The sequence below is a fragment of the Pristiophorus japonicus genome, chromosome 2 (genome assembly GCF_044704955.1).
Source record: "Pristiophorus japonicus isolate sPriJap1 chromosome 2, sPriJap1.hap1, whole genome shotgun sequence".
NCBI classification, from domain to species: Eukaryota; Metazoa; Chordata; class Chondrichthyes; family Pristiophoridae; genus Pristiophorus; species Pristiophorus japonicus.
This window is the reverse complement of record NC_091978.1, coordinates 39,814,146-40,102,503: the sequence shown is the minus strand read 5'-3', so window position 1 is coordinate 40,102,503 and position 288,358 is coordinate 39,814,146. Positions and strand designations below refer to the sequence as shown.

The following is a 288,358-nucleotide window of genomic DNA, read 5'->3' as shown; positions in this document are numbered from 1 at the left end:
CTGGAACTCAGAGTCCGCTGAGGGGGGCCAATCAAGCAGCACCATGCTGGCGTTGTGGAGGAAGCCATGGGGCTCACCAATGCAGGTTTGCGGAGTACATGTGCAATACCTGCCACACGAAAGGCCACCTTCAGCGTATGTGTAAAAGAAATCGGACTCACCATGTGGCTGAGGAGATGGGGGATGATCCACCATCCAGCGAGGAGCAGGCAGAAGATGATGAGGTGTTGGGACTGTACACGTGTATCGACGATTCTCCCCCAGTGATAAGGAAAGTAAAAATCAACGGAGTCCCAGTGAGTATGGAAGTGGACACGGGCTCGGGTCCATCGTTGATGAGTCGGAGAACTTTTGATAAACTATAGATTAACCCAGCTGCACGACCCAAGCTGGTCCCAGTCACGGCGAAGCTGCGTACCTACACCAGGGAACTAATACCTGTTCTTGGCAGAGCGATGGTGCAGGTATCCCACGGGGACGAGACGCACGGTTTACCTTTGTGGGTCGTTGCAGGTGATGGGCCGACACTCCTCGGCCGGAGGTGGATGGGGATGATCCGTGGGAGCTAGCAAGACTTCACCACTTCCCGGGGTGCTGCCATGCCCCGGGTCCCCAGAGAGCAGCGCCGACCGAGCTGGAGCTGCAGCCTCAATCCACCCACAGGCAAGCCCCAGCCCTGGACCTCACACAGAGATCCTGCAGCCTCAGCCCCCACAGGCAAGCAGCCCTGCAGAGAGGGGCCTAGTGGAGGGAGGGGTGAGCCGGTGGGGTGCGAGGGATCCAGGATGGCTGGCGGATCGGAGGGGCCCATGCAGAGGGAGAGTCGGGCGGCGGCAGCAGCTGGAGGTCGACGGCCACGGCGGCCGCAGGGGAGACCGCGGGGGAGGCGGCAAATGCGGCCGCTGGAGAGGCCACGACGGCCGCAGGGGAGGCGGCTATGGTGGCCGCCGGAGAAGCGATGACGATGGCCGCAGGAGAGGCGGCAAGTCAGGTGGCAGCGGAGGCGGAGGCTGCGGCGGCGGAGGGCATCCGGAGCGGCAGAGAGCAAGATGGCGGCAGCCTCAGTCCAGAGCATCAAAGATTGCGGCGCCCAAGGAGAAGCCTCGTGGAATCCTCCTGCATCAAAGATGGCGCCTTAAAAAGGAAATGCACCCGGGAGTCTTAAAAGGGCCTTACCATGTGGTGGTCCCCACAAAGGACTTCTGTAAGGCAGGGCGAGTCTAAAATGAGCTATGTTAATGTGAGATGGTGAATTAAAAATAAGAATTAATTTTTTAATGCTGAATGGCCACTGTATTTGTGTAAAAATAATGAATATGAAGTACAATTAATGATAAGGACTGACCAGGAAATCAGGGATCCGTTACCAGTCAATAACTAGTTAATGTACCAGATAACATGTACCATACTAACGCATGTCTATGCCTACCTGCCTTCCATTGGATAAGTGTGATGTTATGTATTGATGTATGTATCATCGTCCTGCGCCCTGCAGGGGGGAGAAGTGTGATGTTATGTATTGATGTGTGTATCGTCCTGGTACCTTAAATGTAATGTAAGCACAATGCTACACCACAGAGGGCGCTATGGTGGGAAACCTGGAAGTACCTGCAACAGGCACTAGAAAAGGCTGACCACCACACCTGAGGGGCACTCTGAAGCTGAACAATAAAGGACGAAGGTCACAGCAGTTAGATTTACACCAGACCGTGTGGAGTCAGTGATTTGTGTGCTACATACACCAACATACACCACATCATCCTTATTTTCAAATCCATCCATGGCCTTGCAACTCCCTAGCTCTTTAATCTCCTTCAGCGCCCCTCCCGCCACCCGCCCCCCCCCCCCCCCCGCAACACCCCTCGAGATGTCTGCGCTCCTCTAATTCTGCCCTCTTGAGCATTTCCTGATTTTAATCGCGCAACCATTGGTGGGCGTGCCTTCTGTTGCCTAGGCCCCAAGCTCTGGAACTCCCTGCCTAAATCTCTCCGCCTCTCTACCTCTCTTTCCTCCTTCAAGATGCTCCTTGAAACCTACCACTTTGACCAAGCTTTTAGTCACCTGTGCTAATTTCTACTTATGCGGCTCGGTGTCAAATTTTTATCTTCTAATACTCCTGTGAAGCACCTTGGGACGTTCCACTACGTTAAAGGTGCTATGTAATACAAGTTGTTGTTGTATACCAATATGGCAGGCAGCGCACTCTGGCTTGTAATGAGTGTACACTTTCTGCCGGCCATATTTTTTGCTTCGGAGGCTGTTTAACAAGCTCTGCTTGGTCGAATTTCTAGGCCGATGGGTCACCTAGTACATCGACCCCTAATTTTGGTATTAATAGGCATTAATATAATTAGTCTGTTTTGAAAGTATTCACTTTTTTCCATTGTTCATTAAATGTATGCTGTGTTTTGCTGATACATAGCGGAGCCTGAAGGCTGAACTGAAGGCTGTCCATGGTTCCGTCGCAGAAACTTTAATAACAATATTCGTAAAAAATAATTGTTTATATGGGCCTCATCTAGAAGTGAATGCTTTTACCTCAGTCTGGTTCATATTTAAGACATTTCATAGCCCTCTATCTTTGTAATTTGGTTTTAGCTCAAAGGTTTTTATCAATGATTTACTGGCATGGAGTCTGAATGAAGGAGTTATTTTTTTATTGAGCCCCCAAAATATCAGGACTAACATTGTGTTCTTAGTACTCATAACACTTAGGCAGGTGTTGCTTAGTTTACATAGCATCTGCTTGCAGTGTTTTGTTCACTTCAGCGAACCTGCAAATGCTCTTGTTTACCCATTTCTGCAGACTGTTCCACAAGTGCTCCTTTTTTTTTCACCATGTTGATGGACTCGCATTTGTCCATTCATCAAACTCAACTGATCTAGCAACAGTCATATCAGCCTAACTAAATGGAAGCAGCTGGCTTCTGTCTATCTCCATGCAGATGAATACAGGTACTGTTTTTTAAAAAAACCTTTCAAGAAATTCAATTCATAATGTAATGGTTCTGATAGTTAGCAATGATACAATAATACAGATAATGGACTGCTTTTGATTTCCATGGTAACGTCATTTGTGGTGTAATAATTTGAAACAGAGGATAGAAAAGAGGCAAGAATTTTAATTATATGTTCTGAAATGTGAATGGGCATGTCTCATTAGTACCAGGAAAAAGCAAAAATACAAATTAAATCACATTGAAATCAAAAGTCTTCAGAACAAATTTGAACAGAAGGAGATTATGTTATCATTTATAAACTGATTTTGATGATTTAAATGAAAAGGTTGGAAGGAAATGATTTATATTATCTGCATTTCTTCTGAAAACAAGCAATTATGTGTGGTTAATTCTTGTGCAGGTGTTAAATGAATTAAAATGATGGGAGTGGTCATGTCTCTGCTTCAACATGGGTACTAAAATGTTTCTCCTATCAGGACAATTTTCATTTTGTGGCACAGTCAAGTCAATGCAACCAATAATATGTATGGATGTTGAAGAGCTCTTTGCATTGATGGTTATGCATAGAGAAAATAGTAACCAGCTAGGAATTAATTTCTTTGACTTGTATTTGTCTGTAGGTATGTACAGTAGTGCATAGAGGCCAATATGTGCAGTATGGGCACAGCGCTAGTTAAACTTACTGATTTCTTTCTTTGATTAAAAAACATCATATGATATAGAACTTGGGTGTTTCCATCTCGTACATGCCTTTGAGATGCGTTTTTATATTTTTTTAAAATGCCATAATGTTTTCATTTACAACACATGACCAATTGTGGTTTTGTATAACTTTTTAAAAATTCATTCACGGGATGCGGGCGTCGCTGGCTAGGTCAGCATTTATTGCCTATCCCTAATTGCCCTTGAGAAGGTGGTGGTGAACTGCCTTCTTGAACTGCTGCAGTCTGTGTGGTGAAGGTACTCCCACAGTGTTGTTAGGGAGGGAGTTCCAAGAGATTCACCCAGCGACGATGAAGCAACGGTGATATATTTCCTGGTATACTTGCAGGTGGTGGTATTCCCATGCACCTGGTGCCCTTGTCCTTCTAGATGAAGGAATGGCGATATATTTCCAAGTCAGGATGGTGTGTGACTTGGGAGGAACTTGCAGGTGATGGTGCTCCCATGCGACTGCTGCCCTTGTCCTTCTAGGTGGTAGAGATCGTGGGTTTGGGAGGTGTTGCCGAAGAAGCCTTTGTGAGTTGATGCAGTGCATCTTGTAGATGGTGTACACTGTAGCCAAGGTGCGCCGGTGGTGGAGGGAGTGAATGTTTAAGGTGGTGGATGGGGTGCCAATCAAGCGGGCTGCTTTTTCCTGGATGGTGTTGAGCTTTTTGAATGTTGTTGGAGCTGAACTCCTCCAGGCAAGTGGAGAGTAGTCCATCAGCCTCCTGACTTGTGCCTAATAGATGGTGGAAAGGCTTTGGGGAGTTGGGAACAATGTTCCCGTTAAGCTCCCGTGCAGGTCGCTCGCCAACTTTTAAATGGAAAAAAACGCACATGTGCGATAATTTGAATGAGCTGAGCAGCCCATTAAAGGGGCCACCACCCCCCCAATATTAGTGGGAATATTCGTCAAGGGGTGAGTCACTCGCTGCAGAATACCAAGGTTCCCAATATCCATTACCAAAAATGGCAGGGATACCTAATGAGGGTGAGAAACTTAACATAATGAGTATAAGCAGAGAAAATCTTTTAGAGTAACTAATGGGACGAAAACCTTACAAATCTCCTGGACCTGGCGGCCTACATCATAGGGTTCGAAAAGAGATGGCTGCAGAGATAGTGAATGTATTGGTTTTATCTTCCAAAATTCCTTAGATTCCAGAACGGTCTCCGCTATTCAAGAAAGGAGGGAGAGAGAAAACAGGGAACTACAGGCCAGTTAGCCTGAGTCGTCGGGAAAATACTGGTATCCATTGTTAAGGAACTAGCATGGCACTTAGAAAATCATACCATGATTCAGCAGTCAACATGGTTTTATGAAAGAGAAATCGTGCTTGACAAATTTATTGGAGTTTTTGGAACTAGCAGGGTAGATAAAGGGGAACCAGGGGATGGCAGTATATTCGGATTTCCAAAAGGCATTGGACAAGGTAGCTGATTTGCAACGGTCACCACACGTTAAAAAAATCCACACACAGGCATCGTCCAACCCCTCAATTGGAGTTCAGGACTGGAACATCAGGTCCTTCATTGAAACACCTATGACCTCATGTAGAAACATAGAAACAGAGAAAATAGGTGCTGAAGTAGGCCATTCGGCCATTCGAGCCTACACCGCCATTCAATGAGTTCATGGTTGAACATGCAACTTCAGTACCCCATTCCTGCTTTCTCGCCATAACCCTTGATTCCCCCTGGTAGTAAGGACTACATCTAACTCCTTTTGAATATATTTAATGAATTGGCCTCAACAACTTTCTCTGGTAGAGAATTCCACAGGTTCACCACTCTCTGGGTGAAGAAGTTTTCCTCATCTCGGTCCTAAATGGCTTACCCCTTATCCTTAGACTGTGACCCCTGGTTCTGGACTTCCCCAACATTGGGAACATTCTTCCTGCATCTAACCTGTCTAAACCAGTCAGAATTTTAAATGTTTCTATGAGATCCCCTCTCATTCTTCTGAACTCCAGTGAATACAAGCCCAGTTGATCCAGTCTTTCTCGATATGTCAGTCCCGCCATCCCAGGAATCAGTCTGGTGAACCTTCGCTGCACTCCCTCAATAGCAAGAATGTCCTTCCTCAAGTTAGGAGACCAAAACTGTACACAATACTCCAGGTGTAGCCTCACCAAGGCCCTGTACAACTGTAGTAACACGTCCCTGCCCCTGTACTCAAATGCCCTCGCTATGAAGGCCAACATGCCATTTGCTTTCTTCACTGCCTGCTGTACCTGCATGCCAACCTTCAATGACTGATGTACCATGACACCCAGGTCTCATTGCACCTCCCCTTTTCCTAATCTATCACCATTCAGATAATAGTCTGTCTCTCTGTTTTTACCACCAAAGTGGATAACCTCACATTTATCCACATTATACTTCATCTGCCATGCATTTGCCCACTCACCTAACCTATCCAAGTCACTCTGCAGCCTCATAGCATCCTCCTCGCAGCTCACACTACCACCCAACTTAGTGTCATCCGCAAATTTGGAGATACTACATTTAATCCCCTCGTCTAAATCATTAATGTACAATGTAAACAGCTGGGGCCCCAGCACAGAACCTTGCGGTACCCCACTAGTCACTGCCTGCCATTCTGAAAAGTACCCATTTACTCCTACTCTTTGCTTCCTGTCTGACAACCAGTTCTCAATCCACGTCAGCACACTACCCCCAATCCCATGTGCTTTAACTTTGCACATTAATCTCTTGTGTGGGACCTTGTCGAAAGCCTTCTGAAAGTCTAAATATACCACATCAACTGGTTCTCCCTTGTTCACTCTACTGGAAACATCCTCAAAAAATTCCAGAAGATTTGTCAAGCATGATTTCCCTTTCACAAATCCATGCTGACTTGGACCTATCATGTCACTTCTTTCCAAATGCACTGCTATGACATCCTTAATAATTGCATCCTTCATTTTACCCACTACTGAGGCCAGGCTGACCGGTCTATAATTCCCTGTTTTCTCTCTCCTTTTTTAAAAAGTGGGGTTACATTGGCTACCCTCCACTCCATAGGAACTGATCCAGAGTCTATGGAATGTTTGAAAATGACTGTCAATGCATCCGCTATTTCCAAGGCCACCTCCTTAAGTACTCTGGGATGCAGACCATCAGGCCCTGGGGATTTATTGGCCTTCAATCCCATCAATTTCCCCAACACAATTTCCCGACTAATAAGGATTTCTCTCAGTTCCTCCTTCTTACTCGACCCTCTGACCTTTTTTATATCCGGATGGTTGTTTGTGTCCTCCTTAGTGAATACCGAACCAAAGTACTTGTTCAATTGGTCTGCCATTTCTTTGTTCCCCGGTTATGACTTCCCCTGATTCTGACTGCAGGGGACCTACGTTTGTCTTTCCTAACCTTTTTCTCTTTACATATCTATCGAAACTTTTGCAGTCCGCCTTAATGTTCCCTGCAAGCTTCCTCTCGTACTCTATTTTCCCTGCCCTAATCAAACACTTTGTCCTCCTCTGCTGAGTTCTAAATTTCTCCCAGTCCCTGGGTTCACTGCTATTTCTGGCCAATATGTATGCCACTTCCTTGGCTTTAATACTATCCCTGATTTCCCTTGATAGCCACGGTTGAGCCACCTTCCCTATTTTATTTTTACACCAGACAGGGATATACAATTGTTGTAGTTCATCCATGCGGTCTCTAAATGTCTGCCATTGCTCATCCACAGTCAACCCCTTAAGTATCATTCACCAATCTATCCTAGCCAATTCATGCCTCATACATTCAAAGTTACCCTACTTTAAGTTCTGGACCATGGTCTCTGAATTAACTGTTTCATTCTCCATCCTAATGTAGAATTCCACCATATTATGGTCACTCTTTCCCAAGGGGCCTCGCACAACGAGATTGCTAATTAATCCTCTCTCACGTGGAAGCAAGTCATCCTCGTTCGAGTGACTGCCTATGATGATGATGACATAAAAGGTTATTACACAAGCTAAGGGCTCATGGGATTGGAGGTAATGTATTAGAATGGATAGAGGATTGGTTAACGGACAGAAAACAGAGAGTAGGGATAAACAGGTCTTTTTCAAGTTGGCAGGCTGAAACTAGTAAAGTCCTGCAAGCATCTGTGCTGGGGCCTCAACTATTTACAATCTATATTAATGACCTAGATGAAGGGACTGAGTGTAATGTATCCAAATTTGCTGACGATACTGTTGTGTATTTAACCTTTTGTAACCTGCATTACACCTGATCACCAGAGTGCCCACCTGTTGGAGTCCCAAGGAATCCCAGCATCCCTTGGGAGCACAATATACAAGCAGACCAGCAACGAGGTACCTGCACTCTGGAATCTTATTAAAGGAGCTAAGGTCACACTTGTTCATTACACACAGTACTCAGTCTCACCCTTTATTATGAACGTAATAATTGGCGACGAGGTAATGAACAACCGCGCGAAAATGCAAAGAACAGTCGGCATCCTGGAGAAGTTCTCAGAAGGGGACGATTGGGAGGCCTTCGTGGAGAGACTCAACCAATACTCCGTGGCCAACAAGCTGGAAAAGGACGAAAACGCTGACAAACAAAGGGCAATCCTCCTAACTGTCTGTGGGGCAACAACCTATGGCCTGATGAAGAATCTCCAGGCCCTGGTACAACCAACAGAGAAATCCTACGAAGCATTGTGTACGCTGGTCCGGGAGCACCTAAATCCTAAGGAAAGCGTTTTGATGGCAAGATATCGGTTCTACGCGTGTCAACGATCGGAGGGCCAGGAAGTGGTGAGCTACGTCGCTGAACTAATGCGCTTCGCAGGACATTATGAGTTTGAGGGATTCCTAGAACAAATGCTCAGAGACTTTTTTGTATTGGGCATTGGACATGAGGCAATCCTTCGCAAACTGTAGAAACTCCAAATCTAAGTAAAGCCATAACAATAGCCCAGGCATTTATGTCCACCAGCGGCAACACCAAGCAGATTTCACAGAACAAAGAAGCTTCGGCTAGTACTGTGCATAAAGTAACGTCGGTTTTGAGCAGAAATATACATGGCAGAACATACATACCGGCTGCTGTGGCCCGATCTCAATTGACCCAGAAACCGCCATCAACTGTTAATACGAGGCAGTTAACACCCTGTTGGCACTGCGGAGGTGATCATCGGCCCCATCAATGCCACTTTAAGAACTATGCATGCAATGGATGCAGAACAATGGGACACCTCCAACGAATGTGCAGGCGAGCTGCAAACTCTGCAAACCCTGCAAACCACTACGTTGCAGAGGAAGATCGATCTACAGAGGATCAGGCTGAATTGGAGACTCGTACTGAGGAGGCAGAAGTGTACCGGGTACACACGTTCACTACGAAATGTCCACCAATAATGTTGAAAGTTGAACTGAACAGCATTCCAGTATCTATAGAGCTAGACACGGGGGCAAGTCAGTCCATAATGAGTAAAAAGGCCTTCGCCAGGCTGTGGGGAAATAAGGCACAAAGGCCCAAGCTTGGCCCCATTCACACCAAACTAAGGACTTACACCAGGAAATAATCCCTGTAATTGGCAGTGCAGAAGTCAAAGTCTCCTATGACGGAGCAGTACATGAACTCCTGCTGTGGATTGTACCAGGAGATGGCCCCATGTTGTTTGGCAGAAGCTGGATGGGAAAAATCTGCTGGAACTGGGATGACATCTGAGCGCTTTCGTCCATCGACGATGCCTCATGTACCCAGGTTCTGAGCAAGTTCCCATCGTTGTTCGAGCCAGGCATTGGAAGCTCCTCGGGGGCAAAAGTGCAGATCCATTTGGTTTCTGGTACACGACCCGTCCACCACAAGGCTCAGGCGGTATCGTACATAATGCATGAAAAAAATGGAAATTGAACTGGACAGGCTGCAACGTGAAGGCATCATCGCGCCGGTGGAATTCAACGACTGGGCCAGTCCGATTGTCCCGGTACTCAAGGAGGACGGCACAGTTAGAATTTATGGGACTATAAAGTAACGATTAACCATTTTTCGTTGCAGGACCAGTAGCCACTACCCAAGGCAGACGACCTATTTGCGACCCTGGTAGGAGGGAAGACATTCACCAAGTTGGACCTGACCTCAGCCTACATGATGCAGGAGCTAGAGGAGTCTTCAAAAGGCCCCACCTGCATCAACACGCACAAAGGTCTGTTTATCTACAACCGGTGCCCGGTCGGGATTCGGTCGGCCGCAGCAATCTTCCAGCGGAACATGGAGAGTCTGCGAAAGTCGGTTCCTTGTACAGTGGTCTTCCAGGACGACATATTGGTTACAGGTCGGGGCACCATGGAGCACTTGAAGAATCTGGAGGAGGTTCTTAGTCGGTTGGCTTGCGTGGAGCTCAGTTTGAAATGCTTGAAGTGTGTTTTCCTGGCACAGGACGTCGAATTCTTTGGAAGGAGAATCGCAGCAGACGGCATCAGACCCACCGACACCAAGATAGAGGCCATCAAGAACACGCCGAGACCACAGAACGTGACGGAGCTGCGGTCGTTCCTGGGACTCCTTAAATATTTTGGTAATTTCCTACCTGGGTTAAGCACCCCGCTAGAACCCCGACATGCGCCACTGAGCAAGAGAGATGACTGGGTATGGGGGAATTCACAAGAGGCCTTTAAGAAAGCCAGAAATCCGTTGTGTTCTAACAAACTGCTTGTCCTGTATGACCCTTGTAAACGATTAGTGCTAGTTTGCGATGCATTGTCATATGGAGTTGGGTGTGTGTTACAACAGGCTAATGAATCGGGGATTTTGCAACGGTCGCTTATGCCAACACCGAAAGGGCCTGGAACATGGTTGAAAAAGAGGCTCTGGCGTGCGTTTACGGGGTAAAAAAAATGCACCAGCACTTATTTGGCCTCAAGTTTGAGCTTGAAACTGACCACAAGCCGTTCATATCGCTGTTCTCTGAGAGCAAAGGGATTAATACCAATGCCTCTGCCTGCATCCAAAGATGGGCGCTCACGCTGTTGGCATATAACTATGTAATCCGCCACAGACCGGGCAGAGAGAACTGCGCAGAGGCTCTCTGTCGGCTGTCATTGCCCACCACCAGGGTGGAAATGGCACAGCCAGCGGTCTTGCTCATGGTAATTGAGGCATTTGAGAACGAGAAGTCCCCCGTTACAGCCCCCAGATCAGGACCTGGACCAGCCAGGATCCTTTACTGTCCTTGGTAAAAAAAACTGTCCTTCATGGGAGCTGGTCCGGTGTCCCAGTGGAGATGCAGGAGGCAATTAAGCCGTTCCACAGACGCAAAGACGAGTTGTCCCTGCAGACGGACTGTCTATTGTGAGGCAATCACGTGGTCTTGCCCAAGAAAGGCAGAGACACATTCATATGTGAACTACACAGCACCCACCAAGGCATCGTAATGATGAATGCCACAGCCAGATCCAATGTGTGGTGGCCCGGCATCGACTCAGATTTAGAGTCATGCGTGCGCCAGTGCAACACTTGCTCTCAGCTGAGCAATGCACCCAGAGAGGCACCACTAAGTTTGTGGTCGTGACCCTCCAAACTGCGGTCGAGGATCCATGTAGACCATGCAGGCCCATATCTCGGCAAAATGTTTTTGGTTGTCGTGGACGCTAACTCAAAATGGATTGAATGTGCAATAATGTCTGTAAGCATGTCTACAGCCACCATTGAAAGCCTATGAGCCATGTTTGCCATGCACGGCTTGCCTGATGTCCTAGTCAGCGACAATGGGCCGTGCTTCACCAGTGCTGAATTCAAGGAATTCATGACCTACAACGGGATCAAACACGTCACATCTGCCCCGTTCAAGCCCGCATCCAATGGCCAGGCAGAATGGGCAGTTCAGACCATCAAGCAAAGCTTGAAACGTGTGTCGGAAGGCTCCCTGCAGACCTGGTTGTCACAAGTGCTGCTCAGCTACTGCACCAGACCCCACTCACTCACCAGGGTTCCCCCAGCCGAGCTGCTCATGAAAAGGGCGCTTAAAACAAGGCTCTCTCTTGTCCACTCTGATCTCCATGATCATGTGGCGGGCAATCGGCATCAACAAAGTGTGTACCATGACCACGCAAATTTGTCACGCGATAGTGAGATCAATGATCCTGTGTTTGTGCTCAATTATGGACATGGTCCCAAATGGCTTGCTGGCGCAGTCACAGCCAAGAGGGGAGTAGGGTGTTTCAGGTCAAATTGGCCAATGAACAAACGCACAGAAAACACTTGGACCAAATCAAATTGCGGTTCATCAACAGCTACGAACCCGAAGAGGACACCACCAACTTTGACCCTCCAACACACACACAAGTGGCAACTGACATCATGGTTGACCACGAAACTGAACTCATCATCCTCAGCAGCACGGCAAGACCGGCTGCCCAACAGCCCAGTGAAGAACTGACCAACCCACCCACACCCGCCTTTGTACCGAGACGATCGACAAGGGAGCATCTCACCTTGTAAATAAGTGTACTGTTGACTTCATGGGGGAGTGATATTGTGTATTTAACCCTTTGTAACCTGCATCACATCTGACCACCAGAGGGCCCACCTGTTGAAGTCCCAAGGGATCCCAGCATCCCTTGGGAGCACAGTCTTTCAGCAGGCCACCCACGAGGTACCTGCACTCTGGAATTTTATTCAAGGAGCTAAGGTCACACTTGCTCATTACACACAGTACACAGTCTCACCCTTTATTATGAGCGTAATAGATACAAAGCTAGGTGGGACAGTAAGCTGTGAGGGCAAAAGGCAAGGCTGGTGTATTTGCAAACACAAAGAGTCTGCAGTAGATAGACTAAGTGAGTGGGCAGTAAGGTGGCAGATGGAGTATAATGTCGGGAAATGTGAGGTTTTTCACTTTGGAAGAAAGAATAGAAAAACAGATTATTATTTAAATGGTGAGAAACATTTAAATATTGATGTTCAGAGAGATTTAGGTGTCCTCATGCAAGAAAGGCAGAAAGCTAGCATGCAAGTACAGCAAACAATAAGGAATGCAAATGGCATGTTGGCCTTTATTGCAAGGGGGTTGGTGTATAAAGGCAAGGAAGTCTTGCTACAATTGTACAGGGCCTTGATGAGACCAGACATGGAGTACTGTGCACAGTTTTGGTCTCCTAATTTAAGGAAGGATATAATTGCCTGGGAGGCGGTGCAATGAAGGCTCACTAGATTGATTCCTGGGAAGAGAGCGCTCTTATGATGAGAGATTGTGTAGAATGGGCCGATACTCTCTGGAGTTAGGAGAATGAGAGGTAATCTCATTGAAACATACAAGATTCTGAAGGGGATTGACAGGGTAGACGCTGAGAGGTTGTTTCCCCTGGCTGAAGTGTACAGAACTAGGGGGCATAGTCTCAGCATAAATTTGGCCATTTAAGACTGAGATGAGGAGGTATTACTTTACTCAGATGGTTGTGAATCTTTGGAACTCTCTGCCCCAGAGGGCTGTGGATGCTGACTCTTTCAGTATATTCAAGGCTGAGATAGATAGATTTTTGGATTCTCGGGGAATCGGGGTTATGGAGATCGAGTGGGAAAGTGGAGTTGTGGTTGATGATCAGCCATGATCTTATTGAATAGCTCGAAATGCCGAATGGCCTACTCCTGCTTCTATTTCTTATGTTCTGACTTGCTTTTGTAGCCACAGTATTTATGTGACTGATCCAATTAAGTTTTTGGATAATGGTGACCCCCAGGATGTTGATGGGGGTGGATTCGGCGATAGTAATGCCATTGAATGTCATGGGGAGGTGTTTAAACTCTCTTGTTGGAGATAAACTCACTTGTGTGGTGCAAATGTTACTTGCCACTTATCAGCCTGTCATGGATGTGTATTCTGTTAGTAGCCACCAGATGGTGCCATTGTTGGAGGCCACTGAGCAGCACGCACATGGTGCTGCTCAGGTATAAAAGGCCAGCCATTTTGAGAGTCAGGCACTTTGGGCCTAAATAAAGCAGAAGCGACGTTGTACCTTGCCTCGTTAAACAGTACTCAGTTTGAACCTTTATTGCAGACATAACATTTGGCGACGAGAAGACAAAAATCTTTGTTTGCAAAATGAACACGATTGGATTTTTTAGAGCGATTTGTGGAGGGAGACGATTGGGCAGACTTTGTGAGCCATTTGAACCAGTACTTCGTGGCCAACAAAATGAAGGGGGTCGACGATGCAGATTGGCGCCGGGCTGTGTTCCTCACTGTGTGCGGTTCAAAGATCTATGGTCTGATAAAGAATCTACTCATGCCTAGTGATCCAACAAAGAAAATGTACGAGGAATTGTGTATATTGGTACGGGAACACCTCAAGCCAGACGACGGCATCATCATCTCGAGATACAGGTTTTATACACACGTTCAATCGGAGGGCCAGAGCGTGGTGGAATTCATTGCCAACCTGAGACGTCTAGCGGGACTGTGCAAGTTCGGGACTGTGTTGGCAGACATGCTGCAGGACAACTTCATTATCCGTATCAACCACGAGGTGATCCTGCGCAAACTTCTGGCGGTGGAGGAGTTGGATTTAAAAATGGCCATCCAGATCGCTCAATCATATATGATGACGGACAGGAGTCTAAAGCAAATAGCCGTGAAGAACCGAACCTCGGCACGTACTGTAAATGCGATGATTTGGCGTTCGGCCGAGCGACACATGACAGGGCCTATCCGGCTGCGTTCGCGAAATCTGTGGCTGACCAAAGTCCGCCAGCAGGAATGTATCCGACTTCTCCATGTTGGCGTTGTGGGGAAAATCATCGACACCAGCAGTGCTGATTTAAGCAATATACTTGCAAAGGCTGTCTGAGAGTGGGGGACATCTCCAGCACAAGTGTCCGCAGATGAGCAAGCGAGCTGCGACACACCACATGGAGGATGAGAGTCAGACTAGCGTGGATCCAGATACGCAATCCGAGATGCCAGAGGAGGAAGTGTATGGACTGTGTTCCTTCATAACCAAGAGTAAACCAATTTTGATTAAAGTGAAGTTTAACGGGATACCGGTATCGATGGAACTGGACATGGGGGCAAGTCAATCGATCATGAACGAGAGGGCATTTTATAAGCTGTGAGATACTAAGGCTGTGAGGCCCAGGCTGAGCCCTGTTAACGCCAAGCTGCGCACGTGCACCAAAGCACTGATAAAGGTGATTGGCGTGCACAAATTAAGGTGTCATATAATGGTGTGGTTCACGAGTTACTGCTGTGGATTGTACCAGGCAATGACCCAACGCCGCTCGGCAGGAGCTGGTTGGAGAAAATCAGATGCAACTGGAATGACATAAAGGCCTTGTCATCAGAGGAAGATACATGTGCCCAAGTATTGAGCAAGTTCCCCTCGCTGTTCGAACCGGGTATCGGCAACTTCACGGGAGCCAAGGTGCAGATCCATGTGGACTCAGATGCAAGACCCATCCATCATAAATGCCGTATATGATGAGGGAGAAGGTCGAAATTGAACTGGACAGACTCCAGCATGAAGGGATCATATCACTGGTCGAATTTAATGAATGTGCCAGCCCCATTGTTCCTGTGCTGAAAAGTGATGGCACAGTCAGAATCTGTGGAGACTACAAGGCTACGATCAACAGGGTTTCGAAACAAGATCAGTACCCGTTACCGAAGGCTGATAACTTGTTTGCAATGCTAGCCGGAGGGAAGTCGTTCACAAAACTGGACTTGATGTTGGCGTATATGATGCAGGAGTTGGTCGAGATGTCGAAGAGACTTACGTGCATTAACACGCACAAAGGACTGTTTATTTACCACAGGTGCCCTTTCGGAATTCGCTCGGCTGCAGCAATATTCCAGAGGAATATGGAAAGTCTACTGAAGTCCGTTCCCAGAACCGTTGTGTTCCAAGATGAAATCCTGATCACCGGTCGTAACACCAAGGAACATCTGAATAACCTGGAAGAGGTTCTTCTGTGTTTGGATAGAGTTGGACTCGGACAGAAACGCTCGAAGTGCATCTTCATGGCACCAGAGGTCGAATTCCTTGGGAGGAAATCGCCGCTGATGGAATCAAACCTACTGACGTGAAAACCAAGGCCATCAAGAATGCACACAAGCCGAAGAATGTGGTGGAGCTGTGTTCGTTCCTGGGTCTACTCAACTACTTTGGTAACTTCCTACCTAAATTGAGCACCTGACTAGAACCACTGCACATGCTATTGAGAAAAGGCAACAACTGGGTGTGAGGGGCATCGCAAAACAGAGCTTTCGAGAAAGCCACCAAACTACTTTGTTCAAACAAGCTGCTGGTCCATTATGACCCAGGTAAATGTTTAGTTTTGGCCTGTGACGCATCGTCATATGGAATTGGTTGCGTACTCCAACAAGCCAATGAGTCGGGGAAACTTTAACCTGTCGCATATGCATCCAAAAGTTTGTCTAAAGCGGAAAAAGCCAACAGCATGGTAGAAAAAGAAGCTTTAGCGTGTGTACGGTGTCAAAAAGATGCATCAATACCTGTTTGGTCTGAGGTTCGAATTAGAGACTGATCACAAGCCGCTCATTTCATTGTTTTCCGAGAACAAAGGTATTAATACCAACACTTCATCCTGCATCCAAAGGTGGGCACTGACATTATCTGCCTCTGATTATGTCATTTGCCACAGACCTGGCACAGACAATTGTGCCGATGCTTTGAACCAGTTGCTGTTGCCCACACCAGAGGTGGCAACGCCACAACCGGCGGATTTAATGTTAATCATAGATGCTTTTGAGAGTGCAGGAACCCCTGTCACGGCTCAACAAGTTCAGACCTGGACTAGCCAGGGCCCAATTTTATCGGTGGTAAAGGGTTGCATCCTCAAAGGGGATTGGTCTGCCATACCTAAGCAAATGTGCGAGGAGGCCAAACCGTACGTTTGTCGCAAGGACGAACTGTCTATTCAAGCAGATTGCATATTGTGCGGCAATCGCACTGTAATGCCCAAGAAAGGGAGAGAGAAGTTCATGCGTGAGTTACACAGCACACATCCGGGTATGGTGATGATGAATACCATCGCCAGGTCCCATATATGGTGGGCAGGAATTGATTCTGAGCAGGAAGCATGTGTGCATCAGTGCAACGCTTGCATGCAGCTCAGCAAAGCCCCAGTGGAATTGCCGCTGAGTCTTTGGTCGTGGCTGTTATATATATGGACTTGTATTTACTCTGTACAGCCACCAGAGGGCTCATCCTCTGGAGTCCCAAGGGATCCAATAATCCCTTGGGAGCACAGGTATTCAAGGAGGCTTCACAGGTTGGAGAGGCACTCTGGAGACCTGCAATTGAAGACTAAGGTCACACCTTCCTTTGAGCTCACAGTGTTCAGTCTGACTCTTTCTCCATTCACAATAATTGGCGACGAGATACAGATAGCGAACCCAAAGATGCAGAGAACAGTGGGCACCCTGGAGAAATTTTCGGAGGGAGATGATTGGGAAATTTTTGTGGAGCGACTCGACCAATACTTCGTGGCCAACGAGCTAGATGGGGAAGAGAGCGCTGCCAAACAAAGGGCGATCCTCCACCGTCTGTGAGGCCCAACATATGGCCTCATGAAGAATCTGCTCACTCCAGCGAAACCCACAGAGAAATCGTACGACGATTTGTGCACACTGGTCCAAGAGCATTTGAACCTGAAGGAAAGCGTTCTGATGGCGAGGGACTGGTTCTACACCTACAAAAGGTCTGAAGGCCAGGAAGTGCAGGACGTTGCAAATTTGAAGAACACTTGGAGCACATGCTCAGGGACTTGGCATTGGCCATGAAACCATACATCGCAAACTTTTGACTATAGAGACCCCAACCTTGAGTAAGGCCATAGCGAAGCAAATCTCTCAGCACACAAGTGCTGCTACAAGTACTGTGAACAAAGTGATGTTGTTTTCGAATCGTAACGTACAGGGCAGGTCACATATACCTGCAGCTACACGTCCACAGATGACTCAGCATTCACCATCAAGGGTGATGAATGCAAGGCCATTCACACCTTGTTGGCGCTGCGGGGGTGATCATCGTTTCCATTCATGCCGATTCAAAAAGTACGTTTGCAAGGGCTGTGGAACAATGGGACACCTCCAACGAGTGCGCAGGCGAGCTGCTAAGCCTGTTAAATCTGCAAACCACCATGTTGCAGAGGAGGACTGATACACGGAGGACCACGACGAACCAGAGCCTCAGATAGAGGAGGCAGGGGTACATGGGGTGCACACATTCACCACGAATTGTCCCCCGATAATGCTGAATGTTGAACTAAATGGACCCCCGGTGTCAATGGAGCTGGACATGGGTGTGAGCCAGTCCATCATGGGCAAAAAGACTTTCGGAAGGTTGTGGTGCAACAAGGCCTCAAGGCCAGTCTTAACTCCAGTTCGCACGAAACTAAAAACTTACATGAAAGAATTGATTCCTGTAATCGGCAGTGCGACCATAAAGGTTCCCTACGATGGAGTGGTGCACAAGCTACCACTCTGGGTGGTACTGGGCGATTGGTCCCACGCTGCTCGGCAGGAGCTGGCTGGGAAAGATATGCTGGAACTGGGACAATGTCCAAGTGCTATCGCCCGCTGATGACACTTCGTGTGCCCAGGTCTTAAACAAATTTCCTTCACTGTTCGAACCAGGCAATGGGAAATTCCAAGGAGCAAAAGTGCAGATCCACCTAATTCCGGGGGCGCGACCCATCTATCACAAGGCGAAAGCAGTACCGTACATGATGAGAGAAAGGGTAGAGACCGAGCTAGACTGGCTGCAAAGAGAGGGCATCATTTCACCGATCGAGTTCAGCAAGTGGGCCAATCCTATTGTCCCAGTCCTCAAGGGAGATGGCACCGTCAGAATCTGTGGCGATTACAAAGTCACATCAATCGTTTCTCACTGCAGGACCAATACCCACGACCAAAGGCCGACGACCTCTTTGTAATGCTAGCGGGAGGAAAGACGTTCACGAAGCTAGATCTGACTTCAGCCTGCATGACGCAGGAACTGGAGGAATCATTGAAGGCCCTCATCTGCATCAACATGCACAAAGGTCTTTTTGTTTATAACAGATGCCCGTTTGGAATCCGATCAGTGGCGGCGATCTTCCAGAGAAACATGTAAAGTTTACTGAAGTCGGTCCTGCACACCATGGTCTTCCAGGTCGACATCTTGGTCACAGGTCGGAACACAGTCGAGCACCTGCAGAACCTAGAGGAGGTTCTTAGTCAACTCAACCGCGTGGGGCTCAGGTTAAAATGCTCTTACCGGGTCTCAGCACACTGCTAGAACCACTACATGTCTTACTGCGAAAAGGGGGCAAATGGGTTTGGCGCAAAAGCCAAGAAAATGCCTTTGTAAAAGCGAGAAAATTGTTATGCTCAAACAAATTGCTTGTGTTGTATGATCCATGTAAGCGTTTGGTACTTGCATGTGATGCATCGTCATATGGCATCGGGTGTGTATTGCAACAAGCTAATGATTTTGGGAAACTGCAACCGGTTGCTTATGCATCCAGGAGTCTGTCTAAGGCTGAGAGAGCCTACAGCATGATTGAAAAAGAAGCGTTAGAGTGTGTCTATGGGATAAAGAAAATGCATCAATACCTGTTTGGGCTAAAATTCGAATTGGAAACTGACCATTAGCCAGTTATATCCCTGTTTTCCGAGAGTAAAGGGATAAATGCCAACGCATCGGCCTGCATCAGAGATGGGCGCTCACGTTGTCCGCATACAACTACGCCATCCACCACAGGCCAGGCACAGAAAATTGCGCCGATGCTCTCAGTAGGCTTCCATTGCCCACCACTGGGGTGGAAATGGCGCAGCCCGCAGATCTAGCCATGGTTATGGAAGCATTTGAGAGTGAGCAATCACCCGTCACTGTCTGGCAGATCAAAACCTGGACAAGCCAGGACCCCCTATTATCTGTAGTCAAAAGCTGTGTGCTTCACGGGAGCTGGTCCAGTGTCCAAGTGGAAATGCAGGAAGAGATAAAGCCGTTCCAGCAGCGCAAAGATGAAATGTCTCTGCAAGCAGACTGCCTTCTGTGGGGCAATCGAGTAGTGGTCCCCAAGAAGACCAGAGACACCTTCATCAATGACCTCCACAGTATCCACACAGGCATCGTAATGATGAAAGCAATAGCCAGATCCCACGTGTGGTAGCCCGGTATCGATGCGGACTTAGAGTCCTGCGTGCACAGATGTAATACATGCTCGCAGTTAAGCAGGGAGGCGTCACTAAGTTTATGGTCTTGGCTCTCCAAACTGTAGTCTCAGATACACGTCGACTATACAGGCCCGTTCTTGGATAAAATGTTCCTTGTGATTGTAGACGCGTACTCCAAGTGGACTGGATGTGAGATAATGTCGGCGAGCACGTCCGCTGCCACGACTGAAAGCCTGCGGGCCATGCTTGCCACTCGCGGTTTACCCGAGTCCTGGTGAGCGACATCGGGCCATGTTTTACCAGTGCTGAGTTCAAAGAATTCATGACCCATAACGGGATCAAACATGTCACATCTGCCCCATTTAAACCAGCATCCAATGGTCCGGCAGAGAGAGCAGTGCAAACCATCAAGCAAGGCTTGAAGAGGGTAACTGAAGGCTCACTGCAGACTTGCCTATCCCGAGTCCTGCTTAGCTTCCGCACGAGACCCCACTCACTCACTGGGATCCCACCTGCTGAACTGCTCATGAAAAGAGCACTTAAGGCAAGGCTCTTGTTAGTCCACCCTGATCTACATGAACAGGTAGAGAGCAGGCGGCTTCAACAAAGTGCATACCATGATAGAGCAAATGTGTCACGCGAGATTGAAATCAATGATCCTGTATTTGTATTAAATTATGGGCAAAGTCCCAAGTGGCTTCCCGGCACTATTGTGGCCAAAGAGGGGAGCAGGGTGTTTCGGGTCAAACTTTCAAATGGACTCATTCACCGGAAACATTTGGACCAACTCAAACTCAGATTCATGGACTATCCTGAGCAAGCCATCTTGGACCCTACCTTTTTTGATCCCCCAACATACACACCAGTGGCAACCGGTGCCCTGGTTGACCACGAAGCAGAACCCATCATGCACAGCAGCCCTGCAGGGCCCAACACACCAGGCAGCCCAGTAAGGCCAGCTGCACAGCAGCCCAGCGAGGGCCCAACAAATGATTCAGCAACACCAGCTTTCACACCGAGATGATCAACCAGGGCAAGAAGGGCCCCAGATCGACTCACATTGTAAATAGTTACACTATTGACTTTGGGGGGGGGGGGCGGGGTGGGGGAGAGTGTTGTTTTTATATGAACTTGTATTTACTCTGTGCAGCCACCAGAGGGCTCATCCCTTGGAGTCCCAAGGGATCCCATAATCCTTTGGAAGCACAGGTATTTAATGAGGCTTCACAGGTTGGAGACGCACTCTGGAGACCTGCAATAAAAGACGAAGGTCACACTTTACTTAGAGCTCACAATGTTCAGTCTGACTCTTTCTCCATACACAACAGTGGCCATCCAAATCTTGGTCCAGGATCCATGTAGATTTTGCAGGTCCCTTCCTGGGCAAGATGTTTTTAGTAGCGGCGGACGCTTATTCGAAGTGGATAAAATGCATAATCATGTCATCCAGCACGTCCTCGGCAACCATAGAGAATCTCAATGTCATGTTCGCGACACATGGTCTGCCTGACATAGTGGTGAGCGACAATGGGTCGTCCTTCGCCAGTCAGGAGTTTCAGGAGTTTGTGAAATTCAATGGCATAAAACATGTAAGGTCAGCACTGTTCAAGCCTGTGTCCAACGGGCAAGTTGAATGTGCAGTACAAATTATCAAGCAAAGCATGAGGAGAGTAACCCAAGGGTCACTGCAGACCCACTTGTTCTGCATACTGCTGAGTTACAGGACAAGACCCCACACACTCACAGGGGTCTCGCCTGCTGAACTCATGATGAAAAGAGGTCTTAAGCCCAAGCTATCTCTGGTGCACCCGGATTTAAATAATCATGTTGAATACAGAAGACAAAGTCAACAAGGGTATCACGATCATGCAACTGTGTCATGCGAGATTTCTGTTAATGATCCTGTATATGTGTTGAACTTTGGTCAGGGTCCCAAATGGATCGCTGGTACAGTCATGGCCAAGGAGGGCAACAGAGTATTCGTTGTTAAGCTCAAGAATGGGCAAACCTGCAGGAAACACATGGGTCAGACAAAGCTGAGGCACACAGACGATCCAGAACATTTGGATGAAGAAACCATCGACAACCAACCAACCTACCAGCAGTCTTCAGAGGACTCAAGGGGGTCATCAGTGAACCCGGAATTTCCATCACAGACCTGTTCAATAAAAATGGACTTGCAATTCCTGACATGGCCACTGCCACCCCCAACAGGTCGGTCATCCAGCCATCAGCCACAACAGACCCCGCACACTCACCCAAGGCTGGAATCGAACTGAGACGGTCAACCCAGAACAGCAAAGCACGGACCGTCTCAACCTGTGAAAGATTGTGATAAGATCTCATAGGGGGGTATTGCCATGTATGTACATTCTGTTTGTAGCCACCAGATGGCGTCATTGTTGGAGGCCACTAAGCAGCACGCACATGGAGCTGCTCAGGTATAAAAGGCCAGCCATTTTGAGAGTCAGGCACTTTGGGCCTAAATAAAGCAGAGCCAAGGTTGTACCTTGCTTAGTTAAACAGTACTCAGTTTGAACCTTTATTGCATACATAACACAGCCCAAGCCTAAATGTTGTCCAGGTTTTGCTGCATGCTGGCACTGACTGCTTGCTTCATTATCTGAGGAGTTGTGAATGGAACTGAACATTGTGTAATCATCAGCGAACAACCCCACTTCTGACCTTATGGAGGGAATGTTATTGATGAAGCAGCTGAAGATGGTTGGACCTCAGACACTACCCTGAGGAGCTCCTGCAGCGATGTCCTGGGGCTGGGATGATTGGCCTCTAACAACCATAACGATCTTCCTTTGTGCTAGGTATGACTCCAGCCAGTGGAGAGTTTTCTCCCCGATTCCCATTGACTTCAATTTTACTGGGGCTCGTTGATGCCACACTTGGTCAAATGCTGCCTTGAAGTCAAGGGCAGTCACTCTCACCTCTGCAATTCAGCTCCTTTATCCTTGTTTGGACCAAAGCTGTAATGAGGTCTGGAGCCTAGTGGTCCTGGCGGAATCCAAACTGAGCATCGGTGAGCAGGTTATTGACGAGTAAGTGCGGCTTGATTGCATAGTCAATGACCTCTTCCATCATTTTTCTGATGATTTGGTGTAGACTGATGGGGCGGTAATTGGCCGGATTGGATTTGTCCTGTTTTTTGTGGACAGGACATATTTGGGAAATTTTCCATACTGTTGGGTAGGCAGAGATGGATCATCCACTTGGCATGACTGACTGAAGATGTTTGCAAATGCACCAGCCTTGCCTTTTGCCCTCACATTGTGGGCTCTGCCATCATTAAGGATGATTCCAACTGTTGTAATGCACAAAAATAATGCTTCCATGTTACAGAAATACTGTGTTCATATTTTCTCAACCTGATCTTCGACATTGTGGGTGTAATTATTCACTTTATTTAAGGACGAAAGCTGCATCGTCAATCACAAATTTGGGTAGTGATCGTACCAATTGTAACTTTGTATTTTTCAGTTAGTTGTGCTGTATTGTAAAAGATTTAAGCCATCTTAAGTGCCTGCCACAAGTAAGTCTTGTGTTTTCAGTATAAATAAACTGTGCTCAAAAGTTGGCAACAGAAACATAGTGAGGACATTTTCCAGCAGCTTACTTAGCCAGTAAGAATCAGCTGAAACCATACAATAAGTATCAGTGCAGCAAAATCCCCTTGTAAACTGTGGTTACAAAGTTTAAAGAAATTCCTGATATTTTCTCAGTGCTATTCTTCCGCCCCCATCCTGAAGTATTAGGGATATTTTTTCTGTATATGGGGATGGCAGAGAGAATGTCATTGGAGTGCTGCATAAACAGTGGCTCAAAATCCAATCATTTTGTATTTTTTAAAAGGGATTTAATATGCCTGGCTAGAACTTCTGTACCTTCAGTGTAAGGAAACAGCAGGGGATTGTAATTTTTCGATGTGATTTGGCACACAAAAATATATTGCTTGAAGCAAAAATCCGGAAACACTGTATGAATTGTACATTTGAGAACTTTCTGGTATTAGTACAGTTGTAGTCATTGCTGCTTTCTGCATGTATTACTATGAGCAATATTTTAACCCACTATCACAGGATTCCATTGTATTTAATTTAACATTATTCTGCTCACAAAGATTTCCAGTTTGGGCATCTATTTATGGATCATTCCTGTAATCCAGCTAACATATAGAAATTGCATTGAGTAATTGCATGGCAGGTTGAAGAGTTCAGATGATATTAGAAACCATGAATTAAGATCAAGAGGTTTATTCTGATGATCTTTAACATTGAATTACAAAATTGAAATCTTTCCTTAGAACATAGTAACAGGAGTTAGCCATTCAGCCCCTTGAGTCTGTTTGCCATTTTATTGGAGCATAGCTGATCTGTACCTCAGCTCCATTTACCCATCTTTGATCCATATGCCGTGACACCTTTACCTATAAAAAACCTGTTGATCTCCGTGTTGAAAATGTCAATTGACTCTGCTTCCATAGCTTTTGGAGGAGAGTGTTCCAAATTCCGACTACCGTAAAAAAAAGTGTTTCCTGATTTCACTCCTGCATGGTCTAGCTCTAATTTTAAGATTATGTCCCCTTGATCTGGATTCCCCCACCAAAGGAAATAGTTTCTCTGTATTTACCCTATCGAATCCCTAAATCATTTTAAACACCTCAATTGGATCAGCCTTCAACCATTTAAACTCGAGGAATACAAATCAAGTTTATGCAACCAATCCTCAAAATGTAAACCTTTAAGTCCCGGTATTATTTTGGTTAATCTGCACTGTACCCTCTCCGAGGCCAGTGTAGCATTTTAGCGATGCCATGCCCATAACTGAAAGCAGTACTCCAGTATCTGTTGTATCTCAAAATATGTAAGATTTTGTTTGGGGCAGTTTCATTCAGTTTGGACTGTTTGTTTTTGTGCCTGCAGTAGTCACGAATTTCCATGTAATGACGCATGATGATATTTACCCTGGAGGTTTAAGGATGCTGGTGTGGTTGCTGCAAATTCATCAACCAGAGTTTCTTGATTATTCAGCTTTTACAACACTTCTGCTGTTGGCAGAATCTTGTACATGATTGCAGCTTCCTGCCTCTGTGGTGCACTCTTGTGCTCATGGATGACTACTTGTTTTACCAAAGTGCAGAGTGGCAAATAAAACAATTTGTTAAGAGCTGCACCACTGTGCAGCATATCCTTTGGGCAGATAAGCTGTAAAGTAATAGATTGAAAAAGAAAGAAAGGCAGAAAAGCTAAGATGAGAGACTGGGGACAAAGAATATTTTATGTCACCTTTACACTGCAGTATCTGCTCCATTTTCAAAACAAAGCCAGAGGAAACCATGGTATTGCAGCTTAATTGCATCTTTGTGAAGTTGAGTGGAGCTCTGCTTTACCCCTTGCCCACTGCTTACTGGCTTCCCAGTGTGATTTCTATTCATTGAAAGTAAGTGATAAGATAATAAAGCGTGGTAACAAGAATTTGTTTTTAAACGTTTATCTATTTGATGGGGCTTCACGCTGCTGTTTTAATAGTGCCGCTAATGCCCATTCTTATCAGTGTGGACTGCCACTTCTGCTGGATTGCTGATTGGTCGAAATAGCTTTCTCCTTTAGTTACTTCAGGTGATGTAAATTGGTCATTCAAATGAGAATTGAAAATAAAAGCAGTGACTAAGGGCAGCAGTAACAGCACAGTGAACACAGATTGAATCACAAACTGGTTGGCCCCTGTGGCTTCCAGATTTTTGTGCATGCTTGAGGCATGCAGCTGAAATGTGTGACTGAACTGCAATGGAAATTCTCACTCCTTGGGTTTGCCCAATGTTGACAGTTTTGGGTTGTAGGAAATTTCATGTTCAGTTTGTATTATGCAAACATTTTCACGGAAATTAAATCAGTTGTCAGCCTTTTTTTTTTACCCTTCAGTTCCAGAAATAACACCACTGGAGAAATAAAAGCAGAAAATACTGTAAACACTCAGCCGGTCAGGCAGCATCTGTGGAGAGGGGGCGGTAGGGTTAACATTTCAGGTCTCGTGACCTTTTACCTGAACCAGTTCTGAGGATGAAGAGTCGACTCGCAACATCTTAAACCTTACCTTCCTCTCTCCACAGCTGCTGCCTGCCTGGCTGAGTGCAGCATTTTCAATTTTTTAATTTAAGATTTCCAGCATTTGCTTTGTGTGCAACGGAGAAGTCTTGTGCAGAATGTTTTATTGTAATTCTCACTGATGTGTACAGAGAGGTCATTTCATTCTATATTCTAATTTTATGCATAGAACTGCATGGAAGTCACTGGAATACTTTCAAGAAGTGAAGCAGAATAGAGGCTGGAAACAGAATATACACAGGAGACTGATTTACAGATTTCCTTTTCAAACATTTTGATGCTGATCAAGGTGAGGTGAGGAACAGTTTCTCTGTCCCCCACAAGATCAGGTACACTACAGCATACGTTAGAATTTTCCTTTCTCTGGATCAACAATACGTCTTACCTGAAATCTCAGAATAATGCCCTCTCTGTTGAACTAACGTGGCATTTTGATTTCCGAGAGCAGGCATTCTTTTCACCTGTCTGACAGAAAATCTCAGCAACTGGCACATTTTGGTACAGGCGTATAACCACTTTAAAAGCATAAAAGCATCATTTAAAAAAAAATGGAATTCATTCTGTCAGTTTGAATGAAGATAGCAAAAGACACTTGCATAGGACATGGTTGCAACACATCATATACTTTGAGTGCTTATCAAGGTGATGAGAAATGTCTTTATGCCACTGATTATCCTCGCACTGAGTTTCTGTTCTCAGTTGGACCATTCAGGCTGCAATGCTAGGAGGAGGCTTCGTACTCCTCTCAAGGATGCAAAGAGGGCAACTTAACCTGAAATGCTCGTCCTCATTTTCCTGCATCTGGTTACCCACCAATATTTGAACTGGTTGGCAGATATATTGTGAGTCTCCTGTTCTGGCCAGGGAAATGATGCATGAGATTGGAGAATTGCAGTTTAATGGAAGGTTTGGACTAATATTTACCAATACAATTAGGTACATTTTCAGTGTGCAGTGATATTTTTGCCAGTTCACTTGTACATACTCTAATGCATCTGCAGGCCTAATTTTCCATCTCAGTTTGCTCGTGTATGTTGACAGTGAGCACAAGGGAATGTTTTTGTAAAAGCAGACGATTCCACAGCTGTTCCTGTTTGAGCAATCAATGTGTATAGATAACAACTTATTTCACGCAGATCTTACCTGCCCAACATGGCAGAAATGAGACGCTTTCTATCCAAAATGTGAACACATTGAGGTTGAATTTCCACAAAGGTTCTCCTGATCATTGCCATTTCTTTGGAGTGTCCACGGATCTTATGCCCACATTAAAGTAGACAACAACAACTTGTATTTATATAGCTCCTTTAACGTAATAAAATGTCCCAAGGCGATTCACAGGAGTGTTTTAAGACAAAACAAATAAATTTGACACCGAGCCACATAAGGAGAAATTAGCGCAGATGACCAAAAGCTTGGTCAAAGAGGTAGGTTTTAAGGAACGTCTTGAAGGAGGATGTTAAGTATGGAAGAACTCCACAAGACTGAGTACTGTGAGCTAAAACTGATGTGACCTTAGTCTCTTTAATACAACTCCAGAGTGCCTAAACAGCATGGCAGGCAACCTTTTATACTCCCTTGCACGAGGTGTACAGGTGACCCTTGGGCCTCCAACAGTTGCGCCCTTTGGTGGCAAGTCTTACACAGTAACAATGCGTACATACATAACATCAGTCCCCCGCAAAGTATTCGATACAAATTATTTACAAGTTGAGACGATCCGGGGCCCTACGCTCCCTGGTTGATCATCTGAGTTCAAACTCTGGCATGGGTGAGTTGGTCGGACCATTGCTGCACTGCGGCACGGCTGGACTGACAGGATTGTTGGGAATGGTGGGTTCATCCTTTTGATTGACAGCAAGGACTGTTATGCCTTTAGATGCTCTGATAATGACTCCACGAGGCAATGTGTTGTACTTGAACATAAGAACATAAGAACATAAGAATTAGGAACAGGAGTCGGCCATCTAGCCCCTCGAGCCTGCTCCGCCATTCAATAAGATCATGGCTGATCTGGTCGTGGACTCAGCTCCACTTACCCGCCCTCTCCCCGTAACCCTTAATTCCCTTATTGCTTAAAAATCTATCTATCTTTGACTTGAAAACATTCAATGAGCCAGCCTCAACTGCTTCCTTGGGCAGAGAATTCCACAGATTCACAACCCTCTGGGAGAAGAAATTCTTTCTCAACTCGGTTTTAAATTGGCTCCTCCGTATTTTGAGGCTGTGCCCCCTAGTTCTAGTCTCCCCCACCAATGGAAACAACCTCTCTGCCTCTATCTTGTCTATCCCTTTCATTATTTTAAATGTTTCTATAAGATCACCCCTCATCCTTCTGAACTCCAACGAGTAAAGACCCAGTCTACTCAATCTATCATCATAAGGTAACCCCCTCATCTCTGGAATCAGCCTAGTGAATCGTCTCTGTACCCCTTCCAAAGCTAGTATATCCTTCCTTAAGTAAGGTGACCAAAACTGCACGCAGTACTCCAGGTGCGGCCTTACCAATACCTTGTACAGTTGCAGCAACACCTCCCTGCTTTTGTACTCCATCCCTTTCGCAATGAAGGCCAACATTCCATTTGCCTTCCTGATTACCTGCTGCACCTGCAAACTAACCTTTTGGGATTCATGCACAAGGACCCCCAGGTCCCTCTGCACCACAGCATGTTGTAATTTCTCCCCATTCAAATAATATTCTCTTTTACTGTTTTTTTTCCCAAGGTGGATGACCTCACACTTTCCGACATTGTATTCCATCTGCCAAACCTTAGCCCATTCGCTTAACCTATCCAAATCTCCTTGCAGCCTCTCTGAGTCCTCTACACAACCCACTAATCTTAGTGTCATCTGCAAATTTTGTTGCACTACACTCTGTCCCCTCTTCCAGGTCATCTATGTATATTGTAAACAGTTGTGGTCCCAGCACCGATCCCTGTGGCACACCACTAACCACCGATTTCCAACCCAAAAAGGACCCATTTATCCCGACTCTCTGCTTTCTGCTCGCCAGCTAATTCTCTATCCATGCTAATACATTTCCTCTGACTCCGCGTACCTTTATCTTCTGCAGTAACCTTTTGTGTGGCACCTTATCGAATGCCTTTTGGAAATCTAAATACACCACATCCATCGGTACACCTCTATCCACCAAGCTCGTTATATCCTCAAAGAATTCCAGTAAGTTAGTTAAACATGATTTCCCTTTCATGAATCCATGCTGCGTCTGCTTGATTGCACTATTCCTATCCAGATGTCCCGCTATTTCTTCCTTAATGATAGTTTCAAGCATTTTCCCCACTACAGATGTTAAACTAACCGGCCTATAGTTACCTGCCTTTTGCCTGCCCCCTTTTTTAAACAGAGGCGTTACATTAGCTGCTCTCCAATCCGCTGGTACCTCCCTAGAGTCCAGAGAATTTTGGTAGATTATAACAAATGCATCTGCTATAACTTCCGCCATCTCTTTTAATACCCTGGGATGCATTTCATCGGGACCAGAGGACTTGTCTACCTTCAGTCCCATTAGTCTGTCCGGCACTACCTCCCTAGTGATAGTGATCATCTCAAGGTCCTCCCTTCCCACATTCCTATGACCAGCAATTTTTGGCATGGTTTTTGTGTCTTCCACTGTGAAGACGGAAGCAAAATAATTGTTTAAGGTCTCAGCCATTTCCACATTTCCCATTATTAAATCCCCCTTTTCATCTTCTAAGGGACCAACATTTACTTTAGTCACTCTTTTCCGTTTTATATATCTGTAAAAGCTTTTACTATCTGTTTTTATGTTTTGCGCAAGTTTACCTTCGTAATCTATCTTCCCTTTCTTTATTGCTTTTTTAGTCATTCTTTGCTGTTGCTTAAAATCTTCCCAATCCTCTAGTTTCCCACTAACCTTGGCCACCTTATACGCATTGGTCTTTGATTTGATACTTACCTTTATTTCCTTGGTTATCCACGGCTGGTTATCTCTTCTCTTGCCGCCCTTCTTTTTCACTGGAATATATTTTTGTTGCGCATTATGAGAGCTCCTTAAAAGTCCTCCACTGTTCCTCAATTGTGCCACCGTTTAGTCCTTGTTTCCAGTCTACTTTAGCCAACTCTGTCCTCATCCCACTGTAGTCCCCTTTGTTTAAGCATAGTACGCTCATTTCTGACACAACTTCCTCATCCTCAATCTGTATTACAAATTCAACCATATTGTGATCACTCATTCCGAGAGGATCTTTTACGAGGAGATCGTTTATTTTTCCTGTCTCGTTACACAGGACCAGATCCAAAATGGCTTGCTCCCTTGTAGGTCCTGTTACATACTGTTCTAAGAAGCAATCCCGTATGCATTCTATGAATTCCTCCTCCAGGCTACCCCCTGCGATTTGATTTCACCAATCGATATGTAGGTTAAAATCCCACATAACTACTGCCGTTCCTTTTTCACATGCCTCCATTATTCCCTTGATTATTGCCCGCCCCACCATGAAGTTATTATTTGGGGGCCTATAAACTATGCCGACCAGTGACTTTTTCCCCTTACTATCTCTAATCTCCACCCACAATGATTCAACATTTTGTTCATTGGAGCCAATATCATCCCTCACAACTGCCCTGATATCATCCCTTATTAACAGAGCTACCCCACCTCCTTTCCCTTCCTGCCTATCTTTCCGAATCGTCAGATACCCCTGTACGTTTAATTCCCAGTCCTGGCCACCTTGCAACCATGTCTCTGTAATGGCCACCAAATCATACCCATTTGTAATGATTTGTGCCGTCAACTCATTTACTTTATTTCTAATGCTGCGTGCATTTAGGTAGAGTGTTTTCATCCTAGTTTTTAAACCATGATTTTTAGTTTTTACCCCTCCTGCAGCCCTTTTATATTCAGTGGCCCTTTTTGTTTCTTGCCTTTTTGTTTCTTGCCTTTGGTTTCTCTGCCCTCCACTTTTACTCATCTCTTTTCTGTCTTTTGTTTTTGTCTCCTTTTTGTTTCCCTCTGTCTCCCTGCATTGGTTCCCATCCCCCTACCATATTAGTTTAACTCCTCACCAACAGCACTAGCAAACACTCCCCCTAGGACATTGGTTCCATTCCTGCCCAAGTGCAGACCGTCCGGTTTGTACTGGTCCTACCTCCCCCAGAACCTGTTCCAATGCCCCACGAATTTGAATCCCTTCCTGCTGCACCACTGCTCAAGCTACATATTCATCTGTGCTATCCTGCGATTCCTACTCTGACTTGCACGTGGCACTGGTAGCAATCCCGAGATTACTACTTTTGAGGTCCTACTTTTTAATTTAACTCCTAGCTCCTTAAATTCGTCTCGTAGGACCTTATCCCTTTTTTTACCTATGTCGTTGGTACCAATGTGCACCATGACAACTGGCTGTTCTCCCTCCCTTTTCAGAATGTCCTGCACTCGCTCGGAGACATCCTTGACCCTTGAACTGTAGTGACCTTAGTCCTTTATTTGTAACTCCAGAGTGAGGATCACACCTGGTGGCCTGCCTTTTATACTAGGCCTGGCACACCTGTACAGGTAACCTACAAGTCTCCCACTGCAGTGCCCTCTGGTGGCACACCTTGTAATAGTAGAAGCAGTAACCATGTTGGATACATGACAAGGTTGATTGCTGGTTGGGTGTATGTTGGTGGATCAATGATGGTGATGTCCTCTTCAGATTGTTCCTCGTTGTCAGTGAACCGCAGTTTGGTCTGATCCAAATGCTTTCTGCACGTTTGTCCATTCATTAGTTTGACTATAAACACTCTATTCTCCTCCTTGGCCAAGACAGTGCCAACGACCCATTTAGGACCATGACTACAATTAAGGACAAACACAAGGTCGTTAACATCAATGTCACGTGATACAGCCGAGCGATCGTGGTACATGTTTTGCCGGTGATGCCGGGTTTCCACATGATCTTTTAGATCCGGGTGGAATGGAGAGAGCCTGGTTTTGAGTGCTCTCTTCATTAACAATTCTGCAGGGGGGACCCCAGTGAGCGAGTGGGGTCGCGTCCGGTAGCTGAGCAGAATCCGGGAGAAGCGGGTCTGCAAGGAGCCTTCCGTCACGCGTTTCAAGCTCTGCTTGATAGTTTGGACTGCTCGTTGCGCTTGACTGTTTAATGCGGGCTTAAATGGGGCAGATCTGACATGCTTGATGTCATTGCGGGTCATAAACTCGTTGAATTCAGAGCTGGTGAAACACGGTCCATTGTCACTGGCAAGGACGTCGGGCAAGCCATGGGTGGCAAACATAGCCCGGAGGCTTTCAATGGTGGCAGTGGATGTGCTGGATGACATGATTACACATTCAATCCATTTAGAGTAAGCGTCCACTACAACTAAAAACATATTTTCGAGAAAGGGGCCAGCAAAATCTACATGGATGCTAAACCACGGTTTGGAGGGCCATGACCACAGACTCAATGGAGCCTCCCTTGGTGCATTGCTCAATTGCGAGCACGTGTTGCACTGATGTACGCATGACTCTAAGTCCGAGTCAATGCCAGGCCACCAAACATGTGACCTGGCTATAGCCTTCATCATGACTATGCCTGGGTGGGTATTGTGTCGGTCGCGTACAAACGTTTCCCTGCCTTTTTTTGGCAAAACCATGCGATTACCCCATGAGAGACAATCCGACTGGATGGACATTTAACCTTTGCGTCGGTGATATGGCTTAATTTCATCTTGCATTTGGCCGGGAACGGTCGACCAGCTCCCATTGAGGACGCAACTTTTTACAAGTGATAGCACAGGATCCTGGCTGGTCCAGGTCCTGCTCTGGCGAACAGTGGCGGGTGACCCCTCGTTCTCAAAAGCATCCATGACCAGAGGCAAGTCTGCAGGCTGCACCATTTCCACCCCCGGTAGTGGGCAATGGTAGCCAACTGAGGGCATCAGCTCAGTTCTCCGTGCCTGGTCTGTGGCGGATAACATAGTCATAGGCGGACAATGTTACTTCCCAGCGTTGGATGTGGAACGAGGGATTTGTGTTTATACCTTTTACTTTCTGCAAACAGCGAAATGAGCGGTTTGTGGTCGGTTTCAAGCTACAACCGAAGTCCAAATAGGTATTGGTGTATTTTCTTGACCCCATATACACATGCTAACGCCTCTTTCTTGAGCATACTGTAGGCTCTTTCAGCCTTAGACAGACTTCTCAACGCATATGCAACCAGTTGAAGTTTGCCCGATACATTGGTTTGCTGTAACACACAGCCGACCTCGTACGAAGCTGCATCACAAGCTAGCAGTAATCGTTTACACGGGTCATACAGTACAAGTAACTTGGAAAAAAGTAGGTTTCTGGCCTTCTCAAAGGCTGTCTCTTGAGATTTACCCCAAACCCAGTCATCACCCTTATGTAGCAACATGTGCAACGGTTCCAGCAAAGTGCTTAACCTGGATAGAAAGTTACCAAAATACTTGAGTCTCAGGAACGAACGCAGCTCTGTCACATTCTGTGGTCTGGGTGCATTCTTGATGGCCTCTGTCTTTGAGTCCGTGGGTCTGATGCCATCTGCTGCAATCTTTCTTCGACCTCTGGCACCAGGAAAACACACTTGGAGCATTTCAGCCTGAGTTCCACTCTGTCTAGTCGACTTAGAACCTCTTCCAGGTTGTGTAGCTGTTCGGTGGTGTCACAACCGGTGATCAGGATGTCGTCTTGAAACACAACAGCGCGCAGAATCGATTTCATCAGACTTTCCACGTTCCTCAGGAAGATGGCAGCAGCCGACGAATCCCAAAAGGGCACCTGTGCGTGTTGATGCATGTCAATTTTTTCGAAGATTCAGCCAGTTCCTGTGTCATGTAGGCGGAGGTTAGGTCCAACTTGGTGAACAACTTCCCCCTGCTAACGTTGCAAACAGGTCATCTGCCTTGGGTAGTGGGTACTGGTCTTGTAATGAGACTTGGTTGATCGTTATCTTGTAGTCTCCGCAGATTCTGACCGTGCCATTGCATTTCAACACCGGAACAATCGGACTGGCCCACTCCTTGAACTCGACTGGCGATACGATTCCCTCTCGTTGAAGTCTGTCCAATTCAATCTCGACTTTCTCCTTCATAATATATGGAACCACTCGAGCCTTGTGATGAAAGGGCCTTGCATCGGGGACTAGATGGATCTGCACCTGTGAAGTTGCCAATGCCTGGTTCAAATAGCGATGGAAACTTGCTCAGCACTTGCACGCATGAGGCATAATCTACTGAAGATACTGCTTTTAGCCAGCTTCTGCCGAATAGGGTTGGGCCATCGCCTGGTACAATCCACAGTGATAAATCATGCACAGTTCCATCGTACGATACCTTAACTGCCGCACTGCCAATGACTGGTATGAGCTCTTTAGTGTCGGTGCACAGCTTTGTCTGAATCGGGCTCAGTTTGACCCTTTGTGCCTTGTTGCCCCACAGTTTCTCAAAAGCCTTCTGGCTCATAATTGACTGGCTCGCTCCCGTGTCCAACTCCATTGATACCGGAACACCATTCAATTTGACTTTCAGCATGATAGGAGGGCTCTTGGTGGTGAAGGTTGTACCCCATATACTTCTTTCTTGGGTTGAGTTGCCTCTCTTGTTTGTTCTACGTGATCTGCACCGGATCGATCATCATCTGCCGACTCTGCCACGTGGTGAGTCGCAGCACTCTCGCACATTTGCTGGAGGTGCCCATTGTTTCGCAGCCTTTGCACACGTAGTGCTTGAATCGACATTGATGGGCTCGATGATTACCCCCGCAGCGCCAACATAGTGCCGATGGTGGATTCTGAGTCATCCTAGGTCTTTCAGCTGCAGACGTGTAGGCCTGCTAGCGACGTTGCTTGCCGGTGAGCTTCGATGCTGGGAAGATATGTCTGGTATTTTCGCTCGTGGATATGAATGCCTGGACTATCGTGATGGCCTTGCTCAGGTCTAGGGATTCGGCGGACAGCAGCTTGCAAAGAATGTCCTCGTGGCCGATGCCAAGCACAAAAAAGTCCCGCAGCATTTCCCCCAAAAATCCAGCAAATTCGCAAGTTTCCGCAAGGCGTCTCAGGTCGGCGACATAACTCGCCACGTCCTGGCCCTCAGAGGGGTGGTGCGTGTAGAAGCAATACCTGACCATTAAGATGCTCTCCTTCAACTTGAGGTGGTTCCGAACCAGCGTACACAACTCTGCATAAGTCTTCTCCGCTGATTTCTCCAGTGCTAGCAGATTCTTGATGAGGCTGTATATTGTGGACCCACACACGGTGAGGAGAATCACCCTGCGCTTGATCGCTTTATCGTCCCCATCCAGCTCATTGGCCACGAAGTACTGGTTGAGACGCTCAACGAAGGCTTCCCAATAATCACGCTCTGCAAATCTCTCAAATACCAACGGCAGCCATGACCGCGTGAAAGTTCGTAATCTGTTACTCGTCAACAATTGTTCTTATAGGAAGAACTTCACAAGACTGAGTACTGTGAGCTAAAACTGATGTGACCTTAGTCTCTTTAATACAGTTCCAGAGTGCCTGAGCAGCATGGTCGACAACCTTTTATACTCCCTTGTACGAGGTGTGCAGGTTATCCTTGGACCTCCAATAGTTGCGCTCTCTGGTGGCAAGTTTTACGCAGTTACAATGTTTGCATACATAACAGAGGAAAGAGAGGGAGAGAGACGGAGCGGTTTAGGCAGGGAGTTCCAGAGCTTAGGGCCTAGGCAGCTGAAGGCATGGCTACCAATGGTTTAGCGATTTATAATCAGGGATCAGACGATCAGAAGATCAGAAGAACCACTGCAGAAATTCAAGTCTAATGTGTTTATTACATAAAATACTACAATTTCAAAACTGAATCATGAGCCATGAGCTATAATTGATTCAGACATTTTCATTCTTCGGTGTTTTTCATTTTGACTCATGTTGCCCGTAACAGAGACATGAGTGTGAGCTCCTCTCGAGATTGTGCATTGGGTACATATATAAGATGTGTTCACAGAATCATGTTAGGCATTCATGTCCATGTTTTTGCATTGTTTATACTCCAGTGCATGTGAAAAAAAAATGTATCCCTAAATCAGAACTGTGGATTCTTACTGAGCTTGAAGGTACAAACTGTCAGTAGCAGGGAAAATAGGTTAAAGTGCAGTTTAAAAAAAAATCATTCTTGGGATGTGGATGTTGCTGGCAAGATCAGCATTTATTCCCCATCTGCAGTTGCCCTTGAGAAGCTGGTGGTAAGCCGCCTTCTTGAATTGCTTCTGTCTGTTTGGTGAAGGTATTCCCACAGTTCTGCTCGTCAAGGAGTTCCAGGATTATGACTCAGTGACAATGAAGGAATGGCAATATATGTCCAAATCAGGATAGTATGTGACATAGAAGGAAACTTGAAAGTGGTGGTGTTCCCATGTACCTGCTGGTGGTGGAGTGGGTGGATGTTGAAGGTGGTGACTGGACTACCGATAATAAAAGGGCATTTACAGCACAGAGGAAAGAAATAGTATCCGATAACATTTTAGGAAATTAGTTCTCATCGAAGTTTTTTTTATTGCTTGGTTTTGCTCATTAGGTTCATTTCATAAGGCAGTTATCTCAAAACAAATACTGGGCTAATAAATTGTACAGATTTCACTGTGCGCAGGGAAAGAAATAGAACTTGCAGTCATATAACATTTTAGTGGCCTGGAATTTACAATCAGCAGTGAAGTGAATTAAGGCGTTTGCTGCTGGCCCTGAAGTATGCTTTGCACAAGGATCTCGCGATCCCTATATCGAGAACTTCAGGTTTTCTGACCTTCAATTCAAATCAACGAATTGTAGTGGGGATCCCCTTGTGCGAAGCACTGTGACGTCAACAGGCTGTTGAAGCAACCAATCAAAATGCAGAATTCTCAGGCAGTGAACAAAGATATTGACAGCTCTGAAACAGGCTGCATGTGCCCACACAAGCTCTTAAAATACTAACTTTTTAAAATGGTTAGAGAGAGAAAAAGTAAGATTGGGGCTCCAGATGGGGAAAAGACAAACCTGAAATAAAGATGGACAAACTTCGGCCGCCTGAGGAAAAGAGTGTTTCAAGATTAGGCCCTTAAAACTGCCACCAAGATCATGGTCTACAGGGCTGTAGTAATACCCACCCTCATGTACGGCTCAGAGACATGGACCATGTACAGGAGACACCTCAAGTCGCTGGAGAAATACCACCAACGATGTCTCTGCAAGATCCTACAAATCCCCTGGGAGGACAGACACACAAACATTAGCGTCCTCGACCAGGCCAACATCCCCAGCATTGAAGCACTGACCACACTTGATCAGCTCCGCTGGGCAGGCCACATCGTTTGCATGCCAGACACGAGACTCCCAAAGCAAGTGCTCTACTCGGAACTCCTTCACGGCAAACGAGCCAAAGGTGGGCAGAGGATACGTTACAGGGACACCCTGAAAGCCTCCCTGAAAAAGTGCAACATCTCCACTGACATCTGGGAGTCCCTGGCCAAAGATCGCCCTAAGTGGAGGAAGTGCATCCGGGAAGGCGCTGAGCATCTCGAGTCTCATTGCCGAGAGCATGCAGAAATCAAGTGCAGGCAGCAGAAAGAGCGTGCGGCAAGCCTGTCCCACCCACCCTTTCCCTCAACGACTATCTGTCCCACCTGTGACAGGGACTGTAATTCCGATACGGGACTGTTTAGCCACCTAAGGACTCATTTTACGAGTGGAAGCAAGTCTTCCTCGATTCCGAGGAACTACCTATGATGATGATGGGTCTAACTTTTAGTGGGGAATTTAACAGCGTACTTACTGTGGAAGAGCCAAAGTTTTCGTCAGTTTCCGTGATTCGGCTGATAACACAGACTCTGTGAGGTCCGGGGCAGGCGGGTGCGGGGGCGGGGGGTAGCCTGTTTTGGAGCTGTCAATGACAGACTGCAACTTCAGGTGCATATGATCCAAATCCCAAAGTTGATGTCAGTTTCAAAGGTGAAATGATGACGAACGCTGTAAGTTTGCCGTCATCTGGACCGCAAAATCCGGCCATTACGTTTCTCAAACATCCCAAAGCAGATCACACACAATGAATTATTTTGAAATGCAGTCATTGTTATGTAGGTGAACCTGGCAGCCATTCTGCCTGCAAAAAGATTTCATAAACAACATTGAGATGAATGATCAGTTAATCTGATTTTGGTTCATGGAATTGTAAAATAACTACCCAGCAATTACCTTTGATCCACTGTGCCTGTACCTGCCTTTCACCTTGAGTTTTCTACAGTAATCCGATCTACGTGCTCCATTTTATACTCTTTTATATTCTTCCTTTGCAATTACAGTCTACTGCTGTTAGTTAAGTCATTTTCTGCAGCAATTTGAAGGAAGTAATTTAATTAAAACAGCATTTACCACCTTTGTGCCCAAAATATTTTGAGTTATTGGATAATTCAAATTAAATGACTTCAAATTAAAAGGAGTAGACTTTACCTATCCAAATAGTTACTGGTGGTGAGGGAAGAATGTTGGCTTGGACACGGGGCATTCCTTGAGTAGTGCTGTGGAAGCTTTAATATCTGGAATAGTCAGACAGGGTATCAATTTAATTTCTCATCTGAAGGACAGTACCATGCAGCATTCCCTCAGTACTGCACTGAATTACTAAATTGCCATGTTAGATTATGTACCCACATCTTAAAGTGGGGTTGAATCAACACCTTCTAACTCGTCAGTAGGAATGCTAACAACTGTCCCAAGCAGATACTCAAACCTGTCATCATTTGCTTTTTGAGTTGAGATATAGGCCGTTTCTATACAGCAGATGGTCAGCAGAATACTCTCAGAAATTCAACCCAATAGATTATTTCCTTATGGTCAGTATGCTCATCATGATACATTCATTGTTTTAATCTCATCTACAAAAGTTCAAATGGAAAAGAAAATCAGATGCATTGTAATACAGGTTGCCAATTCACTTTGGGTATATTTTCAACTGTTGGTGAAGACCAATTATAATCATAAAATTATTACAGCATGGAAGAATGCCATTCGGCCCATTGGGCCCGTGCCGACACTCAGCCCGTCCCACTGTCCTGCCCTTTCCATGTAGCCCTGCAAATTTTGAAAGCCAATATTGAAACTGTCTCCACCACCCTTTCAGGCAGTGCATTCCAGATCCCAACCACTCGCTGCGTAAAAAAGATTTTTCTTGCATCGCCTTTGGTTCTTTTGCTAATAATCTTAAATCTGTGTCCTCTGGTTCTCGACCCTTCTGCCAATGGCAACAGTTTCTCTCTATCTACTCTGTCCAGAACCTGTATATAAGGAGGCCTCACAGGCTGGAGAGGAGCTCTGAGATCTGCAATAAAGGACCACGGTCACACCTTGCTTTGAGCTTGCAGTATCTAGTCTGACTCTTTGGGATCAAGTTTCGGTCTGAGTTGCTCCTATTTTTTTGGAGCAACTTGTTTAGAATGGAGCATCTTAGAAATTGCAATTCTCGGCATTTAGTTTGTTCCAGTTCTAGTGAGTTAGAATAGTTTCATTTTAGAACAGATTTTTTTTTCAAAAGGGGGCATGTCCAGCCACTTATGTCTGTTTTGCAAGTTTAGGCAGTGAAAACTTACTCCAAACGAACTTAGAATGGAGTATGTGTAGATTTTTGTACGCTCAGAAAAAGCTTGCCTACACTTATAAATCAGGCGTAGGGAACGAGAGATGGGGGGGCGGGGAGGAAGGGGGGTTTACAAACATTAAACACTTCACTTTTACAAATAAAGAGCCATCATCAATAATAAATGATAAATAAATCAATAAATCAACCAATCAATCAAAATTTAAAAAAAAAATAATAATAAAAAATCAATCAATAAATAAAAAATTAAGTTTCTACTCACCTACTGCAACACCGGGAGCCCTCCAACAGCATGCTGGGACGGGCCCCCCCAGTGTGTGTCTCTCTCTCTCTCTGTCTCTGTCAGTGTCTCTCTGTGTTTCTGACAACGAGGGGTGGGGGGAGAGAGGGGCAGGGAGGGAGATGGGAGAAGAGGGGGAGAGAGAGGAGGGGGAAGAGGAGAGGGGGAGGGAGGGAGAGGAGGGGGAGAGAGAGGAGGGAGGGAGGGAGGGAGGGAGCGGAGGGAGGGAGGGAGGGAGAGGAGGGGGGAGAGAGAGGAGGGGGAAGAGAAGATGGGGGGAGAGGAGATGGGGGGAGAGGAGAGGGGGGAGGCTGAACGGGCCCCGCTGATGACGTGGAAGCCGAGTCGCCGAAGACTTCGCGCGGGGCCCGCCCCCAGCAAGCTACCGGGCAGGTGGGCCCCGATGACGACGTGGAAGGAGGGGGTGGGGGGAGAGGAGGGGGGAGGAGGAGTAACGGCTGAACGGAAGGGAGGGAGGTGGGGGAGCGGGAGCTTGAACGGGAGGGAGGGAGGCCTGAGTCCGATCTTCGCCCGGGGAGCCCATTCGGCCAGGGCTAGGGGCGGCGTGCTTCGGGCCCCTCCCACGCAGCCTCGGGGGCGAGGAGCTACTGCACATGCGCGCACACTCTAGATCGCATGTGCAGAGGTCCCGGCACTGCTTTCAGCGCAGGGACCTGGCTCCGCCCCGACCCCTTGTGCTGCGCCACGTCGAGCAAGAAGATGTCCTGAGGAGCTCGCAGAATCACAAGGTAAGTTTTCGGCGCCCTTTTTATTCCAGAAAATCGGCACACCTTATGGGGGTGCGCCGTTCTTACAGAGGGCGGAAACTTGTGCACTTTATTCAAGGATCCCATAAGCCTTTTTAAACTGCTTTCTCCAACTGCCCTGCCATCTTTAATGATTTGTGCACATATATCCCCAGATCTCTCTGTTCGTGCACCCGTTTTAGGATTGTACAATTTTGTTTATATGTTCTCTCCTCATTCTTTCGACCAAAATGTATCACTTCACACCTTTCTGTGCTAAATTTCATCTGCCACGTGTCCGCCCATTTCACCATCCTGTCTATGTCTTCCTGAAGTCTATCACTATCCTCCTCACTGTTCACTATGCTTCCAAGTTCTGTGTTATCTGCAAATTTTGAAATTGTGCCCTGTACACCCACATCCATGTCATCAATATACCAAGAAAAGCTCTGGTCCGAGAGCCGACTCCTGGGGAACACCACTGTATGCCTTCCCCCAGTCTGAAAAATAACCATTCGTGACTACTCTCTGTTTCCTGCCACTGAGCCAATTTCATTTCCATTTTACTCTCTTTGTTTGGAACCAGCAGTCCCAATTAATGAATCTATTATTAAGCAAATTAGATAACAGTGGAACCAGAGTTGAAAGACTAATATCTTAAAATAATAGTAACAGTAAACTCAGACAAATAACAACATAAATATTTCTATAAATTAAAAACATTTAATACTCAAATAAACAAGGAACAACTAAAGAAAACCAAGGCTGTTATTAGATCAGCAAAAAAGCTAACGGAAAAAAGGATTGTTGAAAACTGTGTCAGTAATGGGAAGAGCTTTTTTAGTTATGTGAAGAGCCAGAGAACTATCAAAGAATGTATTGGGTCACTGAAGGGTTTTCAAGGACAGGTTACAAAGGACTCACTAAGTATGGCGGAAATATTAAATGAGTACTTTGGATCAGTCTTCACCCTTGAAGATGCTGCTCGAATATTAGAATTTAATAATATCAGCATTGTTGGTAACATTAACATAGACAAACATTTTGTTTTCGAAAGAATTAAGAACTTGAAAATAGATAGAGCAGCCAGGCTGGATGATATCCACCAGAGGGTCCTTCGGGAGATGGGACATGTGCTGTGCGAGTCCCTGGCCTGTATTTTTAATAGCTCACTGCAGTCTGGAATAGTTTCTACAGATTGGAAGGAGGTTAATGTAGTCCCCATGTTTTAAAAAGTTGACAAGACAGACCAGGGTAACTATAGGCCCATCAGTAATAGGTAAGATGCTTGAAGGAATCATAAGGGATGCAATATGTGAATACTTGGATAGGGAGGGACATATTAGAGACACCCAACATGGCTCCATAAAAAAAGAGATCATGTCTCACAAAGCAATTTGTATTTTTTTAAGAAGTTTCAAAGTTGGTGGATGAGGGAAGCCCAGTAGACATTGTCTGCTTAGATTTCTAAAAAGCTTGTGACAAGGTACCGCGTAAGAAGTTTCTCTATAAGATGGGAGCCTCTGGTATTAGTGAAAATATATTGAGTTGGATTCAGAACTGGCTGGCAGGATGCAGGCCAAGAGTAGTTATAGATGGATTTGGAGACTGTTTGGTCACCAGTGGTGTCCCGCAGGGATCAGTGTTGGAACCGTAGCTTTTCACTATTTTTATAAATGATCTTGATTTTGGGGTTGGGGCACAATTTGCAAATTTGCAGCTGATACCAAGATCTGTGCTAGTGTTAGAACTGCAAAAGAGGCTCGTCTGCTTCAGGCAGATCTTAATGTCTTGGGAGATTGGGCTCAAGACTGAAAAATGATGTATAACTTAGATAAGTGCAGTGTTATGCATGTGGACAGGGCAAATGCTCAACATTCATACACCCTCCAGGGAAAGGCATTAAAGATGGTGGAGATAGAAAGAGATTTGGGCATTCTAGTGCATACATCCTTAAAGGTACATGAGCAATGCCGTGCAGTGATAGCTAGGGGTGTTGGGGTGTCTCCATTGGACAATTGAGTATAAGTTGAGGCGTACTGTTTTGTTCTTGTACAAGACCATACTCAGGCCGCACTTGGAATATTGGGTTCAAGTTACGGCTTGATTTGCTCCTATTTTTTTGGAGCAACTAGCTTAATATGGAATATCTTAGAAATTGCAATTCTCAGCATCTAGTTTGCTCCAATTCTAGTTAGTTAGAATAGTTTCATTGTAGAAGTTTTTTTTCAAAAGGGGGCGTTACCAGCCTGTTTTGCAAGTTCAGACAGCAAAAACTTACTCCAAACGAACTTAGAATGGAGTAAGTGTAGTTTTTGTACGCTCAGAAAAACCTTGCCTGCACTTTATAAATTAGGCGCAGGCAGCGAGAGATGGGAGGAAGGGAAGTTAGATGGAAGTTAGGGGATTTTACAAAGCATTAAACACTTCACTTTTAACCATAAAGATGCATAGAAACTATCATAATTTTTAAATAACAATAAATGAACATTAAATCAAGTAATAAAAATTAGAAGTCCTACCTTGCCGACTTGAGCATGCACCGGAATTGGCGTATTTTGTACCTAGACGCTTATTAATTTAGTTGTTTATTAATTTGGTGTTTCCAGATTGCAAGATTTCACTTTTAAAATTCCAACCAGTCTGGAATATAAGCAGGGCATTTCTCCCCCAGTCTAGGCACGCTCCCCGCGCATGTGGTCTTGAAGTGTCATCTTGCTTTGCCGAAATCTGTGGTTGTCAGAGAATGTTCAAAGACGTGGATCGTGAGTCCAGCTCAGAGTCGTCCGTGGCCTGAGCGCCCATCTTCTGAACGGAGCACAGACTGACTCCGAACATGAACTTGTGTAACTCCTGACCACAGCAAGTGAGTGGGCTCTCCCTCCAGAGTAGGAATCGCAGGATAGCTCAGATGAATATGTGGCTTGAGGAGTGGGGCAGAAGGGAGGGATTCACATTCCTGGGACATTGGAACCGGTTCTGGGGGAGGTGGGAGCAGTACAAACCGGACAGTCTGCACCTGGACAGGACCGGAACCAATGTCCTAGGGGGGAGTGTTTGCTAGTGCTGTTGGGGAGGGGTTAAACTAATATGGCAGGGAGACAGAGGGAAGTAGAATGGGGGCAGAAGCAAAATATCGAAAGAAGAAAAGTAAAAGTGGAGGGCAGAGAAACCCAAGGCAAAAAGCAAAATTCTAAAAGGGAAAAGTATGTTAAAAAGACAAGCCTGAAGGCTCTGTGCCTCAACGTGAGGAGTATTCGTAATAAGGTGGATGAATTACCTTCACAGGCAGCAATTAATGAATGTGATATAATTGGCATCACAGAGACATGGCTCCAGAGTGACCAAGGCTGGGAACTCAACATCCAGGGGTATTCAACATGCAGGAAGGATAGACAGAAAGGAGAAGGAGGTGGGGTAGCATTGCTGGTTAAAGAGGAAATTAATGCAATAGTAAGGAAGGACATTAGCATGGATGATGTGGAATCCGTATGGGTGGAGCTATGGTATACCAAAGGGCAGAAAACGCGAGTGGGAATTGTGTACAGACCACCAAATAGTATTAGTGAGGCTGGGGACAGCATCAAACAAGAAATTACGGATGCGTGCAATAAAGCTACAGCAGTTATCATGGGCGACTTTAATCTACATATAGATTGGGCTAACCAAACTGGTAGCAATACGGTGGTGGAGGATTTCCTGGAGTGTATTAGGGAAGGTTTTCTGGACCAATATGTCGAGGAACCAGCTAGAGGGCTGGCCATCCTAGACTGGGTGATGTGTAATGAGAAAGGACTAATTAGCAATCTTGTTGTGCGAGGCCCCTTGGGGAAGAGTGACCATAATATGGTAGAATTCTTTATTAAGCTGGAGAGTTACACAGTTACGTCAGAGACTCGGGTCCTGAACTGAAGGAAAGGTAACTTCGATGGTATGAGACGTGAATTGGCTAGAATAGACTGGCAAATGATACTTAAAGGGTTGACGGTGGATAGGCAATGGCAAACATTTAAAGATCACATGGATGAACTTCAACAATTGTACATCCCTGTCTGGGGTAAAAATAAAACGGGGAAGGTGGCTCAACCGTGGCTAACAAGCGAAATTAAGGATAGTGTTAAATCCAAGGAAGAGGTATATAAGTTGGCCAGAATAAGCAGCAAACCTGAGGACTGGGAGAAATTTAGAATTCAGCAGAGGAGGACAAAGGGTTTAATTAGGCGGGGGAAAATAAAATATGAGAGGAAGCTTGCTGGGAACATAAAAACTGACTGCAAAAGCTTCTGTAGATATGTGAAGAGAAAAAGATTAGTGAAGACAAACTTTGGTCCCTTGCAGTCAGATTCAGGTGAATTTATAATGGGGAACAAAGAAATGGCAGACCAGTTGTACAAATACTTTGGTTCTGTCTTCACGAAGGAAGACACAAATAACCTTCCGGAAGTACTAGGAGCCCGAGGGTCGAGTAAGAAGGAGGAACTGAAGGATATCCTTATTAGGCGGGAAATTGTGTTAGGGAAATTGAATGGATTGAAGGCCGATAAATCCCCGGGGCCTGATAGTCTGCATCCCAGAGTACTGAGGGAAGTGGCCCTAGAAATAGTGGATGCATTGGTGATCATTTTCCAACAGTCTATCGACTCTGGATCAGTTCCGATGGACTGGAGGGTAGCTAATGTAACACCACTTTTTAAAAAAGGAGGGAGAGAGAAAACTCATAATTATAGACCGGTTAGCCTGACATCAGTAGTGGGGAAAATGTTGGAATCAATTATTAAAGATGAAATAACAGCGCATTTGGAAAGCAGTGACAGGATCGGCCCAAGTCAGCATGGATTTGTGAAAGGAAAATCATGCTTGACAAATCTTCTAGAATTTTTTGAGGATGTAACTAGTAGAGTGGACAAGGGAGAACCAGTGGATGTGATGTATTTGGACTTTCAAAAGGCTTTTGACAAGGTTCCACACAAGAGATTGGTGTGCAAAATCAAAGCACATGCTATTGGGGGTAATGTACTGACGTGGATAGAGAACTGGTTGGCAGACGGGAAACAGAGAGTCGGGATAAACGAATCCTTTTCAGAATGGCAGGCAGTGACTAGTGGGGTGCTGCAGGGCTCAGTGCTGGGACCCCAGCTATTTACAATATACATAAATGATTTGGATGAAGGAATTGAGTGTACTATCTCCAAGTTTGCAGATGACACTAAGCTGGGTGGTGGTGTGAGCTGTGAGGAGGACGCTAAGAGGCTGCAGAGTGACTTGGATAGGTTAGGTGAATGGGCAAATGCATGGCAGATGCAGTATAATGTGGATAAATGTGAGGTTATCCACTTTGGGGGCAAAAACACGAAGGCAGAATATTAACTGAATGGCGGCAGATTAGGAAAAAGGGAGGTGGAACGAGACCTGGGTGTCATGGTACATCAGTCATTGAAAGTTGGCATGCAGGTACAGCAGGCGGTGATGAAGGCAAATGGTGTGTTGGCCTTCATGGCTAGGGGATTTGAGTAGTGGAGCAGGGAGGCCTTACTGCAGTTGTACAGGGCCTTGTTGAGGCCTCACCTAGAATATTATGTTCAGTTTTGGTCTCCTAATCTGAGGAAGGACGTTCTTGCTATTGAGGGAGTGTAGTGAAGGTTCACCAGATTGATTCCCGGGATGGCTGGACTGTCATATGAGGAGAGACTGGATCGACTGGGCCTTTATTCACTGGAGTTTAGAAGGATGAGAGGGGATCTCATAGAAACATATAAAATTCTGACGGGACTGGACAGGTTTGATGCGGGAAGAATGTTCCCGATGTTGGGGAAGTCCAGAACCAGGGAACACAGTCTAAGGATAAGGGGTAGGCCATTTAGGACTGAGATGAGGAGAAACTTCTTCACTCAGAGAGCTGTTAACCTGTGGAATTCCCTGCCGCAGAGAGTTGTTGATGCCAGTTCATTGGATATATTCAAGAGGGAGTTAGATATGGCCCTTATGGCTAAAGGGATCAAGGGGTATGGAGAGAAAGCAGGAAAGGGGTACTGAACTGAATGATCAGCCATGATCTTATTGAATGGTGGTGCAGGCTCGATGGGCCGAATGGCCTACTCCTGCACCTATTTTCTATGTTTATATGTAACTTACTTCCCTTCAGGTGATTTGTCAGTCGGTCTGTCAATGAAACCTGTGATTTCCCTCCCAGACATCTCAGGCAGACGTTGCTTTCTGGGCTCCCAGTTAATCGGATTATCCCAGCGATAATGAAACACTCGCACAAAGTTCAAATGTATGTACTTGAATATATAGGCTCCATAAATTGAAAATTCTGAGCTGACGTTATTTCTAGATAGATTGTTAAAATGCTGGGTGTGGGTGTTTCTAGGAAGCCCGAGTCCCGATAACTCAGCACATCTTCAATGCCCGGGGAGCCCATTTGGCCAGGGCTAGGGACGACGTGCTTCGGGCCCTCCCACGCAGCGTCGCAGAGATTCGGGCTGCGAGGAGCTACTGCACGTGCACGCACACTCTAGCGCGCATGTGCAGAGGTCCCGGCACTGCTTTCAGCACAGGACCTGGCTCCGCCACCACCCACCCCATCCCTTGTGACGTCCTGAGGAGCTCGGAGAATTACAAAGTAACTTTTCGGCGCCCTTTTTATTCTAGAAAGTCGCGCACCTCATGGTGATGTGCCGTTTTTGCAGGGGGCGGAAACTTGGGCCCATAGTGTCCAGTTTTGGTCTCCTCACATTGAGGCTCTGGAAAGAAGAGGGCCAATAGACTAATCCAAAGTCTAAAGCATCTTAGTTATCAAAATAGGCTAAAAGAGTTGGGACTCTATACATTAGAGCAGCATAGACTGTCGTGGGGATCTGATTGAGGTTTATAAAATAATGAAGGGAATAGACGGTGTTCCAGCTGACAGTTTATTTCAATTAAATAGGTTAGGCAGGACCAGTGGGTCATAAATTTAAGTTGTATAGGGCTAGATCTAGGTTATATGTCAGAAGGTGGTTTGTTTCCCAGAGAATAGTACACCTCTGGAACAAGCTGTCATTTCATGTGGTGGATGCAGACTCACTGAATTCCTTCAGTTTGTTTCTGGCTGCGGCAGAGATCACCTCTTACAGAAGGTAGGTACTGTAGGGAATTCAAGGCCAGAGTGATCTCCTGAACTAGTTTCGATCACCTAGATGGGTCAGAGAGGAATATTGAGATTTTTTTGCTCCCAAATTGGCCTGCATTTGTTATCTGTTTTTTGGCCTCTCCCAGGAGATCACAAGGTTTTAGGTAGGCTGGAGTGTATATGTTGTGATACACAAGGTATGGCAATTGTGTGGGACAGGCTCGATGGATCAGATGGTCTTTACCTGTCCGTCATTTTTCGTAAGTTCATATGTATAATCATAATCGACAGAATGCGATTGAACATAGGAACAGGAGTTAGATCATGGCTGATCTGTACCTCAACTCCATCTACCTGCCTTGGTCCTGTAACCCTTAATATCCTGGCCTAACAAAAATCTAGCAATCTCAGTTTTGAAACTTTCAATTGACCTAGCCTCAGCAGGTTTTTAGGGGCTGAATCTGTGCTGCATCCCCCGCAAGGCCAAAATATCCTTCCTGAGGAGCGGTAAACAGAACTGAACACAATACTCTATTTAGATCTCCTCTGGCACTGCTATTTCTAAGTCAGATGACATGCGTTATATTTTGTAATACAGATCTTTATCCTTCTGCTAATGTGTAGCCATATTTAATAAGAGCAGTTAATTTAAGGCCACTAAGACTAATTATTGTAAATAACATTGTTCGCGCAATTACAGGTTAATTGCTGTTGCTAAGGAAAGATTTGCAGGTGTTTGTAAATTTCTAACTCCAGGTCAGACGAAAGCAACATGGATTGACTGTCTTTCTGTATTTTTTGACACTTTCGACATTTTAGTGATGTCTGAAGTGCGACATCTGAAATGTGACACTCAAAATTGTTATACATAGAGATAGATAATAGTGTTGATACTGTCATTTGTAGATCAGAGTTCTCTCACTTTTGATACATCTGGTTTGAAAATGACATTATAAACGCCTTGGACTATGAAAAGAAGCAGATTCTCCAACTCATTGATTTATTGGCAGTGTTTATGCTGGCTGTGGAAATGGGTGATCGAGGATAAATTTAGTGATACAGTCTGACTGTCCCTGAACTGTAAAACCGCTTTCATCCTGAAAACATAAGTACGTGCCACATTGACCTCATACATACTTGCATTGACCTCATACATACTTGCATTTTTGCACTCTGATAAATCTTCCTTTTATTTTCTTGTTGTTAATTAATATATGTTAAGACACCATTTTAATAATGTATCTTTGATATTCCTGCAATATCTTAATTTCATGTGAGGCACAAATCACTTGTATTGAGACACACACTGCTCTGGATTAGGATAGTATCTAATGACCACTTTCTAGCAGAGATCAGTGAATGGTAATGAGTGTAACCCTGAGTTTTCTCTTGGCTGTGGACCATTGTAGCAACTTCATTACTGCTGCTAGGCTGAGATCAGCTAACTCAGCAGAGATAGGGAACAAATCTAGGACCTTTTTAGTCTCTGTATGTGAGCACCAAACCCCACAATGCATTTATTAAGCCCAGAGGGCTTCAAACTGGCATTTACTCACTGCGCTATCAAGGACCATTTGTAAACTTGTTATCCAGGGAAAAAGTCTGCTATTTCATAAACTATATATGCTTACATAAGAAATAGGAGCAGGAGTACGCCATTCAGCCCCTTGAGCCTGCTCCATAATTCAATAAGATCATGGCTGATCTTCTACCTCAACTTCACTTTCCTGCACTATCTCCACATCTCTTTATTCCCTTAATATCTAAAAATCTATTGATCTCTGTCTTGAATATACCCAACGACTGAGCCTCAACAGACCTCTGGGGTAGAGAATTCCAAAGATTCATCATCCTCTGAGTTTCTCCTCATCTCAGTCCTGAATGGCCGACCCCTTATTCTGAGACTGTGAGCCCTGATTCTAAACTCCTCAGCCAGGAGAAACAGCCTCCCTGCATCTACCCTGTCAAGCCCTGTAAGAATTTTGTATGTTTCACTGAGATCACCTCTCATTCTTCTAAACGCGAGAGAATATAAGAACATAAGAAATAGGAACGAGTAGGCCATACAGCCCCTCGAGCCTGCTCCGCCATTCAATAAGATCATGGCTGATCTGATCATGGACTCAGCTCCACTTCCCTGCCTGTGGCAACTCACTAGGTACAGCCTGCCAACCCAAAAATGACCCGTTTATTCCTACTCTCCGTTTTCTGTCCATTAACCAATCCTCAATCCATGCTAATATATTACCCCCAATCCCATGATCCCTAATTATTTTCAATAACCTCCTGTCTGGCACCTTATCGAATGCCTTTTGAAAATCCAAATTCACCACATCCACTGGTTCCCCCTCATCTATTTTGCTCGTTACAACCTCAAAAAACTATCAACAGATTTGTCAAACATGACTTCCCTTTCATGAATCTGTGTTGACTCTGCCCAATCCTATTATTCTTTTCTCAGTGTCCTGTTACCACGTCCTTAAAAATAAACTTGAGTATTTTACCTACCACTGATATATCAGGCTAATTGGTCTGTAGTTCCCTGTTTTCTCTCTCCCTCCTTTCTTAAAGAGCGGGGTTACATTTGCTATCTTCCAAATCTCGGGAACCATTCTAGAATCTATGGAATTTTGGAAGATGACAACTAATGCATCCACTATCTCTATAGCCACCTCTTTCAAAACCGTAGGATGTAGGCCCATCAGGTCCAGGGGATTTATTGGCTTTCAGTCCCATTAATTTCTCCAGTACTATTTTTTTACTAATACTAATTTCTTTCAGTTCCTCATTCTCGCTAGACCCTTGGTTGTCCACTATTTCTGGGAGATTTTTTGCATCTTCTTCCCTGAAGACAGACATTTGTTTAATTTCTCTACCATTTCCTTATTCCCCATTATAATTTCTCCTGTCTCAGCCTGTAAGGGACCCACATTTACTTTCGCTAATCTTTTCCTTTTTACATATCTATAGGGGCTTTTGCAGTCTGTTTTTATGACTCTCGCTAGATTACTCTCATATTCTATTTTACCTTTCTTTATCAATTTCTTGGTCCTCCTTTGCTGAATTCTGAAATCCTCTCAATCGTCAGGCTTACTGTTTGGTAACATTATAAGCCTCTTCCTTTGATCTAATACTATCTTTAACTTCTCTTATTAGCCACGGTTGGACCAGTTTTCCTGTGGGGTTTTTGTGCCTGAAATGAATGTATATTTGTTGTAAATTATGTATTAATTATTTAAATGCTAGCCATTGCTTGCCGACCGTCATATCTTTTAATGTAGTTTTCCAATCTACCTTAGCTAGCGCGCCCCTCATACCTACGTAGTTTGCTTTATTTAGATTTAAGACCCTAGTTTCTGATTGAACTAAATCACTTTCAAACTTAATATAAAATTCTAGCATATTACGGTCACTCTTCCCTAAGGGCCCCTTTACTACAAGGTTATTCATTAACCCTTTCTCATTGCACAATACGAGATCTAAAATAGCCTGTTCCCTGGTTGGTTCCTCAACATACTGATCTTGAAAACCGTCTGTATACATTCCATGAATCCAGCCTCCACACTATTACTGCCCAGTCTATATACAGATTAAAGTCCCCCATGATTACTGTATTACCCTTGTGACATGCACCTCTAATTTCCTGATTTATACGATGGCCTACATTACCTCTGTTGTTTGGGGGCATATAAACAACTCCAACCAATGTTTTTTGACCCTTGCTGTTTAGAACTCCTCCCAAACTAATTCTACTTCTTGATTTTTGGAGCTAAGATCCTTCCTCTCTACTGTCTTTATCCCATCCTTTATTATCAGGGCTACCCTTCCTCCTTTTCTATTTTGCCTATCTCTTCTAAAAGTTAAGTATCCGGGAATATTTACTTCCCAACCTTGGCCACTTTGCAACCACGTCACCGTAATGGCTTTTGGATCAAAACTATTCATTTCTATTTGCGCTATTAATGCATCTATTCTGTTGCAAATGCTTCGTGCATTCAGATATAGTTCCTTTAGCTTTGAATGCTTTCAATTTTTCCCTGATGTCACCTTAATACCTATTTTTGGTGGCAGGAATAAATCAGCCCTGTTTGTGTATCTTAATTCACATTCAGTGGAAATAAAAGGTTGCACCCATAAATGTAAATATATATATAGTCAGTTGTGGACTGAAAATATAGTTGTGTATTGGGAAATTGTGAAGCTACCAAAGCGCATTCCAGTACCTAGTGGAAAATGTAATATTGTGCCACTTTCAAATTCTCAATTATCTTGCCTTTGGCCCTCCATTCACCACAATATTTTTGCAGAATTTGCTGGAGCAGGGCATCACACAGCGTGCCCAGCTAGTTAGGCTTCTCCCTGCACCCTTCAGCTCAAAATATTTTTGCCCTGTAAGTTACTGGAAGTGCGAGCTGATAACAGGGGCAACAGGGTATCTGGGACCTTGGGGAACAATGGGCCAACTGTGTATCTCCTTAACCAATGAGATGTAAGAATTGAGAAATAAACAACGGAAGGACGAAGAAGGAAGTGTAAATTAGAGTGGGCGAATTCAGTGTCAAATCAGGAATAGAAAGCGAAATAAAGAGAGGGCAATTAAGAGAGAGAGGATTAAAATGAGACAGAAAGGAAAAGTAAGAAAAAAATGCAAACATTTTAAATTTAACATTTTTTAAATCTCCAAAAACACTACCTGAAGGATTGAGACTCCACGCTTTTAATTGTTCACTTTCTAGGCCTGTAAAGTTGATTGACAGTCATTAACAATGACCACATTGTTAAAAGGGTACTTACACTATTAATTACTCGATATAACTTTCTGTGGTGAGTTGAATAAGCAATTAATGTACAAATGCAGTAATTTCATGTTGAGGTTGAGGGTGAGATGCCATTTTTGCGAAACAAACACTGGAGCAGCACAAATCGGCCAGCAATTTGTGGGGAAGCTCTTCCTTGCGATAAGTTGCTGGCCGATTTGCACATAAATGATGACGAGTGTCATTCACACACCGGCATGAAACTTATCCTTAAGGTTTTGATGGAAAGACTGCACCCAATTTGCCACAGCAAGGCCCCACAATCAGCAATGATATAAATGGCCATATCATCAGTTTTTTAGGTGTTAGTTGAGGAATACATTTTGGCAGGACATTGGATGAATCCCCTGTTCTTCTTTGACTAGTGCCATGGGTTCTTTTACGTTCACCTAAGGGGGCGGACGGGGCCTCATCTGATAGACGGAACCTCTTGACAGTGCAACATTCCCTCGGTATAATACAGAAGTGTCAGCCTCAATTATGTGCTCAAGTTTCTGGAGTGGGACTTGAACCACACCTTCTAACTCCTTCTAGTGAGAGTGCTACCACTAAGCCAAGACGGTTGGATGGGACAAAGAAGCCAATGATAGTTTATAACCCTCCAGCATGATCCTGATGCAGTCGGCAGTTTTGCTTGAGGAGAATGAGGCACAATATTGTTGACGTGGTCAAGCCAGATCTGATGATTCATAGCTATATCAGTTGCGCACCACAAATGTTTAAGTTTGTGGCCCTCGTCTTGAGGAAAAGTTACAACAGTGATTATACTTAGAAAGACTTCATTGGCTGTAAAGCACTTTGGGACATCTTGAGGTCATGAAAAGCGCAGTATAAATGCAAGTTATTTTTATTTATTTGGTGCAGAGACTAAGGGAAGCATGCTGGCAATAGAAGCATGGAAATTAAATGATAAACATTTTAAATGAGATACAAGAGGATTAAAGATAGATACACATGAGCAAGGCGATTTGGCTAGTCCTAGCTGTTGCATCTTGAAAATGCTTGCAGTCTCCCAATACACCATCCAACTCTTTCTCTATCCAAGAGAAGGAAAAGGAAATGTAATATCGCAATTTCCTGGGTCTGTTTTTCCAATTTTCTTAATTTCATATCAGTTCCGTATGTCAGCAATAATAATTTCTGAAAGTATGTATGACTCTTCATTTAAAAAAAATATATTTTTTGAGAGGCGGGAAAGAGCTGTATACCATTTGCATTATCGTTATAACGGACAGCAGCAATGAGATTGAAAAGAATGGCTACACATACAGGAGGCCATTCGGTCCGTCGAGCCTCTGCTGGCTCTCTGCAAGAGCACCAGCATAGAATCAGATAATCATAAATGAATGTATGTATTTTGATGTACTTTATGACATTACATTGTTTGAAAATAAAAAAAAATGGTTTCACAAAAACTTATTTTAAGACAGTGTGATTTTAAATTCTTTAATATTGGGAACCAATGGTTTAAGCAATATTTCAGATTGTGCTCACTTAAAATAGTGACCAGAACATCTAAAATTACTTGAAAGCTTTGATGCGTATGCATTAATTTAAGTGTTACACTTTACAGACTTTTCTTGGTGTGAAAGTTTTGTAATGAAAGACTACTAATATATGTAGTATGTCAATCATATGGTCATATTTGTTTTGTAGTTTGATTCAGAATGGTAAAATAGGCAAGGAGAAACTTAAAATTTGGGTAAAATATTGTTGATCAAAGTGTAGAATCCTGATTTTTTTTTAAAGTTCTTAATTGCTGGTAAAAAGGAAATGAAGTTTACAGTTGTAATACTTGCTTGTGTTCATAAATAGCATATAAAACATGACCTTTTGAAAGGAGGCTGAAGCACCTCGATGCAGTTTTATGAGCTGTACGTTACATAGCACAGTGGGGACTGCAGCACATACCTCGTTTTTATTTCAAGGGTTAATTCTTCGTTAACAGCCTGTTTCTAACCCACTGTTTTGACAAGTAGCCTTTTCGGAATTTCTGGATAATCGGATCCCCTTAGCTGCGTGCATTATTCTCCCCCCACAAACATTTTAGACGAGTAGCCATCTCTTGAGGGGTTTTTTTTGTGTGTGTTTCCTTCCCCCTCCCCCAGCCTCTTTCTCTCTGAGCAAGCAGTTGTCTGACTGAGTAATGAGCTATGATATGGTTGGCCAGTTTCCAACAACAGCTGCTTCTCATTGGCTGGTTTCAAGCAATCGTATACAGTGATTGGTTTCATGGCCCTTTTTTTGCTGCATATTTTTACAAGCTCAAGTAAATTTTGGTACAAACACTGAAGCTGGGGGATGCAAGGTTCGTCTCTTCATTTTATTTCTCTTTCTCGAGTGAGTATAGTTAAAAAGGGAGCAGCAGCTTTTTTGGGGCGGGGGCGGGCCTATTTGTTTAGTGATTTGAAGATGGGTGGATTTATTTTATTCTTTGAAAAGCTTTGGGTGGGGTTGCTACAAATCGCTTTTGCTGTGTGGTTCTGCTGTGCCATAAATAAGAGGGTGAAGGGGCCGGGTTGTATTTTGAATAAGCACAGGCCAGGATCCTTGCTTCATATATTTTTTTAAGAGGGGGGTGTCTGTTCGATCTGCAAGTTCAAGCTCATCAGCATACTCTAATCCAACAGCTCGACTTGTATTTCCTCATTGGTGAACACTGCTCCTTTCTCTAGTTTAATCTGTTTTGATGTAATTTTTGAATCTGGAGATTTTTTGTGATGTTACAACAGAATGCTTTACTGTGTATAACTTGGCTGAGTTTGATGCAGTACAAAGACTGTTCAGTAGAAGTTTATATCGAGATTTCACCATCAATGGCAGGTTAATGCGGTAATATTCCCATCCGAACATTTTTTGAGCGGCTGTTTTAACTTAAATTTCAAGGTTAAAGTTTATTTATGTGCAGATGAAATTATGCAGATTGATGTGTATTTCCAGGGTCTGAATTTAAAAAAAATTAAAATCTGAAAGCTTTTTTTCTAAACTAAGTGAGGCTGTTATATATATGCTGTGTTTTTAGTGAAGTTTTTAGTGAAGTATTAATATAGTAATAGACTTCCTGGCCGTCTCAAATGGAAATGTAGCCTGATGTTTGCCAAGTAATCTATCCCATATAGCAGGTATAAGCAAACCTACCACAGGGTTTAAAAAAAATGTTTACTGTTCTGGAGTCACATTGGAAAGCTGTTATGGTTCTGTGTTTATTAAAAAAAATCCAAGTACTGTAGTAATTCAGAGTGAATTTGCATTTGACATTTCCAAAGTGCTCTATATTTGAGGTTGCAGAATGGAATGCAAACATGCAAATTTTTAGTTTTATATTTGTGTCATTTTAAATCTGTGTATATGATTCTCCAGATAAGATGCTTAACATATTCTGGCTGTGCAGTGTTTTAAAAAAACTACGCAATAGTTTATTTTTCGTGCGTGCTTTGACCTTTTGCAATATAAAAGCATAATTGCTGCTTAAATCTGATTCTGCTCATTGTTCCGGCATCAAGTGAGTCTCCTCTTCAGCACAATATCAAGTTTCCTCTGACTGACTGACTTAAAATGTAACACTTTATTTAAAATATATCCATTGCATAAAAAATTGGCAAATAATGTCACGTGTCATGTAGTCTTACTGTAACTGTCACACTTATTTAGAAGGTTTTCTTGGTGATTGTGAAAATTGTGTTGATTTGGATGGTAAGGCAGAAAGGAAATGAAACTGTTTAAATAATGTCCCAAGTTCTTTTCCAGTTGGTGCATAAAACCAAGGGTTTCCATCCAGCTTTGAGCTTGTAGCACTATGTACTTTGACTTCCAAAAAATGCTTGTAAATGACTAAAAATATACTCTGGTATCTTAATAATTTTATATAGAAAAATTCTCAATGTGGCACTATTAGTTTTCTGAAATTATCTGAGTGATGCTTTATACATTCCAGAAAGGATAAACATATGAAGGATTGGATTGCAGGTTTTTAAAGTGTGTGGTAGCCCAGTTGAAGTGTGCCACTGTAACGCCCAAATTAGTATTTACCTACCAGCAGACTCAAATTTTTAGTTGCTTAAATTTGTTTATTATGGTGGCTGCAGTGAATGTGAGCATGTGTGTAAAATATTTTAAAATTAAATATATTTTTTGTGGGGGGGTGTACTTCTGCAACTTTAGTTCAGATTTGGGAAAAAACGTTTCTGTTGCCTAATGGTATATAGTCAATAGATTGTATTTTTAAGATGCGAGTTTGCAGAGGTAGAGTAAATTGCTGACTAAATAAATCTCCTCCATGTGGAAAACCGCACCGATGTTTATAAAAAGCATTTTGGGCTGACAATCAATTTTTTTTACTGTAGTCTTCCAAATTGTATCTCCATACATTTCACCCTCAATAACACAACCCAGCAATTTAATGACTACTGTAATAGCTAAATACTCATTGTGTTATTCATTGTGAATCGTTGGTTTTTAAATAATGTAAACTAGAAATTCAAAATGAGCTTGTTTAAAGTACTTCAAAGTTGAGGTCAACAACAACAATAGCCCCTTTTTTGAACTTAGTGAAATGTCCCGTGGCACTTCACGGGTATTATGAGATTAAAAAATTGACACCGAGTCACATAATTAGAAATTGGCGCAGGTGGCCAAAAGCTTGGTCCAAGAGGTAGGTTTTAAGGAGCGCCTTGAAGGAGGAAATAGAGGTAGAGAGCCAGGAGGGTTGAGGCAGAGTTCCAGAGCTTGGGACCGAGGCAATAGAAGGCACGACCACCGATGGCTGAGTGATTATAATCAGGGATGCTCAAGAGGGCAGAATTAGAGGGGCGCAGACATCTTGTGGGGGGGGGTGCGGGGGGGCTTGTGTGGCTAAAGGAGATTACAGAGATGGGGAGGGGCGAGGCCATGGAAGTATTTGAAAATAAGGATGAGAATTTTGAAATTGAGGCATTGCTTAACTGGAAGTCAATGTAAGTCAGGTGAGCCCTCATCATCATCATCATCATAGACAGTCCCTCAGAATCGAGGAAGACTCGCTTCCACTCCCAAAGTGAGTTCTCCGGTGGCTGAACAGTTCAATATGAGAGCCACAGACCCTGTCACATTCGTCGAGGGGAGGGGTCGGTCGGGCTGGTTTGCCGCACACTCCTTCCGCTGTCTGAGCTTGACCTCTTCACGCTCTTTGCGTTGACACTCGAAGAACTCAACGCTCTCCCAGATGCACTTTCTCCACCTCAGGCAATCTTCAGCCAGGGTCTCCTCGGTGTCAGTGGTGATGTCGCACTTTACCAGGGAGGCTTTGAGGGTGCCCTTGTAATGCTTCCGCTGCCCACCTTAGGCTCGTTTACCATGAAGGAGCTCTGCATAAATCATTTGCTTGGGGAGTCTCATATATGGCACGCCAACTATGTGGCCTACGCAGCGAAGCTGATCGTGTGATCAGTGCTTCAATACTGGGGATATTCGCCTGGACTAGGACATTGATGTTGGTGCACCTGTCCTCCCAGGGAATTTACAGGATCTTGTGGAGACATCGTTGGTGATATATACAGTGAGCACAGGGGTGATGGGTGAGCAGGACTTGGTGCAAGTCAGGAAACGGGCAGCCGAGTTTTGAATCGCCGCTAGTTTACGTAGGGTAGAATGTGGGAGGCCAGCCATTGGAATAGTCAAATCTAGAGGTAACAAAGACATGGATGAGGGCTTCAGCTGCGGATGAGCTGAGGCAAGGGCTGAGATGGGCGATGTTACGGAGATGGAAATAGACGGTCTTAGTTATGCTGCGGATATGTGGCTGATTGCTCATTTCAGGGTCAAATATGACACAAGGGTGTGAACAGTCTGAATCAGTCTCGGGTAGAAGGTGGGGAGTGGGCTGGAGGCAGTGGCTAGGGAACAGAGTTTGTAGCGGGGACTGCAAACAATTGCTTCGGTCTTCCCAATATTCAATTGGAGGAAATTTCTGTTCATCCAGAACTGGGTGTCGGCCAAGCAGTCTGACAATTTTGAGACTGTGTGGTGGGGTCGAGAGAAGTGGTAGTGAGGTAGAGCTGGGTGACATCAGTGTACATGTGGAAACTGACGCTGTGTTTTTAGATGATGTCGTCAAGGGGCAACATGTAGATGAGAAATAGGAAATGGGCGCTAGAATAGACTGCCTGTTGTATTTTTGATTTGTCATATCGAGACAGCAGTAATATATCATTTGACCCGGAGCCAGAAATTTACAGACTTCCTTTTCCACACAGGAAAGAAACCAACATGACACACGTATTTCTCAGATGGTGTTTATGTCTCAAATAAAGTAATGTAACTGAGTACTGTAGTCGTGAGTAAATGTGACCTTAATTCCTTTATTCTAACTCGAGTCCTGGTACAGCATGGGAGGCCTGCTTATATACAGTGCTCCCAAGGGATGCTGGGATCCCTTGGAACTCCCAACAGGTACACCCTCTGATGGCTGTATAATACTGGTTACCGAGAGTTGCATACATAATTGTGTTGAAATAGCTAGGCATGAAGTTGATAGAGACCGAGAAATCTTAGACTCAACACTAAATTTGTCCAACCAATACAGATCAGCGATCCGCACAACCAATAGATTGAACTTCATTGCCAAAACAGTAGAAGCTAACGAGGGAGAATCAAACTGAATAGTGCCTTGGTCATATTGAACCTTGAATGCTGCTTCCAGTTCTAGTCACCAAAAAACAAAGGGGCCATTGAAGTGTTGGAGGCAGTTGAGCAGAGCTGCAAGTCTGATCTCTAAGGTCTGAGTTATAAGGAAATTTGGGAGAAATAATCCAATCGTCACTCCGAAGTCCATGTATGTGTACTTTCTACTAAGGGTCAACAACCAGAACACTGTCACTAAATTGTCACACTGCTTGTCTGACATCCAGTACTGGATGAGCAGAAATTTCCTCCAATAAATATTGGGAAGATTGAAACCATTGTCTTTGGTCCCTGCTGCAACACCATTTCCTAATCTCCGACTCCATCCCTCTCCCGAGCATCTGCCTGAGGCTGAATCAGACCGTTCGCAACCTTGGTGTTATATTTGACCCCGAACTGAGCTTCCGACCACTCATCTGCACTATTTCCACCACCGTGACATCGCTCATCTCCGCCCCTGCCTCAGCTCATCTGCTGCTGAAACTCTTGTCCATGCCTTTGTTACCTATAGACTTGAGTGCAACGTACATCTGGCTGGCCTACAATATTCTAGCTGACATAAACTAGAGGGGATCCACAACTCGGCTGCCCGTGTACGAACTTGCACCAAGTCCTGCTCACCCATCACAACCATTTTCGCTGACCTACATTGGCTCCAGGTTCAGCAACGCCTCGATTTTAATAAAATTCATATCCTTGTTTTCAAATATTTCCATGGCCTCAGCCCTCCCTATCTCTGTAATCTCCTCCAGCCCCACAACCCTCAAGATAGTTGCACTCTTCTAATTCTGGCCTCTTGAGCATTCCTGATTGGTGGCTGTGCCTTCAGCTGCCAAAGCCCAAAGCTCTGGAATTCCCTCCCTTAACCTCTCTGCCTCTCTACCCCACTCCTCCTTAAAACCTATGTCTTTGACCAAGCTTTTGATCATCTGTCCTAATTTCTCAATCTGTGGCTTGGTGTCAAATGTTGTTTTGTGAAGCTCCTGTGAAGTGCCTTGGGACATTTTAAGAACATAAAAAAATAGGACCAGGAGTAGGCCATTTGACCCCTCGAACCTGCTCTGCCATTTAATAAGATCATGGCTGATCTGATCATGGACTCAGTTCCACTTCCCTGCCCGCTCCCCATATACCTTTATTCCCTCATCACTCAAAAATCTGTCCATCTCCGCCTTAAATATATTTAATGACCCATCCTCCACAGCTCTTTGGGGCAGAGAATTTAATAGAATTTCAAACCTCTGAGAGAAGAAATTCCTCCTCATCTCAGTTTTAAAGGGGCAACCCTTAATCTGTGACGATGCTCCCTAGTTTTAGTTTCCTGTATGAGTGGAAATACTTTCTCTGCATCCAACTTGTCATAGAAACATAGAAAATAGGTGCAACAGTAGGCCATTCGGCCTTTCGAGCCTGCACCGCCATTCAATAAGATCATGGCTGATTATTCCCTCAGTACCCCTTTCCTGCTTTCTCTCCATACCCCTTGATCCCTTTAGCCATAAGGGCCATATCTAACTCCCTCTTGAATATATCCAATGAACTGGCATCAACAACTCTCTGCGACAGGTTAACAACTCTCTGAGTGAAGAAGTTTCTCCTCATCTCAGTCCTAAATGGCCTACCCCTTATCCTAAGACAATGTTCCCTGGTTCTGGACTTCCCCAACATCGGGAACATTCTTCCTGCATCTAACCTGTCCAGTCCCGTCAGAATCTTATACGTTTCTATGAGATCCCCCCTCATCTTTCTAAACTCCAGTGAATAAAGGCCCAGTTGATCCAGTCTCTCCTCATATATGTCAGTCCAGCCGTCCCTGGAATCAGTCTCGTGAACCTTCGCTGCACTCCCTCAATAGCAAGAACGTCCTTCCTCAGATTAGGAGATCAAAACGGAACACACTATTCCAGGTGAGGCCTCACCAAGGCTCTGTACAACTGCAGTAAGACCTCCTTGCTCCTATGCTCAAATCCCCTAGCTATGAAGGCCAGCATACCATTTGCCGCCTTCACCGCCTGCTGTACCTATATGCCAACTTTCAATGACTGATGAACCATGACACCCAGGTCTCGTTGCACCTCCCCTTTTCCTAATCTGCTGCCATAATATCAAATAATATTCTGCCTTCGTGTTTTTGCCCCCAAAATGGATAACCTCACTTTTATCCACATTATACTGCATCTGCCATGCATTTTCCCACTCACCTAACCTTTCCAAGTCACCCTGAAGCCTCTTAGTGTCCTCCTCACAGCTCACACTGCCACTCAGTTTAGTGTCATCTGCAAACTTGGAGATATTACACTCAATTCCTTCATCTAAATCGTTAATGTATATTGTAAAGAGCTGTGATCCCAGCACTGAGCCCTGCGGCACTCCACTAGTCACTGCCCGCCATTCTGAAAAGGAACCGTTTATCCCGACTCTCTGCTTCCTGCCTGCCAACCAGTTCTCTATTCACGTCAGTCCATTACCCCCAATACAGTGTGCTTTGATTTTGCACACCAATCTCTTCTGCGGGACCTTGTCTCAAGTCCAAATACACCACATCCATTGGTTCTCCTTTGTCCACTCTGCTAGTTACATCCTCAAAAAATTCCAGAAGATTGGTCAAGTATGATTTCTCTTTCATAAATCCATGCTGACTTGGACCGATCCTGTCACTGCTTTCCAAATGCGCTGTTATATCAACCTTAATGATTGACGCCAACATTTTCCCCATTACTGATGTCAGGCTAACCGGTCCATAATTACCTGTTTTCTCTCTCCCTCCTTCTTTAAAAAGTGATGGTATATTAGCTACCCTCCAGTCCATAGGAACTGACCCAGAGTCGATAGACGATCACCAATGCATCCACTATTTCTCGGGCCACTTCCTTAGTCTGCATCCCAGAATATTTATCAGGCCCCAGGGATTTATCGGCCTTCAATCCCATCAATTTCCCTAACACAATTTCCTGTCTAATAAGGATATCCTTTCGTTCCTCTTTCTCACTAGACCCACTGTCCCCTAGTACATCCGGAAGGTTATTTGTGCCTTTCTTCGTGAAGACAGAACCGAAGTATTTGTTCAATTGGTCTGTCATTTCTTTGTTCCCCATTATAAATTCACCTGAATCCGACTGCAAGGGACTTTGGCTTGTCTTCATTAATCTTTTTCTCTTCGCATATTTATAGAAGCTTTTGCAGTCAGTTTTTGTTCCCTGCAAGCTTCCTCTCGTACTCTATTTTCCCCCTCCTAATTAAACCGTTTGTTGAATTCTAAATTTCTCCCAGTCCTCAGGTTTGTTGCTTTTTCTAGACAATTTATATGCCTCTTCCTTGGTTTTAACACTATACTTAATTTCCCTTGTTTGCCACGGTTGAGCCACCTTCCATGTTTTATTTTTACTCCAGACAGGGGTGTACAATTGCTGAAGTTCATCCATGTGATCTTTAAATGTTTGCCATTGCTTATCCACCGTCAACCCTTTAAGTATCCTTTGCCAGTCTATTCTAGCCAATTCACCCCTCATAGCGTCGAAGTTACCTTTCCTTAAGTTCAGGACCCTAGTCTCTAAATTAACTGTGTCACTCTCCATCTTAATAAAGAATTCTACCATATTATGGTCACTCTTCCCCCAAGGGGCCTCGCACAACAAGATTGCTAATTAGTCCCTTCTCATTACACATCACCCAGTCTAGGATGGCCAGCTCCCTGGTTGGTTCCTCGACATATTGGTCGATAAAACCATCCCTAACACATACCAGGAAATCCTCCTCCATCGCATTGTCTCCATGATGCCAATTACATCATATCCGTTAACTGCTATCTACGCAGTTAATTCGTCCACCTTATTCGAATATTCCTCGCATTGAGGTACAGAGCCTTCAGATTTGTCTTTTTAACACACTTTGCCCCTTTAGAATTTTTCTGTAATGTGGCCCTTTTTGTTTTTGGTTAGCCCAATCAATATGTAGATTAAAGTCGCCCATGATAACTGCTGCACCTTTATTGCACACATCCCTTATTTCTTCTATGATGCTGTCTCCAACCTCACTACTACTGTTTGGTGGTCTGTACACAACTCCCACTAGCGTTTTCTGCCTTTGGTATTCCGCAGCTCCACCCATACCGATTCCACATCATCTAGGCTAATGTCCCTCCTTACTAATGCATTAATTTCCTCTTTAACCAGCAACGTCACCCCACCTCCTTTTCCTTTCTGTCTATCCTTCCGAAATGTTGAATACATCTGGATGTTGAGTTCCCAACCTTGGTCACCCTGGAGCCATGTCTCCGTGATGCCAATTACATCATATCCGTTAACTGCTATCTACGCAGTTAATTTGTCCGCCTTATTCGAATATTCCTCGCATTGAGGTACAGAGCCTTCAGATTTGTCTTTTTAACACACTTTGCCCCTTTAGAATTTTTCTGTAATGTGGCCCTTTTTTTTTTGCCTTGGGTTTCTCTGCCCTCCACTTTTACTATTCTTCTTTCTATACTTTGCTTCTGCCTCCATTTTATTTCTCTGTCTCCCTGCATAAGTTCCCATCCCCCTGCCATGTTAGTTTAACTCCTCCCCAATAGCACTTGCAAACACTCCCCCGGGTACATTGGTTCCGGTCCTGCCCTGGTGCAGACTGTCCGGTTTGTACTGCTCCCACCTCCCCCAGAACCGGTTCCAATGTCCCAGGAATTTGAATCCCTCCCTGCTGCACCACTCCTCAAGCTACATATTTATCTGAGCTATCCTGCGATTCCTACTCTGACGAGCACGTGGCACGAGTAGCAATCCTGCGATTATTACTTTTGAGGTCCTACTTTTTAATTTAGCTCCTAGCTCCCTAAATTTGTCTCGTAGGACCTCATCCTGTTTTTTACCTATATCGTTGGTACCTATATGCATCGCGACAACTGGCTGTTCACCCTCCCTTTTTAGAATGTCCTGCACCCGCTCCGAGACATCCTTGACTCTTGCACCAGGGAGGCAACATACCATCCTGGAGTCTTGGTTGCGGCCGCAGAAACGCCTATTTATTCCCCTTACAATCGAATCCCTTATCACTATAGCTCTCCCACTCTTTTTCCTGCCCTCCAGTGCCATGAACTTAGCTGCTGCTACTGCTCTCCCCTGTTGAGTCATCCCCCTCAACAGTACCCAAAGCGGTGTACTTGTTTTGCAGGGGCATGAACGCTGCACTACCTTCCTTGCACTGCTCTTCCTGTTGGTCACTCATCTCCTATCTGGCTGTGTACCTTTTACCTGCGGTAAGACCAACTCACTAAACATGCTATTAACGTCATTCTTAGCATCGTGATGCTCCAGAGTGAATCCACCCGCAGCTCCAGTGCCGCAATGCGGTCCGTCAGGAGCTGCAGGCGGATACACTTCCCGCACACGTAGTCGTCAGGGACACCGGAAGCATCCCTGACATCCCACATAGTACAGGAGGAGCATAACACATGTCCGAGCTCTCCTGCCATGACTTAACCCCTAGATAAACTTAAATTGGCAACAACAATGCTAAATGTTACTTAATGATAAAGAAAAGCAGTCAGAAAAGCTACTCGCCAATCACTTGCCCCCTTGGTTGTGACGTCACCTTTCTACTTTTTTGCCTGCTGCAGCTGCACCGGTGGCTTCTTGTAGGCCTCCCGACTCTGCTGCTCCGCCTCTCCGACGCCTCCTCGACCTCCTGCTGGCGCCTCCGACTGATGGGCCTCTTGTCACCCTCCCGACTCTGCTGCTCCGCCTCTCCGACATCTTCTCATTATCTTTTATGTTTTGATAAGATCACCTCATTCTTCTGTACTCCAATGAATAGAGGCCCAACCTACTCAACCTATCTTCATAAGTCAGCCCCCTCATCTCTGGAATCAATCTTGTGAACCTTCTCTGAACAGCCTCCAATGCAAGTATATCCCTCCTTTTAAATAGGGAGACCAAAACTGCACGCAGTACTCCAGGTGTGTGCTCACCAATACCCTGTACAGTTGTAGCAGGAATTCTCTGCTTTTCTACTCTATCCCCCTTGTAATAAAGGCCAACATTCTACTTGAACATCAGAAATCGGTGCAGGAGGAGGCCATACAGCCCATTGAGCCTGCTCCACTATTTAATATGTTCATGGCTGATCTGATCATGGATTTGGGTCCACTTCCCTGCCCGCTACCTACAACCCATAAGGTTAAGAAACTGATTATCTCTGTTTTAAATCCATTCAATTTTCCAGCTTCCACAGCACTTTGAGGCAGCGAATTCCACAGATTTACAACCCTATGAGAGAAGAAATTCCTCCTCATCTCAATTTTAAATGGGCGGCCCCTTATTCTAAGATTACGCCCTCGAGTTCTAGTCTCCACTATCAGTGGAAACATCCACTCTGCATTCATCTTCTCTAGCCTGCTCAATCTTTTTCCGTTTCGATAAGATCACCTCTCATTCTTCTGAATTCCAGTGAGTCGAGATCCAACCTACTCAACCTTTCCTCATTAAGTCAACCCCCTCATCTCTGGAATCCACCTTGTGAACCTTCTTTGAACTGTCTCCAAAGCAAGTATATCCTTTCTTAAATCTGGAAACCAAAACTGCATGCAGTATTCCAGGTGTGGCCTCACCAATACCTGCAGCAAGGTATTGTAGCAAGACTTCCCTGCTTTTATACTCCATCCCCTTGGCAATAAAGGCCAAGATTCCATTAGCCTTCCTGATCCTGCACCTGCATACTAAACTTTTGTGCTTCATGGAAAAGTACCTCCAGGTCCTGCTGTACTGCAGCACTTTGCAATCTTTCTGCATTTAAATAATAACTTGCACTTTGATTTTTTTTCTGCCAAAGTGCATGACATAGAAACATAGAAAATAGGTGCAGGAGTAGGCCATTTGGCCCTTCAAGCCTGCACCACCATTCAATAAGATCATGGCTGATCATTCCCTTAGTACCCCTTTCCTGCTTTCTCCCCATACCCCTTGATCCCTTTAGCCGTAAGGGTCATATCTACTTCCCTCTTTAATATATCCAATGAACTGGCATCAACAACTCTCTGCGGTATCCTAAATATCCTAAGACTGTGTCCCCTGGTTCTGGACTTCCCCAACATCAGGAACATTCTTCCCGCATCAAACCTGTCCAGTCACGTCAGAATCTTAGACGTTTCTGTAAGATCTCCTCTCATCCTTCTAAACTCCAGTGTATAACGGCCCAGTTGATCCGGTCTCTCCTCATATCAGTCCAGCCATCCCGGGAATCAATCTGGTGAACCTTCGCCGCACTTCCTCAATCGCAAGAACATCCTTCCTCAGATTAGGGGACCAAAACTGAACACAGTATTCCAGGTGAGACCTCACCAAGGCCCTGTACAACTGCAATAAGACCTCCCTGCTCCAATACTCGAATCCCCTCGCTGTGAAGGCCAACATACCATTTGCTTTCTTCACAGCCTGCTGTACCTGCATGCCAACTTTCAATGACTGATGAACCATGACACCCAGGTCTCGTTGCACCTCCCCTTTTCCTAATCTGCCACCATTCAGATGATGATCTGCCTTTGTGTTTTTTCCCCCAAAGTGAATAACCTCACATTTATCCACCTTATACTGCATCTGCCATGCATTTGCCCACTCACCTAACCTGTCTAAGTCACCCTGCAGCCTCTTAGCGTCCCCCTCACTGCTCACACCGCCACCCAGTTTAGTGTCATCTGCAAACTTGGAGATATTACACTCAATTCCTTCATCTAAATCATTAATATATATTGTAAAGAGCTGGGGTCCCAGCACTGAGCCCTGTGGCACCCCACTCGTTACTCCCTGCCATTCTGAAAAGGACCTGTTTATCCCGACTCTCTGCTTCCTGTCTGACAACCAGTTCTCTATCCACGTCATTTTCAAACATTATGCTCCGTCTGCCAAATTTTTGCCCCCTCACTTAGCCCGTCTGTCCTTTTTGCAGATTTTTTGTGTCCTCCTCACACATTGCTTTTCCTCCCATTTTTGTATCGTCAGCAAACTTGGCCACGTTACACTCGGTCCCTTCTTCCAAGTCGTTTAATATAGATTGTAAATAGTTGGGGTCTCAGCACTGATCCCTGCGGCACCCTACTAGTTACTGATTGCCAACCCGAAAATGAACCATTCATCCCTACTCTCTGTTTTCTGTTAGTTAGCCAATCCTCTATCCATGCGAATACATTACACCCAATCCCGTGAACTTTTATCTTGTGCAGTAACTTCTTATGTGGCACCTTATCGAATGCCTTCTGGAAATCCAAATACACCACATCCACTGTTTTCCCCTTATCCACCCTGCTCGTTACATCCTCAAAGAACTCCAGTAAATTTGTCAAATATGATTTGCCTTTCATAAAACCATGCTGACTCAGGATGCTATATAAATTCAAGTTGTTGTTGAAATCTGAACTATTCAGCGAAGGTGGTGAGTCCGAAAGGTCGTCTTTTATAGAGACACACAAGAGAGTAAGGGAATGGAAAGGGTATTTCTGGAGTGTTACTTGTTAAATTCATTTGTCTGAGAAGGATGATCCATAAAAGTAATTTTCGAACTGGAAGCAGCGAATGAGGGGAAAAAAAACCTTGGATGTAATTAAAAACTGCAATGGTGGGACTTTAGGATCTTTCTGGGAAGTTTAATTTAGATGGGTTGAAAGGGCTTCTGCATCTATTGCTACCTTGTGAACTGTTGTTGACCTCAGCATATCCTTAAAAGAGCAGGCCAGATTAAACATGCCCTAAATAATACATTGTGCACTACATAGTATAATGCCCCTGTCTTTATTAAATAGTCTATCTGATGTGGAAGATTTGTAGTGAGATAATGATTTTGCAGCTCTGGAATAAAATATAGGGATCGATCTTCAAGGCTGCAATAAATAATATGTATCCAAAAGTAATATTTTATTGACACTTAATTTTTCTTCCTCAGAATGAAGATAAATTTATCAATCCATCTGTTTCTGTTGTTAACTTTTAGTGTTACTTTTGCCAACTGACATTTTAGGAAAAAGGGAGAACAAAACTATTTGGTGCATGTAACCTCCATGATGATCTGATGCATTCATTTCATTGTGTTATGGTAATATAATTTTAAAGTTCATTGGCTGAATTCTCTGCATCAGTTGCATGTGATATCATGTAACAGAAAAGTTGAACTCTTTAAAATTGATATCTTCCTTCGTCAAGATTGTAAGAAAAATTGTGTTTTATTTGCATGGTTATGCTCTCTACATAGAGGAAACTTTCTGCATTCGAGAGACTGATGGGGAATTTCATTTGAGCTTGCAGGCTGCAAAATGTATTTATTGTGCAAAGAACTTCTGGTTAAGTATTTCATTGGACAAAATTGCAATCTACAAGATAATTTTTACTTTGGGACCTGTGATAATGACATGAGTGCTATTATGGTCCATGGTCCATGTTTGTTAAATTCATATATGGGATGTGGGCATTGCTGGCAAGGCCTGTATTTATTGCCCATCCTTTTTTTTCCCTTGAGAAGCTGGTGGTGAGCCGTTGCCTTGAACCGCTGCAGTTCGTGTGGTGAAGGTACTCCCATGGTGCTGTTAGGGAGAGAGTTCCAGGATTTTGACCCAGCGACAATTGAGGAAAGGTGATATATTTCCAAGTCAGGATAGTGTGTGACTTGGAGGGGCACTTGGAGGTGGTGGTGTTCCCATGCACCTGCTGCCCTTGTCTTTTAGGTGGTAGAGGTTGAGGCCCGGCCTGGAAATTGGCGCGGTCCTGGCCTGAAAGACCATCAGCAGGCTTGAGGCTATTGGAAGGAGCAGCATGCGGCAGCCCAGCCCAGATATCAGCGCGGTCCAGCCTGCAAGACCATCAGCAGGCCAGGGCCATTGGAGGGAGCAGCATGCGGTGGCATATCACTGCAGGGAGCAGCGCGTGTTGCTGCAGGAGGGCGACGGCTGCGAAGTCAGGTCGCTGATTGCAGTGCGGGCAGGCGAAGGAGCGGCAGGAGTCCGTAGAGGGAAGTGACCAGGGCCCAGGAGAGGCGTGAATCTGAGACTCGAGAGGCGAGGGCCCAGAAGCAGCACGGTCCAGCCCACACTGCGATATGTGTGCGCGCTCGGTCTGTGCAGCAGAGCTGGTCTCCAGTTAGTCTTGGATAATCCTTGCCACTGGACCAAAACCGAGCTCTGTCAAGCCCGTGTGCAATGGCCACCACATGTTAAAAAAAATCCACGCACAGGCATCTTCCACCCTTCACGATGTAGTGCGAGATCTGGAATATTAGGTCCTTCATTGAAACACCTGTGAACACATCCCTTTTTGGCCTGGAAGCAAGTCATCCTCGCTTCGAGGGACTGTCTCTGATGATGATGAGTGGTTGCGGTTTTGAGAGGTGCTGTCAAAGAAGTTACTGCAGTGCATCTTGTAGATGATAAACACTGCAGCCATGTTGCGTCTGTGGTGGAGGGACTGATGTATATTTTAGATTACAGGCAGGGTTTTAAAGGTTGGGTTTTATTTCGGTGTAACAGTTAACTACATTTTTGTTTACACTGTGAAGCAGCATTTTGAGGTCAGAGTTTGGATGGAAGAAATTGAAAGGAGAGCTGATAATCTACAAATTTGAGTTCTTGCAGTGTCAGGAAATTAAAATAAACAGGTTTAACACTCATTTGCAAATAGAATATTATTTGCAAATAGTTGAGGATGTGGTTTCCTGTCTGAATCAAATTACCTTTTTGTGCACAGGATACAAAATGTGTGCTCTAATTTTTGTCTATCACGTTCCTTGCTGTTTGTTTCTGTCTGCCTCTGACAGTTTGTTAATTGTGTGTGTTCCACATTGCTGGAAATGATTCTTGCCATCTGAACTTTTATTGGTTGCCATAATTTTACTGCATCAGTTGATTGGGTCGATGGTAATGATTCTGTGATTTGCTGGATTACATTTCTTGAAGCTTCTCTCGCTGCGCATGTTGTACCAACAATAGCTCTTTCTCGTCTGCTTGCAAATGCTACGTTTCGAAACTTTCCAAGAAATAATTGGGGAAAAAGTAGCCATTATGCTAGGCTATATTTATAATATGACACAATTCTTTTGTACCCCATTCATCCTTGGAATGAATCGGCTATGTCTTTTAACTGAGATATCATGAAACCAACGTTGCTAAAACAAATTATTGGTTGCTGTATCTCATTGCTGTTGTGTGGGACCTTGCAGTGCGCAAATTGGCTGCCATGTTTTTCTACGTTACAACAGTGACGAGACTTCAAAAGTACTTCATTGGTTGTGAAGCGTTTTTGGGACATCCTGAGGTTGAGAAAGGCACGATATAAATGCAAGTCAATTTTTTTTGAAATAGAAGTCTTCTGTTTTTCAAATGAAAAGAAGAATGCTGCAGATTATTATTCTGGTTTAAATTTTTTAACATGGAAGTTATGGGAAATGTGACATTGTGAGGGTATGACCATGAATTCCATGGGCAAATGAATTGCAAACTTCCTGATCCTACAAGCTGACTTATTTTACTATGTTCTTGTGCTCTCAGGTTGTCAATTCTAGTTGTACCTCGCATTAAATAAACATAGGGGTCGAAATTGGGTACCCCCGTTTTTGAGGCGGTGTTACCGTCTCCGGTGCTGATTTTAGTGCCGAGTGTTAGCCGCGGCCTCAAAGTCCTCAATTCATTTTTTTATGCCCAAAGGTGAGAGAGCAGCACTTAAAAAGTGGCATTGCACACACTCATCCTCGGGCGGGAGCTCAGGAGGCCTTCTGAATTTCTTGAAGGGAGGCTGCCGCTATGCTGTAAAAAGAACAGAAAGGAAAAGAAAAACTTAAAACTTCTCCGATCTGCACACACACATCCCCACTCTAAAAACTAATGAAAACATGCAGAAATAAATAAAGAGAAAAACTTACCTTCCATTCTGGGCGATTCTGCTCTTTTACCACAACTTTTTCCTGACTGTATGGGCCGCCTGTTGCCATGCAAAGCAAATGTTGCAACACCTCTTTGACATCTCTGTTGCCTGTTGCACGACGTCACCATGCAGGAGGCTTTAGTTGGCGCAGCGTTGCCTCTTGGTGCCTCTGTCAAAGAGCCGACTCAATTTAGGTTGAGGTGTCGATGCCGCTTACCGATGACGGTAGGCCTTTGCCACCCGTTAGCCGCTTCCTGTGCGTGGTTAAGGGCGATTGTACAAAATCCAATTTTGACCTCGTACAGTTTTAAAATTCAATATCCACATCCTGTAAAATCAGTATTGCTTCCAGGTTGTAAATTTGGGAGAATTGCAAAGAGATTTTCAATCGTAGATAGTACAGATTTGTAATAAATGTTAAGCTGTTTCCATATATTCAGAATCAAACCAAACTTGTTTTACCTCCTGATAACTGCACATCTTAGCATAAGAATAAGTTGTGTAATAGAATTGCAGTGTGCAGACTTCCTTTGGGAAAGACTTGAATCAGGAATAGTATAAATGGTGGTCAGTCACTTGATTTGCAAGATAATATTTCTAAATATTTGTCACGAGGGATGCTGAGAGATTACCAATATATCAAGGTCCAAATGTTCTCCAGTTTTGCTACCCTCCAAGCCTTTCTTAAGACTCTATATTTGAAGTTAAAAAAGAATGATATAAGTTCCAATAGTATGTAAACAAGGAAGAAGGAGCGGCGAGAGATTGTAGAGTGATGTGATCAGGACCCAGGAGAGGCGTGAGTTCGGGGCGCAGAAGTGGCGTGGGCCCAGGGGAAGCACAGGCCAGCCCATGCTGCAATATATATGTATGCACACTAGGTCCGTGCAGCAGAGCTGGTCTCCAGTCATCTTGGTTAATCCTTGTCACTGGGACAAGGCCTAGCTCTATCAAGCCCGGGTGGGGGCGGGTGTGCAATGGTCGTCACGTGTTTTTAAAAAAGATCCATGCGCCCTCCACCCTTCAATATGTAGTTTGGGACCTGGAGTGTCGGGTCCTTCATTGATACACCTGTGAACTCATCCCTTTTTGGTGTGGAAGCAAATCATCCTCGATGTGAAGGACCGCCGAAGGAGAAGGACCTTTTTTTTTTTCCCCCCATACTGGTTGCTCTGAGAAGATGGTTGTGGGCCGCCTTTTTAAAGAATTTGTATGGCCTGCAATTTGCGATAAGTGACGAAGCAAAGGCGTTTGCTGCTGGCCCCCAAGTACGCATCGCACGAGGGTCTCGTGATCCCCGTGTTGAGAATTTCCGGTTTTCCGACCTTCAATTAAAGTCATGCAAGTTGGTGGGGATCCCCTTGTGCAAACTGCTGTGACAGCAACAGGCTTTCTAAGCAGCCAATCAAAATGCAGAATTCTCACAGACAGTGAACAAGGAAGTGCGTAAGCTCTTAAAATTCTAACTTTAAAAAAAAATGTTGAGAGAGTTCTCTCATGGGGAAAAGGCAAACCTGAAATAAAGATGGACAAACTTTTAGTTTCTTAAATTTACATTTTTATTGCAATGGACAAATTTCACACTGCACAAAAGTAAAATTAATCTTCCAGGCCGTTAACATTTGTTTACCGGTAATAACGTATCAAAACCCCCCCCACTTAATCCCTTTTTGAGTCTAACTTTTAGTGGGCAATTTAACAGCGTACTTACTGCAGAATGCTGAAATTTTGGTCCATTTCCCTGATTTGACTGATTACACAGATTGCCGGCTCTGGCAGGAGGAGCAGCACAGTGTCGGAGTAGTGAATGACAGACCACAACTTCTGTGGTGGATGGAGAAAGCACAGGAGATACAGCAGCTGGCCGACAACCATAATGTGCGAGGATTCTTTATTGCAGTCCAGGCCACCTACGGCCCAAACACCCAAGGCCCCACCCCACTGCTGGCCAAGAACTGGGAAACACTCATCAAGGACACCGAGGCAGTCAGGGCCTGCTGGAAGGAGCACTTCGAAGATCTCCTCAACCGAGACTCTGCCTTTGACTCGAGTGTTCTCGACTCCATCCTGCAGCATGCTACTCGCCACTATCTCAGTGAAACCTCAACACTGCACGAGGTAGAAAAAGCCATTAGGCAGCTTAAGAACAACAAGGCTCGGGGAGCAGATGGAATCCCTTCTGAGGCACGAAAGTATGGCAAAGAAGCACTACTGGTGCAAATACATGACCTCATCTCTCATCTGGAGGGAGCAGAGCATGCTGGGAGATCACAGCGATGCAGTGATCATGACCATCTTTTTAAAAAAAAAAGGGATGTCCGACTGCGGTGACTACAGAGGAATCTCCCTGTTATATCAGCCACTGGGAAGATCATCGCTAGAGTCCTCCTCAACGTCTTCTCCCTGTGGCTGAGTATGTCCTCCCGGAGTCAGTGCGGATTTCGGGGCACAACGGACGTGATTTTTGCAGCGCGATAGCTGCAGGGAACAGCACCAGCCCTTCTACATGGCCGCCTTCGAGCTTGCAAATGCCTTTGACATTGTCAACTGCGAGGGTCTATGGAGCATCCTCCTCAGTTTCAGATGCCCTCAAAAGTTCATCACCATCCTCCGCCTCCACGATGACATACAGGCCGTGATCCTTACCAACGGATCCATTGCAGACCCAATCCACATCCGGAACAGGGTCAAACAGGACTGCGTCATCACCCCAACCCTCTTCTCCATTATCTTCGCTGCCATGCTCCACCTCACAATCGACAAGCTCCCGGCTGGAGTGGAACTAAACTACATAACCAGTGGGAAGCTGTTCAACCTACGCCATCTCCAGGTCGGGTCCAAGACCACACCAACCTCTGTCGTCGAGCTACAGTACGCAGACGACGCCTGCGTCTACGAACATAGAGGCTGAACTCCAGGACATAGTCGACGTATTTACTGAGGCGTACGAAAGCACAGGCCTTGCATTAAACATCAGCAAGACAAAGGTCCTCCACCAGCCTGTCCTTATCGCACAGCACTGTGCCCCAGTCACCAAGATCCATGGCGCGGCCCTGGACAACGTGGACCATTTCCTATATCTGGGGAGCCTCCTCTCAACAAGAGCAGGCATTGACGACGAGATCCAACACCGCTTCCATTGCGCCAGTGCAGCCTCCGGCCGCCTGAGGAAAAGAGTGTTTTGAAGACCAGGCCCTCAAATCTGCCAACAAACTCTGTCTACAGGGTCGTAGTAATACCTGCCCTTCTTTATTGCTCAGAAACATGGAACATGTGCAGCAGACACCAAGTCGCTGGAGAAATACAGCAACGATGTCTCCGCAAGATCCTACAAATCCCCTGGGAGGACAGACTCGCCAACATTAGCGTCCTCGACCAACATCCCCAGTATTGAAGCACTGACCACACTTGATCAGCTCCGCTGGGCAGGCCACCTTGTTCGTATGCCAAACACGAGACTCCCAAAGCAAGCGCTCTACTCTGAACTCCTTCACGGCAAACAAGCCAAACATGAGCAGTGGAAACATTGGAAGGACACCCTCAGCCTCCCTGATGAAATGCAACATCCCCACTGACATCTGGGAGATTCTGGCCAAAGACCACCTTAAGTGGAGGAAGCGCATCTGGGAGGGCGCTGAGCAGAAATCAAGCGCAGGCAGCGGAAAGAGCGTGCAGCAAACCTGTCCTACCCACCCCTTCCCTCAACGACTGTCTGCCCCACCTGTGACAGACTGTGGTTCTCGTATTAGACTGTACAGCCACCTAAGAACTCATGTTAAGAGTGGAAGCAAGTTTTCCTCGATTCCGAGGGACTGCCTATGATGATGATGAGTGACCGACCACAACTTCAGGATTTACACATGTTCCTGCGCTTGTGCCAAATACTGAAGTTGCGGTTAGTTTCAAAGGCAAAATGACGGCGAACGCAGCCAGTTCGCCATCATCCCGACCGCAAATTCTGGGCCTGTGACTTGCTAGACCAAGTCAGAGGATATTACAACTCATGGTCATGTTAGTGGAGTCCCATATAGGCCAGATCAGGAAAGAGGATCCCTTCTTTGAAGGACATGTGGATATTTTTTTACAATATTTGGAAGCTTTCATAGTTTTCTCTGGAGTAAACCCATAAATAACCAGATCTATTGAATTCAGATTTGCAACATCCCATGGAGGGATTTGAAATCATGAACTCTGGCTGGCTAAGGACCAGAAATCACTGCACTGACATATGCAATGTAACATCAAATGGGAGATGCAGAATTAACCTGTGGATGTAAGATTATGATCACACACAGCTGCATATGTGGAATAATTGTGATTTGTATTCCAGAAAGCCATTAAAAAGTACTGGGGATGGCTACAAAAGTTGAACTCCTCTCATCCCAAGTCTCCTGACAATATATTTTAAGTTCTCGTCTGCACAGCATATGTGTGAATGAAATTACAACGATTAATGTGTGGGATGCTCGCAGGTAGTGTTGTCTTGTTGCTTAAACAAATTTTTGTGAAGATCAGTAGTTTTTTTTTGGCTAAAAGGATGAGTGCAGCCTGTTGGTTGACCTTGTTATCTAAGCTGTCAAAATTCATCATGCATTTTTTTACAAATATTCTTATCAACTTGGTTTGAATGAGGCAAGGGATTGTTTTGCTGCGAGTTGGATGGGCTTTGAATTAACAATTAAATTCGTTTTGATTTTAAGTGGAGAAAAAAATACAGACGCAATCTACCTCCTAAGTTGTTTACTCAGTTAATCAATCACTCACTCAATCAATTAGTTCCTGAACTTGCATTTATATAGCACCTTTCATAACCTCTTGACATCCCAAAGTCAATTAAGTACTCTTTGAAGTATAGTCGCTGTTGTAATTTAGGGTAATGTGGTGTACACATCGCGTACAGCAAGGTCCCACAAACAGCAATGCGATAAATGACCACCACTCTTCTAGTGATGTGGGTTGAGGGACAAATATTGGCCAGGACACCGCGGAGAACTCGCCTCTTCTGGTGCCATGGGATCTTCTGCACCCACCTGAAGGTCATAAAGTGTTAAACCGAAGCCCCATATGTGAAAGAGAGCGTCTCCAACAGTGCAGCACTTGCTCACTGCTGCATTGCAGTGTCAGTCGAGATTGTGTGCTCAAGTCTCTGTCGTGGATGGAATCCATGACCACCTAACTCCAGCGTGAATGCTACCACTGACACCGACACAATTCCCCTTAAAACCACCGAAAATCAAATCAATCAAGGTGTTTATAAAACCGTTTTCGTACTGGTGTTCACTTTGTTCTCTCAGTCCCAGGACATTGGAGGAGATTTTCCTGCAACGGCAAGATTGGTGACGTTAAATATCACTGTCCAGTGCATCAATATTTTCCTGCATTTGCAAGCAGCAAATTGGAAGTGTGTGTCTGTCTCTCTGTCTGGTCTGAAACTGCAGGGAGATTGTAACTTGCTCACAGACTTGGGAAGTTGATTCTTTAATAAATGATCCCGTCCCTTGTGGTTGTTCCGAATCCTCTTGCCTTCTCTGAAATTGTTTATGTTGTGTATCTGTAAAGCATGCACTCCCATGTTCCGCCACCAGGGAGCGCATCCCCTGAAGTCCCAAGGGATCCCAGCATCCCTTGGGAGCACTGTATATAAGCCGGCCCCTAAGGCCTGTTCCTCACTCGAGTGTCTTATTAAAGACTGGGGTCACTGTTACTTTAACCTCCCTGTGTGCAGTCTCATCTGTGTTAGGAACACAACAGTTTACCTATTGCCTGGAGCCTCATGCATTCGTTCTAACTTCGCCACTTTAAACAAAACGGCCACGGCACTCTGCACTACTCCCAAATCACACAGCAAATTGGAACCAGGTGAGAGCATGGCAGGAGAGCTGCAGCCACTGCGCTGGGACACCTTAGATATACGAGAGCGATCATAAATCGGAAATGGTGCCTGTTGTACTTGCTGAGCACTGTTTTCTTGCTGCAGATACGGTGCTTCAGGCCCAATCCTGCTGCTTAAGGTGATAAATTTTCTGTTGTCATTGGAAATACCTTTTAAAGGACCCAGGACATAACATAAGAATTAGGAGTAGGCCATTTGGCCCTTCGAACCTGTTCTGCCATTCAATAAGATCATGGCTGATCGTCTACCTCAACTCCCCTATCCCCATATCTCTTTATTCCCTTAATATTCAAAAATCTATCTATCTCTGTCTTGAATGTATGCAACAACTGAGCCTCCACAGCCCTCTGAGGTAGAGAATTCCAAAGATTCATCACCCTCTCTGAGTGAAGAAGTTTCTCCTCATCTCAGTCCTAGACTCGCCAGCCAGGGAAAATATCCTCCCTGCATCTACCCTGTCAAGCCCTCCAAGAAGTTTCTATGTTTTTGTGTCTAAGTGGGAAAGGCAAGGAAACTAGCATTTAATCTAGCAAAATTGCATTTACCTTTGGCTTATATTCAACATTGATTTTTAATGGGGATGGAGCTAATAATAACTTTTCACTGTTTTATGAGGGTAATGGGGGAACAGCACAAAAGCCCCAGGAAAATGTGACACAAGTCACTTACTCCATAATTTTTTCTTTCTTTTGTGTCGTTTAAGGTTCCCGAAGACATGGATTCTCCATTACAATGATACAAGTCCCCAGGAAAATCTCGGCCACTATCTTTGTAAATAAGATGTGATTTGATAGTTTTTGGCATTTTCTAAATTCACTTTAACATTGCATTACGATCTGTTGGAACCATTTTTATTGGTCCTCTTAGCACACAACCTCTAATTCAAATTCCTGGGACATTGGAACCGGTTCGGGGGGAGGTGGGACCAGTACAAACGGGATGGTCAGCACCTGGGCAGGACCGGAACCAATGTCGTACGGGGAGTGTTTGCTAGTGCTGTTGGGGAGGGGTTAAACTAATATGGTAGGGGGATGGGAACCTATGCAGGGAGACAGGGAAGTAAAATGGGGGCAGAAGCAAAAGATAGAAAGAAAAAAAGTAAAAGTGGAGGGCAGAGAAACCCAAGGCAAAAAACAAAAAGGGCCACATTACAGCAAAATTCTAAAGGGACAATGTGTGTTTAAAAAGACACAATGCAAGGAGTATTCGTAATAAGGTGGATGAATTAACTGCGCAGGCAGCTATTAACGAATATGATGTAATTGGGATTATGGAGACATGGCTCCAGAGACCAAGGCTGGGTGGGAACTCAACATCCAGGGGTATTCAACATTTAGGAAGGATAGACAGAAAGGAAAAAGAGATGGGGTAGCGTTGCTGGTTAAAGAGGAAATTAACGCGATAGTAAGGAAGGACATTAGCTTGGATGATGTGGAATCTGCATGGGTGGAGCTGCGGAATACCAAAGGTTAGAAAACGACAGTGGGAGTTGGGTACAGATCACCAAACCGTAGTAGAGGTTGGGGACTGCATCAAACAAGAAATTAGGGATGCGTGCAATGAAGGTACAGCAGTTATCATGGGCGACTTTAATCTATATATAGATTGGACTAACCAAACTGGTAGCAATACGGTGGAGGAGGATTTCCTGGAGTATATTAGGGATGGTTTTCTAAACCAATATGTTGAAGAACCAACTACAGGGTTGGCCATCCAAGACTGGGTCATGTGTAATGAGAAAGGACTAATTAGCAATCTTGTGCGAGGCCCCTTGGGGAAGAGTGACAATAATATGGTAGAATTCTTCATTTAAGGTGGAGAGTGATACAGTTAATTCAGAGACTCGGGTCCTGAACTTAACGAAAGGTAACTTTGATGGTATGAGACGTGAATTGGCTAGAATAGACTGGCGAATGATATTTAAAGGGTTGACAGTGGATAGGCAATGGCAGACATTTAACTATCACATGGATGAACTTCAACAATTGTACATCCCTGTCTGGAGTAAAAATAAAACTGGGAAGGTGGTTCAACCGTGGCTAACAAGGGAAGTCAGGGTTAGTGTTAAATCCAAGGAAGAGGCATATAAATTGGCCAGAAAAAGCAGCAAACCTGAGGACTGGGAGAAATTTAGAATTCAGCAGAAGAGGACAAAGTGTTGTATTAGGAGGGGGAAAATCGAGTATGAGAAGAAGCTTGCTGGGAACATAAAAACTGACTACAAAAGCTTCTATAGATATGTAAAGAGAAAGAGATTAGTAAAGACAAACGTAGGTCCCTTGCAGTCAGAATCAGGTGAATTTATAATGGGGAACAGAGAAATGGCAGACCAATTGAACAAATACTTTGGTTCTATCTTCACGAAGGAAGACATGAATAACCTTCCGAAAAAACTGGGGGACCGAGGACCTAGCGAGAAGAAGGAACTGAAGGAAATCCTTATTAGTCAGGAAATTGTGTTTGGGAAATTGATGGGATTGAAGGCCGATAAATCACCAGGGCTTGATCGTCTGCATCCCAGAGTACTTAAGGAAGTGGCCCAAGAAATAGTGGATGCATTGGTGATCATTTTCAACAGTCTATCGACTCTGGATCAGTTCCTATGGACTGGAGGGTAGCTAATGTAACACCACTGTTTAAAAAAGGAGGGAGAGAGAAAATGGGGAATTATAGCCTGACATCGGTAGGGGGGAAAATGTTGGAATCAATTATTAAAGATGAAATAGCTGCGTGTTTGTAAAGAGTGACAGGATTGGTCCAAGTCAGCATGGATTAATGAAAAGGAAATCTTGCTTGACAAATCTTATAGAATTCTTTGAGGCTGTAACTAGTAGAGTGGACAAGGGAGAACCAGTGGATGTGGTGTATTTGGACTGTCAAAAGCTTTTTGAAAGTCCAAATACAAGGTCCCACACAAGAGATTGTTGTGCAAAATTAAAGCACACGGTATTGGGGGTAATGTATTGATGTGGATAGAGAACTGGTTGGCAGACAGTAAGCAGAGTGTCGGGATAAACTGGTCCTTTTCAGAATGGCAGGCAGTGACTAGTGGGGTGCCGCAGGGCTCAATGCTGGGACCCCAGCTAATTACAATATTCATCAATGATTTTGATGAAGGAATTGAGTGTAATATCTCCAGGTTTGCAGATGACACTAAGCTGGGTGGCTGTATGAACTGTGAGGAGGATGCTAAGAGACTGCAGGTTGACTTGGCAAGGTTTGGTGAGTGGGCAAATGCATGGCAGATGCAGTATAATGTGGATAAATGTGAGGTTAAAAACGTCAAGGCAGAATATTATCTGAATGGCGGCAGATTAGGTAAAGGGGAGGTGCAACGAGACCTGGGTGTCATGGTATATCAGTCAATGAAAGTTGGCTTGCAGGTACAGCAGGCAGTGAAGAAGGCAAGTGGCATGCTGGCCTTCTTAGCTAGGGGATTTGAGTACAGGAGCAGGGAGGTCTTACTGCAGTTGTACAGTGCCTTGGTGAGGCCTCACCTGGAATATTGTGTTCAGTTTTGGTCTCCTAATCTGAGGAAGGATGTTCTTGCTATTGAGGGGGTGCAGACTGATTCCCGGGATGGCAGGACTGACCTATGAGAAGAGACTATTGACTGGGCCTGTATTCACTGGAGTTTAGAAGAATGAGAGGGGATCTCATGGAAACATATAAAATTCTGATGGGACTGGACAGAATGCAGGGATAATGGGCCCAAGTTTCCACATGATTTGCGCCTCATTTTTAGGAGCAATTGGTGGAGAACAGACTATCTTAGAAATCGCAATTCTCCACATTTTTTTTTCTGCAGTTTTAGTCAGGTAGAACAGTTCTACTTTGGAACAGAATTTTTTCTTCAAAAGGGGGCATGTCCGGCCACTGACTCCTGATTTGAAAGTTTCCACAGTGAAAACGTACTCCAAACTAAAGTAGAATGGAGCCAGTGAAGATTTTTTGTAGAACTGAAAAAACCTGTTCTACACATTAAAAAATCAGGCGCAGGTTACAAATTAGGCGTCCAGAACGAGGCGCGGGGGGGGGGGGGGCCGGGGAAGGGAAGTAATTAAATTCTACAATCAATCCTTATTTATACTTCTACAAATATTATACAAATAAATCCAACCTGAATAAACATTTACAAGCAAAGAAAAGATTAAATAAACCATCTTCCTACCTGTGTGAAAGTGCTTCAGCCATTGTTCGAAGGAAACCGCCGTTTGTTGCCGCACAGGGGAGGGAGGGGAAGGAGACAGCAGCTTGTTGCCGTGGAGGGAGGGGAAGGAGACAGCGGCTTGTTGCCGCGCAGGGGAGGAAGGGGAAGGAGACAGCGGCTTGTAGCCGTGGAGGGAGGGGAGGGAGGGGAAGGAGACAGCGGCTTGTTGCCGCGCAGGGGAGAGAGGGGAAGGAGACAGCGGATTGTTGCCGTGCAGGAGAGGGAGGGGAAGGGAAGAAGACAGCGGCTTGTTGCCGCGGAGGGGAGGGAGGGGAAGGAGACAGTGAGAAGGGAAGCCTCAGTGCTGATGGCAATGTGATTTTGTTAAAAAATGTTCAAAAATGAAACCGCTACAAAGAACTACAAAAATGGCCGCGTGCCAATGTTTTTTTTCACACTGAGCATGCGTGAACGCTCCAACGCGCACGCGCAGCGTTGCCGGCAGGAAAAAAACTAATTTAAATAGTACCCGCCCCCTCCCACTTACAAAATCGGCGCGAGTGTAGACTCCGCCCCCCTGGGTGCCGCGCCAAACAGACAAGGAGCTGCAAAGTGCTCGAGAATAGCGCGTTTTTTTTCTGCCACCGTTTTAGGCGTGAAAAACGGGCGCCCAGCTCGGAGGAGCGCCCGTTTTTTTTATCCTGTGTAAACTTGGGCCCAATGTTCCCGATTTTGGGGAAGTCCAGAACCAGTGGTCACAGTCGAAGGATAAGGGGTAAGCCATTTAGGATCGAGATGAGGAGAAACTTCTTCACTCGAAGAATTGTGAACCTGTGGAATTCTCGACCGCAGAGAATTGTTAATGCCAGTTCGTTAGATATATTCAAGAGGGAGTTAGATATGGCCCGTATGCCTAAAGGGATCAAGGCGTATGGAGAGAAAGCAGGAATGGGGTACTGAGGTGAATGATCAGCCATGATCTTCTTGAATGGCGGTGCAGGCTCGAAGGGCCGAATGGCCTACTTCTGCATCTATTTTCTATGTTTCTAACCCTAACCGTAACCCGAATGCAGTGTGAACACTAATTATAATCGCTTCTTGGTTTCTCTTCATCAAAAAACTGTTAACGTTAGATCAGATGCAGCAAAATGTAAAATTTCCAAAAAGTTAGTGGAGCTGTTGAGAATGACTGTCAAAATTTAAGGAAAGATTTCTCTTTGAAATAGTTCCTGTTCGAGCACAAGCATAGTTTCACCCTAATATTGAGATCTTAAATGAATTTTCAAACTTAGGTTAGAAAAGACTAACAAATTATCTATGCATAGTTGGTCACAGAGGTGCCGTTTCCTACTGCAGATTGAACCTCCCTTATCAAACATCCTTCGGACCTGGCCTGTCCCGAACGAGGGATTTTGCCGGATGAGGAGAGGTCACGTGTTTGGGTGGACTGCGCCTTTACGTGCTGTTGCTGGGGTGTGTGTGTGCCGATTGACTGGACCGGCAGTCAGTCAACCTGTGTACAGCGGGCCCTGGTAGAGCCGGCGGGCCCCGGAAGAGCCGGCAAGCTGAGCAGAGTCTGCCCAACCTCCCGGCTGGAGTGCTGTGGGGAGGAGTGGCCGGCCCGAGGACTGTGACTGTGGCAGCCGATTGAGGAGAAAGATTATGTTGGTGAGTAGGATTTTGACGGTCGCATTCTGCGCATGCGCCACCCACCGGCCGGGAATGGTGCCGGATAAGGGAGTTCCGGATAAGAGAGGTTTAATCACCTTCAGACTTCTGTAGAAGTCCTTTTATATTTGGGGTTTTCTTTTGGAAATATGGCCTGTATTTTATAACCAAGGTAGATATAATAAATTAAAAAAACACAAGTTGACTTTTAATGGTGGACATCAGACTTGCATATCTTTGCCTGCTTTTTTTGAAGTACTCGTTTAAAAATCACCAATCTTATTTGTGAAGTGACACAATCTGACTCTTTCCTGCTGCCTTTTCCTTTCACCTTGGCTAAAGATTGTCTCTTGCATTTCCTACATGCTTCGCACCGAAGCAGATAGAATTGTAATAAATGCTGCTTTATGGGGGATGGATGAAACAAAATCAGCAGTTCATGACATTTCCATACTTAAATGCTGATAATGGCATAAATAGCACTAACAAAGAATATAGTATCGAAAATGTTTTGAAACCTTATTCAGTTAAACATTTTTTGATGTCGAGGCCTTGATGTTAACTATGGACATGATAAATACCTCTTTTTTAAAAAAAAAATTATTTGCCATGTTCACCATTTTATATATAGGTTCGACCTCCCAAATTTGGAATATTCCGAAATCCGGACATCACGCTGATCATCCAAAATCCGGAAAATGTTCTGAAATCCGGACATTTTTAAAAAATGGTGCACATAGGCTAGAAATTCAGTTTTTTGGTGATAGCGGTATTTTCTTGCCATTTTTTGCCAAAAATGCTGCTAATCACACCGCTTTTTTTTAAAGACCTAAGTTTTGGGAGGGGGGATAACTTATGTTTTTAAAAAAAAAAATCTCAAAAATAATTTAAAAAATAAACAACGTTAACTTTTTTTTTGCAGGTCTTCATACCGCTGTCTTTGGGGCTGCAACGCAGGTTTTTCTCGAGCTTTTTTCTTCGCCCGGAATATGGCTGGCCAAAGGGTTCTGAAATCCGGAAATACCCGAACCTCTGCCCGGGTATTTCCGGATTCGAGACGTCGGAAATACGTTCCAAAATCCGTAATGGCCTCGGTCCCGAGGTTTCCGGATTTGGGAGGTTTAACCTGTATTAGCGTTGCCAGCCAAGCAGCACAACAATTAGCCCACCAATACTGTTGCCTTATGCACTATATAAACTATAGCACCAATATTTTAACTGGAAAGGTTTTTTTAGTAATTTGATTCCCTAGCTTATGGTGTTCACCTGTATGTGATCTGAGCAGCTATGGAAGTGGTCTTGCAGTGTGACAAAGCTAACCCAGCAGTAGATTTGCGTTCATGATAATATATCTGTTTGTTCCTGAATTTCTAAGCATGGCATTGTTTATTTGTGCAGCACAAACATATGGGAGTTTATTTTACTTTTAGTGTTAGTTATGCCAATGCTTTATTGCTGCAGTGATTTAGCAGTATCGTACTAGAGTGAAAACCGCAGAGGCTCGGAGATGCATACAAAGATGACTTTTGGGACTGCTTGTGAAGCAGAGCTTGCCATTTAGGAGATCCAAACAACTAGAAATGGTCACAAATTACAACTTAAAGGCACCTCTGTGTCATTAACGTTTGTTGTTATTGTTGTCCTGACTCTGTTTTATTTGCTGCTGTTGAATCTACCTGCAATATATACAGTGAGGATTTTGAAGCACCTGGACCCTGGAATAATACTGAAATCGCTGTGCTGTGTAATCTATGCGATGGTATGATCTAAAAGATTAGGCAATCTTAAATTACAGGTATAAAAACTTTCGTTCTTTCAATCGCTAAAGGTTCAGGATATTAAATTTACACTTCATTTAAATAGGATTACCATTGGTCTCCATCATTGAGAGCAGTCATCATTGAAAGGGTGCGAAATCTGTCATGGGTTACTTCACAATTTTAAAAGGAAAATGTTTAGTGTCGATTATCAGATTTTGTTTTGAATTGAGGGACAGGCTGTAACAAGATTGAGATGAGTTGAAAATTAGTTATATTAGAAAGCACTCCTGAGGAGATGGCAAACATGGACTAAAACCTGAAGCTTGCAAGAAGGGGCAAGTAAGGAGTTCCTTTATTAAAAATATTAGATGTTACAAAATGGAAAGTGTCTGCATTGACCCTCCATGTGAGAGTATAGTTTAATTACACTTGCCCACACTCTTCCCATTTCCTTGTAATCACATTTACATTTGTAAAATGTATTCTCTGGATGTGGGCATCACTGGTAAGGCCAGCATTTGTTGCCCATCTCTAGCTGCCCATGAGAAGGTGGCAATGAGCTTTCTTGAACCACTGCAGTGTTTGTGGTGAAGGTGCACCCATAGTGCTGTTAGGGAGGGAGTCATAGGATTTTACTCCGTGACTATGAAGGAACGGTAATGTACATCCAAGTCGGGATGGTGTGTGATTTGGAGAGGAATGTGCAGGTTGTGGTGTTTCCATGCATCTGCTGCCCTTGTCCTTCTAGGTGGTAGAGGTCGGGGGTTTGGGAGGTGCTGTCGAAGTGTGAGTGAGTTGCTGCAGTGCATCTTGTATATGGTACACACTGCAACCAAGGAGAGGATGTTTTGGCTCATGGATCAGATGCTGATGAAACAAACTGATTTGTCCTGGATGGTGTTGAGATTCTTGATTGTTCTTTGAGCTGATCCGATCCAGACAAGTGGGGAGTATACCATCACACTACTGACATTGTGCTTTGTAAGTGGTGGGAGTCAGGAGATGAGCCACCCAGTCTCAGAGCAAGTCAGTCAGCCACAATAATTATGTGACTGGCCCTGAAGAGTTTCTGGACAATGGTGACCTCCAGGATGCTCATGGTGGGGGACTCAGCATGGAAATGAAGATATTCTATACTTTTTATGATCTGTAGAATTCCTTTCTGTTTTTTTCCAATACAGCTCTATTAACCCAAGGTGCTGCCTTTAATGTCCTGTGAACCTGTTTCCTGAAAACCCTTTCCTCTGCCACAGCTAAGTTCCGGAAAGAATGATCTAAAGTAAGAGAAATTGCAATTTGAACATGAGCATTTTGGAAGGGTAGAGGAGGAAAGAGACATACAAAGATTGGAAGTTAGAAGTGAGAGAGAGGGATCACTTATCAGATGACATTATTTCTTCTTCTGTCAGAGATGTGTCATATCTGGGAAGCTTTTCTCACTAGTATTTAATTGAGTTGAGACCTGTTGAAGGGAAGAATGGATGGTTTAAGGATATATCTAGACCATCATCATCATCATCATCATAGGGAGTCCTTCTGAATTGAGAAAGACTGGCTTCCACTCTAAAAATGAGTCCTTCGGTGACTGAACAGTCCAATACGAGAATCACAGGTGGGGCAGATAGTCGCTGAGGGAAAGGGTGGGTGGGACAGATTTGCCGCATGCTCTTGCCAATGCCTGCGCATGATTTCTGCATGCTCTCAATGATGAGACTCGAGGCGCTCAGCGCCCTCCCAGATGCGCTTCCTCCACTTAGGACGATCTTTGGCCAGGGACACCCAGGTGTCAGTGGGGATGTTGCACTTTATCAGGGAAGCTTTGATGGTGTCCTTGTAACGTTTCCTTCAAAAAGCCCAGTGCGCAACATAAAACTGCAGAGAATTAAGGAAAAAAAAATGGATAGATCCTGTGTAATTAAGGTGCTATGCTTAGGTTTTGCCCCAATTGTTCAATTAAATTGGAAAGATTAGCCCCGATATTAACAGTGAGGCAGGAAGGATGCAGGGGAGTCCGGTAACGGAGAACTTGGCAAATAACAGTGGGGCCTCATTTCAATAAATCACTGCAGATTTCCATCCAACAGATGCCAGATTGACTGCCTGGCCAGCAGACATTAGCGGCAGGAGGCTGGAAGGCCAAAGGCTCCCTTATGAGGCCTGGGCTGGGCGGAGCACTCCTGGTCCACAACCACTTAACTGCTGGATCCGGCTGCTCCCGTCTGTCTTCAGCTACCAGGTTTCCCGAACCCTTGGACACCTGGCCGGCCAATGATAAATGGAAAATGGCAGCCAAAATCTGTGCACTTTATCTGGCCAAGATGACAAACTGGAAACTTTTCTCCTTGGTCGCCATCATTGACCGTCAGCCCTTCGGAAATTGTATGTTGTGTGAAAGATTTTCTTGGCCTATGCTTAAATGTGTCTCCATTGTGGTGTGGTTGAAATCTTCATTTGAGATTCATGTTTTACAGCAAATTGAGCATTTTGTTATTTCTGAAAATGTAATTCATACATTTATCTTTCTCCAACTCCCTGAACCTATCAAAGTAAGGTCAGTTTGTGTCTCATACTTGGGCAGTGATTCAGTAAACAGTGGACTTCTGCTAAATGTCCAGATTGTGGGGCTTGGCCATATGTATAGATTCACATTTGAGATGGCTCTGATTTTCTGTGACACTGTGCTGTTGGAAGATCTCAAAATGCAATGATGGGTACATGAAATTTTTGTGCTATATCCTCTTGAACTAAGTAACATAGATGCACTGTTGGCAAGAATACATGACCTCATCTCTCTCATCTGGAGGGAGGAGAGCATGCCGGGAGACCTTAGAGACGCTGTGATCGTGACCATCTTTAAAAAAGGGGACAAGTCCGACTGCGGCAACTACAGAGAAAGCTCCCTGGTATCAGCCACTGGGAAAGTCGTCGCTAGAGTCCTCCTCAACCGTCTTCTCCCTGTGGCCGAGGAGCTTCTCCCGGAATCGCAGTGCGAATTTCGTCCCCCACGAGGCACAACGGACATGATTTTTGCAGCGCAATAGCTGCATGAAAAATGCAGGAAACAGCGCCAGCCCTTAGACATGGTCACCTTCGACTTTACAAAGGTCTTTGACACTGTCAACCGCGAGGGTCTATGGAGCGTCGTCCTCTGTTTCGGATGCCCCCAGTAGTACGTCGCTATCCTCCGCCTGCTCCACGACGACATTCAGGCCGTGATCCTTACCAACGGATCCATCACAGACCCAATCCACGTCCGGACCGGGGTCAAGCAGGGCTGCGTCATCTTCCTCGCTGCTATGCGCCACCTCACCATCGACGATGGAATGGAACTAAACTACTGAACCAGTGGGAACCTGTAAAGCCTTCGCCGTCTCCAGATCAGGTCCAAGACCACCCCAACCTCTGTTGTAAAGCTGCAGCACGCGGACGACGCTTGCGTCTGCGCACACACCCAGGCTGAACTCCAGGACATAGTTGACATATTTACTGAGGCGTACAAAAGCATGCGTCTTATGCTAAACATCAGCAATGCAAAGGTCCTTCACCAGCCTGTCCTTGCCGCACAGCACTGCACCCCCCAGTCATCAAGATCCAAGGGCGCGGCCCTGGACAACGTGGACCACTTCCCTTATCTCGGGAGCTTCCTATCAACAAGAGCAGGCATTGACGACGAGTGCTGCCTGAGGAAAAGGAGGATTTGAAGACCAGACCCTCAAAACTGTCACCAAGCTCATGGTCTACAGGGCTGTAGAAATACCCGCCCTCCTGTATGGTTCAGAGACATGGACCATGTACAGTAGACACCTCAAGTCGCTGGAGAAATACCATCAACGATGTCTCCGCAAGATCCTACAAATCTCCTGGAGGACAGACGCACCAACGTTAGCGTTCTCGTCCAGGCCAACAAACATCCCCAGCATTGAAGCACTGACCACACTTGATCAGCTCCGCTGGGCAGGCCACATAGTTCGCATGCCAGACACTCGACTCCCAAAGCAAGTGCTCTACTCGGAATTCCTTCACAGCAAACGAGCCAAAGGTAGGCAGCAGAAATGTTACAAGGATCCCCTCCATGCCTCCCTGATAAAGTGCGACATCCCCACTGACACCTGGGAGTCCCTGGCCAAAGACCGCCCTAAGTGGCGGATGTGCATCTGGGAGGGCACTGAGCTCTTCGAGTCTCGTCACCGAGAGCATGCAGAAATCGAGAGCATGCAGAAATCAAGTGCAGGCAGCGGAACGAGATTGCGGCAAACCAGTCCTACCCACCCCTTACCTCAATGACTATCTGTCCCACCTGTGACAGAGACTTTGGTTCTCGTATTGGACTGTTCAGCCACCTAAGAACTAGTGTTCAGAATGGAAGCAAGTCTTCCTCGATTCCAAGGGACTGCCTATGATCATGAAGTAAAATATTCAGCAGCGTAATGATGGACATTGTTTCAAACTTGGGTTGTGTCTGGCGAGAACATAATTAAGATGTTAAATGTTAAGACAAAGTCGCATGATGATGCGGGCAGAGAGCAATTTCAGATGATTGTTTAGGAGCATCACGGAAGGACCACACTACACCACCAAAGCATATTGGCTCAAGTGAAATATTTCCTGCAGCATATTTTTAGCAATATGCTGCATGCAATTAGTAAGTAGTTCAGTGCTTCATTTCATCTGGATAGGTTGTATTTGCACTACCCATTCTGCATCACTCCTGCTCCATCCATGTAAAAAGGGAACAGCAATAATCATGGGTGATTTTAGCCTCCATATTGATTGGACAAATCAAATTTGTCAGGGTCGCCTTGAGGAGGAGTTCATACAGTGCATAAGGGATGGGTTCCTTGAGTAGTATGTAACGGAACCAACCAGGGGGCAGGCGATCTTCGATCTGGTCCTGTGTAATAAGACAGGATTAATAAACAATCTCCTAGTAAAGGATCCCTTCGGAATGAGTGATCATAACATGATTGAATTTCAAATTCAGATGGAGGGTGAGAAAGTTGGATCTCTAACCAGCGTACTAGGCTTAAATAAAGGAGACTATGATGGTATGAGGGCAGAGTTGGGTGAAGTGGACTGGGAAAATAGATTAAACTGTAGGACGGTTGATGAACAGTGGTGTACATTTAAGGAGATATTTCACCTCCAGAAAAATATATTCCAGTGAGTAGGAAAGGGTGCAAGAGAAAAGATAGCCATCCGTGGCTAATTTAAAGAAATAAAGGATGGTATACAATTAAAAACAAGGGCATACAAAGTGGCCAAAACTACTGGGAGGACAAAGACTGGGAAGCTTTTAAAAGCCAGCATAGAACGACTTTAAAAAAAAAAAAATGATTAAGAAAGGGAAGATAGACTATGAAAGTAAACTAGCACAAAATATAAAAACAGATAGTAAGAGTTTCTATCGGTATATAAGAAGAAAAGGGTGGCTAAAGTAAATGTTGGTCCCTTTGAGGACGAGACTGGGGAACTAGTCATGGGGGAACATGGAGATTGCAGAAACTCTGAACAAATATTTTGTATCAGTCTTTACGGGAGAGGACACTAACAATATTCCAACAGTGGATAGTCAAGGGACTATGGGGGTGTGGGGGGAGGAAGGAACTTAACACAATCACTCAGGAGGTGATACTCAGTAAGAAAATGGGACTACAGGCAGATATATCCCCTGGACCTGATGGTCTTAAGAGAAGTAGCGGCAGGGATTGTGGATGCATTGGTTGTAATTTACCAAAATTCCCTGGATTCTGGGGAGGTCCCAGCAGATTGGAAAACTGCAAATGTAATGCCCCAGTTTAAAAAAGGAGGCAGACAAAAAGCAGGACACTATAGACCAGTTAACCTAACATCTGTGGTTGGGAAAATGTTGGAGTCCATTATTAAAGAAGCTGTCGCAGGACATTTGGAAAAGCAGAATTCGGTCAAGTAGAGTCAGCATGGATTTCTGAAAGGGAAGTCATGTTTGACACATTTGCTGGAGTTCTTTTGAGGATGGAACGAACAGGGTGGATAAAGGGGAACCAGTGGATGTGGTGTATTTGGACTACCAGAAGGCATTTGACAAGATGCCACATAAAAGGTTACTGCGCAAGATAAAAGTTCACGGGGTTGGGGGTAATTATTAGCATGGATAGAAGATTGGCTAACGAACAGCAAACAGAGAGTTGGGATAAATGGTTCATTCTCAGGTTGGCAACCAGTAATTAGTGGGGTGCCGCAGGGATCAGTGCTGGGACCCCAACTATTTACAATTTATATTAATGACTTGGAAGAAGGGACTGAGTGTAATGTAGCCAAGTTTGCTGACAATACAAAGATGGGAGCAAAAGCCATGTGTGAGGAGGACACACAAAATCTGCAAAAGGACATAGACAGGCTAAGTGGGCAAAAATTTGGCAGTTGGAGTATAATTGCTGGAAAGTGTGAAGTCAAGGGCTTGGCAGAAAAAAAGTCAAAGAGCAAGTTCTTATTTAAATGGAGAAAGATTGCAAAGTGCCACAGTACAGTGGGACCTGGGGGTACTTGTGCATGAAACACAAGGATATTATGCAGGTACAGCAAGTGATCAGGAAGGCCAATGGTATCTTGACCTTTATTGCCAACGGGATGGAGTATAAAAGCAGGGAAATCTTGCTACAGCTAGAATATTGCGTGTAGTTTTGGTTTCCATATTTACGAAAGGATATACTTGCTTTGGAGGCAGTTCAGAGAAGGTTCACTAGATTGATTGTGGAGATGAGGGGGTTGACTTATGAGGAAAGGTTGAATAGTTTGGGCCTCTACTCATGGGAATTCAGAGGAATGAGAGGTGATCTTATCGAAACAGATAAGATTATGAGGGGGCTTGACAAGGTGGATGCAGAGAGGATGTTTCCACTGATGGGGGAGACTAGAAGTAGAGGGCATGATCTTAGAATATGGGGCTGCCCATTTAAAACCGAGATGAGGATACATTTCTTCTCTGAGGGTTGTGAATCTATGGAATTTGCTGCCTCGGAGAGCTGTGGAAGCTGGGACATTGAATAAAGATGGGTTATGGGGAGCGGGTGGGGAAGTGGAGCCGAGTCCATGATCAGATGAGCCATGATCTTATTGAATGGTGGAGCAGGCTCGAGGGGCCGTATGGCCTACACCTGTTCTGGTTTCTTATGCTCATTGCAGAAGATGAAGGATAAGAACATAAGTTTTTTTTGACATGTAGTATTGCGTACTGATTGTGTCAGATGAGTACTTAGCAGCTCCAAGTGAGCAGATCAGCAGGTTGATGTTTGATACTGGTTCCTCACACTTATAAGTGTGTGTGTTTCTGACCACTGCTGATTACATTCAATTTGGCAAGTGTCACAGTGTCAGTTTGACCCAATGTAGCTCTTCTGTCTGACTCAGAGATTTGAGGTTTTAGCCTCGATCCAGAATGCAAACACATAATCTAGACTGACATTTTAGTTCATTACTGAGTGTGCTGTAATTGTCGGAGGTGTTGTCTTTCAAATGAAAATTGGCAGGCAGATCTTTAAGAAATGGCTGAAAGACCATCTAAACGGTGTAGTCGTGGCACCTAGTAGGATGTACTAGTTATTAATATATTCAGAATTAGTACAACCGACATCTCTGATGTCGTACCACTGCAGTTGTTGTTGTTTCAGTTCTCCAGTTTGCAATCCTGGAGGCTTCCAATTACTGCAGTGTATTTTCTTTTAATTGATTTATAAAAATTGAACCACCGACTACAAGAAGAACGATTCAACAGTATAAACATAGGCTGATAACAGCCCGATGACATTGTACAACTACTTAAAATCAGATCCAAAAGTTTTTGGCAGGGTCATGGTAAAAAAGAATTATGCTTTAAATTCTATGCTTCATGCACTGGGGTAAAAATTAGACCTCACTGCAACTGTTTTATGGACGTAAAATGGCTGCAACAAAGGCCAATTTTGGGTATCGACGTCCTATGCCCAATTGGTGTCAGGGTATGGGTGCTGCTATGTTGGCATCGGCCACTGCTCAGGCGGGTACCAGCATTAAGCCCCTTACATATGTAAATAAAGGTTGACAACCTTTTCAGGACCCCTGCACTAAATTGATGAGTGGAGCAGGCTCCATGCCTGCTCAAATCAGGATTCTTCAGCGGTCACTGTGGCCTGAACAGTAGCAGCCAACACCAGAAATTTAACTTTTTTTCTCTTGGAGCCAGGAATAACAAGAGTGCTCCTTCCATTACACAGCACATCTGAGAGCCACCACCCGGTCGTGATTTCACCACTCCCATTATCCTTCCATCTCCCTCTCTCTTTTCCCCCCTGCACCTCCTTTCAGGACTTAACTTGGGGCCATTGCCAGCAAAGACGTCAATTTAAAATTGAATCTGTACACTGGATAAGCTATCTCTGAGGGTATGGTGAGCACCGGCAACTCTCCCAAATTATTAGTGATGCCATTTGGGGCCCCTCATTTAGGGTGTGCCCTGTCAGTTGGTTTTGTCACTTGATAAAGTGTAACATCCCCACCAGCACCTGGTAATCCTTGGCCCAAGACCGTCCAAAGTGGAGGAATAGCATCCTGGAGGATGCGGAGCACCTAGACTCTCGTCGCTGAGAGTTGCAGAAATGAAGCGCAGATAGCAGAATGAGCGTGCAGCAAACCAGGCTCCCCACCAATCTTTTCCTTCAACCACTGTCTGTCCCACCTGTGACAGAGACCGTAATTCCTGTATTGGACTGTTCAGTCACCTGAGAACTCACTTTTAGAGTGGAAGCAAGTCTTCCTCGATTTTGAGGGACTGCCTATGATGATGATTCGCCTGAAAATGGGTCATAACCAATTTTTACCATAGTATGTTTTTACAGGTCAGATTTCTCTGCAAACTCATTGTTTTTGACTTTAATAATCTGATTTGCAGTATATAAAATTAGGTCCACAAAGTAGTGTACATATTTTTCAATAAAATTCCAGCAATATTCCCTGATTTCAAATAATGAAGTAAACAGGGTGGAGGGAGTTAAGGCGTAGGAAAGCCCTCTGCTCGATACCTGGATAGATCCAGTGATCCTCAGCATAGCTCCCATATGTCAGCTGAACCCAGAATAGGTGAGTTGGATCCTGAAATAAATATGGAGCAGGAAGCCTCTTTTCTCTCTCCACAACCTCCTCTTTAACCCAGCAGAGGATCTTCACATTTCTGGTCTGAATCATCCTTTCCCAAAAACGTTCCTGTGGATCCCTCCTCCACCACCCTTCCCCTGTCTTTGCATTATAAAATGTGAGTAGTCTAGAATCCTGCTCTCGAGCCACAAGTAGCACTTGACTCTTTCATTTTACACAACAGTTTATTTTTGCTTGATAATGTATTAACCTTTTGGAGTGTGACTGAGAGGAGAAAATAAGAGAGCTGCATTTGTACAAGTGTGCCACATTTAATAACACACTCCCAAGGTTTTTTTAATTAAAATTTATTTTCTGAACTTTATTTTCGAATTAGTTTTAAAATAAATGAAATTTAAGCTATTAATTTTTTTTGAAACTGCTGAGGGGGTGGAGTGCTTTCCATTGTTTAATGATGGCAGTGACCGACCGGTGTTTTAAAACCAGGGCAAGTTTGAGCTGAAATAGTCTTTGTGCTACTCTGATTCCTGCCTTCCCCAAAATGTGGAGTGAGATTGATTAAGTTTGTTCATTGTCTCTCCTGCTTGTTAAAGCACTTTCAGCGAGGGTAAGAAATAGGAAAATGCAAACAAACCCGCTTCAGATGAGCTAATCAGCTAATTAGTTGATCAATGGAGCTGATGACCAAACTCTTTGGCAGAGTATTTACTCAACATGGATTTTTGCTGCAATTGGTAGATGAAGCGGGTCATTGTTGGCATTGGTGGATGAAAGTTTCCAGGGAGCGAAGGTCCCACGAGCATAAGTATCCACCCCACCCACAATCATGGCTATTAAACAGACACTGCTTTGCACTCACTGGTACATTAATTAGCTGAGCTCTTCTCCATTTCAGAGGCAATTTAATATGAGTGGTAAACAATTGAAAAGCACCAACGTGCTGCTCAGCTGTGTACTTCATTTTCCCTCAAAAGAAATGGAAAATCTGAAGGTTGAGATCAATTAATACAAATAAGGCCAGAACTAACCAAAAAATGTCAATGTAATTTCCAATCAAAATGCACAAGCCAACATTACACACACTTTAAAAAAAAAAAATTGCATTGCATTTTACACTCTCCATTTCTGATTTCAAAATAACCAGGTTGATTGCAGACATAACAGTGATTGCCTTGAATTCTTAAATCACGCTTTCAAAATTCAGACGGGGTTGTGACAGGAAATGATGATCGACAAATTTACTGCTCTTCTGAATTGCCATAAGTTTTCCATTCTCCAGAACAAGATCAATTGTCTTTACCTCTTACTTAAGTGGGCTAATAGTTATTTTATTACTTGAGAGGGAGGAAATGAAGATTATTGCAGTCAACTGGCCCAGTTTCTGCTGGTAATCAACTGAAGTAATTTCTATTTGTTGGCATAAAAACAAGCAAAACATCATGATGAGCACTACCCTGATTTTTAAAAGTGGAAACACCCCCTATAGTAACGGAAGGTAACCTCCCATGCCCAACTTTTACCTGAATTATCTGTTGCACAGTAACATTAGCCTTTGTGTCTCTGCTTGAAGTGCTGAACGCTGGCAGTTGTAGTAGAAAATAATAGTAACATAACTTTTTTTCCTAATAATCAAAATGGGTTAAGGCACCACCAGATTTCCCACCTAGTAAATTCCCCTTCTCATCCAGCCTGGCCGAGATGGAAGGTTTGACCATCTGGCACCTCCACGATGAGCACTGCATTACTCAGCGCAGTGGTGCTTAATAGGGCAGAAGATATTAAAATGATGAGGGAGAGAAAGAGAATTTGCATGAGAAGAGACAAAGCAGGCTACGAAGAGATGGCCTTCCAGCTTGAAGGTTGAGTGATCAAGCCCTAAAAGTACTCTTACACTGATCATATGCAATTGGTGGAACAGGGTGTAGGACTCCTGTCATCTGCAACACGTAATGTAAACCAGGCAAACTCCTTGTTTCTGATGCATGGGATCCACCTTTTTGTGGATTCCCAGAGGCAAAGAAAATGGCCTTTTTTTGGTCTTCCAGCCAGGACTGGCAGAATGGAGGTGTAGTTTTTATAAAAAAGAACTGCACTTGCAGGTCACGAAAGAAAGAGTTGCAAAAATATAACTCCTTTCACAACCTCCGAATATCCCAAAGCGCTTTACAGCCAAAGAACTACTTTTTTGAAGTGTGGTCACTGTTGTAATACACAAAATGCGGCAGCCAAGTTGCACATAGTCAGGTCCCACAAACAGCAAAGTGATAATTCCCAATAATCTGCTTTAGTGATAAATGGTTGAGGGTTAAATATTGGCCAGGACACCAGAAAAAACTCCCCAGCATTTCTTCGAAATAGTGCCATTGGATCTTTCGGGTTCATCCGAGAGAGTAGATGAGGCCTCGGTTGAGTGTCTCATCTGACAAATGGCACCTTCAACAGTGCAGCACCCCCTTAGGACTGTACTGGAGTGTCAGCCTGGATTATGTGCTCAAGTCTCTGGAGTGAGACCCACAACCTTCTGACTCGTACAGGAGAGTGCTATCATCTGAGCCACAATTTCCACTTGCACACCATTTTTCCAGTGTCTTATGGCCACTTTAGAAGTATATTAAAAATGTTGCTCGTTCTGTATCGGTTGAAATTCCAGCTGGACCACTAAATTGAATGTTGCCCAGAAACATCTCGGCGGAACAAATAACCGGTCTAATCTGATAGGGGTCAGGAAGCATGGTGCATCATAGAATAGTGATGGGAGACGTGGAGAAGTTTGCAGCAGACTATCCCGAGCTTGCTGAAAGAGGGTAATTTGTATTAATGAGGCTCTGGGGAAATGGAAAATTGTCTTGCATTGCATTACATCTTTAGTGAAGACCTTGAACCTTTATGTACCTAGCCGGCAGTTTGTGCTGCAAGGTATTTTATAAAGATGTTATAAAGGCAAAAAGGTAAAGAACTTGAATTGCAAAAATGACTTTACATACAGTTTTAATCATTGAGCTAATGTATGCAAAAAAAATACAAGCCTTAAAAATGAGTGGGCCAGCAATTAGGCAGAGGATTCTTCTTGGGCAGTCCCTCAGAGTCGAGGATGACTTGCTTCCACACTAATGAGTTCTCAGGTGACTGATGAGTCCAATGTGGGATCCACAATCTCTGTCACAGGTGGGGCAGACGGTGGTTGACGGGATGGGTGGGTGGGAGGCTTGGGTTATCGTACGTTTCTACCGCTATTTGCGCTTGCCATCCGCGTGCTCCCGGCGAAGAGACGCTCGGTGTTCCCTGCCTTATCGGATACTTCTCCTCCACTTTGAGCAGTCTTGGACCAGGGAATTCCAGGTGTCGGTAGGAATGTTGGACTTTTCCAAGAGGCTTTGAGGGTGTCCTTGAAGCGTTTCCTCTGCCCACCTGGGACTTGCTTACCGTGTCGGAGCTCTGAGTAGAGCGTTTGTTTTGGGAGTCTAGTATCGGGCATGTGAACGATGTGGCCTGTCCGTCGGAGCTGATCAAGCATGGTCAATGCTTCGATGCTTGGGGTGTTGGCCTGAGCGAGAACACTGGCATTGGTGCGCCTATCCTTCCAATGGATTTGCAGGATCTTGCAGAGTCAGTGTTGGTGGTGGTTCTCCAGTGCTTTGAGGTGCCTGCTGTGCAGAGTCCATGTCTCTGAAGCACATCGGAGGATGGGTATCACGACTACTCTGTAGACCATTAAGATCTCTATTAACGACTTGGAAGAAGGGACAGAGTGTGAGTTAGCCAAGTTTGCTGATGATACAAAGATGGAAGGAAAAGCAATGTGTGAGGAGGACACAAAATCTGCAAAAGGACATACAGGCTAAGTGAGTGGGCAAAAATTTGGCAGATACAATGTTGGAAAGTGTGAGGTTATGCACTTTGGCAGAAAAAAAATCAAAGAGCAAGTTATTATTTAAATAGAGAAAGATTGCAAAGTGCTGCAGTACAGCAGGACCTGGGGGTACTTGTGCACGAGACACAAAAGGATATAATGCAGGTACAGCAAGTGATCAGGAAGGCCAATGGAATCTTGGCCTTTATTGCAAAGGGGATGGAGTATAAAAGTGGGAAGTCTTGCTACAGTTGTACAGGGTATTGTGAGGCCACACCTGGAATACTGCGTACAGTTTGGTTTCCATATTTACGAAAGGATATACTTGCTTTGAAGGCAGTTCTGAGAAGGTTCACTAGGTTGATGAGGGGTTGACTTATGAGGAATGGTTGAGCAGGTTGGGCCTCCACTCATTGGAATTAAGAAGAATGAGAGGTGATCTTATCGAGACGCATATGAGTGGGCTTGACAAGGTGGATGCAGGGAGGATGTTTCCACTGATGGGGAGACTAGAACTACGGGGCATAATCTTAGAATAAGAAGCTGCCCATTTTAAACTGAGATGAGGAGGAATTTCTTCTGAGGGTTGTAAATCTCTGGAATTTGCTGCCTCACAGAGCTGTGGAAGCCAGGACATTGAATAAACTTAAGACAGAGATAGACAGTTTCTGAAACCGATAAGGGGTTATGGGGAGCGGGCAGGGAAGTAGACCTGAATCCATGATCAGATCAGCCATGATCATATTAAATGGCGGAGCAGGCTCGAGGGGCCGAATGGCCTATTCCTACTCCTATTTCTTATGTTCTTATGACCATGAGCTTACCCATCACCAAAGATTGCGGGATCTAGGGAATGAGTTTCCATTAGTATGGCAATGGCAGGTGCCTTGCCTGCTCTTAGAGACTGGAAACTGGCTCAAAGCAACTACATATGGGCAATAAACAAAGAGGTGCTCCCTTTTGAGGGAGGGCTGAAATCGCCGCCTCCTTTTCGGGACTAGACTCTTAGCCTGGGCCCGCAGGTGGGCCGCACTTCTGCTATTTGATGGCCTGGAAGCCTGATCTCATCAGGCAAACCGTCGCCAATCCTATGCTGAAGGCCAGGATTGCAGGAGCCTTTTCCAGTGACCTCACTCCTCAGATATCTCTGGTCTTGTAAGGGACATCGATGCTTTGCGTCTTCAAGGCCCTTTTTCAGCGCACCCCATTGAGTTGTGACAGGATTGTGCCATAAGGGCTGCTAAGTTTAGGTCCACTGATGTTCCAAATGAAATATCTATCAAAAAATTGCTTTTGTAAATGATACTTAATTGTTTGAAAAGACCTGACCGTCTTGTAACAGAATAGGCAGATGGTGATGTTTGGTTTTGTTCCAGTTTTTAATGAATGTAGCCATGTTGTTTTTTTTTAGTTAATGTTTGAATTATAGCTGTTTTGCAGACTCCCTCTCTCTTTCAGTATGCAATTTAACTGGGAAGTTGCACTTAAATTCACTTAAATTGTGAAATGTCCACACCTTTTTTAAAAAAAACACATGGATTCCATTTTTAGTTCACAATCAGCCAGCATAGTTTCCTATTTCACTCCTACGCATTTGGCCATTCAGCTGCTCTTCTGAAGAAGACTGTGGCAGTGTTCAAGTAACTGAGGAAATACTGAATGTATTTTTTGTTTTGTTTATTAGCTCGGTAATTGCCCTCCCATATGACCAGCTGAAGATATGTAATCTGAATATTTTTTGGGGAAGGTTTCATTTAGCATAACACACAGTGCATTACACTGAATGCAATTAACTAGGAAGTTGCACTTATGATTTTAATGGAGTACTGTGAGCATTCTGGGCACCACACCTTTGGGAAGGATGTATTGGCCTTGCAGGGAGTGCATAGATTTACCAGAATGATACCTGGACTCCAAGGGTTAAATTACAAGGAGAGATTACACACATTTTGGTTGTATTCTCTGGAATTTACAAGTTTAAGGAGTGATTTAATCAAACTTTTCAAGTTATTAAGGGGAACTGAGGATAGATAGGGACAAGCTATTTCTGCTGGTAAATGAGTCTAGGACTAGTGGGCATAGTCTAAATATTGGAACCAGACTTTGAAGGAGTGAAATTAGGAAACACTTTTTATATGCAAAGGATGGTAGAAGTTTGGAACTCTCTTCTACAAACAACTATTAATGCTAGGTCAGTTATTAATTTTAAATCTGAGATTGATAGATTTTTGTTAATCAAAGGTATTAAGGGATATGGTACGAAGATGGTTATCTGGAGTAAGGTCAAATATCAGCCATCATCTCATTGAATGACGGACAGGCACGAGGGGCTAAACGACCTACTCCCATTCCTATGGCCTTGTCATCATTTCAGAAATCAATAGATTAGCAATTTGCAAAAATAATAAATTGGCACTGCTCTAATTTCCTGAATTCAAATTATATCTTAAATTACCGGCTTCAAATGGACAGGAAATGACTGACTTGTCGTGTGTGTGTGCGTTCTGGAAAATAACTTCGTTGAGCTTAGGTTTTTAAAAAGAAATTACAGTTGACTGATTTGGGTTTCTGACTGAAGTATAGAACTGTTTTGACCATTTATATTATGTTTGGGAAAACTCCCCCCTCTTCAGAATATGCAACTGGAAATCAATCCAATTGATACCCTTTGAACTGGAGCATTGAGGTAGGAAATTTTGGGCCCTGAGTCCCAGGCATTAATGGCAGGAAGGGGGCGGGGGTCGTTCGGAAAGGAAATTAAATGTTTGCACCTTGAGTCCACACAAGCACAGCACTTTGATGTAAATGAAGTGGGAGACCTCCTGCCTTACTGTTTTTTGTAATTTTTCAGCCTGGAGCTTATTCGCAAGGGTTGCGCAGAAGAAACATAGCAAATAGGAACAGTAGTAGGCCTTTCGGCCCTTCGAGTCAGCACCGCCATTCAATATGATCATGGCTGATCCTCTATCTCAACACCATGGGCCCAAGTTTCCACACGCGCCTAGAACGGCGCAGTCCCGACCTGGACGCCCGTTTTTCGCGCCACAAAGTGCGCCTAAAGAAAATCCTCCGTATTCTCCACCTCCCTGCAAGTCCTCTGGCCCTCGGCTCGGCGCAGCGCAGCATGAGCTGTAGGGGGCGGAGCCAGGTCCCTGCGCTGAAAACAGTGCCGGGACCTCTGCACATGCGCGCTACAGTGGGCACGCAAGTGCAGTAGCTCCAGGTGCCGAACTGTGTGGGAGGGGCCCGAAACACGCAGCCCCTAGCCCTGGCTGAATGGCCTCACTGGGGCTGCGTGAATAAGGCTCCTCCCACGGCCAGCTCCTGCTTCCAGACCCGACACCCGCTCCCCGCCACCCCCCCCCCTGCCTCCGGACCAGACCCGACATCCGCTTCCCCCCCCCCCCCCCCCCCCCCCCCCCCCTGCCTCCGGACCAGACCTGACGCCCACTCTTTTCTCATCCCCCCCCCCCCGGACTGGACCCGACCCGACCCGCGCTCCTTTTCCCTCCTCTCGTCTCCTCTCCTCCCCGACTGGACCCGACCCGACCCGCGCTCCCGCCCCCCGACTGGACCCGACCCGACTCCCGCTCCCGGACTGGATCGGATCCGACCTGACCTCCCTCCCCTCTCTCTCCCCTCTCTCTCCCTCCCTCGAACCGAACCGAACCTCCCCGACCCGACCCAACGCCACCTACCTGTAGATCTGGTGCTGGGGACGGGCCCTGCCCGAAGTCTCGGGCCGGCCCGTTCAGCCTTTGGTCCCGAAAGGCCTGCCTGAAGCACTTTCACACAGGTAGGAAGATGGTTTATTTAATCTTTTCTTTGCTTATAAATGTTTTTCAGTTTGGATTTATTTGTATAATATTTGTAGAAGTATAAATAAGGATTTATTGTCGAATTTAATGACTTCCCTTCCCCCACCTCGTTCTGGACGCCTAATTTGTAACCTGCGCCTGATTTTTTTAATGTGTAGAACAGGTTTTTTCAGTTCTACAAAAATCTTCACTTGCTCCATTCTACTTTAGTTTGGAGTACGTTTTCACTCTGGAAACTTTCAAATCAGGCTTCAGTGGCCGGACACGCTCCCTTTTGAAGAAGAAATTCTGTTCTAAAGTAGAACTGTTCTACCTGACTAGAACTGCAGAAAAAAAAATGTGGAGAATTGCGATTTCTAAGATAGTCCCTTCTCCACCAGTTGCTCCTAAAAAATCAGGCGCAAATCATGTGGAAACTTGGGCCCCATATTCCCGCTTTCTTCCCATACCCCTTGATGTCTTTTGTGTCTAGAACACTAAACCTAAGGCCTTGCACACCGCCCCTCTCCAAGGAGGACGGGCAATGGTCCTGCAAGTGACTCCCTTCTTTTCCTTTCAGAGATGTTGGGACCAGGCCCTCCTGCTGCTGTTTTTGGACAGCCCCAACCACGGCAGGCATTGCGGTGCTTCAGGCCCATTAAGGCTTGCAGGAACAGCTAACTTGCCTGCCTCACTTTCAGATGCTGGACCCTGTCAGGATCGGCCTGTGCAGGAGGTGCAACTGGATCATTTAAATTTAGATGTGTACTGAGGCATGGACAGGTGTCGAACATTTGGGGATACACTGTACCTCCCAGCATCTCGGCAGAGGGAAAATCAGATTTGTTTTAAATGCTGGCATATCGACTATTACTTTGATGTCAGATGCAGTAGTGTTAGTCATGCTAGTACGCATATGTCCAGTGACAGTGATGAGAAAAATATATATGTTTGCTCAGATTCTGCCTCCTGTACTATTTATATTGTCATTTCTAGAGTTCTAAATTAAGCCGGGGGTTTAAGTGCTGTACCCTTGAGAACTGGTGCAATTAATGGTGAAAGAAATAACCTTGATTTCTCCTTATTTTTAAAAATGTATTTCTTCATTGTGCAACCTTTGCATTCAATGTGATGTTTCTTTTATCAGTTATTGCACCACTCTCTTCTACAGACAAAATAAAATTGGGGTCTTTGTGCCAATTATACATTACTTCTAAATGGTGCACTGCAAGTGCAGATCAACAACAACTAAAGTCATTCCCTTGGTGGCTTTAACTGGTAGGACATTGAATCGTTGAACTATTCCAAGAACATTGCAGGTTTGAGCCTTGGTCTGATCTCAGTTTGGATGGTTGTGGCTGTGTGCCAGAATTGGGAGGGCGTGTTAGCAAAAAAGGTTTGGTGGGATGTGGCCCTAGTAGGACAAAAGGATATTTTGAAGTGCCTGTTGGTAACTAGTACTGTATCAGCAATAGTGCAGTGAAGCAAAAGACAGCATATGAATCTTGAATCCAGCAGTTCTGTACTACATATGGCATCAAAATGCCGTAGTTACTAAACTGGCTGTTTAGAACCACAGTATAACATGGCTAATGAGCCATGTAGCAATGATTATATTGCCAATATCACTCTAATGCTGAAAAAGTTTGCATATCTAACCATGAAATATGCAGGAACAGAAAAGAGATCATTTTGTTTGCACAGTTAACTGCTCATTTTTGATGTAGAATTGTTAAAATTTTAACCTTTTAATGTGTTTTAAACTTCTCAGTTGAATGTCTTTTAAAGGTATTCCCTCACTTCCTCAAGCAGTGCCATTCCCTTGGCATAGCTGCTGGTATAAAAGAAATCCAGCAGGTTTGATTAGATTAGCTGCTATATTAAATGAATTTTTTTGCTTTCAAAGTTACTGCACAAAAACTTGTAGTTTCTGCTTTGCCTTGTTCTCCTCTGTCATGCAAAACTAAGTTTGATTACTTTCTCTCTGGTTTCCATTCTATTGAGTTTTCCATCTCGAGGCCGGGGCTCACAAACAGCAAGTCCCAGCATGCTTGTGAATGGCTAATCCTGTTATCAATTGTATAAGTTTCTAGTGTTTGCAGGCACAGTTGCATGTTTGGAGCTGTTGTCTGTTTCGGTGACAGTGATATCTCGGACCTGTATGACTTTGCAGCTCCGGCTTCTTTGATAGGCCTCTGTAGGCATTTTAGACACAGAAAGTTGTATTGGTAAGTTTACTATTTTTGTTATTTTATATATCTGTTTTAGGTAATTACATTTTCATAGCAAGTACTCAGCTTCGTGGCGAAACCAAGACTGGCTGCAGGAATTTTCCAAAAACAATTTGGAGTTATTTGATTCATTCCCCTTCTCTTACTCGTTTGTTTTGCTGAATGTTCATGTTTGAGAGTAAAGCTATTGAGAACCCTGGCTTATAAGCTTCTTTTACATTGCGGCCTGCGCCTCTAAAAGTCCATCTAAGGCGAGAAAGGAAGTGTTGTTTACTGATGAATATATTTAACTTGTAATCGTCAGAATAGCACTGTGGTTCTTTATGGTCTTACTACTGCAGTAAATCTCATTTGTTAACACAAAAACTGAGCAAATCATTAAATTCCTACAAATCCTACAAATGATTCCTACCACAAACACCAGGCGATTGCGTACATCCACCTGGAATCAATACATAATTTGTTTTTAAATTGTAGCAATTCGATTAGCGCACATACAAAACAGGTCACCAAAGAAATGAAACATGCTAACAAAACACTGGGATTTATTTCTCGAGATATATAAAATTCAAAAGTAGTGAAGTTATGTTAAACTTCTGTGGTCACACCTGTGCACAGTTCTGGTCTCCATATGATAAAAAGGATATAGAAGCAATAGAGAGAGTGCAAAAAAGATTTAGAAAGATGTTACCAGAACTGAGAGATTACAGCTATTGGGAAATATTGAACAGGTTGGGCCTTTTCCTTTTAGAAAAATGAAGACTTAGAGGTGACGTGACGTGATCGAGGTCTTCAAAATTATGAATGGGTTGGACAGATGTGAAGACAAGTTTTCACTTGTGGGAGAATCCAAAGCTAGGGTCCATAAATACAAGATAGTGACTAATAAATCCAAGAGGAAAATACAGAGAAATGTCTTTACTCAGAGAGTAGTTAAAATGTGGAACTCGCTACCACAGAAACTGGAGCACAAAAATCTAGGCTGACACTCCAGTGCAGTACTAATGGAGTGCTGTATTGTACCATCCTTTGGATGAGACGTCTGCTCTCTCGGGTGGACGTAAAAGATCCCATGATACTTCAGGGTATTCCGAAGAAGAGCAGGGAGTTATCCTCGGTGTCCTAGCCAATATTCATCCATTAATCAACAACATTAAAATAGATTATCTGGTTATTATCACATTGCTGTTTGTGAGAGCTTGCTGTGTGCAAATTGGCTGCTGCGTTTCCTACATTTACAACACTGACTACACTTTAACAAGTACTTCATTGACCAAAGCGCTTTGGGAGGTCCAGTTGTTGTGAAAGGCGTTATATAAATGCAAGTCTTTCTTTTGGGAAGTGGTTGAGGCAAATGGCTTAGATGCGCTTTATTTGACAATCTTGAGCATTCTGAAGAAAGGATACGTCTTTTCCCCTCTGCCAGGGTGTGCCTCTAACGAATTAGCAATAGTAACTCAGCTAATTGGTTGCTACTGATGGCACTTGCAGTCTTTGCTGTTTGGGGTCTGACTCTGGGCACTTGGGCAACCCATAATGTGCTCTTGTTCAGATTGACAAAGTCGTGAATGGACTTTTCCTGTTCAGTCCACCCCACACCGTTAAGGACAGTAAGGGAATCAACTCGATAATTAGTGTAAAAGCAACATGAGGCACAATTACTTCTTTTAAATGATCACTCAAAAAGCACAACAGCACTTGCATTACCATGCACCTAATTGAAGGGAATTGGAAGTTTATGATGATACGACCTTTTTTCAAAGTTACACTTGGAAGTATAGCTACAAACATTTTTACTAATTATAAAGATAATGGGATTTGAAAGGATTAATAGGCTTTCAGACTGAATTGTATTTTTTAATCTCTTTCTCATGCTGTGGCCATGGCTTTCACCAGCCACAACAGAGCATGAGTGTATCCATGATCCAGTCACAATAGAATGTATGTCGACAACATTTCTTAAAAAAAACAGAAACCTTTCATTTTGCTCTCCTGTCAGGATGTGTAACAAATATAGAGATTTTTATAGGGCTAAGGTTAGCATCTTGTTGGGATATTGTGACAGAATAGGAACAGGAGTAGGCCATTTAGCCCCTTGAGCCTGTTCCACCATTCAATGTGATGTAACTCCATAAATAAATGAATAAAAATGACTTTCTCTGGATTTGGGAATGCTTAACATTTGGGAGCTGAGGTTGAGGCTTTGATAGTTTTTGTTAAGTCGGCATGAAATAAAAAGAATACTAAAGTTGATTTAGCTTGAAGAATTTATCCAGAATTTCCTCAAGGAATCTGAAATAATTTGCAGCGCCCAATCACAACAAAAGTGGATGCGGCTTCTGGGTCCATCATACTATTGTAACCTGACTGCACATTCCACCTACTGCTGATTCCACAAATATGTTTTGTGTTAATCAGCATGGGAAGCAATATACCCAGAACATCTTTTTGCAAGACCAGGCAGGTGGATTTCAGGCAATCTAATCCATTTTCACACTGGAGGGCTTCCCGCGATTATGCAGCAAGCTACAGTTTACATCTTAGGCAGGTCATGTAAATGACCAGGTCTCCAGATGGATAGGTTTACCACTGAGGGTAACTGGTATCTGGAAGTCCTGCCCCACTGCACTTCAAGTGGCAGAGCGGTGCTCTAGGAATTTTAATCAAAAACCAAAGTGAAATGGCAAAGTTCATGGTGTAGGGACTCTGCTCTGATTCTTCGACCTCGGAACTTAGTGGGAAAGTGATAAGCTCATAATAAAGGATGAAACTGAGTACTGTGTACAATGAGCAAGTGTGACCTTAGCTCCTTTTAATAAGACTCCAGAGTGCAGGTACCTCCATGGGTGGCCTGCTTATATACTGTGCTCCCAAGGGATGCTGGGATCCCTTGGGACTCCAACAGGTAGGCCCTCTAGTGCTAATAAAGGTTGCAAGGGGTCAAATACATAACAAAGGACAACACGTGGCACAACATTTAGGCTTAACCCAGTGTCAGTTTTATTACGCAACAAAAAAACGACTAAAACTATACGACTCGACTTGAGAGAAATTGACTTAAGAAATATAATCACCACCCCTGGCTGTAGGTTCGTGGTCGTTGATTTCCGTGACCGGTTGGATTTTCTTCTGTCCGTTCTCTGCATGCTGTTCCTGTTCCTGTCCTTCTGTCTCTCTGCCTGTCCTCCTCCTTCATCGTCTTGTGTTTCTGTGTTCGTATATTTATATCCTACTGTACATGGTCCATGTTTCTGAGCCATACAAAAGGGGCGGGTATTACTACAGCCCTATAGATCATGAGCTTGGTGGCAGTTTTGAGGGCCTAGTCTTCAAACACTCTCTTCCTCAGGTGGCCGAAGGCTGCGCTGGCGCACTGGAGGAGGTGCTGGATATCCATACCCATTGTATGAGTAAGTTTTCCGCTGGGCCGGGTCCCGATAAGTCCGTCTTCCTCGATTCCGAGGGACTGCCTATGATGATGATGATTTTGCCTGTATGCATAACCAAGTTTAGTCCTTGACCATTGAGATTGTTCTTAATGGGTGATGAGTCACCACTTGCCCCAGGCTGGCGCCTTTTCCCCTTCCAGGTAGTCCAAAAGTTTTTACTTTAAAACAGTTTGTCCGTGGCCTCTTCCTGTGCCTTGTTCCAAGAAAATAGGTGTACCCTTACATAAGGCACGACTCTTCCTGTGTAACAAAAAAGACTCGAGTTATTGTCAGTCACAGACTATTTCATTTAACAACTATTTGACAATTCTCATAATTTCTCTTAAATTTGCAAAGAAATCGTGAGACTTCAATGGACGTGCATGCATTTCTGGACACTAAGTCCAAGGCTGAAAAGAGTAAAAGAAAAGGCAAGATAAATGCGGAAGCAGTACTAAGATGATACCAGGCTTGTAGGAGGGAGGAAAATGAGAGAAATGTGGCTGCTGTACAGTTAAGAATGAAAGATGTAATATTTCCTGCTTTTTCCATCCTTTTTGGAATCACAAGACTGCAGAGTCTTGAGTCTCAACAAAGAGAAACCATTTCTGATCTTTGACCATTAGCAAAAGCTTTCGGTGAGTGCAGGTCCTCCTACATCGCCATCTCCTACAGCAGTCACTGAGTAAGTCGCCAGGGTTTGCATTGCTGCTTCATTCTGCTGTCCCCCTCCTACAGCCTGCTCTTTTCTGAGAGAGTGCACACTCTCTTTTCCTGTTTGACGAAAAAGACTCAAGTTATTGTCAGTGACTGACTGTTTGTTTAATTTCACAACTATTTGGCAATTCTCATCATTTCTCTTATGGAATTTGCAAAGAAGTAGTAAGGCTTCAATGGGCGTGCATGCATTTCAGAACACTGTGCATTTCATTGAAGTCTTCCATGTGCAAGTGTCCCTACGGATCGATCCTTTACTGCACAGGATATTTACCCTTCGATTTGTGAATATGGTTTGAAGATAAATATAGATCTACTGTCTGAAATGTACAAAATATACATGGCAGCTTGCACCCATCATACGTACCTTTGCTGACCTTCATGCTGCATTAGAGAGGAGTGCTGCGGGGTTAGAGAGTTGCCATTCATGACCTGTAGCACTTCCTTTCACATGGTCCTGGCTGTTGAATTGACGTGTCTCTTGCCACCCACTTCCACTATTTCATCACGCCTCCTTCCCTGTGCCTCACTTGAGTTAGAAGATTGATGTCACACTCTCAGATGTTTGAGGATCCATTCTTCCTGATTTTTCCTTTTGGATCCATGCAGATAGCTCTGCTTTAAGAACAGTCGACTCTTGAAGAGTTTAACTCTTGCAGCTGCAGCCGCCTTCTTCCTCCCTCCACCAGGGCTATTGATGTAAGTAACCAATTGCTGGCTGGACTTGCGCAGTCTTGGCTGACTCTGGGATTTCCACTGGGTTCAGCATTGGGGTCATTGGACAGGTAGAAGTCCCAATCCACTGCAGTTATGGCAGTGGATTGCAGTACTGCAAATTTCAGGGCCACACTGAGATTCAGGCACTACTCATCAATCACCCTCTAACTGATCTGGTATATTGATCAGGTACAAAGAACACATCCTGGGTACCTACCAAAGATTGTGTCCCACTTTTCTCTGCATAAATTGGAGTTAGAAAAGCATTTTACATGTGTGGATATGGCTTATCTCAGCAATTATTTATTTTGTCTGACTCTATTTGTGGTTTGCCAGGTGGTTTATTGAATGTGTTACTGCTTGTTTGCATGAAACCGGTAAGATTAGAGAAAGGCAATTTGAACTGTTTGAAGGGTTTTTCATAGATATCCCTGAAACCAAATATAAATTGGGATAACCCGAATGGGAGTCAGAATTAGTAAATGTAATGCACGACTGCTTCATGGGACAGTGGCTGGGGCATTCTCTGGTTGCAATTTTCCTGTCTACTAAAGTAAATGGGGGGTGGGAGTAAATGACGGGCTGGTGAGTGCACAAGCGAAAAAATCCAGCCCGTACGTCAGAATCCAGTGTCCATCTTGTACATGACCCAGACAAAATACAAGCTATGGAGGTCGAGGGACACTTGGAGGACAGTGATCACGCTCACCTTCATCTGGGCTTCAGCAATATGAATTACCAAGAGCCAAGTATATTACATTAACCAGTTAACCAAATAAATGAGCTCTTCCAAATGAAAGGCTATTCGTTAACCTCAAAAGCTTTTAAAATCCAGAGCAAATAGTGGAAATGGATAAGGAGTTGGCTGAAGGGTAGAAAGTGAGAATGTGTAAAAGGGTTGCGAAAGTGGTAGATGACGAGAGAAGGTGGCAAAAGGATGGAGATAGGGAATCAGGGGAAAATAGCTAAAGAAATGGTCAAGATGCAGACAACTGCAGAATCAATTTGGAAAAAAAAGGGGTTACCAAGAGTTGAAGTTGAGGTTAGACACTGGTCATGAGAAAGCCCAAGGCAGCACAAAGAAAGAAAGCAATTCTAGATAGGAAGGGAAAAGTAATAGCTTCTACTGATAAGGAGGAAGAGAAACTAATTGGGTTCTTTACTGATAAGGGAAGACAGTGTAGCAAAGCTATAACTAACCTACCTGACACCAGCCCTAATTGGGAGACTTTCTTGCCTGCCATTGGACGTACTCGGGGGCGGCAGAAAGGGATTGGATAGACCAAGTGCTAATCAAATGTGTTTTGTTTTGAAAATTTCTATCTACTGTGCTTTTCGCGCTGAAAAGGGGCTTGTCGAGGGGAAGGTAAACAGGCTCTGATCGAGAGTGTTCCTTTGTCTTGACAAGTCCCGGCCGGAGAATCTTCAATAAAGGTCTTTTACAAAAAAGGCAAAAGGTGTTCGTGTGTCAGTGTATTCGCTGAAACAGATTGAGGGAAAAAGAATCCGTATCAACAAAAGCAAAGCAAACTTGTTAAGAGTTTTGTAGAGGTGGGGACAGGTATTGAGTGGGATTCTCCAGGGATCACTACTGTTCCTAGTTTACAGCACTGACTTGGATTCAGAAACTCAATGCAAATTGTTTGTTTTTTTAATTTTTCGTTCCGGGATGTGGATATAGCTGGCAAGGCCAGCATTTATTGCCCTTGAGAAGGTGATGGTGAACTGCCTTCTTGAACCACAGCAGTCCTTCTGGCGAAGGTACTCCCACAGTACTATTAGGCAGGGAGTTGTAGGATTTTGACCCAGTGATGATGAAGGAACAGTGATATATTTCTGAGTCAGGATGGTGTGTGACCTTGGAGGGGAACTTGCAGGTGGTGGTGTTCCCATGCCCCTGCTGCCCTTGTCCTTCTAGGTGGTAGAGGTCCCAGATTTGCCAAAGAAGCCGTGGCGAGTTGCTGCAGTGTATCTTCTAGATGATACGCCAGGGTGCACTGGGGGTGAAGGGAGTGAACGTTGAAGGTGGTGGATGGGGTGCCAATCAAGCGGGCTACTTTGTCCTGGATGGTGTCGAGCTTCTTGAGTGTTGTTGGAGCTGCACTCATCCAGGAAAGTGGAGAATGTTCCATCATAATCCAGACTTGTGCCTTGTAGATGGTGGAAAGGCTTTTGGGGAATCAGGAGGTGAGACGCTCGTCACAGAATACCCAGCCTCTGACCTGCTCTTGTTGCCATGGTATTTATGTGGCACATGATGTCCATGTTGGTGTGGTGGGGAGGCAATTGAAAGCAGTTGAAAAGTTACAAGATTTGGGTAAAATGTATAAGTAGGTACAAAACTGGCAGGAGAAATATAATCCAGGCAAGTGTAAAATCTTGTGCACAGGAAGGAAATATGGGTGATGCTCGCCTTCTACGACTCGTGCTGAAATAGCTAAGGATGAAGTTCTCGCAGTCATGCAGACTCTACTGCACATGTCTAACCAATACAAAACAGCAATCAAACCTTGCACCTAATAGAGCCGAACTGTATATCCAGAACTGTAGGCTGCAAATCATCGAAAGTCAGACGACACGTTTGAATATCATGTCCATTTAGATACGTGGAACTGATTTGAGAATTAGTGACAGCGTAGAGAAGAGCTGCAAGGTTGACGTCGAGTGTCAAAGGCTTGAATTATGAGGTGGAATTGGAGAAACCGGGCTAGAAATTCACCGACCTTGTGACTTTTTTTAGCACTTTCGCCATTTTTGGCGCAAAATTGGTCGCCAGGAAATTCAGAGACGTCTTGCAGCAGCGGTTTTTAAGTACTGTTGGGGAGCGGCTGTCGCCATGCAAGACTCGAAATACCGTTTTCGCCAAAAATTCGGCTCAGCGTGCACCTGTATTTAACGTGAAAAATAACAGCAGGTAAAAAGCTGTGTTGCAGCCCTTGAGCAGCGGTAAGTATGAAGACCTGCAAAAAAGGTAAGTTAAAGTTTTTATTGTTCAATTCTTTTTCAGTGATTCGATAGTTAAGTGTCTTGTGAATGTTTTGTGATTTTATTTTAAAATATTTTTTTTTGCAATTTTTGGGGGGTTGTTCCCCCTCCACCCCCCGGGGCGTGTCTCGCAGCGGTATTGGCCTCGGAGTAAACTTGCAGAAAGTTCGTGGTATGCGCCATGAATCCTTGTGCAACACCGATTTTTACCACTGCGCAAATTGAAGTTTGAATTTTAGGCCTCTGAGCAAAGCAAAAGCTTAAAAATACAATTTTTGCCAAAAAATGAATTTCTAGGCCTTGGGCTTTTCTTGAAAATATGCATCTACAATGCTGCAGTCGGGGGTGGGTGCATTGGGGGTACTTTCTCAATGGATGACCTTAGATGGGCTAAATTGCATTTCTCCTGTAGTAAAGCAGATATTCATAGCCAACATGTGTTCGGCTGTTGTTTGGAGCAATCCATATATATTAATCATAATTATTTGGACTTGGCAGCTGTGGAAAACTTGATTTGCAAGGCCTGATCAGTTTGTGGAGAATGTGATCCGTGGAAGAAAGTTTGTCTCAAAAATACAATTTTTGCCAAAAACTGAATTTCTAGCCCTTGGGCTTTTCTTGAAAATGCTAAGTTGTATGCTGTTCATTCTTCGAAGGAACATTCTTTAAAAAAAAATCCACTCTCTCTTTAAGCAATCCATAAGTTAGTGAGGGAGTCCCTCACTGAAAATGCAGGTGGGTGTTATTCCAACCTGCATCATATGAAAGCAGCTGAAGAAAAAATTAGAGAATTATATAGAATTTACAGCACAGAAACAGGCCATTTGGCCCAACTGTTCTATGTTGGTGCTTGTACTCCACATGAGCCTCCACCCAGCCTAGTTCATCTAACCCGATCAGCGTATCCTTCTTCCTCATACATTTATCGAGCTTCCCCTTAAATACATCTCTGCTATTTGCCTCAAATACTCCCTGTGGCAGCAACTTCCACTTTCTGGATAAAGAAGTTCCTCCTGAATTCCTTATTGGATTTATTAGTGACTATCTTATATTTATGACCTCGACAAAGAGTCATTTTTCTTTTACTTGGTTTGCTGGGCTGTTTTGAGTCCGACATTCAGGAACACTTTTTGGTAAAGTCTGTTTGCATTGTCAAAGACACTCCAGAATCTTCGGAATTGTCAAAATCTCGACTCACAATATACGACTCTGACACCTTCAGCTCCAGCAGATGTTCTTTTAATTTTTACTTGCAGTCAAAGGCTAAGTGAAGATCTCCAATATGGTACAGTTTCACGAGGTATTTATACAGTAAAAACAAGTTATGGTCCCATCCTGTGTATCGGTTCTGCCTTTGCAGTCAGCGAATACAGATAAAGAGTTAATGATTACCGCATTCTTGTCTTGACATTGTTTCCAAATGTCTCCTTTGTCAGAGTTATTGGTGGACCAATCAGCCATTACTCGATTCAGGTGTGATAATGTGCTATTACCGGCCTTGCAATTTGTCAGGATTGTCCAGTTTCCTGGTCAGTTATTTGGGCCCATGATTTCCATGGTGGTTGATTGGGTACTTGGCTTCTTGCATATTATAAATGAGTTCTGTACAAGAGATAATGGCTAGCAACTTTATTATCTCCTAGGGGGGTGAATTGGTGCTGCATGGACAATACAGGGGAGTACAACGAGTGGCACCTGTTTCAGCAGGACAGTCCAATGTTGTCTGGTGGCTATCAATCAGCCATCAGCAGTTTTAATCCAGGTTAGCATGTTTATGCAAACAGACTGTCTGTTGCGGAAGTTTCTGGAAGGACCAGGACTCCATTTTGTTTTATGTCAAAAAGGATACAGAAAACAGTGTAATGCAGCTTTAAAAAATACATTTCCACAGAATGATCTAATAATGTTCAGATCTGGTCAATATTTATCGTATAATTGTGGACATAAAGGGCCCAAGTTTCCACATGATAAAAAACGGGCGCCCCTCCGAGCTGGGCGCCCGTTTTTCGCGCCTAAAACGGCGCCGGAAAAAAAACGAGCGATTCTGGAGCGTTCTGTAGCTCCTTGTCTGCTTGGTGCGGCGCCCAGGGGGACGGAGCCTACACTCGCGCCGATTTTGTAAGTGGGAGGGGGCGGGTACTATTTAAATTTGTTTTTTTTCCTGCCGGCAACGCTGCACGTGCGCGTTGGAGCGTTCGCGCATGCTCAGTGTGGAAAAAAACATTGGCACTCGGCCATTTTTGTAATTCTTTGTAGTTCTTTGTAGCTGTTTAGTTTTTGAACATTTTTTAATAAAAGTACATTGCCATCAGCACTGAGGCTTCTTGTAGCAGTGAGAAGGGTGCAGGAAGCCTCAAAGTTGAGGCAGCCGTTTCCCGATGACCTCCCCCTTTTGCCGTCGGGAAATGGCTCCTCAATTTCTGAGGCTTCCTGCAGCCTTCTCTCTCTTTCCCGCCAGCTGTCTGGAACGGCTTCTCCCCCCCCCCCCCCCCCTCCTCTCCTCTCCTCCTCCCCGACCCCCCCGCGTTCAGTCGGCTCCTGCCCGCGTTCGGTAGGCTCCCTCCCTCCCGCGTTCGGTCGGCTTCCGCCTGCCCGCGTTCGGTCGGCTCCCTTCCCTCCCCCTCCACTGCCCCCGCGCATTCGTCGGTTCCCTTCCCTTCCCTCCCCCCCCCCCCCCCCCGCGCGTTCGGTCGGCTCCCTCCTCCCCCCCCCCCACCCCCCCCCCCCGCCCGCGTTCGGTCAGCTCCCTCGTTTTGTGAGGCTTGCTGCACCATTCTTCCTGGCTGAAGCACTTTCACACAGGTAGGAAGATGGTTTCTTTGCTTTTAAATGTTTATTCAGGTTGGATTTATTTGTATAAGTACAAATAAGGATTTATTGTAGAATTTAATGACTTTCCTTCCCCCCGCCACCTCGTTCTGGACGCCTGATTTGTAACCTGCGCCTGATTTTTTAATGTGTAGAACAGGTTTTTTCAGTTCTACAAAAATCTTCACTTGCTCCATTCTACTTTAGTTTGGAGTACGTTTTCACTGTGGAAACTTTCAAATCAGGCGTCAGTGGCCGGACACGCCCCCTTTTGAAGAAAAAATTCTGTTCCAAAGTAGAACTGTTCTACCTGACTAGAACTGCAGAAAAAAAAAATGTGGAGAATTGCGATTTCTAAGATAGTCCGTTCTTCACCAGTTGCTCCTAAAAATCAGGCGCAAATCATGTGGAAACTTGGGCCCAAAGAATTCACAATTCTAACCCCAACAACAAAGCTGCGCAATTTGTTAGCTAACATTCGAGAGAAAATGTTGAGTTCTGTGTCTGTAAAATGCTCTTTCCACATCTATCTAGCAGTTTAGTGTGTGATGTTGGTGCTTGATGTCACATACTTAGTGACTTGCGTATATATGCCTAGAAGTCTCTTTCTAGCGGAGTACCGTCTATTTTGTAAACAAAATAGTTCAGTGAGAGCTGTGTCAGCAGATGCTAAATTCTTCAAGAACAGCAGACAATCTCTCAACCCTTCAAGCATTGCAGTCAGTAGTTGGGAAAAGACGAAGGCAAGACCAATATATGTAGTGCCTTTGTAACTGATACGGGCTACAAATCAGCAATGTGTTTGATCGATATTTTAGTATGTTCTACATGTCAGCAATTTGTGAATGGCCCAGAAATCCCGGTCGGCTGTTTCCCGCAGGCGATCGGGTAAAAAAAACTTTAAGAAGATGCGCACTTATCTGAAGCTTCTGCGCCCACACGAGTTCCCGGTCCTGAAGCCTCCACTTACTGTGCTGCATGTCAGGACGTGCGAAGGGCTGGTGCTGCAGTCACATGGCTCTGGGCAACCATTCAGGTAAAGTATGTTCTCATTCATCATAATGGGAACTCCGTAAGTTGGAGTTCCCATTATTATCAATGAGAACAACCCCTCCAAACACACAAAACACTTGATAATAAAATAGAGAAAATACACTACATATTTAACATTAATTTAAATTAGTTGTTTATGTATTATTAAAAATATATTCTGATATTTTTAAAAATACATTTTTACGTTTTTTAAAAATTCTGCTTTAAAATAAATTTAACATAGTGGGCAGGATTTTTAAAAATAAAATATGTTTTTTAAATTTTATTTATGTTTTAAGTGTGTTTTAAAACTCCCATGCCTGCAAAAGTAAGTTTCAGGACATTTGTTGGGCAAGATATGGGTAAATACCGCTATCTTGCTCATACAAATGTCCTTGCTCCCGAGATACGGAAGATCTGTCAACTTCCAGCTTGACAGATCGGAAAAGCCAGTTTTCAGCGCATATGCATTGTGCAATGAAAACTGGCTTTTGCGTTGCCTTCCCGGATCCATACTGACCCGGGAGGCCGGAATTTCTGCCCCATTCTTTCTCTCTCTCTTCCGTTTGGAGGATAATATTGTACTATATATCAATTAAGAGTTGTCTGAAACCAGCTGTATTGAATTGTATGATCCTTAAAGGAATGTGTGTTGCATCATACTGTAACAATGGATTGTGTTTGGTTTTATGTAATGAGTATAACTTGCGCTATACTTGAATATAATTCGTACTGGTGGTAGCAAAAAGCTGTAGCAGTTTCTCATGAATAAATCAGATTGTTGATATTTAGCTAAAGAGTAGATAGCCCTGATTTTAACCTAACATATCTGGTGATGATGGCCGAGTTCAGGTTGGTTGACTGATTTAAAACCTGCTTGATTTTTGGCTCATTGAATTCTATTGAGCGCAGAATCGGGCTGTGTATAAATCTGGCGTTCAACCTGAACATACCCCATTATCATTGGGCCCGTGGGGTTAAAATTCGGGTTTATTATTTTTTGGGGGATTCGCTACATGTTTTTATATTGCTATGGAAAGATGTTGCCAATTCAGCATTATTATATCTACCTGATTTGATGACTGCATGTTACTTGACTTATATATAATGGATGAGAAAAGCCAACAGAATCTATCCCGATTGATTTGTCTATTTCTAAAAACTCTAATATTCAGAACAGTAACACCACCGTTGCAGACAATCATTATCGACTCCTGTGACCAGCTCCATATCCTTGCGACCAATTCTATGCCCCTCCTCTGCCACTGTCTCGGATTGTATCAGAACGTTCACAACCTTTCATTCCATTCAATTCCAAGCGGAGCTTCTGACCCCATAATCCCCTCCTCCACAAAAATCGCTGACTTCCACCTCTAACCACCTGCCTCAGCCCATCTGCTGGCTGAAATCCTGACCCGTGCCTTTGTCACCTCCTGACTCGGCTATCTGATCCAGCGACCCATCCTCCATGCTCTGTAAACGTAAGCTCATTCAAAACTCTGTGACTCGTATCCTATATGTACCTGTCCTGCCCACCGATCAGTCATAACTTGGCTGACCTTTGGCTTCCAGCCCTCACAATTTAAAATTCTCATTCTCGTCATGGCCTTGCCCTCCCTACTCTGTAACCTCCTCCAGCTCTACAACTGCCCCTTCAACTCCTGGCTGCGTCCTTAGCCCTGTCATTAGCAGTCATGTCTTCATCCTTGGTTCCCTCCTATTTCTCATCAACATGCTGCCCCCTTGGTGTCTTCATCCGCCAGGTTCCACATGTATGCTGACGATACCCAGCTCTTCCTCACCCCCTCCACTGTCTCTGATTTGGCACGCTGACCTGCATTGGCTCCCGGTTTGGCAGTGCCTCGATCTTCAAATTCTCGATTATTGTTTTCAAATCCCTCCGTGGTCTCGCCCCTCCCTATCTCTTTAATCTTCTCCAGTCCTACAACCCTCTGAGATCATGTGCGCTACTCCAATTCTGGCCTCTTCCGCATCCCCAATGTTCATTGCTCCCCCATTGGCAGCTGCAGCTGCATGGGCACTTCGCTCTGCAATTCCATCCCTAAACCCCTCTCTCTCTCTCTCTCTCTCTCTCTCTCTCTCTCTCTCTCTCTCTCTCTCTCTCTCTCTCTCTCTCTCTCTCTCTCTCTCTCCTCCCTCCTTAAAACCTATACTTTCCTGTCCTAATTGCTCCTTTTTAGGCTCGGTGTCAAACTTTGTTTCATAACGCTCCTAGAACATAAGAAAAATAAGAAATAGGAACAGGAATAGGCCATACGGCCCCTCGAGCCTGCTCTGTCATTCAATACGATCATGGCTGATCCGATCATGGACTCTGGTCCACTTCCCTGCCTACTCTCCATAACCCCGTATTCCCTTATCGTTTAAGAAACTCTCTCTCTCTCTCTCTCTCTCTCTCTCTGCCTGTCCCTGTCTCTGTCTCTGTCTTAAATTTATTCAATGTCTTCCACAGCTTTCTGAGGCAGCGAATTCCACAGATCCACAACCCTCAGAAGAAATTTTTTCATCTCAGTTTTAAATGGGCAGCCCCTTATTCTAAGATTATGCCCTCTAGTTCTAGTCTCCCTTATCAGTGGGAACATCCTCTCTGCATCTATCTTGTTAAGCCCCCTCATAATCTTATACGGTTCGATAAGATCACCTCTCATTCATTTGAATTCCAATGAGTAGAGGCCCAACCTCCTCGATCTTTCCTCATAAGTCAACCCCCTCATCCCCGGAATCAACCTTGTGAACCTTCTGAACTGCCTCCAAAGCAAGTATGTCCTTTCGTAAATATGGAAACCAAAACTGCACGCAGTATTCCAGGTGTGACCTCACCAATACCCTGTATAACTGTAGCAAGACTTCCCTGCTTTTGTATTCCATCCCCTTTGCAATAAAGGCCAAGATTCCATTGGCCTTCCTGATCACTTGCTGTACCTGCATACTAACCTTTTGTGTTTCATGTGCAAGTACGCCCAGGTCCTGCTGTGCTGCGGCACTTTGCAATCTTCCTACATTTAAATAAAATCTTGCTCTTTGATTATTTTTCTGCCAAAGCGCATGACCTCACACTTTCCAACATTATACTCCACACCTGCCAAATTTTTGCCCACTCACTTAGCCTGTCTATGTCCTTTTGTAGATTTTTTGTGTCCTCCTCACATATTGCTTTTTCTTCCATCTTTGTGTCGTCAACAAACCTGGCTAAGTTACACTCTGTCCCTTCTTTCAAGTCGTTAATATAGATTGTAAATAGTTGGGGTCCCAGCACTGATCCCTGCGGCACCCCATTGGTTATTGATTGCCAACCAGAGAATGAACCATTTATCCCGACTTTGTTTTCTGTTTGTTAGCCAATCCTCTATCCATGCTAATATATTATCCCCAACCCCGTGAACCTTTATCTTGTGCAGTAAACTTTTATGTGGCACCTTGTCAAATACCTTCTTGAAGCACCTAAAGAAGTTCCTTGTTAATCCAGCTAGGCCCAATCCTCCGGGATTCTGCTTTTTCACCCAACTCCAGTCTTTTAAGACCCTCCTTTGAAGCCTACCTTTAGCAAAAGCTTGGTCACTCCTGCTAATATCTCCTTCTTTTGATGTCCCTTTAATGTCTGATTACACCTCTGTGAAGCGCGCAGGAAATGTTTCGATATTAAAGGTGCTTATATATATTATATAACTAAGTTGTTGCAAAAAGCGATTGACACAGTACTAAAGAAAGCTTCCATCACAGTGTAAAAGATGAACAACATTCTGCAACAAGACCGGAAGCAGAAAAACTTTTTTTAAATTCAAGACTTGGCAATACCTGCTTGTCCCTTAAGACACACTTAAACAGCAGTTCATGGACACCAGATTTTTTAAAGGCATAGTTTGACCCTGTACTGCACCCTACGCTGTTATAAAGTTCTCTGACAATCATTTGCATTGCTGTGCCCTCTTCAGGTACAGACACCTAAAAAGTCACACTGGAAGTTTCAGTGCAGTGCTCAGAAGCAAAATTAGTGCAAAGTAATAGCAACCTTTGTTTGTTCTGCATTGCATCTATTTTTTAAATGCTATTTGGAAGTAGAACAGAAAATAAATCGACCCTCATTTTTACTGAAGTAGCAATTTAGATGTGTAAATTTTAACCAGTTTTTAACCAGTTAATAATGAGGATTCCAATTTTACAGCTTTGTTCCATCAAAAACAGAAAATAAAACAAAATGTGTTGAGCCTTAAAAATCCACTTCACCAGAATGCAGCATTCTTGTGCTCCATTTCTACTGCCATTCGGAAACTTGAGTTTCCCATTTCCACCAAGACTGGTTTCTAACTGACAGCCAAAGATCCCTTGGACTTTTCACAAAGTGGAGATGATTTGAGGATCATTGACTTACTATCCGCATGATTCACTTCTCGCTTTTACGGGATAAAACTAGAACCATCTGCAGAGAGATGACATAAATGAGGCATTTGAAAGGGTTTCAGACCATCTGATTTCCTAATTATTTCAACGGAGGCCTGTGTGTTGGGACCAGCCAACAGTCTTTTACAACGCTACATTTACTTATCAATCATCCATTCTCTCAAATATCTATTGAATTTTGCCTTAAATTTTTCCACATTAACTGCCTCCCTGGGAAGTCACCCACTATTAATCACCCTCTGCGGGAAGTAATAACATCTGAACTGTCAGCACACCTTTCCTCTTTTGAGCTTGAGCCCCTATGCCTTGGTTCGAGAGATTGTGGCAATTATCAGTGGGGCTTAATTTATCTGTTCTCAAGAATCTTGCATAGTTGAATAATATCTCCCTTGAGTCTTCTGTTCTGTAGAATAAGCAATCCCAAGCTATGTACTGTTTTCACATAGCTCAGGTGCCTTAAGCTAGGTATCCATTTATTTGCCCTTTTTCTAATACCCGGATGTCCTTCCTGTAGTATGGCAGCCGGAATTCTACTCCAGTTGTGGCTATAACAGTGCCTTATGTAGACTCCTCATCACGCCCTGGAACTTGTGCTGTGTTCTTCTGACTGTATATTTAAAATATGGCTCGCTTTCCGCCAGATCCCCCTCCTGTGTAGTGTTGCATAGCCCAGAGCTGATTAATTCATATCCTTACCACTTTATCTCCCTTTCTTTGGCCGGAATTTTGTGAAGGAAGGTGGCTTGGGGGCAGCGGGGCGCCGAGGTTCCCATAGGTCCTGCTACCTTTAACGGCAGGGCCTGACTTGCATGCGAGGCCTCGGTTGCCTGCCTGCATTCAGCCAGATTGAGAGGCTGTCTGGCTGCGGATAGGTAGGCCTTCGGCTGAACAAAGGAGGGAGGGTGGGTAGGTTTGCTTGAGGGCTAGATCGGGGTGTGGGAGATGGTAGTGGATCGGGGAGTGAGGGGAGAGACGATCAGGGTGGGGTGGGGGGGTGGGGGGCAGCGTTTGGGGGAAGAAAGGATCGAGGCTGGATGATCAGGATGGGTGAAGAGAAGATTGCCACCGGAGGATCGTGGATAACCTCTGCGTCATCGTGGGGGTGAGGGGAGGCCTGTGGGATGATTGGAAGCCTCGTGAGGGTGTCTCCGATCATGGGTGGTGGGTTAGGCAGGGACCCTGGATCTAGGGGGTAGATATAAAGGCATTCACCTCCTGGATCTAGCAGTCCCCGTCATGCTTTAACTGCCAGGTTTTACGAATTGTGTGAAACCTGTCCACCTGCAGTTAAAAACAAAATAGAGGCGAAAAAAAAAAGGCTTCCAGCCTCAATATTTAAATTGACTTTCCACCCCCTGGGAATCCCCACCCCTGTCCCACCTCCATTATAACCAGAAGTGGTTGGGTTGGGTTCAGGTTTAGGTTGGGAATCCCATTTTTAACAATTTACCTACCCCTACACTCCAAACCCACCCTTGTTTTAGGTTAAAATTCCCCCCTTAGTCTCAGTCTCATTATCTGGCATTTGTCAACATTAAATGACATTTGCCACTCAGCAACCCACCTTCCCATCTGATCCAGATCTTTTTGTATTTGCTTTCCTGTCTCTTTATTGTTTGAAATCCCTCTAAATTTGATATCTTCTGCAAACATTTTGGCATAACTTTTCAGTCAAAAATGAAAACAAACCTCGGATGCAAAAAAATGATGGCAGTGCCCCGCCCCCGTCTCATGGACACTCCTGCTGTTAAGTTTATAATTCAGAATAGACATAAAACAATTGTTTTTAACTCTAGTGACTAAGACTAAATGTTATCAGTAAGTAGTGTATTGACCTGGGGTACACGTGCAGACAAATTATTTTACAACTTTTAAAATTTCCTATAAATCAGATGATTAGATAATTACAGATGACAAAGGCCATTCTGCTCATAATTCATCCATCCAGAGAGATCCCAACGTTTCCCATTGCAGCATAATTTGTTTCTTAAAGATTCCAGGGTTTTTACCATCACTATTGGTTTATCCAATATAAAGGAAATGTAAAAGCTAGAAGATTAAGTAAAAAAGCAATTTCTCAAAGCTTGATTTCCTCCCGCCTTCCACATCATTATCTTTGACCCAAGAGGGTGGGATTGGGAAGACTGTTCTTGGTTCGATGCCAGTGACACGCGAAGGTATATGGTGGGAGTTGATGCGCACTCCGATATACCTCCCCTTTGTCTGGGGTTCAAGCTTTTCTCTCTGTTTCATGCCTCCATTGATGAGGCAGCTGAGATCAAGAGCATCCTGCTTTACAATTCTGGAACCACCTATATCTTCTGTGGTATAATTATTTGAAACATGGACTTTTTATGACACCGAGTTGCAGACATTTATTGATTTTTCTAGTGCTGTGATTTTTTTTCAAATAAGGGGATTTCTTTCTGTTCGATTTAATGTCTCAACTGACATTCAGACTTGCCAATCCCCCCACTTAATTGAGTTTCAGAAGTCCTTGAACTGCACAATAGATGGGGTATTTCATAACAACAGCAACTTGTATTTATATAGCGCCTTTTAACATAGTAAATGGTCCGAAGGCACTTCACAAGAGTGTTTTAAGACAAAACAAATAAATTTGACACCGAGCCACATGAGAAGAAATTATGGCAGGTGACAAAAAAGCTTGGTCAAAGAGCTAGATTTTAAGGTTCGTCTTAAAGGACGAAAGAGGTCGAGAGGTTTAGAGAGGGAATTCCAGAGCTTGGGGCCTCAGCAACAGAAGGCACTGCCACCAGTGGTTGAGCAGTTATAATCAGGGATGCTCAAGAGGGCAGAATTTGAGGAGCAGAAATACTTCATCTTGGGGGACAAAAAAACAGCAACTTCATTCACAATCCCTTGTGTTTATTTTTGCAAGTAGGTGGGAAAGTTGGGCGAAATGTAATGTAAAATAAAACTGGAAAATCCCGGAAACACTCAGCAAGTCAGGCAGCATCTGTGGAGAGTTGATGTGCATTTTGTGTTTTTATTCAATTTTAAGTATCCGCATTATTTTGCTTTGTTGGTATACTGACGGTCCTCCCTTCCTATCCAAGTGTAAATTAACAGTTGGTAATAGTGCAGAGCAGTTTGTTAATAATTATTCTCTCCTCTTTCCACAATTGAGTCTTGCGCATATATCAACCGAGCCTGCTAGGGTGCATGGTATATTCTGAGACTGCTCCCAGTGCTGTCGTGAAACCATCTTTGAAGAGGTGCAGAAGAGTAGCCAAGCCATTTTGAGATAAATTTGGAGTGCCTCATCCCTCCTTTTTCTTGTCTATCTGGGTCACATATTTTGTGTGGCAGAATGATGAAGGCCATCTACCCAGGTTTCTGTCTCAGTCCAATCTTGAAACATTACAGCAGCAATTGGACCTTGCTACACCCATTTTTAAGTCTGTAAAACAACCTGGCCCAATTTTGGGGCTGATGTCCAGCATCCCAAGGCCATCTTAAAAATGTCTGACCCGAAATTGGGTTGGGCTATTTTTCAGGCGTCCAAGGCCGCCACCTAAAACAAGCGTTGGGTCACTTGCAGATACTAATGAGGGATTTAACTCCTTTTTTAGGAACCCGTGGGAATATTGGGCTGCCCTGAGCGGAGCTAGCATTGGCCCTACTGTGCTCCAGTTTTGTAGATGTGACGTGGCCTCTTCAGCTGCCACTGCTGAAAAGTGAAGTAAATTATTTCAGAATTAATGTGGAGTTTGGAGGAACAAGAGCGCTCCTCCTGCCGGTCGCCAATTTATTGTGCTCTCTGGGACCATGTGAACAGGTGCAACCATAGGCCTATGACTCTAAACATTAGAAACCAACTCTCCAGCTCCTGCAAGCAACACTGGGAGATCTACTAGTTTAAAAAAAAATGTTGCTTCCACATTTGAAGTCTAATTGCTGTTTTAGAAAAGGTTGAAGCACGCAAGGAGATAGTTCGGTTATTTACAGTATATTGGTCCTGACCGAATTTCCTTTATAATTGCTCCTGACAATGAAAGACGATATTCAACTAGGGAGTTCAGGAAGTACAAGTGTTCCTGTAATGCTCAGTACTCTGAGGAATGCTCTGTGAGCCCATGGGAATTTGTCTTTATTTCAGATGACTGAATGAGGTAGTTGTTTCCATTTCAAAGATTTCTTCTTCCAGATGGGATGACTTTAGCACATTAGTGGTTTCTGGATACATTTTTCAAAATTGGGCATATCTTCGTTTTTAATTAGAATTTAAATATTCTTGTTTGGTAGTGTATATATTTGCAAAAGCTGCACCTTATTCTTTGCCCTGAATATTCTTACCTCTATCCTTGTTACTGACTGCAACCATATTGAAAATTGTTTGTCTACATTAGGAATGACTTCAATTTACAGATTGGGATGGCAACATTAGGCATGTGTGTTTCATTGAGGTTTGAAGTGTTGGGAAGGGTTTTTTTTTAAATTGTGAAAGCAGGTTCTTAATAAACTGATCATGAAAGGAGTATGGGTGGTTCTTTTTTCCAGTATTGAATATTTCATACACTTTTTTTAGTTTGCCAATGTCTGTAAAACACAAATTAAGTGCTTCCCTCTAAATTTTTGTATTCATCAGGGCAGGGAATATTTTCTGCTCGCAAATGAAACACTTCCTCATTTTAAGCCCAGGCAGCTGCAGAATAAAGCTCCCTCTACTTGGCCCCAATCTCGGAAGAGTACCGCTGCTGCAGCAGTTTGATATTTGTATTTCCCACACCAGCGATCCTTGGAGCTTCTGAGTGAGGTTGCCAATTAAATACAGTTTTCTGTTTTGTTGTGAGCCCATGACCAATAGAAAGTAGGTTAAAACGACCCAAAGTTATTTCCCATAGAAAGAACCCTTATGTCCAGGAAAGATTCTTTGCTGTTCTTGTTAGGATATTCTTGGCATGTATTATGTAGAGGCATAGTTTTGTATTATATAAATTAAATCCCAGATCCCAAAGATAAAGGGTCAGCATACTAATCACCTGCACAAGCAAGATATCACTTTGTGTTCATAGAAACATAGAAACATAGAAAATAGGTGCAGGAGTAGGCCATTCGGCCCTTCGAGCCTGCACCACCATTCAATAAGATCATGGCTGATCATTCTCTCAGTACCTCTTGCCTGCTTTCTCTCCATACCTCTTAATCCCTTTAGCCGTAAGGACCATATCTAACTCCCTCTTGAATATATCCAATGAACTGGCATCAACAACTCTGCGGCAGGGAATTCCACAACTTATTATGAGCTCCCCTCTCATCCTTCGAAACTCCAATGTATAAAGGCCCAGTTGATCCAGTCTCTCCTCGTATGTCAGTCCAGCCATCCTGGGAATCGTCTGGTGAACCTTCGCTGCACTCCCTCAATTGCAAGAACATCCTTCCTCAGAAGAAGAGATACATCATGAGTTGCGAATCGCCACAAATAGTTGGACGATTTGCGCCACTCCACCGTTGTGGGAGCTCGCTGTCAACCTTGCCGTGAGTGTCAAGAAATTGCTGGATTTGCGCCATTAATATGAATGAATCCCGCCGCAGACGTTTAGGGCTGGTATTTCAGGCCATCAGGACTCTGTTAATGGGGTGATTTATGGTCCTGTGCAACATCCCCACCAGCACCTGGGAATCCCTGGCTCAAGACTGCCTAAGTGGAGGAGGAGCATCCGAGAGGGCGCTGAGCACCTTGAGTCTCGTCACCAAGAACATGCAGAAACCAAATACAGACAGCAGAAGGCACATGCGGCAAGCCAGGCTCCCCACCCACCCTTTCCTTCAACCACTGTCTGTCCCACCTGTGACACAGACTGTAATTTCCGTATTGGACTGTGCTGTCACCTGAGAGCTCACTTTTAGAGTGGAAGCAAGTCTTCCTTGATTTTGAGGGACTGCCTATGATGATGATGATGATGATGGTCCTGACCTGAATCTCAACCTGGCCCCCCAGAAGGGAACAATTGAAACTGTGGAATCTCATTCCTGCAGGTAGTAAACCTGGAGGTTTTAAAAAGTTTATTACTTTACTTTTCCCTTTTTTTTTCTCTCCCTCAATCCATTCTTTCTATCCCTCGTTATTTCTCTGTGTCTAATTTGACTCTAATTCACCCTATTTCCTTCTCTATCCTGTGCTCCTGTTTTTTTTCTTTATGCTTAAACTTAATTGGTTAATGAAATTGACCCCGTTACCAACTCATTTCCAGCAATTTGTGGCACACAAATAATGCGAACTGAAGGGTAAGCAGAAAAATGGTATTCACGGCAAGATGCCCCGTTCCAGCAAATGCTGGACCAATATTTTAGATACATACAAGATCTCTCTATTGGAAATGGTAAACTAGGTCATCTGGTTCATCTTAAATTGTTGAGAATTACAGATTGACGGGTCAACAGTTGAAGAATGGCAGATTAATATTTGCGAATACGAAGTTACCCATGTAATTGATGTTGAGATGAGATTGATTACCTGGTCCTTGAAGGAGGATTTGTATTTTCAAATGAATGAGTGCTTTTAAAGTCTACAATGTAATCATGGCATTTGGATGATGTCAACTCGTAAAGATTTGTTTGTGGAGTTAGAATTGTTTCAAGTCCTCCTTTCTCTCGACATCACTTCAATTTATAATAGAAAAAGAGCCATGGTGGCAGATGCACTTTCAAAATATCATTTCAGCATTGCATTGTCCGAGCAGCAATGCAACATACAGACCAGACTGGAAGCGACGACTGTGTACATACAGCTAAATAAGTTACTACAGGCATTAGACCGATTTGTCTGCAGCAAACTTAATTGTGTACCATTTACTGGAATTCTGATCGTGGGAAGAGCACAGAGCCAAACAGCTATTCCTTTATTGTTGCCAGAGCAAATGTCTTTATTTATATATTACATCCAGGGAGGTCTTGGTTGAATGTTTTGTTCCGTTTCCTACAAACGGTAACATTGAAAAAATATTGATTGAACAAAAGCAAAGGAAGACCGTGTAATTTGAGCAAAGTACAATCTGTTTTAGTTTTGAAGTGAAGTATTAATCAAATTAAAACTTGCGATGACTGCTACAATTTTCTAACTTAAGAGCGATATTCTTTGGTGTTCATGCTGACATGCATTAAGGTGTAAGGACTGGGAATGCACATCAATTTTTGCCATCGGGTGCGAGCAATTCTTTTCAATATTGCGCCGATAACGAAGGACTCTTAAAATAACTCATCTCGAAGTATGTGGTCATTAACATTGAGCCTGGCCAAAAAAGCAGTACCACGTACCTTTTCTGACTGGCAGCTATCCTAATTGGCACTAGTTTATGTATAATAATATTTACATATAAAACTTTAATATATATAAGGATTGGGAAGATTTGACCTCCTTTTACTCCTCGTCTGGTGTGGCCATTCATCCTGGCTCTCCAGCAGATTAAGGACCGCAAAGCTCTGAAAAGTTGTGAAAATGCATTTAAGTATTCACCTGTTGCCACCTAATTGTGGCTCCAGAAATAATGTTTAACAGCAGTGTGCCTTGGATTCTTTAGATCACTGTTAACAACACTGCAAATGCCACTACTAAGGAATATTAGAATTCAAATTGTGCTGTTCCTTTCTCCACTCCACCCTCCGCCCCTCTCCAAACCATTGTACTCCAGCTCAGTACATATTGTTAGGCCACAGTGCTAAGAGATGGGATTAATCAGGCTCATACTCATCCTCTCAAAATTAATGTAAATGTGCAACATGGGCTTAGCACATTATGTTTTGCATACTGTGAACATAGCTGTTGTTAGCATTTGTTTTTATTCTTGCTTTGAAATTAGAGTGAAGATGATGGATATGCATCGGGAAACAAAGTGGAGCAGCGGCCTGGAGAGTTTAAGTATGTCATATGAGCTAATGCCTCTCTTTTTTTTATTGCCTGTGAAAGCTACTGTTATCCCCTTGGTTTGTATGTGAAAAATCAATGTTGGATAAATTCTAAAATAATGTAACTTTTGTGTGGATTTTTATGTTGCTGACTTGGTGTGTGTGCATAACAAAATCTGGAAAACGTACATTCACGCAGAATTTTACTTCAGTTTTTTGCAGTATTTACCATTGGTGGCAAATAGTTAAAATTAAAATATGATGAAAGATAAAATAAATAAATAAAACAAAATTCTGAGAAAGCTGAAGTATCCTACAGCAGATGAAAAATTAAAATTTGAAATATACTGGCTATTCACTCTGCATTTATACCCTCCAAACTTGAAAATTAATTAGCTCCAGTTTCCTCTGAAAGGCAAACTGCAAAAAATACTTTTCTATAACCAGACTTTGTATATTGATTCTAACAATTCATTTTCCAAGTTCATTCCTTTAATTGTCTATATTGATTTTGGCTTTGATTGTAAAAGCACGATGAACCGGAAAAACTTTTCATTGCACAATGACACTTGAGTGTACGGTGGTCAGCAAAGGATTCTTTGGACGAGGCAGGACTTCATTTGGTTTTATGGTCTCGTCATGATAACATACTGCACATTTCATATAAAACCAATCCAATGTGTTACAAAATAATTGAATAAATAGATCTTTTTGACACACATCTTGACATAGAATCTTGTTTTATCAAGTCCCAAGTGATGATACAATGTACTAATGAAGGGTTTAACTACGATCTGCTTTAATGCCCAACTACATTCCAAAATGTATGGGAGGAAAACAAGAGTATCATAAGACTGGCCACGAAGGCAGAAAAGTGGATGATTTATATAATTTTGTGGCACTTAATAATTGTGCATTTGAGATTGTTAAATTTAATTTATTAATTGAAGTAATTACCCAATTAATTACTTTTTGATGTGCAGTGCATGTTATGTCGGCAGGCATTCTGCAGCAGCAATATTTACATGATGAGATATGTGATCAGTTAATCTGTTTTGAGATGGCACTGATTTGAGGGAGAAGTGTTGCAGGACACCTGCGTGACATCCTTTGTGACTGGTGTGTTATCCCATCTCAACTTCTCTGCAGCTTTTGACAACTTGATCACAGCATCTACCCCCAGTGCCTTTTCTCTGTTGTCCACCTTAGTGGGATTCCTCTCGCTTGGTTCCACTCTTACTTATACGATCAATAGGTAGAGCAAGAGCATCTCCAGCGATGCTCCTTATCCTGCCCTACCTTTGCACTGTTCCCTCAAGGTCCCCCAAGGACCTACCATTGGCACCCTCCTCTTCCTTATCTGCATGCTGACTCTTGGCAATGTCATCTGTAGACATTTCGGCTTCCACATGTACTCTTATGACACACGGGCCTACATCTCCATCACCTCTCTCTCGACTCTGCCACGACACCATATTGTCCAACTGCTTGCCCAAGATACAATCTTGAATGAGCTACAATTTCCTCCAGTTAAACATTGGGGAGATTGAAGCCTTTGGCCCCCACTACAAACTCTGTACCCTTGCCATTGGCTTTTCTGTCCAGCCTGTGTCTCTGGTCAAATCATACTGCTCGTAATCCTATTTGACCCCAAGCTTCACATAATCTCCATAGCAGAGACTGCCTATTTCCACCTCCGTACCATGGGCCAACACTGCCCCTGCCTCAGCGTGCATTTGCCACCTTCACACTCAGCTACTCCAATATTTTATTGGCCAGCCTCTCACCCTCCATCTTCATAGACTTTAGCTCAGTCATTGTGTTTAACTCCCTTCCTGATCTTGAACTTCCTATCTCTGTAACCACCTCCAGCCCTGCAACCTGTTTCTCCTCCCCAGAACTCTGTTCCTCTGATTCGGCCTTTTGTGATTCCCCTTTCTTTCCCTCCCTCTCCTCTTTCTCCCCTCCCCCCTCCAATCATGTGCTTTCTATAACCCACACTCTGCATTTCTCTCCTTAAACTCCTTCCCTGATGTTCCAGTCCTTAAAACACACGACTTTGACCAAGCTATCGGTCACCCCACTCAATCTCGTTCCATAGTTTGGCATCCATAATTGTATGATTATGCTTCTGTGAAGTGCTTCAGACCAGTTTTTTTTTCAACTAATCAAAAGGTGCTGTATAAATAATGTTGTCTTTTGATCGTCTAATAGTCCCATAAGATAGCCACCTAAACCATTGGAACAGTTGCACTGGATCTTTGATATCCCATCTGAAGGACACGCTTTGAACAATGCAGCACTCCCTTGTGCTGTACTGCAGTGTCGGCCTCAATAATACATTTGAACCCTGGTAGGATGCTCGAAACTAGAGCCAAGAATGCAACCAACCGAGCCAAGCTGAGATCGGATGCAGCAGGAGTATCCAGTGAAGGGAGGATGCATTGGGTGGAGATGCAGAATGAAGGTTCACCTCGAGCATCGGAAGAGCAGGGTACAGATCTCTTTAAAATATCAAAAACTTGCCCCGAAATAAACAATTCTTTCCGATTTCGCAATCTCACTGTTCCAAAAACCAACCACAAGCTTCTGATCAGTAAAATTTATCTTTTAAACTACTGGCAAATCTGATAGTAATTTAATGCAGCATAGCCTTTCGGGATTGTTCCGCATTACTGGTGAAAAGCCACATTGTGAGATGATGTGTGGGGCGGTGGGGACACGGAAGAGTTTCATCAATCACTTGTTCGAAATTTGAAGATCCTGGCATGTTTGACAATCGGATTTGAAGAGCATTAGAAATTTTTTATGTTGATAAGCATGCTCTATTTTGCCATAGTAATTTAATTCCTGGGATTATATATCCTCTAACAATTTGTAGATGTCTGCCGCTGCTAAATCGCTGTTTCTAATTAAAAAGTAACTTTTAAGGGTGTACTGTTTTGGTACAGTCAATTAGGAAAGAATATTTTGTAATAGTGTTCAGTTAAACTGTAGCTTTCATACATTAGCAGAAAGAGGTTCAGCTTGTAGTTCGATAGATACTATAACATCATACCATCCCTCTAATATTGCCTTGATGGAATCAGATTTCCAATTAGTCAGGCCATCTGCTCAGAGTGCTCTGCATTTTGCAAATGTCAGCGTTAATATTATTGATTCTTTTTCCCCCACCACCACTAATTTTGATGGCATAAGCTTTGTATTTCATTTTTAAAATCAAGATCTCTGATCAGAAAACTATTCCTATGAGGCTTTCTTCACAACCATTTGTCACAACCAGATGTCGGGGTGGTGCTACCCGTCCGGTGGAAATCCAGGTGGGTAAGCAGTTTAAAATCCACCTCGTGGTTTTCCCGCCAATATCCGCCCAGATCCCGCTGTTTTCCAATTTCTAGTAATTGTTGTGGACATGCGGCTAAGCTGCTCGTCCAAAGCCAGCGATGTCCTCCTTTTAAATATGCAGCTTGGGGTCCTTTGACATCATCAGACCTCGACTATTATTTTACCTGCGGCCAGAGTTGGGAAGCCCTCAGGTGAAGGCCTGTCGGAAGAGGATCGGAAGCAGAAGAGGCCATTTGAGGTAAGTATTTACTTTCCTTTGTTGAGTGCTCCTCTGGGCCCCAAGAGAAAAGTTTAGGCCTCCCCTGCCCCAGACTTCCCTTTCCCCTTGCCTCCCGCAAGACTACCCCAGACCGCTGTGTCCACACTTGCCTCCGTGTCTGCAGCCTCTTTCTGCCTAACTGGTTTGCCCACCAATATCCACCCAACTGTTTTGAGCAGGAAAACACCCGGCGACATGTTAATGAGGTTAAAATGGGCGTAGCCTCATTCCGTCATGGGCGTGAAATTAATTCGCCAACGCAGTTTCCTGGCAGAAAGCCGCTGCAAGTTAAAACCCACTCCAATGTTCCTCTTGATTTGAGAGAAAATGGATCATCACTTTTTTGTTACCATGTACACTCGCATTGCAGCAAGATTCGATTGAAGTTAATAGACACTGACCAACATACTAAACTGTGACAGTGAATTGAAGCTATGACAGCAAGAATATTTTCCTGGCCAATTTAAGTGACAGAACATAAAGCTTGTGTTTTTCAGAATGTTTTTTGTACGGCATGTAAAATTTTAGTGAGTGGGAATATATATTGGAGCAGCTTCTGGTAGACTTGCTGCATAAGGACACTACTGCTTGTACAGTAAGGTTATCACCTGAATGCTGTTTTGTCAATAACATCTGTTTTCTGTTATAATTCGCACAAGAAAAAATTATACTTAAGGAGTGACTAACTAACTAACCCAACAGGGTTTCAGTTTTCAAGGGCCTAAACAATGACTAGTATTCGATATCCTTATAATGGACTGACATTTATACTGCATTCAAGATTTATGTCAATGCTTTGTGTGCGTGACATTTAAAATATTTAAAATAAATGGGTATGTTTTTGTTAAGTTTATTTTAATCTAAAAGCAGACATTCACTGTTGTGACTATTTGACTAAGTCATGTACAATATGTTCTGTTTCTAGTCATGTTTATACATATTTCAAGCATCTCAAATTGTTCTGTATAAAGAGGAGATTGTGTGGGTGGATGTTTTCGTTAGAATATTTGACTCCAATTTTCCATTTAGGTATCATTTTGTTGTCATCTTGCATTCATTGGATGGCAACGTTAAAAACAAATGTTTGAAAGCCATCTGTAGGGAATGAACATAAACGATATTTACATTTCTCTTTAGATACCTAATACATTTGATGCATTGAAGCTGTTATTCACAACCATTTTCAGAAGAGATTAGCACTATAATGTGTGTAATAGAATTGAACTGGCCATATGATGAGATGTTAAATGGAGGCCCCCGTCTGCTTTCTCAGGTGGACGTAACCAATCCCATGGCACTATTTCGAGATGAGGGGAGTTATCCCCGGTGCCCTGGCCAATATTTATCCTCAATCAACATCACTAAAACCATTATTTGATAATTATCACATTGCTATTTGTGGGAGCTTGCTGTGAGGAAATTGGCTACCGCATTTGCTACATCACAACAGTGACTACACTTCAAAAGTACTTCATTGGCTGTAAAGTGCTTTGAGATATCCTGAGGCCGTGAAAGGCACTATATAAATGCAAGTCTTTCTTCCTTTCTTTCATATTGCCCTCTCTATCTGAAATGAAATGGTAATAATTTAAAAACTGGTGTAATATTGGTCAAAAGCTTTCTTTCCCATATAAAGCAACCAATGCAAGATTAATTTCTCATGTGTTGTTTGTGCTCCAATATTGTTGTAGGCTATTAAGTAATATACAAGCTTAGCTTTTAAATGCAAGAATATTGGAAATTAAGACCTGGAATTACTCCTTGCATTTCCTTCTCTTTCTCACCATGGCTTGCAGAATGTAATTTGTATAACCCTATTTTCTTTGCTAATTTATTTGCTAAAGCATTGATAATATTTCCATGTTGTACAAATTTGTTTTGCATGCCCATTTATTTCCTGTGCTATTTTATAGTAATATAAAGTCTCTAAGTTGTACAACTTCTTCCAAAAGTTTTGTTCAGTTCCCCAGGTGCTTAACTCTGTTCATTCTTTCCACACCAAATTACCAGTCTTGCCTTCTTAGAAATATAGAAATTGACAGTGCAGAAGGAGGTAATTTCGGTCCCGTTGTGTCCACACCGGCCGATAAAGAGCCACACGGGCCTCGGTCAGCAAGCCTGAAGGTTACACATAAACCTATGAACAGAACAATGTACAATGGCAGACAGATAAAGAGCATCCGGCCCAACCAGTCCGCGCCCCCCCCACAACTGTGATACCCCCATGTATTGCAATATTTTACACTCCACCCCACCTGGAGCCACGTGATCTCCTGGGAGAGGCAAAAAAACAGATTTAAAAACCCAGGCCAATTGGGGGGAAAAAAAATCTGGGAAAAGTCCTCTCTGACCCATCCAGTTGATTGAAACTAGTCAAGAGATCACTCTGTCCGTATTAGATTCCCTGAAGCACTTAAAGCACTTCAGGTGCACATCCAAGCACCTTTTAAATGTGGTGAGGGTTTCTGCCTCGACCACCCTTTCAGGCAGTGAGTTCCAGACCCCCATAACCCTCTGCGTGAAGAAGCTGCCCCTCAAATCACCTCGAAACCATCCACCAATTACCTTAAACCTATGGCCCCTCGTAATAGACCTTTCCATCAAGAGAAATAGGCTCTTGCTGTCCACTATATCCAGGCCCCTCAAAATGTTATACACCTCAATGAGGTCTCCTCTCGGTCGCCTCTGTTCCAAGGAGAACAAACCCAGCCTATCCAATCTGTCTTCATAGCTAAGATTCTCCATTCCAGGCAGCATCCTAGTAAATCTCCTCTACACCCTCTCCACTGCAATCATGTCCTTCCAATAATACAGTGACCAGAACTGCACACAGTATTCCAGCTGTGGCCTACCCAGTGTATTTTACAATTTAAGCATAACCTCCCTGCTCTTGTATTCTATGCCTTGGCCAATAAAGGCAAGCATTCCGTATGCCTTCTTAACCACCTTATCCACCTCTCCTACTTTCAGCGATCTGTGGACAAGCACTCGAAGGTCCCTTTGTTCATCTGCGCTACTAAGTGGTCTACCATTTAATGTGTATACCCTTTCCTTATTAGCCCTCCCCAAGTGCATTACCTCACACTTCTCCGAAAATTCCATTTGCCACTGTTCTGCCCACCTGACCAGTAGATTGATATCCTCTTTGTATGCACAAGATAAAAGCTTCTGCGGTTGGGGGTAATATATTAGCATGGATAGAGGATTGACTAACGAGCAGAGAGTCGGGATAAATGGGTCATTTTCTGGTTGGCAAACAGTGACTAGTGGGGTGCCACAGGGATTGGTGCTGGGTCCTGAACTACAATTTATATCAATGACTTGGATGAAGGGACCGAGTGTAATGTAGCCAAGTTTGCTGATGATACAAAGATGGGTGGGAAAGCAAACTGAGGAGGACACAAATAATCTGCAAAGGGATATAGACAGGCTAAGTGAGTGGGTAAAAATTTGGAAGATGGAGTATAATGTGGCAAAATGTGAGGTTATCCACTTTGACAGAAATAATAGAAAAGCAAATTATAATTTAAATGCAGAAAAATTGCAAAATGCTACAGTACAGAGGGACCTGGAGGTCCCTGTGCATGAAACACAGTTAGTATGCAGGTATAGCAAGTAAACAGGAAGACCAATGGAAGGTTGGCCTTTATTTCAAGGGGGATAGAGTATAAAGGCAGAGCAGTCCTGCTACAACTGTACAGGGTATTGGTAAGGTCACACCTGGAGTACTGCGTGCAGTTTTGGTCTCCATATTTAAGGAAGGACATACTTGCATTGGAGGCTGGTCAGAGAAGGTTCACTAGGTTTATTCCGAAGATGAGGGGGTTGACTTATGAATACAGGTTGGGCCGATACTCATTGGAGTTCAGAAGAATGAAACATATAAGATAATGAGGGGGCTCGACAAGGTGGATGCGGAGAGGATATTTCCACTCATGGGGGAAACTAAAACTAGTGGACATATTCTCAGTTCTAAATGGGCGGCCCCTTATTCTGAGATGAGGAGAAATTTCTTCTCTCACAGGGTTGTGAATCTGTGGAATTCGTTGTATCAGAGTTGTGGAAGTTGTGACATTGAATAAATTTAAGACAGAAATAGACAGTTTCTTAAACGATAAGGGGTTATGGGGAGCGGGCAGAGAGATGGAGCTGAGTCCATGATTAGATCAGCCGTGATCTTATTGAATGGCGGAGCAGGCTTGAGGGGCCAAATGGCCGCCTCCTGCTCTTATTTCTTATGTTCTCCAACAGTCCATGTCTTTCCTCTTCAGTATCAACCACACAGCCAATTTTAGTGTCATCTGCAAACTTCTCAATCAGACTCCCTATATTCAAATCTAGATCATTGATGTACACCGCAAAAAGCAAGGGACCCAGTACTGAGCCCTGCGGAACCCCACTGGAAGCATCCTTCCAGTCACAAACATCCATCAACCATAACCCTTTGCTTCCGACCTCTAAGCTATTTTTGGATCCAACTTGCCACTTTAACACAAGAACATAAGAATTAGGAACAGGAGTAGGCCATCTAGCCCCTCGAGCCTGCTCCGCCATTCAACAAGATCATGGCTGATCTGGCCGTGGACTCAGCTCCACTTACCCGCCCGCTCCCCATAAGCCTCAATTACCTTATTGGTTAAAAATCTATCTATCTATGACTTGAATACATTCAATGAGCTAGCCTCAACTGCTTCCTTGGGCAGAGAATTCCACAGATTCACAACCTTCTGGGAGAAGAAATTCCTTCTCAACTCGGTTTTAAATTGGCTCCCCCGTATTTTGAGGCTGTGCCCCCTAGTTCTCGTCTCCCCGACCAGTGGAAACAACCTCTCTGCCTCTATCTTGTCTATCCCTTTCATTATTTTAAATGTTTCTATAAGATCACCCCTCATCCTTCTGAACTCCAACGAATAAAGACCCAGTCTACTCAATCTATCATCAGAAGGTGACCCCCTCATCTCCGGAATCAGCCTAGTGAATCGTCTCTGTCCCCACTCCAAAGCGAGTATATCCTTCCTTAAGTAAGCTGACCAAAACTGCACGCAGTACTCCAGGTGCGGCCTCACCAATACCCGATACAGTTGCAGAAGGACCTCCCTGCTTTTGTACTCCATCCCTCTCGCAATGAAGGCCAACATTCCATTCCCCTTCCTGATTACCTGCTGCACCTGCAAACTAACTTTTTGGGATTCATGCACAAGGACCCCCAGGTCCCTCTGCTCTAAAAGAGTTTCATGCACAAGGACCCCCAGGTCCCTCTGTACCGCAGCATGTTGTAATTTTTCCCCATTCAAATAATATTCCCTTTTTCTGTTTTTTTTCCCTAAGGTGGATGACCTCACACTTTCCGACATTGTATTCCATCTGCCAAACCTTAGCCCATTCGCTTAACCTATCTAAATCCCTTTGCAGCCTCTCTGTGTCCTCTGCACAACCCACTTTCCCACTAATCTTGTGTCATCTGCAAATTTTGTTACACTACACTCTGTCCCCTCTTCCAGGTCATCTATGTATATTGTAAACAGTTGTGGTCCCAGCACCGATCCCTGTGGCACGCCACTAACCACCGATTTCCAACCTGAAAAGGACCCATTTATCCCGACTCTCTGCTTTCTGTTAGCCAGCCAATTCTCTATCCATGCTAATACATTTCCACTGACCCCGCATACCTTTATCTTCTGCAGTAACCTTTTGTGTGGCACCTTATCGAATGCCTTTTGGAAATCTAAATACACCACATCCATCAGTACACCTCTATCCACAATGCTCGTTATATCCTCAAAGAATTCCAGTAAATTAGTTAAACATGATTTCCCCTTCATGAATCCATGCTGCATCTGCTTGATTGCACTATTCCTAGCTAGATGTCCCGCTATTTCTTCCTTAATGATAGTTTCAAGCATTTACCCCACTATAGATGTTAAACTAACCGGCCGATAGTTACCTGCCTTTTGTAGTCCCCCTTTTTTAAACAGAGGCGTTACATTAGCTGCTTTCCAATCCGCTGGTACCTCCCCAGAGTCCAGAGAATTTTGGTAGATTATAACGAATGCATCTGCTATAACTTCCGCCATCTCTCTTAATACCCTGGGATGCATTTCATCAGGACCAGGGGACTTGTCTACCTTGAGTCCCATCAGCCTGTCCAGCACTACCCCCTAGTGATAGTGATTGTCTCCAGGTTCTCCCTTCCCACATTCTTGTGACCAGCAATTTCTGGCATGGTTTCTGTGTCTTCCACTGTGAAGACCGAAGCAAAATAATTGTTTAAGGTCTCAGCCATTTCCACATTTCCCATTATTAAATCCCCCTTCTCATCTTCTAAGGGACCAACACTTACTTTCATCACTCTTTTCCGTTTTATATATCTGTAAAAGCTTTTACTATCCGTTTTTATGTTTTGCGCAAATTTACCTTCGTAATCTATCTTTCCTTTCTTTATTGCTTTCTTAGTCGTTCTTTGCTGTCGTTTAAAATTTTCCCAATCTTCTATTTTCCCACTAACCTTGGCCACCTTGTATGCTTTGGTTTTTGATTTAATACTCTCGTTAATTTCCTTGGTTATCCACGGCTGGTTAACCCTTCTCTTACCGCTCTCCTTTTTCATTGGAATATATTTTTATTGAGCACTATGAAAGAGCTCCTTAAAAGTCCTCCACTGTTCCTTAATTGTGCCACCGTTTAGTCTGTGTTTCCAGTCTACTTTAGCCAACTCTGCCCTCGTCCCACTGTCGTCCCCTTTGTTTAAGCATAGTATGCTCGTTTGAGACACAACTTCCTCACCTTCAATCTGTATTACAAATTCAACCATACTATGATCACTCATTCCGAGAGGATCTTTTACTAGAAGATCGTTTATTATTCCTGTCTCATTACACAGAACCAGATCTAAGATCGCTTGCTCCCTTGTAGGTTCTGTAACATACTGTTCCAAGAAACAATCCTGTATGCATTCTATGAATTCCTCCTCCAGGCTACCCCGTGCGATTTGATTTGATCAATCGATATGTCGGTTAAAATCCCCCATGATTACTGCCATTCCTTTTTCACATGCCTCCATTATTCCCTTGATTATTGCCGCCCCACCGTGAAGTTATTATTTTGGGGGCCTATAAACGACGCCCACCAGTGACTTTTTCCCCTTACTATCTCTCATCTCCACCCACAATGATTCAACATATTGTTCATTAGAGCCAATATCGTCTCTCACAACTGCCCTGATATCATCCTTTATTAACAGAGCTACCCCACCTCCTTTCCCTTCTTGTCTATCTTTCCGAATCGTCAGATACCCCTGCATGTTTAATTCCCAGTCTTGGTCACCCTGCAACCACGTTTCTGTAATGGCCACCAAATCATACCCATTTGTAATGATTTGTGACGTCAACTCATTTACTTTATTTCGAATGCTGCCCTGGATCCCATGGGCTTTTACCTTCATGACCAGTCTGCCATGTGGGACCTTATCAAAAGCTTTGCTTCGAACAGCCACCCTCCTTCCACCAACAATATGATTGTAAACTTACCAAGGCCGCTTTGCTAAATCTGGCTTTTATCAATTTTGGTTCAACATTCATCCACGAATACTGCACATTCCCCAACTTCATTAAAACATTTACATCATTTAAATGATTCATTAGCTGGTTGGGAAGCATTAAATGATCATTATTGTGGATGCATTATGATTATCTGTTATATTGCCATTGTTGCTAAGAAAATTGCAACTTCTGAGATTACATTTCAAAACCTTGTCTTCCCGGATACAACCCATTAATGGGTGAATGTAAATTGCAATGAAAAGTAAGCATTTCTCCCATTTTTTTTTTGAGGGAAATTTAGTCCCAGGTTACCTCCTGCAGCTGGTAAATAATAGGATTATAATAGATCAGTATATTATCTGTATTCGCTGAAGTGAAAACCTTGTGCCGAGAGCGCATTTGTAGCATTGCCATCAGGTTGGGGAAAATATGACTAGGGCAAAAAAATCCAGATTAGTTCAAACTTCTTATCGATTTAAAAGCAACTGACTTTTTTTTAAAAAAAAAAAGCTTTTTTTAAACCAGCTATCAAAATGGCTAGCAATATTTTTTTCAAACTCTCAAGTGGCGCCATGTTGCTTTCCCACACCACCAACAACAACAACAACTTGTATTTATATAGCCTCTTTAATATAGTAAAACATCCCAAAGGAGCATTATAAAACAAAATTTGACACTGAGCCACACATGGAGATATTCGGACAAATCCAAGAGGTAAGTTTTAAGGAGTGTCTTAATATAAGAACATAAGAAATAGGAACAGGAGTAGGCCACACGACCCCTCAAGCCTGCTCCGCCATTCAATAAGATCATGGCTGATCTTATCATGGACTCAGCTCCACTTCCCTGCCTGCTCCCCATAACCCCTTATCGTTTAAGAAACTGTCTATTTCTGTCTTAAATTTACTCAATGTCCAAGTTTCCACAGCTCTCTGAGGCAGCGAATTCCACAGATTTGCAACCCTCAGGGAAGAAATTTCTCCTCATCTCTGTTTTAAATGGGCGGCCCCTTATTCTAAGATTATGCCCTCTAGTTCTTGTCTCCCCCATCAGTGGAAATATCCTCTCTGCATCCACCTTGTCAAGCCCCCTCAGAATCTTATACGTTTTGATAAGATCACCTCTCATTCTGCTGAATTCCAATGAGTAGAGGCCCAACCTAGTCAACCCCCTCATCTCCGGAATCACTGTGTAACCTTTACCCCCCTGCAGGTAAAGGGTACACAGCCAGATCGAGGATAGGTGACCAACAGGAAGAGCAGTGGAAGGAAGGTAGTGCAGGGGTCCCCTGCGGTCATCCCCCTGCAAAACAGATACACCGCTTTGTGTACTGTTGAGGGGGATGACTCATCAGGGGAGAGCAGCAGCAGCCAAGTTCATGGCACTGTGGGTGGCTCTGTTGCACAGGAGGGCAAGAAAAAGAGTGGGAGAGCGATAGTGATAGGGGATTCTATTGTAAGGGGAATAGATGGATGTTTCTGCGGCCGCAATCGAGACTCCAGGATGGTATGTTGCCTCCCTGGTGCAAAGGTCAAGGATGTCTCGGAGCGGCTGCAGGACATTTTGAAGGGAGAGGGTGAACAGCCAGTTGTCGTGGTGCATTTGGTACCAACGATATAGGTAAAAAACGGGATGAGGTCCTACAAGATTAATTTCAGGAGCTAGGAGCTAAATTTAAAAAGTGGGACCTCAAAGGTAGTCTCAGGATTGCAACCAGTGCCACGTGCTAGTCAGAGTAGGAATTGCAGAATAGCTCAGATAAATACGTGGCTTGAGGAGTGTTGCAGAAGGGAGGGATTCAAATTCCTGGGACATTGGAACCGGTTCTGGGGGAGATGGGACCAGCACAAACCGGACAGTCTGCACCTGGACAGGAACCAATGTCCGAGGGGCATGCTATTGGGGAGAGGTTAAACTAATATGGCAGGGGGATGGGGACCTATGCAGGGAGACAGAGGGAAGTGGAATGGGGGCAGAAGTAAAAGATAGAAACAAGAAAAGTAAAAGTGGAGGGCAGAGAAACCCAAAGCAAAAAGGGCCACATAACAGTAAAATTGTAAAGGGACAAAATGTGTTAAAAAGACGAGCCTGAAGGCTCTGTGCCTTTCATACGAAGTATTCGTAATAAGGTGGACGAATTAACTGCGCGGATAGCAGTTAACGGATATGATGTAATTAGCATCACGGAGACATAGCTCCAGGGTGACCAAGGCTTGGGAACTCAACATTCAGGGGTATTCAACATTCAGGAAGGATAGACAGAAAGGTAAAGGAGGTGGGGTGACATTGCTGGTTAAAGAGGAAATTAACACAATAAGGAAGGACATTAGCTTGGATGATGTGGAATCGGTATGGGTGGAGCTACGGAATACCAAAGGGCAGAAAACGCGAGTGAGAGTTGTGTACAGACCACCAAACAGTAGTAGTGAGGTTGGGGACAGCGTCAAACAAATTAGGGATGCGTACAATAAAGGTGCAGCAGTTATCATGGGTGACTTTAATCTACATATTGATTGGGCTAACTAAGCTGGTAGCAATTTCCTAAAGTGCATTCGGGATGGTTTTCTGGACCAATATGTCGAGGAACCAGCGAGAGGACTGGCCGTCCTTGACTGGATGATGTGGAATGAGAGAGGACTAATTAGCAATCTTGTTGTGCGAGGTCCCTTGGGAAAGAGTGACAATAATATGGTAGAATTCTTTACTAAGATGGAGAGTGACACAGTTAATTCAGAGACTAAGGCCCTGAACTTAAGGAAAGGTAACTTCGATGGTATGAGCCGTGAATTGGCTAGAATAGACTGGTGAATAATACTTCAAGGGTTGACGGTGGATAGGCAATGGCAAACATTTTATAGAACACATGGATGAACTTCAACAATTGTACATCCCTGTCTGGAGTAAAAATAAAACTGGGAAGGTGGCTCAACCGTGGCTAACGAGGGAAATTAACGATCCAAGGAAGAGGCATATAAATTGGCCAGAAAAAGCAGCAAACCTGAGGACTGGGATAATTTTATAATTCAGCAGAGGAAGGCAAAGGGTTTAATTAGGAGGGGGAAAATAGAGTATGAGAGGAAGCTTGCTGGGAACATAAAAATTGACTGCAAAAGCTTTTATAGATATGTGAAGAGAAAAAGATTAGTGAAGACAAATGTAGGTCCCTTGCAGTCAGATTCAGGTGAATTTATAATGGGGTACAAAGAAATGGCGGACCAATTGAACAAGTACTTTGGTTCTGTCTTCAGGAAGGAAGACACAAATAACGTTCCGGAAATACTAGGGGACTGAGGGTCTAGTGAGAAGGAGGAACTGAAGGAAATCCTTATTAGGCGGGAAATTGTGTTAGTGATATTGATGGGATTGAAGGCCGATAAATCCCCGGGGCCTGATATTCTGCATTCCAGAGAATAGCAACGCATTTGGAAAGCAGTGACAGGATCGGTCCAAGTCAGCATGGATTTAAGAAAGGCAAATCATGCTTGACGAATCTTCTGGAATTTTTTGAGGATGTAACTAGCGGAGTGGACAAGGGAGAACCAGTGGATCTGGTGTATTTGGACTTTCAAAAATCTTTTGACAAGGTCCCACACAAGAGATTGGTGTGCAAAATTAAAGCACATGCTATTGGGGGTAATGTACTGACGTGGATGGAGAACTGGTTGGCAGACAGGAAGCAGAGAGTCGGGATAAATGGGTCCTTTTCAGAATGGCAGGCAGTGACAAGTGGGGTGCCGCAGTGCTCAGTGCTGGGACCCCAGCTGTTTACAATATAAATTAATGATTTAGATGAAGGAATTGAGTGTAATATCTCCAAGTTTGCAGATGACACCAAGCTTGGTGGCGGTGTGAGCTGTGAGGCAGACGCTAAGAGGCTGCAGAGTGACTTATGCAGGTTAGGTGAGTGGGAAAACGCATGGCAGATTCAGTATAATGTGGATAAACATGAGGTTATTCACTTTGGTGGCAAGAACATGAAGGCAGAATATTATCTGAATGGCGGCAGATTAGGAAAAGGGGAGGTGCAGCGAGACCTGGGGGTCATGGTACATCAGTCATTGAAAGTTGGCTTGCAGGTACAGCAGGCAGTGAAGAAGGCAAGTGGTATGTTGGCCTTCATAGCTGGAGGATTTGAGTATAGGAGCAGGAGGTCTTGCTGCAGTTGTACAGAGCCTTGGTGAGGCCTCACCTGGAATATTGTGTTCAGCTTTGGTCTCCTAATCTGAGGAAGGATGTTCTTGCTATTGAGGGAGTGCAGCGAAGGTTCACCAGACTGATTTCCAGGATGGCTGGACTGACATCTGAAGAAAGACTGGATCGACTGGGCCTGTATTCACTGGAGTTTAGAAAGATGAGAGGGGATCTCATTGAAACATATAAAATTCTGATGGGATTGAACAGGTTAGTTGCAGGAAGAATGTTCCCGATGTTGGGGAAGTCCAGAATCAGGGGACATAGTCTAAGGGTAAGGGGTAAGCCATTTAGGACTGAGATGAGGCTAAACTTCTTCACCCAAGAGAGTTGTTAACCTGTGGAATTCCCTACTGCAGAGAGTTGTTGATGCCAGTTCATTGGACATATTCAAGAGGGAGTTAGATGTGGCCCTTACGGCTAAAGGGATCAAGGGGTATGGAGAGAAAGCAGGAAGGTGGTACTGAGGTGAATGATCAGCCATGATCTTATTGAATGGTGGTGCAGGCTTGAATGGCCTTCTCATGCACCTATTTTTTATGTTTCTATTTTTCTATCAACCTAGTGAACCTTCTCTGAACTGCCTCCAAAGCAAGTACATCCTTTCGTAAATATGGAAACCAAAACTGCATGCAGTATTCCAGGTGTAGCCTCACCAATACCCTGTATAACTGTAGTCAGACTTCCCTGCTTTTATACTCCATCCCCTTTGCAATAAAGGCCAAATACCATTGGCCTTCCTGATCACTTGCTATACCTGCATAGTGTCGTTTTTTGTTTCATGCACAAGTACGCCCAGGACCTGCTGTACTGTGGCACTTTGCAATCTTTTTCTCTATTTAAATAATAACTTGCTCTTTGAATTTTTTTTATGCCAAAGCATAAGACCTCACACTTTCCAGCAATTATACTCCATCTGCCAAATTTTTGCCCACTCACTTAGCCTGTCTATGTCTTTTTTCAGATTTTTTTGTGTCCTCATCACACATTGCTTTTCCTCCCATCTTTGTACAGTCAGCAAACTTGGCTTCGTTACACTCAGTCCTTTCTTCCAAGTCGTTAATATAGATTGTAAATAGTTGGGGTCCTAGCACTGATCCTTGCTGTCTTAAAGGAGGAAAGAAAGACACAAGTTTAGGGAGGGAATTCTGGAGCTTAGGGTCTTGACCGCTGAATAGTTGAGTGATTAAAATCAGATATGCTCAAGAGGCAAAAATTGGAGGAGTGCACATATCTTGGAGGGTTGTGGGGCTGGAGGAGATTAGAGATGGAGAGGGGTGAGGCCATGGAGGGATTTGAAAACAAGGATGAGAATTTTTAAAATCGAGGAGCACAGGGGTGATGGATGAACTGGACATGATGTGAACTTGGACACTGACAACAGGGTTTTGGATGACCTGTTTACGGAGGTGGGAGGCTGGCTAGGATTGTATTGGAATAGTCAAATTTAGAGGTAACTAAGGCATGGATGAGGGTTTTAGATGAGCTGAGGCAGGGACAGAGTCGGATGATGTTCCAGAGGTGGAAATAGGCGGTCTTTGTGATGGTGTTGATATGTGGTCGGAAGCTCATCTCCGGGTCAAATGAGACCAGGATTGCGAATAGTCTGGTTTAGCCTTGGGCAGTTGCCAGGCAAAGGGATGGAGTTGGTGGCTCGGGAATGGAGTTTGTGGCGGGACCGAAGATAATGGCTTCAGTCTTTCGAATAGTTAGTTGGAGGAACTTTCTGCCCATCCAGTACTGGATGTCGGACTCTCGGTCTGACAATTTAGAGATAGTGTAGGGGCCGGGAGAGGAGGTGGAGCTGGGTGTTGTCAAGGTACATGTGGAAACTGGCGTGTGTTTTCTGAAGATGTCGCCAAGGGACAGCACATTATATACACATTAATAAAACACTGTATAATCAGATTGCTAATACATTTGAGAATCAGGCTATATATGTTTTATATATGTGTGTGTGTGTGTGTGTATATATTTTTTATATATAGGAAGGTCAGAGGAGAAGTGAAAAAGAAAATAAGAGGGGCAAAAAGAGGGTATGAGAATAGAATGGAAACCAACATAAACGGTAATCCGAAGGTCTTCTCGAGGCATATAAATAATAAAAGGATAGTAAGACGAGGGGTAGGGCCGATTCGGGATTATTTTTTACACAGCGAGTGGTTAAGATCTGGAATGCATTGCCTGAAAATGGAAAATTAAACAGTGCAATAAAAAAAATCATAACTTGCCAACCCCCACCTTCCAACGATTAAACAACTTTTACTCACATGGACCTCTTGAGCTCAGTTCTACTCTATTCCCTGATCTTTCAACCATCAGGTTGAGCCTTGATTCCTCCCTGAATTGAAATGAAGCATCCAAGAATTGCACTTGTGATCATACCCTCCGCTTCCCATCCTCATCCTCCGACTCTGGTCCTGCTTTCTGATGCCAGACAGGGACGAGCCTGCATCCTTCATTTCCCATGGAAAAAACCCAAGCTCACAGACTGATAATCAGTGCCTACCGTCCAGAAAGAACAAATTGACACTGACTGAACAAAATTATTCTGTTAATTGTCACATCAGGTGGGATCTTACTGAATCGGTGTGAGCTGCTTCTACTATCAGTCTCTGCCTCTCCCAAGTCATCAGTGGCCCATTTCTCCTGCATCCTCTATTGATTTAAAACAAATCCCACAAAAGTGCAAGACTATGCTGATTTGTTCCTGCTGTTTCTCTGCATCAACATAACCAGCAGTTGCGTCAAAATTTCTTCCGGCTGAGCTGAGTGGCAGATGCTTGGAGTCCACTGTGATGGTCAACAATTCCTTCTGTCACTTGAGTATCTTACTAAGTCATTCACATTAACGCTGGGCGTGAATAATGGCTGCATAAGCACAACTTCTGTGAAATTCCTTCCATGTTTCTTTTCTCCTGTCTTTTTTGTGCAGGTGAACGCAGCGTTAATTTGTCTAAAAACTTGGTACGGGTACTGCCTCCCCAGCACCAACCCAGACTCCTGAGGTAAACTTTTTGAGCTTGTATTTATTCCCCTCGGCATTTTACACCAAAGAATGACTCAAACATACCATTAATCTTGATTATGGATTGCAGTGGCTCATGACAAACAGTTTAAGCAAATCTTTGACATCTGGAGATGTACTTATTCAAGTTAGCCTTCCAAGTATACCTCATTCCCCTTTTTTTTCAGCGAAGAAGTCCCATTGCCTTGACAAATACCTCCTAATTAAATAATAATACATTGCCCATGTAACTGATTTATTGCCAAACGTTGTATCCTTAAATTCATGAGCAAAGCCACACGAAACGCACCAGCATTTTACTAAAATGATCAGAACTCTTTAAGAAAGCTGAATTTCCCAAGTGATGTGATGATTGTTCAAATTAATTTTTTTGTTTTTGCAATATCTGCATTTGTATCCAACTCCATAATTACAGTTTGACAGTCAAAGTACCTGAGTCTTGCTTTTATAACAATTAATTTTTAAATGATCTTACATTTTTCTGTGCAAGATCAAAATCGCCTAAACTTGCATTATTTATAAAATGCGAATGCAGCATTTTTCTAACGCAAGCATAACCAAATCTCTGCATGTGTAATCTTGCATCAAAAGCTAAGCGAACAATTGTGCGGCAACTAACTAATTTTTCACTGTAAACCTCCAGGTATCTAAATATATTTTACAGCATTTTGCAGTTGCGAGTATAGTTCACTTTTTAATTGGATCGTAAACATTTTCAATAACTGAAATGTGTAAATGATGGATGTGAATATTTTTTAAACTTAATATTGGTATGTAGTAACATTGTTACAAAACTCCCTTACACTTTGTTAGTTATAGTAAGACCTTGTAGCATTTTCTATGCCCAAAGGTTCATTTTGAAATCTACCTTGTTGCCTACAGACACAGCTGTATTTGAAACTTTATTTTCTCTCGTCTGAAAACTGACTCTGCGCTGGGGTACAGTTCCATGTGTGTCAGTCACCTTCCGACGCATCGTACAAGTGCCATTATTTATGTGTTTGCTTTATGGCAGAATGAATCTGTGGAATACCCGACCACAGGTGGCATTGCAGCAGAATCGAATCTTGCCCCCATGACGAATGTGTATTTCCAGAAGGGATCAGTAGCAGGAATACTATTCTTTCCCCTCACTAACCCAGGGTACTGAGACCAATTCTTTAAAATGTATTCATTCACGGGATGTGGGCGTCGCTGGCTAAGGGGAACGTGGAGGTGCTGGTGTTCCTATGCGCCTGCTGCCCTTATTCATCTAGGTGGTAGAGGTCGCAGGTTTGGGAGGTGCTGTTGAAGAAGCCTTGCCGAGTTGCTGCAGTGCATCTTGTAGTTGGTACACACTGCAGCCATATTGCGCCGATGGTGGAGGGAGTGAATGTTTAAGGTGGTGGATGGGGTGCCAATCAAGCGGGCTGCTTTGTCCTGGGTGCTGTCGAGCTTCTGAGTGTTGGAGCTGCAATCATCCAGGCAAGTGGAGAGTATTCCATTACACGCCTGACGTGCCTTGTCGATAGTGGAAAGGCTTTGGGAAGTCAACAGGTTAGTCACTTGCTGCAGAATTGTACTCTTGTAGCCACAGTATTTATGAATAAACAGCTTCTGTCAGAGCTGCTCTTTTAGTAATTATTTATGTGGCTCGTCCAGTTAAGTTTGTGGTCAGTGGTGACCGCCCCAGGATGTTACAGTGGGGGATTCGATGCTGGTAATGGTATTGAATGCCAAGAGGAGGTGTTAGACACTCTTGTTGGGGATGGTCATTGCCTGGCACTTGTGTGGTGACAGTGTTACTTGCCACTTATCAGCCCAAGCCTCGATGTTGTGCAAATCTTGCCGCACTTCTTCATTACCTGAGGAATTACGAATAGAACTGAATATTGCAATCCGTGAACATCCCCACTTCTGACCTCCATGATAGAGAGAAGGTCGTTGATGAAGCAGCTGAAGATGGTTTGGGCCAAGGACACTGCCCTGAAGAACTCTCACAGCATTGTCCTGGGGCTGAGATGTAACACTCCCCTCACCTCTAGAATTCAGCTCTTTTTGGACAAAGCCTGTAATGATGTCTGGAGCTGAGTGGTCCTGGCGGAACCAAACTCAAGATTGGTGGATAGGTTATTGGTGAATAAGTGCTGCTTGATACCACTGTTGACAACACCTTCCATTACTTTGCTGATGATTGAGAGTACAGTAATTGGCTGGATTGTGGCCGGATTGGATTTGTTCTTTTTGTGGACTGGACGTACCTGGGCAATTTCCACTTTGCCAGATAGATGCTAGTGTTGTAGCTGTACTGGAACAGCTTGGCTAGAGGCATGGACTAATTCTGGAGCATAAGTCTTCAGCACGACAGCAGGGATTTTTTCGGGGACCAATTCCTTTCCTGTATCCAGTGTGTTCAACTGTTTCTTGATATCTCATGGAGTGAATCGAATTGGCTGAAGACTGGCTTCTGTGATGGTGTGGAGGAAAACGAGATCGATCATCCACTTTGCACTTCTGGCTGAAGATGGATGTAAACACTTGTCTTTTGCACTCAGGCTTTTTCTGGACATGACATGACATACCAGGGCAATTTTCCACTTTGTCAGGTAATTGTTGAATGGTCCACCACCACCCATGATTGGATGTGGCCGGACTGCAGAGCTTTGAGTTGATCAGTTTGTTGTGGGATTGCTGATCACTGTCTATAGCATCGTGCTTTCGCTGTTCAGCATGCATGTTACTCCTTTTGTTGTAGCATCACCAGGTTGGCACTTCATTTTTAGGTATGCCTGCTGATACTCCTGGCATGTTCTTCTACACTCCTCATTGAACCAGGGTTGGTTCCATTACTTGATGGTAATGGTAGAGTGAGGGATATGCCGGGCCATGATGTTACAGATTGTGGTGGAATACAATTCTAATGATGGCCCACAATGCCTCATGGGTGCCCAGTTTTGAGCTGCTGGATCTGTTCTGAAAATATATTTAACATGATGGTTGTGCCACATAACACGATGGAGGATGTCCTCAGTGTGAAGATGGGACTTCCTCTCCACAATGACTGCCTAGTGATTACGCCTACCAATTCTGTCATGGCAGATGCAACTGCGATAGGTAGATTTGGTGAGGACAAGGTCAAGTCGGTTTTTCCCTTGTGTTGGTTCTCTCACCATCTGATGCACACCCAGTTTGGCACCTGTGTTCTTCAGGACTAGGCCAGCTCAGTCAGTGGTGATGTAACTGAGCCACTTTTCGTGATGGACATTGAAGCGCCCCAGACACGGTACATTCTGTACCCCTGCAACATTATTACATTATTACTGGTACCCTGATTCATCACTCAACCTCCTTAGTATGTATTCATCCATGCCTTTGTTGCCTCCAGACCCAACTGTTCAAATTACTCATGGCTGACCACCTACGCTCTCTAAAGTTAAGCTCATCAAAACTCTGCTGCCCATACACTAAGTCCCGTTCACCCATCAATCCCGTGCTTGCGGATAGTAAAACCTACCTCTTTTACCAAGCTTTTGCTCACCTGTCCTAATATCTCCTGATGTGGCTCTGTTAAATTTTGTTTGATAACACTCCCGTGAAACGCTTTGGGACATTTTGCTATGTTAAAGTCGCTATATAAATACAAGTTGTTGTCAACTAAATTTGTCATTGAATCATAGACGTTCTTACCTTTTTTGCAGCTTGAGCCAATTGCAATACTGTATAATCAAACGACCAAGCCATTATTATAGTCAGTTAAAGGAAATTTAACATCCGGCCTGACTACGCCAATTTCATCTCTGATACATGGGTTCACTGCCATGTTTAAGTACAGCCACTGACTGGTACCTCAGAGTGACATTCTATGGTATTTCTGAGGTTATTCCTTAAAGAAGAAACATAATTTAATATTACAAATTCAAACTGTAGCTGAAAATAATGGCCCTGAATTTGCTGTTGGCGGCATGGCTGAGGAGTATGCTGCCGACATCCGAATGAAATATGCACTTAGCAGATGTGAAGCCCCCAAGTTGCTTCGAAAGGCTGCAGAATTGTGTGTAGTGTCGTGGCCTACTGATTCCAGGGACACACCGTTGTGCGTATGCCAACCTGGGATCACGTGGACTGGTGCTCCTTCCTGACTCTTAGCCAATCAAGAAACAGGAGATTGCTGATTTGCCTGCAACTCATTTTAAACAATTCGGTAGCCAGAAATTTTATTGTAATTTATTGATAAAAATCATTGCAGTAGCATTTAATACACAAACCAAGATTTCACCATTAATGCAATTCGATCAAACAATCAAAGTCTTCATACTTTTTACTGAAGATGTCCTTAAAACCATAAATCTCGATTTTAGGATGCTTTTTATGGGGTGTAGCTTAAAGCTAGCTCAAAATTAATTCAATTTTCTCATTCCCCATCCCTTACACTGTGCAGCAGACTCCTGCGCCTGTTTGCACCAGCCGTAAAAATTTCCAGCATAAATGACGCGCAGCAGGTAGGAAATTAGCGGCAACTTTTTGCCAGCACGTTGATTTTAAATGGGTCGGTAAAATGTGCAGCGAACCCGATGCGGAGTCGGAACTTGACCAATTGCAAGTTCGGGGTAATGCGCATGCGGAAATCCCGAACTTGCGGTCAATTTTAAAGGAGGTACACCAATTGTAAATTCAGGGCCAGAGTGAATCACTGGAGAAACAATGTAAAAAGTTATAATTCAGTTCTTGGTATCATGTTTGAAATTCCAAGTGGATTTCATTAAAGCTGAAAGGGGTAAGCTGTAAGCCTTCATTTATTAAATTCTTTACATTGCTGAATATCTTTTGCACCTTTCAATGCCGACCTGTTATTAATTATGTAGTGTAATAGAGCTCCCCCTAGATTGTGTGCGCATTAGGTCCGTGCAGCAGAGCAGGTCTCCAGTCATCCTGGTTAACCCTTGCCACTGGATAAAGGACTAGCTCTGTCGAGCCCGTGTGGTGGCTGATGTGCACCGGCCACCACACATTAAAAAAAATCCACGCACAGGCATCTTCCACCCCCTCAATTGGAGTTCAGGACTGGCACATCGGGTCCTTCATTGAAACATCTGTGAACTCTTGTGGAAGCAAGTCATCCTCGTTTGAGGGACCGCCTATGATGATATGTAGAACCAGCACATGGGCAAGTTTTTACAAGAATATGCCCTATCCCATTCTATGCTGAGAAGAATACTAAACAAATTAGGTCATTACTCTGCTTGTGCTGTTTGGTTTTAAAAAAACTAGCATTACATTTCATATTGAGTCAAGATGCCGTGTGCATTGGGTAGTATGTAATGGGCCTTTTGTGTGTTGAGCTTTTTTGTGCAGTATTTTGTCATTCATCCTATATTTTGCTAAAGGCTACAAAGCCATGCTATGTACATGAAACTGAGTTTTTGTATTTAAGGTTTTTTTTGAGAAGTACAAGATGAATCATCAGTCGGAACATATAAGACACGTAAACGTTGTTGGATAGGTTTTACCAGATGGTTACAAACTAATGGAAACTGATAGTTTTGTACGATTTTGATTATATTTTCAGGCAACCGATGACCCATTTCGTTGGAGTATTCTTTCTGTTCTGTGAATCAGGAACACATGGAAGAGATTCATTTCCACTAGTATTAATTTCATTTATTTCTTTTTCAAATCTACAATCCAAAATAAATTTCAAACTGGACTTAGGCCATGTTATGTATAAGAAATCTTAGCAGGCTTGAATAAAATTTGCATTCTGATTTCCTCTAGAAAGCAACTTTTGCTTGTCTCAACTGGGATTATCTGTTGCGGGGAACAAAAAGTAGTCGAGTGGATTCCCTTCTTTCCTTTACTTTTTGAGCACATTTTAAGACCCAACTAGGAAATTGTAGTGGATGTTAGTTTTAATAAAATAACAGCTTTCTGTTAGATCTTTCTTTAAACTGTTCTAATTGTCATGAAGAATTGACTGACCTATCGCTGAGACTGGAACTTAGTGCTTTCTATGCTTTATCTTTTAAATCATTTTCTAATGCTTTTTAAATTGACACTAAAATTTATTTACTTGTGCATACATCAGTACACCTTTTTGATAATCAGCTCAGTGAAATTCAGTTCAAGGAGCTGTGCTATTTTTTCCTTGCTTCCTGTTTTCACATCCTAAATAAATTAGGATTGGTCCTGGTCGGTAATTTTCCAATTTAGAGACGAGGTGGGATTCTTTTGTAAGGATTTTGGTGTTATCTTAAATACAGTTTATCTTTGTCATTTCTAACCTGAAATAACCATGTATAGTGAAAACATGTGATGGATTTTCAACCTTTAGTAATGAAAAATTCAACCTCTTATATGTCGTATCTTATGGTACAGCTAGAAGAACAATGCATTCTTGCCTACTGAAGCCAGGATTATATGTCACTGTGTTTTGTCAGGAATTCTATGAATATTCAATGAGAATTTTAACGTACTGTCATCACGAAAGCAATTGGAGTGTAGCTGCATTAAACACATTGTCTTCTCTTTTTGGCTGAAATATGTTGCCTTGTCCATGCATTGACCTTACTGTATTAGAAATCTTTCTTCAGTGATTGGTTAGAGCAATTTCAAAGATGCGCACAAATGAATGATGTAAATTTGCTTTTGGTAATCTGTTAATTTCCCTCCGGTAATCTGTTAATTTCCCTCCTAGCCGTGCAGTATGTGGAGTAAGTAACTTCACTAATATCTGCAATATAAAGGTAATGAGCTTTGTCATTTTTAACAAAGCAAGCTACGCTATATTTGTACCAACGTAGCTAGCCTGACGCAAAAAGCATAATTAGAATAATTCAATGATCGTTATCAAAAACAGTTTATATAGGGGGAAAATATGATGGCAGAAATCTGGACTGTCGTGAATCTTTTTCACATGGCAATTCTCAAAATAATCATTTTACAAATAAATATAAGTTGTGCACATTTGGGGCTCAATTTTCCCCAGTGATTTGCACCGTTTTTTGGCGCGCACCACTTTTTTTTGGCCTAAGTTTTTAAAAAAAAAATGTAAGTTTCCTCAATCAGTTTGCACCAGCGTAACTCAGTTAGTAAAGATTTTTTTAGGTTAGTTTTTTTGAGTCAAAGGGGGCGTAACCTGCCACCCGCGCCAATCCTGGCCAGTTAGGCAAGTTTGGCCAGCTCAGAGTTACTCCAGTTCTCATGCCGGTGTATGTGTCCTCTGTAGAAAAACCTTCTGGTGAGTTAAGAAAATTGGCACGGGTAAGTAACGCAGCACAGCAGATGCCCGGACAGCGACAGCAGGAGAGGTAAGAGAGAGTGCGGGGGGAAGCCTTTCGGGTTTAGTTAAGTACAGGGACCGGGAGAGAGGAGGCCATTCGGCCAGGGATAGGTGCGGGGATTAGCACCAGGAGGCCCTTCGGCCTGGGATAGGAGTGGGAACCGGGTACCGCCGATGGGGTGGGGGGGACACTTTAATAATTTAATGGAGATAAGTTGCTGCAATGTTTAATGTGCTTGTGCTTGGTAAGTTGCTGTAATGTGCTTGTGCTTGGTTGCTGTGAGCTGGCTGTACGTGTCACTTTGCAGCCTCAGTCCGCATTATGTCCCTGGTTACTGTAGCAACCTGATCTTTTGGCGCAGATCAAGGCTTCACCCCCAAAACTAAACGAGAGGAAGAAATCAAACTGGGAAACTTGGAAGATTTTTTTTTGGCATGCTTGGCGGGGGGGGGGGCCCCCATAAAACTGGCATAACTCTTCAAGTACGCCAAAAAACACTTGGGGGAAAATTGAGCCACATTAATGTATGTACCACCAGAGTTCTTAGTAACTGAGTAATTTGATTCATCGTTCTCCATTGTTAACTCAGCAAAATTTTGCCTTTCACAGATAAGCAAGGTTGTCAAGTCAAGAGTATGTTTGATTTGCTTGGTGCTGATGGTTTTTTTCATTAATAAAAGGAATTTTTGATTGAAAGTGGCTACTTGAATCAAATTGAGAAGAAACTGCCAGAGCCATGGATATAAAATTATCTATGGAGGGCTGTCTGTAGTGATTATTGTTTTACAAGCTCCATTGACTTGTATGCTGTGTGAAACTCTCGACTAAATGCGAGCTTTTCTAATCTAAAATAGAAAATGTGCTCAGATGCCAGCCGTCTACTTTAATTTGACAGCAAGTACTCGCGCCAAGTCTACTGAAGGGAATTGTTAACTTAAACTTGCTTTATATATTTGGCTTGAGGGCAAAATAATAACTAGTAGCATCAATTCTACAAGAACTGCACTTAAAAACGGAACGGCTGTCTGTGGGGAGTACTTTTGTTTAAAGCACTCTCCATTTCATGAAAGGAAAAAATTAGTCACGAGAAAATTTTGATTGACTTTTTTTTTTACACTGTTCATGTTCCAGAGTGGTGTAGCCTACTCTGCCATTCCTTCATCGAGCCTACTGCACCTTTCACTAGGATTATGGCTGATCTTGTATCTCGACTCCACTTTCCGACCATATCCTTTGATTCCCTTTGTATCTAAAAATCTATTGATTTTCGTCTTTGACTATACTCAATGACTGAGAATCCACATCATAGCCTGTCTCCTCTCCTGCCTCAGCTCACCTGGTACGGAATTCCTCATCCATGCTTTTGTTGCTTCTAGACTTGACTATTCTGGCCTTGCATCTTCCACCCTCCACAAACTTGAACTCATCCAAAACTCTGCTGCCCGTATCCTAAATCGCACCATCACCCCTGTGCTCGCTGACCTACATTGGCTCCTGGTCTGGCCACGCCTCTATTTTTAAAAATTCTCATCCTTGTTTTCAAATCCCTCCAGGGTCTCATCCTTCCCTATCTCTAATGTCTTCCAACTGTACAACCCTCAGATCATCTACACTCCTCCAATTCTGGCCTCTTGCGCATCCCCGATTTATAATCGTTCCCCATTGGCAGCTGTGCCATCAGCTGCCTAGGCACAAAGCTCTGGAATTCCCTCTCTCAAAACCCCTCCGCCCCTTAAAATCCACCTCTTATGGCCTGGTGTCATTTTGTTTGAAAACACTCCCGTGAAATACTTTGTAATGTTTTACTATGCTAAATGTGCTTTATAAATGCAGGTTATTGTTATTGCCGCACTGAGTTACATCTCATCCTTTTTATCCTAATGTCACCCACTCCCTTTGCCCCACCAGTGGCAGTTGTACCTTCAGTCATCTCGGTCCCACGGATCATATTGCCACCCTCATTTGTTTAGCCTTTGCATACAAATTGATACGCAAATGGATAATTGACTGCCAAAAGCCCAAGCTATGCAAGGACCATGTAAAACATGAGGGGAGCAGTTTTTGTCTTCAGGTATAAATCAGATCTAGTTTGGTATGCAGTGCCTTAAATCTCAAGTGTAAATGCCACACATTTTCCAATCTAACCTCCATTTGCATAGTTATTCACAACTCCAGGTGCAAACTCGTGAGTCTAGGGGTGACACGCTGGTAGGAGAGAAAAATTGTGTTCAAATAAAATTAGGGATGGAGACTATTCGAGGGGGGAAATTTAGAAAGATTTTAGAGAAGATCAAAGGCAACTTAGCCACTTGGCAACCTTGGCCTCGGCTGATGGAGCAGAGGATTAAGATCAGGTAGGGCAGGATAAAGGAGAAGATCCCCTAGGTGCAGACAAGTTGAGACATGGCCTCGCACCTGGTCTTCTGTTTGATTTGATTGTTGCTGAAGACGAGTACAATTCCTGCACGTGGGCAAACCTTGTGCTGCATGGTAGCTACGGTTGTTCTTGCAGCAGATGGCTCAACTCAGCATCAGCCCCTATGCTGCCCCAGTCCCTGAGAGGACATGCTGCAGCAGCTATTTCCAAGTTGGTCCGCAAGGGCCCACAAAAATGGTTGGTGCCATCTTGGTCGGTGATGTCAAATGGGCAATGTTGGCTCCTACTCACCCTATCATGCCTTTCATGCAGTACACTGTAAAGTATGACCCAGGGTGATTGGAGAGCTTCTGAACAACTTTACAGAGTAAGTGCTAGACAGGCAAGTTGCATCTCATTGCAATGCCACAGGAGATCTGCTGGTGCAGTCAAGTTTGGGAAGAGGACCCTCCTCCAGTAATGCCTTTTGAAAGCGAGGCTGTGTTACTTTTCCCTCTGCAGATGTACCGGTCTGGATGGCATTGGGAGAGCAGAGGCTGAGACTCTGAGGCTGCCCGGCATTCCTCCACAGCTCCTCATCTTCCTCTGTGCATATCAGCTCCGAGGATTCCTCTGGTGCCAATAAATAGAACCTTGGGCAAAAAAAAACAACTTGTAGCACCTTCACAAAGACTCATTAAAAACCTGTGTCTGACGCCTGCTCCAGGCCCAATTGGAATATATAGCGGGGCCCAAAATCAGCAGAGATCTGGCAGAACTGATTTCTTCACCTCTACCTCCCTCTTAGCAGCCCAATTCTAGGCGCTAACACAACAAAAATTGGCTCTGTGGACTTGATCCCTGTGTACATGTGTGCATACCTAACTTTAAGTATAATCTAACATTTTGTGTTAACAAAAGAACATAAGAAATAAAAGCAGGAGTAGACCATTCAGCCTCTCGAGCCTTCTCCGCCATTCACTGAGATCCTGGCTGATCTTCTACCTCAACTCTACTTTCCTGAACTATCCCCATATCCCTTGATTCCCTTAATATCGAAGTGTTACTGGGACAGGTATATATAATTTTAAGGAAGCCAACTTTGAGGGAAGAGCTCCAGCTAACACTGGGGAAGAGTAGGTTGGATATATTTCATGAAGACATTAGTGGGGGTGAAGCCATACTGCTGAACATGCAAAATAAATGTGCACAGAAGATGACTCGGGGCTGGAATTTCATCGGCCGTTCTGCCGCGTTTTTCAGTGGTATTCCTTGTTTTCAGTGGAAAAACCACCCGGTGGGAGTTTCATCGAAGTGTTCCGCTGGCGGTTTCGAAATACCGCTGGGGAATGGACCGCTGGCGTGCATCACTGGAAAAATCGCTTCCGCCCGAGTTTGGTGGTAGCGGTGATCCGTAGTTGTCAAAGAAAAACGCCGAGGAGAAACCAGCCAGATCAGCCCTTTGATTAGTGATAGGTATGAAACCCTGCAAAAAAAAGTCAGTTAAAGTTTTTAAACAAAAATTACTTTGCAGCAAGTCACTGAAAAAGGGTCCTGTGAATGTTTTTTGCAATTTAAAATTTCCCCCCCCCCCCCCCAACTCGTAGCCTTGGACTAAATTTGACGAGAATCGCATTTTCCACCACGTGCAACCGAGATTTTTTCCACCGGGCGGATTTTTTTCCATTTTTTGATTAATTTTCCGCCGTTCTTAATAGAATAATCATAGCGTTTTTTTGGGCGGTAAACCAGTGGTGGCGGTTTTTGATCAAAATCCAGCCTTAAACAAACATGCTCCGAAATGCATCGACAGAGTAAACTGAAGTGAAATGAGGAAGACGAATGAACATGAGATCTTGCAGGGAGAAAGATGATGGCAAACATTGGAATGAACATAAGAACATAAAAATTAGGAACAGGAGTAGGCCATCTAGCCCCTCGAGCCTGCTTCGCCATTCAATAAGATCATGGCTGTGGACTCAGCTCCACCTACCCGCCCTCTCCCCGTAACCCTTAATTCCCTTATTGGTTAAAAATCTATCTATCTGTGACTTGAATACATTCAATGAGCTAGCCTCAACTGCTTCCTTGGGCAGAGAATTCCACAGATTCACAACCCTCTGGGGGAAGAAATTCCTTCTCGACTCGGTTTTAAATTGGCTCCCCCGTATTTTGAGGCTGTGCCCCCTAGTTCTAATCTCCCCGACCAGTGGAAACAACCTCTCTGCCTCTATCTTGTCTATCCCTTTCATGATTTTAAATGTTTCTATAAGATCACCCCTCATCCTTCTGAACTCCAACGAGTAAAGACCCAGCCTACTCAATCGATCATCATAAGGTAACCCTCTCATCTCCGGAATCAGCCTAGTGAATCGTCTCTGTACCCCCTCCAAAGCTAGTATATCCTTCCTTAAGTAAGGTGACCAAAACTGCACGCAGTACTCCAGGTGCGGCCTTATCAATACCCTGTACAGTTGCAGCAGGACCTCCCTGCTTTTGTACTCCATCCCTTGCAATGAAGGCCAACATTCCATTCGCCTTCCTGATTATCTGCTGCACCTGCAAACTAACTTTTTGGGTTTCATGCACAAGGACCCCCAGGTCCCTCTGCACCCCAGCATGTTATAATTTCTCCCCATTCAAATAATAATCCCTTTTACTGTTTTTTTTTTTTTCCCCAAGGTGGATGACCTCACACTTTCCAACATTGTATTCCATCTGCCAAACCTTCGCCCATTCGCTTAACCTATCCAAATCTCTTTGCAGCCTCTCTGTGTCCTCTGCACAACCCGCTTTCTCACTAATCTTTGTGTCATCTGCAAATTTTGTTACACTACACTCTGTCCCCTCTTCCAGGTCATCTATGTATATTGTAAACAGTTGTGGTCCCAGCACCGATCCCTGTGGCATACCACTAACCACCGATTTCCACCCGAAAAGGACCCATTTATCCCGACTCTCTGCTTTCTATTCGCCAGCCAATTCTCTATCCATGCTAATACATTTCCTCTGACCTTTTGTGTGGCACCTTATCGAATGCCTTTTGGAAATCTAAATACACCACATCCATCGGTACACCTCTATCCACCATGCTCGTTATATCCTCAAAGAATTCCAGTAAATTAGTTAAACATGATTTCCCCTCTATGAATCCATGCTGCGTCTGCTTGATTGCACTATTCCTATCGAGATGTCCCACTATTTCTTCCTTAATAGTTTCAAGCATTTTCCCCACTACAGATGTTAAACTAACCAGCCTATAGTTACCTGCCTTTTGTCTGCCCCCTTTTTTTAAACAGAGGCATTACATGAGCTGCTTTCCAATCCGCTGGTACCTCCCCAGAGTCCAGAGAATTTTGGTAGATTATAACGAATGCATCTGCTATAACTTCCGCCATCTCTTTTAATACCCTGGGATGCATTTCATCAGGACCAGGGGACTTGTCTACGTTGAGTCCCATTAGCCTGTCCAGCACTACCCCCCTAGTGATAGTGATTGTCTCAAGGTCCTCCCTTCCCACATTCCTGTGACCAGCAATTTTTGGCATGGTTTTTGTGTCTTCCACTGTGAAGACCGAAGCAAAATAATTGTTTAAGTTCTCAGCCATTTCCACTTTTCCCATTATTAAATCCCCCTTCTCATCTTCTAAGGGACCAACATTTACTTTAGTCACTCTTTTTTCCATTTTATATATCTGTAAGAGCTTTTACTATCTGTTTTTATGTTTTGCGCAAGTTTACCTTCGTAATCTATCTTTCCTTTCTTTATTGCTTTTTTAGTCATTCTTTGCTGTCGTTTAAAATTTTCCCAATCCTCTAGTTTCCCACGAACCTTGGCCACCTTATACGCATTGGTCTTTGATTTGATACTCTCTATTTCCTTGGTTATCCACGGCTGGTTATCCCTTCTCTTACCGCCCTTCTTTTTCACTGGAATATATTTTTGTTGCGCGCTATGAAAGAGCTCCTTAAAAGGATATAAATACATTCAAAAACTGTAAAAGGCTGGTCACAGGAGCAAGAAGAAATTGGACTATGAGCATTGCTGCAGCCACCAAACATAACGAGGATTCTTTTCAGTACTATAACAATCAGAAGGCAGAGAAGAGCTGAATATCTTAATTGATGCTAATGGGGCCCAAACTGAGGATGGTGGGGAAAAAAAAAGCTTGTGTATCAAATAATTATTTCAAGTAGCCACTAGGGAAGTTGCAGCCCCTCTATCCATAATTAGTGACAGTTCAAGTAGAATTAGCAGTTTCAACATTAATTGGTGGAGGTCTGCCCAAGAAAATAAGTTAACAAGGAAGGATGGTAGTTACCCGAGGATACTGAGCAAGTCGAGGGGCAGGATTTATGAGGGAACCAATGAATGGTAGGAGGTTCAAAGTATATGATGAGGATTTGAGCAGGCCCCACATTCAAAGCAGGGGCCGTTGCCAGTCACCGTGTCCACATCCCTCCCCCCCCCCCCCCCCCTCAGCCTCAGCCAACTCTAAACTGGGTGCCTCAGTATGAGCCGATCTGTACTTGGACTTCACACATCAAAACCGGCCGACCTGAACCAAACTAAGACATTACATAAAGGGCAGCAGGCTTGGTGTTTGGGGCACTTCTCACAAGGCACATCATTCTAAACACAGCTCAGCACCAACATTTCTCAACCACGCCCTGGGCTCTGTCTCAATAAAGGAGAATTTTCATCAAGATTCGGATCCCCCGGTGCTGCTGCTTGTAATGTATGTACCTGTGAGTATTCTCAGGTTTGTAGAGCTGTTGAGTTGAGAGTGGCTTAGCCATTCATGTGATGTTCACAGGACTCAATAAACCCCAGCCAGTTGGGTTCGGGGGATCCACGATGATGCAGGTGTTGTGAGCCTGGTGGATAAACTGGTAATGTATAGTGTAATTATACAGTTTGCTAATTAAACCAACTAGTTTTTAATCGCAATGTGTTGATATGAGTTCTTAAGAAAAGATCCCTTGAAACAAATACATTACATTGCTCTACCCTGCAACCAATCCACCCCCCGCCCCCATGCTTTTGTATTCCTACTTTTCAAATAATGATCCCCCTCACTTTGAAATGAAGTTTTAGTCTTTACCTCAATAGCCACATGTGGTGCAGCATATGGTCTAATAGCCCTCCATTCAAGAACCTTCATTCTCCCTTCCCCCACCTGAATCCTTGCATTCTGTTCCCTATTTTTCTCACCAGTGGAAGCAATCTTTCACTGTTTACGCACAATAAGGTCCCCAGGTTTCACGAACCTTTTTACTGGCTGATCATTTCTCGGCACTGCTCCCTGTCACCACCACGCTGCTGCAGCTCCTAATTCAGCAGACAATGCTGGTCCTCACCCCCTCCCCATTCTCCCCCACCACTTGAGCCCCAATCCTCTGACCCCCCAGTCCACTTCTCTTCCCCGACTTCCCATCCTCCGCTCCCTCATTACCCAATCTGTCTTTGTCCCTGAACCCCTCCCATTCCCCATCTTCATCTTTCCCCCCGAGCTCCCATTTCTCAGTCCAACTTTCCTATTCCTCAGTCTCCCTCTTATCATTATTCAGTCTCCATCTATTCCCGTGAGCCCCATTCCCCAGTCTCCATCTCTCTCCCCGAGTCCCATTCCCCCATCTCCCCCATTCCCCCATCTCCCCCATTCCCCCATCTCCCCCCCCCTCCCCATTCCCCCATCTCCCCATCTCCCCCCCCCATTCTCCCATCTGCCCCCCATTCTCCCATCTCTTCCCCCCCCCCATTCTCCCATCTCTTTTCCCCCCCCCCATTCCCCCATCTCTTCCCCCCCATTCCCCCATCTCTTCCCCCCCATTCCCCCATCTCTTCCCCCCCATTCCCCCATCTCTTCCCCCCCATTCCCCCATCTCTTCCCCCCCATTCCCCCATCTCTTCCCCCCCATTCCCCCATCTCTTCCCCCCCATTCCCCCATCTCTTCCCCCCCATTCCCCCATCTCTTCCCCCCCATTCCCCCATCTCTTCCCCCCCATTCCCCCATCTCTTCCCCCCCATTCCCCCATCTCTTCCCCCCCATTCCCCCATCTCTTCCCCCCCATTCCCCCATCTCTTCCCCCCCCATTCCCCCATCTCTTCCCCCCCCATTCCCCCATCTCTTCCCCCCCCCATTCCCCCATCTCTTCCCCCCCCCCATTCCCCCATCTCTTTTCCCCCCCATTCCCCCATCTCTTCCCCCCCCATTCCCCCATCTCTCTCCCCGTTGGTTGACATCACCGAGCGGGAGACGACTCTGAGCAAGTGACTTGACCGAGTTGGGGGAGAGGAGTGGGAGGGTGCACTGCGGGAGAAATTTACAGTGTTAATGTCCTGGGCTGCTAGAGCAATCGCTGATTTGTGGGGAAACTCCCACCAAAAGTGGGAGGGTTGGTAACGCTAAAAGCCGGTGGGTGGAGTCCCTAGAAATTGTTGTTCCTGATTTACATTACAGAAGCTCAATGCAAACTGGTCAATTTGGAGAGGAGAATTTGAATCTGAGGATGCACCAGGGATGTACAGAATACATTAGATAAGCTGTGCAAGTGTAGACGATCAACAATTTGAGAGAGAATGTGAGATTACTTGCCCCAAGAATGTCATTTAACTTCCATTTACAAAGCTCCCTGCCCTTAATTCTTTATCTGACTCACTCAGTTTATTGAGCTTCCTTTATTTTATGTCTTTTAACTTCTTCATTTTAATTAAATTGGTCTCTTTTGTTCTGCTTCCCTGGAGAAGACCTAATGTGTTCTTTCTGGATGAGACCAATACATAAAATGGGGGAGGGAGGAGACGATGATCAGACAATTATCATGGAATCTGTTATGTATGTAAACACTACCACAGTGTAAGACTTGCCGCCAGGGGGCGCACCTGTGGGAGACGCAAGGGTCACCTGCATACCCTGGGCAAGCAGGTATAAAAGGCAGACTACCATGCTGCCTCCTCACTCTGGAGTTACAATAAAGAGACCAAGGTCAAAACAGTTTGAGCTTCAGATGTACAATCTTGTGGAGTTATTCTAAACATAACAGAATCCATATGATGCAAAACTCTTAAAGGAACACTGACTTAGTCTTCCCTGTGCATGTGGGATAAATGGACTTGAGTTTTTTTAGCAGGCTAAAGTTATTGAATATCTACACTTGTTCGCTGCTGGTTATTGCATAGTATTATATTACATACTGTATTTGCAGCACAGAAACAGACTATCTGGCCCAACAGGTCTCTGCTCCACATGAGCTTCCTCCCACCTTACTTCATGTCAGCTTATCAATGTATCCTTCTAGTCCTTTCTCCCTCATACTTATCGAGCTTCCCCATCAATGCTTCTATGCTAATTGCCTCAAGTTCCAAATTTTGTAATCAAATAGAGATACAGGCAGCTACTAAGTTTATGAAGTCTGTTTATTCTGTGCTGCCAGGGGAATTTAGATCTGATGTTTATGCTCACATTGGTGATGGGGTCACAATACTTGTAATTGGACCCCTCATAAGTTAGAACCATATGTGTGGAATTCAGGTGGTTGTGTCATCTGAAATGTTTCCCCCAGATAGCGATAAGACATTTTTTAGTAGCTGAGTAAATTGTTACCACATATTAAAATTGTAGTGCACCCAAAGTTTGTCTGGAATAACAATAACAAAGATTGTCCCAAAAGAATAAAATCGCAATAAACCTAATGAAAATCAAGTCAAACAATGAATTGGGCAAAAGCAAAATACTGCGGATGCTGGGAATCTGAAATAGAAACAGAAAATACTGGAAATACTCTGGTTAGGCAGCACCTGTGGAGAGAGAAACAGAGCTAACGTTTCAGGTCGATGACCCTTTGTCAGAACTGGATATAGAGATTTAACCAATTTTAAGCAAGGGCAGGGAAAGATGGGAAGGAAGGAAAGAACAAAAGGGAAAGTCTGTGATGGGGTGGCAGGCAGGAGAGATTAATGACAAAAGGGATAATACACATGTAGTACAAAGCAAAAGAGCAATTCAGGTGTGGCACAGGACTGGGTGCACATGCAGTTTTGTTCAGAAGACACTGGGACCAAATCATGAAATCAAGTTCATATTTACTCAGGTTTTTAATTATATAGCCTGCTGAGTTTTTAACTAAAAATTGTAACCGTGTAAAGCACTAATTGCATAGGTTAGAGTTTTGACCATTTAAAAAAAATATGTAATTGCAAAATGTTTAACGTATCAAACGATTGTGGAAACTATGAGGGGGAGCAGTTGTAAGGTAGTTGAGAGGTTTGGATAGCATCATCTGAATTCCATTGTCTAGCAGTTGTGACCAGTGCACGACATCAGAGTGATTGTTCAGAATGTTGACTCTCACATCGAGATGTGCCAGAATTGTTCCCTCGCTCACCCTCCAGGCCCTCCCTTGTTCTCCCTCTCTCGCAGACCCACCCCCAGATTAAGTTATGCTGTTAAGTTCTGCAGGACCTCCACGTCCTTGGCCTCGCCGGGTTCCTCGGGCGTTTCCGCACCCTCCTCATCTCCCCGTAAATATCGGGGTCAATGTTTTTGGTCTTTTGATGGTACTGAAGTCTGGCGTTTTCATCTGTGTTGTACTCCATTTTAGCAGATAACTCATGAGCAGTACTCAAGGAAGCAAAGCACACACAACGATCAAAAAACACATGCACTCTCCAAGTGCACGAACAATGGTGTCTATTATTCATTTTTCGATGAACTAATTAAAAAAGGAATTAGCCATATCTGAAATCCCAGTTTGTCACATGTGGCTAGTGGCTAAAGTGTTGTGCAACACCGGAATAGGGGATTATATCCTATTGTACTTTTAATCTGTTGGGTAAAGGTATGGGATTTATCATGGAATGTTGTTACCAAAGTATATATGAAAATAGTTTAAGGTCCCACTGCATTTTTATTTGAAACTAGAAATAATTAAACCCAGTTCATTGTATAGTAGATAATTAGTAGTTAAATGTGGATCCAGTGCGACCTGGTGTGTAGCTTTCGCAGTGAAATGTTGCACTTCAATTCAAACGTGACTGATGTTGAAAATTCCTCAAACTTCATCTCATTGCCACGTGGCCATGTTGTCCGAAGATGCATTGTGCAGAGCTCCATTTTGGTGGTCGAGGGAATCGCCAGGAAAACCTTTCTTGGCTGCCAAAGATAATTTTAAGGTGTACTGAAAACAGCCCTTGAATAATGGGCCAGATTTTCAAGAAAGATCATGACATCTGAATGATGACACTTCGGGCAGCAACTTGTGAGGAAGAGAGACCCGTGAATTGCGAATCACCACAAGTTGCTGGCCGACTTGCGCCACTCTGCTGTTAGCTTTGCGAAAATGGTATCCTGTGCTTAACCTCCCCGGGAGTTTCATGAAGTTGCTGTATTTGCACATTAATTGCCCATGAAACTTGCCACAGAAAGTTAAATCTAGTAATTAACAGTGTCGTACCCTTTTAACAACATGATAATTGTTAATGACTGCCAATCAACCCTCCTGGCCCAGAAAATAAACAATTAAAAGTGTGGAGTCTCATTTTTGAAATATCCTCAAACAATTCACAACCTGAAGGAATGTTACTTTTCCTTTCTGTCTTTTTTTTTTCCTCTCAATTCAATCTTTCTTTCCCCTTTTTCTCTTTCTGCACTTGATTTGGCATTGAATTCACCTACTCTAATTCACCCTCCTTTTCAGTACTTGCTCTGTTTATTTCTCAATTCTTAAATCTTATTGGTTAAGGAGAAACCCTGTTTGTTCCATTGTTCACCAAGGTCTCTGATGCCCTGTTGCCCACATTTCCAGCACTTCCAGCAACTTGGTGGACAAAAAATGTTAAAACCTAACCCTGTACAAGCAAGTTTCTGGGCATCAAAGTCTTGGCCATCGTCTAATAATCAAGGGCTCTTCGGTCTTAAATATAGTATTTACAGCACAGAAACAGGCTATTCGACCCAACAGGTCCATGCTGGTGCTTATGTTCCATCCAAGCCTCCTCCTATCCTTCTAACCCCATCAACATATCCATCTATTCCTTTCTCCATCATGGACTTATCTAGCTTCCCCTTAAATACATCTCTGCTATTCATCTCAGCTACTCCCTGTGGTAGTGAGTTTCACATTCTAAGCACTCTCTGGGTGAATAAGTTACTCCTGAATTCCTTATTGGATTTATTAGTGATCATCTTATTTATGGCCCCCAGTGCCACCTGTAAGTGGAAACATCTCTATATCTATCTTATCAAACCCTTTCTTTTTTTCTAGAGAAAACAGCCCCAGCCTGTTCAATCATTCCTGATGTTATAACCTCTCAATTCTGGTGGTATTCTAATAAATCTTTTTTGCACCTTCTCCAGTGCCTCTATATCCTTTTCATAATATGGAGACTTGAACTATGCACAGCACTCCCAAGTGTAGTTTAACCAAGGATCTATACAAGTTTAACATTACTTCTCTGCATTTCAATTCTATCCCTCTAGAAATGAACCCTAGTGCATTGCTTGTATGGTGTTATAAACCTGTCTTGCTGCCTTTAGTGGTTTGTTTATCTGTACCCCCAGATCCCACTGTTCTCAAGTTGAAGGCGAGACTATGTGGTGATGGAAAATATTTAAAATGGTAGAGAATTGCAACAACAAAAATTAGCTGTACCAGTGTTGAGCCAATCTGAAAATAATTGACCTGCCTTGCAATTGTTGTGTATGTTTAGCTCAATAGCTGATGGAAGTCATGTGGGGGTAGTCATGGTGATAATCCTGAGTTAGGCTAATGCAAGTCAGAAGAATGGTGATTGATAATTAAAAATGTGAAGCAGAGATAAGCTTCCTTAGTTTGTTGCATATCTCTCTGGGGCAGATGTACTTAGTGAGCAGTAGGTTTATATTCACCGCATTGCCACTGTGATTTTATTATTGGAAAAAAAACTGAACCCACTTATCAATCCCATAATAACCACAAAGTAACAATGTATCTGAGTAATTGATAAAGATATGTATCAAATTTGCAAATGTAAGTGGTTTTGTCTGTTACTCAGATAAGTATTCCCTTCATATTAACTGCAGTCAAGCTACATCATTGCACACTGTGAGCTACCAATTATTTATCTTTCAATCTTTTGTTTCAAAATAGTCTGATTTTTTTTTTCTCTTTCTCACCCCTCATATTCCCCCCCCCCACAGATATTACAAGGTTACGTCTAATCTTCCAGTCAAAAGCGTAAGAAGGTAGCTAATTTGCCCCATACCTATTGATCCAACTTTTCTGGTTCAACTGTCATCTGATTTTCTTTTCTTTCACTTTCGAGGAAGTCGCTGGCCTTGCCCAATGGCAGATGTAGACATGTCTCATCACACAATGGCACATTGTTCTATTCCACTGTGTCGTTAAACCCAGCAATGTAATAGCCGTTGAAGTTTAATCTCTCGATGGTTCTGCCTCTTGACTTCAATGATGCATCACTTGAGATGCAAAGATAAAGTTCGTTCAGAAGGGATTTTACATAGAAATTTGTGGATCAGTGGATAAATGCATTGTCTGATAAGATACAGAGACGTATTTACCAGATAGATTCCTCTGTGTCCCCTAGATTAGGGGAAAAAGCCGAACACGATTTCTTCTCTTTATTTCCATCTGGTGCCTCCTGCAGGGAAGTACTTGTATGTGGGCATTGGCTGTAAACTGGATCGGGTTCGGTTGTGTCTTAATGATCAAAGAGGCTGTTGATGCTCAGTCTAGATTCTGACATGCAGAAGTGCCGATTTGAGGGAGTATTCAATGGCAGCTGACATCTGTCATAACCCAGCAATGCAGAAAAGGAATAATATTTATTATATATTAAATCTCCCCACAATGCCTCTCTTTCTCCCCCTCCCCTTCCACTTCTATTGCCCATGAGGTGATCTTACTTTCCCAAGACATACACATCCCAGGCTTAGTTTTTTATGCTGACTTTCAAGTCGGAAGGCTGGTGATAATTAAAAATGCATAATTGGTAAACTCTGAAGTACAAATTAATCCTGGTACTCCAATGTCCCAACATGGCATTGTTTCTTTGCCACTCTGCCACCTGTATTAAGAGTTAGTCACTGAGACATTTGCTTGTTTTAGATAAATTAAATGTACTGTACATGACTTCTGTTACAAATTTATAATCTCCGTTGAAGACTATAAGTGAAAGCTTGCCTTCTAATATTTCAAGAGGGAATTTGAACATACAGGTGCTTTTCAAATAATTTAGTGATACAATTTGTTTCGAACAATGATGAGGAAAATGACTACAATTATGATAGCGTAGCGCTGGCACTGCTCGACGCACTCCCTTTCAGTTAAGGGCAGGGCCGCGCCATACTCTGTACGGCATCTGATGGCCTCCAGTGGGTGGGCCACTAGGACGGCGTGGTACCAAGACCACAGCCCGGCACCCAAAATAGAGTACCGAGCTGCGCGATGGCGGCCCGCACCACGCAAGGGAGGCAGAAGTCTGGCCAATTGGTGAGTCGGCCAAACAGGGAAGATGGTGGCGCGGGGCGCTCTTGACCTCCGCCCCGTGAGCGGAGGTCAGCCCTCGGGGCGCAGGGTAATATCCGCCACGGAGTCGGCATGCACGGCGATGACATCATTGGTCACTTGGCGGCCCGGGTCGCTACCAGCAGGGTGCTGCGCTACTGTCACAGCACCACTGCTAACTGCTGCGCAATTTTGCGAGAACTGGTAGCGCATCCCCAGGGTGAAAACTTTTTTGCGTCTCCCCGGAAGCACTAACAGACGTCACTAAACAGGGCAATTTCGACCTGAGTATCTTCTTGCAACTGTGTAATTCATAGGAAATGGAGTAACAATATGTAGTATGTTACATTTTTTTAAATTGATGCTTGTACTTTCCAGTCAAAATAACCTGTGTTTACTGATTTTAAAGTTCCCTCCGCTCACATGACCCAATTGTACTTGGTTTAAGAACTGTTAAATATATTGGGGTAAAGTTTCGGCCGCCCGCTAGAACGGCGTTCATCGGAGAGGCCCGCCTAATTTATAGACCAAAAATTGTGCCGAATACTTACCTCGCGATTCTCCAATAGCTATTGGCCCAATTCCACCTCGGCGCGGCACAGCAGGAGCTGCTGGGGGCGGAGCTACAGGCCTGCGTCAAACAGTGCCGGCAGCTGCGCGCGTGCGCAGTAGCAGCCAGCGTCCTGCCTCCAGGGCGACGACCCTATCCCACGCCGAAGGGACATCACCCCTATCCCCGGCCGAGTGGCCTGCACAGCTTACCTCGGTGGCGGGGCCCGCCCGCCCGGCCTCTCGCTGGGGTGGGCCCTGCCCGAAGAGTCGGCGGCGTCGACAGCCCGGCATCGGCTGTGTGCGGGCCCCGCCCGAAGTCCTAGGCGGGGCCCGGCTTCCTTGTCGTCGGTGGGGCCTGCCAGCCCTGCATTTAGCTGGGGCGGGCCCCGCCCGAAGAGTCTGATGAAGAGCAGCAGCCCATCATCATCTTCTCTCTCTTCTCTCCACCCCCCCATCTCTTCTCTTCGCTTCCTCCCCCCCGCTCCATCTTCTCTCTCTTTCTTCCCCCCCCCCCCCAACTTCTCTTCTTCTCTTCCTCCTCCCCCCCCCCCATCTTCTCTCTCTTTCTTCCCCACCCCCCCCCCCATCTTCTCTCTCTTCTCTCCACCCCCCCATCTCTTCTCTTCTCTTCCTCCCCCCCGCTCCATCTTCTCTCTCTTTCTTCCCCCCCCCCCCAACTTCTCTTCTTCTCTTCTCCTCTCCCCCCCCCCCCCCCATCACCTTCTCTTCCCCTCTTCCTGGTGCTGCAGTAGGTGAGTAATTTATTTGGATTGATTTATTGGTTTATTTATCATTTATTATTGATGATGGCTCTTTATTTGTAAAAGTGAAGTGTTTAGTGTTTGTTACCCCCCACCGCCCCCGACCCCTCGTTCCCTACGCCTGATTTTCTAAGTGTAGGCAAGGTTTTTTTGAGCGTACAAAAATCTACACTTACTCCATTCTAAGTTCGTTTGGAGTAAGTTTTGCTGCCTAAGCTTTCAAAACATGCGTAAATGGCCGGACACGACCCCTTTTGGAAAAAAAAAAATCTGTTATAAACTGAAACTGTTCTAACTGACTAGAACTGGAGCAAACTAATGGCTGAGAATTGCAATTTCTAAGATACTCCATTCTAAACTAATTGCTCCAAAAAAATAGGAGCAACTCAGGCCGAAACTTGACCCCATAGAAACATAGAAAATAGGTGCAGGAGTGGGCCATATTGTGCAAAATATTCAGTTCAGTCAACACTTGAACTTTTTTCAGTATAATTTTCTGTCAATGTTTACAGCTGAATGAATATTAAAGAATTAGAGAAATCCGCAAATTGAAGTCAATTATATATTTTTTAAATTCTCAAATTTTTGAGATCTTATTTCTCCTAAAAATGCTAAAACAGCAAATTGCTGCTGAGGCGGCAAATGGACAAGCTGCTGCTGTGGTAATCTGTAGCTAGTGATTAGGCGGTACACAGCAACACACATTTACAAAGTGCCTGGCTCTGCTGAAATCCTTACAATTTAAAGACGAGCAAAAGTCCACAAATTCTTTTAAATAGGAATTATATCGCAGCTTAAAAAGGTGGAATGAGCAGCATTAGACACTCTCGGCCGCATCTTCGCCAGGTTTGCGACTAGGTTTTCGCCGCGATTTGATCTTCCGCAGCGAAACCTCGGTCGGCGGGATCCTCGGGCACCTCTTTGTGGCGGCGCTTCCACGTACCGCCGGTGATTGCGTCTGCATCGTACTTTCGGCGCTCTCCCAGCCCTTGCGCTCCTGCCAGCAGCGGTAAGTATGAAGACTTGCACAAAAAGTAAGTTAAAGTTTTTATTTTAAAATTATTTTTCAGCGATTTAGTATGTAAGGGTTTTATGATGTGTTTTGCAAATTTCCCCCCCCCCCCACCCCCCTCCCAAGGCACCTCTCGCAGCACTACCGGCCCCAGACTAAAGTTGCCGAAACTCACGATTTGCACCGCGAATTGTCGTGCAATGCCGACTTTGCCGATGCGTCCCACTGACGTAAAGGCCAAAAGTTTGGCCTAAAAACGGTAGCACAGCGAAAACGGTAATTTTGGCGTAAAACTACCGTTTTGCTGAAAATCTAGCCGAAAGATAGATTTCATTGTTGGCAGTGTGGATGAAAGTATCGCACTACAAAGGGATATTGATTGATTAAGTGAATGGGCAAAACTGCGGCAAATGGATTTCAATATATGTAATTGTGACGTCATCCACTTTGGACCTAGAAAGGACAGCTTAGGGTACTTTCTAAATGGTAAAGAGCAAAAAACAGTGGATGTTCAAAGAGACTTCATGGTCCAGGCACATAGATCATTAAAATGTCATGAACAGGTACAGAAAATAATCAAAAAGTTGAATGGAATGCTGGTCTTTATATCTCGGACTGAAATACAAGGGGGTAGAAATTATGCTGCAGCTATACAAAACCCTGGTTAGACCACACCTGGAGTACTGTGAGCAGTCTGGGCACCACATCTTAGGAAGGATATATTGGCCTTGGAGGGAGCGCAGCATAGGTTTACCAGAATGATACCCGGACATCAAGAATTAAATTATGAGGAGAGATTACACAAATTAGGGTTGCATTCCCCAGAATTTAGAAGATTAAGGGGTGATCTGATCAAAGTTTTAATGATATTAAGGAGAACAGATGGGCTAGATAGAGAGAAACTCTTTCTGCTGGTTGGGGATTCTAGGCCTAGGGGGCATAGTCTAAAAATTAGAGCCAGGCCTTTCAGGAGTGAAATTAGGAAACACTTCTACACACAAAAGGGTGGTAGAAGTTTGGAACACTTCCGCAAATGATAATTGATGTAGATCAATTGTTAATTTTAAATCTGAGATTGATAGCTTTTTGTTAACCCAAGGTATGAAGGGATATGGGCCAAAGACGGGTATATGGAGTTGGGTTGCAGATCAGACATGATCTCATTGAATGGCTGTGTTGGACCTCGTCGTCGATGCCTGCTCTTGTTGATAGGAGGCTCCTGAGATATGGGAAGTGGTCCACGTTGTCCAGGGCCGCGCCGTGGACCTTGATGACTGGGGGGCAGTGCTGTGCGGTGAGGACAGGCTGGTGGAGGACCTTTTGTCTTACAGATGTAAGTCCCATGCTTTCGTACGCCTCAGTAAATACGTCGACTATGTCCTGGAGTGCAGCCTCTGTATGTGTGCAGACGCAGGCGGCGTCCGTGTACTGTAGCTCGACGACAGAGGTTGGGGTGGTCTTGGATCTGGCCTGGAGATGGTGCAGGTTGAACAGATTCCCACTGGTTCTGTAGTTTAGTTCCACTCCAGCGGGGAGCTTGTTGACTCTGAGGTGGAGCATGGCAGCGAGAAAGATTGAGAAGAGGGTTGGGGCGATGACTCAGCCCTGTTTGACCCCGGTCCGGACGTGGATTGGGTCTGTGATGGATCTGTTGGTAAGGATCACGGCCTGCCTGTCGTGGAGCAGGCGGAGGATGGTGACGAACTTTTGGGGGCATCCAAAACGGAGGAGGACACTACATAGACCCTTCGGCCGCCTGAGGAAAAGAGTGTTTGAAGATCAGGCCCTCAAAGCTGCCACCAAGCTCATGGTCTACAGGGCTGTAATAATACCTGCTCTCCTGTATGGCTCAAAGACATGGACCATGTACAGTAGACACCTCAAGTTGCTGGAGAAATATCACCAACAATGTCTCCGCAAGATCCTGCAAATCCCCTGGGAACTCGGGCACACCAACATCAGCGTCCTCATCCAGGCCAACATCCCCAGCATTGAAGCACTGACCACACGCGATCAGCTCCGCTGGGCAGGCCACATAGTCCGCATTGCCAGACATGAGACTCCCAAAGCAACTGCTCCACTCAGAGCTACTTCATGGCAAACGAGCCAAAGGTGGGCAGCGGAAATGCTACAAGGACACCCTCAAAGCCTCCCTGATAAAGTGCGACATCCTCACTGACACCCGGAAGTCCCTGGCCCAAGACTGCCCTAAGTGGAGGAAGTGCATCCGAAATGGCGCTGAGCACCTCGAGCCTCAACACCGAGAGCATGCAGAAATCAAGCGCATACAGCGGAAAGAGCATGCAGCAAAGCAGTCCCACCCACCCTTTCTTTCAACGACTATCTGTCCCACCTGTGACAGAGTCTGTGGCTCTCGTATTGGACTCTTCAGCCACCAAAGAACTCACTTCAGGAGTGGAAGCAAGTCTTCCTCGATTCCGAGGGATTGTCTATGATGATGATGATGATGCATTGAATGGCGGAGCAGGCTCAGGCGGGCTGAATAGCCTACTCCTGTTCCTATGTTCCTAACATTCTGTGTACATTGTCTCAGAATGTTTCTTTTATTCGTTCTCTGGATGTGGGCATCGCTGGTAAGGCCGGCATTTACTGTCTCTCCGTAGTTGTTCTGAATTTGTTGCTGGCTTGCTAATCCACTTTAGAGGACATATTGGTGTGGGTCTGGAGTTACATATAGGCCAGACCGGGTAAGGATGGCCGGTTTACTACGTGAACCAGATGCGTTTTTATGACAATCTGATAGCTTCATTGTCACTTTTTTATTGACGCCAACTTTTTATTTCCAGATTTAAAAAAATCTGAATTCAAATTCCCAAACTGCCAAGTTTTTGAACTCTTGTAATCCAGGCCTCTGGATTATGAGTCCAGTAACTTCATAGAATCACAGAAATTTACAGCACAGAAGGAGGCCATTCGGCCGACAAAGAGCTATCCAACTTAATCCCACTTTTCAGCTCGTGGTCTGTTGCCTTATCGGCTGCTCCACTTCAAGTGCACATCCAAGCACTTTTTAAAATGTTGAGGGTTTCTGCCTCTACCACCCTTTCAGGCAGTGACATTGTTGATTCCTGGATTCTTTTACCTCAATCTGGTTCAGCAAAATTACTGAAACGAATACCATTTGTGCTTTCAACAAAGCAAGCTTTTATTTAAAAAGCAAATCCCGATCGGGGACTTTATCAGACAGAAGGAATGCAAGTCTGTTCGAACGCACTCACTTCCTACGGACAAAGTGACGTTCCATTGTAAAGGGACGATGGTTATACATTTTCGGCAAAAGATAACAAGATCGGGCCAGAGTGACATCCCAGCTCAGCCCATCTCTTTTGATCCCTCCTTCCCTTTGTCCACTCAAGCCGACCCAAGCATGGTCCGATTTTAAACGAAGACCTTCTGTCAATGTTTCAGGTTAATAACCTGATTTAATAAGACCTTGAGGTTTTGCTGCAAGCTGTGGGTTTTGTTTCAATATGTGTTAGTGTTGTAACATTTCGCAGTCTCGAGTCTGAGATGTCATGGCTATTCCTCCATGAATTGTTTGTTAGCTTATACTGTCCCTATACAATTCCCACGTTCTCAACTTCAATGTCTCTATACATTTTTAAACATTTTTAAACATTCACAACATAACCACCATTATTGCACAAAAATGCAATGAGGCTATCCCCCTCAGATGCGATGTTTTCTGGAGCTTGCAATTCGTAAACTGAACTATTTGGCAGTTATACTACAGTTGGAGACTTATCCAACAAGATAGAAACTAGCGCATTATTCCACTTTGAGTCTTGTGGGTTGGTCAATTTGAAAACCAGCCAGAGGATTGTCCTGCACTTTGCAAGATGGATTCTAGTGCCGTTCTGGTTCCTGAAGAGCACTACACCAGATTATCAAACTCCAGTGCCATCTCGTTCATACAAAGAATGCCAAACGTATTTTTTTTCCCCCAAGACCAGTGCCTTACAGAGCATTGAGCTGCTGCTTCAGAAATGTTATTCAACCACATAAAGCAAAGAGACTTATTTTTAGATGGACTTGCAGCTTAACTTTATATGTAACAAAAATTCCAGGCGAGGCTGCCAAGGAAATGTCGAGTGCTGTGTCCAGTTCTTTCTTGTGAACAAAAGATTAGAATTGTTTTTAGAAACTTGACCCATCGTCCGTATGCCTGCAGACATTTCACAGGATGCATTTGTTTCATGGAATCCGTGAAATTCGACTAAGAGGGACCCCGTGACATTTATCAGCGTCTCTTAAAATCAATGTAAAACACAGTAAAATTCACTGACATCACTTCCTGATATAGCTCCTGCAACATGTAAAAATCTATTCATTCCTTTTACTTGGAGGAATTTTATTTCTTGTTTTTTAAAAAAAACATTAGATACAGGCCTACTTAACAAATAGAAAAATCTGTTGAAGTCTCAAATTTGAGTAGCATTGTATCCAAGACAAATAACTATTCATTAATCACAGGTTGTTGATATTGTCTAAAATAGTTATTCAGCAATACCCAGCCGTGTTTAGACTAATTTATATTGCGCTGTTTATATTTACAGGACGCCCCCAAAGCATTTTACAGCCAAGGAATTACTTTTGAACTCTGGTCACTTTTTTGTTTTGTCGTGAAGCATGGCAGCAAGTTTGCACAGAGCAAGGTCCCGCAAACAACAATGTGATAACCAACCAGTTAAATGTTTTTTTTGGTGATGATTGTTGAGTGATAAATGTTGGCCAGGACATGAGGAAATCTCCCCCGCTATTTTTTTGAATCTGCCATGGGCGCTCTTCTCGTTTTAATGTCTCATCCAAAAGATAGCATCTTTTGACGATGCAGGGCTCCTGCAGTACTGCATTGTATCAGCCTAGATAATATGCTTAGGTTCTGATCTGGGATTTGAACCAACAACCTCTGACTCAGAGTGGCACTACCAGCTGAAGCAAGCAAGCATATAATGTACACAAGCTCAGCCAATAATTTCCTTCATAGCTCCTACCCTACCTCAAAAATTTCAAGCTACACTACATAGTGAGTTCTTTTGTCCTTTGTTGATGTAATTACCCAGATGCTATATTATTAAAAAAGCTAAAATTAACACATTTTCTTCCTTCCCCATATCTCCCAAAAGAGAACCAGCTGGTCTTTTCCTGCCAGTCATTTTTGTACATTTGTATAGGGACTAAACAGTAAAAGCTCTCACTGGACGAGCACTTCACTGGGTCACTACATACAGAAAGCTTCTTTCACTTTTAAAATTGTAAAACCCATGTTGATCATTAGATTATAACAATGGTTTTCCCTACATTATTTATGGACCAGGGACATGTGGACCCTGCAGTGTTTGTGTTCAGCTCTTTCCAGACATTAGTATTGGGACCAGGACTGCTACATGAGCACGGATGCTCCATTGATCGAGGCCAGATGATATATTCTGTTTTCTGTGAAATGTTCGAAGCTAACTGCCTTATCCGCTCTTCAAGAATATTGTTCTCCACAATTCGTCTTCTTCCCTTGTACATATTTTTCTCATTTATAATTTTTCAGTCAACCAGACTTATTGGATGGAAAAATTTTAGGTGGCATTGGGCCTTTGTATGTATGATTATCCTGTTAGATGCATTGCAAATGAAGAATTTGACATGGTCCAGAACTTAAAGAAGGGTAACTTTGAAGGTATGAGGCGTGAATTGGCTGGGATATATTGGCGAATGATACTTAAGGGGTTGACTGAGGATGGGCAATGGCAGACATTTAGAGATCGCATGGATGAACTACAACAATTGTACATTCCTGTCTGGCGTAAAAATAAAAAAGGGAAGGTGGCTCAACCGTGGCTATCAAGGGAAATCGGGGATAGTATTAAAGCCAAGGAAGTGGCATACAAATTGGCCAGAAGTAGCAGTGAACCCGGGAACTGGGAGAAATTTAGAACTCGGCAGAGGAGGACAAAGGGTTTGATTAGTGCAGGGAAAATGGAGTACGAGAAGAAGCTTGCAGGGAACATTAAGACGGATTGCAAAAGTTTCTATAGATATGTAAAGAGAAAAAGGTTAGTAAAGACAAACGTAGGTCCCCTGCAGTCAGAATCAGGGGAAGTCATAACTGGGAACAAAGAAATGGCAGATCAATTGAACAAGTACTTTGGTTCGGTATTCACTAAGGAGGACACAAACAACCTTCCGGATATAAAAGGGGTCAGAGGGTCTAGTAAGGAGGAGGAACTGAGGGAAATCCTTATTAGTCGGGAAATTGTGTTGGGGAAATTGATGGGATTGAAGGCCGATAAATCCCCAGGGCCTGATGGACTGCATCCCAGAGTACTTAAGGAGGTGGCCTTGGAAATAGTGGATGCATTGACAGTCATTTTCCAACGTTCCATTGACTCTGGATCAGTTCCTATCGCGTGGAGGATAGCCAATGTAACCCCACTTTTTAAAAAAAGGAGGGGGAGAGAAAACAGGTAATTATAGACCGGTCAGCCTGACATCGGTCGTGGGTAAAATGATGGAATCAATTATTAAGGATGTCATAGCAGCGCATTTGGAAAGAGGTGACATGATAGGTCCAAGTCAGCATGGATTTGTGAAAGGAAAATCATGCTTGACAAATCTTCTGGAATTTTTTGAGGATGTTTCCAGTAGAGTGGACAAGGGAGAACCAGTTGATGTGGTATATTTGGACTTTCAGAAGGCTTTCGACAAGGTCCCACACGAGATTAATGTGCAAAGTTAAAGCACATGGGATTGGGGGTAGTGTGCTGATATGGATTGAGAACTGGTTGTCAGACAGGAAGCAAAGAGTAGGATTAAATGGGTACTTTTCAGAATGGCAGGCAGTGACTAGTGGGATACTGCAAGGTTCTGTGCTGGGGCCCCAGCTGTTCACATTGTACATTAATGATTTAGACGAGGGGATTAAATGTAGTATCTCCAAATTTGCGGATGACACTAAGTTGGGGGGGCAGTGTGAGCTACGAGGAGGATGCTATGAGGCTGTAGAGTCACTTGGATAGGTTAGGTGAGTGGGCAAATGCATGGCAGATGAAGTATAATGTGGATAAATGTGAGGTTATCCACTTTAGTGGTAAAAACAGAGAGACAGACTATTATCTGAATGGTGACAGATTCGGAAAAGGGAGGTGCAACGAAACCTGGGTGTCATGGTACATCAGTCATTGAAGGTTGGCATGCAGGTACAGCAGGCGGTTAAGAAAGCAAATGGCATGTTGGCCTTCATAGCGAGGGGATTTGAGTACAGGGGCAGGGAGGTGTTGCTACAGTTGTACAGGGCCTTGGTGAGGCCACACCTGCAATATTGTGCACAGTTTTGGTCTCCTAACTTGAGGAAGGACATTCTTGCTATTGAAGGAGTGCAGCGAAGGTTCACCAGACTGATTCCCGGGATGCTGGGACTGACCTATCAATAAAGACTGGATCAACTGGGCTTGTATTCACTGGAGTTCAGAAGAATGAGAGGGGACCTCATAGAAACGTTTAAAATTCTGATGGGTTGAGACAGGTTAGATACAGGAAGAATGTTTGCAATGTTGGGGAAGTCCAGAACCAGGGGTCACAGTCTCAGGATAAGGAGTAAGCTATTTCGGACCGAGATGAGGAGAAACTTCTTCACCCAGAGAGTGGTGAACCTGTGGAATTCTCTACCACAGAAGGTTATTGAGGCCAATTCACTAAATATATTCAAAAGGGAGTTAGATGAAGTCCTTACTACTAGGGGGAGCAAGGGGTATGGCGAGAAAGCAGGAATGGGGTACTGAAGTTGCATGTTCAGCCATGAACTCATTGAATGGCGGGCAGGCTAGAAGGGCCGAATGGCCTACTCCTGCACCTATTTTCTATGTTTCTATGACTGTGGGGATGGTAACAACTGGGCAAGTCATGCAGAGGCCTGGATTAATGATCTGACACGAGTTCAAATCTCACCACGGCATCTTGGGAATTTAAATTCAATTAATTAAATAAATAAATAAATCTGCAATAAAAAGCTCAATTCAGTAATGGTGACCATGACACTACCGGAGTGTCGTAAAAACCCATTTGGTTCACCACTATCTTTTAGGGGGAGAAAATCTGGTGTCTCTACATGGTCTGGCCTATGTGTGACTCCAGACCCACAGCAATGTGATTGACTTTTAACAGCCCTCTGAAATGGCCTACAAAGCCACTCAGTTGTATCAAAACTGCTACGAAAAACTACAATAAGAATAAAACCAGAAATCTTATCTAGTCACCGGATTCAGACACGACAAAAGCACTCGCTGCCCAGTCGATCCTGCAAAGTCCTCCTCACTAACATTTGGGATCTTGTGCCAAATTGGGAGAGTTGTCCCACAGACTAGTCAAGCAACAGTGTAACATAGTCATACTCACCGAATCATACCTTTCAGCCAATGTCCCAGATTCCTCCATCACCATCCGTGTCCCATCAGAGGTGGCTGTACAGTCTGGAGGGAGTAGCCCTGGGAGTCCTCAACATTGTTTTAGGACCCCATGATGTCTCATGGCATCAGGTCAAACATGGGCTAGAAAACTTCCTGCTTATTACCACCTACCACCCTCTCTCAGCATCAGTATTCCTCCACATTAAACACCACTTAGAAGAAGCACTGAGGCCAGCAAGGGCACAGAATGTGCTCTGTGAGGGGGACTTCAATGTCTATCAGCAAGAGTGGCTCGGTAGCACCACTGCTGATGGAGCTGTCTGAGTCCTGAAGGATATAGCTGCCAGACTGAGCCTGCGATAGGCAGTGATAGAACTAACATGAGGCATAAACCTTGACCTCATCCTCACCAATCTACCTATCACAGATGCATCGCACAGTCCTTGTGGAGACAAAGTCTCATCTGCAGACTGAGGACACACTTCATCATGTGTGGCACTGCCACAATGCTAAATGGGATAGATTCAGGACCGATCTAGCAGCTCAAAACTGGACATCCATGAGATGTTGTGGGCCAACAGCAACAGCAGAATTGTATTCCACCACAATCTGTAACCTCGTGGCCTGGCATATTCCTCTCACTACCATTACCATTAAACCAGCGGACCAATGGAGTAACACCAGGCACACCTAAAAATGAGGTGCCAACCTGGTGAAGCTACAACACAGGACTACATGCATGCTAAACTGTGGAAGCAGCATGCTATAGACATAGCTAAGCGATCCCACAACAAACAGATCAAATTAAAGCTCTGCAGTCCTGTCACATTCAGTCGTGAGTGGTGATGGACAATTAAACAATTACCCGACAAAGTGGAAAATTGCCCTGCTATGCCCTATCAACAAAAAGCATGACATATCTGATCAAATACCGTCCCATCAATCTACTCTCCATCATCAAAGTGGAAGGAGTCATAGACAGTGCTATCAAGTGGCACTTACTCACCAATAACCTGCTCATCAATGCTCAGTTTGCATTCCGCCAAGACTACTTGGAGTCAGACCTCATTCGAGCCTTGGTCCAAACACAGACAAAAGAGCTGAATACCAGAGGTGAGATGAGAGTGACTGCCCTTGACATCAAGGCAGCATTTGACGGAGTGTGGCATCAAGGAGCCCTCGTAAAATTTAAATCGATGGGAATCAGGGGTTGGGTGGGGGCGGGGCGGGGCGGGGGGTCATACCTCGCACAAAGAAAGATGGTTGTGATTGTTGGAGGACAGCCACAGGACATCACTGCAGGGCAGTGACATCCTCTGGGCAGTGTCCTTGGCCCAACCAGCTTCAGCTGCTTCATCAATGACTTTTCCTCCATCATAAGGTCAGGAATGGGGATGTTCGCTGATGATTACAGTGTTCAGTTCCATTTGCAACTCCTCGAGCCTGTGCAGGCTCTCTGCAAGAGCTCCTTAGCTAGTCCCATTCCCTGGCCCACTCCCTGTAGCCCTGCAAATTTGTTTCTTTCAGGTACTTATCCAACTCCCTTTTGAAAGCAGTGATTAAGTCTGCCTCCACCACCCTTTCGGGCCGTGCATTCCAGATCCTAACCACTCGCTGTGTAAAAAAAGTTTTTTCTTGTGTCACCTTTGGTTCTTTTGCCAATCACCTTTTATATCTGTGTTCTCTGGTTCTTGACCCTTCTGCCAACGGGAACAAGTTTCTCTTGATCTACTCTGTCCAGACCCCTCATGATTTTGAACACCTCTATCAAATCTCCTTGCAACCTTCTCTGCTCTGAGGAGAACAACCCCAGCTTCTCCAATCTATCCACGTAAATGAAGTCCCTTATCCCTGGAATCATTCTCTCAAATCTTTTCTGCACCCACTCCAAGGCCTTCACATCCTCCCTAAAGTGCGGTGCCCAGAATTGGACACAATACTCCAGTTGAGGCCGAACCAGTGTTTTATACAGGTTCTTCATCATTTCCACCCTTTTTTACTCTTATCTCTCTCCATGAAGCCGAGGATCCCGTAAGCTTTTTTTAACCGCCTTTTCAACCTGCCGTGCCACCTTCATCAATTTGTGCACATATACCCCTAGGTCCCTCTGTTCATGCACCCTTTGGGATTGTACCCTTTAGTTTATACAGGTTGAACCTCCATTATCAGGCACTCTCGGGTCCAGGCCTGTGCCAAGTCAGGGATTTTGCCGGACAAAGGGAGGTCGATGCCCTGGGTGGGCCCGAAGTGTCGGCAGGCCCTCGGCAGGCCGAGTGTAGGCGCAGCCCCAGAAGGTGTCGGCACAGCCCCTGACGGGGCGAGTGTCGGCGGGCCCCAAAGTCAGGGTGGATGTCAGCCGCGTTCTGCACATGCACCCCCAGCCACCAGAATCATGCCGGATGAGGGGTGGTGCCGGGTAAGGGAGATCCAACCTGTATTCCTCTCCTCATTCTGTCTATCAAACTGTATCACTTCGCACTTTTCTGCGGTAAATTTCATCTGCCACAAGTCCACCCATTTCACCAGCCTGTCTATGCCCTCTTGAAGTCTATCACTGTCCTCACTGTTCACGAGACTTCCAAGTTTTGTGGCATCTGCAAATTTTGAAATTGTGCCCTGTGCACCCACATCCAAGTCATTAATATACATCAAGAAAAGCAGTGGTCCTGGTACCTTCCTCCAGTCCAAAAAACAACCGTTCATCACTACTCTCTGTTTTCGGTCAATTAACCCATTTCTTATCCATTCTGCCACTGTCCATTTTATTCCATGGGCTTCAACTTTGCTGGCAAGCCTATTATGTGCCACTTTGTCGAACACCTTTTGGAAATCCATTTTCACCACGTCAACCACATTGCCCTCATCAACCTTCTCAGTTACCTCATCAAAAGCCTCGATCAAGTTGGTTAAAAACGATTTGCCTTTAACAAATCTGTGCTGGCTTTCCTTAATTAATCCACACTTGTCCAAATGGCTGTTAATTTTGTCCCTGATTATTGCTTCTAAAAGCTCCCCCACAACCGATGTTAAACTGACCGGCCTATAGTTGCTGGGTTTATCTTTACTCGCTTTTTTGAACAAGGGTGTAACATCTTCAATCCTCTGGCACCAGCCCCGTTTCGAAGGAGGATTGAAAGATTATGGCTAGTATCTCTGCGATTTCTTCCTTCACTTCCCTCAGCATCCTAGGATGCATCCCATCTGGTCCTGGTGACTTATGTCCTTTAAGTATAGCCAGCCTTTCTCGTACCTTGTCTTTATTAATTCTGATTCCATCGAGTATCTCCTCTACCTCCACCTTCACTTTGTCTATGGCAGCATCTTCCTTGGTAAAGACAGATGCAAAATACTCATTTAGTACCTCAGCCATACCCTCTGCCTCCAAGCGTAGCTCTCCTTTTTGATCCCTAATCGGCCCCGTCTCCTCCTTTACAACACTATCAAAGAGACGTCATAGAAAATATACTAAAAATTTACATTACAGGAACTACAATTGCACCATGAAATGCAACACAGTTTATGCGATGATGTAAATTTTGAATTCGGAAGTGTTTTTAAATTTGATATTCAATTTTAATTTATAATATCATTAAACTGATTACAGATTTTTTTTCAGCAGATTTTTCCTTATGAGATTGGGGGAGCTTTTCAGCTTTAAAAATGCACAATAAGTTTAAGCTGAGATAATACCTTTATAGCCAGGTCTATGGGTATATTAGTGCAGTTAAAAAAACACAGTGAGACTAAGAATCGCACATAATTGAGTTCTGGTTTGAACATTTTTCACTGTTTCTGGGGAACGTAGCAGGATGTATAAAACGATTTTTTGGAAAACATATTTTCCACAGAAAGAGTAACCACTGAGAACAACTCCATTATGTCATGTAATGAGCACTGCCTGAATATGCTGGAAGCAATGATGGTGTTTGGAGGTCACTCGCTGATGGAACTTCCATTGACTCTTCTCTCCCCATTCCCACAAGTAACATTTATAACAAAAACACATCTTAATTTGTGAGAAGTCTCCCCGATCAGGTTTCGAATCTAGGGCCAGTGCTCTTAGTTAAAGACTACACCGCAAACGAGGGGAAAACTTGAAAGCATGCAGGCGTCAAATAGAACTTGTTGTTTAATGCATCTGAGAATACAGTACGGCAAATGCCTTCAGGACATTTTTTATTAAATGTCGAACTAAATTAAATGTCAGAAAAGGCGCTTTGAACTGAGGGTGGGGTTGTACAGCTGTGCAGATAGATAATGGACATTTCACTTGTTGGCTGAGATTTAGTGCACATCTTTTTTTGCTCCAGCCCAGTGCAGTAAAGTGTAAATCTGAAATTGTCTTTCCCATGGCATGAAGGAAATCAATAGCAAATAAGTTGAGATGCTGAAGAAAATGGGGTGCTTTTTATTGAAGAGTTGGGGAAGGAAATGAAATGAAATTCCTTCCAGTTTCAGAATGCTGGAAGCCGGTTTTAAAGAACATTTTTTTTTACCAGAGTTTAAGGTGAAGGTGGGGTTTAGGATAAAGAATGTAAGAAACAATAGATATTGTACTTTGCATTAGAGGTGTGGCAAATGAAAGCAAAATAGGTTTGAAACTTTGCCAAGAGCTTCAAAGAGTCATAGCCTTCAGCTATACCAAGAGACATGCCTGAAGTTGCTTCAAACTCTAATGCTGATGTCATGTTTATGGACCTTCATTTAATCTATAATGGAGTAATTATGATCACAATGCAAGAACACCTCAAGGTGTGGCTTCCTGAATGGCTTGGTGAGTAAGTGCACCATGTGGTGTGGTGTACCAGATGACAGGCCCCAGTTTTGATCCTAGTTCTGTGTTGAGGTTAGCTGATCCGAGTCGGGGCAGCAATTGGAAGGACTATATTTGGTTGTGCTGCTGGGCCAGAAAGAGGAAAACTTGGCAAGGATTCTCCCTCTGGCGGAAGTGTGCATGGATGTCGGCTGAGAACAGGATCAAGCTTGGTCGTGGCTCCCTCCAGGCTTATAGGCAGCAAATGTAGAAATATGCATTGCTTCTTACAAATGCTCTCCCCTTAGACCTGTGCCCTTCTGGGTTTGTAATTCTGGAATCATTTAAACCCCCCTTGCACAGGAAAATTTAGCACTTTTACATATTTAAAATGGTTCATTCAGTTTCATTTTAAATACTTGGTTCACAATTGATAGATTTTTGATCTTCAAAAAATTGTCGGAAAAAAATGGGATATTTGCGTTTATTCATATTTAACAGACGACCCAGACCATCACTTTCTCAAAAGATACTTCTTCAGACACTCTCCTTTCCCCCACCCATTTCACATAAGCACCTTCCCTCTCCAACTCTGTGTGTCATCCTCTCCCCACACTCCCACCCCGATAGTTCGCAGGGACACTTTTTATTGCCTCTGATCGATTGACACTTTCTCCCTATAAACCATTCATCCAGTTTATGGAGCCACCTTTCCGACTCCAATGCTCCGCAGTTCATAGAGGCATGCTCTTCCCTCCAACGCGTTCCTTCCTCACTCCTATCAGATATTCTTTCCCTCCAAGCCTCTATCCTTCTCTTCTACTGCCTGCCCCGCCCCTCCAGCAATAATACAGGGGTCAACATTTTGAGGTGCTTTCGAAGCTCAGCTGGTAGTTATGACCATATTGTAGGTTAAAGTGCACCACGATGGTCCAGGTTGCCATTCTGCTTCATGATGCCACCTCCTGATCATCTCACCAGATTTGTAAATTGGAGGATTTCCAGGTGGAGGAGGGAAACTGACGAGTTAATTTCCCATCCTCGGCGGCAGCATCAGGTCATGGGGATTTTAGCTGCCAGGCCTCGGCGACATGCTGCCGGTCGTCTTGCAGCCTGAAACGTGTCGGAAGTGGGTGGGACTGCAGCTGCCGATCTGCAGAAAATCGTGTGGGCTATGGTCGACTGCAGTCAGGTGTGGGGCAGGAGATCAGGAATGTGAAGAGGGGGAAATCTGAGGCACGGGAGCTTTCCCTGTGGGGTCCAGAGGAGTGCGTCTGCTCTACCTGGCCCTACAAAGAACAGTTTAAAAAGAAAACTTTGCAGGGCTTCCTCATGTCCCGATCCTCTTCAGACTGGCTGGAAAGTCACCACGGCTTCCCCACTCGGGCAGACACAGGCCCCGATGTTCAGCCGGCTTCTGACTGGTGTCTTTGCCGCTTCTGCTGCATCTCACGTCCTTGTTGACAAATGTCAGGACATGGAACAGGTAGCGATTATGTCACCACTACATTACCTTGCCTTGACTCGCTGGGGAGAGAGAGCAGGATATACCTGTAGTGCTATTTTAGAATGGAATGTGTTGGTGAACCAAGGCATACTCGGAGCTGCCAAGAAGAGGGGAGAGAGATCATGGCAGGAACAGTGAGAGATTGTGGCGGAGGTGCGGCAAATGAGGGTGCGGGGCCCAGAAGAGCCGAGGGCCCAGGGACAGCAGGGGCCAGCCCACGCTGATATGTGTGCGCGCTAGGTCCGTGCAGCAGCGCAGGTCTCCAGTCGTCCTGGTTTACTCTTGTCACAGGATAAAGGCCGAGCTCTGTCAAGCCCGTGTGATGGCTGATGTGCAACGGTCACCACACGTTAAAAAAAATCCACCCACAGGCATCTGCCACCCCTGGAGTTCAGGACCTGGAATATCGGGTCCTCCATTGAAACATCTGTGAACTCATCCCTTTTGGTGTGGAAGCAAGTCATCCTCGTTTGAGGGACCGCTGCCGATGATGATGATGATGATGATGACAACAGGAGCAGGTTAAAATCAGGATCGGCACAAAGCAGGTAGTAAAGTGACGTGTAAGTCACCTGGGGTCATTTTAACTGCCCACCAACCTGGTGTTGCTGTGTGGGTGGAGTTAAATCCCCCTCATCTTGCCGGAGATTCCAAGGGCAAACCTAATGGAAGGAAAATAAAAATGCACAGAGGATGCAAGGATTGTGAGCCCGTAATAGACAGCAGCGACTGAAAGAGGCGCTTCAGTTTAAACATTGAAAATGTTTGTTAGTGGAGGATTTATACAAGCAATTTTTAAAAAAATGGACACTGTGACATCCTGAAAGTTAATCCATTGCCCTTGTAATTTATTGTGAGTAATGAACGTTTTGTGGGTGGGTCAAGGGTTACATGAGGTGAAGGAGTGAAACCCCTTAACCGATCCCACTTTAACCACTTGAGCACATGGAGTAATTAAGGCACATGTTCAGTCGGAAATTCCTTTCTCTCCCCTGTTGGCAGCTCCGAGTGTGCCTTGGTTCACCTACACATTCCATTCTAAAATAGCACTGCAGGTATATCCTGCTCTCTCTCCCCAGTGAGAGTCAAGGCAAGGTAATATGGAGGTGACATAATCGCTACCTGCTCCATGTCCTGACACTTACCAACAAAGACGTGAGATGCAGCAGAAGTACAATTTGCCAATTTTACTGATTTTTTTAAAATCTAGAATTACTTTAATGCAAATCATTCAGGCATGTTACCTTTGTTGGACACTCTTTAAACATGCAATGGAAGGTTACAGATCAAGTCTGGAATCTGATTTAATTTGCACGAACTAAGAGCAGGCAGTGTTGTTAACTCATTTGGCCTGTTATAGCTTTCTGATGCCTGTGGGAAGGCCGCATGTCTGACAGATGCAGCCCTGCTTCTGTTGCGCACATGGCCTCTTGAGCAGCATAGCCTTTGGGTTATCTTAGAAAATCCCAGGAAGGCTAAAGGAGCTGTATTCTTTAAATGGCATCATTAGTTGGCGGTAAAACTGCAAATAATGTAACAACCTGACACACAAAATATCTTGATTTAAAATTTAGGAAAAAACGTCAGACAAGCATTCCTGCTGCCTTGCCAAAGTTGCTATTTTCAATGTGGGTTGGATGAAGGGAGGACAGCTGCTCATTTCCACTTAGCTCCAGATTGGCCTGATTTCACAGCTGCCCACAGGACAAAGAAACACTCAGAAGAAAGACTTCAGTTATCCTGCCAGTCTAGCTGATCTCGAAAGGACTGGGTTGGAAATGTGTTGTACCAAATCTTATCATCATTTATCTTAAAAGTTTTACAGTACATTTTGGAGGCGTGCTAGTTTAATTATGTTCCTCTTTTTTTTAGAAAAGAGAAATGAGGGATGTTGTATCAGATAAAAGATGGAATGGTTAATGCATTTTGCACCAACATTGTGTATTCCATTATGAAGAAAACTACTTTTGTTTTGCAGTGGAAAATACTTTGTCACACCGTGTAATGTGGTATTTGTGGATTTTTCCAGTTTTCAAAAAGATGGCTCAGATTAGAAACGAAAATTTAGATAATGTTTGCCAAACTTTAAAAAAAACACAAAAGAGAGCACAAAATTAACCAGATGGCACAGTGGAATAGTTTGGAATTTTGGCAAGAAAATGGTTTGTAAATAGCTATAATTGTCTGGTTGTCATCACCGTCTGCAGTTTGTCTTTCAGTAAATGAATAAAAGAAATCAGTCAATCTATTCTTGCATTTTTCTGAACTCCCCCACCCCCTGCTCATTTCTTTGTAGAATATTTATGTTGAACTATATTTTGCCTAAATATTCTTGGAAAATGTACTGCTTTGAAACATCCTTTACCCCTCCAAACTTCTCTTTTAATCGATTGATTTAAAATTAGTGACAAATGCTGATGTATAGTAATGAAGTTGCTGGAAGCCCTCTGATAACTCCCCCAAATGACTATTCGGCATGTGTAAATTCAGCTTAGGCAAGCTCTTTGACCATAGTCACGTTAAGCTTGATCCCATAGAATCATATAAGTTACAGCACAGGACAAAGTCATTCAGCCTGTCAAGCATCTCAAAGGAAGAGGCTTATAATGTTACCAAAAAGTGTAGTAAGCCTGAGGATTTGGAGGATTTTAGACTTCTGCTAAGGAGGATCAAGAAATTGATAAAGAAAGGGAAAATAGAATGAGAGTAAATTAGCGAGAGACATAAAAACAGACTGTAAAAGCTTCTATAGGTATGTAAAAAGGTAAAGATTTGTGAATGTGTGTCCCTTTGTAGGCTGAGACCAGAGAAATTATAATGGGGAATAAGGAAATGGCAGAGAAATTAAACAAATATTTTGTGTCTGACTTCACAAGAAGACGCAAAAAACTTCCCGGAAATAGTGGAGAACCAAGGGGCTAGTGAGAATGAGGAACTGAAAGAAATTCGTATTTCTAATTAAGAAAAATGGTACTGGAAAAATTAATGGGACTGCAAGCTGATAAATGCCTTGGACCGTATGGCCTACATCCTAGGGTTCTGAAAAAGGTGGCTATAGAAATAGTGGATGCATTGGTTGTCAGTTTTGGTCTCCTTTCATAGAAACATAGAAAATAGGTGCAGGAGTAGGCCATTCGGCCCTTTGAGCCTGCACCGCCATTCAATGAGTTCATGGCTGAACATGCAACCTCAGTACCCCATTCCTGCTTTCTCGCCATACCCCTTGATCCCCCTCGTAGTAAGGACTATATCGAACTCCTTTTTGAATATATTTAGTGAATTGGCCTCAACAACTTTCTGTGTAGAGAATTCCACAGGTTCACCACTCTCTGGGTGAAGAAGTTTCTCCTCATCTCAGTCCTAAATGGCTTACCCCTTATCCTTAGAAATCCTAAGGAAGGATATACTTGCTATAGAGGGCATGCAACAAATGTTCACCAGACTGATTCCTGGGATGGGGGGATTATCTTATAGATTGAGTAGACTAGGCCTATATTCTCTCGTGTTTAAAAAAAAAAATGAGAGGTGATCTTGTTGAAACATACAAAATTCTTAACAAGGCTTGACAGGGTAGATGCACGAAGGATGTTTCTCCTGGCTGGGAGTCTCGAACCAGGGATCACAGTCTCAGAATAAGGGGTCGGCCATTTAGGACTGAGATGAAAATAAATTTCTTCACTCAGAGGGTTGTGAATGTTTGGAATTCTCTACCCCAGAGGGCAGTGGAGGCTCAGTCGTTGAGTATATTCAAGACAGAGATTGATAGATTTTGGATATTAAGGGAATCGAGGGATATGGGGACAGTGCAGGAAAGTGGAGTTGAGGTAGAAGATCAGCCATGATATTGAATGGTAGAGCAGGCTCGAGGGGCCAAATGGTCTACCCATGCTCCTATTTCTTATGTTCATATGCTGATGCCAGATCTTCAACTGGAACCATCCTCATATTTTCCTTCTCTTTCCCAGTATCCTTTTTATAAACAGGTACTTCTTTTGATTTCTCTTTTAAATTATATATTTGTCCAATTCTCAAGTTATGATATCGTCTCTGCTTTAATACCCATGTGCTGAAGCATTCCATGTTCTAATAATCCGATGTGAAAAAAATTCTAATAACTTCCCCTGCTTTCTTGGTGATCATGAATTTATGTCCCTTATTACTTATTCCTCAACCAGTGGAAACAATCTTTCACCATTTACACTTTTTAATAGCTTTCACAATAAGGAAGAACCTGAATTATATAGAACCTTATCATGCCTCAAAGCATTTACAACCAATGGACTACTGTTGTTAATGGATAAATGCAGCAGACCATTTGCGCACAGTAAGCTTCATCAAACAAGAACAACTTGCATTTATATTGTCTTTAACAACAACAACTTGTATTTATATAGCGCCTTTAACGTAACAAAACATCCCAAGGCACTTCAGAGGAGCATTATCAAACAAAATTTGGCACTGCGCCACATGAGATATTAGGACAGATTACCAAAGGCTTGGTCAAAGAGGTACTTTTTAAGAAGCATTTTAAGGAGGAGAGCAAGGCAGAGAGGTTTAGGGAGGGAATTTCAGTGCTTGGCGTCTCGGCAGATGAAGGCACGGCAGTTATTGGTGGAGCGAGTAAAATTGGGGATGCTTAGGAGCTGCATTGGTGTTGAATTGGAGGAGCGCAGTGATCTCGGAGGGTTGTACAGCTGGAGGAGGTTACACAGATAAGGAGGGGGCAAGGTAATAGAGGGGTATGAAAACAAGGATGATCTGTCTCTCGTAATGTTGGTTAAGATAAGAATGTAGGCCTGGACATCAGGAGAACTGCTTACTCTTTGAATAGTGCCACGAGATATTTAATGTCCACTTGAGCAACAGACAGGATTTGGTTTAAGTCTCATCTGAAAGAGAGCACCTCTTACAATGCAGCACACCCTCCGAGCATCCTGTGCTCATCCACAGTGGGACTTAAATCCACAACCTTCTGAGAGCGGTGATAACTGAGCCAAGGTGACAGTTGAAGTTTTGAAAACCCCCTTAATTATCTCTGTTCATGTGAAAAAAGCCTCAATTTTTTGAATGTTGTCATGTATTCAACTGTCATTGTAACCCATGTATAAGCTGACCTAAATTGTACACCTTGAGAACATTGACCACAAGGGGGCGAACTTGTGGGAGACACTCCTAACCTGGACTTTCAGGTATAAAAGGGGAAGCTCCACCCACCTTCATCACTTGAGGTCTTGGTAATAAAGGTAACTGGTCACAGAGTGACCTTCTCAAGTATGGGCCTCGTGTGCATTTATACTGTATAGTAAGGACATATCAAATGTCATATCGTATAATTTTCTGAATTTGCATGGTACCTGAACTGCATGCAAATGTAATCTAACCAATATCTTGTATGAATTTATGTTCACTACCTTTCTTTTATATTCAATGCATCTGTATTTAAAAACCCAGAATCTATTTTGGATTGTGTAGCTTTTCTATCTGCACTTTTTAAAAACTTGTGTGTCTGCACCCGTAAATCTCTCTGTTCCTGCACTCTGTTAGGGTATACTTCATTTCACTCTTTTTCCAAAAATGTGCTATTCTGCATTTCCCTGCCTTGTTTCTACTGCCCAATCCGCTATGTCTTTTTCCTCCTGAAATCTACTGCATTCTTCCTTCATATGTCTTTTCCTTGTGTCCACATATATGCATTTCGACCTGGAGTCATTGGATAGTGTTTGGTAGAGGAAATACTGCTCCCATTCAGAGATTGCAAAACCTTTGCACCCGATGATCACATGATTAGGGATTAAATCTGTAAATTTCCTAATGTGCGTGACTTAATACCGTACTATTTAACCATGGAACCGACATGAGTGTAATGATGCCTTGTATTTACAGTATGATACCATATGGGTTTTTGTGCCTCACAAAATTGCCAAGATCCTTCAGTGACTCGAAGCCGGTGATGTGCTTAGACTCGTATATGTTGTGACCTTTTGAACTCCAGTCGCAACAAGCCACATGAATACCCTCCATAGAAACATAGAAAATAGGTGCAGGAGTAGGCCATTCGGCCCTTCAAGCCCGCAACACCATTCAACAAGATCATGGCAGATCATTCCCTCAGTACCCCTTTCCTGCTTTCTCTCCATACCACTTGATCCCTTTAGTCGTAAGGGTCATATCTAACTCCCTCTTGAAATATATCTAATGAACTGGCACCAACAACTCTCTGCGATAGGGAATTCCACAGGTTAACAACTGAGTGAAGAAGTTTCTCCTCGTCTCTGTCCTAAATGGCCTACCCCTTATCCTAAAACTGTGTCCCCTGGTTTTGGACTTCCCCAACATCGGGAACATTCTTCCCGCATCTAACCTGTCCACTCCCGTCAGAATCTTATGTTTCTATGAGATCCCCTTTCATCCTTCTAAACTCCAGTGTATAAATGCTCAGTTGATCCAATCTCTCCTCCATATGTCAGTCCAGCCATCTCTGGAATCGGTCTGGTGAATCTTCGCTGCACTCCCTCAATAGCAAGAACGTCCTTCCTCAGATTAGGAGACCAAAACTGAACACAGTATTCCAGGTGAAGCCTCACCAAGGCCCTGTACAACTGCAGTAAGATCTCCCTGCTCCTATACTCGAATCCCCTAGCTATGAAGGCCAACATGCCATTTGCCGCCTTCATTGCCTGCTGTACCCGCATGCCAACTTTCAATGATGAACCATGACACCCAGGTCTCATTGCACCTCCCCTTTTCCTAATCTGCCGCCAGTCAGATAATATTCTGTCTTCCTGTTTTTGCCACCAAAGTGGATAACCTCACATTTATCCACATTATACTGCATCTGTCATGTATTTGCCCATTCACCTAACCTGCAAGTCCCCCTGCAGCCTCTAGGCATCCTCCTCGCAGCTCGCACTGCCATCCAGCTTAGTGTTATCTGCAAACTTACAGATATTACATTCAATTCCTTCGTCTAAATCATTAATGTATATTGTAAATAGCTGGGGCCCCAGCACTGAACCCTGCGGCACCTCACTAGTCACTGCCTGTCATTCTGAAAAGGACCCGTTTATTCCCACTCTTTGCTTCCTGTCTGCCAACCATTTCTCTATCCGCACCAATACATTACCCCCAATACCATGTGCCTTAATTTTGCACCGTAATCTCTTGTTTGGGACCTTGTCAAAAGCCTTTTGAAAGTCCAAATACACCACATCCACTGGTTCTCCCTTGTCCACTCTACTAGTTACATCCTCAAAAAATTCCAGAAGATTTGTCAAGCATGATTTCCCTTTCATAAATCCATGCTGACTTGTTACTTGTTACTGCTTTCCAAATGCGCTGCTATTAAATCTTTAATAATTGACTCCAGCATTTTCCTCACCACCGATGTCAGGCTAACTGGTCTATAATTCTCTGTTTTCTCTCTCCCTCTTTTTTTAAAAAGTGAGGTTATATTAGCTACCCTCCAGTTCATAGGAACTGATCCAGAGTCCATGGAATGTTGGAAAATGAGCACCAATTCATCTACTATTTCTAGGGCCACTTCCTTATGTTCTCTGGGATGCAGGCTATCACGCCCTTGGGATTTATCGGCCTTCAATTTCCCTAACACCATTTCCTGACTAATAAGGATTTACCTTCGTTCCCCCTTCTCGCTAGACCCTTGGTCCCCTATTATTTTCGGGAGGTTATTTGTGTCTTCCTTAGTGAAGACAGAACCAAAGTATTTGTTCAATTGGTCTGCCATTTCCTTGTTCCCCATTATGAATTCACCTGATTCTGACTGCAAGGGACCTACATTAGTCTTCACTAATCTTTTTCTCTTCACATATCTATGGAAGCTTTTGCAGTCAGTTTTTATGTTCCCTGCAAGCTTACTCTCATACTCTATTTTCCCCCTCCTAATTAAACCCTTAGTTCTCCTCTGCTGAATTCTAAATTTCTCCCAGTCCTCAGGAAATGTTCGAATTCAACTAATTCCTAAACGAGAGGTGCCCAATACTTTAACCACTTGCCACATGTCACTATTTGGGACTCCAGACTCTACACAGCTAATTATTACAGCTCACCCAACAAGTTGTTCTGTTTGTAAATCTATTCCTTTTTCATATGTTCTCCCCGCACCATAATCTCCTGAAGGTACTAAGTGGTCCATGCTGAGGTGTGGTCCATGCTGAGGTGTGGTCCATGCTGAGCAGCTAGCTCCAGTTGCCATATTGTATGTATGATCCTTAGTTGTAAGTCTGACCATCAGTGACGGACATGATTCTTTTCTCGCCCACTTTCAGACAGGCCATTGAATAGCATTGAAGAGTGGGAACTGTGGACCTTTTCTGGTGTATGATGAGCAGTGTAACGACCCACTCAGTCAGCTAATGGGGGAAGAAATTTCTTAATAAAGATCAACTTTCTTGTCGAGGTTCTTTTTGTTTTGTTTTAATCTTTGCCACGATTAGTTTTCTAAATAAAATATTATTTTTGCAATTAATATATACAACAAGAAGTTCACTTTGCCTAAAGTAGACTCGTGATTGTCAGTCTCGAATTACTTCTTGATGGCATTCTGAAGAATGATCACACCAACAAATAAAATTTATGAGCAGTTAAAGCATCTGCAGCTGTACTAGAAATTAGTGTGAAAGTTCTGATTAACTGCTTTGATTCACATCTACATTTGGCAGATAGACTCTGTGCAGTGAGCAACATCTGTGTATGTTTATAGTTAATAGACCTTTAACTTTGTTTATTGTGCCTATAGATAATTGTTGGCATTGCTTTTAAACCTGTTTTAATTATCTTTAAAGAATTATTTTACATGTAAAGTATATAAACTGCTCTGTACTTCAATCTCTTGTCTTGCGCACCAACTAATGAATTGCAGCTTCTTTGGAACCTCTGTCAGAAGGTTGTGTGTTCAAGTCCCACTCCAGACTTGAGAACAAAAATCTAGGCTGACACTCCTGTGCAGTACTGAGGGAGCGCTGCACTGTCGGAGGTGCTGTCTTTCAGATGAGGCATTAAAACGAGGCCCACTGAGATAGACATAAAAGACTCCATGACACTACTTTGAAGAAGAATAGGGGAATTCTCCTGGGTGTCCTGGCCAATATTTATCCCACAATCAACATCACTAAAATAAAATTTATCTGGTCATTATTACATTGCTGTTTGTGGGAGCTTGCTGTGTACAAATAGGATGCCCTGTTTCCTACATTACAACTGTGACGACATTTCACAAGTACCTCGTGGCTGTGACTTTGGGACGACCTGAGGTTGTGAATGCAAGTCTTTTTTTCTTTCTATTGGAAATAACTGTTGGAAGGAAAAAAATTGTAATTTATTGTAATGAAAGCAGCAAACCCAGTTTATTATTGGTCGGGGTTTCAAACTTTAGAAAATGTTTTGACAGACTGACGGCAGTGCATTCATATACAGTTACCTCAGATTTTATGTGCAGTCATTTGAGCCAACTTGAACTTTAACTACATGCTGTGAGGTGGGGTGGGAAGCAGTGGCGATACAGCACTAGTAGCAACATTTTCAGCAGCTGTTCCACCAGTGCCTAAGTGGTAGTGATCCCCTCACTTGTGATATAATGAAGAGAAAAGAATCACGGCGCCTTTTCATTCGGGAGACTGACGAACATTACGCAAATATAAACGTTTTTATAAAATGACACAACAGCTTAGTCATTTTAGATAAACTTAAACAAGATCTGTCCATTATCCAAATATGGCCACTGGGGAGAGGCAGCTGAAAATTTAGTTTTTTTTTAATCGTCACTTTTTGAAGTCATTTCAGAACCCTGCACCAAACATATCTTACTCCACAAATTCCATTCTGCCTCAGCAAATCCCAAGTCAGTACAAATAAGGGAGGCTATTTGGCATTTTAGTTCCGCCTGCACTACCTTCACAATACCCATCTGCCTCTTGTACAATTCCACTAATTTTACCATCACTATCCATTTCAGAAGACCATTCCCGGTATTAATCATCTTTTTTGCAAAACAGCACTTTTTGACCTCAATACTGAACTTGCATATTACTCGTTTATTTATATCTCCTTGTACTATGGTTGTGGTGCATCTTGCAATAGTTCCCTGGATTAATCTTTTCTGTTCCATTAAATACCTCCCGTATCTTGTACGCATCAAGCAAGCCCTCTCTGTTATATCCTTCAAGGCTGAAGAGTCTGAATCGCCGATTTTACCTACCCTTGTGGGAACAGAGTGGGTTCAGTTAAAATCGGGGCTTGAGTTTTTTAAACTTTCCTGATAACACCATTCTCTTAACATTAGGTCCTTCTATACCTCATGTTGTGGCTTGTTTGAATTTCTTGTCACTCTGACCAGAATGAACTTATTACTCAAGATGGAGGGAGTGGTGGTCGTCCCCAGAGGTTGGCATTAGGACAACTGCTCTTTTTGATGTGTATTAATGATCTAGGCTCGGGTATAGGGGGCACAATTTCAAAGTTTGTAAATAACACAAAACTTGGGAACCTAGTAGAGTTAGGAGGATTGAAGCAGACTTCAGGAGGACATAGACTGGTGAAATGGACAGACACATGGCAGATGAAATTTAATGCAGGAAAGTGATGCATTTTGGGAGGAAGAATGACATCCTCACATTTGAACTCCACTGATTTGGCAATATTGCTTCACATTTTATTTGCTGTGATGGTTGCTGCTTTGTGCTGCCTGGATGTGGTAAGTGTCAAATCTCCTATCATTTCCGGATCTCTTTCAGCCTCGCGTATAACCACTTGCACATCATTCATTGGGTGTGTCCCCCTTTTTCTATTCTTCCAATGTGTAAAACTTTGTACTCCATCTGTATCGAAAATGAGGGTTAACGGATGTTTGGTAGAAAGGCTACACATTCTGGCATAAAATCACCTCCAACTCTTCTGGCTAGAGGCCCTGAAAGCCTCAAGTTATGGCTGGCCTTAAAATTTCTCAACACTTGGCCCCAATTCTGCTTGACCTACTTAATCCTCACTCTTATGATGATGTCCCTCACAAGCGAATATTTACGTAGAAAATTGTGGACACCTACAGCACCTGCAATAATTGGCAATCTGAGAAATTAATGCATGGTCTTCACCCAGAGCTGGGGAAGCAGCAGTTCAAGTGGGTCCAATCCACCATTTGTTTCAGCAATTCTTTTCAAACCCGACAATGGAAGCAAGCTCGAGACCGACAGAGGAATAGGAAGACCCAAACACTTCTGTGATCCACCCCATCACCTTCTGTCCTTGCCCAGCTAATTGCAAGTATACACAGTCTGAATTGTACCATGACTCTTGGAAAGTCGATAAGCTTCACACATGACAATAAAATATTGTTTTGAACAAGATTTATTTGGAGTGGGAAGATTCTCCATAAAATGTGTGCTCCCCTAGGAAGCCCACTGACCAGTACTGATGGCATTTTAATCCATCAGCTGCAGCGATTTTGAGCAATTCTCTTCCTTGTTTACACTGAAAAATTTATTCCAGGTCATTCCACTGTGAATTTAACTCTATCAAAAAAAAACATTCTGGTGTGACGGGCACAGAACTTTATTCTAGGAGCCACGGGTCGTGAAACCGTGTGAAGCAGTCTAACAGGTCCTAGCCTTACTCTGAGGAATGAAACCCCCTATTTCCAATCTAAACATACTTGCTAGTAATGTGACACCTCCAACCTCTCAAATCACCCAGTTGCCATTGAGCCAACTTTTAGCCTTAATACATATCAAGCTCACCGTGAACTGCAATACTTTTCTGATCTGAGCGACTCTGGTATAACCAAGTTCTTTTGGCATTAACCTGGTATAAGCTGTGAAATGCTCCCAGGTCTAAGTGTCATTGTAGTCGGGCTGACAGATGGGACTTCTGGCTGAGACCAAATGCCATGTATTCCCGCCCCTCCCTTCGCCCCCCCCCCCACCCCCCGCTCCTGTATGCAACTATGGAGAGGGACCGTACAGATACTTGATCTGTACAGCTAAATTCAAAAAGATGTGTTCTTATTCATGTGTATTGGAAAATAATACCTGTAGTATTGAGTGGAATAACTGTACAATCTAGTGTATGTTATGGGTTGACTACTTCAAAGTGTGACTTGTATTCAAAATGGAATAATGGATACAACAAACAGCAGTATAATGAGAAACCAGTTTTTATAAATTAAACTGAAGTCTTTAAGTAAACAGACAAATCCTATAATGTTTATGGAGTGCTAAAATCAAGGCTATACATACACATGTCTACATTAAATACTTGTAGTCAGGATTTTAATTTTCAAGTTTAATTGAAACCAAACAAATCTGTTGGATCTGGACAGGCACTGATTTCCTCTTTTGGAATAGAGAAGATACCATCTGCATGATCAGTTGAGGCAGCCTGCCTTTAAAATGAGATAAATCTCTTTGGCTTAAATTCAGAATCTGGTATATGTAGAGCAAAAACATTATAAATTGTTTCCTTTTCAAACTGCTCGTGTTGATTGACTAATAATAAAATTCCTTTTAACAGTATTCATCTCTAATATAATGGCATACAGAAATTTCTATGACACTGCATGTCAGGAACGTTTGGAGTACAATATGCCTCTTGTTTATGAAGACCTAAATCATAAATACACTTCATTTCAGTTCCATAGTTTGTTTATCAATGTCATTTTTGCTTTATCTAAATTAAGTGCTGTACACAACTATGGCAACTGTTGAAGACACTGTATTCTGCATTATAACACCAGCAGAGACTAGTTGGGCCAAATGGCCTGCTTCAGTGCTGTAAATTCTATGTAATCTTGCTTAATTTGTGTTTGAGAGCAATGTTGGGTTGCAAAATTAGACAATAGATGTTGTTGGGTACCTGAAACTTGAGGGAATTTTAACTCCCTCTGCCCAGAAGAAACCAGGCACAACGCAAGATAAAATCCAAGCGGTGGACTTACCGCTCGTTTCCCACTCCATGGCCATTTTAATGGGACTGTTTTCTTGGACAGATGAGGTGCCCGCTTGATTCAGACGTGCGCCTCATATCCCATCGCCTGATGCAAATTCATGAAGAGAGCATCCCCAGCAGACATTCTGCTCAGTAAAACTTGGACACCCAGCGGAGGCCCTGTGCCGTATCGATGTGGGGCCACAAATAAAATTGGGCCGCTGCCGCCCCGGGCCCTCCACTCACCCTTAACTTCCCACACACACAAACTTCCCAGCCGCCTCCGCTCCCCCGCCCAAAGCCTTATCTGACTTGCAGTCTCTGGGCTACATGACCTTGGCAGGCCCAAAGCAACTGAGCTGCCTCTGAGTGCCAGTTTTGCGTGGGCAGCTGGCTGGTTTTAAAAAAAAAAAGAAAAGACTTACATTTATATAGTGCCTTTCATGACCACCAGATGTCCCAAAGTGCTTTGCAGCCAATGAAATACTTTTTGAAGTGTAGTCACTATCGCAATGTAGGAAACATGGTAGCCAATTTGCGCATCGCAAGATCCCACAAACAGCAATGTGATAATGACCAGATAATTTGTTTCAGTGATAATGGAAGGATATTGGCCAGGGCACCGGGGCTAACTCCCCTGCTATTCTTCAAAATAGTGCCATAAGATCTTTTACATCCACCTGATAGTGCAGAAAGTTTAATGTCGCATCTGAAAGACGCCACCTCCGACAGTACTGCACTGGAGTGTCAGCCTAGATTTTTGTGCTCAGTTCTCTGGAGTGGGACTTGAACCCACAACCTTCTGACTCGGAGGCGAGGTTGGTACCAACTGAGCCATGGTTGTTAGTGAGGCCTGGCTGTTAAATGGGCCAGGCCTTCCCCTGGCTAGTGCCCCGCATTGCTGCTGGTTTTCCACCTCGGAGTTAAAATTCCCCTTGGGATAGATTTAAACATCGTCTGATTTATTCTGTGACTGTCAGTGTATTGTAATAGAGGTTTTATTATTTTCTGATGTATTTTGTCAGTATATTTAGCATTTATTTTGAATTACACAAACCTTCTGGCTGTAAAAAGTCATTTTATATGAAATGACAAGACCAGAAATGATGGAGATTTTTTTTTGCCGGTGGGGAGCTTGTGCAACATCCACATCTTACCCAAAGGAAAAAAATACGTAGTGACATTACCATTCTAGCTGTGGAAAATTGACTATTTGAAGCTTCTGGGCTCTTTTCCAGGAGCAAATGATACTGGTTGCTATGGTAAAGGAGTAGCCCAGCATTGTGGCCCTCTGAAGTTTCTCTGTTTAGCCCTGAGCAAAGAAATAGAACAACAGTGTGAGGCAAGTCATAAGGTTCATTTAACGTCTGCATCAAGCTATGGAACAAACAATATTGTGCTCGAGCATGAAATTTGCTATGATGTTGATTTTTATGAATACACACACACACGTGCGTGTTAAATTTTCTTTGCTCTTAACGATTGATTATTTAAAGATGTTATGATATTTGATAGCTAAAACAGACCTTTTTCAACATGACCAATTATTTGGAGCAGAGCTGGAGCTGCATGTGCTTTATTAATTACTGTTGCTGGACTTTTGTCCTTTAGTGCCTCTTTCTTCTTGGTCACAGAAAAGAATTGGTGATTAAGAGCAAAGGTCAGCTGAGGATACTATGTGGTTGCGGGGTCTGATGATGGAAGAATGCAAATATTTTTGGAGCATATTGCATTAGAAATGTGGAATTTGTAAATAACATCTTTTAGCAGCGACGAGGTTAGACCATTTCAAAATTCTATTTCATATCAATCGCCTCATCTCTATTAAGTTTATGGTAGTATTTTTGCACCCAGAATGAAATGGATTATATGGTGTAATAGGAGTATATCCTAACTTAATTTTTTTTTTCAATTTTATGGTTTAGTATTATAGCGATCAGGTTTCGGCCTGAGTTGCTCCTATTTTTTATGGAGCAACTGGTTTAGAATGGAATATCTTAGAAATTGCAATTCTCGGCATTTAGTTTGCTCCAGTTCTAGTCAGTTAGAACAGTTTCATTTTGGAACAGATTTTTTTTTAAACGGGGCGTGTCCGGCCACTTATGCCTGTTTTGAAAGTTTAGGCAGTAAAAACTTACTCCACACTAACTTAGAATGGAGTAAGTGTAGATTTTTGTACGCTCAGAAAAACCTTGCCTACACGTTACAAATCAGGCGTAGGGAACGAGGTGGGGGGTGGGGGGAAGTAATTAAATTCTACAAGCATTCAACAGTCTTACTTATAAAGAGCCATCCTGAATAAAAAAGTTATAAACAAAGCAAAGACAAAATATTGAATATTCCTACCTGTGTGAAGCAGCAGCAGCCTTCGAGCTGCGGTGCTTCAGGCAGGCCTTCCATGTAGGAGATAGGGGCGGCGTCAGTGGCTTGACAGCAGCCGAAGACACAGCAAACAGCCTTCGAGCTGCGAGGGACGCTGAGGACATTCGGCCACGGGATAGGGGCAGCGGCAGCGGCTGGATGGCAGCCAAAGACACAGCAAGCATCCTTCGAACTGCGAGGGAGGCTGAGGCCATTCGGCCACGGGATAGGGTAGGCGTGCAAAGCACCGGGAGGGAGAAGCAGCCAGCTAGCCAGTTTGAAACTTAAATTTATAATTGCAGTATGGGTGCTGCATTGTCAACACCATGGATTATGCAATGGTTCGTCAGCAATTCACTGCATAGGAGAGAATTGATTAGGGCTCACCGCATCAGGAACGTCATAGCCCGTAGGCTGATGGGCAGGAGACCTTACCCACGTCGGCAATATCGAGCCAGGCGCTTGTACCTGGACATGAGCAAGGCTGATTGTGTCAAAAGGCTGCGTTTCCGCAGAGAAGTTGTCGCTGAGATCTGTGATACGCTGAGAGCAGATTTGCAGCCCAGAAGCAGAACGCCAACTGCCTTGTCTGTTGAAGTGAAGGTAACCGCTGCACTTGCCTTCTATGCCTCAGGATTATTTCAGGCTATAACTGGAGATGTGTGCGCCATCTCTCAATGTGCAATACATGCCTGCGTTAACCAAGTCACGGCTGCACTGTATGCCCTGAGGAATTACTTCATCAAGTTCCCAATGACTGCACAAGCGATCCATGAGAGGGCTGTGGGCTGCTTCAGGATTACTGGCTTCCCAAAGATACAGGGCTGCATTGATTATACCCACATCGCCTTGCGAGCACCTGTGGAGGATTCCGAGCAGTACAAGAATAGAAAAGGTTTCCACTCCATCAATGTGCAGCTCGTGTGTGACGACAAGCAGCGCATCATGACAGTCGATGCGAAATACCCTGCATGCACTCGTGATGCGTTCATCCTACGCGACAGTGTTATATCTGACATGTTTGAGCAGCAGCCAGAAGGGCAGAGCTGGCTACTGGGAGACAAAGAGTACGGCCTGGCCACCTGGCTCATGACGCCCCTACGCGTGATATGGACGGAACTTGACCGTCAATACCACATGGCGCACATTGCGACGCGCAGCATCATTGTGAGGACCATTGGCATATTGAAACAGCGTTTCCAATGCCTGGACTATTCCGGCGGCCAATTGCAATACTCTCCTCAGATTGTCGGTCACTTCACTGTTGTGTGCTGCATGCTCCATAACTTAGCCATCATGAGGCAATAGGAGCTGGTAGTGGAACCAGAAGACCCACATGAGGGGCCAGTGCCTGATAGTAATTTGGAAGAACAGGATGAGGATGATGACGACGATCAGGAAAGCATGCAAGTGCCTGATGCCGGAGCACGAGGTCGGAGGATGGCTGTCCTCCTGCTCCTTTTAATGATTGCTCAAGCCCTGCGCCAGCAGCTCATCCGTGAACGCTTCAATTACTGATGCCTGAGGGCTCTGCGACAACTGTTGCGCATGGACATGTTTATTCTTTGCAGTTGTTCCTATGTTGTGTTGTGTTAATGGAACATGATTCAGTTTTAATGAAAAAATATTTTATTGAAAAGTTAACCTCACTGTAATAAAATATTTGTTGTATCCAACTTTACTTTTTAATATGACTCTTGAAGATCACTTATAAACTTGTAAAGTTACAAAACTTGCAAAACAATTTCAATTTGCAAAATGCTACTACAGCTACATCAAGAACAAGAACAACAGCAGCAAAGAAAGGCTGCAACCATCTCTCATCCACATCTCCGTGAATGTTCACTTCTTCATTGGGGTGTCATTTGATTGGCGGGGCTGTGTGCCCTTATTGCAGCAGCTATCTCCTGTGCCGTCGATTGCTCTCCCTCGAACATTCCCTCCCTAAGTTCCCATGTCATTACTGCTATTTCTCCCGTCAGGACCGTCACCTCTTCACCCACTGCACTTACTCTACCGATGAGTGATCGGGTAAGCTCATTGGTCTCCATACCCAATGCCACAACCTGAGCCGCATCTGTTGCATGCTGCATCTCAGGAGAGCGTGTCTCCAATCTCCTCCTCTGCCTGGGTCTGCCTCGCGGCACTACTCCACTGGGAGGCGCGGGCTGGGACGGTGGGGCGCTTGGTGTTCCAGACAGCACCACTCGAGTGCGAGCCATGGGCTGGGATGGTGGTTGAATGGGTGTAAATTGCTCCATGATACTACCAGCACCACTGGGACCCGCAACGTCGGAATCAAAACCATGGAAGGTAGAACCAGAACATCTACAAGGGGTTGAAACTCTGATGCACCTTAATATAGGCTCATAAACATTAATTTGGAAGGTCTCCCCTGTAGACATTTCAGTCATCGCCGTCAGCATCCAGTCTGGATCGTCTGCATCTGGTTGGACTGGTTCTTGTTCTGGATCTTCAGGATCCTCGGGGTTGGCATCGTCGTCGTCATCATCATCATGTTCTGCAAAATACATCAGAACAGTCAAATGCTTAACAGCAAGGGAAGGGGGCAGGATGGGTGGCATGAGTACTCTCACACATAGCAGGTTAGGCAGCAGTTTGATTTGAAGGGCCACGATGCATTTTCAGGACTTACCCTCTTCCTCGCGTACGGGCCCAGCTGCTTGTGCTGTACTGATTGCTTTTCTCCATGTACGACTCATCGTAGCAGCTACCCTCTGTTCCAAGGATGTCAGTGGATGCAGATTGGGCGTGCCTCCTCCTGTTCGAGTTGCTTCCCTTTTATTGTGGGCCAATTTCTTCTGCAAAGAGTAAAATACAACTTTTTACAGAGTGCGTCTTTCTGCAGGGTGGGACATACAGATAGTCACATTACAATTACGATTACATTAAAAAATGAAAATATTACTTACACTAACTACTTGACCAAAGTCGTGCCATTTCTTTTTACACTGGCTTCCAGATCTCATGGTATGCACCACTGTGCAGTAATCTTCTGCAACTTGGTTCCAGCGTTTCTTCATTTCTTTAGGTGGCACTTTTATGCGACCTCTGTTGCTGGTATCTAGCTCCTGCCATCTCTGCTCAATGATGTTTACTAATATCTCTCCTTCCTCATGCAAGAAATTATTTGTTCTCGGTGGACGTTGTTCCATTGCTGTATTGAATTGACACACTTATTTTTCAAAACACACAGTCCTTATTTTGCATGCAACTATACAACACTTATTCTGGAAGTTTAGCAGCAAAAAGCAGCACTCGCTGATTTCAGCAGGTGATTTCTTCAACAGTGCTGCTAAAAGAACTCCTTCAGGCACAAAAAAAATCACCAAGATTCAATCCCAAGCCTTTTCAGAGGTCCACGAAACAAATCAGCACTTTTCTTCGAGTTCCTTTAATGCCGGCACGACGTCCTCCCATTTAACTTAGCCCAGCCCCCTTGCACTAGCAGACTCTGTGGCTCCGCCCCCCCACTGATGTCTGCGCACCGCGCCAAGCTCCGAGGGAGCCCAAGAATTGCAAGGTACATTTATGTTGTGTTTTTAGGCGCGAAAAACGGGGGTCGATGTCGGGGCTGTGCCGTTCTAGGCGCGGCCCGAAACTTGACCCCATAGGTTCCAAAATGTACACTGACGACACTCCACTCAACCTCTCTCGATCCCTCCACTGTCTCTGATTTGTCACACTGCTTGTCTGACATCCAGTATTGGATGAGTAGATATTTCTTCCAAATAAATATTGAAAGGACCGAAGCCAATGTCTTTGGTCCCCGTCACAAACTCTGTTCCCTGGGCACCGTTTCCATCCCTCTCCCTGGTAACTGTCCAAAACTGAGCCAAACCGTTTGCAATCTTGGTGTTGTGTTTGACCTCGTGTTTCTGACTACATATCTACTCAGGCTACTGCCTACTTCCACCTCCGTAACATCGCCTGACTCCGCCTCTGTCTCAGCTCATCTGCTGCTGAAACCCTCATCCAGGCCTATGTTACCTCTAGACTTGACTATTCCAATGCTCTCCTGGTTGGCCTCCCATCTTGCACCTTGCATAAACTTGTGCTCATCCAAAATTCTACTGTCTGTATCATAACTCGCATTCATCCCATTCATCCATCGCCACAGTGCTCGCTGACCTACATTGGCTCCTGATTCGTCAACACCTCAAACTTAAAATTCTCATCCTTGTTTTCAAATCCTTCCATGGCTTCACCCCTCCCTATCTCTGTAACCTCCTCCAGCCCCACAAGTCTTCAAGATATCTGCACACCTCCAATTTTGGCATCAGATGTATCCTTGATTTTAATCGCTCCACCATTGGCGGCCATGCTTTCAGCTGCCTTGACCCTAAGCTCTGAAATTCTGTCCCTAAACCTCTCCGCCTCTCTAACTCTCTCCTCCTTTAAGATGCTCTTTAAAACCTACCTCTTTAACGCCATCTGTCCTGATATCTCCTTCTGTGGTTCAGTGTCAAATTTTTATTGATAACGCTCAGGTTAATGCCTTGGAACATTTTGCTACATTAAAGGTGATCTAGAAATGCAAGTTATTGTAAGTTTAACATTTTATGTCATTTTTATGGTTTAGTAATATAGAAATGTGGAGAAAATAATTTTGGTGATTAATAGCTGATCAAAATTTAGTATTTTTGAAACTGCAAAAGGCATGCTGAAGTTTAAGTATCTTTTAAAGGCATTGCATTAAAACAGAAAATGAATGATCATACACATAAGTACTTGGAATACTGTGAACAATTCTGGTGGTCTTATTACAAAAAGGAGAAAGAAGCACTGGAGAAAGTGCTAAAAGACTTTCAAGGAAGACAACCAAAACTGAGCGGGTACAACTGTTAGGAAAGACTGAACATGCTGGGGTTCTATTTTTCTAGATTTAACTTTGAGGCGTTTGGTGAATGGAGCCAGTGCAAGTTATCGAGGACAGGAAGGATGGGCAAGCAGACCTCAGTCAGGATAAGATACAGGTAGCAAAGTTTTGGATGAGCTGAGTGCTGGATGGGAGGCTTGACAGGTGAGCATTGGACTCGTCGTGCCTGGAGGTGATAATGATATAGATGAAAGTTTCAGCAGCAAGGTGGACTAAACTAGAGGCAGGGGCCGCCAGTGATAGAAGTAGTCTGTCTTTGTGATAGAGATGATATCATATTGGGCTTAGAAACTCAGCTAGGGGGTCAAATAAGATGGTGAAATTGTGAAATAGTCTTGTTCAGCCTGAGAGGTGACTGCAGAGTCGAATGGAGTTGTTGGAACGGGTACGGAGTTTGTATAACAGCTGAGATTTTACTTACCTCGGCAGGTTAGGGGCTCTGGAAAATGATTTTACATTGATTGGGCTTATTAAGCCCGCCCAGCGGATTTCCCAGTCAAATTAGAGGAAGCGGGTCTGGTGACTTCATTCATGATGCATAGAAACATAGAAAAATAGATGCAGGAGTAGGCCATTTGGCCCCTCAAGCCTGCACCGTCATTCAATAAGATCATGGCTGATCATTCCTTCAGTACCCCTTTCCTGCTTTCTTTCCATACCCCTTGATCTCTTTAACCGTAAGAGCCATATCTAACACCCTCTTGAATATATCCAGTGAACTGGCATCAACAACTCTCTGCGGGAGGGAATTCCACAGGCTAACAACTCTGAGTGAAGAAGTTTCTCCTCATCTCAGTCCTAAATGGCCTAGCCCTTATCCTAAGACTATGCCCCTGGTTCTGGACTTCCCCAACATCGGGAATGTTCTTCCCGCATCTAACCTGTCCAGTCCCGTCAGAATCTTTTATGTTTCTATGAGATCCCCTCTCATCCTTCTAAACGTCAGTGAATAAAGGCCCAGTTGATCCAGTCTCTCCTCATATGACAGCCCAGCCATCCCTGGAATCAGTCTGGTGAACCTTCGCTGCACTCCCTCAATAGCAAGAACGTCCTTCCTCAGACTAGGAGACCAAAACTGAACACAATATTCCAGGTGAGGCCTCACCAAAGGCCCTGTATAACTGCAGTAAGACCTCCCTGCTTCTATATTCAAATCCCCTAGCTATGAAGGCCAACATACCATTTGCCTTCTTTACCGCCTGCTGTACACTCAGTGACTGATGAACCATGCCACCCAGGTCTCGTTGCACCTCCCCTTTTCCTAGTCTGCCGCCATTCAGATAATATTCTGCCTTTGTGTTTTGCCTCCAAAATGGATAACCTCACATTTATCCACATTATACTGCATCTGCCATGCATTTGCCCACTCACCTAACCCGTCCAAGTCACCCTGCAGCCTCTTAGCGTCCTCCTCACAGCTCACTCTGCCACCCAGTTTAGTGTCATCTGCAAACTTATTACACTCTATTCCTTCATCCAAATCGTTAATGTATATTGTAAAGAGCTGGGGTCCCAGCACTGAGCCCTGCGGCACTCCACTAGTCACTTCTGCCATTCTGAAAAGGACCCGTTTATCCCGACTCTCTGCTTCCTGTCTGCCAACCAGTTCCCTATCCACGTCAGTATATTACCCCCAATACCATGTGCTTTGATTTTGCACACCAATCTCTTGTGCGGGACCTTGTCAGCTGGTTTCCTTGACCCTGGCCACCTTTGTTTTAACATTTGTGCTTTCAGTGCTCTGTAGCATTGAGGTGCAACAAACACTGACAATAACTGCACAGAGGTGCAGGGCTACACGCAGGCTCTCCCGTATGCTTACGGAGGGAGTCAAAGCACACAGGGAGATCCTCTTCTCTTCTGATGGGCGGAAGAGATCTCACCAGGAGACCAAGACAGCCTGGTTGCACATTATACAGGAGGGCACAAGCAGGGATGTCAGCAGGAGGACCTGGCTGCAGTGGTGCAAACCTTTCAATTATCTCATTAGATCACAAAACGTTAGTACAAAGCAACACTCTCCTTCATCCTGCTGAGCCTCTCATCACATCCCCATCACTCTACTTTCCCGACCCTAGTCCTCATCATCATAGGCAGTCCCTCGAAATTGAGGAAGACTTGCTTCCACTTTAAAAGTGAGTTCTCAGGTGACTGTATAGTCCACTACGGGAATTACAGTCTCTGTCACTGGTAGGACAGATAGTGGTTGTCGGAAGGGGTGGGTCGGGAGTTTGGTTTGCCGCACGCTCCTTCTGCTGTCTGCGCTTGATTTCTGCATGCTCTCGGCGACGAGACTCAAGGTGCTCAGTGCCCTCCCGGATGCTTCCTTTATAGGAAGGACGTGATTGCACTGGAGAGGGTGCAGAGGAGATTTACGAGGATGCTGCCTGGAATAGAGAATCTTAGCTATGAGGATAGATTGGATAGGCTGGGTTTGTTCTACTTGGAACAGAGGAGGCTGAGAGGACATCTCATTGAGGTGTATAAAATTTTGAGGCGCCTGGATATAGTGTATAGCAAGGGCCTATTTCCCTTGGTGGAGGGGTCAGTTACGAGGAGGTATAGGTTTAAGATGGTTGGTGGAAGGTTTGGAGGGGATTTGAGGAGAAACTTCTTCATGCAGAGGGTTGTGGAAAGGAGGTAGAGGCAGAAACCCTTGCCACATTTAAAAGGTGCTTGAATGGGCTCTTGAAGTGACCTTGAGCTGATAAGTGGGATTAGACTGGATAATCTTTTGTTGGCTGGCGCAAATGTGATGGTAAGTACTTCAGGGAATCGAATATGGCCAGAGTGATGATCTGGACTAGTTTTGATCGCCTGGATGGGTCAGAGAGGAATTTTCCCCAATTGGCCTGAGTTTTAAATCTCTTTTTGCCTCCCCCAGGAGATCGCATTGCTCCGGGTGGGGTGGAGTGTAAAATGTTGCGATACATGGGGAATCTCAGTTGTGTGGGGCAGACTGGTTGGGTCGGATGCTCTTTACCTGTCCATCATTGTTCATCATATGTGACCTTCGAGGCTGCTGACCGATGGCCGTGTGGCTCTTTGTAGGCTGGCACGGACATGATGGGCCGAAATAGCCTTCGCGCTGTAAATTTCTGTGCTTCTATGCTCTTCCTCCACTTAGGGCGGTCTTGGGCCAGGGATTCGCAGGTGCCGGTGGGGATGTTGCAGTTTATTAAGGAGGCTTTGAGGGCATCCTTGAAACGTTTCCTCTGCCCACCTGTGGCAAGCTTGCCGTGTTGGAGTTCCGAGTAGAGCACTTGCTTTGGGAATCTCGTGTCAGGCATGCGGACAATGTGGCCCGTTCAACAGAGTTGGTCGAGTGTGGTCAGTGCTTCGATGTTGGGAATGTTGGCCTGAGCGAGGACAGTGACTTTGGTGTGTCTGTCCTCCCAGTTTTGCAGGATCCTGCGGAGGCAGCGCTGATGGTAGTTTTCCAGTGCTTTGAGGTATCTTATATGGTCCACGTCTCGGAGCCATATAGAAGGGCGGGTATCACTACTGTCCTGTAAACCATAAGTTTGGTGCCAGATTTGATGTCCTGGTCTTCAAACACTCTTCCTCAGGCGACCGAAAGCTGCGCTGGCACACTGGAGCAGTGTTGGACCTCGTCATCGATGTCTGCCTTGCTGATCGTAGGCTCCCGAGGTATGGAAAATGGCCCAGGTTGTCCAAGGCTGCGCTGTGGATTTTGATGACCCGGGGGGCAGTGCTGCATGGCGGGGTCAGGTTGGAGGACCTTTCTCTTACGGACGTTTATTGTAAGGCCCATACTTTCGTCCGCCTCGGTGAAGATGTTGATGATGGCTTGGAGTTCGGCCTCTGCGCAGATGCAAGCGTCGTCCGCATACTGTCGTTCAATGACCGAGGATGGGACGACCTTGGATCTAGCCTGGAGACGGCGAAGGTTAATCAGGTTCCCATTGGTTCTATAGTTTAGTTCCACACCAGCGGGGAGCTTGTTGAGTGAGATGGAGCATCACAGCAAGGAAGATTGAGAAGAGTGTTGGTGCGATGACGCAGCCCTGTGTGACCCCGGTCCAGACGCGGATTGGGTCTGTGGTGGATCCGTTGGTCAGGATCACGGCTTGCATGTTGTCATGGAGCAGGCGGAGGATGGTGACAAACGTCTGGGGGCAGCCGAAACGGAGGAGGATGCTCCATAGTCCCTCACGGTTAACACTGTCCTACTCCTGCACATTCTTACTCTCACCAACTTACCTTGCACCTTCACCCATCCTTCTCTATCCATATTATCACATCACCCTCAAACTCACTCTCATCCTAGTGCAAGCATATCAACTAACAACACACAAAGTTAGCCACTTGTGTGTATTATCCAATGTTCATGTAAAGTTTCTGTTAATGTGCTGTCAAACATTGAGTCCTTTATTTTCAACACATTGCATATTGGACAGATTTGTATGCACCTTTTGGAAGTGGCTTCGTGAGTTGCAATGAATGGTGAGACATAACGGTACCCTCGCAGTGGTGGCGAGTGTGAAAGGAATGGCTTGTACATTGTAAGGATGCTTTATGGCGTTGGTGTGGGGTGGTGCCAACCTGCCACATCTTGTGGCAGCCAGTGAAGTAAATCTGGCCATGGTGAGGCCATCCCTCGCATCCCAGGCAGCAATGTGCTTGGGTGTTGATGCCCTCTGTCCTATGCAGCATCAGGTGATTACAGAGAAGGTTGGTGGTGGTGTTGGTGCCGCTGGTGTGCCTGGTGCTACTGGTGTTGGGGCTGCTCATGCTCAGACTCTGAGGACTAAGGTGAGACAATATAAAGGGCAGGTAAAGTAGAGTTGACAGAAGCATTCTGTCAATGGTGAGAGTGTTCTTCCAATGAGGTAAGAGTGAATGGAAAGTGGAAAGCCTACAGAATCTGTGCTGGAAATGGACTGAGAAACAGCTTGTGGCTGAGGAATGTGATGATCTGTCAGATGGGAGCTTTTACTGTACATATGAAGTTGTTAAGTAATCAGTTGGAGTAATGACCACTGAACACCTGCCTCAGGTTGACAGTCGTGGTGCACGAACAGCGTGGCCATGAAGATAAAGTGTGAAGGTAAGTTTAAAAAAAGCCGGTTGAAGGTCTGTGAACTAGATGCTAATGAGGTTAATTGGGTCGGCCTCCACTGCCTGTCTGGTCTACTCAGCGCTGTTGAACCCGACGTTGGGAAAGGCGGGCTGACCGGAGTCCCGACCCGCTGTCAAAAAATAAATAAATTTCCCACCCGACCCACCACCGATCCTGCCTGCTGACCCCTTGGAAAATTCCAGCCAATGATTTTGGTCTTCTAATGTGTAGCTGGAGGAAATCGTGGCTAATCCAAGACTGGGTGTAAGAAAAGCAATCTGACAACACAGAGGCAGTGGAGAGAAGTGAAGGAGAGGTGGAGCTGGGTCTTATCAGTGTGCATATGGGCAGCATGTAGATGATAATGAAGAGGACCAAAGACAGTTCCTTCAGGAACTCCCAAAGTGATATTGCAGGAGTGAAAAGAGAAGCCATTTTATGCAACTTTTTAAAAGTAGCTATTTTAACTATTTCTTTGCTGTACGGCTGCATATTTAATATTCCATTGAGAAATAAATTCTTCTAAAATCTCGTTTCTTTCATACTTATGCCCTGTAGTGATGGTAGTGAATTTAATAACTTGTTTATGTCAATGTTAATTATGGTTTTCAGCATTTAAGAGACATGTTTATGCCTCCTCTTAAACTCTATTTATTTTCAACCAAGATAAGACTATCAGTCTCTTCATAATTTAAAGCCTTAAATCTTGAAATCGTTCTCATCATTCATCTCTAAAGTCTCTCTGGACTATGAATTTTTTTAAAAGCTTGCTGCCTGAAATTGTAATAAACATCCCACATGTGGCTTCACATGCAATGTGTACGGTTAGCCTTGAGTGTTGACCGGTCCAGAGAAAGCCATGGGAATATGAATATAAATATTGCAATAACAAAAATGCTCAAACATCAGGGCAATGGATTTACTACTGTACTATTAAACTACTAAAATAAGTATTAAAGTATTTGGGTAATAAAACACCAATTCTGTACTCAGCCCTTTTTCATTCTTTTGTATTTTTAATTTTAGTTTTAACTTTTTTTTTAACCACATAGTAAACTCAATTTAATGATTTGAAAATCATTTCCTTTAACTTCTCTCAATTTATGATCTTTTACTTGTCTTTTTTTAATGCTTCCACCATTGGTTACTGCAGATCAAATGATAATGGACTGAAATGGCTGCACACCCAGGAGAATGTTTGAGCTTTTCTGTGTCATACACGAAAGGTTTTCACCTGGATGACTAAACACCTTGGACTTCTAGCAGGAGAGCACTGAGATTTTTTTCCCCCTTTTTCCCCTCTGTCCCCTGCTATGATATATCTTTTGGAACCTTTATTAGCCCGAGTGTAATGTAGCCAAGTTTGCTGATGATACAAAGATGGGTGGGAAAGCAAGTTGTGAGGAGGACACACAAAATCTGTAAAGGGATAAAGTCAGGCTAAGTGAGCGGGCAAACATTTGGCAGATGGAATACAATGTGGGAAAGTGTGAGGTTATCCATTTTTGCAGGAAAAATAAAAAAGCAAATTATTATTTAAATGGAGAGAAACTACAAAATGCTGCAGTTCAGAGGGAACTGTGCATGAAACAAAAAGTTAGTATGCAGGTACAGCAAGTAATGAAGAAGGCAAATGGAATGTTGGCCTTTATTGCAAGGGAGATAGAGTATAAAAGCAGAGAAGTTCTGGTACAACTATACAGGGTATTGGTAAGGCCACACCTGGAGTACTGCATACAGTTTTGGTCGTCTCCTTTAAGGAAGGATATACTTGCATTTGAGGCAATTCAGAGAAAGTTCACTAGGTTGATTCCGGAGATGAGGGGGTTGACTTATGAAGAATGGATGAGTAGGTTGGACCTATACTCATTGGAGTTTAGAAGAATGAGAGGTGATCTTATTGAAACATATAATGAGGGGGCTCATCAAGGAGAATGATGTTTCCACTCGTGGGAGAATCCAGAACTAGGGGGCATTGTTTAAGAATAAGGGATCGCCCATTTAGAACAGATATGAGGAGGAATTTCTTCTCTCAGAAGGTTGCAAATCTATGGAATTTTCTCCCCTGGAGAACTGTGGAGACTGGGTCGTTGAACATATTTGAGGTGGAGATACAGATTTCTGATCGATAAGAGAATGAAAGGTTTTGGGGAGCGGGCAGAGAAGTGGAGCTCAGCCCAAGATCAGATCAGTCATGATTTTATTAAATGGCGGGGAAGGTTCGAAGGGCCTAATGGCCTACTCCTGCTCCAAATACTTATGTTCCTAACCCCATGACCCCATTGACTTGGGTCTTTTTAATGATTCTGGGACCAATTTCCTCACATAACTAATGCCTCAATATCCCTTTGTGTCCATTTTGTCCCCTCAGTGACCTGCCCAAAAAAAAACAGAAGTCAGTTGGGTCACAGAGCAAAACAAACTTAAGAATTAAACAAGGAAAAGAGAAAAATGAAAGAAGGAAACAAGTTAATAAAAAAGAAGAAAGACTTTCATTCTTACACTGTCTCTTGGAAATGTCCCCTAGCATTGTATATACAGCATGAATTATAATTATGTAGGCAAATGTGGTAGCCATTTTCCATGCAGTAAGATCCCACGAACAACAATGAGATAAATAACTAGTTAAACTGTTTTTGGTGAGAGGAATGTTGGCCAGAATACCAGAAGAACATCTTGCTCAACTTCATATAGTGCCATGGGATCCTTAACACCCATTTGAAACAGGTAAACCGAGCTCAACTTAATGTCTTGCTCAAAGGATGGCACCTCCGACAAGGCTGCAACCGTTAAACAGTTTTCTACCAGTTGATGCCTTAATTTACCATCAAAACAGGAATGCTGTCATTTCTGAAATGCACCATTTAATTTTGTGCATCTTCCCACAGAATCAGTAGTTAGATTTATTCAATCTTTTGTCCCAATATTATGCAGTTGAGCTGGACACCACTTATGTGGAGTCCATTATTAAGGAAGCAGTAGCGGGACATTTGGAAAAGCATGATTCACAATCAAGCAGAGTCAGCATGGTTTTATGAAAGAGAAATCATGTTTGACAAATTTGCTGAGTTCTTTGAGTATTTAATGAGCAGGGTGGATAAGGGGGAACCAGTGGATGTGGTCTATTTGGAATTTCCAGAAGGCATTCGATAAGGTGCCATATACGAGGTTACTGCACACGATACAAGCTCACTGGGTTGGGGGTAATAGAAACATAGAAAATAGGTGCAGGAGTAAGTCATTCGGCCTTCGAGCCTGCACCACCATTCAATATGATCATGGCTGATCATTCAACTTCAGTACCCCATTCCTGCTTTCTCTCCATACCCCTTGATCCTTTTAGCCGTAAGGGCCACATCTAACTTCTTTTTGAATATATCTAACGAACTTTCTGTGGTAGAGAATTCCACAGGTTCACAATTCTCTGAGTGAAGAAGGTTTTCCTCATCTCGGTCCTAAATGGCTTACCCCCTTATCCTTAAACTGTGACCGCTGGTTCTGGACTTCCCCAACATCGGGAACATTCTTCAGAGAAGGTTCACTAGGTTGATTCTGGAGATGAGGAGTTTGACATGAAGATAGGTTGAGTAGGTTGGACCTATACTCATTGGAGTTCAGAAGAATGAGAGGTGACCTTATCGAAACATATAAAATAATGAGGGGGCTCGAAATGTGGATGCAGAGAGAATATTTCCACTCATAGGGGAAACTAAAACTAGAGGACATAGTCTCAGAATGAGGGGCTGCCCATTTAAAACTGAGATGAGGAGAAATTTCTTCTGAGGGTTGTAAATCTATGGAATTATCTGCCCCAGAGAGCTGTGGAGGCTGGGTCATTGAATATATTTAAGGTGGAGATGGACAGATTTTTGAACTATAAGGGAATAAAGGGTTATGGGGAGCGAGCAGAGAAGTGGAGTTGAGTCCATGATCAGATCAGCCTTGATCTTATTGAATGGCGGAACAAGCTCGAGGGGTCAAATGGCCTACTCCTACTCCGATTTCTTATGTTCTCACCACGTTCCTGCTGTTCACTTCCTCAGCTATTTGGAGCTGGGCTCTTTTTGTCTCTTGGGGAGGTCTCTTCCACCCATCAGCAGGGAAGAGGGACCTCCCTGTGTGCTCTAACTCCCTCCACAAGAATATGCAGGGAGTCATCTGAAAACCGGGGTGCAGCCCACTGTCTTTGGGAGTTCATGTTTAGAAATCTCAGCCATAACAAAATCCACCAATATACTCCCGCGACAGTCCTACATGAACCTTCTAATGTGATATGGCCAAGGCTGCTTTAAATAACCCCGCAGGAAATGAGTCATCGATGACATCATCAGACACGCACCATTTATTAGGGTTGGGAAACGCATGTCTGCCTTAATAGGGGCCAATACACTAAAGTCGATCTGAGGAACGCTCTGATTAATGCATTGCAGTGCTGACCCATCATGCAGTACACACGCCCCCGACAACTAAGTAAGGACAATTTTGCAATTGTTACTATTTCCCCCCCCCCCCCCCCCACAAAATACCTGTTCCCATGTTCACAGCCAACCAAATCCCTTATTCACATCATGTACTGATTGAACAATGAACCCCTTATTGCAGTAAACCACTTAAAAGAGAAAACATGGAACACCCACCATATTCTCGCGTTACATTTGAAGGAAAATAACAGATCAGTAGGCCGATGGATGCCAGCTAAAACTATTGGTCAAATGTATTAATTGGTGAATTATAATATATAGCTGTAAAGAGTCACACCAAGATACTAAAAGACATCAATACAGAATGTTAAACTGTTTTGAATAACAAGACAAGAAAAGACAAAGTTTAAAATCCTTTGTTATCTATGTGTTCCTGAAGACATGGGGGTAGATTTTCAACTTGCCACCCAGGTGTAAAACTGGTGTGGTGGATCGACCGCCTGTAATTGAAACATAAGAACATAAGAAATAGGAGCCGGAGTAGGCCATTTGGCCCCTCGAGCCTGCTCCGCCATTCAATAAGATCCTGGCTGATCCGATCATGGACTCAGGTCCACTACCCTGGCTACTCCCCTTATTCCCTTATCGGTTAAGAAACTGTCTATCTCGGTCTTAAATTTATTCAATGTCCCAACATCCACAGCTCTCTGAGGCAGCGAATTCCACAAATTTACAACCCTCAGAGGAAATTTCTCCTTATCTCAGTTTTAAATGGGCGGCCCCTTATTCTAAGATTATGTCCTTTAGTTCTAGTCTCCCCTATCAGTGGAAACATCCACTTTGTCAAGCCCCCCCCATAATCTTATACGTTTCGATAAGATCACCTCTCATTCTTCTGAATTCCAATGAGTAGAGGCCCAACCTACTCAACCTTTCCTCATAAGTCAACCTGCCAAAGTGCATGACCCCTCACTTTCCAACATTATACTCCATCTGCCAAATTTTTGCCGACTCACTTAGCCTGTCCATGTCCTTTCGCAGATTTTTTGTGTCTTCCTCACATATTGCTATTTCCTCCCATCTTTGTATCGTCAGCAAACTTGGCTACGTTACACTCGGTCCCTTATTCCAAATCATTAATATAGATTGTAAATAGTTCGGGTCCCAGCACTGATCCCTGTAGCATCCCACTAGTTACTGATTACCAACCCGCGAATGAACCATTTATCCCGACTATCTGTTTTCTGTTCGTTAACCAATCCTCTATCCATACTATTGTATACCCCCAACCACGTGAACTTTTAGCTTGTGTAGTAACCTTTTATGTGGCACGTTGTTAAATGCCTTCTGGAAGTCCAAATACACCACATCCACTGGTTCCCCTTTTGGTTTCTATTGAAAATCGGGAAAGTTTCTATAACAGGCGGCCGATCTACAGTGCTACACCCAGGCGGCCAGTTGAAAATCTACCCGATAGTCTCTAGTGGTAAGATACCGTGAAAGACCGAGGTGAATAAGAAACTCTGTGGGTTATAAAGTGTCTTTTCCTTTGGAGATTAAAATATTTTTCAATAACCACATACCCAAGAGACCATTCCGCAGTGCATTTGCTGATCTTTGCTGACCTAAACCAAGGCTAATTCTGCGCTCAAGTGGATGTAATAGATCCCATTGCACTATTTCAAAGAAGAGCAGGGGAGTTATAACCGGTATCCAGGCCAATATTTATCCCTCAATCAACAACAAAATCAGATTATCCTGCCATTATCACATTGCTGTTTGTGGGAGCTTGCTTGTGCGCAAATTAGCCACCGCGTTACCCACATTACAATAGTGAGTACACTCCAAAAGTACTTAATTGGCTGTAAAGCGCTTTGAGACAGCTGGTGGTTGTGAAAGGCGCTATATAAATCCAAGTCTTTCTTTGTAGTTGGCAAATGTTTGTCTGCTACACACACTGCATCTTTTTTGGTCCACCTGACCGGATCTTCCATCTCTGCACCCCCACAGAGCTACACTACAGCCTTTCCTCATCCCTCCTCTGCAGAACAACATTCCACACTTCAGCCCTCACTGAGAGCCATTTTGACAATGCCTTCTCCGTGCTCCGTCAATGAGCATTATTTTAGTTATTCTCTTTCCAGCCACCCCCCCAGCACACAAACCTTTATTGCCTAGCTTCAGTCACTGGCCTCAGTGACTGCCCTGCACTCAATAATCAGCCTTACCCATCTCATCCTCCTTTTCTCCCTTTCTGTCTCCTTGCCCCCACCAACCCAATTATTCCCTCCACCACTTAACCTTGTTTGATCTGAATACTGCACTTGATCTTAATTCTCCATGTGCATTGCCATGGTAGATTGATTAGCATAAAATAAAGAGAATCATGTTACCACTAGTTCGGAAACCTCCCCACATTATTGCGTTTTTTCATACACATGCTTTACTAAAAATCATGTAGCACAAGAGACCATTCGGCCCATCGTGCCTGTTACAATTTTTTGTTGCTAAGGTTTACATTTTAAAAGTTGTACCCATAAGCTTATTTTCAAAAAGCCGTATTTTGTCTGCATTAGTCTGACTCTGCTATGTGCTAAGTACTTAAAAAAAAATTCATGTGCCTGAGCCAAGCATTCTAGCGATTTTTGGGAGATAGAAAATGTATTCTCGTGCTATGACACATTTTGGCAGGATATTGCAAAGCAGAGAAGCTTTTCTGGTGGAAACAAACCTATCACTACATTAAACATCAAATTATAGAAAACCATTCCATTTGTGGAAAGCAATGCAAAGCTTTTTGCCAACTCTCTTGATCCCCATAAACCACAATGATTTTCCTTATTAATTGTTCCTCAGTACTACTTTGATACAAATAGGAGAATAATTTCAAATTGTTAATTGGGTGGTTCTGTGTATGGGAAATTCCTGAACTTTAACCTTACTTGGGTCATGGATAGCTGCAGATAGTTCAAAGACTGGTCTGACAGGATTATGAGGCACAAACTATGCAGCTTTGAAATAGTTTTTTTTCTAACCAGTGATATACATGTGGTACTGAAATGAAATTTGGTTCCAGATCCTTTCGTAACTTTTTGTGTCAGCGTGGAAAAGTACACTCTTATCCTGAGGAGTAGGACTATTTCACAATTGACTGAATGTATCAATTTGTGATTTTAAAATACAGCAGATAGTTTGACATTGTCTATGTTCTTCAGTTGTGCTTTCATATTGCATATCTCACTTGTACAGACTGATGAGTCAAGATTTTAGAGAAATTACAATCTCTTACCAACAATTTTCAGCGAGTCTACATGTAAACAGTGAATTTATCAGGATTGTCCAGCAGTCTATGTGGTGGGGGAACAAGGGCTGAGCATGACGCTTTGTCTCTTATGATTCTTTTTGTTCTTCTCCTGCTAATTGTTGTTTACTCCAATTCATATTTTCTGTTGCTTTTCTCAGGCTAGATTTACTTCTAGTTGCCATTGTCACCTCCTACCCCCGGGCTGCATAATTACTGTACACTATATTGGAGTCTCATGACAGGAAGACCTTTTTTTGTTTTCTAACTGTATGTGAGCTGTTTTTACAAATTACAATGTATTGAAAGCACAGGAACAGGCCATTCGGCCCATGTTTATGCTCCATACGAGCCTCCTTCGACCCCTCTTCATCTAACCCCATCTTTCAATTCCTTTCTCCTCATCTAACTTCCTCTTAAATGCATCTATTCTATTTGCCTCAACCACTCCTTGTGGCCTGTTCTAACCACTCTCTGGGTAAAGAAGTTTCTCCTGATCTCTCTATTGGATTTATTAGTGACTATGAAACTTTCCACTATTCCAAATCCTTCTCCCTTTCTTTCCATTCCCTATGTTTTTCTCATGTTCCCTACTTCCTCACATTACCTTTATTTTCTGTTACTTCTGGCTGTTGTCACTCTTGGCTTATGTCTGTGATCCTGGCCCTGTCTTTCTACTTTCCTGTAAATCAATTGGACCCATGGACAGATCTGGCCTAATCTCCTTTCTGGGACTCGACACCGGTAACAAATTGAGAGGAGACTTGAATGCTGCAGAATTGGAGGTTAATTTTTCATCTTTAAATTCATACCCCTCCCCATCCCGTGTAAGGCCTTTCCCACCTGCTCAATTATTGGCTGGATTTTGTTATCTCTCTAGCGATATTTCCCAGGTTTTCTCTCCTTGTGTCTGAGGCACACAGGCACAAAGTTCGACTTTTCTCCCAGTTTGCTAGCATCAGTGCCTGGGAGAGAGACACTCAATTCTGAGAGACTCCCGGACAATCCGGAAGGGTTGGTGACCCTCTTGGAGCCCAGCTCGGAGAACATTGGTGTAGTTGAGTCTGGAGGAGACAAAGCCCTATACGAGGATTTCCGAGGCACATAATCTTGGGTAGTGGTGGCGATGGATGTTGTTGGGAAGGTGCCAGGTCCTGAAGACAAGGGCTTTGGTCTTACCATTGTTTAGCTGAAGAAAATTATAGTTCAGGCAAGAGTCAAATAGCAGAGACAGTGGAGCCAGGGTCAACAGAGGTGGTAGAGAGCTGGAGCTGGGTGTCTAAAGCGTACTTGTAGAATTTGACCACATGTCTGCAGATGGTGTAGCCAAGGTGCAGCATGTGGATAAGGAAGAGAAGGGGATCAAGGATAAATCCTTTGATGGGCTCCCAAGGTGGCAGTGTGGGGGTGTGAAGAGAAGCCATTGTTAACGATGCTGTGGCTAGCATTGGATAGGTAAGAGTGGAACCAAACGAAAGCAGGCCCCCTCCTAACCTGGACAACAGCGGGAGAGGTTTTGGAGAAGGATGGTGTTATTGACTGACTATTTTGAAGGCATCCGAGAGGTCAAGGTGGGTTAATGGACCCTGGTTATTGTCACAATGAATGTGTTTCTTGACTGGTTAGAGCCATTTCAATGCTTTGGGAGGGACCGATACATGATTGGAGTGATTCAAACAGTTGCAGGAGAGATATGGCCATGGATCTGCCATGTAATGACGCTTTGGTGAAGAAAGAGGTGTAACCGGGGCAGTTGTTAGTGAGGGTGATTATGGTGGTTTTAAAATGAGCAAGCCAATGCCTAAAGAGATGGAACCATTTATAACGTCAGCTCGCATGGGGCATGGTAGGAAGTTGATTAGTCAGGGGTTCACTGGGAATCGGGGATGAGGGAGCAGGGGGCAAATCTCATGGATGAGATGAGCGTGGAGAGAGCATGAGGACAGGACAGGGTTGAGACCAAGGGTTGGAGGAGATAGGTTTGTTTTGGGAAAGGGGAAGTGGGCAGAAGCAGCAAAGGCAGCTCAACAGATGGTCTCTGTCTTGATGACAGAGATTGACGAACTGCTTGCATGTTATTCGAGGTGAGGATGGGATGGAGAGAGAGAGAAGAGGAGTTTACGGATGCAGTTGCTAATAGAGGAAAGAATCCATGGGTTATCTTTGCTCTCCAGGATATACCTAGAGTAGTGGGCAATTTTGACCAGGGAATGAGACCCTGTAGAGGTTGATGTGGGTGAGCCACATCTGGCCATGTCTGTCTCGCTAGGATGTGCCAGTTATGTTCAATTTTGTGGCCTTTGGACTTGAGGGATTGGAGATGGTGAAAGTTTTCCTGGGGACAAGGACATTGGAGGTGGAGGTGAGGACTGGATGAGCAAATAATCACCTAAATCAGCAGACTTGACAGGACAATGGTTTAACATCTCATTCGAAAGACCTCCAGTAATGTAACATGTCCTTAGTGCTGCACTGAGATCCTGGAGTGGATTTGCACTCTGAATCTTCAGTGGGGTATGTGTTACAAAGCCAAGCTGAGTTAGAGAGCATTTACACTACAACTGTAGTGCAAAGTGGGTTTTGCTTTTTATTATCTACAGCTATAGCACAAATACAGTTTGAATCCGATGTCACGGCCAAAGCTTGTATTTGACTGAAGTGGAGTGAGACTCCAGAGAATAATACTGTACTGATGTGGAGTGTGTTTGCACCATTAAAAGAATTCGCAAAGATGACTGACTACATGATTAGAAAGTAGAGTTTTAGAGGAGTGTTTTGTAAGGGGGAAGAGAAGTAGCAAGGCGATGAAGCTTACCTAAGTAATACCAGACCTTAGAACCAAGATGACTTAAGGCACACTTTGGGAGAATGAAGACTATGAGATAGATCTCGACCATGTGCGACAATATAAAAAGGGTCTTAACGAGTTGTGCATCACTCCCGATTTCCATTTCCATTCAGAAATTGGGAGGGATGTAAAACGGGCTGCCGGTTCGCTATCGCCCGTTTTACACTAATTCAAGATAAAGTCAAGATCTACCCCACCATACTCAACTGTGAAAATACTTTTTTTTTGCAGAGCTTGTAAACTTTATAAAATATGAAAATGTTTTTGGATTTCTAGCTGCAATATTCAGTGTAAACGTTTGCTGTTTTGCTGACAGTAACTTGCTCTGTCGGGAGAAGGGAGAGAAAGTTCCTACTTTAAGATATTTTCCACCTAACCAATTCTGCAAAGAGATGTATGGGGAAAAAAATATTCATCCCACTATACTGCCACCAATATGTCTTCTCTTGGTGCCCCGATTATTTTAAAGAAAAGCCTCAAATTACTGTTTTTCTGCCATTCAAGTGGGGGGAGTAAAAAGAAACGTTGTAGTGGTATGGGACAATAGGGGGATAGATAAGGATCTCTGTAGCCGAGAGTGTGAGTCCCGAAGGCAGTGTTGCCTGTCTGGTGCCAGGGTTAAGGACGACATCTCGAGGCTGGAGCGGAACTTGGAGTGGGAGGGGGGAAATCCAGTTGTTGTAGTCCACGTGGACCAACAACATAGACAGGACAAAGCAAGAGGTTCTGCTGAGGGATTATGAACAACCAAGGGCCAAAATTAAAAAGCAGAACACAAAGGTAATAATCTCTGGATTATTACCTGAGCCACGAGCAAATTTGCATAGGGTAAATAAGATCAGAGAGTTAAACAGGTGGCTCAAAGACTGGTGTGGGAGAAATGGGTTTTGGTTTGTGGGACACTGGCACCAGTACTGGGATAAGAGGGAGCTGTTCCGTTCGGACGAGCTCCACTTAGACCGTGCTGGGACTAGGGACCTGGCAAATCGAATAACTAGGGCTGTTCAATGGGGGTGAGGATTCAGATGAACGAACATTTAAAAAGTCAAAGAATAAGGAGAAGTCAATAGATCAGGGTAGCTCTGGGGGAAATTGAAAACCAGAGTATGCCAGGAAGGGACAGAATGTATAAACATAAAAGGTGAATCAGAAAGTGGGGTCAAAGCAGGAAAAAATGGGAAAAAGACAAATTTAAAAGCTCTTTATCTGAATGCACATAGCATTCCTAACAAAATAGATGATGGCACAAATAGATACAAATGGGTATAATCTGATAGCCATTGCAGAGACGTGGTTGCAAGGTGACCAAGACTGGGAACAAAATATTCAGGGGTATTTGACATTTCGGGAGAACAGACAGAAAAGAAAAGGAGGTGGGGTAGCATTGTTAATAAAGGATAGTCCCTTGTAGTCAGAATCAGGTGAATTTATAATGGGGAACAAGGAAATGGCAGACCAATTAAACAAATACTTTGGTTCTGTCTTTCAAAAGGCTTTTGACAAGGTCCCACACAAGAGATTGGTGTGCAAAATTAAAGCACGTGGTATTGGGGGTAATGTATTGACGTGGATAGAGAACTGGTTGGCAGACAGAAGCAGAGAGTCGGGATAAACGGGTCCTTTTCAGAATGGCAGGCAGTGACTAGTGGGGTGCCGCAGGGCTCAGTGCTGGGACCCCAGCTATTTACAATATACATCAATGATTTTGATGAAGGAATTGAGTGTAATATCTCCAAGTTTGCAGATGACACTCAGCTGGGCGGCTGTATGAACTGTGAGGAGGATGCAAAGAGACTGCAGGTTGACTTGGCAAGGTTAGGTGAGTGGGTGAATGCATGGCAGATGCAGTATAATGTGGATAAATGTGAGGTTATCCATTTTGGTGGCAAAAACACGAAAGCAGAATATTATCTGAATGGTGGCAGATTAGGAAAAGGGGAGGTGCAATGGGACCTGGGTGTCGTGGTACATCAGTCATTGAAGGTTGACGTGAAATGCAGCAGGCGGTGAAGAAGGCAAATGGTATGTTGGCCTTCATAGCTAGGGGATTTGAGTAAAGGAGCAGGGAGGTCTCGTTGCAGCTGTTCAGGGCCTTAGTGAGACCTCACCTGGAATATTGTGTTCAGTTTTGGCCTCCTAATCTTGCTATTGAGGGAGTGCAGCGAAGGTTCACCAGACTGATTCCCTGGATGGCAGGACTGACATATGAGGAGAGACTGGATCGACTGGAGTTTAGAAGATTGAGAGGGGATCTCATAGAAACACACAAAATTCTGACGGGACGGGACTGGACTGGTTCGATGCAGGAAGAATGTTCCCGATGTTGGGGGAGTCCAGAACCAGGAGTCACAGTCTAAGGATTAGGGGTAAGCCATTTAGGACCGAGATGAGGAGAAACTTCTTCGCTCAGAGTTGTTAACCTATAGAATTCTCTTCCGCAGAGAGTTGCTGATGCCAGTTCATTGGATATATTCAAGAAAGAGTTGGATATGACCCTTATGGCTAAAAGGATCAAGGGGTATGGAGAGAAAGCAGGAAAGGGGTACTGAGGTGAATGATCAGCCATGATCTTATTGAATGATGGTGCAGGCTCGAAGGGCCGAAGGGCCGAATGGCCTACTCCTGCACCTATTTTCTATGTTTCTATGAGATCAGTGCGTTAGTGAGAAACGATATTGGCTCAGAAGATCAAGATGTTGAATCAGTTTGGGTGGAGATAAGGAATAATGAGGGGGAAAAAGTCACTTGTGGGCGTAGTCTATCGGCCCCCTGACTAGCTGCACTGTTGGACGAAGTATAAATCAAGAAATAATGGAGGCTTGTAATAAAGGAACGGCAATAATCATGGGCGATTTTAACCTTCATATTGATTGGACAAAGCTCGCACGAAATATAAAAACAGTAAGTGTTTTTACAGGTACATAAAAAGGAAAAAAGTGGCTAAAGTAAATGTTGGTCCCCTAGAGGATGAGACTGGGGAATTAATAATGGATAACAGGGAAATGGCAGAGACTGGTAGAAGACACTAAAAACTTCCCAATAGTGGATAATCAAGGGGCTATATGGAGGGAGAAACGTAATATAATCACGATCACTAATGAAGTAGCACTTGGTAAAATAATGGGACTAAAGGTGGACAAGTCCCCTGAACCTGATAACTTGCATCCTAGGGTCTTAAAAAAAAAAGTGGCTGCAGAGATGAGGGATGCATTGGTTGTAATCTACCAAAATTCCCTCAATTTTGGGGCGGTCCCAGCAGACTGGAGAACCGCAAATGTAACGCCCCTGTTTAAGAAAGGATGGAGACAGAAAGCAGGAAACTATAGACCAGTTAGCCTAACATCTCATTGGGAAAATGCTGGAGTCCATTATTAAGGAAGCAGTAGTAGAACATTTGGAAAAGCATAATTCAGTCAGTCAGCATGGGTTTTATGAAAGAAAATCATGTTTGACAAATTTGCTGGAGTTCTTTGAGGATGTAACGAGCAGGGTGGATAAGGGGGAACAGTGGATGTGGTGTATTTGGATTTCCAGAAGGCATTCGATAAGGTGCCACATAAAAAGTGACTGCACAAGATAAAAGTTCATGTCGTTGGGGATAATATATTAGCATGGATAGAGGGAATAAACAGTTATGGGGTGCGGGCAGGGAAGTGGAACTGAGTCCATGATCATCAGATGAGCCATGATATTAAATGGTGGAGCAGGCTCGAGGGGCCAGATGGCTTACTCGTGCTCCTATTTCTTATGTTCTCTTGTGGATTTTTGACTATCCTGGCTTGTCCAATAAACTGTCATATTCTCACAGCTGAGGTTTGACTGAGGAGATGACACGCGGCTGCATAAAATGCTGAATCAAAAATAGAAAATACTCATTTAAACCGAATGTAGGATTGGCAGCATTTCCTGTGCAGCATTTCAGTCCCGCAGAGAAAATTTGGTATATTGAGTAATACATATACACGGAGCTAAATTACAGGTACAATGAAATAGAATCATTCTTTATCTGTTACAAACATTAATTTTGTCTGCCCACAGCCTTTTGCTTCCCTACCACCACCGGTGGAAAACATTCATTGATGTAAATATTGTTTTTGTTGCAAAAATGTGCTAGTAAATGCAAAAAAAAGTGTTTTAGTCCATCAGCAACTATATATGTAAATGTCTTAAACTGCATTCATTAATTTTTTTAAAGAAAAATCCTTGGTAAAATTAATGGATTAATAGTGTGAATGTTACTATTTGTATGGCAGATAGATCACTTTATCTCTTTGCTGCAGCATTCACGATAAAAATAGATCATGACGATGTAATGACTTACCTAACTACTTTATCAGTGGGTGGCTGTGTAGAACAATATGTTTTATTCAGGAATTTACTCAGTCACCCTAGTCACCCTTTTTAAAAAAAATTGGCAATGTTTTTAAATACTTGGCTGCTGAAATCCCTCAACAACGGAATTTAAAATGGCATTTTCTAATTTATCATTACTATAGTTTAATTTATGTTTGGTGAGGGCAGGACATTAAAAGTTGCCCTTAATCTCACATGTAGTTCCTCATAGCGTGGACTATAATTTTTCTCTTTCTCAAATGTAGTTTTGTGCCTATGCCCATTCTAACTCCTGTGTGTACGGACGCATGTCAGTGTTGGAAGAGAGAAAAGAGCATTCTAGTGAGAATGGTTGACCCTTGCTTTGACCCCCATTCCTTGCAGATCTTGAACTCCTGAACTGCAGTCAGTCCATTTTTATTAGCCTTGTCTGAAATCAACTGAAAACAGTGTTAACCTTGCTGTGTACAGTAAAAAGATGTGTCGCAGATAGGTGGCAGAAAAGCCGTGGAGAATTAATTGTGACCGTCCGTTGATGTATCACTATTGCTTTAAGTCAAACTGGCTGATTGTACAAGAGCTGAGCTGTGAGCTTAATGACACAGCAGACCTTTACCACAGGGAGGAAGAGAAACCAGTCTGTTGCCGGAATCCCAGTGGAAGTGCCTACTTTGTATCGTCAAAATTCAGACAGCTCAAAGTCGAGCCTTCTTGCCAATGTTAAGTCCTGGAGCTGTGCAAAGTGATTAGGTATAAAATGTGCAGGGTGTTGCGGGTTAATTATATACCATACTGGATATGTCCCTTCTGAACTCAGCTGAGAGTGCAGCACTGCACGAGTCAGGTGACCTGGCCAGCCTATAAGCTCCAGCCCTGGGCCTCTCCCACTCTCAGACAGCAGGACTTGGCTGTGTTTTACTTCTGGGAAAATTGAAGTGGCCGCCATATGCCCAGTATTTTCATATCTTCATGTGAAGTACTCTCAGAAAATGGGGAAATAACGGCTGTGTTAGATGGGGAGCTCTCACCTCCAGGGCAAAGGGTTACCTCTAGGTAATGTCTCTTGGCTTTTTTGTTTGTTGTGAGTGACTTAAATAAAGGTGTGCTGGCAGATAGTAAAAATATTTTGTGTGTGTGTGTACAAGCAGCAAGCTCATTCCAACTTCCCCCTCCCCCTGCCTCCCTGCTGCTTGCATTTTGCAGGCTGGCTGTTGAAAGTGAGATTGTTCACAGAGGAGTTGTACAGATGGCCTGTCGTGTCGTCTTCAGTTATACATGAGACACTTTATTTGTGGGGGGGAAAAGACCCACAAATGGCAACACTTTGTGTAGTTACTCGTCTTCGGTGGCTCTGTGCGGTAACTGTTTTTACTTTTTGACACCGGGAGACTTTGTTGCGAATTAATTCTGAACTAGTATCTCTTTCATGTTCTAGCTGTTGAAATAAGTGAAAGCTGAGAACTAAGCACAAATCACATACCAAAAATTAAAGCCCCAGCAAAGTAAGTTGTATTTCTTTCGCAGAAATTATGTTGCATTAAATTAGGGAGGCAAAGAAAATAGCAGCTTTCTGTATTAAAACCTCCCCATCGTCAGCAGTTCTGAAATCCAGTGCGTGGAATTCTGTGACTGCACGTCTCTCCCATGCAGCGAACGGTGTTCAATGAACCTTCTGTGTGCTGCAAGCAAGGACAAGCCTAACACTTTTTTTTGTTTTAGCAAATCTGAGCTTTGAGCCGCGCATAACATCTGCAAAGGATTTTGTGCCGCTTTTGAAAAATTAGTTCAACCAAACGTTTTGTAGTTGGCTGTATCAGATTGCTTCTTTTGTTTCAGGGGCTAGGAGCTCAGGCTAATAGTGATTTTTCTCCATAAAAGAATAATGTCATACCTAAATAGAAAAAATATAAAGCATTGCATCAATAGTGTGAAGGATGAAAGGAATTGTGCATGTCTAATTATTTCTTTAAAAGCGTATTTAATTAATAAAAATAGAACTGTACCCGAGTGTAAACGTGATTAATTGGCATTGCTTTAAGCTATTATTGATGCTATTTTTCATCAAGTGAATAATTCTTTCCAATAAATATATTAATATTTAATTAGTATGGCATTTTCTAAAACTATTTTGTCCCTTGTGTTGGTCTTCAATTATTGTAGCAGCAAACAAATTACATCTCTGTCCCTTTGTCACTTAGCTGATTCTTTCAGAATAGTTTTTAAATTAATTTAAAGCCAGCTCGAGCTATGAATGCTGTTGTGGTGTGACAGTTGTAATTTTTCTTTATTGTGGCCTCCTAAGGAATATTTTTGAAGCTTAATTTTACACATTGCAAGAATCTGAAAGCTAACAGCTCAAAGATTTTGAATCTCAAAGGAATTTTGTGCAGCTATATGTGTAGGCTGACTAAGGGAGATACTGTTCTTTTAGTGGAAGAAAAGAACAGATGAAAAATAAGTTAACTATATATATTTGACTTTATATTACAATCTATATCATGGTCAGGAGAATGGAGATTGTCAAAGTCTTCCATGCATCTTGAACATGACAAGTGTGAGAGTTATGGTCAGTAGGGTCAATTTAATAAATCCCTAGATTTGTAAACTAATGCAAACGTAATGTTTAGCATGTATTCAGTGTTGTACCTGAAAAATAAATTAAATTGTTACTATATTTTAGCACTTCAATTTTCTCACACCTAATATTGCATTGAAGCACCGCATCAGTGGGACTGGGATGAATGCAGTGTATTCTCTAAATCTTTACTGGTTTGAAACCTCTGTGTGTGCTGATGCATGCACTTTTTTTTTTATACCAGACACGAGTGTTCATGAGAATGCAGACATTGACAACGCGTACATGTGTAAAATAAAATATGCAGTGCTGTCAAGTAATGACAGGATTGTATCATATGCTGACATAACAATTGTGTGCTGAATGAAGTAAGCTGGCTTTACAGTTAGACATTCTAGTTAGTCTCTCTTTATTTTATATTGTATAGTAGTTTAGTTTGGGAGGGGGTAAAAATGAACTATTGTTTGTACTTTCACCAAAAATAAGCATTAAATTTGCATCCAGATGGCATATTTATATGTTACTATTTGGCTTCAATAGCGTTCTGTGGCTGAGACCAAAAAGTTAAAAGTTCAAGTGGGATGTTCTTAACTTGCCTCAACAGCAGGTGCAGTTTTTGCCAGTCAGGTTCCTGCACAGAACATTTCTTCTCTATGTTTTGTGTAACGTAATTGTCGTCTTTGTTATTGATCTCAAATAAAATCTTTCCCCCTGTGTGGAGAATAGGAATTCCATCCAATGAAGTGGGGTGTGAGACTGTTCACCCTTTAACGTGCCATTCCTGCTGCTGCTGCTGCTTGATAACACAGCAGCACTTACCACAGCCATTGCAACATCTACAACTCATTACGTAGCATTTTCTTGTCTGGAAGGGAAATGTTGCCATTGGAGTGGAAAGAGGAAATATATAAGGGCTTATCACCATCCTGAAAGTCTTTCATGACTATAATATTCCTGTATCCTTCCTCGATTATCAGAAATCACCAGAGGGTTCCAAATGAAATTTAATTTAGTGATTCACAGGTTCAGCCCAACCCTAATTTAGGACTTGCAACAATTTCAAAACAGGAAGTTAATAAAGCGCAATGGCTAACATCGCTGTGGCCTTGTACTTCCGTGGGCAGGTGGGAAACTAACTGAAACAAGTGGTCTCCCACCGGAAAGCTGCTGAGCTAAAATCTCCTCCCACCCCAAGTTTTGTTTTGTGGCGCAAGTACAAAAACATATTTTGTGCAAGTCGGAAATTGTGGTGCAGAAATCAAGTAAGTCGGTGATTTCTACAATGTTGCCTCTTGCCTTATTTGCAAGTTCATGCACCTTTTGGTTCTCCCACTCATCCGCCGTTGTTTTAGTGGCAGAGTCTTGGTAACCCCAAAGAAACGGGTTTTTGCCATTTTCTGCCGTTAGCCCACCAATTAATACATTTATTGTATTCATTTTCACAGCGTGCCATTGTGGGATTTGAACGCACAGCCTGTGGGTAGTATCAAAACCAGTTAGCTAAGATAAATGGGGAAATTAGGTTCAAAGGTATGATGATAGATAAGCAGTGGCAAACATTTAAAGAAAACTGAGCATGGAGTTGCAGCAAGCAATTAGGAAGGCAAATGGCATGTTGTCCTTTATTTCAAGGGAGATTGGAGTACAAGAGTAAGGAATTCTTCCTACAACTGCACAGGGCTTTGGTGAGACCACACTTGGAGTACTGTGCTTAGTTTTGGCCTAGTTATCTGAGGAAGGATATATTTACCTTAGCGACTGTGCAACAATGGTTTACTCAATTGATTCCTGGGACGAGAGGGTTGTCCTATGAAGAGAGATTGAGTAGATTGGACCGATAGTTTTTGGTGTTTTAGAAGAATGAGAAGTGATCTCATTGAAATATGTAAGATTCTGAGGGGGACTGACCAGGTAGATGCTGAGATTTTGTTTCCCCTGGCTGGAGAGTCTAGATCTAGGAGGCATAGTCTCAGGATAAGAGGTCGGCCATTTAAAACTGAGATGAGGAGGAATTTCTTCACCTAAGAGGGTTGTGAATCTTTGGAATTCTCTACCTCAAAAGGACTGTGGATTCTGAATCGTTGAGTATATTCAAGGCTGAGATAAATAGATTTAGGGAATCAAGGGTAGGGGGATTGGGCATGAAAGTGGGTTTAAAGATCAACCATGATCTTATTGAATGGCGGGGAAGGCTCGAAGGGCCGTATGGCCTACTCCTGTTCCTAATTCATATGTTCTTAAGCTGCTGCATCCAAAACTGCACACTGTCCTCTAACTGTGTCCTAGCCAATGTTGTGTACAAATTCATAAATACTTCTTTACTTTATGCCCCTATTTATAAAGCCTTTTTTATCGCTTAATCTACCCGCACTCACAATTTGAGTATTACACATTTGAATCTGTAGGTCTCTCTGCTCTTCCACATTCTTCAGATCTTTCCATTGAGTGTGTACTCTCAGTTTTTACTCCTAAAATATATTATCCCATACCTGTATCCACATAAAGTTGCAACAGCCACTTGTGTTGTCCATTCTGTTCATCTGTGCACATCTTCCTGAAGTCTCCGACAGTCTTCCTATCTATTTGCTAAACCTCTTTTACGTTTTCATCATTTTCTGAGATTGCGCTCTCTGTGCCCAAGACCAAAACATTGATGTGGGCACCAAGAGTAAAAATCTGACACAACACTGGTGCCTGGGCTACATCATTTCTGGCCCGGACAATACCCTTTACCCTAACTCTCTCTGGTTCCTGTCTGTCTACGAACATTTTATTCATGCTGCTACTTTTCCTCTATTCCACTTGCCTCACTTTTTGTAATGCCACCTTGAGACCCTTTACTGAGCATCTTCTGAAAATCTATTGTACTTTACATCTTCTGCACTCCTGTTATCTATCAGGTGGTCGCTTCTTCAAAATACTTAATACATTTTTCAAACACAACTTGCCGTCATGCTGTTAGCTGTCCTTGATTAATTAGTGCATTTCTAAATGCCCATTAATTTTATCTCAATTATAGATAAATGTACTATGATGATTTGGGAGTTTAATTTCCTCTGGTCGGACGCTGCTTAATGTGTTTGTGTAAAATTCTTTTGTGATTGCTTTTTAATACAATTGTTGAACAGTTTAAAATACAGGTTAACAATGGTGGTAGAATAGCAAACAGCAATTTTACAAAAGTGTGTTGGGTAGCACGCTACCAGAGGAAGATAACCTCCTACCATTTATTAAGTACTGCATTAATTTCTTCAGAACAATGAGAAAACAAGGTGTCAATTGCTTGGCACCATGGAATAAATCCCCCCCCACCCCCCCCCCCCTTCAAATCTCACATGTGCAAATACAATGCTAAAAGATTAGTGTTTTCATTGGAGAGAAAAATACCTCAAAGGCTAGGTATATGTCGAATCCACTTATTTTGCCAGTCATTTTGTAATGCAGTAGTTGTCTCCTTAGCTACAATTACCTCTTAGTTTAGCATCTTAACCTCCGCAATCCAGGTCATTGATGCAAATTTGAACCAGTAGAGGTCAAAACATGAATCCCTGGGGCCCTGCAGTCAGCACTGATGCCCCAAAACCACTCACCTACAGCCAATTTCTTATTTATATCCAAGTTCTTTCTTGAGCCCCTCCCAACCTTTTAGTATGGCTGGTCTGAGCTGCAAATGTGGCTTGTAAGCACAAATTAGAATTTTGTTTGATTACTTGCAGGAGCTGTCAAAAAATGTCAGAGCTTTATCTTCTTGGAAGTTCACCTGTGATGGGTTGTCTTCCTCTGGGAAATTGAGCAGGAACACAGTTTAAATACAGGTTAATCAACTGTGGCAGTCTGCTCTGCTTTCACACCAGTAGATTAGCATCTACTGCAATGACATGCACTTCTCAAGGGCAATTAGGGATGGGCAATAAATGCTGGCCTTGCCAGCGACGCCCATATCCCGGAACGAATAATAAAAAAAATAATAGCCCTCCCTCACTTCCATTAGCCAAGCAGTAACATAAAAGTCGTCTTCATGCACAAGTGAATACAGCAAAAGGAATGAGTGCTAAGTGAGCTCCAGTGCAGCATTTGCGGAACCTGTGTGAAGCTTAGTAATTGCTGTATGAAAAATATTTTTAGCAAAAGTCTCAAGATTTTGGAAGGTATTGTTTAAAGATTTAAGAAAAATCATAGACATTTGAAGTAGAGAGTAGACTTTTCTTGTATCTATCTTCCCTTTGACACTAACAGTAATAATGGAGCACTCTAATTGAAAGGACAGGGTCATTTCATCGCTGTTGCTATATCGATACTCTAGCATGTGGAAATCTCTGCTAATTTTGCATGCATTTAGCAAGAATGATAGATCGATAGAAAATGAGTTCATCTTATAACAAACCTTTTTTATACCTAAATGGCCATGGACTTTTAGATTATTGAAAACAGCTGGCATATTCATGATATATTGTGACTTTTTTATTTGAATGCAATATAATCGTATGCGAATGGTATCAATCTTCATGCTCATAATTGCTGTAATGTATGTTTAAAAGCATAAAATAACCTTATTTACTAAACCCTTATTTCGACAATTCTGGAATGTCACTAACAAATGCCATAACCTGCAGTTATACTCATCCTGGATAGCGCTACTGTAAAATATTTAAAACCAACAAATGGAAAAATAAATAAGGATAGGATTTTCTTCTTGCATAAAGGAAGGCTTTGTAGGGTGAAGGCAAAGCACTCCGGTTGCTGTGTGAGCCGCAGAACAAATCTTTGATCTCTCTGTTAATATGTAGCATGTTACTGGTCCAGTATAGCAGTCCAACTTGCATATACATTGAAGTAAAGTGCCACCTTTATACTGGGGGGTCGTGGAGAATATGGAATAAAAATCCATGCTTTCTACATTTCAGGCTTTGAATGTAAAATTTACTATTTCAATGTCATGAATTGTGATCGGATAACTTTAATTGAACTACAGTATCTTACTCATTCTTTTTATTTTTACAAGAAGCCGTACTGTAGAATAGGAACTTTAAAAGGGCAGTATCCAGCTTGAGGGTCATTTCAGGTTGATGCGGTTGTTTGCATTAAAGCTTCTTTTACACAGAATGTGAATAGCAGTGCACACTTGTTTTACACTTTATTAATAATACGTTGTCTATTAATTATGTTTAGAAAAAGCATTATGGCTATCGCTGGGTTCCAACAGATGAAGCAATGAAGATTTTTTTACACAAAAATGACTACAGTATGCACAGTGGGTCCTTTTCATTGCTTTTATGAACTTTCTACCCTGTCGTGCAAAGCCAACGCAAGCAAAAAAAAAAATGTTACATCAATAATTGTCTCAATGAAATTCATTCCTACTGCCGTAGCTCACTGAATATTGATTTAAGCGTGTCTGACCATTTGAGACCTGTTTGTACAAAGAACTATATCTGAAACTGCACTAGTTAAGATTTTAAGTACAAAAGCATTTTACATTTTTTGCAGTTTTTAATGACTCTAGAATGAATACATCATAGTGCTGTGAAATTGGAATTCACTATACTACGTTTTCTGTTTCTATAAATTTCCCATTATCACAGGCCTTTACCTCATCTTTTGCTTAAGCTCCACTCTAGTCACAACAGGCGATCAAACCTTGGTAAAATGGCTCCTGATAAAAACAAGTGTATCTTTGTTGTGTCCCAAAATTTCTGATGACCAGTTTTGACTATATTGAGAGTTGTCTTTTTTTTTAAAAAAAAGAAAGTGGATGAGGAAATCCACTGCTAAATCCTGAGTGTTGTGCCTTTCTTAACCCCAGTGTGCCAAATATATTTGCATACAAATCACTCTTATCAAACAGTTAGCTTTGAAAATAATTTATCTCTAATCAGTTAACAGGGTTGATCCAATGGCGAGCCTGTTGCATGGAAATAGCAGGGGAGTGGGACTAATTGGATAACTCTTTCAAAGAGTCAACACAGGCACGACGTGCCCGAATGGCTTCCTTCTGTGCTGCAAGATTCTATGATCTGTCCTATCTGGGAACCAGAGTCTAGCGGTAGGTGGCCAAGCCCACTCATACTTCAAATGGTGGCACCTGCAGGGTAGCAAAGATATTTCTGTGCTCGGGAAAATGAGCAATATTAACAAATGTACAAAGCCAAATGAAAAGACCTTCTGTTTAAGTGATGCAATGCCAACACATAGTGTTCTGGAGTGGTAACATGCCCCAATTGAATTCCCAGTTTCTGCGTTGTTTGCTGCATCAACCAGAAGCTGAAAGTCTTCTCAAAAATTAAGAGGGAAAATCGGAGAAAGACCCAGTGCTGGATATCTTGCGCACATCTCCTGGCTGTTGGTTCAAAGCGGCATTGACCGAGCCCTGGGTGCATGATACTTGTCTACTTTCTTGGCCCCAGAAGGTTTGTAGTGTAGAGGCACTAATGGGTGGGTAGAAAAACAAGGGTAAAGGTGGAGGCTAAAAACATTTAAGATAAATAAGTTGCAGTCAATTTTTTGCAAGTTGGAAATGAAGGCCATGTATTTCATAAACTGAAGCAGACCAACAAAATGAATGTTTTATACAAACTGTAGCTCATCATTTATTTCAAAAATGCATTTGGTATGTATGTGGTGTTCTGAGTGAATGGATTTTTTTAAATAGTTCTCTAAACTAGCTCTCTTACAATCGAAAATAATTTGATTATAACTGAGCTAATTAAATATTTGGAATCATATTAAGAGAAAGCTGGATGCTGTGATCGAGTATGGGTCTTTTGATAGAACTGAAGTGGGCCAAATTTATCCTGCATTTCTGTGTCGTATGAGAAAGCGGAAAAGTTGTTTCCTTGGCAATTTTTAAAACCTTATCAGTAGACCCTCAGTCAGTTATATTTACTTGAACCAAATTGGCATGGTAAATTCTAACTGGTTCTCTGACAGGCCGATGTAGCTACAATCTTCAGAATTTTTGGCAAGTGCTTGGAACTGTAAAATTGTATGGTATGATTTGGATTTATGGGGCCCAAATTTCGAGCCGCGCCTAGAACGGCGCAGTCCCGACCTGGACGCCCGTTTTTCGCGCCACAAAGTGCGCCTAAAAAAAAACCCTCCAGATTCTCCAGCTCCCTGCAGGTCCTCTGGCCCTCGGCGCAGCGCAGCAGGAGCTGTAGGGGGCAGAGCCAGGTCCCTGCACTGAAAACCGTGCCGGGACCTCTGCACATGCGCGCTACAGTGGGCGCGCATGTTCAGTAGCTCCAGGCGCCCAAAACTGTGTGGGAGGGGCCCGAAGCACGCAGCCCCGAGCCCTGGCCGAATGGCCTCACTGGGGCTGTGTGAATAAGGCTCCTCCCACGCCCGGCTCCTGCTTCCACCCGACCCGACCCCCCGGACTGGACCCGACCTGACTCCCGACTCCCGCTCCCCGCCCTCCCCCCCCCCCCCCCCCCTGCCCCCGGACTGGATCCGACCTGACCTCCCTCCCCCCGACCCGAACCGAACCGCGCTCCCCCCGACCCGACCCAACGCCACCTACCTGTAAATCTGGTGCTGGGGACGGGCCGTTCAGCCTCCCTCCCCCTTCTCCTCCTTCCCCCCCCATCTCCTTTTCCCCCCCCATCTCCTTTTTCCCCCCCCATCTCCTTTTCCCCCCCCATCTCCTTTTCCCCCCCCTCTCCTTTTCCCCCCCCATCTCCTTTTCCCCCCCATCTCCTTTTCCCCCCCATCTCCTTTTCCCCCCCCATCTCCTTTTCCCCCCCCATCTCCTTTTCCCCCCCATCTCCTTTTCCCCCCCCATCTCCTTTTCCCCCCCCCATCTCCTTTTCCCCCCCCCATCTCCTTTTCCCCCCCCCATCTCCTTTTCCCCCCCCATCTCCTTTTCCCCCCCCATCTCCTTTTCCCCCCCCATCTCCTTTCCCCCCCCCATCTCCTTTCCCCCCCCCATCTCCTTTCCCCCCCCCATCTCCTTTCCCCCCCCCATCTCCTTTCCCCCCCCCATCTCCTTTCCCCCCCCCATCTCCTTTTCCCCCCCCATCTCCTTTTCCCCCCCATCTCCTTTTCCCCCCCCATCTCCTTTTCCCCCCCCATTTCCTTTTCCCCCCATCTCCTTTCCCCCCCCATCTCCCTTTCCCCCCATCTCCCTTTCCCCCCATCTCCTTTTCCCCCCCCATCTCCTTTTCCCCCCCCCATCTCCTTTTCCCCCCCCATCTCCTTTTCCCCCCCCCCATCTCCTTTTCCCCCCCCATCTCCTTTCCCCCCCCCATCTCCTTTCTCCCCCCCCCATCTCCCCCTTCCCTCTCTCTACCCTCCTCCCCCTCCCCTCGCTGTCAGAAACACAGACACTGACAGACAGAGAATGAGAGACACACAGAAGACAGAGAGATAGAGACACTGACAGAGACACACTGGGGGGGGCATCCCAGCACGCTGTTGGAGGGCTCCCGGTGCTGCAGTCGATAAGTAGAAAATGTTTTATTTATTGATTAAAAAAAATATATTTCTTATTAATTTTTTTTGATTGATTTATTGATTTATTTATCATTTATTATTGATGATGGCTCTTTATTTGTAAAACTGAAGTGTTTAATGTTTGTAAACTTCTCTTTAAACGCCCCCCCCCCCCCCATTCCCTACGCCTGATTTGTAACCTACACCTGATTTTCTAAAGTGTAGACAAGGTTACTCCATTCTAAGTTAGTTTGGAGTAAATTTTCACTGACGAAACTTTGAAAACAGGCGTAAGTGGCCGGACACGCCCCCTTTTGGAAAAAAAATTCTGTTCCAAAGTGAAACTGTTCTAACTGATAACTGGAGCAAACTAAATGATGAGAATTCCGATTTCTAAGATACTCCGTTCTACACCAGTTGCTCCTAAAAAATCAGGAGCAAATCATGTGGAAACTTGGGGCCATAGTTTCCATTTTAGCTCCACGATGGAGCTACAAACCATCTTAAAAACAAACAATGCAATTATTTTTATAAGTGTGAAATAGTGTATATCTAAAAATTTTATGAGTCTTTTTGTGGAAGTAGCCAATTCTATTCAAATATCATTGTGTGAAGTTAAAAGTTGAATGATCCCATGTATTTAAACAGTTTGGTTCTATTCCAACTTGCTTTACAGCCCAGTGAATACATGTTTGTACTGAGCCATACAAATCAAGATATGCACTTGATGTGCTGTATGGACCAAGAGCTGGAAAGTGGGATTAGGCTGGATAGCTCTTTTTCGTCCAGCACAAACATGGTGGGCCGAATGGTCTCCTCCTGTGCTGTAATTTTTTACAATTCTATTATCCTCTACGTAAGTTTGATTCCTTATCTGTACTGAGTTAGCTAATCTCAGCCAGCAAGGCAATCCAGGCTTGATGGGTGTTGGGCCAGGACAGGGTTAGGTTCATGGTTGATTAACCTGCAGGCATTCATAATCTTGAATGACGCAGAAAGAATTGTCTTTGGAGTGATATACCAGTGTATGTTTATCACATTAAGGAGGGAACAAAAGCAAAATGTCCCTCAAATGAAAAGACCTGGTGACTAAATGGCTTATTAGAATATTCTAATGCTTCTGTGATCTAGATTCTAACGGAGCATTTGCTTGGGAACTCTGAGTTAGTTATTTTGAGTGCTGTAAATAAACCTCTATATCTGCAGATCAACAGTTGGTTCACTTACAGGAGCATATTACAAAAAAATGCATCAACTAATTTGATCAGTTCTTGACCGGGGACTAATTGAAGCAACTTGCAGTAATCAACCATTGCACCTTGCAATGTTTGCCTCTGGCAAACCTATGTAGTTTTCAGTTTAAAAAAATATATACCCCCACCCAGAATAATCTGATAGCAACAAAATTGTTTATGTTTGAAGATTGTTCAGATGCACAAACTCTTTATGTATTTTAATTGAATGTGCATCTTTCAACTATCGTGCCTTGTTTCCTCAAAAAAATCTGTTGGTTATTTTCTGTCTTTGCTTAGAATATCCAATGCCTTTAAGAAAAAAAGATTCATAACCCCAGCAGCATTGTTCTAAATCTAGTCCATGTTTGCATTTACATGTTAAACGAACCGACTTTAACCATCTACTTTATTCTATATCAATATTACGGTACGCTCCTACCAGGCTAGCAACACTGATCCTGCTACAAATTGACCAATAAACAGAAGGTTGGATGAACCTTTTCAAACAATAGCCATCCTCATAAAGTTTCATGCCAGGGGAAAGAGTGAAATGAAGGCATAAATTTCTAGCTAAAATCAATAGAAGAAACTTGATACTGAAATTAATAACCAAGATTAAGATCATTGGAAACTCTTCGTACATGTACATAATTTGGAACATTTCCCTAAGTCTCTTAACTATTGGACTACCAAAGTGCAGAGTAATTCTAAACTCTTGCTATTTCTTATGTACAACTAAAATAAGCACACATTTAAAATGAATACACTTTTGCTTTCTCTGTCTTTTCTGCCAGTTCTCTCTTTACAAATTCTTTCTCTTTTTAAAAAATAATCATTTTGACTACTTACAATACAACCTACATAAACACTTATTTACTCTTTATCCAGTGCCTTCCAGGCCTTGCCATCCAATTTGAAGGTGGGAACCATCTTGATCAAAGTGGTTGAACATTGGCTTCAAATAGCATCATCTTTAAACCGAGAGATGCTTAGCACTTTGAAGATTCAAGTGATCAGGTTACATTTGAATTGGTTAAAAGCATGCTAGGTGCGTTATCCTTTCTATTGTGCCAACAGCCTGATTGTGCCTAGACAAAATAAGCAGAAAGTGTTGAGAAGTTAGTTACAAGAATCTTGCACATTTGATTAAAAATCCTGTAACTTTAATGTACACTTCATGTGGCTAAATACATTGTTAGATCAACAGCAAGCCTTTCAAAGTTTTAGTCTGCATGCTTAAGCTAGTTTTTTTTTTAAACAAGAAAAAGATAGCTTGTTTTGTTTTATCAAATCTTAAGAGTGGCAAGTTCATTAAAAGCTACATCATTTCTCCTGTTGCCTTGGAGCTCTTCATGGGTATCAGCATTGGCTGCTTAACACAAGCAAATAATTGTAGTTTAAAATATCAATTTAGAGCTGTAGGTAAAAGCTTGCCCGAATCTTTTGGGACTGAGCTTGCAAGTAAATCACGTTTGGCAATTATGGTCTATTTCTTTCATTTAGTACCAGCCTATTGCTATATATTCCAAAAATCTAATTGAGGTGTGTGCTTAACCATATTTTTTCAATTCCATAAACTGTTTTCCAAGAACAGTTAACAGAATTGAAAAAATATGCTCATTCCCAGTTGCAAGATGAATGCTAATTAGTACAAGTTGGTGATGGGATTTCCAAGTATAAATTGTGTGAGAGGGCCAATTGTTCGATATTGCATTTAAAAAAATATACATATATATATTCGTTGAATGTCAAAATTAACAACCATCCAATTATTTTTAATGATTTCAAAAAGTAATTTGGCAGTTCCAGATATGTTGGACTAAGGAGTAACCAGATGTTTATACGGACTGCCATTCCTCTGGGTTACAGACCTCTGCTGTGCGCGTGCGAAAAGGCAGCGAGCAGAAGAACATGGCGAAATCAGAGAGCAAATTATTGCTGGCCCACTCTTGCTCACCCGACAGCCAGATCAAGAGGGGCCTTTAGCTTAAGTCTGAGAATAGGCCATCAGCAACCTCCGTTGTAGCTGTTGTGTTATACAGTGAGAAGGAGAAAATAGATTTTTTTTAAACTTGTCTATCATTTCGCATTAAAGTACCTGGAAAATGAGGAGCTTTCTGTTTTATGTAGTATCCCATTAATTTAAAAAGCAAAATCAGAAAGGAAACAAATATTTGAAGGCGATCATCCTCGCAGAGAAAGCCCTGTTGGGCCTTTCAAAGTTCTAAATGCATTGGCTGCTTTCCAGTAAGTGTTAGAAGTAGAATTGCTTGCTAAAATTTTCACCAACCAGAGAGTCAATAATGGCAGTTCTGCCAGTAACAACCTATGAAGTCACAATTACCTGTTTACATATGAAAATGAACCAAATCGCTCTTTGCTTGACACACCAGTTTGCTGCAGCTAAGCATTTTTCAGCATGTCCCTGCTTCCACCTTCCCAGGCACTTTCACCCCCTTTCCATGACCGATATCTGCAACTGCACCTGTTCCTGAAACTCCAGCTACCTCAATGATGCTAAGTATTAACTCCAAAAGCGAAAATTAAAAAAAGGAAATAAGGGGAGACTGGAGTTGTTAGGATCTGGAATGCACTGCTAAAAAGAGTCGTGGAAGCAGATTTAATTCTAACTTTTTAAAGGGAATTGGATATATACTTGAAAAGGAAACATTTGCAGAGTTATAGGGAAAGAACAGGGGAGTGGGACAAATTGGATCGCTCTTCCAAAGAGCCGACACGGGCACAATGGGCCGAATTACCACCTCCTGTGAATTTGTTTTCATGATTTAACGGTTGAGGAGAAAACCCTTTCCTTGCAATGTTTTCATCATTTAAAAGGTAAAGAATTCTGTTTATTTAGCACGTGGTAACGTTTGCATTATGTCCTGTGTTGCTTTCAGAGCCTGTGAAGCTGTTTACTGGTCCTTTCTCTGACAAGTGCTCATTTCAGAGATTATGTAAACAGCTGATGTTGCAATGCAAATATACACCAGTAATTTCCATAGTTCTCCCGATGTGGTACTGTAACTTCGGAAGATTGGCAGAAAGCCCTGAGGAAAAGTGTACACGCCACTGTCTGAAAGGGTGGTGGTAACTGATTGTTGGATATACATTAAAAAAAAATTGTAGGGCTACATGGAACAAGCAGAGGAGCGGGACCAATTGGATAGCTCTTTCAAAAAGCTGGCTCGGGCATGATGGGCCGAATGGCCTCTTTCTGTGCTCTTTAATATCCCCTCTCAGTTTTCTCTTTTCAAGAGGGAAAAGATTCAAAGTGGTCATTCTTTTCTCAAACATCATTCCCTTCAGGTCTGGAATCAACTGTGGCAAGTGGGTTAGCGTCTGAAAGGCAAAGATTTTCAGACCTCACCTGAAAGTGACTTGACTGGCTTTCTGAGTTTTCCAGTATTTTCTATTTATTTTGGTTTGATATTTATACTTTCCACTTCATATCTCAGCTTTTTAAAAATGAAAAATGTACCCAGGGTAGTAATTTGCAAGAAGTGATCATTTTTGGTTCATCTGTATGGGACACGTGAATTCCACCTGGCCCGCTCCACATGAACAAAAAAAACAGATGATCGCCAAAATAACCATGGCTCTTCCACTGAAGTTGATGGAGCTTTACTGAGATGGTCTATAAAATAAAATACTTGGCCATTTTTCTTCAGAATCTGATAGGAAATGCGCTTAATTTATTCAGTGTCTTTTTAAAAAAAAAAATCCGAGACTATGTGTGCTGATGGAACATTTGCATGTTTGTAAAGTGTTGCTGTATAGGTAGCCGCAGGAAGTGTACAGATATGCCGTGGGGTGACTTGCCTTCTGATTTTCTTTCCCTCCCTCCCTCTGGGAATGGGCTCCTCCTCACCACCTTTTGGTGGTACAGTTCAGGTTAGGAACTTGCTCTTGAGAAATTGCAGCTTGTCCTACCACTCCATTGTGTACCAACATGTTGGCCACTGTGCTGTCTTGTTCAAAACAGCACTACCCTGCACTAACCATATAGATAGTTAATTGCTCCTGCGCTAAGAAATACTTTGTTAGTTACTCGGTTTACGTGGATCTTTAGAAGCAATTTGCATTTGTTATTTCTGTATGGCCACAGAATGTAACTGTTGTTCATTTTGGCTCAGATTATGTTTTCTGACTTTTAACTACATCTCCAGTATTTATTGGGCCTAGTGAACATAATTAACTATAATAACCGGTTGAGCATTCCTTAACCCCTGGTTTGGATACTTGTATTGTAGTCTAATCTATTTGAACTGAAAAGTGCAGATGTCCACGAAAGGTGCAGAATCCCGAAAAGAGCATTCCTCTTCTCTATATGTAGGTCTGCAAGGCTTTTCTTGTACTTCGCTAAGCAGTCTGCCCAAGAAAATTTGGAGTATAATTTGCTGGAAATGAATTTCAGTACTCGCAACATAAAACCTTACACAATTTTTGTATTTCCTTTTGACTCTAGGCATTCGTCCTCCTATTATGAATGGCCCCATGCATCCACGCCCCCTGGTGGCACTGCTGGACGGCCGGGATTGCACCGTAGAAATGCCCATTCTAAAAGATGTAGCTACAGTAGCTTTCTGTGATGCACAATCCACACAGGAGATTCACGAAAAGGTGAGCACAAGAATCTCTAAATTTAAAATCTTTTAATACTTGTCGACAATATTTTAATTTTTTATAAATTAGGTTGTCATTCAAGAATTATAATTAAATGTAACATATTTCTGTTTTTCTCTACCCATTTCAAATTTTGTTTAAGCATTGAGTGCTGTTATCATAGAATCATAGAATGGTTACAGCGCAGAAGGAGGCCATTTGGCCCGTCAAGCCCATGCTGGCTCCCTGCAAGAACACCTTGAGCCAATCCCACTTTCCTGCCCTTACTCCGTAGCCCTGCAATTTTTTTTCCTTCAGGTACTTATCCAATCTCCTTTTGAAAGCCATGGTTGAATCTGCCTCCACCACCCTTTCACCCAGTGCATTCCAGATCCTAACCACTCGCTGCGTAGAAAAGTTTTTCATCGTGTCGCCTTTGGTTCTTTTGCCAATCACCTTAAATCTGTGTCCTCTGGTTCTCAACCCTACTGTCAATGGAAACAGTTTCTCTCTATCTATCTATTCTGTTTAGACCCATCATGATTTTGAACACCTATATCAAACCTCCTCACAACAGTCTCTGCTCTAAGGGGAGCAATCCCAGCTTCTTCAGTCTATCCACTGACGTCCCTCATCCCAGGTATTGGTTTGGAGGGGTTACTGAGCCTGATCGTGTGAGGGTGTATGATTAAACTACACAGTTGATCATGGAATCTTACAGCACAGAAGGAGGTCATTCAGCCCATCATGCCTATGCTGATAGCTACATTATCTTTGGGTTTATGACCTTATCTTTCTGTATTAATGATGATTCAATTCCCTCATAGTTAAGCTCAGTTATGCCTTCATGCAAATCCCTCTGTTCATATCAACACGCTCTGTTGAACCCAAAAGTATTTAAAAACTAAAGAAAAGGAAATTTCATGCTAATTATAATTGTTTATCGCATTTAAATTTTCATTCTAAAAAGTTTGGGTGCTGACACGAATGGTTTTTAATATAATGTAATTGAGGTTAGTTGAGAGCTGCTCTGAATTAAATGAATAGCGATTTGCTAATTGAAACAGGAGAAATTACTGCAGTAATTCAGAGCTCCATCTCTATTGACTAAATTTCCAGTATAACTGGAATAATTAATACCGCTTGAAGAAAATCCCAGCTTCACAAATCATTCATCAGTAGAAAATCTAAAATGAGTCAATTTGAAAAGACACAAAAGTGGCTGTGGGCAGGAACGGCTGTTCTATTTCTATGAAATATTTAACTTTTCCAAAGAAGTTTGTTGAATTTGTTGGTACCATATTGCAAATTTGTGGGCCAAATGCAGCCCTGTGACCTATGTATGCAGCAACATTCTGCAACTCAGGGATGTAGGATTAGGGTATGTGCCTGCAAATGCTCAGTTTGGGTTCTGCCAGAACCACTCTGCTCCAGACCTCATTATAGCCTTGGTCCAAACATGGACAAAAGAGTTGAATTCCAAAGGTGAGGCAAGAGTGACTGACCTTGACATCAAGGCAGCATTTGACCGAGTGTGGCATCAAGGAGCCCGAGTAAAATTGAAGTCAATGGGAATCATGGGGAAAACTCTCCACTGGCTAGAGTCATACCTAGCACAAAGGAAGATGGTTGGGATTTTTGGAAGTCAATCATACCAGCCCCAGAATATTGCTGCAGGATTTCCTCAGGGCAGTGACCGAGTCCCAACCATCTTCAGCTGCTTAATCAATGACCCTCCCTCCATCATAAGGTCAGAAGTGGGGATGTTCGCTGCTGATTACAGTGCTAAGTTCCATTCCCAGCTCCTCAGAAAATGAAGCCGTCCATGCCCGCATGCAGCAAGTCCTGGACAACATTCAGGCTTGGGCTGATGTGTGGCGGGAATGTTACTTGCCACTTAAGTGCCAGGCAATGACCATCTCCAACAAGCAAAAGTCTAACCATCTCCCCTTGATATTCATCGGCGTTACCAATGCCGAATCCCCCACCATCAACATCCTGGGGGGATCACAATTGACCAGAAACTTAACTGGACCAATGTTCTAGCGGGAGTGTTTGCTAGTGCTGTTGGGGAGGAGTTAAACTAATGTGGCAGCGGGATGGGAACCAATGCAGGGAGACAGAGGGAAACAAACAGGAGACAAAAGCAAAAGACCGAAAGGAGACGAGTAAAAGTGGAGGGCAGAGAAATCCAAGGCAAAAAACAAAAAGGGCCACTGAATGTAAAGGGGCTGCAGGAGGGGTCAAAACTAAAAATCATGGATTAAAAACTAGTATTAAAACACTCTACCTAAACGCACGCAGCATTCGAAATAAAGTAAATGAGTTGACGGCACAATCATTACAAATAGGTATGATTTGGTGGCCATTACAGAAACGTGGTTGCAGGGTGGCCTAGACTGGGAATTAAACATACAGGGGTATCGGATGATTCGGAAAGATAGACAAGAAAGGAAAGGAGGTGGGGTAGTTCTGTTAATAAAGGATGATATCAGGGCAGTTGTGAGAGACGATATTGGCTCTAATGAACAAAATGTTGAATCATTGTGGGTGGAGATGAGAGATGGTAAGGGGAAAAAGTCACTGGTGGGCGTAGTTTATAGGCCCCCAATAATAACTTCACGGTGGGGTGGGCAATAATCAAGGAAATAATGGAGGCATGTGAAAAAGGAAGGCAGTAATCATGGGGGATTTTAACCTACATATCGATTGGTCAAATCAAATTGCACGGGGTAGCCTGGAGGAGGAATTCATAGAATGCATACGGGATTGTTCTTCGAACAGTATGTTACAGAACCTACAAAGGAGCAAGCGATCTTAGATCTGGTCCTGTGTAATGAGACAAGAATAATAAACGATCTCCTAGTAAAAGATACTCGGAATGAGTGATCACAGTATGGTTGAATTTGTAATACAGGTTGAGGGTGAGGAAGTAGTGTCTCAAACGAGCATACTATGCTTAAAGGGGACTACAGTGGGATGAGGGCAGAGTTGGCTAAAGTAGACTGGAAACACAGACTAAACGGTGGCACAATTGAGGAACAGTGGAGGACTTTTAAGGAGCTCTTTCATAGTGCTCAACAAAAATATATTCCAATGAAAAAGAAGGGCGGTAAGAGACGGGATAACCAGCCGTGGATAACCAGGGAAATTAAGGAGAGTATCAAATTAAAAACCAATGCATATAAGGTGGCCAAGGTTAGTGGGAAAATAGAAGATTGGGAAAATTTTAAACGACAGCAAAGAATGACTAAGAAAGCAATAAAGAAAGGAAAGATAGATTACGAAGGTAAACTTGCGCAAAACATAAAAACGGATAGTAAAAGCTTTTACAGATATAGAAAACGGAAAAGAGTGACTAAAGTAAATGTTGGTCCCTGAGAAGATGAAAAGGGGTATTTAATGGGAAATGTGGAAATGGCTGAGACCTTAAACAGTTATTTTGCTTCGGTCTTCACAGTGGAAGACACAGAAACCATGCCAGAAATTGCTGGTCACAGGAATGTGGGAAGGGAGGACCTTGAGACAATCACTATCACTAGTGGGGGGGTAGTGCTGGACAGGCTAATGGGACTCAAGGTAGACAAGTCCCCTGGTCCTGATGAAATGCATCCCAGGGTATTAAAAGAGATGGTGGAAGTTATAGCAGATGCATTCGTTATAATCTACCAAAATTCTCTGGACTATGGGGAGGTACCAGCGGATTGGAAAGCAGCTAATGTTTAAAAAAAAAAGGGGCAGACAAAAGGCAGGTAACTATCGGCCGGTTAGTTTAACATCTGTAGTAGGGTAAATGCTTGAAACTATCATTAAGGAAGAAATAGCGGGACATCTGGATAGGAATAGTGCAATCAAGCAGACGCAGCATGGATTCATGAAGGGGAAATCATGTTTAACTAATTTACTGGAATTCTTTGAGGATATAACAAGCATGGTGGATAGAGGTGTACCGATGGATGTGGTGTATTTAGATTTTCAAAAGGGATTCGATAAGGTGCCACACAAAAGGTTACTGCAGAAGATAAAGGTACGCAGAGTCAGTGGAAATGTATTAGCATGGATAGAGAATTGGCTGGCGAACAGAAAGCAGAGAGTCGGGATAAATGGGTCCTTTTCGGGTTGGAAATCGGTGGTTAGTGGTGTGCCACAGGGATCGGTGCTGGGACTACAACTGTTTACAATATACATAGATGACCTGGAAGAGGGGAAAGAGTGCAGTGTAACAAAATTTGCAGATGACACAAAGATTAGTGGGAAAGCGGGTTGTGTAGAGAACACAGAGAGGCTGCAAAGAGATTTAGATAGGTTAAGGGAATGGGCTAAGGTTTGACAGATGGAATACAATGTCGGAAAATGTGAGGTCATCCACCTTTGGGGGAAAAAAAAACAAAAAAAGAGAATACTATTTGAATGGGGAGAAATTACAACATGCTGCGGTGCAGAGGGACCTGGGGGTCCTTGTGCATGAATCCCAAAAAGTTAGTTTGCAGGTGCAGCAGGTAATCAGGAAGGCGAATGGAATGTTGGCCTTCATTGCGAGAGGGATGGAGTACAAAAGCAGGGAGGTTCTTCTGCAACTGTATAGGGTATTGGTGAGGCCGCACCTGGAGTACTGCGTGCAGTTTGGTCGCCTTACTTAAGGAAGAATATACTGGCTTTGGAGGGGGTACAGAGACGATTCACTAGGTTGATTCCGGAGATGAGGGGGTTACCTTATGATGATAGATTGAGTAGACTGGGTCTTTACTTGTTGGAGTTCAGAAGGATGAGGGGTGATCTTATAGAAACATTTAAAATAATGAAAGGAATAGACAAGATAGAGGCAGAGAGGTTGTTTCCACTGGTCGGGGAGACTAGAACTGGGGGGCACAGCCTCAAAATATGGGGGAGCCAATTTAAAACCGAGTTGAGAAGGTATTTCTTCTCCCAGAGGGTTGTGAATCTGTGGAATTCTTTGCCCAAGGAAGCAGTTGAGGCTAGCTCATTGAATGTATTCAAGTCACAGATAGATAGATTTTTAACCAATAAGTGAATTAAAGGTTAAGTGGAGTTGAGTCCACGGCCAGATCAGCCATGATCTTATTGAATGGCGGAGCAGGCTCGAGGGGCTTGATGGCCTACTCCTGTTCCTAATTCTTATGTTCTTATGACCAACCATATAAATACTGTGGCAACAAGAGTGGGTCAGAGGCTGGGAATTCTACAGCAGGTGTCTCGCCTCCTGACTCCCCAAAGCCTTTCCACCATCTACAAGTCAGGAGTGTGATGGAATAGTCTCCACTTGACTGGATGTGTGCAGCTCCAACAACTTCAAGAAGCTCGACGCCATCCAGGATAAAGTAGACCGCTTGATTGGCACCCCATTGACCACCATTGACATTCACTCCCTCCACCACCGGCGCACCGTGGCTGCAGTGTGTACCATCTACAAGATGCACTGCAGCAACTCGCCAAGGCTTTTTTGGCAGCACCTCCCAAACCTGCGACCTCTATCACCTAGAAGGACAAGCGCAGCATGGGAACGCCATCACCTGCAAGTTCCCCTCTAAATTACACACCATCCTGACTTGGAAATATATCGGCGTTCCTTCGTTGTCGATGGCTTAATATTCTGGAACTCCCTCCCTAACAGCATTGTGGCAGTTCCTTCACCACACGGACTGCAGCGGTTCAAGAAGACGGCTCACCACCACCTTCTCAAGGGCAATTAGGGATGGGCAATAAATGCTGGCCTTGTCAGCGATGCCCACATCCTGGAGCGATTAAATAAAAACACTGATTCCTGATTTTGTAAGGAGGTAACTTATTGTGTCCTCCTTCAAGGAGAGACGGAAATTTGTGTTTAAACCTGGGCCACATTGTCGTACAACCTACTGGGTAAGTCAAGCAGCCCTGAAAATAGTCCCTTGACTGCCCATGATTGAGATTTTGTAGATGCTTTATGCTGAGGAGAAGTCTGACAACATGAAACATTATAACAGCATTTTATTGATTAAGTATAGAATAATATTTTTAATAATAGTTATATTCCTAGGTTGTGGTTTACATGTATTGTTAGTGATGATATCCTCCCCCATACACCCACAAATAGATTTGGGTTGGTATTTTTATTTCTCATAACATCAGATATGAATATGGTAGCTTTTCTTTTCAGAAGAGCAACATACTTAAAACATTTTTAAAACCGCAATGGTTTTTATGAATCATAAAGTGCTCCGTAACATTTTCTGATAAAACCCATGTAGATTCAAAAGCATGACTTTGTACTATAAGATCGTGTTACTCCAATAATGGCTCATACCCTTTGTTCTTTCTGTTTCTGATTGCAAATTAAAGTGCAGATGGAAAGAAAGCAGCAATTCTATGAATGCCTTCTATTGTGTGTAACTGCGCATTGCTCATTCAGCCACCTCAGCTGGAGAAGTCAAAATAGAAAAAATGACTGGTGGAATGATTTGTTACTTTCATAGTCAGTACATTTCTCTGCCAACTTTATAGAAAGCATCCCTGCAGAAAATAGATTAAAATCTAGAAAATGAGAAGAGACAAAGTACATAGTGGGTGAAAGTTGCCTCTGATGTGCTTGGCGTACAAGTGCAAATCATGCTTATAAAGATTAAATCTTTGCCTATTGTTTATGGAGGAGGTGGGTACAAAGGATGGTGGAAATTCTGCTCGCACTCACATATAGACTCATGAAAGGAAAAGAATGATAAAAATTGGTCTCCTTATTTGAGGAAGATGCTTTAGAGGCGGTGCAAAGAAGGTTCACTAGATTGATTCTTGGGATGAGAGGGTTGTCCTATGTGGAGAGATTGTGTAGAATGAGTCTATACTCTTTGGAGTTCAGAAGATTGAGAACTAATCTCATTGAAATATGTATGATTCTGAGAGGGATTGACAGAGTAGACGCTGAGAGGTTGTTTTCCTTGGCTGGGGAGTCTAGAACTAGGGGCCACAGTCTCAGGATAAGGTATCGGCTATTTAAGACTGAGATGAGGATGAATTTCTTCACCCAGAGGATTATGAATCTTTGGAATTCTCTACCCAAAGGGCTGTGGATGCTGAATCGTTGAGTAAATAGATAGATTCTTGGACTCTCGGGAAATCAAGGGATGGGGATCAGGTGGGAAAGTAGAGTTGAGGTGGTTCTCCTATGCTTTTTGGAAATAGGAGGTGGGTGGGGTGGATTGACCCATCCACCTCCACGGAGGTGTGTGGGGGGCCTGACCCATCCACCTCCATGGCACGAACCTGGTATTGCAGTACTTCCAGGAACGGTGCAGTGGCTCTCGGCCTTTTGGCTAAGAGCATTGGCGCAGAGTGATCCTTGATGTGTGCAAGGTGACCTCTGGCGTTTGTGATTTGACAAAGAATTGGAAAGATTGGCTACGAATTAAAAAAAAAAATCTGAAGATTAGCCGTGATCTTACTGAATGGCAGCCTATTCCTGTTCCTAGTTTTTATGTTCTAGTCCATTTTCGGGCGCACACCCCAACCGGGAAGCCCAAGGTTCACCCGAAATTTGGTCTTGGGCCTGGTTGTAATAATTTGGGCGGAGTGTTAGCACCTGTCGAGCCTCCAGATTCAGCTCGTCCATTGTAAAGATTTCCATATAAACGACTTGGAAGAAGGGACTGAGTATAACGTAGCCAAGTTTGCTGACGATACAAAGATGGGAGGAAAAGCAATGTGTGAGGAGGACACAAAAAATCTGCAAAAGGACAGAGACGGGCAAAAATTTGGCAAATGGAGTATAATGTTGGAACGTGTTAGGTCATGCACTTTGGCAGAAAAAAATCAAAGAGCAGGTTATTATTTAAATGGTGAAAAATTGCAAAGTGCCGCAGTACAGCGGGACCTGGGGGGTACTTGTGCATGAAACACAAAAGGATAGTATGCAGGTACAGCAACTAATCAGGAAGGCTAATGGTATCTTGGCCTTTATTGCAAAGGGGATGGAGTCTTGCTACAGGTATATAAGGTATTGGTGAGACCACGCCTGGAATACTGTGTGCAGTTTTGGTTTCCATATTTACGAAAGGATATACTTGCTTTGGAGGCAGTTCAGAGAAGGTTCACTAGGTTGATTGCGGGGATGAAGGGGTTGACATGAGGAAAGGTTGAGTAGGTTGGGCCTCTACTCACTGGCATTCAGAAGAGTGAGAGGTGATCTTATTGAAATGTATAAGATTGAGGGGGCTTGACAAGGTGGATGCAGAGAGGATGTTTCCAGTGATGGGGAGACTAGAACTAGAGGACATAATCTTAGAATAAGGGGCCGTCCATTTAAAACAGATGAGGAGGAATTTCTTCTCTCAGAGGGTGAAATCTGTGGAATTCGCTGCCTCAGAGAGCTGTGGAAGCTGGGACACTGAATAAATGTAAGACAGAAATAGACAGTTTCTTAAACGATAAGGGGTTATGGGGAGTGGGCAGGGAAGTGGAGCCGAGTCCATGATCAGATCAACCATGATCTTATTGAATGGCGGAGCAGGCTCGAGGGGCCGTATGATCTAATTCTGCTCCTATTTCTTGTAAGGTAAGTCCTGAGAGGGAGGGGGTAGAAGGCCAAAGAGAGAGGGCTGACAGCAGCTCTTGGGAGAATTGTGAAGCCAGGAGGAGAACTCCTGATCCTCCTGCTTCCACAGGAATGTGTTTTTAAAAAATTTAAACTTACATTTTTGGTGGCAGCCACTGCTTCGGTTGCAGCCACCACTGAAGAATCCTGGGCTCCGAGCCTGTTTCGTTTATCGCCAAACAATTAAGTGCAATAGGTATTAGGCACCTCATTTACATATGTGAAGGGCCTAATAGCAGTTTCAGGTAGGCACCAATGGCAATAGGGTGGTGTCCATACCCCTGGCACAGATTGCGTCAGATCCAATATTGGCTTTTAATGTGCGCATTCTTCGTCAGAAAATTGAACAGGTCTTCAGCAGCGGATAAGCTGAGGCAAGGGCGGAGACGGGCAATGTTATGGAGGTGGAAATAGGCAGTTTTACTTGTGCTGTGGATATGTGGTCGGAAGCTCATTTCAGGGTCAAATATGACACCAAGGTTGCGAAGTGTCTGGTTCAGCCTCAGACAGAAATTGGGGAGAGGGATGGAGCCAGTGTCTAGGGAACGGAGTTTGTGGCGGAGACCGAAAACAATGACTTCGGTCTTCCCAATATTCAATTGGAGAAAATTTCTGCTCGTCCAATCTGACAATTTGGTGACCGTGGAGGGGTCGAGAGAAGTGGTAGTGAGGTGGAGCTTGGTGTCATCAGCATACATATGGAAACTGACGCTGTGTTTCCGGATGATGTCGCTAAGAGGCAGTATGTAGATGCAAAATAGGTTCGGTGGGGGTGATCAGCCATGTGGGCGGCAGGGGGGCAAGAGAGGGTGAAGATCGGCTGTGGCGGGTAGAGATCGGACAGGAGGGGGAGATCGGACATTGCCAGGGATGGGATGATATAAGATATTGGCAGCTGGTGTGGTGGGTGAGGATGGGGGTGGAGGGCGGGGGGAAAGAGAGGAGAGAGAGAGGGTGGGGAGGGGGGGGAAGAGAGAGGGGGAGAGAGAGAAGGGGAGGGTGGGAGGGAGAGATGATTGGCATCGGAGAGTGAGGGCATCAAACATTGGGGAGGGGTGGGTGCAGAGGGAGGTCGGCAATCTAAACGGGGATGAAGGGGCTGGGGGAAGCACTTGCCTTGTGGAGCCGGCAGCTCCCTTTTACTGCCGGGTTTCCTGACTCATGGGAAACCCGCACAGTAGTGTATTTTAAATCGGGCCCCAAATTGCACTGTTGGAGCTCGATTTTAATGTGTTAATTTAAGTGCCTGCCTCTCCATAGCGAGACACTCCGATATCCGCCACTGCTGAGTGCAGTGGATTGGGGCTTCATCTTTCCCACATTTAACTCTTTAATCCCTCCCCCCAACCCTCCCTCAGCTCGGCATGAGGGTTGGGGGTTTAATCTCGAGGCCCCTGTATTTTTTTTCCTACCAATTCTCGCCTCCTATTCTCCTCGGGTGTGGTGTCACAGACACTAACACATTCTGGTAGCAGGTAGTTTGTACTGTAAATGTAAATGCAAACCTACCTGGGTGTGTGTATACTTGCATGTCATCCAGTGTATATTTGTCCAAAATTAAAGGAATAGATTTGCCCTTGTGAAAATAACAAACACGGTTTTTATTTCTGTCACTATTTATTCAAAATATAATCCAGTTGCTTGCTCCCTTTCCTCCTTTTCTTTCCCCATGACTCCAAAAGATATTGGCTGAATGTGAATTTATATCCAACTTTTTACATTTCAGTAACTTCATGAATGCTGCCTTTTATGGTGAATTCTATCATTTTATTCTTAGAGATAAGATGACAGATGGAATATGTTTATTGTTTCTGAATTTCCTTAGTGTTTGTTGTATATGTTCCTCCTACGTATTTACTGTAATTGCTGTTATATAACTGGAGCTGGCAGATAACTGGTAAAGTGCCAATGGCATTCAGGAGAATTAGCATGTTTAATTTTATTGATGCAAGCATTCCTTTCCTCTCAGGTCCTTGAACATCCTGTTGCCTTGTAAACCTGTGCCCATCTTTCCCACAACTCCATGTTTGAATCTCTCCAATCAGGTTACCACCCCTGTTACAGCACTGAACCAGCGCTAATTAAAGTCACATGACATCCTCTCTGACTGAGACCATGGTGCACTATCCCTCATCCTTCTCGACCTGTCTTCAGCCTTTGACTCGGTTGACCACACCACCCTCCTCCAATGCCTCCCCTCTGTAGCCAGCTATGTGGGACTGCCCTCGCCTGGTTCCACTCTTACCTAACCAGTCACAGTCAGAGAATCTTCTGCAATGGCTTCCCTTCTCGCCCCACACTCTTGCCTCTCGAATCCCCAAGGATCTATCCTTGGCCCCTCCTATTTCTCATCTGCGTGCTACCACGAGGTGACATCATGTGAAAACACGATGTATACTGACAACAGCCAGCTCTACCTCACCACCACCTCTCAATCCCTCCATTGCCAGTGTGTTGTCAGGTTGCTTGTCCGATATCCAGTCCCTGTACTCACTGACTTACATTGACTTCTAAGCCACTAGTGCCTCAATTTCAAAATCCTCATGCTTGGTATTCAAAATCCCTCCACAGCCTCATCCTTCCCTATATCTGTAACCTCCTCCAGCCCTAAAACCCTCTGAGAATTCTGCGGTGGTGTTCCCTGTAGGCTGCGCTTTGTTCTGTTCGGTCTGTTTCTTTTAATGCATGGTCCCTTTACATTTCTGCGCATACGCGGTATTTGCAATGGAAAAGCCGGTGAGCAGCCTGGCGAGACCTTTGAGGTTACTGCACGACCATACACCTTAGTGGGAACATTGCTCTGAGCTCCTTCCACTCTGGCCTAACGCATTCCTCATTTCTTTCACCCACCTTTGGCAGCCGTGCATTCAGCCATCTAGGTCCGAAGTTCTGATTATTTCCACTCCAAAACCTCTCCACCTCCTTTAAAACGCTCCTGAAAACCTACCTCTTTGACCAAGGTTTTAGTCAGTCCGCCTACTATCTCCATTCTTTGGCTCGGTGTTAATGTTTATCTGATTATGCTCCTGTGAAGCAAACCTTGGGACGTTTTATGATAAAAGTGCTATATAAATGAAAGTTGTTGTTGTAAATAGAACAAATTGCTGAAAGACCTGGATAACAAACTTATAATGTAAACTTAAAGGTTTTGCTTTGCCATTTTAAATTTGTCGTTGTGAAATTAGGGTTTGTTCTTATCCTATGGGACTGGAAATTCACTAACCCTGCGCTATTTTTCGGCGGTATTTCGCCATTTTGGGCGGAAAACGGTGGAGCGGGAAATTTCCTAAAGTCTTGCACTGGCGGTTTCGAAATACTGCTGGGGAGCGGACTGCCGGCGTGCAAGACTGGAAAAAGCGCTTTGGCCCGATATTTGGCTCAGCGGTAACCCGTAGATAGGTCCAAAAAAAAAGCCGGAAAAAAACCTGCGTTGCAGTCCTTGGAATGGCAGTATTTATGAAGACCTGCAAAAAAGGTAAGTTAAAGTTTTTATTAAATTCTTTTGCAGCCATTCTCGTGACTGTTTTGTGATTTTTTTGGGGGAAAAAAAACATTTTGTGTTTTCCCCCTCACGAGGCCCAACTTTGCAGTGGTATCGGCTTGGAGAAAATTGCAGAAAATTCACGGTTTGTGCCGCGAATCCTCATGCAACACTAATTTTTCCCGCTGGGCACATTTTTTTCCTATTTTTTTCTCCTCAATGTTAGGCCTCGAAATCATAGCGGCGTCATAGCAGTACTTTTGGCGGGGAAAAAAACACTGACACAAACTGAATTTCTAGCCCATATGTGTTTTAAACAACAATATATTAATTATACATGTGTGGCATTAATGTTGGTGAAATCTGTAACTGAGATCATTCACTTGGAAAACCTGTAGTATTATGTTGTTACAAAGCTGATTGCTGTTTCAGATAGACGTGCATACTAAATAGGGAAATGCAAGGTCAGCAAGTATAATCTTGACTAGTCTTTCCTATCTGAAAGGAATACTCTTTAATTAATAATACCATGTTTGTAGTGTCTGTAATAGAATTATAACAACAGTGGTGTAACATTACTACAATATTGTTTTCTAATTGTCAAAGCAGCTATCTCGGTCACCTGTAATTAAACATTCTCTGTGTGACTTCTGTGGATTTTCCCCAACAGACACCAATTGCCCCTTTAGAAACATAATATATTTTTTAAAAAAACCTCAAAGAATTATACATTGAGTAAATTGAATCCGAAATTTAAAAAGATTATCTCTCTTTTTTTCTTGTCTGCGTTGTGCAGCAGCAAGACTCCCGATGGCTATACTTCTGTTGCGATTGTTATTCAGACCACACCAAATGATGTCATCCTGCATCTCCCATGAATTTTAGGTTATCACTATATTTAGAAAATCTATTCCTTAATAGGAAAAACATCGCTAAAATGTTAGGCCTAGATGTTTGATTGTGCTATGCTCATTTTACAGGGGTCCAATGCTGGGCGGTGTGCACGCACTCATTCCAAGCTGGAGATGTGCCGCAAGCCATATTGGTTATTGTACCCTGTAGTTAAATATATAAATCAGAGGTCTAATGCCTGTTTCAGACCCCTTTGTGAAATTGGTTTGTGACCGACCCGAGCAGACTGCGGTTAGTTTTCTCGGGCACACATCAACCACGCCAGCGGGTCCTTAAAGGGAGCACCGGAAACTGCTGCTCAAAAGATAAGTTTCAAGTTTCTCATTCCTCCCGATTCTACATTAAAACAATCCACCGCTCAGCCCCCTGCCTCGTGATTGCTAACTTATCTCGTCATATTTTAAAAAAAATGCATTTTTAACATTTTCTGTATTCCAATGCTGCGAGTTTTGAAATGCACTTAGATCTTGTTAAAATCCACAATCCCTTTAATGCACTATAGTATTTTTAAAGAGTACAAATTGCATATTGCTCATTCCTTTGTGAGTAGATAAATGTATGAAAGGGTGCTATATTCAACATCAAATGCTTTTATAATGGATTTTATTCACTCAAAGTGCTGGGGAGGATTTTGACATTTACAGATTACTCTTGTAAATGTGAAGGACTATATACATTAGTTTTCCTTTTGAAAAAACTGAACTAGGCGATTTAAAAAAAAATATTTTCATGCGAGATGACAGTAGTCCTTCAAAATTAATGTTTTGCATAGTCTTGGTTTAAAATGCAGTGACTTAGAAGATTCCTTAGCAAGGAAATTTCAAACAATTTTTTGCAAAATGATTAAATTGCTCTTTTATCCTTGATAATGCGACCCCTATTGGAAATAATGGACCCGATAGTTACGGATAGGTTGGGAGGGAGCGCAGTAGTGTGGGGAAAAACCCCTCTTGTGGGGGGGGGGGGGGGAAGGGGCAGGAACGTGGAGGTTTTTCCTACTTTAACGGCAGGACCTCATCTTTTCTTTCTTCTCTTTCACACCTGACGGCCAGACAATTGATAAGCTGGTCGGCTGCCGGACGGGTAAACCAGCAGCAGAAAGCCGCAACAAGGGACCTTTGGGAATGGTCCCTGGCAATGGGGAGGGGGAAGGAGCTGGACATCCGGGCTTAGTGGGGGGAGGGGAGAGAGGCGTCGCAGGAAGGAGGGAAGGAGAGATCGGGATTGGAGAGGAGGATGGAGGCCATCGCAGGAGGGAGCAAGCAAGAGAGAGATTGGAATTGGGGGGGATGTCAGCAATTGCGGCGGTGGGGGGGGGAGGGTGCGAAAAGAGGCCACAATCGTCGGGTGGGGGAGAGGCGGAAAGCTTCCTTGAGGGGCTGGGTGGAGCACTCCTGCTCCTCCTGGCCCACAAGGAGTGCTGTAAAAGACACTTGCCTTCAGTCAGTAGCTCCCACCTTTTTACTGCCAGGTTTCCCGAGCTCTGGGAAACCTGCGCAGCAGCTGTTAAATTTAAATCATGCTCCCAATTGCTCTGTGTGAGCCTGATTGAAATATGTTAATGAAGTGTCCCGTCTCTTCATGCCTGCACACTCGCACGGTGTAAAATGCACCGCCGTAAAAATGGCGGCAGGTATGAATGCAATGGGTTGAGGTCGCATTCCCTTCCTATCGTGAGGAGGTGACCATCAAGGCCAATGTTTTTGATAATTATATAACCCATGGATAATTATGTATCTATTAATGGATTCTAGAGATTTGGTTTTCTTTGCTGAATTTGACCCCAAGTTCTCAGTTCCCATATCACTTGTGCTTACTGTTGGTGATTTTGATTTGGGGTAAATGTGGCTTCTTGCTAACCAAATCTGAATTAAGCGACTAGCTATTTGGTGACATACGGTAGTTGTGTCATTTTAATATTTCAGATCACTTGGGGATTTGCTGGAGTATTACATTTAAAAATGAGTTATGGGTTTACATTATAAAACAAATGGCAGCTGTTTAAATGATCAATATGCTCTGCACTAGAGAAAGGTAGTGCCGTTTGGAAACTGATGGTGAGACTGGAGTGAGTTATCATTTGGCTGGAGACCAAGTGGATTGCTTCAGAACCTGCTGTATTTATATGGCGCATATGATAGGGACTGATTGATCTTGTAGAAGAATTGCCAATGTCAAGCTGCCTTTACTTGTCACCCATCTATTGTGTCCTTTGGAGTATCTATCGGATTTGAAGAACATAATCAGAAAGGAGTTGCATGCTTTCAGAATATTGATGAGTGATTTGTGATGAATCGAGGAAAAGCTGCTCTCTGTCATAGAAACATAGAAAATAGGTGCAGGAGTAGGCCATTCGGCCCTTCTAGCCTGCACCACCATTCAATGAGTTCATGGCTGAACATGCAACTTCAGTACCCAATTCCTGCTTTCTCGCCATACCCCTTGATCCCCCTAGTAGTAAGGACTTCATCTAACTCCTTTTTGAATATATTTAGTGAATTGGCCTCAACAACTTTCTGTGGTAGAGAATTCCACAGGTTCACCACTCTCTGGGTGAAGAAGTTTCTCCTCATCTCGGCCCTAAATGGCTTACCCCTTATCCTTAGATTGTGACCCCTGGTTCTGGACTTCCCCAACATTGGGAACATTCTTCCTGCGTCTAACCTGTCTGAACCCATCAGAATTTTAAACGTTTCTATGAGGTCCCCTCTCATTCTTCTGAACTCCAGTGAATACAAGCCCAGTTGAACCAGTCTTCCTTGATAGGTCAGTCCCGCCATTCCGGGAATCAGTCTGGTGAACCTTCGCTGCAGGAGACCATAACTGTACACAATACTCCAGGTGTGGCCTCACCAAGGCCCTGTACAACTGTAGCAACACCTCCCTGCCCCTGTACTCATCCCCTCGCTATGAAGGCCAACATGCCATTTGCTTTCTTAACTGCCTGCTGTACCTGCATGCCAACCTTCAATGACTGATGTACCATGACACCCAGGTCTCGTTGCACCTCCCCTTTTCCGAATCTGTCACCATTCAGATAATAGTCTGTCTCTCTGTTTTTACCACCAAAGTGGATAACCTCACATTTATCCACATTATACTTCATCTGCCATGCGCATTTTGCCCACTCACCTAACCTATCCAAGTCACTCTGCAGCCTCATAGCATCCCCCTCGCAGCTCACAGTGCCACCCAACTTAATGTCATCTGCAAATTTGGAGATACTACATTTAATCCCCTCGTCTAAATCATTAATGTACAGTGTAAACAGCTGGGGCCCCAGCACAGAACCTTGCGGTATCCCACTAGTCATTGCCTGCCATTCTGAAAAGTGCCCATTTACTCCTACTCTTTGCTTCCTGTCTGACAACCAGTTCTCAATCCATGTCAGCACACTACCCCGAATCCCATGTGCTTTAACTTTGCACATTAATCTCTTGTGTGGGACCTTGTCGAAAGCCTTCTGAAAGTCCAAATATACCACATCAACTGGTTCTCCCTTGTCCACTCTACTGGAAACATCCTCAAAAAAATTCCAGAAGATTTGTCAAGCATGATTTCCCTTTCACAAATCCATGCTGACTTGGACCTATCATGTCACCTCTTTCCAAATGCGCTGCTATGACATCCTTAATAATTGATTCCATCATTTTACCCACTACTGAGGTCAGGCTGACCGGTCTATAATTCCCTGTTTTCTCTCTCCCTCCTTTTTTAAAAAGTGGGGTTACATTGGCTACCCTCCACTCGATAGGAACTGATCCAGAGTCAATGGAATGTTGGAAAATGAATGTCAATGCATCCGCTATTTCCAAGGCCACCTCCTTAAGTACTCTGGGATGCAGTCCATCAGGCCCTGGGGATTTATCGGCCTTCAATCCCATCAATTTCCCCAACACAATTTCCCGACTAATAAGGATTTCCCTCAGTTCCTCCTCCTTACTGGACCCTCTGACCCCTTTTATATCCGGAAGGTTGTTTGTGTCCTCCTTAGTGAATACCGAATCAAAGTACTTGTTCAATTGGTCTGCCATTTCTTTGTTCCCCGTTATGACTTCCCCTGATTCTGACTGCAGGGGACCTACGTTTGTCTTTACTAACCTTTTTCTCTTTACATATCTATAGAAACTTTTGCAATCCGTCCTAATGTTCCCTGCAAGCTTCTTCTCGTACTCCATTTTCCCTGCCCTAATCAAACCCTTTGCTGAGTTCTAAATTTCTCCCAGTCCCTGGGTTCGCTGCTATTTCTGGCCAATTTGTATGCCACTTCCTTGGCTTTAATACTATCCCTGATTTCCCTTGATAGCCTGTCACTGTACTCAATAACTTCTGAAGATTTTTGATATTTCTTTGAGCTTGGGTTTTGGAAGTACTACTGTTCATTAGTCTGTGAGTCTCAAAAGGATGGACTTTCTGTCAGAGCCCTGTCGGCAGGTATCTCTTGCACATCCCCTTGGTGGTTAGTTGTGCTTTCTTTAAGTAAAATTACTTAACGAAATGTGAATGGAATATTTTTCCACCAAACTTCCCAGGATATTAAAAAAAGAATAAAGAAAAAACACGGAGCCAAGCTGACACTTGGGCAAATGTAGGCAAGCATACAAACTTGCCATTATTTGCTTTGACCTTACGGAATCTCAAGAGACCAAGTCTAACTGAAGAAATAAAATGATTGATTATCAGATATCTTATTCCATCTTCAACTCCAGAGTTGGGGGGGAGGGGGGAGGGCAATGCCTGCTTTGGTTTGCCAAGGGATCACAGTGGCTTTATAATAGTCATGTCCTCTTTATGCTCATATATTATCCATGAGATCCACCTGCTGCTCCTTTGACCTCATTCCCACGAGACTGTTGAATGCCCAATTTCCTTTCCCAGCCCCATGCTAGCTGGCATTGTAAATTGTTCCCCCTTCTCTGATACTGTCCCTTTCCATTTCAAAAATGCGTCATCATCTCCTCTTCAAATAAACCCACCCTCGACTACTCTTTCCTTACAAACTACCGCCCCAGCTGTAAACCTCCCTGGTGTTCATCTTTCCTGAACCTCCATGTTTGAATCTCTCCAGTCAGATTTCCGTCCCTACTATAGCACTCAAATGGACCTAATCGAAGGCACAAATGACATTCTCTGTGACTGTTACCATGGTGAATTTCCCACCTCATTCTGCTTAACCTCTGGAGTCTTTCAAATAGTTGACCACTGATCCTCTGTCAACACCTGTTGGCCAGCTTATTGGGATTGCCATTGTCCCATTTTTACATATCCGAATGTAACCAGAGTATCTCCAGCAAGGGCTTCCCTTCCTGCTCCTATAGTGTTGCATAGAAACATAGAAATTAGGTGCAGGAGCAGGCCATTCAGCTCTTCAAGCCTGCACCGCCATTCAGTATAATCATGCAACTTCAGTACCCACTCCTGCCTTCTCTAAATACCCCCTGATCCCTTTAGCTGCAAGGACCACATCTAACTCCCTTTTTATTTTATATCCAACAAACTGGACTCAAGAACTTTCTGAGAATTCCATAGGTTCACAAATCTCTGGGTGAAAAAGTTTCTCCTCATCTCGGTTCTCGATGGCTTACCCCTTATCCCTGGTTCTGGACTTCCCCAACATCGGGAACATTCTTCCTGCATCTAACCTGTCCAATCCCATCAGAATTTTATATGCTTCTATGTGATCCCCTCTCATTCTTCTGAATTCCAGTGAATATAAGCCTAGTCGATCCAGTCTTTATGTTAGTCCTGCCATCCTGGGAATCAGTCTGGTGAACCTTCGCTGCACTCCCTCAATAGCAAGAATGTCCTTCCTCAGATTAGGAGACCAAAACTGCACACAATACTGAAGGAGTGGTCTTACCAAGGCCCTGTACAACTACAGCAAGACCTCCCTGCTCCTATACTCAAATCCTCTCGCTATGAAGGCCAACATGCCATTTGCTTTCTTTACTGCCTGCTGTACCTGCATGCCTACTTTCAATGACTGATGTACCATGACACCCAGATCTCGTTGCATCTCCCCTTTTACTAATCTATCACCATTAGGATAATCTGCCTTCCTGTTTTTGCCACCAAAGTGGATAACCTCACATTTATCCACATTATATTGCATCTGCCATGCATTTGCCCACTCACCTAACCTGTCCAAATCACCTTGCAGCCTTTTAGCATCCTCCTCACAGCTCACCCTACCACCCAGCTTAGTGTTATCTGCAAACTTGGAGATATTACATTTAATTCCTTCGTCTAAATCATTAATATATATTGTAACTAGTTGGGGTCCTAGCACTGAACCTTGCGGTACCCCACTAGTCACTGTCTGCCATTCTGAAAAGGACCTGTTTATTCCCACTCTTTGCTTCCTGTCTGCCAGCCAGTTCTCTATCCACGTCAGTATATTGCCCCCAATACCATGTGCCTTAATTTTGCACCCCAATCTCTTGTGTGGGACCTTGTCAAAAGCCTTTTGAAAGTCCAAATACACTACATCCACTGGTTCTCCCTTGTCCACTCTACTAGTTACATCCTCAAAATTCTAGAAGATTTGTCAAGCATGATTTCCCTTTCATAAATCCTGCTGACATGGACCGATCCTGTCACTGCTTTCCAAATGCGCTGCTATTACATCTTTAATAATTGATTCCAGCATTTTCCCCGCTACCGATGTCAGGCTAACCGGTCTATAATTCCCTGTTTTCTCTCTTCCTTCTTGGAGTCCCCCAAGGATATATCCTTAGCCAACTCCTTTACCTCATCTACATATTTCTCTTGAAAACATGGGTCAGCTTCTACAAGGATACCCAGCTCTATCTGTCGACCCTTGCAATGTTTCTGTGATGTTAGACTGCTTTTCTGACATTCAGTGTTCGATGAGCTGCACTTTCCTCGAGTTAAACATTGGGAAGACAGAAGCCACAATCTCCATACCCTTGCCACCGTTTCCATTTCCCACCCTTGCCATTGTCGCAGGTTGGACAAGACTGATCGTAAAATTTGCTGCTCGTATCCTATCCCATACCGGTCCAGCTCACCCATCACTCTTCTCCTTGGTGACATGCATTGGCTCCCAATTCCCACAACATCTCCAATTTAAAATTCTAATCCTCGTGTTTAATTCCATTCATTGGCCTTGCCCCTCTCTATCTCTGTAACTTCCTCCAGCCATACAATCACCCCAAGACTTTCCATTCCTCTTGTGCAGACCCCCGCCCCCCCCCCCGTCCCCAGCCCCCGATGGCTATGTTTTCAGCTGCCTAGATGCAACATTCTGGAATTCCTTCCTGAAATCCCTTTGCCCCTTTATTTCCCCCTCCTGCTTTAAGACAATTCTTTAAATCAACATACATTTTTATCTAATTATTGCTCTGTGAAATGCCTTGGGACATTTATCTGTATTAAAGGTGCTGTATACATGTCAGTTCTTGTTGAAAGTTTAATACTAAATGTGACTGGTAAAGCTTGATTTTCAGTTTATATACACGCAGTGACGACTTCCTCTTTTGTCAGTATTATCACTGAGCTTTATACATGTCCAATGTGGTCTTTTTCTGTCCCTGTAGTATTGTGGCTGCATTTGCAATATTTAGTTACGAGAGGCAGTTACAGGATTTGATCTCTTTTTATAAAAATTGTTCGCAAGTTCTGGATGGCCGTGGCAAGGCCACATTTATTGCCCATCGCTAGTTGCCCCAAGACTGCAGCGGTGGGCCTTCTCCTTCAACCAATGCAGTCCTTGCCATGGTGCTGATATTTCTTGGACCAGTACCTGGACGGTGAACTCTCCAGCTGAAATGTGAAAAACACTGTCCATTGCAATCGAATATTTCCAAACAAATGACACTGGTAGTGAAGCTGGTGAGACAGATATGTGGGAGGAGGGGAGGTTGCTTTGGCAATTACAATGAATCTCTACCTTCAAAGGAAATTGAACACTTTAAAGGGGTATTAAGAAATTTAAATGTCATCAATCCAAGGCCATCAATCCTGTGTGTAACTCTTAGAAGAATCACAAATAATAATAGCATTCTTTTCATTCAAAACAAATCAGGCAGGATGTGACTTCTGACCTTGGACAAGCAGATGTAGGAATGATCAGTGCTCCCAGTTGTCTGCTCGAAGGGCTTGTCAACTTTTTTTTTAATGGAAAGCTTTGCATGTACAACATTTCCGTAATCCAGCTTTGTGTACTGTCGGTGACCTTTTTTTGGTATATGGTATCTATTCCAGATTATAAAACTTGCTTGTAGAGGCAAGCAGCGTGTCCTTCATTGCTTAAATATGTGTAATAAGTAGCTTTTAGCTAATGGCTCGCAGAAGTGATCCAGATGTATTCCTTTTGAGAAAACCATGCATAAATGCATAACTTATAAGGTCAAGCATATTAAAGGCTGCACCCATTTTTCAAAGTTGGAAGCCCAACCTCTCTCAATAGCTTAGTGTTTAGTCAGTGACAAGTGGTTACTAGCAGAGTTGAAAGTATACTGGTTCAAAATACTGGCCTTTGGATCTCAAAATTTCCTGTAACATTTTAATATTTATTGTGCGCAGCAATAGAGCTGAGTATATTATACAGTTCATTTACTTAGGCCTGTGTATAATGCTGGAAAAACCTGCCCCATCCATATCACATTTTCATTGTACAAGTGCTTATAGGGGTTGTCCAAACATTTTGGGGCTGAAATTGCCCCGCGCTGGGTGTGGGAGTGGTCATTTCGCTGAAAGTGATGGTTTTTTTTAACGCCGGCGTGGATTTGGGCTCTTCGATTTAAAAAAAAAAAATGTTGCCTGCGATAACGGACGTTCTCCTGGACATGCCGCGTCAAGCTGACTCCTCCAACGTCCCTCCCCTTCTGCAGCCTCTTTAGTGCTGCCCACTAGACCACCAGGGAAGGTGTCGGGTGGGCTAGCAGCCTGTCACCGAAGGGGGGTTGCCGGGCTGCAGGTTGGCTGCACCCGGCCACACCAGCGGCCGCCATTGTCGGGCTGACTAAAAAGTCAGCCAACAGAAAAAAAATGGTGGCCGCTGCACTACCACCTCCCCTTTAAGGGCACCACAACTTCTCACCCCAAGAAATTGTCGGTGGCATCACACCACGCGTCCCGTGGGGCAATTTCCCCCGAGGGGTGCAAAGGGGTCGGTGTGCACGGCGATTGCTTTATAGCCATGGCGTGCACCGCAATAGTGCGCTAATCGCGGGTCACGGCACAAACCACTTTTCACCCCGAGGGCAATTCTGCGTGGGTCAGTGTGGCTACCGCGCCCGGCCGGCAGCGCTCACTGGCCCTGTGCAAAGGGGCAATTTTGGCCACTCATTTGCTTATTATGGAACTTGCATTCCCCAATAAAAACTGATGTCTACTACATTACTACTACTATCACCTCACCAACATGATTGGATGGCTGGGGCTTTCTTGCCCATTTCACATTCTTTTGATATTTTGTTCCCGTTAAAGGTGACACCATTCTCTCTTCATGGTGACATTCTTCTCCACTCTTCCCTAGCTCAAGATGTCACTTTTCTTGTCTTCCCTTCCCACCAGTTCAACTGGCAGATGTCCCTTTCCCTGCCCCCTTCTCATTTCTCCCCCCCCCCCCCCCCTTAAGTTTTACACTGGCACACTCGTGCTCCGTGTAGCTCACCGCGTCTCCCACCTCAGCACCGCTACTGATTCCCATCTTCTGCTGCTATTTGAAGTGGTCGAATTCCTCAGCACGCTGCCGACAGGAATTCTTGATTCTGTGAAACTTCTCCACCACAGTGTGCAGCAGTGTTCAATCACTTGCAGCAACAGTGGCCAGGGATAGTACTGAAGGGCGAGGAGCCTGGTGTCCTGCTTAAAGCTGGCTCTGGTGTTTCCTGTACACAGGCTGAACCTCGCGGACACGTCTGTTGTGGAATTTTGTTACTGTGGAAATTTTATCTGCAGGAGTAATTCCGTTTTTTAAAACCATTCTAATAACTAAAATGAGAAAGCTGAAGGAAATGAGACTAGAGTCGGTGTTCTGTTTTTCTGTCACGTGTGGCACCAGATCTATGGTGCAATATTAAAATAGTGATTGCATTTTTTTTGAATATTTTTTATTTGTTTATTTACACTTTTAGCAGTCACCATTTAAAAAAAAAAGAATTATGAATTTTTTGCAAATAGTTTATACTGCGATTTAAAAAAAAAAAAAATGCCTATTTTAAAAGCTCGGAAACAAATTCAGTCCATAATTTCGATTGGGCTCTTGGAATTAATGTGAAAAGGAACATTTCTCAGGCAACATTTTGTAGAACTCATGATTTGTTGCTTGTAAATTGTAACTGGCATCAATAGTTGGAGGTGCAGAAAGACCAGACTTCAGTCCAAAGTTGGGTCCCTGAAACATTTCAGCGGGGTCAGATTACTACAAATACTTGTTTTAAAGGCAAAGTTTCTATTTGTTTACACATTCCATTTAATTCATAAAGCTTCAAGGAACTTAACACACTTTTCTTTCATGCAATTCATGGACTGAACACAGCATTGTTGAAGAAATTCCTTAATAAATGCTGCAGCAAATTGATGGCAGATGGTTTATAACCAGACTGCCCAATGCTGTATTTATTGGTTGGAGTCAGGTAGTACTTTGTTTATACTTCCTGGCACAAATTGCAGTTCTATTACTCAGGATAGAGCTCATTGCATCGGTGCTCTCGCCCACAGAGAGCTCCTCTCCCAATGGTTAAAATGTAAATGCTTAGAGAAAGGGAGTGTCCATGTGCACTCAACATTTATTGCCACTCTAGTTAAGTTTAAAAAGTGCCCAGGAGCTGCAACCAGTTTTGATACTTCACAAGGAGTCAAAAACCCCAAGTGGTGTGAGACTACCTTCTCCATAGAGGCTCATATCACTTCTCCTCCAGACATGGTTTGGCCTCTGACTCTGGAATTATACTGCAGCTATATGTTGCTGTAAAATGGAAACCACTTTGCACTAATGTTGAAGTTGCTGTACAAATGCACTCAAAAAGACTTTCTTGTAATTATGTACTTCTGACCGTCATCAAATCTTTGAGTACAAATGGAAAAGTCTTGCTAAAATGTTTCTTTCTTTCCCTAGGTACTAAATGAAGCAGTGGGTGCATTGATGTATCACACCATCACTTTAACAAGAGAAGATCTGGAGAAATTCAAAGCACTTCGAATAATTGTCAGAATCGGCAGTGGTTTTGATAACATTGACATAAAATCAGCTGGAGATTTAGGTATGACTAATAGTGGTAATAATCAGGCTTGCTATTATTACAGTGGATGTAATTTAAGGGAGGTGTAATTTTGGAACTGAATGTAAATTCGAAGACTATCGAGTTCTTTCTGTGAATTGCCCAAGATTCAAAGAATGCTATCAGGACCATCAGCCCTATCCATTTTGAGACCCCTTATTGGAGCTAGGACTATGGGCTCAAGTTTCGGCCTGAGTTGCTCCTATTTTTTTGGAACAGCTAGTTTAGAATGGAGTATCTTAGAAATTGCAATTCTCGGCATTTAGTTTGCTCCAGTTCTAGAGAGTTAGAACAGTTTCATTTTAGAACAGATTTTTTTTTCAAAAGGGGGCGTGTCTGGCCACTTACGCCTATTTTGAAAGTTTAGGCAGCGAAAACTTACTCCAAACTAACTTAGAATGGAGTAAGTGTAGATTTTTGTACGCTCAGAAAAACCTTGCCTACACTTAGAAAATCAGGCATAAGGAAGAGAGTTGGGTGGGGTGGCGGAGGGAAGTTGACAAACATTAAACACATCACTTTTACAAATAAACAGCCATCATCAATAATAAATAAATCAATCAAAAAAAATTAAAAATAAAAATTAAAAAATCAATAAATAAAAAATTAAGTTTCTACTCACCGACTGCAGCACAGGGAGCCCTCCAACAGCGTGCTGGGATGGGCCCCCCCCCCCCCAGTGTGTGTGTGTCTCTGTCAGTGTTTCTCTCTTCTCTCTTCTCTCTGTGTCTGTGTCTGTGTCAGTGTCTCTCTCTCTCTGTCTGTGTTAGAGTCTCTCTGTCTCTCTGTCTCTCTGTCTCTCTGTCTCTCTGTCTGTCTGTCTGTCTGTCTGTCTGTCTGTCTGTCTGTCTGTCTGTCTGTCTGTCTGCCTGTGTCAGTGTCTCTCTGTCTGTCAGTGTCTGTGTTTCTGACAGCGAGAGGGGGGAGGCTGAATGGGTCTGGCTGACGAGAAGTAGCCGGGCCAAAGACTTCGGGCAGGGCCCGCATCCAGCAAGATGCCTGGCGGGCAGGCCCCGCAGAACACGTGGAGAGGGAGCGGGGACCCTGAAGGGGTGGGGGGGGGAGCCGGAGTGGAGTGGGAGCTGGGCGGGGGGGTGCAGGCAGCAGAGCACGAGTTGAATGGGGGGGAGCGGGAGAGCGCCGAGCTGGGGGAGGGGGGTGCGGGAGAGAGCCTGACCGGGAGCAAAAACTGGGGGGGGGCGGCGGCAGGGAGGGGAGGGTGTGGGAGAGAGCCAGAGGGAGCGGGAGCTGAACGAGGCGGGGGGAGCTGGAGCCGGAGCAGGAGTTGGAGGAGGGACATGCAGTCCGATCTTCGCCACCTCAGTGAGCCCATTCGGCCAGGGCTAGGGGCGGTGTGATTCGGGCCCCTCCCACACGGTTTCAGGCACCTGGAGCTACTGCACCGTAGCACGCATGTGCAGATGTCCCGGCACTGTTTTCAGCGCTGGGACCTGGCTCCACCCCCCACAGCTTGTACTGCGCTGCACCGAGGGCCTGGATCGACCTGAGGGAGGGGAGAATATCGAGGTAAGTTTTCAGCGCAGAAATCAGGCGTGGCTCGTGGGGCGGCGCCGTTCTAGGCGCAGCCCGAAATTTGACCCCTATATTTGCCTTCAGTTTAACTGTTTTCATTTTAATGCCAGCTATACGATATGCTCTTGGTAACTCAGCATTGTCTTCTGTATTAAAGACTGATGCAAAGTAGCCATTTAAAACTTCTGCCATATCCTTAGAGTCCACCTGAATCTTCTCTGAAGGATCCCTCAATGGCCTAATACCGTCCTTAATGGTGCCCTGACTCCCTAACATAGTTGAAAATGGTATTGCTATTTCTACCACAGATATCCACTGTGCTCTTCTTCAATGTCATTTCAGCTGCTCTGATAGCAACTTTTTGTTGCCTTTAGCTGTAATGGAAACCGATCCCTGTCTTTCTGCAAAATATTTGTAAAAGTATTTTGGTAGGACACATTGTCACGTGCAGTGATGTGGAAGGGACATGACATGGTTTTACAAAGAAGGCAAAAATGACTATTTACAGTCTTTATTTATGGCAGTGATTGTCCATCTTGTATGCATACTGCATTTAATTTATAAGACATTTGTCTTGAAGTGTGTGAAATGATTTTAGTAATTGTGTGTGCTGATTTTAGGTATAGCAGTATGTAACGTCCCAGCAGCCTCTGTAGAGGAGACGGCAGACTCCACAATGTGTCATATTTTGAACCTGTATAGACGGACCACCTGGCTCCACCAAGCTTTGCGGGAAGGCACACGAGTTCAGAGTGTTGAACAGATACGAGACATAGCTTCAGGAGCTGCCAGGATTCGAGGGGAGACGCTTGGTATTATTGGCTTAGGTGAGACTTTTATTGAAATGAGACATAACATGGCTGCTAGCCTATATTGGTGTGATTTTAAAAAATAAGATATTTTTTGATTAATGGTTGTTGCTTTAAATCCAATCGCAATACATAGAATTAGGTAAAAAATAGAACATGGAAACGGGCTGTTTGGCCCAACCAGCCCATGTTGGTGCTTATCTATCACATGAGCAGTAAAAAAAAAAGAACAGCTGCAATTTAGATCCCTGTACCAAGTTTATTTTAATACAGTGGGCTGGGTTTCCCTCTGATATCCCGGCAGAGAAGTGGCAAAATTGGGCAGTAAACCACTTTGTTCCTGCCAGAGCTCCATTTCCCTCACCCTTACTATTGGGTTCCCCTTCCCCATCCACCACACGTAACTGTTTGGGGGCTGGGCGGGAGGTGGATTCCCTGCTGCTTTTGTTGCTTTCTGCAACTCTTACCGCCACTGTCTGCAACTGCCTGGTGAAGAAAGATGGCGGTAGGCACTGGGTATTGACGGTAAGGCTTTAAAATTCTTTTCATGGTTGGAGAGGTCCTAGAGGAGGTATCCACTCCCTCCATTTTGGCCCCAGTGCTAAGATTTTAAAAAGTTAATTCTTGGAATCCTCTTTGGGGCTATTCCAGCCCCTTTAAATCACCAACCGCCTCTTCTGGCAAGGGCAGGCCAGGCCCAGAATTTTCAGCCTTGAATGGCATTAAAGTGGTGGTCTTAACACAGGGGTGAAATTACTAATTTTTTGCCCTGGCAGATTAAGGTTTTATTATGGTAGACATCATTACAGTGGAGAAAAACTGTTCTGCTGACGTCTAATAGCCATTTTTTCTTCTCTGTCCTTTAGGTCGGGTTGGTCAAGCACTAGCATTGCGCGCAAAAGCATTTGGTTTTAATGTAATTTTCTACGACCCATATCTCTCGGATGGTATTGAACGTGCATTGGGTCTCCAGCGAGTGAACACGTTACAAGATCTCCTCTTTCACAGTGACTGTGTGTCCTTACATTGCAGCCTGAATGAACACAACCACCATCTTATCAACGATTTCACTATCAAACAGGTACTTTTGTGGTTTTCCATTCATATTGAACAGTTTATTAACTCGTACAGTCTCAGTGTGGTCCCAACAATCGTAAAGAAAAAAAGACTTGGATTTATATAGCGCCTTTCACGACCACTGGACGTCTCAAAGCGCTTTACAGCCAATGAAGTACACTTTGGAGCGTAATCACTGTTGTAATGTAGGAAGCGCGGCAGCCAATTTGCACACAAGCAAACTCTCTCAAACAGCAATGTGATAATGACCAGCTAATCCGTTTTTTGGTTATGTTGATTGAGGGATAAATATTGACCAGGACACCGGGGATAACTCCCCTGCATTATAACATCACTGGGTCAAATTAGTGCGGCATCTATCGTTACAAGCATAAATAGTGTAAAGGCCAGGGAGAGTGCATGCATGCACAGATACTACAGAGTCCCAGTGCTTGTTGCTGTAAATGTCACCTACCTGAATTAATATTTCTATGCACTTGATATGCATAATGGAGTGAAAGTTGATGGGGACTGTTTTCTTTTTAATTTCATGTGTGCATGACCAGATTTTGACAGTGTAGCAGACTTAATGGTTTGAAAGCGCGTACCCAACTTGTTTAAGTGCTGAATGACTGCTGCTTAAGTTGACAATGGACTTTCAAAATTGTATGTTAATATTGTGTCAAATTATGACCTTTTGAATTATTGATTTAGCTGAAGTAAGTTACTATTTAGGATCCCTTGGTGAGTACTTGGACTATATGTGAAACAGTTGTTTGTGTGGTCAGTCTCTCGGGTTTATACTCAGAATTTCCACATGGGCATTCAAGGCTATGCAATGCTCTCAGATCCAGCTTTTATTTCTACATATATGATTACTGAAAAAGCAGTTTGGCTGGAATGCTCCAAAAAACAAGCTAAGCAAAGTAATCAAATGAAAGCCATATTTAACATTACTGCCCTCACAAATGCCTCAGTAATGTCATCAAATAATTGACACTTTATTGGCCTAAATATGAAAATAATAAACTTGGATTACTGTAAGAGGAGAAACTATTTTAATTATTAAAAACATGGAGGTCGTGGGAGATCTGAAATTGTATCATTTGGATTTCTGAACACATCTCCACGTTAAAGAACTGTTATTTCCTCTTCAAATGTCTGAAAATAACCGTCTGCTTTAACACTAATGAGATCTACATTCAGCTTCATTTATAGACAATAAAAATCCTATTCCTCGGGAGGCATTCGTATCCTGGATCTGTTTTTCTGCTTCGGTCAATTAAATGTATAAATTACACTGGCTAAAATTACAGATCGTGAAACCTTTATTCTAGGTTCATTTTCAAATTATTTCTGTTTAACCCATCTAACTTAGCATAAGAACATAAGAAATAGGAGCAGGAGTCGGCCATTTAGCCCCTCGAGCCTGCTCTGCCATTCAATAAAATCATGGCTGATCTGATCTTGGCCTCAGCTCTACTTCCCTGCCCGCTCCCCATAACCCTTGACTCCCTTATCGTTCAAAAATCTTGTCTATCTCCACCTTGAATATATTTAAAACCACCCAGCCTCCACAGCTCTCTAGGACAGAACAGTCCATAGATTCATGACCCTCAGAGAAGAAATTCCTCCTCATCTCCGTTTTAAATGGGCATTCTGATATTAGCCATCAGAAAATGGTGTAAGTTATTCTAAGCGTAGGTTTCAGTTTTCATTTTGTTTTCCATTTGCAGATGAGGCAGGGAGCGTTTCTGGTGAATGCTGCCCGGGGTGGGCTCGTCGATGAAAAGGCGCTGGCTCAAGCTTTGAAGGAAGGAAGGATACGAGGAGCAGCCTTGGATGTGCATGAATCGGAGCCGTTTAGGTATAGTCAAATCCAAAAGCTAATTTTTTTTCCAGTTTTGTCAGTAAAGGGAGAGATTATACCCCAAAAAAACAAAAGTTACTAACATAGTGGGGAAATAATGAGGGTGGAGAGAACCTGTTGGAATAATTCCTTAATTTATCAGGAAGCACCTGTGATCGGTACTTCCATAAAATCAGTTCTGCTGCAAGGCTGCTACACGGGTTTAAGTCAATAGATGGACATCCAAGATTAAACTTAGAAGTGCATGAGGAAATAGCCGGTATTAAGGGAGTGATGACAAGCTGGGGAGATGTACCCATATTAATCGTAATTGTTGCCTCTGCTGTTTTGAATCCACCTGAATGATCAGGAATCAAAAACCCAAGCTGGTCATAGAAACAGATGCTACTGATCTGGTAAGGGATGGGAGGGGAGGAATCCAGTCTGATTAGCAGCCAAGGAACTACAAAATGACCTAGAGAAAACTTCACATGTGGAGGATGAAATTCGATAAGCGCAAGATGTTTCACAGTGGAAGAAAAAAAAACTAACAGACCATCTCAGTAGATGGTGTCGACTAACTCAGAGAGAAGCTGAACGACACCATGTCCAGTCATTGTGGACGACAATCAACAAGGCAAATGAAATGTTGAGTGATATTGCTAAATCAGTAGAGCATGAGGCTGATTTTCCTCTGCTGTGCACCCAGGCGATGCTTACTTCCTGGATACAGGGCAGAGACCCATTGTGCTGTCTCCTCCCCACTCTCACTGTATGTAAAGCTCTCGGGATTTTCCGAAGGAGACACCGCATGCTTGCGCATGGATAAAAGTGCAAGCATTGTAGTAATGTGATAATAAAATGGGTTCTGTGATAATGCTCCATTTTCCCAAGTTTCCGCTTGGCAGAGGCCCAAATGTGGGGGTTGCCCACAGTTAGTGGGTCTTCATCATCATAGACAGTCCCTTGGAATCGAGGAAGACTTGCTTCCACTCTTAAAATGAGTTCTTAGGTGGCTGAACAGTCCAATACGAGAACCACAGTCCCTGTTTCAGGTGGGACAGATAGTCGTTGAGGGAAGGGGTGGGTGTGACTGGTTTGCTGCATGCTCCTTCCGCTGACTACGCTTGATTTCTGCATGCTCCCAGCGATGAAACTCGAGGTGCTCAGCGCCCTCCCGGGTGCTCTTGCTCTACTTAGGGCGGTCTTTGACCAGGGACTCCCAGGTGTTAGTGAGGATGTTGCACTATATCAGGGAGGCTTTGAGGGTGTCCCTGTAACGTTTCCTCTGCCCACCTTTGGCTTGTTTGCCGTGAAGGAGTTCCGAGTAGAGCGCTTGCTTTGGGAGTCTCGTGTCTGGCATACAGACTGTGTGGCCTGCCCAGCGGAGCTGATCAAGTGTGGTCAGTGCTTCAATGCTGAGGATGTTGGCCTGGTCGAGGATGCTAATGTTGGTACGTCTGTCCTCCCAGGGGATTTGTAGGATCTTGCGGAGACATCGTTGGTGGTATTTGTCCAGCGACTTGAGGGGTCTACTGTACATGGTCCATGTCTCTGAGCCATACAGGAGGGCGGGTATTACTACAGCCCTGTAGACTCAGTAGGTCTTGCAGTTTGTGCGAGTCACCTCAGATCAGAGGATCTGAGAAGAGTCGGGCATGAAAGTTCCAGAGGCAGCAAAAAGGTAAGTCCCTTTTATTTTAAAACATTATGGGCTGCATTGGAGCTGAAAGCCTTCTGGCTCCTGACCTTTGGGCAGATGGCCTAGAAACAGGCAAGCTCTTCTTGCTGCTGCAGGCTTCCCAAACCCCCAGCAGCAGTAAACCTGCCTCTTCATCTCTTGGAGCAAGCCCCTTACCAAGATGCATTCTTGCACCGGAGAATGCCAATCCTATACAACGCAAAAATACAGTCAGGTCAGATATAGAAGGGGGGGCCATGGGGTTGGAAAATCGGCCCTTACAGGTCTGAAGTCCTAATGCTAATGCTTAAGCACCACATTCATTTCTGCTCATTGAGATAAAAGGGAAACATTCACACTCCGGAAGCGGTTGCAGGTACGTTCCAATAGGCTGACCAGTAGTGTCTGAGGATAATTGACTTATGAGGAAAGGATAGAGAAATTCAAAACTTTTCTGCCTTGAAAGGGGACAAATGAAGTCTCATCATAGAATCACATGATACGAAGTGGAATCGCAAAGGTTAATCCAGAGCACTGGAAAATATGCCACACAACTGTGGAAGAACGGGACATAGGTACAAATTGGTGAAAGGCAAATTTAGGATCTTTCTTCAAACAACAACAACTTGTATTTATATATGTATTCGAACAGCAAATAATGAATATTCCGAACACTTTTCCGATAGGGTGGTGGAGGCAATAACTGGAATCATTCAAGAGACAGTTTGATGCGTTGATGATGGGGTTGTAGGTTTCTATGAAAGAATGAGCTAGATGGGCTGTATACATCCCTTTTCTCTACTTAATCTGTGTGAATCCATAGCTTGTATTACCTAACTTACCAGTTGCAGGATCACTTTAATCTTTTTTTAAAATTTCTGTGCTCATCAAGGTGTGGGATGCTAGTTGCTTGCAGAATGGAACTGTACCCATTTCAGGCATCCAGTGTCAGCATCAAATGCTCCCAGGCCAGGTATAGCACACCCAGATACAGAGTAAAGCTGGCCATTTCAGTGCAGTTACTGAGGGAGTCAGAAGGTCTGTATTTCAGAGGAGATGTTAAGCCATCTGCATGTTCATGTGGCACTTTTAAGAGAAGGGATTTCGCCCAGTGACCTGGCAGAATTCATCCCTCAACCAAGACAGTGTACTGCCAAAGCAAATTAACCAGCCATTTATTTCATTGCCGTTTGTGGGATCTTGCTATGTGCATATTGACTACATAACGGTTACTGCACTTCAGGCATCGTTCATTGGCTTGAAGTGCTTCGGGGTGTCCTGGGGCTGAGAAGGACACCTATATAAATGCAAGTTTTTTTTCTTTCCCAACATCAAGCCTCAGCCACAGCTCCTACACCACATGTGTGACTTTTACTTTAGTTCTCTCACTTGCCATCCTGTGGTTTTTCTGATTGAGATTGTCAATTAGTGCTAAGTTAGGGACAGTTTTTTGTTGTAGGCCCATGCCCACTAGGAACTGGATTGAGACTGCCCAAACTTATTTTATGTAGGACTTTGATAAAGGAGATCCTAAACTCAATAGACCAGTTTGGGCTGGATTTGAACCCAGGCAGGTCACAGATGTAAAAGATCTATATCTGGACAACCAGTTCTCCAATCATTGTGTCAGCTTTGGCTCGGTGGTAATACTGCTGCCTCCAAGTAAAAAGGTTGCGAGTTCAAACTTACTCTCGGACTTGACCACATAATCCAGGCTGACACCAGTGCAATCTGGAGCATTGTCAGAGATGCTGCCTTATTGGATGAGACATTAAATCAAGGCCCCGTGGATGTAAACGATCCCACAGCATTATTTGAAGAAGAGCAGGGGAGTTCCCCTGGTGTCCTGGCTAACATTTCTCCCTCAACCAACACCACCAAAAAACATCTCATTTGCTGTTTGCAGGACCCTGCTGTGTGCAGATTGGCTGCTGCGTCTGCCTACAAACAACAGTGACTACACTTCAAAAATGATTCATTGGCTGTAAAGATCTTTGGAACGTCCTGAGGACGTGAAAGGTGCTATATAAATGCAAGTTTGTTCTTATTATGTGTAACTAATCGATCTCCCACGCCGTTGCTCAGATAGTTGGGGTGTGAAGCACAGTGTTCCTTGTATCTTGCCTGCATTGAACCCGTCACCAGTTTGTCTCTCAGAATTTCCATTGAGATGGGCACTGGGATCACTCAAAGCTGGTCTTTGGGCCTGCAACCGAGATCAAATTTGTTCGATACGGTGCTACTTGTTGAGTGCTTTATGTTAACTAGATAGAGGATTTTGGGTTGAGGGACTGACTTCACCACCACTGTAGTTTATTTTGTGCATCTTGCAGTTGTGCAGGATGAAAGGCTGCATCAAAAGATTTGGGAGCCCTCTGGAATAAATGCCCCTTCTCCCTATGCCTCGTGCTTTGTTTAGCCTTTTCTTGTTTCACTGTGTTACTCTCTGCCTTTTTTTCTGTTACTCTCTCGCCGTGTCTCTGTTCTTCATGTTTCTTCCTGACTTTGTATTTCAGTCGATCTGTCCCTGTGTCCAAATTACACACTCTCACTCTCTTAGTTCTATTATTCTCCCTCTTTGTGTTTCTGTTACTCTTTTCGTGGGACCAAAGCCATGGAAGGCAGTGGGGGAGAGCCTGGTGCCAGCAGCGCCAATTGAAGAGCTGTGAGAGCAAGTCAGCACTGATCAAAACCCAATGGGACAGACAGAGCAGAAAATCATGGAGCAGTTGGAGCTGGCACTGGAGGCCTTTGACAGAGAGTCTTCAAAATATGCATGTCTTTAGCCGCCTGGGGATACATGCTTCGCATTAGGCCTTAGGAGATCAAGCCTGAGTTGGAACAGGGCCCAGAGTTGTGTGTGGATCTGGTCCTCTCTTTGTGGTGGATGGTATATGTAGAGTTGAAGTTGCGATTTTGCTTTGGGAATAGAAAGACATTGGAATGATTGGAAGTTCTGATGGAAAACTTTAGATAAAATTTGCAAATTATTACATTTTTAATTTGTTAATCATGTGATTAAAAAATATTTTTAAGGGGAATCTAGGTAATGCAGTGGGTTATTTAATAGCCTTTCACACCTGGTTCAAATCAACCCCAGACTGATGGAATGGAAATATCTATCTGCCAGCTGAAAGGGTCCTCTCTCAATGGAGTTTAGGAGGTCTCAACCCAGTTCTTAACATATGAGCCTACAGCACAAACTGTCCCTAATTTAGCAATTTCACTCTGACAGACTTAAAGATGATTGGTGAGAGAAATGGGGAAAATGCCATTCTGGTGCAGGAGGAGTGGGGGATGTTGTTTTGAGGTAGGACATTGTTGGCAGAATCGAGGGAGGTTTACTCTGCACCCAGCTGTGCTATACCTGACCTAGGAGTACTTAATGTTGACGCTGGATGTCTGAACTGGGAAGTGTGTCATTCCCAAGCACTAACATCCTTCACCTTAATAAACAGCAAAAAAAGGTTAAGGGGGTCAATTTTAACCCATTCCTCCCCAAGTGCCTTTAAGATGCAGCTTGGTGACTTACCACTCTGTTTCGGCTGAAATCTCGCTGGCCACCATTTTGACTGCTCACTGCAGTTAAGTGGCTGCGGGACGCCTCATGGATTGATTCAAGTCGGGGTCCTATTACGTTAGTGGGACCCAATTGCATTTTAACTCTAACCTGAGCGGGGAAGCCAATGCAGCTTTCTCGCCAGGTGAAGGTAGGTCGGCAACTGTCGGGAAGGACAAAGCGGCCCTCCCAGGTAGGTGAAAAACTTCTCTCTGTGGGGCCAGGAGGAACAGGAATGCTCCACCTGACTCACCTGCTTGCTGACGAACCTTCCTTTTAATTTGTTAATCATGCGATAAAAATTATTTTTTGGGGAATCTAATCAGCTGGAGGCCTCTGGTCGCCCAAACTTCCCCCTCCCATCTGTTGTGGACAGGCCCAGAACTTAAAATAAACCCAGGCCTCAAACTTAGGGCTGCCAGTGCACTTTTCACTCGCCTCACCCCCTGCCCCTCCAAAATCTGCAGGGGCATTAAAATCGACCCCAAGGAAAAAAGAGTTTATTTTGGGGATACTGTGTAGTGGATGAGGAACTGTGATAGCTGGAAAGGATCTGATGGCTCTCGTCTCACATGGTTAGCATAGACTAATCCGAGGCACTCTACAATCGTGCAGGGTTCCAATCATACAACATTACTGATACACGGACACAACGTCTGTATTGATGTATCGCTGGATGACCATTGGTAGCATTATTAGCATGAGCTATAACTGATCATTACATTTACAAAAAAAAGTTAATATGATTTAACACAATTGTACATCTTAACTGACTGTGAAAGTATTTAATTGTTTTTTCAATCAGATTGAATGGATATTAATTTTATAAAAATATATGCGTATATATATATTCTACAGTTTTAGTCAAGGTCCTTTAAAAGATGCTCCAAACCTAATCTGCACGCCGCATGCTGCCTGGTACAGTGAACAGGCCTCAATTGAGATGAGAGAAGAGGCAGCCCGAGAAATCCGGAGAGCGATAACCGGTAAGCTGCTGTAAACTGTGACTTGAGTCTGACTCAGTGGGGTAGATCCTGACTTTGTGCAACAGTGCAAAACAGGTGATACTGAGTCGGCAGCCCGCTTCCATTGACTTCAATAATAGTTATTCCCTATTTATCTTATCAAAACGCTTCATATTTTGATCACCTCTCAAAGATTTCTTCTTAACCTTCTTTTCTCTAATGAAAAGAGTCTGACTTTTTCTATTCTTTTCTCAAAATGAAAGCTTCTCATTTGTGCTATTTTAGTAAATCTCTTGTGTTTCCATTCCATGGCATTGATATCCTTTCTAAAGCAGGGCACTAAAAACTGACACAATACTCTAATTGCAAACAATGCGTTTGTATTTGATGCCTCTATTTGTAAAACCTAGCTTCTCGCATGTTTTTTTGACAACTTTAACAACTTGCCCTACCACCTTCAAAGATTTGTGAATGTATACCACTGTTATTCTATTCCTTTTTAAAGCTTTACCATTTCCTCTCCTTGTCTTCTTGCTAAAATGTATTCCCTCCTTCATTTTCACATGACTTCTACCTGCCCAATATAATAATCAGTCCATGTCCTCCTGATACTTCACAGTCTTCTTCACTGTGTTTGCTGCAAATTGTGATATTGTGCCACCTATATCCAAGCTCACATATTATTACATTGAAAATTGTAAGTTTGTGTGTAATTTCTGTCTACAAATCCTTGTCCTGTTGTCACACTTCTGTGCCAGCTTTTTCCATTTTAAGTTCCTATGTCTACATTTATAATGGAAACTTGTCGTGCTTTAATTGCATCCTCCCGTAAATGTGACACTGCAGCACCTCAATTTTGCATCTCCAAACTCCTCAATGTAGAGGAGCTTTTAGGCTAAAACCAACTCTGCTTCCTAAATTACTAAAATGTAGCTATTTTACTATAAATAGCAATAAATAAAATTGTAGAAAATTAAGGACAGAATGTATAACTTCACTGAGGACTGAATTATGTCTGTCTGCCCCGAAACAATTATACCCTGGATCTATTCACATAGAATCATAGAATGGTTACAGCACAGAAGGAGGCCATTTGGCCCATCAAGCCCATGCCGACTCTCTGCAAGAGCACTTCAGCCAGTCCCACTCCCTGCCCTTTCCCCATAGACCTGCAATTTTTTTTCCTTCAGTTACTTATCCAGTTCCCTTTTGAAAGCCATGATTGAGTCTGCCTCCACCACCCTTTCAGGCAGTGCATTCCAGATCCTAACCACTCGCTGCGTAAAGTTTTTCCTCGTGAAGCCTTTGGTTCTTTTGCCAATCACCTTAAATCTGTGTTCTCTGGTTCTCGACCCTTCCGCCAATGGGAACAGTTTCTCTCTATCTACTCTGTCTAGACCCCCTCATGATTTTGAACACCTCTATCAAATCACGTCTCCAGCTTCTCTGCTCTAAGGAGAACAACTCCAGCTTCTCGAGTATAATCCACGTTACTGAAGTCCCTCATCCCTGATGACTTACCAACTTTTAAATACAGACAGCCTTTCTAGTAATTCCTATTTACCAATTGTAACCCTGCTATACCTGAAGACTGCACTTAGTTTTGACTACCTGTATATAAACCATTGGACTAGTATAATATATACACATACAGAAAGGAGCAGTGATCCTAATACTGACCCCGAGTTACCAGTGTTTATTATATTCTCAAAGATGAAAAACATACATTAAGCACTATTCTCTGTATTCTGTCTTTTTCTCAACTTCCTATCCTGACTGCCCTCTAATACCTTGTCACTTAGTTTTATTGATATCTCCGATGTGGCATTTTATCAAACTCCTTTTGAAAATATCAGCACTGCTCGGATGGAACCTGTCCATCCTGTACCGGCTATTCCACCTCGAACAGGTCCCAATGTACCAGGAATCTGGACTCCTGCTCTATCTCTTCAGCCATTCAGTTATGGCCCTTGTCTTATTCCTATACCAACCAGCACATGGCAGCGGGGGGTCCAGACATTGTCATCTGAGTTTATACTAAAGCTTGGAGTAATGTAAAGTGGAAAAAAATCTTTTTTGCAAGTTTGTAACAATGGGCAAAAATTTGCTTACAACACCTTAGTAAGGGCATGCCAAGTATGAACGTGTTGCTTATTCCTATTAATGGTCCTTGTGCTCAGTTTTATTCCAGATCTATACTTTTATTGTGCTGCGAGATGGGACAGTTAACAAAACATACCTTGTGTGTTTTCTGTAGGTCGAATCCCAGACAGCCTGAAAAATTGTATTAATAAAGATTACCTGACTGCAGCTACTCACTGGACTGGAATGGACCCTACAGTAGTTCACCCAGAGCTAAATGGTGCTGCCTATAGGTAAGCACTATAGGGAAGGCATTGTAGATGAATAAGACATTTACCGTCAATAGTTAGTGCAGTGGTAGTGGTCCCGACCTGGGAGGAACCATCTGCGGCAGGTTGGGGCCATAAAAGGTGCGGAGGCACTGCAAGGTACAGTATGAGCTGGTTCAGGAGGGCGACGACTTGGAGGAGGGTGACCGGATTAGTCGTCTCCAAAATCCAGGTTGCTGATTGGAGCGTGAGCAGGTACAGCAGGAGAGGCGGCAAGCAGCAGAGGAGTGCCAAGGTCAGGGCAAAGGAGCGGCGAGAGATTGTAGAGCGACGTGATCCGGGCCAGGAGAGCGTGGTGTTCGGGGCCCAGAACAGGCGAGGGCCCAGGGGCAGCACATACTACAGCCACAGATTACTGGTGGTGCAAGATTTAGATACTGAGTTCAGCAGTGGGGGCACCAATCAAGGGAACTGCTTTGTCCGGGGTGGTCTTGAGTTTCTTGAGTGTTGTTGCAGCGATACCCATCCGGATGAGAGGTCAGGATGTGAGGTACATGTCGCAGAGTACCCAGCCTCTGTCCTGTTCTTGCAGCCACGGTGTTGATATGACCTGTTGGGCTTTTGGTAACCCCAAGATGTTGATAGAGGGGGATAAGTCAATGGTGGTATCATTGAAGGTCAAGGGGAGAGGGCTGGACTTTCTCTTATGTGAGATAGCCATTATCCTTCACTTATGTGGTGCAATTGTTACCTCCCACCTGTCAACCCAAGCCTGGATATTGTCCAAGGCCTACTGTAAGCTGCTTCATTATCAGAAGAGTTGTGAATGGAGCTGCACACTGTGGAATCATCAGCAAACAACCTCACTTCTGACCTTATGACCGAGTGAAGATTATTCATTGATGAAGCAACTTGAAGGTTGGTCCAAGGAAGCTTGCCTAAGGAATTTCTGCAGTGATGTCCTGGCAGCTATGTCCTACAGGGCTCGGTCAGTAGAGGTGCTACGAGCCACTCTTGGTGATAGACATTGAAGGACCCCACCCAGAGTACAGAGTACACCTACGACAATACAGCACTTCCTCAGTACTGAGTGTCTGCTTCGGTGGTGAACTCTAATGCTGGTATGAGGCATGAATTTAACCTTCTGACCTAGCTGAGAGTGATGCTAAGGTGAGTAGGAGAGAAAGAAACAAAGGAAGAACTTGCCTTAATATAGCTCCTTTCATGACTTCAGGACCTCCCAAAGTCCTTCACAACCAATGAAGTACTTTTGAAATGTAGTCCCTGTTGTAATGCAGGGAAGAGAGGGTGAATCAAGCAGTGGTGGTTAGATTGAGGCTAAGCTTGTAGGGTGAAGGGAAGATTAAAGAACGTATAGTGTTAGGTCTTGGGAAAGGTGATTTGGAGTACTGTGAATTGTTTTCAACAGAGCTAAAATGCAAAGTGAGAGGAAATATATGTACAGCAGCATTTTTGGAGCTTAAGAAGAACAAGAGCTCAAAATTCAGTGAAACGCAGACTATTGGTAAATTCCCTGTATTGGTAAAATAACGAAAGAAGAGAAAGAATATTGAGAAGAGAGTGGAGTTGGAGGCGGGAAGTAAGAAGGATTGTCTGTCAAACAGCAAGTGTTTGCCATTCCACACACCAACTGACCAGAATCCGAGTGCACCAAATAGTGCTTGATCTATGTGTATCTGTTCTAATAATGTTCAGCCATGTCAGTAACCAAGTATATTTTAAGTGAGTTAATAAACGTCATTAACTGTTCCTACTTGTTTATTTGTGAGGCGTGGCAGTTTCTGTACTTGTGTCTTCTAGTTTATTTGCATTTTGATGTGTGGTTGAGAAGGGCAGTAACGCTAAACCATTGTTGATTTTTATCTCCCTCCCCCAGGTATCCACCAGGTGTTGTTGGGGTGCCTCCCACTGGAATGCCACCAGCAGTCGAAGGAATAGTTCCCAGTGCTGTGCAGTTGTCGCACAGCCTCTCCACAGTAGCCCACCCACCACACGCCCCTTCCCCAGGGCAAACAGTCAAACCGGAGTCTGACAGAGATCACACAGGTGACCAATTGTAGCCAGATGGACCGCATTCCTGACCTGAGACCTTCACCATCAGAGAAGTTCAGAAAATACCTGGTTGTTGAATAATGGTGAACTATGGACTATGGAAGTAACTGAGCTTAGAAACTGGTCCAACTTCAAATCAAGATGTGGGAGAGAAGAAGAAATTTGATAAATTTGTTCCTCCGTTAAATTGTAGCTTGTCCCTGTCCAGTGGACTGATTAACTGTTTCTGTGTCATATGGGTTCCCTGTGAGCAAGAAAAGTTCTAGTAGTTAATTCTATCATGAATGTACTATGTCTGTGTACAGTTTTAGAACTTAAAGGTTTGTTCGCTTAGCTGTGAAACAGAAACCAAGGGAGATATTCAGTAAAACTGATTTTTTGAGAAGAAAATAATCTTTCTTTTATACATTAAATTCACGCCCAAAAAGAGGCAGTTTTCAGACGTCTCAGGAAACCAAGGTAAATTCCCTATTTTGTGTTATATGCCATGCAGTGCATTGTTTTGTAACTGCTTGTCTTTTTTTTAGTATCAGCTAGTAAAATCAATGCTCTCCTTGATTCATTTTTTTTCGGCATGAATTCCCATTATTTTTCTGGGGGCTGAGGAGAATGTTGCAAAGAGATTTTGAAAACAAAGTTTCATACGAAGCAGCACTATGCTTACTGTCACCAGTTTAAATGTATATCATTGGTGGTATGCGTACAGGCACTAGACTACTGGAAAGTAGCAGCATTTCTTTGCCTACATCGATTCCTGTTAATGTGGTAGGCTAGCAATATTTTGGTTGAAATAATCATGTTTGTGACTGTAACCATTTGTATGAATTATTTTAAAGAAATAAAACAAAAGACAGCAAATGTTGCAAGTCATGCATTTCACACTATTATTTCTCCTCTCCCGACTTTTGGATATTTGGGATAAATATTTTAGTTGACTTTAAGGTAGAATAAATCCCAAATGAATACAGCATATCAATAACAATAACTTGCATTTATATAACGCCTAGCGTATAGAAAAATGTCACAATGTGCTTCGAAGAGCAGTAAGGAAAAATAGATAGCAAACAGAGAAGGGAGATGTTCTAAATTTGGCCAAAGACATAGGTTTTAAGTTGGCTCTTAAAGGAGGAAAGAGAGGCTGAAGTTTAGGGGAGGCATTTGAAGAGTGTGAGGCTTAGGGAGTTGAAGGCACACCTACCATTGGTGGGGCTGAGGCAGGGAGAAGTAAGAGGTCAGAGTCAGAGGAGCGGCAAGTTCGGAGGTGTGCAAATAACACTGGAGAAGGTGTTGGGAAGGGGAGAGGCAATAGAGGATGTAAACACAATAATGAAAATGTTAAATCTGAAGTGTTGGGGGATTATGAAGCAAAGTATGTCGGGTAGGAAAGGGCGATAAGTAATTTGGACTTGGTATGGGTGATGGGCAGCAGAGTTTTTAAGAGGGTGGAGAATGGGATGCTGGCCAGAAGACAATTGGAATAATTGAGCATGACAAAGGATTGGATGAGGACTTCAGCAGCAGATGAGTTGAGATCGGGACACAGGCAGGTGATCTTAGAGGTGGCATGTTACGGTCTTTGTGATGGAGAGAATATAGGATCAGGATCAAGTAGGAAGGTGAAGTATTGAGCAGTCTGGTTCAGCCAGAGTCAGTGAGTGGGGTGGGGCTAGAGTCTGTGACAAGAGCTGAAGATGATGGTTTTGGTGTTCCAAATGTTTAGCTGGAGGAAATTGTGGCTCATTCAAGATTGGGTGTTGGACAAGCAGTCTGACAGGTCAAATGAGGTGGAGGGATCAAGAGAGATAGAGCTGATTGTCATCGGTGTACATGTGGAAGATAACCTCCTGTTGGTGGTGATGTTGCTTTAGGGTATCTGATGAGGAAAGGATGAAGGATGGATCCTTTAGGGACTTCCCAGGTGACCGTACAGGAGTGGAAAGAGAAGTCATTGCTCGAGATGCTCTGGCTTTGGTTATGGGTATAGTAAAATCAAGCAAGCGCAGTTCCATTGAGCTCGACACTGGACAATAGTAGTAGAGGAGGATGGTGTGGTTATCTGTCAAAGGCTGCAGAGAGGTTACAGAGGGATAATGTACGACAGTCACATTCATAATCGATTAGTGTTGATTTCGTGATGTTGGAGGGCAGAAACCTGATTGGAGAGATTCAAGTGGAGTTGCAGGAAATATGGAAATCTATTTGAAAGGTGACAACACGTTCAAGGACTTGAGAGGAAAGGGAGGATGGGATTAGGATGATAGCCTGCAAGGACAAACGGTGGTATTTTTGAGGGTGCTGGTAATGGCAGCGGTTCTGAAGGCAAGGGGGGACAGTGCTTGAGAGGGAGCCATTTACAATGTCAGCTAGCGGGCACCAGGAAGGTCAGATTGGTGATCAGATGATACAATGTATAATGGAGTGCATGTAATGCACAAATAGTATTGTGTTACTATGATTAAACTGTGTTCCTGGCGGTTTGGAGTCCTGAGTTCAAGTCTTTTTTTTAAGAGGGCCTGACAACATAGAATCTTACAGCACAGTAAGAGGCCATTCGGCCCATCGTGCCTGTGCTGCCTCTTTGAAAGAGCGATGCAATTAGTCCCACTTCCCTGCTCATTCCTCTTGGCCTTGCAAATTCTGCAAACGTAAGAAATAATTTCAACATTTTAAAAAAGTATTTAACACTGGTCAGCAGAATCTAGACATGAAATATCTTGTTATAGAGCCTTTAAGCATGGTATCTAGTTAATTTTTAATTCATTTTAAAGTAAAGAAATATATGGATGTATATATAATGTATTTTGTATACTTTTCTAAAAGCAAACTTAATGAAGGGTTTAAACAAAACTATAATTTTGAAAGTTTTCAGTTATATTGTGGACTTTTGACAGAATTTGTAGAATTAATTGAATTGTTACATTTCTGTTACTCTTCATTCTATTCTCAAAGCATTCTTTACCAATGATGGTAGACTTCAGTGGCACAATTGATTTTTGAAACCAAGTCTGGCAATCAAGTTTGCAGCATCAATTCTGGACTTTAAGCTTTTGAACAATGATATCCATTAGCTATTTGAGTTTTGGGGAGCATTTAGACTACAATTGTAGTGTTGGTTGGAATTACTTTCACATCATATAGATGCTTCAGTTACAGTGTGAAAGCAGCCAGAATCCAGAGCCCAACCTGACACAGGAATGAAGCTCTTTGAGGAGGGAGTCTCACTCCACTTCACCCTAGAACTAATTTGGGCCGAAACACCTTTATTGCGCAGGTTCAGTATCGGTACAAAGTCAAAACTGCTTTACACCAACACTAAACTCCGTTAGTGAATGCATCCTTAATACTATGGCAGATCTCCTAAGCTATTGCCTGAAGTAGGTTAAATACTGTGCTGTTTTGCAAAGCTTAATGTACCTTTTAATATATAATATTCTGATGCCACAGTGGAGTTGTGTTTTAGTTGCTGTTAATTCAACCCTAGGTTAGCTCAGAGCTTATTTACACTTCGGCAATGTTGTTAGAAACATAGAAACATAGAAAATAGGTGCAGGAGCAGGCCATTCAGCCCTTCTAGCCTGCACCGCCATTCAATGAGTTCATGGCTGAACATGAAACTTCAGTACCCCCTTCCTGCTTTCTCGCCATAACCCTTGATCCCCCGAGTAGTAAGGACTTCATCTAACTCCCTTTTGAATATATTTAGTGAATTGGCCTCAACTACTTTCTGTGGTAGAGAATTCCACAGGTTCACCACTCTCTGGGTGAAGAAGTTTCTCCTCATCTCGGTCCTAAATGGCTTACCCCTTATCCTCAGACTGTGACCCCTGGTTCTGGACTTCCCCAACATTGGGAACATTCTTTCTGCATCTAACCTGTCTAAACCCGTCAGAATTTTAAACGTTTCTATGAGGTCCCCTCTCATTCTTCTGAACTCCAGTGAATACAAGCCCAATTGATCCAATCTTTCTTGATAGGTCAGTCCCGCCATCCCGGGAATCAGTCTGGTGAACCTTCGCTGCACTCCCTCAATAGCAAGAATGTCCTTCCTCAAGTTAGGAGACCAAAACTGTACACAATACTCCAGGTGTGGCCTCACCAAGGCCCTGTACAACTGTAGCAACACCTCCCTGCCCCTGTATTCAAATCCCCTCGCTATGAAGGCCAACATGCCATTTGCTTTCTTAACCGCCTGCTGTACCTGCATGCCAACCTTCAATGACTGATGTACCATGACACCCAGGTCTCGTTGCACCTTCCCTTTTCCTAATCTGTCACCATTCAGATAATAGTCTGTCTCTCTGTTTTTACCACCAAAGTGGATAACCTCACATTTATCCACATTATACTTCATCTGCCATGCATTTGCCCACTCACCTAACCTATCCAAGTCACTCTGCAGCCTAATAGCATCCTCCTCGCAGCTCACACTGCCACCCAACTTAGTATCATCCGCAAATTTGGAGATACTGCATTTAATCCCCTCGTCTAAATCATTAATGTACAATGTAAACAGCTGAGGCCCCAGCACAGAACCTTGCGGCACTCCACTAGTCACTGCCTGCCATTCTGAAAAGTACCCGTTTACTCCTACTCTTTGCTTCCTGTCTGACAACCAGTTCTCAATCCACGTCAGCACACTACCCCCAATCCCATGTGCTTTAACTTTGCACATTAATCTCTTGTGTGGGACCTTGTCGAAAGCCTTCTGAAAGTCCAAATATACCACATCAACTGGTTCTCCTTTGTCCACTTTACTGGAAACATCCTCAAAAAATTCCAGAAGATTTGTCAAGCATGATTTCCCTTTCACAAATCCATGCTGACTTGGACCTATCATGTCACCATTTTCCAGATGCACTGCTATGACATCCTTAATAATTGATTCCATCATTTTACCCACTACTGAGGTCAGGCTGACCGGTCTATAATTCCCTGTTTTCTCTCTCCCTCCTTTTTTAAAAAGTGGGGTTACATTGGCTACCCTCCACTCCATAGGAACTGATCCAGAGTCAATGGAATGTTGGAAAATGACTGTCAATGCATCCGCTATTTCCAAGGCCACCTCCTTAAGTACTCTAGGATGCAGGCCATCAGGCCCTGGGGATTTATCTGCCTTCAATCCCATCAATTTCCCCAACACAATTTCCCGACTAATAAAGATTTCCCTCAGTTCCTCTTCCTTACTAGACCCTCTGACCCCTTTTATATCCGGAAGGTTGTTTGTATCCTCCTTAGTGAATACCGAACCAAAGTACTTGTTCAATTGATCCGCCATTTCTTTGTTCCCCGTTATGACTTCCCCTGATTCTGACTGCAGGGGACCTACGTTTGTCTTCACCAACCTCTTTCTCTTTACATACCTATAGAAACTTTTGCAATCCGCCTTAATGTTCCCTGCAAGCTTCTTCTCGTACTCCATTTTCCCTGTCCTAATCAAACCCTTTGTCCTCCTCTGCTGAGTTCTAAATTTCTCCCAGTCCCCAGGTTCGCTGCTATTTCTGGCCAATTTGTATGCCACTTCCTTGGCTTTAATACTATCCCTGATTTCCCTAGATAGCCACGGTTGAGCCACCTTCCCCTTTTTATTTTTACGCCAGACAGGAATGTACAATTGTTGTACTTCATCCATGCGGTCTCTAAATGTCTGCCATTGCCCATCCACAGTCAACCCCCTAAGTATCATTCGCCAATCTATCCTAGCCAATTCTCGCCTCATACCTTCAAAGTTACCCTTCTTTAAGTTCTGGACCATGGTCTCTGAATTTACTGTTTCATTCTCCATCCTAATGCAGAATTCCACCATATTATGGTCACTCTTCCCCAAGGGGCCTCGCACAATGAGATTGCTAATTAATCCTCTCTCATTACACAACACCCAGTCTAAGATGGCCTCCCCCCTAGTTGGTTCCTCAACATATTGGTCGAGAAAACCATCCCTTATGCACTCCAGGAAATCCTCCTCCACCGTATTGCTTCCAGTTTGGCTAGCCCAATCTATGTGCATATTAAAGTCACCCATTATAACTGCTACACCTTTATTGCATGCACCCCTAATTTCCTGTTTGATGCCCTCCCCAACATCCCTATTACTGTTTGGAGGTCTGTACACAACTCCTACTAACGTTTTTTGCCCTTTGGTGTTCTGCAGCTCTACCCATATAGATTCCACATCATCCAAGCTAATGTCTTTCCTAACTATTGCATTAATCTCCTCTTTAACCAGCAATGCTACCCCACCTCCTTTTCCTTTTATTCTATCCTTCCTGAATGTTGAATACCCCTGAATGTTGAGTTCCCAGCCCTGATCATCCTGGAGCCACGTCTCCGTAATCC

The 288,358-nt window shown here is 43.8% G+C and overlaps 1 protein-coding gene and 1 long non-coding RNA gene across 17 annotated transcripts; one reads left to right on the top strand and one right to left on the bottom strand.

The window, feature by feature from the left end:
• Positions 1–50,787: 50,787 nt before the first annotated feature.
• LOC139230009 (uncharacterized) lies at positions 50,788–54,393 on the bottom strand. Its single transcript, XR_011587876.1, has 3 exons — positions 54,360–54,393; positions 52,325–52,369; positions 50,788–50,824 (listed from the first exon to the last, which is right to left on the bottom strand). It is a non-coding gene; the product is annotated as an uncharacterized lncRNA (long non-coding RNA).
• A 316-nt stretch (positions 54,394–54,709) lies between these two features.
• Positions 54,710–282,883, top strand: ctbp1 (C-terminal binding protein 1). 16 transcript variants are annotated; one of them, XM_070866879.1, is made up of 11 exons: positions 225,985–226,134; positions 226,517–226,583; positions 232,826–232,907; positions 241,790–241,944; positions 265,987–266,131; positions 268,303–268,509; positions 269,358–269,572; positions 271,284–271,414; positions 277,495–277,622; positions 279,859–279,976; positions 281,850–282,883. In XM_070866879.1, exons 3-11 carry the CDS (start codon positions 232,868–232,870, stop codon positions 282,031–282,033), a joined length of 1,323 nt encoding a protein of 440 aa, XP_070722980.1. In that variant the 5' UTR covers positions 225,985–226,134; positions 226,517–226,583; positions 232,826–232,867; the 3' UTR covers positions 282,034–282,883. The 16 variants fall into 16 exon arrangements, with proteins under 16 accessions (XP_070722973.1, XP_070722975.1, XP_070722977.1 ...); XM_070866872.1 differs by lacking the exons at positions 225,985–226,134; positions 226,517–226,583; positions 232,826–232,907 and adding exons at positions 54,710–54,756; positions 127,374–127,432; XM_070866874.1 differs by lacking the exons at positions 225,985–226,134; positions 226,517–226,583; positions 232,826–232,907 and adding exons at positions 54,773–54,788; positions 127,374–127,432.
• Positions 282,884–288,358: the final 5,475 nt, after the last annotated feature.

What these genes read in the sequence shown, in the direction of transcription:
- ctbp1 (XM_070866870.1), top strand. Translation starts at nt 226,395, where the DNA reads ATGGCAACACTTTGTGTAGTTACTCGTCTTCGGTGGCTCTGTGCG. An exon ending in AAATGACTACAGTATGCACA is followed by an intron (nt 232,908 to 241,789) that starts GTGGGTCCTTTT and finishes TTTTGACTCTAG; the next exon opens with GCATTCGTCCTCCTATTATG. An exon ending in CATGAATCGGAGCCGTTTAG is followed by an intron (nt 271,415 to 277,494) that starts GTATAGTCAAAT and finishes TATATTCTACAG; the next exon opens with TTTTAGTCAAGGTCCTTTAA.